The sequence below is a fragment of the Sorex araneus genome, chromosome 2 (genome assembly GCF_027595985.1).
Source record: "Sorex araneus isolate mSorAra2 chromosome 2, mSorAra2.pri, whole genome shotgun sequence".
In the NCBI taxonomy this organism is placed as follows: Eukaryota; Metazoa; Chordata; class Mammalia; order Eulipotyphla; family Soricidae; genus Sorex; species Sorex araneus.
Genome location: NC_073303.1, coordinates 321,733,378 through 322,021,735, shown reverse-complemented (window position 1 = coordinate 322,021,735; position 288,358 = coordinate 321,733,378). Strand labels below are relative to the sequence as shown.

Genomic DNA, 288,358 nt, shown 5'->3' with positions numbered 1-288,358 from the left:
TTCTTCCCAACAGTGCCATATTGGAGGCTTTTTCAGGATAAGAGGAATGAGATCCATCATTGCTACTGTATTTGGCATATCGAATACGCCCACGGAGAGCTTGCCAGGCTCTGCCGTGTGGGCAGGATGTACCTGAACTCAAACCCCAAAGCAACTATTCCTACACTCTAGAGTATTCTGCTTCCTTGCCCCCCACACCAGGATGCCCTACAGCCCCTCTGGTAGCCCCTTAGAGCTCTTCGCTTCCTGGTTTCAGACTTAATGCTCTCTCCTTACAGTAAGAGTCACCTCAGGAGAGAGCTGGCAGGGTGCTGGTCTTGCACACAGCTGATCCAGGTTTGCTCTCCGGTGTAACGTTCTGGGAGTCATCCCAAAGCACAGAGCCAGGAGGAAGCCCTGAGCACCGCTGGGTGTGGCTCCAAAACAAGGAGGAAAATAAGTCACCTCTAACACCCCACATCAAAGCCCAGTTCCAATCCTCCTAACCCTTTGAGGGACTCTGGCCCTATCACAAAGATTATCTCAGCGCCCTTTCACCCACTCCGTTGCCTGCTTTCACTGTGATCAGGGCTTACTCACAACGGGTTGTGCCAGGAAACTCAAGTAGGCCACATGCAGGGCAAGCACCCTATTCACTGTCCTTTGGCACCGGGCCCCATTTGCTCATGGTTTTTAACACAACCTGGCATTCCACTTCCCTTCCCCTCCTAAGATCCTAGAGAGTCAGGTCTCAGGACTTTGGACATTTTTTGTTGTTCGTTTTTGGGTCACACCCAGCTGTGCTGTGGGGTACTCCGGGTTCTGTGATCAGCCCGGGTGGGGCTCTGCATACCATCTGCAGTCAGGAGTGGAACCTGGGCACACTCCATGGTCTCTCCACCCCCTGGGCATCTTGACCTTTCCCTTCTTTTGGAGGCCTTACCCAGTGGTGCTGAGTGGGACAGTGGTCGGGGCTACTCCTCTGTCTGCTTGGAGATCCCTCCCTGGGGTGGCCAGTGACCCACAAGCAAAGGCTTAACCCCTGTACTTTGCAGATAAGGCTGGAAATTTAACACAGTTCTGGTCAAAGAAAAGCCGCTCACAGAAAGATTAATATCATTTTTGCCCAGGACTTTCCCTTTCTTCATTTCTGTCATGAAAACGTAATAGCTAGTACTTCAAATGCCATTCTAAAGACACAAGATAAAGGTTTCTGAAGACACAAGATAAAGGTTGGCAGAAGGGAATGTTACAGAAGAAAAAAAAAAAAGCAAGGACCCCTCACCACTGGATAGGACCCCTAATCAACCGTACATACACCACATTTGCAAAAATAAATAAATAAAAGAAAGAAAACCAAGGAAGAAGTAGAAAGGGTGGGCTTAATCAACATGTATACAGCTGTCCATCTCCGAAACCTTGAGTCATATACTTCCCCAAAATATACATATCATTCTCCAGGATAAACTGCATATTAGATTCACAAAACAAGTTTCTGTGGGACCCGAGACATAGTACAGTGGGTAGGACATCTACCTTGCATGCACTCGATCCGTGGCATCCCAAATGGTCTCCCAAGCACTTCCAGGAGCAGAGCCAGAAGTAACCCCTTAGCATTAATGGGTGTGGCCTACAAAGCAAAAGAAAAAAGAAAAACAAGTGTCCACAAAGCCAAGAGCTTAGAAATTATATTAAGTATCTTCTCAGACCATATGCTGTGAAGGTGACAATTTTTTTTAAATGGGGACCAGGGTGATAGGACATTGGGTAGTGTTTGCCTTGTATGCAGTCGACCTAGATTCAATCCCCAGTACCCCATATTGTACCTGAGTGCAGAGCCAGGAGTGCTAAGCAATGCCAGATGTGACCCAAAACCCTAACCCACAGCCAAAAAGAAAGAAAGATAGGAAGACCTTGAACATTTGGTAATTTAGCAACATACTGATGAGCAGCCATTGGTCAAAGACAAAATTAAAGAAGAAATAAAATACTAATTAAAAAATAATAATTATTAAAATATACTATCAGAGGCTATGGGACACAATTAAAGCTGTGCTGAGAGAGACGTTTACAGCTACACAGAAATTATCAGAAAGAAGAAAGAAACAACCCAACCCCACATCTCAGAAAACCAAGAAACAGAGCAGAGGAAGCCTAAAATGAGCAGACAGATGGAAATTATGAAAGAGAAATCAGGGTTATATAAGTCAGAGTCCAAAAGATCGATAAAACCAAGAACTATGCTTTTATAAAAGATAAATAAGATTGGCAAACCTTAGCCAGACTCAGAGAAAAAAGGAATTAATAAGATTAGGGATGAAAGGAAAGTTATAACAGATGCTACATAAATACAAAAATATATTTTATAACTTTATAACACTAAATTGGAGGACATAAAAATAAATACATAAATGTTTAAATTCCTAAGACTACGAAGATTGTATCAGGAGGAAATAAAAGCCTCAACACACCAGTGACTAGCATGGAAATATCAACAGTTTTTGTCTACAGAACTACAAGAGACCAGGTCTAGTTGAATTTACTAATGATTTCTTACAAATCTTTAAAGAAGCCCTACCACCTTCTCAACTCTTCAAGAAAATTTTAAAAAAATGTTTTTAAACTGGAATCCTCCTGAACAATTTCTACAAGACCAGTATAGCCCTGATACGAAAAGCAGACAGACACATCACTAAAAAATATAATTATGGACCAATATCCCTAATGAACATAGCTGCAAAGACCCCCCCACAAAATCTTATCGAACTGATTTAAATAAATCAATAAGCAGACCATACACCACCAGAGGAACTTGCATTTGTCCCAAGGATGAAAGGATGTCTCAATAGATGCAAATCAATTAATGTGATACACCACATCTAGAAAAAAATATATATCATTGACAAATTAAAAAATCATAATCACATTGATTATAGATGCAGAGGAAATGTTAAAGTAAACACTTTTATTATGAAATCTTTCCATTGAATGGCCATTGAAGGGAACCACCTCAAAATAGTAAAGTCTATTTCACAAACCCACGCCTAATACCATATTTAATAAGAAAACATCCCTGCTGAAGTCTGGGAGCCACACTCACACCCCCACAGCGGCCTCCGTGTGAATGGCCAGATTCCTGCCTCACTCTAGGCAGGGACCCCAAACTGTCAAAAGTTCAGGGTACACCTGTCTTCAGGCTGAGAACTCTGGAGTCTTTTCGGAGTGGGGATGGGCCGTCTCCCCATCACCACACCGTGTACTTCTAGAAGCACTGGCAGCCACGCCCACATCCCCACAACTGCCACCATACAAACTCACAACCCAGTTGTATATCCTGGAGTTTCTGGAGTACACGGCTGAACTTGCAGCCACACAGCACCTCCAAATTCTATAATACTGACCTCCCAGTAGGAGGCACACAATACTAGATTGAAAAATAAGGTAGACGCCAGCGAAGCTCAATAAACAAAAACAACATAGAAGGTTCAACTAGCAACAACAGTAGCTTAGCAAACAAGTACTTAATGACTCCACGGTGAGATATGAAAATTTTCACAAATTTACTGAAGTATTTTTTAACTCCATTAACTATTTAGTTGTAACAATCACAACAAAATAAAATATTTTGTGTCTGCTAAGGGGGCAGGCTTGTGAGGTGGGTGGAAAACTGAGGCTAACAATGGAGGGAAGGTAACACTGGAAATGGGATTGATGATGGAATACTGAATGCCAATAACAACTGTATCACGAACAAGTTCATAAACCATGGTGTTCAAGTAAAGAAACATAAATAAATAAATAAATAAATAATGTGAAATTTAAAAAATAATAATTCCTGAGCACAGAGCTAGGAGTAACCTCTATGCATCACCGGGTGTGACCCAAAAAGAAAAAAAAAGTAAATGAAAGACTGATATAGTTGGCACTATAAATCACTACTAAAAGAAACAAACAAAAAAAAAACTTTCTGGGGCTGGAGCAATAGCACAGTGGGGAGGGCATTTGCCTTGCACGGGGCCAACCCGGGTTCGATTCCCAGCATCCCATATGGTTCTCCAAGCACTGCCAGGAGTGATTCCTGAGTGCAGAGTCAGGAGTAACCCTGGAACATCACCAGGTGTGACCCAAAAGGCAAAAAAAAAAAAAAAAGAAACAAAAGAAGCCACAAGAAACTGTGATACCACATCCAAAAGAACAAAAGCAACCGCTGTTGGAGAGGATGTGGGGAGAAAGGGACCCTTCTTCACTGCTGGTGGGAATGCCGACTGGTTCAGCCCTTCTGGAAAACAATTTGGACGACTCTCAAAAAACTAGATATTGAATTCCCATTTGACCCAGCAATACCACTGCTGGGAATATATCCCAGAGAGGCAAAAAAGTACAATCGAAACAACATCTGCACATGTATGTTCATCGCAGCACTGTTTACAATAGCCAGAATCTGGAAAAAACCCGAATGCCCCAGAACGGATGACTGGTTGAGGAAACTTTGGTACATCTATACAATGGAATACTATGCAGCTGTTAGAAAAAAGGAGGTCAAGAATTTTGTAGTTAAGTGGATGGGCATGAAAAGTTTCATGCTGAGTGAAATGAGTCAGAAAGAGAGAGACAGACATAGAACGATTGCACTCATCTATGGTATATAGAATAACAGAGTGGGAGACTATCACCCAAGAACTGTAGAAATAAGTACCAGGAGGTTGACTCCATGGCTTCGAGGCTGGCCTCACGTTCCGGGGAAAGGTCAACTCAGAGAAGCGATCACCAACTACATTGTAGTCGAAGGCCATGTGGGGGAAGGGAGTTGCGGGCTGAATGAGGGCTAGAGACTGAGCACAGCGGCCACTGAACACCTTTATTGCAAACCACAACAGCTAATTAGAGAGAGAGAACAGAAGGGAATGCCTTGCCACAGTGGCAGGGTGGGGTGGGGGGGAGATGGGATTGGGGAGGGTGGGAGGGACACTGGGTTTACGGGTGGTGGAGAATGGGCACTGGTGAAGGGATGGGTTCCCGAACTTTGTATGAGGGAAGTATAAGCACAAAAGTGTATAAATCTGTAACTGTACCCTCACGGTGATTCTCTAATTAAAAATAAATAAAATTTAAAAAAAAAAATTAAAAATGCAATTGATGAAAAAAAAAAAAAAAGAAACTGTGATACATTCAATGTTCATAGATTGGAAAAACAGTATATTAAAACAACCACCCTACCCAATACACTATACAGCTTTAATGCAATCCCTCTCAAAATCTCCATGGAATTCTTCAAGGATATCGAATAAATACTAAAATTTGTAAAGAACCATAAAATTCCCAGAACAACCAAAATAATCTTGGCCATGGAAGAAGATTGTTTTATCTTATTCCTCCCTTTACATAAATATAAATATATAGTATAGTATAGTTTTAATTCAGGAAATATTAAAATTAAATTAAAATACTCATTTCCTGAATTAAAACTGTATCACTGTCATCCCGTTGCTCATTGATTTGCTCAAGCGGGTGCCAGTAATGTCTCCATTGTGAGACTTGTTGTTCCTGTTTGGCATACGGAATACGCCATGGGGAGCTTGCCAAGCTCTGCTACTCGGGCGGGATATTCTTAGTAGCTTGCAGGGCTCTCTGAGAGGGATGAAGGAATCAAATCTGGGTCAGCCACGTGCAAGACAAATGCTCAACCCCCTGTGCAACTATAGTTTAAATATGTGTTGCTATTAAAACTATAGCCATCAAAACTGTGGTACTGAAATAAAGAATGAATCTCAAACCAATGAGAAGGAACTGAGAGCCTAGAAGCTAACCTTCAGGATTATAGAAAGTCAATTTATGACAAAGGAACAAGGCATTTGAAGTGGTGCAGGGAAAGTCTTTTCGATGAATGGTGCTAGGAAATTGGCAAGCACAATTAAATGAAACTGGAATCCTATCTCACACTATATACAAAGATTAATTCAACATGAATTAAGGACCTTGATATTAGATCCAAATCTATAAAATGCATCAGAAAACAGAGGCAGAAGGCTCTATAATATTGATCTCAATGATAATGTCAAACAGCTTTGTGATGGTCTGTCTCACAGATATTCAATTTTTAAAAAGTTAATGATAATGTCAGTGGCAGCTATGAGGGCCTAAACAATAGTACAACTGGTAGGGTGCTTGCTTTGTACATGAGGGACCCTACCTGGAACCCTGACATCCGTCTGGTCCCTGGAACCCTGTTAGGAGTGATCCCTGAGCCAAGAATAATTCCTGAGCACTGAGGTGTGCCAAAATAAATAAATAAATAATACTTTTTATAAAGAACAAAAGAGAATAAAAAGAAGAGGAAAGAAAAGAAAAGAAAACTACAATCAAAGAATTGAAAAGATACCACACAGAAGGAAACATGCCAGTTTGGAGATGGGGCAAGGGAGAAGACAAGGAGTGTCACCAACTAGGGCGCCAGGAAGTGTCCAACCCGGAAAACGAGGAAGCTAGTGCTGAAATGTGATAAATTGCTGTGCATGAAATCCTATCAGCAACAGTCCTGTAAACCACAGTGCAAAAACTCTTGGAAAGCTCTTCTCCTAGAGGCAGACTGGTGGATGGAAGGCAAATGGAAGAAGTGGTGGGTTATGGATGTGGGGATGGAGGTGAGTTATGGATTGGTGGAGGGAAGTGGACACTGGTGACGAGATCCTGTTAAAAGATTGTATTTCTGAAACCCAATCATGAATATCGTTGTAATTTCATGGTGACTAAATAAAATTAAAACCATTTTTTTAAAGGTACTCTATTGGGGCCAGAGCGATAGTATAATGGGTAGGGCATTAGAATGCTGCCGACTGGAATTCAATCCCCAGCATTACTTATGGTCCCCCAAGTGCTGCTAGGAGTGGTTTCTGAGTGCAGAGCCAGGACTAACCCCTGAGCATCGCTGGGTGGGACTTCCTCCAAACAAAAGCAATAATAAATCAAATCTGGGTTCCATTTTTTTTAAAAAAAAAAGGTACCCTACACCACTCTCTGCCAAGATGTGACCCAAGTGGCCGCATGTGTGTGGCCTCTCCTCTGCAGGACGACAATGATCCTGGAGGCCAGCTAAACTACTTTTGGTACCAGCAGCTTCTTGCAGAAATGTTTCTAGATTGTGAACTAAGCCATGGCCCCATGCCGCCCCAGGAGGGAAAAGGTCTTTCTCTCTCAGCTTTTTCTTCCCAGGGGATGGCGTGGCGACCGCCATCTTATAAGGACCACTAAAGAGAGGTACGAGCTTGCAATAATGCAATTTCTGGCAGAAATTTCCCTGGGCTTAGCTACTAAAATACAGAAATCCAAAACCTCATATCTCTTCATTCTCAGCAATAGAAGGCAAATTATCAAATGCTTCCTTTTCAGCAGGTCTGATTTGGGGGGGAGGGGGAAACTCCAAACAATAATAGTGACTTTTTGTGAAAATACTGAATGCAATCAAAGTAAAGTGAAAATTATCAGCTACACAGGCAGGGGAGTGGGGGTGGGAGGGAAGGTATACTGGGGTTCTTGGTGGTGGAATATGTGCACTGGCAAAGGGATGGGTATTTAATCATTGTATAACTGAGACTTAAGACTGAATGTTTTGTATACAGGCCTATGGTAGGAAAGAAGAAAAATAAAATCAAGAACCCAAAAGTGTACATCTAAAATATCTGGAGATTTTAATATAGTCCCATTTGTTTATCTTTGTTTCCATTTGGTTGATCAGCTGCATGTCATCTTTGAAGATACCTTTGGCTTCAATATCGTGGAGGATTTTGCCGACTTTGTCTTCAATGTACAAGCTTCTGCACCACAAAAGATACGGTGACCAGAATACAAAGACAATTTACAGAATGGAAAAGGATATTCCCCCAATACCCATCTGATAAGGGGTTGATATAAAGGGTATATAAGGCACTGGTTGAACAATACAAGAAGAAAACATCCAACCCCATCAGAAAATGGGCCGAAGAAATGAACAGAAACTTTCCCAAAGAAGAGATATGAATGTCCAAAAGGCACATGAAAAAGTGCTCTACATCACTAATCATCAGGGAGATGCAGATCAAAACAACTATGAGATACCACCTTACACCACAGAGAATGGCACACATCCAAAAGAACAAAAGCAACCGCTGTTAGGGGGGATGGAGGGAGAAAGGGACCCTTCTACACTGTTGGTGGGAATGCCGACTTGTTCAGCCTTTTTGGAAAACAATATGGACACTCCTCAAAAAATTAGAAATTGAGCTTCCATTTGACCCAGCAATATCACTGCTGGGAATATATCCCGGAGAAGCAAAAAATTATAGTCAAAATTACATCTGCACTTATATATTCATCGCAGCACAGTTTACAATAGCCAGAACTGGGAAAAAACCTGAGTACCCAAGAACAGATGACTAGTTGAAGAAGCTTTGGTACATCTATACAATGAAATACTATGCAGCTGTTAGAAAAAAGGAGGTCATGAACTTTGCATATAAGTGGATCGGCATGGAAAGTATCATGCTAAGTGAAATGAGTCAGAAAGAGAGAGATAGACATAGAAAGATTGCGCTCATCTGTGGAATATAAAATAACAGAGTAGGAGACTATACCCAAGAATAGTAGTATATAATACCAGGAGGTTGACTCCATAGCTTGGAACTTGGGCTCACACGCTGGGGGAAAAGGCAGTTCAGATAGAGAAGGGAATATCAAGTAAACTGTGGTTGGAGAACCCACTTGGGAGGGGAGATGTGTGCTGAAAGTAGACTATAGATTGAACACAATGGCCACTCAATACCCCTATTACAGACCACAACACCCAAAAGGAGAGAGAGAACAAAAGGGAATACCCTGCCACAGAGGCGGGGGGTGGGAGGGATACTGGGTTCACTGGTGGTGGAGAATGGACACTGGTGGAGGGATGGGTGCTCGAACATTGTATGAGGGAAACACAAGTACAAAAATGTGTAAATCTGTTGCTGTACCCTAATGGTGATTCACTAATTAAAAAATTAAAAAATAATAAAAATTTTTTTAAAAGACTGAATGCTTTGTAACTTTCCACATGGTGATTCCATTGAAAAAAAAAAGGATAATTTCCTCCTATCAAATTGGAGGAAATATCCACATACCTAACTCAACACTATTAAAAAATTGAGAAGTTAAGTAGAAACTTCCTCAGAGATGATGTAAAAATGATCATCAGACATATTTTTAAAAGTATTCCTCATCACTTGGTGCCAGGGAACTCTAAGTCAAAATGACAATGATATATCAGTATACATCAGTCAAAAAGGTTAGAAGCAAGTGCTGGCAGAGATGCAGTGAAAAAGAAACCCTCTTTTGTTGTTGATGGAGTTTTCATCTGTTTCTGTCTCTATGGAAGACAGTATGGAGATTTAAAAAAAATAAAATTACCATATGATTCATTGATTCTACTCCACAGCATCTAGCTCAAGAACAAATTATTCTTCTTGATTAAAAACTCATTTTTGTCCATTTCAAAACAAACACAGAAGCATTAATATCTAAGGATGTAGGCACACTATGCCCATTGCAGTGATACTTCTAATAACCAAGATCTGGAAGCAAACTAAATGCCCAATGACAGATGCATGGATAAAGAAATTGTGGCATATATGTATGATGAAATCATACTCACTTATAAGAAAGGACATATCCTAATGCTCTGCTACAGTTCGTGTGAATGTAGAAAGTGTTGTAAATACAGATACAGGATTATCTCATTCATATGTGGTATGTAAAGAAACAAATCTTTGTTATAGACAGTGGCCAATGAAAAGAATTTCAAAGACACTGCTAGCAGCGCTGAGGCTGTCAACTGAACTAGAGTGGTAGAAAAAAGTACCTGGAAACAGTGGTACAGAGATATCTATGCTATGGTGATGGATGTGGGGTTGTTGTAACTTCAAACATTAATATTAATACTACTTTGATACTGAATAAAAATTATTTTACAAATAAGGAATAAAACTAGAATTCTGTGGAGTATGATACAGCAGTAAGAAATGATAAAATATGCAATTAACTTCAACATGGAAAGAACTGGAAAATATTATGTTAAATGAAGTAAGCCAGAAGAAGAAGAATAAGCACAGAAAAATATCAATCATATGTAGCATTTATAATAACTGGAGGAGGAAGTGAAATGTTTTAAAGGGAGGGATGACGAGATCACCCTCGAAGTATAGGGAGGAGAAAGGAAGAACTCGAGCAGCAGCTGCAGGGCAAAGAAGAGACAGATGAGAAGCAACGGGGCCAAGGGGATTCAGGTACATCAATGGCGTTAAGGGATGACAGCGCTAAATGCAGAGGAAGAAGAAACTTGGGAACACCGCTGGAGGGAAGTTGGCACTGGAGGCAGGTTTGATGCTGGAACACTATGTCTAAAACCCACCTATGAATAACTTTGTAAGTCATGGTACTTTAAGATAAAATTTTTTAAATTCATGTAAAAACCCTCGGATTCAAGTATAACAGGGAGATAAATTAAAAGGGTGGAGGGGTTTGGAGCTGGACAGTAGTATAGCAGGTAGGGCAGTTGCCTTGCATGCAGCCAACACCAGGTTCTATCCCTGGCATCCCATATGGCTCCCCCGAGCACTACCAGGAGTAATTCCTGAATGCAGAACCAGAAGGAAGCCCTGAACTATTGGGTGTAGCCCCCAAAGCAATAAATAAATAAAGGAGTGGAGGGAGTCAGCTGCACTGAGGTAGGACATTGTTACTTTGCTGGTGGGGTGTGGTATGGTAACAGTTATTTGAAGAGGTATGAAACTGTATTCCTAAACCAACATTATCTCAACAAAATAACTTCTCAAAAGAAACCCTGGATCCCTAATGATATTATAATTTCATATCAACATAGACTGACAACCCTCCTATAGGTATTGCATGAGAAGAAATAAATGACTAATTTGGTTTAAGCCTCTTTGCTTTGGGGTTCCTATTACTGGCAGCCGCTAAGCACAACTCCTAATTCAGCCCTCTGAAAGCAGCATGCACCAACTTTTGGAATATGTTTTTTCAGAAATGCTTATCAGTCAGCATATTAACTGAAACTTCAGAATCTTCTTGTGTCATTTACTTACCTAAAGGACTTCACATTTGAGAAAGTTTCAACAGTTCTTCTATCTCATAACTACACATCCTGAGTAAAATTGGGCGCCAGAACCAGAAGCAGCATATGCACTTCATTTTGTAGCACCACTGGTGTCTGCTTTCTGATGAAGTCTGGTAAAATGCTGACTGAGATTGCTCATAATCAAAAGTTTCAAGGGAAATAGAATCTACCTTCTCATTAAAATTAATTGTTAAGTATGTAATACAAATGGAATTCAACATCGAAGATTATAGCACTTATAAACAATTATATGAAATCAATATCAGCAAGTCTTTGTTCCAGAGGATATAAACATGCCAGCATTAAAGCACCAGAGCTGTCTGATTCTGCCTGAATACTCCGTCAGAGGAGCCTCTAAGGCACCACCTGATTGTTAAGTGAATGAACGTGTTTGAAATCAAATTCAGGGCCCTCCCATATCCCAGAATGCATTTGAACTCCAAAGGAAGAACTTGACATGTTCCAAATGAATCTTTAGCCTTCCTTGGTTCCTTCTGACCTTGGTGATTTAAATAATAACCACAATAACTTAATAACATAATAATGTTATCACATTAATTACGATTTATGCCAGTTCATCTATTATTATCTCTCATATAATCCATACACAACCCTAGAATGTTTAAACATTACTGTTATTTCCATCCTCAGTCCAAAACACAGACTGGAGTGACAGCACAGAGGGTAGGGCGTTTGTCTTGCATGCAGCCAACCCAAGTTCGATTCCTCCATCCCTCTGAGAGCCCGGCAACCTACCGAGAGTATCCCACCCACACAGCAGAGCCTGGCAAGTTACCCGTGGCATATTCGAAATGCCAAAATCAGTAACAACAAGTCTCACCGTGGAGACGTTACTGGTGCCCGCTTGAGCAAATCGGTGATGACAGTGCTACAGTCTGAAAAACACAGGCTTGAAAAACGAACCCTCAGACTCTGTTGAGAGAACCGGGGTGAATCAGAGTGGAGATGCGATTGTGAAGGAAAAGGCTGTATGGACTGGAGTAAGCCAACACCAGCACTGTAGTGGCAAGTGTAATGTGGCAACACTGAACCTTCCAAAACAGTGAAATCATTTTTATTTACTTAAACACATATCTAGGTAGACAATTCAATTAAGTAAAAAAAATTACTGTGCATGTATATGAAATGGTAAACAAACTTATTTGAAATTCCTGTGCTATAGTATTGAATAATAGCTGCTTTACTTTATAGTGAAGTGCAGAGAAGAAAATGATTCTCAAAAAAAAACTTATAAACAGAAAGATAATACAGGGCTGAAGGCTCATTGCCTTGCACACAGTCAACCCTGGTTCAATCTCTGGCACAGCATAGGGTCTCTGAGCACGCCAGGAATGAAGTGGTCTAGCAAAAGCCCCCAAAGAAGATGCCTAGCTTAGATCCCCATCCCAAAGGCCTCACAGGTCAAGCCCCTCCTTGCTGAGATGGGCAGCTGTGCCCAGGACACCGCCCCATTATTTCACTTTGCCCCAGAGTTCCTAGAAGTAGTCTAGGAATCCAATTTTATTAGTTTGGCCCAGCAAGAAGAGCATTCTATGCCGTGGCATCAGAAATTCCTAGAATTGACCCTACTGTTTCATTCCTGGGGCAGGCTAAAATTATTAGCACAGCGGGTAGGGCACCCGCCTTGCACACGGCCGACCTGGGTTCAATTCCTTTGCCCCTCTCGGAGAACCCGGCAAGCTACCAAGAGTATCCCGCCCGCACAACAGAGCCTGGAAAACTACCTGTGGTGTATTCGATACACCAAAAACAGTAACAATAAGTCTCACAATGGAGACGTTACTGATGCCCGCTCAAGCAAATCGATGAACAACGGGATGACAGTGCTACAGTGATACAGTGATCCTTATATGATTGACTCAGGACATTTCATAGTTGATCCAAATTGCTGTTTCATATTTTTCTAGGTAGTTGGCTTGGAATATTTTACGTACCCCTAAAATTGGGTGCACGTCTCCTGCTTGCCCCCTCCCAGAACTAACTAATCTATAGAAAGCAAGAGGCTTTTGTCGGAAGCAGCCCAGATAAAGTGTCCCCGCAAAATGCCAGACAAGCCTCTCTTCCTGGAGGGCCTGCTGTGTCAGTCTGATGCACTTTCTTCCGGTAACCTGACTTCCCTCTGCCTACACCTCGGTAAGTTCCCTTACTTCTCTATGGCTTGCGCCCAGCAAGGTTTGAGCACTGGTTTGAGCACTCCTCAGAACCATTCAAGGAGTAGGCCGTGAGAAGCACTGGGTGTGGCTCAAAAACAAACAAAAACAAACGCCTACATGTCTAAATTTAAATTATAAAACTGTGTGGACAGATCACGATGAATCCACCAAAAGACAAGTGTCTTTCTTGGTTTAGGTTAGGGCACTGTGGTGGTTGAAAAAGCGGAATCAACGGAGATAATCCTTTCTGAGCCAACAGCGCCCTCTTATGCTGCAAAGGGGACATAACATCTTGATGATTAGCAGCTGGGCTGTTCTTAGAGATCCTGGAAGATCCCAGAGAGCACTGGCAAAGGTGAGGGTAATGGCAGGTGACCGAGGAAACCTTACAATGAAGCCAGTCAAGAACAGCTGGAAGTTCAGGCGGTTGAACAGAAAGCAAGAGTTCCCCTTTTTCTATCTCGAATAGCAAAGCATGAAAAAAAAGATATTTGGGCTTGACAGGTTCCAGTCCATGATTTTATAACTTTGGTGACCTGTCAGAAAGATTGAGTTCCCTCTCTAGGGCAGCCACTCAGAGCCTGGGACGCACGCCGTCAAAAGCTCCCTGTCTGAGTGGCGGCAAGCGGCCGTGGGTACATTTCTCACTCCAGCAATTGAAAGACTCAAAATGGGTTTCCTCCAGGCTGCCCGGGCCTGCGTGAGTTAATGCGCACTATTTTGTGTACTTACTTCCAAGCGACTTCTCTGAAATGGAGTCAAGCTGCAGAAGAAGGCTATAGGGAAGGTTCTGGAAGCTCTGAGAGGAAGGAGGACAGTCTGGGCTGAAATCAGTACATTGCTGAGGGAGATCCAGAAGGGCACTTGGGGACTTAGGGAAAGATTTTTCTAAGGAATGAGAGAGTGGTTTAATTAATTGAACCATGGCTGGAGCAGACTGCAAATCCCCAGTCTGACAAGCAATAAAAGGAGTCAGACTCTGTTTGACACTTGCTGCCTCTCACGAGTTTCCTTTGACCGCCACCAGCGGGGAGTTGGGCGTTAACGGATTTACGAAGTAGCGCTAAATTTCAAAGACTGCATTTTTCAATAATGAAAATGCCTCATTCATAATTTTATCCTAATGTTATGTTTATATCATAATTAGGATATCTTGAATAGAATATGTTGCTGAAATTAATATTTTAATGTGCTACCAAAAATGTAAGCATACTTATGAAATTCATATTATACTTCTATTGAACCACACTAGAATTGGGGCGTCCGGAAGGATTGTCTACCTCATTGTTTTGTCTTTTGGTTTTTTGGTTTTGGGCTCCACGGACACTGCTCACAGCGGACTCCTAGCTGGAGGATCAGGGATAGAGCTGAGCTGAACAGACTTGAGGAACCATATGGGAATTAAACTTGGGTTAGCTGCATGCAGGTCAAGTGCCCCACTGGCTGTATTGTCACTCCAGCCCCCATGTTTACCTCATTCTTGATCCAGGCACTACCAGTTCCCTGATTGATTGCCTGGTATGATCCCTGAGCACAGCCTAAAACAGAATAAAACAAAAAGAATTAAACGTGGAATTAAACAAAATAAAAAGAATTAAAGGCATTAGCATAAAACTTCAGTTATTCTGAAAGGTCATGTTGTAGTTGGATTAATGACGTTTCCAGCTGATGCTATTTACCCCCTCCACCCCCCAAAAAAAATAATAAACCACAGCAAAATTCTTCAGAGATCAGACTCTCAAGGTGCCTTTTTTCTATTTCTGGTAAAAAAAAAATCAATAAGAGAAAACACATTATAAAGTATTATTGAAAAAATATGTAATCTATTCACCCCCTAGGAATTCCATTCCTTCTTTGGAGCTGGAGTGATAGCACAGTGGGTAGGACATTTGCCTTGCACGATGCCAACCTGGGTTCCATTCCCTGCATCCCATATGGTACCCTGAGCACTGCCAGGGGTAATTCCTGAGTGCAGAGCCAAGAGTGAGACTGGTGTGACCCAAAGAGAAAAAAAAAAAGAATTCCATTCCTTCTATGATGTATAATTGTCAGGGCTTCAGAAATCTAAGCACAGTCAATAAAAGGAATCAGACTGACTCCTTTTATTGAATTATCTTAAACTAGGGTCACAGGCAATGCTTTCAAGCATGTATTTTTATACTATTCCCTTAATATTTATTAAAATAACTTCTCAAGAAAATGAAAAGCATAAAATTCAAGTTTGCATCGCTGTAAAAACATTAAGGTTATAGTTTGCTAGATATACATTCTGGGTCTGAGTTATTCTTGGAAATACCAAGTGGGCAATTTCTCTTAATTCTCAGTTTAAAGGCAAGTTTATAATGACCTGTGTTTTTCTTCTGAAGTCGGTGGGCCCCACCGGTGGCATATGTGAGGCGAAGAGGAGAGAGCTGGTCACTTTCTCCCGATCCACCTCTGAGCAGGGCCAGCTGCAACTAAGAATGATTATGTAGCTCATTGTTTGATATTGAGTGACAAATCTGCACACAAAGACAATCCCGGGTTCCAGGGAGATTTTCCAGAGTTAGAAACAAACCACTGAGGAAGGGCCAGAGTTCGAGAAACATGAGCTGCAGAGAACCATGGCACCAGGTCTTATCACTGAGTCCAGATCCACATTGCCATGAAAACCAGCTGAGATTCACTGGTGTGAGCCCCAGCAGCAGAACACCTCTTGGGAACCACTTTCAAAAATAAACAAATAAAACAAAAATTAAAAGCAAAGGATTAGTTGGGCCAGAAAGATAGTACAGAAGATAAGGTGCTTGCCTTGTATGCACCTGCCCTGGTTTTTTATATCAGGCTCCACATAACTCCAGCACCACCAAGAAGGATGCATAGAGCCAAGAGTGAGCCCTGAACACCCAGGATGTGACTCCGAAACAATAATTAAAAAGGGAATGATCAGAAACCTAAGTAAAATTTTTCAGACAGTAAAAAAAGAGGTAATTCTCTATCTAGTTTCAGAAGGAAGGAAGGAAGGAAGGAAGGAAGGAAGGAAGGAAGGAAGGAAGGAAGGAAGGAAGGAAGGAAGGAAGGAAGGAAGGAAGGAAGGAAGGAAGGAAAATCAAGAAAGAGAGAAAGATAAAGCTAGCAAAAAAATGGAAAAGTGATACTGATGCAGGAGTGGTGACAACTGGAGTAGATACTGTCTCTATGTTCATCCGTCATTCCCAAATTCTTAAATATTCTCAAGGATGAAAATATTGAGTAATTTAGATGCTTAGACTCAGCGTTCTAAAAAAAGAAAAATATATTAGGAAGTAGAAGAGAAAGAAACTTGGGCAGAGATGATCCATATTTAGTGTGTCCCAAGGGGCATTGTTTTCCTTAGGGGTTTTTATAGAAAAACTGATTATTTGTCAAAGTATTAGAGGATACTCATCTGTAGTTTAGTTTAATTTAGTTTAGTTTAGAGCCTATTCATGTTGCTAAAATAAAATTAACATCTTTCATACGTACTTAAGGCTGGTGGGAACTGTCTGTTTATTTAAGCCCTTTAGATTCTATATTTCATGAAATGCCAAAGTATTGTTACTGTTACTGTTACTGTTAATGTCCACGGGACGTCAAAAGAATGCTTGACCACCCACCTACAAGATGGTGAGACTTCTTCATCAAGACCCTGAATGAACGGTTTGATGCTCTTCATGTTCCTGGAGCAAGCAGATGCCATTGGGCTACACTACAATGCGACAGGGTTAAATGGAGTCATTACTGGCACCTGCTCGAGCAAATCGATGAGCAACAGGATGACAAGTGATGTAAGTGATACCAAAGTATTGCCCATTATTTCTTTGTCTCCTGTGAGCCCTAGGTTAGAATGCATGGTCTTGGGAAATTGTAAATTTCTCCAGCCTCAAAAAGAGACCAGGAATTTTCAGGAATGTTCAAAATATAGGATGAGGAGAGCTAAGATGGAGTTGTTCTGCAGCAGCTGGCAAAGTGAAACTGAGTCTTCCTCTTTCAGCACTAAGAGAAAAATATGTAGCAATGCAAGCTTCTATTTTTTTTAAAAAAAATGTAGGAGTTAGAGAGATAGTACAGTGAAAGGGCATTTTTCTTGTACAGGCTAACCCAAGTTCAATCCCAGGCACACAGATGGTCTCCCAAACACAGCAAGAAGTGACCCCTAAGCACATAGCTAGGAATAAGCCCTAAATTCCACCAGAAGTGCCCTCCAAGCCCTGTGCCCCACAAAAGGGAAATTTAATTTTTTTAGTTTATTTTTTTTGTTGAATCACTTTGAGCTACAGTTACAAAATTTTCATGTTTTATACAATGATCAAACATCTATCCCTCCACCAGTGTACATTGTCTACAACCAGTGTCCCCAATATCTCTTCCCCTGCCCCATCCCACCCCTCTCCCTGCCTCTATGGCAGACAATTCAAAAGGGAAATTTTAATATGTAAATATTTTATGAATAAAAATATAACAGAGACATATCTACATATGTGTATGCATGCCCAGGAAATAAAAGCAGAAATAGATTTAACAAATAATACGCAAGACATCTTCACAGAAAACTGTAAAAAAAAATCAAAAGATTTAAATAAAATACTCATGTTCATGACATCAATATTTTTTGGTTTTGCTTGTTTGTTTGTTTGGACTTTTGGTTTGGAGACCATATGAGGTTTCTGGAATTGATAAGGGCGGTGGGTTATGTCCAAAGCATGTACTCCTGTACTATATCTCCAGCCTGAGAAAATTAGTATTGTTAAGATATATGCTCTCCCCTAGTTGTGCAGATGGCAACTCTGAAATATACTGTGCCTGCCAGCAAACTAGAGACCAGAGGAGAGATGATGTTTCAGTGAGAGTCACAGGACGTCCTCTCTCCATTTCCTCTTCTTTAGAGAAGGTCAGTTTTTTTCTCTTAAGACCTTCGACTTAAGAGAAGGGACAGTTCTTGGAGATGACTCACTGCCACAACCCTTGATGATTGATAACAAAATCTGTTAGAAGTTAAAAAGAGAATCTTGGAAAAGGATGAAAGAAGGGCAGCAAAGGGGCATTTCAGCCAGATGGCAAGGCCTTGCTCCTAAAGGCATCGTAACTTTCTTCTTTACCTCTAGTCAATGTTATCTTATGTCTTTATATAGTAAGAATTAGTTCCCAAAGGACATCTTCTGCCCTGGGAACCAAAGTGAAAGATACGGAAATTCCTTACAGTTTTTGTTTAGCAGATGTGGTTATAGAGTTATAGGCTTTTAAACATCTCTCACTAAGACAGTGAAATGACAAGAAAAGACTTGTAGAAACATTATTTAAACCTGTGTAAGAAGAACAGGAAGCCAGTCTAAAGGCTATGTGATGACTATGATGCACCAGCAATCACCAGTCACTACTCAGGAAAAGCATCCCTAAATAAGAACCACCTGCCAAGTCCTGGAATCTCCTGAAGGCCCACAATGTGTGATTTGACTATCTCTCAGAGTTCTAGACAAGAATCTTGGAATGGCAGATTGGGACAAAACCTTTGGATGTTTGATCAAAAGCATCCCTCAAATATCTTCTAAGTAGCCTCAGGACTTCCTCTTTCATGTAAAAGAGTATAGACACAATATTCTTTCTAGCTATCTGATGGGGTGAGGGAACCAAGCCACTAGCCACTAGAATTTCCATTTTATCCACCATACAATTGACTCCTCTACCTGATTAAACTTTTTATTTACATCACAGATTCTTCGCCCATTCATCTGTTGTCTACCATCTGGGTTATTTCCATATCCTAGCTATTGGACTACAATTGACATAGGTGTCCAGGTATCCTTTCAAAGTAATGTTTTTGTGCTTGAGGGGTAGATGCCAAGAAGCAGAATTGTTCTGTGTCATGTGAGAGTTCTTTTATCATTTTCCATAGAAGCTGAAAAAGTAAGCAAGAAAAATATACCAATTAAAAAAGAAGTTAAACTATTGCTCTTTTCCTATGATGTAATGTACATATGAAAGATCCTAAGGACTCCACTAAAACCTCTTAGAAACAATAAGCTAATACAGCAGAGTAGCGGGTTTCAAAATAAATACACTAAAAATATGTTGTACTTCTATGTGCAAAAAGTGAACTATAGAGGAGATAAAAACAAAAAGACAATCCTATTTAAAATAGTGATCAACTCAGTCACTTCTTTGCGCCACCCTGAGCCCCGCCTTTTCCCCAGGTTGTTGGGGGCGTGTCATCACTTTAGGAGGCATGGTCTCAAAAGAAGGCATGGCCTTCTTCTGAAGTGGCCGCAGTTATTTCTCCCATTCCATACATAGTGCTTTGATCACAACTGGTATAACCAATTCCTATGAAGAATACCCTGGTCATCTTAGTCACTATTGCTAATAGTCAACTATCCTAGCCTATAATAATTTTACAAAAACTGTCAGTGAACACATCAAGCTGCACAAAAAGTCCTTTGGAAAGAGACCCTAGCCCCACGTCTTCAACTGAGGCCCCTCACAAGCTAAGGAAGTGCGCCTGACAGAAAAAGCCCATAACAACATGAAGAAACAACGAAAATCCCCACCGCCAGGAGAGATGGAAGAGAGGATCTCAGAAACCTCAACAGGGACTTCCCAGAAATACAACCTCCTCTCAGATAAAGGATTCAGAGAGGAAATTGTAAAGATTGTTGATGAACTCAAAGCAACTATAGAACGAACATCCAATAAATTAAGGGAGGATATGGATGCAGCTTTGGAACAGTCCACCAAGATAATCCAGGAAGAAATAAGAGCAGAAATTTCAAAGCTACGAACAGAAGTGACACAATTAAAAGGATTGGTAGATGAAATAAAAAACACAGTAGGAGCTGGGGCCAGAGCGATAGCACAGCGGGTAGGGCGTTTGCCTTGCACGTGACCGACCCAGGTTCGATCCCCGGCATCCCATATGGTCCCCCAAGCACTGCCAGGAGTAATTCCTGAGTGCAAAGCCAGGAGTAACCCCTGAGCATCGCTGGGTGTGACCCAAAAAGCAAAAAAAAAAAAAAAAAAACACAGTAGGAGCCCTCAATAGTAGAATGACTACAGCCGAAGACAGAATCAGTGAGCTTGAAGATGAGCTGTAGAAAGCATATAGACAACAACAAATAATGGCAAAAGACCTCAAAATGGCTCTAGAACAAATTAGAGTCTTAGGAAATGACCTCAAGAGAAACAACATAAGAATTATTAAAGTACCAGAAGCACAGGGAACCAATCCCAATGAAAAAAAAAAACACAATTAAAGACATCATTGCTAAGAAATTCCCAGAGCTAGAGAATGGGGGCATCCAGATCCAAGGAGTCCGAAGAGTGCCAGCTAAAAGGGACCCAAATAAAAAATGCCCAAGGCATATCATAGTCAGAATGATGGATGCCGCGGATAGAGACACAATACTGCAAGCAGCAAGATCAAAGAAGGAAATCACATACAATGGAGCACCCCTTAGAATCACAGCAAACCTAACAGAGGAAACCTTCCAAGCCCCAAGACAATGGTGGGATAGAGTGAAAAAACTTAATGAAATGAACGCCTCACCAAGAATACTTTATCTGGTTGAACTCTCAGTTAAACTTGAAGGAACCATACACTATTTCACGGAGAAGCAAGAGTTCAAGAACTTCATAGACTCAAGACCAAACTTAAAAGAAGGACTAAAAGGGCTATTATAAGACAGGTAAAAACCCTACAAGAACAACAAACCCTACAAAAGATGGAACAAAATCCCATGACAATAATTTCTCTCAATGATAATTGTTTAAGTGCACCATTCAAGAAGCACAGAGTGGCAAAATGGATTCAGAAACTAAACCCAACTTTCTGCTGCTTACAAGAAACACATCTGAATAGCCAGAACAAACACAGACTCAAAGTCAAAAGATGGAAAACAATCCTGCAAGCAAACAACTCCCACAAATAAGCTGGGGTGGCCATACTAATATCCGACAACATAGATTTTAGGCTGAAAAAGATCAGAAGAGACAGCGAAGGCAATTTTCTATACATCAAGGAATATGTACAACGGGAAGAAATCACACTCTTAAACATATACGCACCTAATGAATGACCAGCAAAATACTTAAAAGAACTCCTAACAGAATTTAAGGAGGACATAACTAACACCACGATAGTAGCTGGAGATTTCAACACTGCCTTATCACCTCTGGACAGGTCGACAAGAACAACACTCAGCAAGGAAACAATGGCTCTGAAGGAAGAAATGGAGGAGACAGGGCTAATAGACCTATACAGGGCTATATACCCCAAAAAGAAAGAATACACATTCTTTTCCAGCGCACATGGATCATTTTCAAATATAGACCACGTTCTGGGTCACAAATTATACCTTAATAGAATAGGGAAGATAGAAATTGTATCAACTATCTTTTCAGACCATGATGCACTGAAGATAGAAGTTAATCACGCACAGACGCAGAGAACCAAATCAAGCACTTGGAAATTAAACAACTCACTATTGAACAATGAGTGGGTTACGAAGAAAATCAAGGAAGAAATCAAGAGATACCTGGAAACAAATGAGAATGAAGACACAAGCTACCAGAACCTATTGGACGCAGCTAAAGCTGTGTTAAGGGGAAAATGTATAGCTCTGCAAGCTTTCCTCAGAAAGGAAGAAAAGGCCTATATAGATAGCTTGACTTCGCAGCTCAAGATCTTAGAAGAGGACCAGCAAAAGGAACCCAAACCAGATCGAAGGAAAGAAATAATAAAACTTAGAGCAGAAATTAATGATATGGAAACACGAAAAACAATCCAGAAGATCAATGAAACAAAGAGCTGGTTCTTTGAGAAAATAAATAAGATGGATAAACCACTAGCAAGACTCACAAAGAAAGAGAGAGAGAGAACCCTAATAAACCGAATCAGAAATGAAAAGGGGACATCAAAACAGAAACCGAGGAGATTCAAAAGATCATCAGAGATTACTTTGAAAGTCTGTATGCCACGAAACAAGAGAACCTAAAAGAAATGGATGAATTACTTGATTCCTACAATCTCCCAAGACTGAACCAAGAAGACTTGAAGTACCTGAATAGGCCCATAAATATCAAGGAAATCGAAACTGTAATAAAAAGTCTCCCAAAAAATTAAAGCACACGTCCAGACAGATTCACTAGGGAATTCTTCCAAACATTTAAAGAAGACCTATTGCCAGTTCTCCTCAAGCTTTTCCAGGAAATTGAAAAGACAGGAACCCTCCCAAACAGTTTTTATGCGGCACATATCTCCCAAATACTAAAAACAAACAAAGACACCACTAAGAAAGAAAATTATAGACCAATATTCTGATGAACACCTGTGCGAAGATCCTCAACAAAATACTAGCAAATAGAATCCAACAACTCATCAAAAAGATCATACACCATGATCAAGTGGAATTCATCTCGGGGATGCAAGGATGGTTTAACATTCGGAAATCAATCAACATAATCCAGCATATCAACAAAAGTAAAGATAAAAACCATATGATCATATCAATAGATGCAGAGAAAGCATTTGACAAGATCCAGCACCCATTCATGATAAAAACTCTCACCAAAATGGGTTTTGGAGGAACTTTCTTCAAGATAGTCAATGCCATCTACCACGAACCTATGGCAAGCATTATCATCAATGGGGAAAAACTAAGGGCCTTTCCTCTAAGATTGGGGACAAGACAAGGATGCCCACTCTCACCACTTCTCGTCAATATAGTACTGGAAGTACTAGCAATAGCCATCAGGAAAGAAAAAGATATTAAGGGCATTCAAATAGGAAAGGAAGAAGTCAAACTCTCACTATTCGCGGAAGATGTGAAACTGTATCTAGAGAAGCCTAAAAGCTCTACTAAGAAACTCTTAGAAACAATTGACTTGCAGATCAAAATGGATTAAAGACCTCAACATCAGACCACAAACCATAAGGTACATTGAAGACAAGGTAGGCAAAACCCTCCAGGATATTGAAGATAAAGGTATCTTCAAAGATGACACGGAACTAAACAATCTAGTAAAAACAGAGATCAACAAATGGGACTACATTAAACTAAAAAGCTTCTGCACCGCAAAAGAAACAGCGACCAGAATACAAAGACTATCTACAGAATGGGAAAGGATATTTACACAATACCCATCAGATAAGGGGTTGATATCAAGGGTATATAAAGCACTGGTTGAACTCTACAAGAAGAAAACATCCAACCCCATCAAAAAATGGGGTGAAGAAATGAACATAAACTTTACCAAGGAAGAGATACGAATGGCCAAAAGACACATGAAAAAGTGCTCTACATCACTAATCGTCAGAGAGATGCAGATCAAAACAACCATGAGATACCACCTCACACCACAGAGGCTAGCACACATCCAAAAGAACAAAAGCAACCGCTGTTGGAGAGGATGTGGGGAGAAAGGGACCCTTCTACACTGCTGGTGGGAATGCCGGCTAGTTCAGCCCTTTTGGAAAACAGTATGGACGACTCTCAAAAAACTTGAGGTTGAGCTCCCATTTGACCCAGCAATACCACTGCTGGGAATATATCCCAGAAAAGCCAAAAAGTATAGTCGAAGTGACATATGCACTTATATGTTCACCGCAGCACTGTTTACAATAGCCAGAATCTGGAAAAAACCCGAGTGCCCTAGAACAGATGACTGGTTGAAGAAACTCTGGTACATATATACAATGGAATACTATGCAGCTGTTAGAAAAAATGAGGTCATGACGTTTGCATATAAGTGGATCTACATGGAAAGTATCATGCTAAGTGAAATGAGTCAGAAAGAGAGAGACAGACATAGAAAGATTGCACTCATCTGTGGAATATAGAATAATAGACTATAAGACGAACACCCAAGAATAGTAGAAATAAGTACCAGGAGGTTGTCACCATGGCTTGGAGGCTGTTCTCTCATTCTGGGCAACTCAGAGAAGGGAACAGCAAGTAAAATGTGGTTGTTGGTCATGTGGGGGAAAGATGATGCGGGCCAAATATAGACTAGAGACTGAACGCAATGGCCACTCAACACCTTTATTGCAAACCACAACACCTAACCAGAGAGAGAGAACAAAAGGGAATTCCCTGCCATAGTGGCAGGGTGGGGTGGGGGGAGACGGGACTGGGAAGGGGGGGTGGGATGTTGGGTTTACTGGTGGTGGAGAATGGGCACTGGTGAAGGGATGGGTTATCAAACTCTGTAAGGGAGAAACATGAGCACAAAAATGTATAAATCTGTAACTGTACCCTCACGTTGACTCACTAATTAAAAATAAACTATAAAAAAAAAAAAGAAACAATTGACTTGTACAGTAAAGTCGCAGGCTATAAAATCAATGCCCAAAAAACCATGGCCTTCCTATATGCAAACAATGAGACAGAAAAAAAGGGACATGAAAAAAGCAATCCCGTTCACAATCGTGCCCCAGAAAATCAAATACCTCAGAATCAACTTAACTAAAGAAGTAAATGACCTCTACAAAGAAAACTATAAAACACTACTCCATGAAATTAAAGAAGACATGAGGAAATGGAAACATATCCCCTGCTCATGGATAGGGAGAATCAGCATTGTGAAAATGGCAATACTCCCCAAAGCACTATGCAGATTTAATGCAATCCCTATAAGGATACCCATGACATTCTTCAAAGAAATGGATCAAGCAATCCTGAAATTCATATGGAACAATAAACACCCACGGATAGGTAAAACAATTCTTGGGGAAAAGATGATGGGAGGCATCACCCTCCCCAACCTTAAACTCTACTACAAAGTGGTAACAATTAAAACAGCATGGTACCGGACCAAAGGCAGAGCCGCAGACCAATGGAACAGAGTGGAATATCCCTACACACAATCTCAAATGTATGATCACTTAATATTTGACAAGGGGGCAAGAAATGTGAAGTGGAGCAAGGAAAGCCTCTTCAACAAATGGTGCAGGCATAACTAGACAACCACATACAAAAGAGTGGGCTTAGACCTCGACTTGACACCATGCACAAAAATCAGATCAAATGGATTAAAGATCTCAACATCAGACCACAATCTATAAGGTACATCGAAGACAAGGTCAGCAAAACCCTTCATGATATTGAAGCTAAATGTATCTTCAAAGATGACATGGAACTAAGCAATCAAGTAGAAACAGAGATAAACAAACGGGACTATATTAAACTAAGAAGCTTCTGCACCGCAAAAGACACAGTGACCAGAATACAAAGGCAATCTACAGAATGGGAAAAGATATTCACCCAATACCCATCTGATAAAGGGTTGATATCAAGGGTATATAAAGGACTGGTTGAACTCTACAAGAAGAAAACATCCAACCCCATCAGAAAATGGGCCGAAAAAATGAACAGAAATTTTCCAAGGAAGAGTTACGAATGGCTAAAAGGTACATGAAAAAATGCTCTGCATCACTAATCATCAGGGAGATGCAGATCAAAACAACCATGAGATACCACCTCACACCACAGAGAATGGCCCACATCCAAAAGAACAAAAGCAACCACTGTCGGAGAGGATGTGGGGAGAAAGGGACCCTCCTACATTGCTGGTGGGAGTGCCGACTGGTCCAGCCCCTTTGGAAAACAATATGGACGCTTCTCAAAAAATTAGAAATTGAGCTTCCATTTGATCCAGCAATACCACTTCTGGGAATATACCCTGGAGAAACAAAAAAGTATAGTCTAAATGACATCTGCGGGACCCTCTGCGCCTAAAGACTTTGATTCCAGAGATGTAACACATTCGGGCATCCAGCGCAGCATCCAATAGCGATGTTCTGGGACACCAAACTGGGCTACAACTCTGTGCTGCCGGGGGTGGATTTTTTTCCTCCCCACCCTGTCTTCCTGCACGGAAAGCCTGGCGGCACCCACTTGGCAGGTGCCATCTTCTGTGACTCCAAACCCACAGGTATTCGGTTTTTACTTTTGGGGCTCCCAGGAACTCATGGGAAGGGGGCGTAACTGGCACGCCCTCGGCCCAGATAAATGGGAGCCGCTGAGTGCGAATCGGACACTCTGCGCCTAAAGACTTTGAATTCAGAGACTTCTTACAGCAATGCACTGGGACTATGAGCTGGACTATGTAATATCTGGCAGAATTTTCCCTGGACTTTATACAGAAATCCAAAACCACGCGGACTTAACATTTATAATTGTCAGCAATGTGAAACGGTTCCATTTGAACAGGTCTGACTTGGGGGTGAAACTCCAAATAATAACAGTAAGTTTTTGTTGAAATATTGAAGGTTTTTAATGTAGCAGCCACCTCTCTGGACTGTGAACTAAGCAAAAGCCCCACGCTGGCCAACGCGGCGTGGCGTACACCATACTATGAGGCGCAGGAAGGGGGATGAGGGGAAAAAAGAAAAAAAAAGGGAAAAGGAAAAAGGAAAAATAAAAGAGAGAGAGAGAGTTATGTACTTTTAGCAGTGGGGCTACATATCTCTCCATTTCCAGCAATGAAAAACTAATTATCAAATGTAGTAGGTCTGTCTCTCTTGGTTGGAAACTCCAACAACTATAGTGAGTTTTGTGTTGAATTATGGAATGTAATCAAGGTAAAGAAAAAATGAAGTGAAATTCATTAGTTATACAGTAGGGGGTAGGGGGTGGGGGCGGGGGGTATACTGGGGTTTCTGGTGGTGGAATATGGGCACTGGTGAAGGGATGGGTGTTTGAATATTGTATAACTGACATATAAACCTGAGAACTATGTAACTTTCCACATGGTGATTTAATAAAAAGTTTAAAAAAAATAAATGACATCTGCACTTATATGTTCATCGAGGCACTGTTTACAATAGCCAGAACCTGGAAAAAACCCGATTGCCCAAGAACAGATGACTGGTTAAAGAAACTCTGGTACATCTATACAATGGAATACTATGCAGCTGTTAGAAAAGATGAAGTCATGAACTTTGCATGTAAGTGGATCAACATGGAAAGTATTATGCTAAGTGAAATGAGTCAGAAATAGAGAGACAGGCATAGAAAGATCGCACTCATCTGTGGAATATAAAATAACACAGTAGGAGACTAATACCCAAGAATAGTATTATACAATACCAGGAGGTTGACTCCATAGCTTGGAACTTGGACTCACACGCTGGGGGAAAGTCATACCAAATGGAGAAGTGAACACCAAGTAAATTGTGAGTGGAGATCCCACATGGTAAGGGAAATGCGTGCTGAAATTGGATCAGTGTCTGAACATGATGGCCACTCAATACCCCTATTGCAGACCACAACACCCAAAAGGAGAGAGAACAAATTGGATTGTCCTGCCACAGAGGCGGGGTGGGGTGGGGGGTATGGGATTGGGGGATGGGAGGGATACTGGGTTCATTGGTGGTGGAGAATGGACACTGATGGAGGGATGGGCTCCCGAACACTGCATGAGGGAAAAACAAGCACGAAATGCTTTAATATGTAACTGTACCCTCACTGTGACTCACTAATTAACAAAAATTTTTAATTAAAAAAATAGCAAATAGAATCTTCATTCAATAGCCAATGAAAACAAATCCTGTGGTAACATTATACTCTTACAAAATAAATATTAACACTACTATAAATTATGTTGCCTTAATTATATAAGTGAAATTAATTCTGTGAAGGTTATTAGAGAAAAGATTAAACTTAAAGTCACCCATATGTGAAGATCCTCTCCGTAAAACTCCTACTTTGTTGAAGTTCTCTCCACTAGTAAGTTTCTAACACTTTTTTTTTGCTTTATGGGTCACACCCAGCGATGCTCAGGGGTTACTCCTAGCTTTGCACTCAGGAATTACTCCTGGCAGTGCTTGGGGGACCATATGGGATGCCGGGGATCGAATCCGGGTCGGCCGCATGCAAGGCAAACGCCCTATCCGCTGTGTTATCGCTCCAGCCCCTCCACTAGTAAGTTTCTAATGAACTTGTTTCATTTTTCAACCAAAACAGGTCACCAACTAGCTTTTATGTGACTTTCAATTATAGCCATTTGAATGAGTTTGGATAAAACCCCGTGTCCACATCTCCAAAGGGCAATGGACAAGGATTCTGTGAAAGCCATCAGAATGTCCTCCTCAAACAGGAATGCCTGATAATAGCTGGGAATGATCACACTGGACAAGAGCTGAGGGTTAAAAGTATATAAGTGATATTCTAAATAACCTATCTGTATCAACATTGCAATCCACAGTGCCCAAATGAAGGGCAGGGAGAGAGAGAGAGAGAAGAAAAGCCCCTGCTATAGAGGCAGGCAGAAGGTGGGGGAGGAGATGGGAGAGAACCTGGGGACACTGGTGCTGGGAAATGTACACTGGTGGAGAGATGGGTGTTGGAATTCTGTATGGCTGAAATCCAATTATGAACACCTTTGAAAAATAAATTAAATTTAAAATTAAAAAAGCAGAAATACCTGCCATCTGGTTGGCATGCTACATTTTTTTTTTTTTGCTTTTTCGGTCACACCCGGCTATGCACAGGGTTTACTCCTGGCGTTGCACTCAGGAATTACTCTTAGTGGTGCTCAGGGGATTATATGGAATGTTGGGAATCGAAACCATGTCAGCTGCATGCAAGGCAAATGCCCTACCAGCTGTGCTATCGCTCCAGCCCCAACCACATTTTTAAAAATAAAAATATGCCAATATTCAGGGGCTGGAGCAATAGTACAGTGGGTAGGGCGTTTCCATTGCATGCAGCCAACCCGGGTTCAATTCTCAGCATCCTGTATGGTCCCCCAAGCACCGCCAGGAGTAATTCCTGAGTTCAAAGCCAGGAGGAACCTCTGAGTATCACTGGGTGTGACCCAAAAAGGAAAAAAAAGCCAATATTCAATAATTCAAGATTGATGTGCATATCTTCAATTGCAGTTTCCTGTTTAATCCTGGAACAATTACAAGAAAAACCTTCAAGTGCATGAAAATATATGTACCTGTTTACACTAAGTGAAAGCAATACTGCAACTGCTCTTTTGGACAAAAGCCAGAGAGTATTTTTATGTCAAAAAGATCAATCAATGGAATGTTTTAAGAGTTTACTTCTCATAAACTTCTCAAGTACATTCCTCAAAGATTTTTAAGCAGAGGATTAATAATTTTTTGTCTGAAAACCCCATTCATCAAGAACCTCAAGGGAATATCACAAGCAAAGAATCAGATGCATAAGGGAAGACACTTCTGAACCTTGACAGGCATGGTCTACCTCCTAGATCCTTGGGGAACCTTGGCTGTGCATCATCTCCAAGGACAGTGCAAGTCACACTGAAGTAATCTGAGCCATTATTGTACTTTCAAGAAACTAAATGGCTGGATGTGGGGAAAGGGCCAAAATAAACATTACTGGGAATCATTCAGTGCATGGAGAGATAAATAATGCAAGCCAACCTCTCGTTAACAATAAAGCAAGGGCTCAAGCAAAATCTCAACTATGTTCTTGACCTTCATGGGATTGTGTGAAAACTTTCATCTGCATCAGTGAGTGAAACTTATCTGTCAAAATGCAAAGCTGTAGGAAAGACCATTTTCAGGCAAAAATGACTGTGGAGACTTGGTGGCTCCTTCATGGAATGTTAGTGAATCAGTGGTGGTATAAGCAGGAACACTTAAGTTGCATGAAAAATAGGGTGGTCCAAGATAGACGGTCAATCACTGTCCTGATGTGAGCATATTTCTGAGTTAAGGCAATCTTCCATCTTCATTTCTGTCACCTATTGCCATCGATTTTCAGTTCTATTTTATTCTCTTAATTTCTCTCCTGTCCTGTCCTCTAGAAAATTTACATTCGATAAAAAGCTGGGACTTGTAGCTGTGATATCTCCAAGTAGTCTATTTTTGTGTCTCCTCACTATATTGGGTAGTGGTTTCTTGGCTTCAAAATTTTTTAGGTTCGGATTTTTAACGAGAAGACTTCACATCAGTGAGTGGCAAAGGTCTTCAAGGACGGCAATTAATATTTCCTTCTCAGTGGGTGTCCACTGAAGAGTAAAGAATTAAGAATCTTTTTTAATTCTTAGAGATAGTACAGCAAGTAGGGTGCTAGCTTTGCATGTGACTGACCTGGGTTTGATTCCCAGCATCTCATATTGTCCCCTGAGCACTGCCAGGATTAATTCCTAAGTGCAGAGCCAGGGGCAACCCCTGAGTGTGGTCCAGAAACAAAAAGTTGTTCTAACAGGCCTAAATCTAAATTAGGAGCATTGAATGACATGATGGATGAATGACATAATCCTTACCTCTTATAGGGCTAAGAAATATAATGAAAGACCTTGAAGGTATAGTCAAGGAATTTAATTTTATGTTGGTCATATGACAAAAGGACATAGGACATAAGCTCCCAGAAGCATTGCGGCTGTGCGACATCTAATAGCCTAGTTGTCCCTCTTGGAGAGCCTGACAAGCTACTCACAGTCTGTTGGCCACTTGGGAGAGCCTGGCAAGCTCCCTGTGGCGTATTCATATCCAAAATACAGTAACAGATATATACATACCTCTCAGAGATCCCAGCAAGCTACCGAGAGTATCCCACCTGCATGGCAGAGCCTGTCAAGCTACCCGTGGCGTATTCAATATGCCAAAAACAGTAACAATAAGTCTCATTCCCCTGACCCTGAAAGAGCCTCCAATCATTGGGAAAGACAAGTAAAAAGAGGCTGCTAAAATCTCAGGGCTGAGTGTTATAGAGACGTTACTGTTGCCCACTCGAGTAAATCGACGAACAATGGGATGACAGTGATACAGTCATGACAAAAGGACACTTGACAAATTCTTCAAGTATCACTTGGAATTATAGTTTCCCTCCTTTTCACCCCCAGTGGTTTACCAACTGCTGCATTCTGATGTAACAAATAATTTGAGCACTCAAAATTTAATCTTCTGGAGCAAAAGGTTTTAAGTGCATTCTCTCAAAATTCTTCACTGAACAAAAAAAAATCTTGTGAATAGCTGTGGCCCTATAGTCACTGAATAATCAGTAAAAATGACATATCTGGTTTGTAAGTACTTAGAAAGTTTTATTTTTCCTAAGTTTTCCATGTTAATAGGCTTCAAAAATGATATCGTCCATGCCTAATCCAAAGGGAGAGGGTTTTTCCAATTTAAGCTGAGTCATCCATTCGATTTAACTCTATATCCCCTCCTACTGTCAGAAAATCCCCTTTAGAAAAGGGTTGTGAGCAAGAATTTTGTGATTAAGAAATTTTCTCACTCATGTTCCATCTGTAATTCACCGTTGTGAAAAGCTGACTCTTCAACAGTCAAAAGCATTCACAAAACATATAAGAGAAATAAATCAGCTCCATTTTTATTCTGCCATTCATAGCATGAAGCTAATATATTCCGATACATTGATTTACATCTAAAAGAAATAGACAAATTTCAGACTGTGGAAAATGGCTCACTAACTAAAGCTAAAATCTTGAATGTTTGAAGCCCTGCCTGGGTTTGATTCCTAGTACTGTAAGGAAGATACAAGTATTAAGTAAAATAGATGCATGAGTTGTAGAATCTGATCTCTTTGAATTACTTGCGTGAATTAAGGCTAAGCTTTTACTATTTTATTATTTCATCGAGCAGATATTTTATAGAGTAATTTTATTATGATTAGCAGCATTGTTTCTAATTACAGACTGCTCTGACCAATATTAAATAAATACTCCTTACTTGTTTCTAAAATATTTATTGACTGAAGGTCTGTCATGGAAACAGTAGTTGACTTTTGAAAAAAGAATGACAGACATAGGGGCTCCCCTGGAACCCCCCGAACTCCCTGTGCTGCGTGGACTTGCCTCTCCACTCCTCTGTAACGCCCGAACTCCCAATCAGGTACTGACAAAGAGGATCGGGACTCCGCCTACAGACCCGAGGGGCACTCTCCCACCTGCCTACACGGGCCTGTCCCCCAAGAGATTACTGGGGGCGTGGCCTGTAGTTCAGGGGGCGTGGCCACTTGCCCGAGCAGCGGCTGCAGTTTTAATTTTTCTTACATTACATACTCTATAACCTGTTTCTTTGAAAATCACCCTGGCCATCTAAATCATTTTTTGCAAAAATAGTCCTTTAGCTGAGTTGAACTTCACAAAAGCTGTCAGTGGACAATAGAATCTCCACAAACTCTCGTAAAGACAGCATAGCCTTAAATCATCACTAAAGGCTCTACATAAACCAAGAGGAGAGTCTGAGAATAAGGAAGTACTCTGGAATTGGAACAAAGCCTCCAACATCAACTTAGCACCAACAGAATCCCCCTCCTCCCCGTGCAGAAAGAGGGAATAGGAATAGACAACTAGAAGGCTACAACTCTAGACTTCCACAACAATATGAAGAAACAGCGAAAATCCCCTCCAAGAAGAGAAGATGAAGAAAAGATTCCAGAAATCTCCAAAGGGTCCACCCACATACTGGACCTCTCAGAAAAAGATTTCAGAGAAGAAATCTTGAAAAGAGTCGATGTACTCAAAGCAACCATGGAACAGACATCCAATAAATTAAGGGAGGAGATGAACGATGCTTTGGAAAGGTCAAACAAGTAAATGCAACAAGAAATGAGATCAGCTCAGAGAACTAGCATGCACAAAAAAAGGCCAGTTCACCACTTAGTTCAGCACTTAGCACTAAACACAAAAGAAGGAAGAATCAGAAACAGAAAAGCTTTTATGGCTGGAGAATAAAAGCTGTATTGGGAAGCACTTCAGACAGTGGCTTTTGCCATTATGTGGCACCAGACAAAAATGGCTTTTGCCATTATGTGGCACCACACCTCTCCACCTCCCCAGGCAGCTTGTAAACTAGGTCCTGATCCATAGCGCAAGAGCACAACAGACGCAACTGGGAAGCACCAAGACCCAACAACTTCCATGAGTAAATGAAAAGTTCTACATGCAACAGTCAGTTCTACAACCTCCCTAGCAAGGACTTAAGAGATTCCATGATAGAGATGTTTAATAGGCTCAAAGGGACAATACCACAGACCACCAATAACCATACGGATGGATGGGAGGGAAGTGAGAAGGCTGCAGTAAGAAGTGATGATCACTTGTAAAACTTTCCAACCCAAAAGCAAGCAACTCCATCAAATAACGGTGAGAAAAGATGGAAACTACCCTCCTTAAAGAAGTCCTATAGATGGCTAATAGGTAAATGAAAGAAATTTTCACTTATCATCAGGGGAATTCAAATCAAAACAACAATGTGCGATCACCAGTGAAATTGAGACATAAAAAAGATCAAAATAACTTGAGCTGATGCAAATGTGGGATAAAGGAACACTTATCCACTGTTTATGATAATATTGACTGGTTCAGTTTCTGGAAAATAACAAGGACACTTTTCAAAAAACAAATCTTTTATCTTTAATCTTCTATATTATCCAGCCATTTCACTTCCTGCATCTTCCTCAAGACTCAAAAACAATATTTATAGAGTACAGGTGTGCGATATTTCTAAAATATAGGTTCCTTGCAGTCCTGTTCACAATAACCAAGATCTGGATACAATTCAAGAGGCCAGGAATAGATAACTAGATGAAAAATTGTTGTATATACAACGGAATATTATTCAGTCATAACAAATTAGACCTTGCAATACATGGTGGAACTAGAAGGCATCATGATGAAGCCAGTTAGAAGGAAAGAGAAAGATAACTCACCTTATCTCAGATATGGGATATAAAGAAACATAATAGAATGGCATAAAGCTAAAGGCAATCGAATCTGAAAGTTCTAGAGAACGGAGCTTACCAGTGGAAGTAGTGTGTGGGAGGGGACTTGAGACATTGGTGGAGGGAAACAGACACTCGGGGGATGGGTGTAGTACTGGAATGCTGTATGCATGAAACTACAGTTAAAAGTACTGTAAATCACAGTGCCTCCGTGAAAGTAATGATAATAAAATAAATCATGTCAAAAAAAAAAAAAAGAAATGAGATCAGAAATTTCAAAGCTACAAACAGATGTCACAAAGTTACGAACGGAAGTCACACAAATAAAGGAGTCGGTAGATGAATTAAAAATCTCAGTAGGTGGCCTCAACAGAAGAATGACTACAGCCGAAGAGAGAATCAGGTACCTTGAAGATGAGCTGCAGAAAGCTTACAGACAACAACAAATAATGGCAAAAGACCTCAAAATGGCTATAGAGAGAATCAGAGTCCTTGGGAATGACTTCAAGAGGAAAAACATAAGAATCATTGGAGTACCAGAAGCACAGGGAAGTAATCCCAATGAAAAAAACGCAGTCAAAGACATCATTGCCAAGAAATTCCCAGAGCTGGAGAAGGCAGGCATCCAGATCCAAGGAGTCCGAAGAGTACCAGCAAAAAGAGACACGAATAAAAAGACTCCAAGGCATATTATACTCAGAATACTGGATTCAGTGGATAGAGACACAATTCTGCAAGCAGCAAGGTCAAAGAAGGAAATCACATACAAAGGAGCACCCCTCAGATTTACAGCAGACCTGTCAAAGGAAACCCTCTGAGCCCGAAGACAATGGTGAGACATAGTGAAAAAACTCAACGAAATGAACGTCTCATCAAGAATACTTTATCCGTCTAAACTCTCACTCAAACTCGAAGGAACCCTACTCTATTTCTAGGATAAACAACAGCTCAGGAACTTCATAGACTCAAAAGCAAACTTAAAAGAAGGACTAAAGGGGCTATTGTAAGTCAAGGAAGAACCCCACAAGAACAAAAAACCCCACAGAAATATGACACAAAACCCCATGACAATAATCTCTCTCAATGTCAATGGCCTAAATCACCAATTCAGAGACATAGAGTGGCAAAATGGATTCGGAAACTAAACCCAACATTATGCTGCCTGCAAGAAACACACCTGAGCAGTCAGGGCAAACACTCAAAGTCAAAGCGTGAAAAACAATCCTGCAAGCAAAAAACTCGCTCAAAAAAGCTGGGGTGGCAAAACTAATATCCGACAACATAGATATCAGGTTGAAAAAGATTAGGAGGGACAACGAAGGTCACTTCCTATTTATCAAGGGATATGTACAACAGGAAGAAATCACACTCGTAAACGTATATGCACCTAATGAGAGACTGGCTAAATACTTAAAACAACTCCTAACAGACTTTAAGGAGGACACCGCTAACAGCACAATAGTAGTCGGAGACTTCAACACTGCCCTATCACCTCTAGATAGATTGACAAGAACAAAAGTCAGCAAGGAAACACGGATTCTGAAGGAAGAAATAGAAGAGAGAGGCGTAATAGACCTATACAGGGCTTTACACCCCAAAAAGAAAGAATACATATTCTTTTCCAGTGCACATGGAACATTCTCCAAAATAGACCATGTACTGAGTCACAAAACATACCTCATAAAATAAAAAAAATAAAAATTGTATCAACTTTCTTCTCAGACCACGATGCACTGAAGATAAAATCTAATCACATACAGCCGCAGAGAATCAAAACAAACACCGGGAAATTAAACAGCTCAATGTTGAACAATAAGTGGGTCAGGAAGGGAATCAAGGAAGAAATCAAGAGATACCTCGAAACAAATGAGAATGAAGATACAAGCTACCAGAACCTATGGGACGCAGCTAAAGCTGTGTTAAGGGGAAAATTTATAGCTCTGCAAGTATTCCTTAGGAAGGAAGAAAGGGTCTACATAGATACCTTGACTTCACAGCTCAAGGCCTTAGAAAAGGACCAGCAAAAGAAACCCAAACCAGATTGAAGGAAAGAAATAATAAAAATTAGAGCAGAAATTAACGACATGGAAACCCAGAAAACAATCCGAAAGGTCAATGAAACCAAGAGCTGGTTCTTTGAGAAAACAAACAAGATTGACAAACCACTAGCAAGACTCACAAAGAAAGAGAGAGAGAGAGAGAACCCTAATAAACCCAATCAGGAATGAAAAGGGGGACATCACAACAGAAACCAACGAAATTCAAAAGATTGTCAGACCGCTTTGAAAGCCTGTGTGCCACGAAACAAGAGAACCTAAAAGAAATGGATGAATTCCTTGATTCCTACAATCTCCCAAAACTGAACAAAGAAGACTTGGAATACCTGAATAGACCCATTAATGTTAAAGAAATTGAAACTGTAATCAAAAGTCTCCCCAAAAACAAGAGCCCAGGTCCAGATGGATTCACTGGCGAATTCTTCCAAACATTTAAAGAAGACCTATTGCCAGTTCTCCTCAAGCTTTTCCAGAAATTGAAAAAACAGGAACTCTCCCAAACAGTTTTTATGAAGCACACATCTCCCTAATACCAAAAGCAAACAAAGACACCACTAAGAAAGAAAATTATAGACCAATATCCCTGATGAATACCAATGCAAAGATCCTCAACAAAATATTAGCAAATAGGATCCAACAACTCATCAAAAAGATCATACACCATGACCAAGTGGGATTCATCCCAGGGATGCAAGGATGGTTTAACATTCGGGAATCTATCAACATCATCCATCATATCAACAAAAGTAAAGATAAAAATCATATTATCATATCAATAGATGCAGAGAAAGCATTTGACAAGATCCAGCATCCGTTCATGATAAAAACCCTCACCAAAATGGGTTTTAGAGGAACTTTCCTCAAGATAGTGGAAGTCATCTACCACGAGCCTGCGGCAAGCATTATCCTCAATGGGGAAAAACTAAGGGCCTTTCCTCTAAGATCAGACACAAGACAAGGATACCCACTCTCACCACTTCTCTTCAATATCGTACTGGAAGTACTTGTGATAGCCGTTAGACAAGAAAAAGAGATTATGGGCATCCAGATAGGAAAGGAAGAAATCAAACTCTCACTATTCGCAGACGATATGATACTATATCTAGAGAAGCCTAAAGCCTCTACTAAGAAACTCTTAGAAACAATAGACTTATACAGTAAAGTTGCAGGCTACAATTAATACCCAAAAATCCATGGCCTTCCTGTATACAAACAATGAGGCAGAGGAAAGGGACATGAAAAAAGCAATCCCATTCACTATCGTGCCTCAGAAAATCAAGTACCTCGGAATCAGCTTACCCAAGGAAGTAAAAGACATCTACAAAGAAAACTATAAAATGCTACTCCATTAAATAAAAGAGGACATGAGGAAATGGAAACATATACCCTGTTCATGGATAGGGAGAATTAATACTGTCAAAATGGCAATACTCCCCTCCCCTGCACCCACGGTCTTGACCCTGGAGCCTCCAGGCCCCTCTCGTGCCTCTCAGTCTCCCTGCGGCGGCCCTGACCACTCCCTCTCTATCAGGGGCGTGGCCACACATAAGGGGGTGTGGCCTCAAAAGGGGCGTGGCCTCCTGGAGCGGTGGCCGCTTACGCGGCCGAAGATATTTTTCCCACTCATTGGATTGTGCGTTGGCCATAAATGATAGAATCTATCCCTCTGAAAAAAACGTGGGTCATCTTATTCACTATATGTTAATAGTCACCTGACGTAGCCTATGCTAATTTTACAAAAACTGTCAGTGAACACATCAAGCTGCACATAAAGTCCTTTGTAAAAAGATCATAGCCCCACGCTTTCTCTTGAGAGTCCTCTCAAGCTAAGGAGAGCGCCTAACAGTAAAACCCAAACCAACATGAAGAAACAGCGAAAATCCCCACCACAGCAGAGATGGAAGGGAGGGTCTCAGCAAGCCCAGCAATGACTCCCCAGAAATACAGTCTCCTCTCTGATAAAGAATTCAGAGAGAAAATCGTGAAGATGGTTGAAGAACTTAAAGCAACTATGGAGCGAACATCCAATAAATTAAGGGAGGATATGGATGCAGCATTGGAACGATCCACCAAGATAATACAGGAAGAAATGAGAGCAGAAATTTCAAAGCTATGAACAGAAGTGACACAATTAAAAGAATCGGTAGATGAAATAAAAAACACAGTAGGAGCCCTTAACAGTAGAATGACTACTGCCGAAGAAAGAATCAGTGATCTTGAAGACGAGCTGTAGAAAGCATATAGGGAACAACAAATAATGGCACAAGACCTCAAAATGGCTCTAGAGCGAATTACAGTCCTAGGGGATGACCTCAAGAGGAACAACATAAGAATCACTGGAGTACCAGAACCACAGGGGACCAATCCTAATGAAAAAAACACAATTAAAGACATCATTGCTAAGAAATTCCCAGAGCTAGAAAATATGGACATCCAGATCCAAGGAGTCCGAAGGGTGCCAGCTAAAAGGGACCCAAATAAAAAATCCCCAAGGCATATCATAGTCAGAATGATGGATGCTATGGATAGAGACACAATACTGCAAGCAGCAAGATCAAAGAAGGAGATCATATACAAAGACGCACCCCTTAGATTCACAGCAGACCTATCAGAAGAAACCTTCCAAGCCCGAACACAATAGTGGGATAAAGTGAAAAAACTCAATGAAATGAATGCCTCACCAAGAATACTTTACCTGGCTAAACTCTCAATTAAACTTGAAGGAACCATACACCATTTCACATAGAAACAACAGCTCAGGAACTTCATAGACTCCAGACCAAACTTAAAAGAAGGACTCAAAGGGCTACTATAAGACAAGGAAAAAAAATCTTTAAGAACAACAAACCCTACAGAAAAATGGCACAAAATCCCATGAGAATAATTTCTCTTAATCTTAATGGTCTAAACGCACCAATCAAGAGGCACAGAGTGGCAAAATGGATTCAGAAACTAAACCCAACTTTCTGCTGCCTACAAGAAACACATCTGAATAGTCAGAACAAACACAGACTCAAAATCAAAAGATGGAAAACAATCCTGCAAACAAACAGTTCCCTCAAAAGAGGGGATGGCCATACTAGTATCCGACAACATAGATTTCAGTCTGAAAAAGATTAGAAGGGACAGCGAAGGTCATTTCCTATTCATCAAGGGATATGTACAACAGGAAGAAATCACACTCTTAAACGTATATGCACCTAATGAACGACCAGCAAAATACTTAAAAGAACTCCTTACAGAATTTAAGGAGGACATAACTAGCATCACGATAATAGTAAGAGACTTCAACAATGCTTTAACACCTCTGGATAGATTGACAAGAACAACACTCAGCAAGGAAACAATGGCTCTGAAGGAAGAAATGGAAGAGACAGGGCTAATATACCTACACAGGGCTATATACCCCAAAAAGAAAGAATACACATTCTTTTCCAGCGCACATGGATCATTTTCAAATATAGACCACGTTCTGGGTCACAAATTATACCTTAATAGAATAGAGAAGATAGAAATTGTATCAACTATCTTCTCAGACCATGATGCACTGAAGATAGAAGTTAATCACGCACAGACGCGGAGAACCAAATCAAACACTTGGAAATTAAACAACTCACTATTGAACAATGAGTGGGTCACGAAGGAAATCAAGGAAGAAATCAAGAGATACCTCGAAACAAATGAGAATGAAGACACAAGCTACCAGAACCTATTGGACGCAGCTAAAGCTGTGTTAAGGGGAAAATGTATAGCTCTGCAAGCTTTCCTCAGAAAGGAAGAAAAGGCCTATATAGATAACTTGACTTCGCAGCTCAAGATCTTAGAAGAGGACCAGCAAAAGGAACCCAAACCAGATCGAAGGAAAGAAATAATAAAACTTAGAGCAGAAATTAATGATATGGAAACACGAAAAACAATCCAGAAGATCAATGAAACAAAGAGCTGGTTCTTCGAGAAAATAAATAAGACTGATAAACCGCTAGCAAGACTCACAAAGAAAGAAAGAGAGAAAACCTTAATAAACAGAATCAGAAATGAAAAGGGGGACATCACAACAGAAACCGAGGAGATTCAAAAGATCATCAGGACTACTTTGAAAGTCTGTATGCCACGAAACAAGAGAAACTAAAAGAAATGGACAAATTCCTTGATTCCTACAATCTCCCAAGACTGAAACAAGAAGACTTGAAATACCTGAATAGGCCCATAAATATCAAGGAAATCGAAACTGTAATCAAAAGTCTCCCCCGCAAAAAAAGCCCAGGTCCAGACGGATTCACTAGCAAGTTCTTCCAAACATTTATAGAGGACCTTTTTCCAGTCCTTCTCAAGCTTTTCCAGGAAATTGAAGAAACAGAAACCTTCCCAGTTTCTATGAGGATCATATATCCCTAATACCAAAAGCCAACAAAGACAACACAAAAAAAGAAAACTACAGGCCAATATCCCTGATGAACACAGATGCGAAGATTCTCAACAAAATATTAGCAAATAGAATTCAACAACTCATCAAAAAGATCATACACCACGACCAAGTGGGATTCATCCCAGGGATGCAAAGATGGTTTAACATTCGGAAATCAATCAACATAATCCATCATATCAACAAAAGAAAAGATAAAATTCATATAACCATATAAATAGATGCAGAGAAAGCATTTGAAAAGATCCAGCATCCATTTATGATGAAAACACTCGCCAAAATGGGTATAGAAGGTACATTTCTCAATATAGTCAAAGCCATTTATCACAAGCCTATGGCAAGCATTGTCCTCAATGGGGAAAAGCTAAGAGCCTTTTGTCTGAGAACAGGGACAAGACAAGGATGCCCACTCTCTCCACGTCTGTTCAATATAGTACTGGAAGTACTTGCAATAGCGATTAGGCAAGAAAAAGAAATTAAGGGAATTCAGATAGGAAAGGAAGAAATTAAGCTCTCACTATTCGCAGATGATATGATACTATACCTAGAGAACCCTAAAACCTCTACCAAGAAACTCCTAGAAACAAAAGCAACCACTGTCGGACAGGATGTGGGGAGAAAGGGACCCTTCTACACTGCTGGTGGGAATGCCAACTGGTTCAGCCCTTTGGGAAAACAATATGGACGACTTTCAAAAAGTTAGAAATTGAGCTCCCATTTAACCCAGCAATACCACTGCTGGGAATATATCCCAGAGAAACAAAAAAGTATAGTTGAAATGACATCTGTACTCACATGTTCATCGCAGCGCTATTTACAATAGCCAGAACCTGGAAAAAACCCGAGTGTCCTAGAACAGATGACTAGTTGAAGAAACTTTGGTACATCTATACAATGGAATACTATGCAGCTGTTAGAAAAAATGAGGTCATGAATTTTTCATATAAGTGGATCGGCATGGAAAGTATCATGTTAAGTGAAATGAGTCAGAAAGAGACAGACATGGAAAGATTGCACTCATCTGTGGAATATAGAATAACAGAGTAGGAGACTAATACCCAAGAATAGTAGAAATAAGTACCAGGAGGTTGATTCCATGGCTTGGAAGCTGGCCTCACATTCTGGGGAGAGGGCAACTCAGATAGAGAAGGGAACACCAAGTAAAATGTGGTTGGAGGCCATGCAGGGGAAGGGTGATGTGTGCTGAATGTAGATTAGAGATTGAACACAATGGCCACTCAACACCTTTATTGCAAACCACAACACCTAATTAGAGAGAACAAAAGGGAATACCCTGCCACAGTGGCAGGGTGGGTTGGGGGGAGTTGGGACTAGGGGGGTGGGAGGGATGCTGGGTTTATTTGTGGTGGAGAATGGGCACTGGTGAATGGATGGGTTCTCAAACTTTGTATGAGGGAAACATGAGCCTAAAAATGTATAAATCTGTAACTGTACCCTCACTGTGACTCACTAATAAGTAAATTTTAAAGGAATTAAAATAATCTATCACTTAAAAAAATGACATAACCATAATAAAAACAAAAAGACAATAAAAGTCATATTTAGTTTAATTTTCACTTTATTTTAGGATCATAAATCAATATTATCATTTTGTAGAGGTTTATATCCCACATTTTTAAGCTCATCTTGGACATAAGTTGTCCTGGGTTTAAAACAGGGATCTTCCATTTATTAGCTTCATAACTTTGAGTATGTTACTCAACCACTCTAAGTCTCATTTTCCTCCTACGTGAAATAGATCAGCAGAATAGTTTCTTATGTGGTTCTTATGTGTTTTAAATAACACAATACATGTAAAGAACTTAGGCTAGTATCTTGTACATAGTATATTTTTCAACAATAAGCAGAACTGAAAAGGTGACATAATTTTGTGATGAATTATCCAAGCCCGGGATTTTACTAAGAAATTATTCAGAGCATACTTAGTGCATAAATGAATAATTAAAGAGGAGAATTACAATCACATGTCATGCTGAAACAATATTTATCCCTCCATATTTGCAGAGGCCATTTTAATGATTTTCACGATGATACCAAGTAAGAGATACAACAAAATATGTTATATCATTTGGATAGCCTCAAATTAAGATTTATTAATAAACTTCCAAAGTGAAAGACATGGTCCACTAGTGAGTTCCACCAAATACTTATGAAATTAAGCCAATTCTCTACAAACTCTTTCTACTTCCAGAAAATAAAAGTAGAATACTTTCTATCTGATTCTGTGCCCAGAATTATCTTATTACCAAAACCAGTCAAAGACATTACAAAGAAGAAAAACTACAAATATTTGTAGTTCTATTTATGTGATTTATAGGCAAAAATCCTCTACAAAATATTGTCCTCACCAAAAAAGAAGCAACCATACACAAGGGAATAACCAACCTTAACTGTAGATCAGCCAATCACAAGCATGCATGAAAGGAAAGACGGGAGACTGCCTCCAACCAATGTCAGTCCAGAGAACTAGATACAAAAATTTCCAAAGGGTGAAAATAGCCCATTTTTAGCATATATGGGGGGCATGGGGATGAAATGTCTAAAATATATTCATTCATCCAATAAAGTATATGATGAAAGGCTATCAATATTTGTTTGTTACCATATGCTGAATAGGAAACAAAATCAGAAATAAGAGATCTGGAGAACACCAACAATTCAAATACCTTTTGCATACTAAGTCCCAGGGTTCTAGAACCAGCATGTATTTCCCCAAATGGAAGAATAGTAGACCCCAAATTCTATACCACTAGTGGTTATTGAAATGAAGTTAGCATTTTTTAAAAGAGAATTTATTTTCAGATTAAATCTAACTATATAAAATTATACACCATGCTCAAGTGATGCATATTTCACTTAGAATAGTTAAAGTGCACATAAAAATTATAGTTATAAGCCCATACATAACTATAAAATTTCTCAATCTTGTGCAAAAAAATCAACAAAAGGAAAATTTTGAAGTATCCTCAAGAGGAAAAGAGGAGATAATAAGAATTTATTCAGTTTCAATAGTCTACTAGACAATGCAGCAATGCAAAATTCTAAAGACAGTACTTTGAATTCTATAACTCTCTCAAGCTCTGGGTCCAAATGAAGAATACACTTTCAAGGACCTAAGCTTCCAAAATTTTACCGATTACACATGCATTCTCATGAAATTTCCAGAGAGAATTTATTTCCAAAATCCACCAGAGAGGATTTGTTTCATGCAGAAGAAAATCAAAAGTAAAACTTAGCATCAATATAAAATCCAGATGTGGATAAATTTATTCAAAATATCCAGGATAATGAAGACTGTCTAATGTCCTAAAGTGAAATGAATCCATAATAAAACAAAAATTAAAGGCTCCAGAAGAAAGAGAAAAATACATTTAATATATTACCAAATATGTTTGGCTATAATTAAAATAAGCTTTTCAATTATGTACCAATGTTTAGCAGAGAATTCATGACATATATTTCTAGGCAATAATTTTAAATTATTTTAATTTTTATTTATTTTATAAAAATATAAAGGTGGAAAATATAAAGTAAACCAATGAGTAATATAGGAGATTATCAGTATTATTAATATCTGATAGCATATATTCAATTACTTTTCAGAAAATAAGTATACATTCTATACTTTTTCTTTTTAATTTTAGGATTGGTAAGATAGTAAAGTGGGCCTTTGCCTTGCATGCAGCTTATCTTGTTTCAGTGTCCAGCACTCTATATGGTCCCGCCTCAAACCTGGCCAGGAGTGATCCCTGAGGGCAGTCAACAAGAGTAAGCCCTGAGCACTGCCCAGTATGACCAAAAACCAATAATAACAGCAATAATAATAATTTTTATTATGGGACTATTTGGTCAAGAGACTTGGTCCTATAAGAAGTGAACCACACATGGTGAGATTAATTATTCAACTATTACATATTGTATCATCTGAGAGCACCCTTCAATCTATAGGGGGGAAAAAAGCTAAACCTTGAGCAGAAAGTCACTTTGCTGTGGGCTTGAATTGTCAAAGAGTGAGTATTCATGTTAGTGCAGTAGTAAAATATTGAATCAGCTTACACCAAGAAAAGAACCAGAGGGGGAGAGGCTCCAGATATCCATAAGATATGCCTATTTGCTTGCTGAGCAAGTGTGAACAGCACACAAGAGAACACAAGAGCCTTGTAAAACAAGTATCCAAGGAACTGGGGGTAGCTGACCAGAGATTTTTATCTCTTGCTTACCACAGGGCAATCCCTCTTTGGAGATTGTACCTCACTTACTGAAAGCCCAGAAAGTTCATGTCTTGCAAAAAGGACCCATTTGCTATTCATCCTAAGATGAAGAGTTAAACCTAAAAGGAATATACAATCAGGTGTCTGCACTTTAAGGTAAATTGCTGATAACTCACAAATCCAGACTCTTTTATCACATAATTCACAAAATCCAAATACAAGAAGAAATCACTAAAGGGGGCTGGAAAGATACTACAGTGAGAATGGCACTTGCCTTGTACATAGCCAACTCGAGTGGGTGGTCCCTGAGCACCTCCTCTTAGGCGTGATCCTTCAGTGCACAGCCAGGTGTAAGCCCTGAGCATTGTGTGAGAAGGAAGGAAGGAAGGAAGGAAGGAAGGAAGGAAGGAAGGAAGGAAGGAAGGAAGGAAGGAAGGAAGGAAGGAAGGAAGGAAGGAAGGAAGGAAGGAAGGAAGGAAGGAGGGAGGGAGGGAGGGAGGGAGGGAGGGAGGGAGGGAGGGAGGGAGGGAGGGAAAGAGGGAGGGAGGAAGGAAGGAAGGAAGGAAGGAAGGAAGGAAGGAAGGAAGGAAGGAAGGAAGGAGGGGAGGGAGGGAGGGAGGGAGGGAGGGAGGGAGGGAGGGAGGGAGGGAGGGAGGGAGGGAGGGAGGGAGGGAAGGAGGGAAGGAGGGAAGGAAGGAAGGAAGGAAGGAAGGAGGGGAGGGAGGGAGGGAGGGAGGGAAGGAAGGAGGGAAGGAGGGAGGGAGGGAGGGAAGGAGGGAGGGAAGGAAGGAGGGAGGGAAGGAAGGAAGGAGGGAAGGAAGGAAGGAAGGAAGGAAGGAAGGAAGGAAGGAAGGAAGGAAGGAGGGATGGAAGGAAGGAGGGAAGGAAGGAGGAGGGATGGAAGGGAGGGAGGGAGGGAGGGAGGGAGGGAGGGAGGGAAGGAGGGAGGGAGGGAAGGAGGGAGGGAAGGAAGGAGGGAAGGAAGGAGGGAAGCAAGGAAGGAGGGAAGGAAGGATGGGAGGAAGGAAGGAAGGGAGGAAGGAAGGAAGGAAGGAAGGAAGGAAGGAAGGAAGGAAGGAAGGAAGGAAGGAAGGAAGGAAGGAAGGAAGGAAGGAAGGAAGGAAGGAAGGGAGGAAGGGAGGAAGGAAGGGATGGAAGGAAGTAGGGATGGAAGGAAGGAAGGAAGGAGGAGGGAAGGAAGGAAGGAAGGAAGGAAGGAAGGAAGGAAGGAAGGAAGGAAGGAAGGAAGGAAGGAAGGAAGGAAGGAAGGAAGAAGGAGGGATGGAAGGAGGGATGGAAGGAAGGAAGGAAGCAAGGAAGGAAGGAAGGAGGGAGGGAGGGAGAGAGGAAGGGAGGGAAGGAGAGAAGGAGGAAAAGAAGGAAGGAAGGAAGGAAGGAAGGAAGGAAGGAAGGAAGGAAGGAAGGAAGGAAGGAAGGAAGGAAGGAAGGAACGAGGAAGGAGGGAAAGAAAGAGGGAAGGCGGGAGGGAGGGAGGGAGGGAGGGAGGGAGGGAGGGAGGGAGGGAGGGAGGGAGGGAGGGAGGGAGGGAGGGAGGGAGGGAGGGAGGGAGGGAGGGAGGAACTATGATGTGTTCTGAGAATTTCACCACTAAGCAGTATCATTGCACAAACCCAGTACTAGTGTGGACTTTGTATGTTTAGGTGCCATGATGAAGACATCAGCACAAGATTATATCATACATGGGAGCAGGATATCCTCAGGAGAGACAGTAAGACTCAGATACACAAGGCTACAGCTCCATAAAGTGTTGTAATATTACCAAGTCTTTGATGTTATGGGGCAATAGAAATCAGAGGTTATTCTGTGTCACCCTCTGTTGACCAAAATGTAACGGTGTAACTTTTCTGCACATGCATAAGAGTAACCTATACAGAGCTTATAGAATGTCACACAAAGGAAAATTCTGGAATTCCATAGTTTGGAAGTTCATTTTACACTTGTAACTGACAAAACTATTAGGATGATCTGAATAACATTGCTTCAATATTGCTTTATTTTATCTAACAAAACTAGAATACAACTAAAAAAAACTGTTCAAATTTGTTCCAGGTAGTCTTGTCCTAAAATAAAAGATTGAGTGGTTATATTATTTTAATATAACAAAGTACCCAGTATTCAACCATGTAGAGTTCACAAAGTCTAGCATCCTATCAAAATGCATCAGAGGCATGCAATTTTAATAGAATAATGTGACTTGTGAGAAAAATCAAGAATAACTTGACCCATAAATGATTCAGAAATGACAGAAATGTCTGTAGACAATAACATTAAAATATTTATGATATTCCATCAGTTTAAGTAGAGATAAAATTGAGGCAATGATAATAGATAATATAGACAAATATAAGAGACTCTAATCAAAATATTAAGAGGAGGAGAGAGAAAGTTCAACAGACTGAGTGCAAGCTTTGCATGCAGGATGCCAGGTTTAATTCTTGACACTGTATGAGTACTTTCGGGGGTTGCCCCTGAGGCCCATGTTGGCCAAGGAAAACCTTTTTTAATCCAGGTATTGGAGATAAAATTAAAATTTCCAAGGTAAAAGATAATGGAATTAAAAGCATAACACTACAAAGAAAAATGGGACCAGAGCGATAGTGCAGGAGTTAAGGGGCAAACAAGCTAACTCCAGTTAGATCCATCCCTAATACTACATGGCCTCATGAGCATCACTGCATGCAGCTATAGGATCCATAGTAGCACTGGGGTAACGTGGATATTTCCAAACATCCCAGGAATTGAACAGCACTGCATCTTAGGCCTGCACATTGAACCAATGTTTGGTTTGCAAGGAATCACTAGAAGATACTCTTTGTTCTGGACACTGATTCAGCAATTGTTCCCTCAAAAAGTTTCCTGAACTTGGGACCATAATTGTTTTTCCCCAGCAGACTTTACCAGGGCCCTTGCTTGGGATACAGAGATTGGGAATCAGTGGATTCAGCCTCAGTGGATTCTGGATTCATGGTTTTCAGAAAGTGTCCTGAAGAACAGAAGAGATATGTGTTCAAGATATGCATTGGGAACCTATAGGATCAGGAGGTTTAAAAATTACCTTCATAAAAAAAAATTACCTTCATGGTGCAACAGCTGTGGTGGCAGTAGCAGCGGAAGCACCAACCCAGGGCAAGTGTTCCTAAGAGGAGACTAGGCAGGATTCTAACGCAGGGAACTCTGCTAATGCCCACTCCCAGGTTAGAGAGGCGAAGGGCGTGGCTTCCCCATTGGGCAGCCACTAACATGGCCGACAGTTATACTCCCATTGTATACCCCATAAGATCCATTTTCAAAGATGCCCCACATAGTTACAATGGAACGCCAAAAAGGAAGAAAATATTCTAGAAAGGGAAAGAAGAGATCACTCCCAGACTATGGAAAACAGCACAGAACCCCACCACGAAGAGTGGAAAAAGATAGGAGCCTTGAACCCTCAACAAGGAATACTCGCATAAAAAATGTCTCTGGTATAGAATTCAGAGACATGAATTTTAGATGATGAGATGTTCAGTGAGCTCAAAGAAACAGTGAAACAGACACTGAATAAAATGCAGGAAGATATGAGAACAACAGTCAGTAAAATACAAGAGGAAATTAGGGCAGAAATACGAAAACTACAAACATAAGTGGCATTAAGTGGTAGTAATAAAAATTCGGTGGATGAAATGAAAAACTCAGTGGGTGCCCTCCACAGTAGGATGACAACAGGTGAAGACAGAATCAGTGAGCTTGACGAAGAGCTGGCGAAAGCATTCAGGAAACAACAGAAGACGGAAAAAAATCTTCAAAATAGCTCAAAGGTGGGCAAGAGAACTATGGGATGAACTCAAGAGAAACAATATAAGAATCATCAGAGTCCCAGAGGGACAGGGAGCAACCTCAATGAGGTAGTAACTGTTAAAGACATCATCACTGAAAAGTTCCCAGAGCTGGAGAATGCAGGAATCCAAATCTGAGAAGGCCAAAGGGTACCAGCTAAAAGAGACCCCAGTAAAAAGATCCTAAGACATGTCCTAATCAGAACATCAAGTATCATAGAAATACAGTATTTAGAGAGGCAAAATCAAAAAAAGGAAATCACAGTGGGTAGGGCATTTACCTTGCACATGGCTGACCTGTGTTTGATTCCTCCGTCCCTCTCGGAGAGCCCAGCAAACTACAAGAGTATCCCTCCTGCATGGCAGAGCCTGGAGTATTCGATATGCCAAAAACAGTAACAATAAGTCTCACAACGGAGATGTTATTGGTGCCCGCTCAAGCAAAATCGATGAACAACAGGAAGACAGTGCTACACAGTGCAGTGCTATACATACAAAGGAGGGTCCATTAGACTTACAGCAGACCTATTGTATGAAACTCTCCAGGCCAGAAGTCAACGGTGGGATATAGTTTTAAAAACAGTGAAATGAATGTCTCACCAGTAATACTTATCTGGCTAGACTCTCATTCAGATTTGAAGGAATGATGCACAACTTCATGGACAAAAAGTTTCCTGAATTTTAATAAGTAGAAACAAATTGTCTAAGATTAATCAAGAAAAAAATACACTTTCCATAACCATGCAGCCAGACTTCACACCAGGCTGTTTCACTCGGGACATCCCAGAGGGTGGGCAGGTGAGACCACTCCCCACCCCAAAGGACCCAGCTCCAGTAGCTGAAAACCTCCAGAACTCAACCACTGCCATGCTCAAGGATGCTCTCCACACGTTCGGGCAGAGCCTCACCCACAAGTGAACCTATTTCTGGACCGCACAGCCGCAAATGTGACACTTCAAACCATAAACCCTACCCATTCTCCAAGAGTACCACACCACATTTGATAGATTTCAGAGGGGGAGGCAAACCAATCTTAGAGGGAAATATATATCTTTTTTACATATATATATGTATATATATATATATAAAAGCACACAAAGCTCAACCTTTAACAACATGTTAGTGATCTCTTATAGAAAGGTTTAATGGCCCCTGGGGGAAATGCAACAATCTTCACACTCTTTCCTTTACAAAAACAAATACTTTTTTGTAGCATTATCAGCAGTTTTTCATAACAAACAATACAAAACATTATTTGTATTCTGCTTTGGGACAGGAATTGAGGTTCTGGATGGAAACATCTGAAATATGTTAGTGTGGAGGTGTAATGGTGATGGAATTGGTGTTTGAATATCAAATGTAATCAAATATTGTGAACTACTTTATAAAATAAAAAAATTTAATTTAAAAATACAATAGAAAAATTATAAGAACAATGCTTTTTAATTCAGATAAAATTAAACCCAAATATTCAAAAATCTTAAGCATAAGAAAATCATACACTCAAGATTGTAATTAAGTTGCCAAGACCACTGATGAAAAGAATAATCCAAAAAGAAATCCCCAAAATGTTAATTACACAAAGAGGAATATCAATAAAAATTATGAGGGCTTCATTTGACCCAGCAATACCACTGCTGGGAATATATCCCAGAGAGGCAAAAAAGTACAATCGAAACAACATCTGCACATGTATGTTCATCGCAGCACTGTTTACAATAGCCAGAATCTGGAAAAAACCCGAATGCCCCAGAACGGATGACTGGTTGAGGAAACTTTGGTACATCTATACAATGGAATACTATGCAGCTGTTAGAAAAAAGGAGGTCAAGAATTTTGTAGTTAAGTGGATGGGCATGAAAAGTTTCATGCTGAGTGAAATGAGTCAGAAAGAGAGAGACAGACATAGAAAGATTGCACTCATCTATGGTATATAGAATAACAGGGTGGGAGACTAACACCCAAGAACTGTAGAAATAAGTACCAGGAGGTTGACTCCATGGCTTCGAGGCTGGCCTCACGTTCCGGGGAAAGGTCAACTCAGAGAAGCGATCACCAACTACATTGTAGTCGAAGGCCATGTGGGGGAAGGGAGTTGCGGGCTGAATGACGGCTAGAGACTGAGCACAGCGGCCACTCAACACCTTTATTGCAAACCACAACAGCTAATTAGAGAGAGAAAACAGAAGGGAATGCCTTGCCACAGTGGCAGGGTGGGGTGGGGGGGAGATGGGATTGGGGAGGGTGGGAGGGACACTGGGTTTACGGGTGGTGGAGAATGGGCACTGGTGAAGGGATGGGTTCCCAAACTTTGTATGAGGGAAGTATAAGCACAAAAGTGTATAAATCTGTAACTGTACCCTCCCGGTGATTCTCTAATTAAAAATAAATAAATTTAAAAAAACATTATGAGGGCTTGGGAGGTAGTTCAAAAGTCTGGAATACATGCTCTTGTAGATGCAAGCTCCAGGTTCAATCCTCACTAATGGATAATTCTCTAGGCACTTAGGAACACCCCACAAACAAAATTATGATAAATGTCTTAAGAGACGTAATATAACAGAATGGAAAAGTATTACTAAAAGGGAAAACTATCAGCCTAAAAGCTTGTAGGTTATCAAAATGCTACTAGTTATAACTATGGACCTACACAGAGCAATAAAGACACCAATTATGGTCAATACATAGAACATGTGAAAGGTATGTTTTTGAAATCTTTTTTAAAAATTTTATATTAAATAATACGCAGAAATCTTTAAAATGATATGCTAAATTCATGTGTAAATATGTGATGGTAGCACAAAGAACACATGGAAAATAAAGCTATTCTATTGTAAAAATTTTTCTAATGCAAAATGGTAGTTTAAATTAAGGTTGTATACTCTTACCTCCCCCCAATAGCCACTGATAGAACAAAATGTCACTGCAAATGTGCGAAGAGGACAATAAATGAAACTATAAAATATATGTAAAAGTTAATTTAAAATAAGGAAAAATTAGAAAAATATACAATACAAAGAACAAGTTATCAATTTTTATATGCTCCTGTATGCAGTCTTCATATTAAAATTTGTAGTGTAGATACATATTATAAAATGGGATTTAAATACAGCTAGACACAGATTCATAGCATTACCAAAATAAAGATTTCAGGGCTGAGGAAGTGAGTCAATGGTAGAGTACTGAGTTTGCTTCCTAGCACCTCTTATTTCCCCACCCCCCTGGCCCCCAATGCACCATTAAGAGCAATCCCAGAGCACTAGACATGGAGCAGCTCCTGAACACCTCTAGGTCTGGCACAAAGACAAAAGAAAGAAACTTAATAAAGAAAATTGAAACTTAAACTACAGAAAAATGCAATCCATGCTTACCCAAATTAAAAAGTATTGTGGGGGTTGTGGGGGTGCAGAGCGGTAGTATGCGGGTATGGCATTTGCCTTGCATGCAGCCAACTCAGGGTTGATCCCTAGCATCCCATATGATCCTCTGAGTTCCACCAAGAATAATTCCTGCATGCAGAGCCAGGAGTAAGCCCTGAGCATTGCTGGGTAGGACCCCTCCAAAAAAAGTTTTGAGATTATTATTAATTTCAGGTAAGGCATATTTTAGAACAAAGATCAAAGCTAAAGAGGTAAAGAGGATTTTCTCATAATAAGAATCAATTAATCAAGAAGGCATTCAAATTTCCTTTGTCTACATACCTAACAAATAAAGTTTCAAACCAAATAGCCAAGCTCAGAAAAAAAAAATGGCGAAACACAGAATCATCTTTGTTTACAGATGTTTTACAACCCTAATAACTAAGGGAGCAAAAATAAGTAGGTATATGTCAAAGATCAGAATAATTCCTTATCAGCTTGACCGAATTTAAATTTATGCAAAAGTCCACCCAAAAGTAAATCATAAAAACAAAAAGACTCCCATTCCTTTATGGAGAAAATTTTAAAACCTTACTGAAAGGTATTAAAGGACATTTAAATACCTAGAATCAATAATGTTTTCAGTGGGAGGCCAGAGAAATAGTACAGTGAGTAGGGTGATTGCTCTTCATGCAGCAGACCCAGGTTCAAGTGCCCTATACCCCATATGGTTTCCCCAAGTACTGCCAGGAGTATTCCTGAGTACAAAGCCAGGAGTAACCCCTGAGCATCACCAGGTGTGACCCAAAACAAACAAACAAAAAAAGAAATAAATGTTTTCAGTGGACTGACTCAATATTAAAACAAAAATATTACCAAACTTGTCTAATTCTAACCCTGATGGTGATTTTTAAAATGTGTGAACTCATTATAAGGATAAAACAACAAATAGCAAGCTAGTATCAGCATAGGCATTCATAGAACATTCTACTAGTAATATCTCTTATACAACTCTACTTGTTTGGGACAAGGGACAAGATAAGGAAACTCTGGAAATAAGCAATCAGCACTGTCCCTAGGATGTGCATGCTAGCATATTTCACATATCCATAATCTAGAGTGTGAAACCCTAGACAGAAGGTATAGGGATCTAAACTTCCCCATCAAAAAACAATAAAGCTGTTTGGGTCTCATTTAACTATTTAAAACCAAGCTTCAGGAGATCAATTATTTGCAAGAGATTTGAGTGCATCCCAGAACAACAGTTGATGTTTTACAAAAATATAGGATTATTAATTTCAGCACTCAACAGTGAAAAATCCAATAATTTCCATAATGCAATAAAATTGCAATTTGTGAAACATCCTAAAATCAAAAAATGGCAACATTATTAGACAAAAACATTGTAACTGCTATATAAATTTATTTATCAAGCTGGGCTCATAAAAGCATGAGAAAGAAGCAATCATAAAAGACATTAAAAACTTCTGAGACAGAAATTTAAATCTGAACATAATCGGAAGAAAAGTAGTAGTAAATAGCAGAAGTAGATGAAGATGCAGCACATTATTGTAGCTGGAAAAATGCTAGAAGAACATAATAATCAGAGGAGAAATATTTCAATACAATGAGACACTCTACTGCAGTGAAAATCAACTACAGCTTCATGCGTCAGTATGGATTGTGGAGGAAAAAAGCAAATTTTACACGCACTCAAAGTTAAACAACATATTGTTTAGAGAGTGGAAGAGCAAGCATGATTTAAGTCAGTACACATAGAGGGGCTGTGCTCTTTATGGTCTCATCCTGGGGGCCAGTGCCCATATCAGATTAATAGTTAAATATTACCCTTCAAAGAAACTGTACAGAAGCTGATTCCCACAACAACAAAATCTACATTATTTCTCAGAACGCTATCTCCCTCACTTAATGTGTGAGGGGACACCTGAAAAATTAAATTCCTTTTCTTTTCAGGAAATACATGAGATAGATGGTGAAAACAGAAGATTAAAAGTCAAAGTTCTAGTTCGCATCAGGAAAATTCATATTTCCTGATTATTCATTGACTCTGCATATGTTTATATGTAAAGTGTGTGCATGCTCTCTGGTTTTGGCATGACTTTTTGTATGAATAAACTCTTTAGTCCGTGCATCTCATGAGGAGACCAGCACCCAAGACAACTCCTTGTTATCTGGCACTTGTAGCCTGTCCCCCAATAAACAAAGTGTCGCTGTAGAACAAACACCATGTAGTTTCCAAGTCTATGTTTTTAAAAAGCAAGTTGTCACCCATCTTAAGAGTAGATGACTGTCCTGTCTGAGCACTGCTGTGAACAGGTCCCTGAGGTAGGAACTAAGACCTCCTGCCAACAGCCAGAAACCATTCAACAGCAATGTGAGACATCTTGAAACTCAATATACTAACCCTAGTTTCAAAGTCTTCAAGCGACTAACTGGCTGAGATGTTAACCCTACTTTATGATACCCCGGATACCTCTCAGCCAAGTCAGTCCCAGTTTCTGGCTGGCATGGTAACAGCCAACTGTTGCAGGCATCTAAATCTTGCCATGATTTTGTTACATACCTATAGATACCATTTAAACTTTGAAATGTAAAAACTGGAGCAAAGTTACTACAAAGAAAACTGAAATGTTGGAGACTTGAATTTGGCAGTGTGTAGATGTTTGAAGGACTTTGATGATGGTTAACTAAGTTCTAAAGGACTTGGTGGGACCCTTTATCACAACTTGGTGACATTTGAGAAAGTACTTGTGAGGGTTTAAGGGAAACAAAGGAAAATGCCACCTAATAAAAGGTTATATGGTGGCAAAAGTTTATCAACACATGTAGACTAAGGAACGGTGAATGAACCTTTCAGAGTGGGTAATATGGATTTTGAAGAGACTGTTTTGGTTTTGCTTTGGGGGGTTGTTTTTATTTTGCTTCCTTTGGTTTTGCTTTTAATTACAGCCCATGCAAAATACAACTGAGGCAGCACTACCGACACTGTCAGCCAGGAGCCAGGAATGATTCCATCTTAAAGGTTCTCCAAATTGTAAAGCAGGCTAAAACTAGAAATGGCTTCTGGGAAATTATCAAAGCCAGGCTGTCTCAAGGAAACAAGGTTTACAGATAACTGAACTGATAATTTAAAGATGAAACAAGATTTATACAAGGTTTAAAGATGAAAATTGAAGCTGCAAAAATCCTTTGGCAGGGCCTCCAAGAACCATTTCATTGGGGACCTCAACAGGGTTTTTTCAGCAGTCACAGCAGGAATGGCAGGTAGGAACAGGCTTCCCATGATATTTGCAAGCAAGACTTTTCCCCCAGTGCGATGAACCCACTAAAAATAGGATACACTCCCAGGCTTTTGGGAACACCATGGCCCTCACGTGGGAGACAGTGAACTCAGAGGACAGACCGTCTACCTGCATGGTCAGCCCATCAGCAGCCGCCCTAATGAGACTCCATCACAGAAGGCAGAAGGTCAGTTGCTGTAGGATTCTCTCAGTCTTCCAACACCTGTGTAGTATATTGGGATGGCCCTTCCATCCACTGGCCCAAGAGAACAGACGCATACCAAACGTGAAGGGTGGGGGCAGCAACCCAAGCCCCACATTGCTAACAGCATTGTCGAAGGCTCCCACGTAGTGAGCAAACCGCAACAAAACCGATGCACAATTTGGGAGGCAGTTTAACACCTCCTATGCAGCAATCAAGCCCAAAAGCCAGACTTCCTGTTTGCTTGACACCTCTCAATTTCAAAGAGGTCATGTCACAGTTAATATCAAAGGGCTTGATCAGATGATGGACTGGAGAAATAGCACAGTGGGTAGGGTGTTTGCCTTGCACGTGGCCAATCCAGGTTCAATTCCTCCGTCCCTCTCAGAGAGCATGGGAAGCTACCGAGAGTATCCCGCCCGCACGGCAGAACCTGGCAAGCTACCCATGGCATATTTGATATGCCAAAAACAGTCACAACAAGTCTCACAATGGAGACGTTACTGGTGCCCGCTTGAGCAAATCGATGAACAACTGGATGACAGTGCTACAGTGTTACAGTGATAAGGTGGTCCTCAGCATCCTTAGCCCTGATGGACAGGACAATTTGGGGCGACTGGCAAAACCTTTATTCGACAAGTTAAGTTGTCTCTGACTCTGAAGGAGTTTATAATTGAAGAACTCGTGAGGAGTGTGACTCTCTGGAGTAGCAACTGAAAACCAAGTATTCCTGAACACATAAAAAAGACTTGGAGAGCTTATGGTTATGCACTTGTCCCTCCCTTAACACTCTTTGACTTGCAGGTCATGAGGATTTGGCTCCTGCACACTTTCCAAATTTAGGCAAAGTTGCCAATACTAGAGGAGGAAGACAGATGGGACCTTCCAGAGTCACTGGTCAGCAAGGGAATCTCTGTCCACTCCTACAAATAGAAAGGCAGAGGGTGTCATGTCTCAACCACCTGTCAGGAAGAGATCTCTTAGCCCTGTTGATGCAGAAGCAATTCAGGCAGTATTTTATACAGCTGAGCAGGAACTTCTTGCAATTACTTCTGGGTCCTCCAACACACTCATCAAGTACAGAAAGCATGCTGCTATGTATATGTATAGATACAAACCCCACCAACTGAGACTGAAAGGGACAGAAGAGAATTCAAAATGTCTTCAAACCTCAGACATCTACAGACCTAGGAAGGCTCATACAGTACTGCATTTTAAACAGAGATTACAGAATCAAAGGATGATTCTGGGTAAAAATAAGCACCAGAGAGCATAGTTATGAGGCAAAGATGCTAATTTTTCAGACAGAAGTAGGTTTGCATCTTATCAGAGTGATTTTTGGGGAGGGATCACACCCAGCAGGGCTCAGGCCTACACCTGACAGACTCAGGGAATCATATGGGGTGCCAGGGATTTGAGCCTTTGTCGGTCATGTGCAAGGAAAATGCTCTATTGTACTATCTCTCCAGCCCCTAAAGTAATTTTTTACAATAAACCTTCAATGTATTTCAGAATTAATACGGATCAGTTACACATACGACTCCTTTCTTCCACGCTTGGACAAAAGTGTCTGTAGCAATTTTTCCTCCGACAGTCCCATTCTTGAGAGTTACACCGGTGAAAAGTAAATAATTCATCTCTTCAACTTATGTAATCTTCAGATTGTGAGGAATCATGTAACCCCAATATATAGGCCTGATTTATATAAAGAGACCCTGACATTTTTGAGGAGATATTTTAATGGGATGAGGCCCTTTAGGGGTCCTTGGGAAGAACTGAAACTATATTTAAAGTGGAAAAGTCATGAGTCTTTGGGAGCCAGAGAGCAGACTTCTATAGGGTCTCAGCCCCTGGTCTTCATTTTCTCATGCTCTCCCATCGGAAGTTGAGCACTGTCTGTATGTGCAAGCCAGGGGATGTCACAGAAATCACAGAGTATGAATTTTGAGTAAAATCAAAAACATTTTAGGGGCTAGAGCGATAGCACAGCAGATAGGGCATTTGCCTTGCACACAGCCAATGCGGGTTCGATTCCCAGCATCCCATACAGTCCCCCGAACACCACCAGGACTAATTCCTGAGTGCAAAGCCAGGAGTAACCCCTGTGTATTGCTGGGTGTGACCCAAGAAAAAAAATGATTTTAGCCTATGCTTGAGTTCTCTGAGGTCACTCATTCATGTCAAACCAACCACCAGACCCTGAGAACATGAGGCCACTCTATGGGAAGGTACACATGGCAAGGAACCCAGACTCCTGCCAAACACAGATCATCCAATTTGCTGATCATGTGAGACCATTTGCAATTGTGTCAGAGCTCTTAAGTGTTAAGGTGATCTGTTACGTGATAACAGACTTTGGACCATTGGAACAGAACCGTAAAACGTGGAAGTAGTTGTGAGTACAACAGTGGACAGATGCTGACTCTCTGTCCACACCTGCCATCCAGCAATGCTTTAAGACAACTGCAAAGCTACCTAAGATGTTGACTTCTACTTTAAGAGAAACCTAAGTCATCTCAGGTTTCTAACCTCATGAATCAGTGCCAGACCAATTTTTTTCATTGGTCCAACGAATTTTTCATTCGTTGTTGGCTGGAGCGATAGCACCTTGGGTAAGACGTTTACCTTGCACTCGGCCCACCCAGGTTCGATTCCTCCATCCCTCTTGGAGAGCCCAGCAAGCTACCAAGAGTATCCCATATTCGATATGCCAAAAACAGTAACAACAAGTCTCACTATGGAGATGTTACTGGTGCCCGCCGAGCAAATCAATGAACAACAAGACGACAGTGCTACGACATTGCTGTTTAAAGTCACTGGATATGGGGGAAATATTTTTTCTGGAACAGTACATACGATATTTCACCACAAAAATTTTACCAACAGTTCACTGAAGCACAGAGCAATTGGAAGCATATTGAGGAATTTAATACCTGGGATCATACAATAGTTAATTTATAATGGGTTTTATGTTTTTAAAATTTGTAGACATTTTTCCAGATTAAAAAAATGATAGAACTTTAGAAAGATTTTCTTAATTTGTTTTCAAATAGAAACACTAGCTCCAGTGAGGAAGAAATACACATGCCATAAAAATAATGGAATTATGTTATAGCTCACTATTTTTTAAAGAAGCCATAACCTAGAAAAGAAATATATTTCATTCTCTGTAAGAATATATCTTTAAAATCTACCCAGCTGTTGGTTTTCTGTTGCTCAGTGATTTTCTCCAGGTTTTTAAGCCAAATGCACATGCTAGTGGACAAAAGCAGTGAAAGCAACACAAGTCATTTTCTTGGTCCAGTTAGTGGAGGGTAATTCAAACTTTTCCAACTGATTCATGGGCTACCATTGTTATAAATGAGCATTTTAAGGTGTTTTCACTGCCCCTTTTAAAGTGTTTTACAGTTGCGATACAGGAATTAGGTTTTGTTTTTTTTTTAACCCCAGCTGATAAATTTCCTCACAATATAGTGTAACTGGGCTTGACAATGTATATTTCTAGTTCCTGTCCAATGAAATAGACTGTTTTGAATGAGTTTTAGGGGAAAATATGAAAATATCCTACTTCCCCCTCCCCTGCCCAGTCCTTTGATCATCTCTCCAAACTGAGAGCTGCTAGGTATTGATGTCCAGGAGGCACTGGGTCCTTCTACTGGTCACCACCTCAGGTGGTCAGTGATGATGCCTTCATGTCCCTAGAATTCAGCTAGAAAACAAGACTTTTCTTTCAATGCAGACCTATCTCCCAGAGTGTTTGGTCACCTCCCCTGCTGACATGCTCCACCTTCTGCTTTTGCAGTCAGTCAGCTTCTAAGGGACCCAAGGGTCAGACATTCAGTCCAACCCTGACCCAATCCCTGTTCCAGGTAGCTCACCTGATCGCCATTAATGATCATCCACTTCCCACCTCCTACCCTACCATCCCTACCTTGGTGCGCCCTTCTAGAGGATATTGTCACTTGAGGGTCTTGGATTCCCCCGGTACATGTCTTGTGGTTGTAATGGTACCTGGGTCCCTACATCACCCAATAGGGTGACTCATCAGCTTAGATGTGCTAGATGGTACCTTCTCTGCACCTACATACACTGCATCCCCTCTGCAATCTAATGTAACTTCTCTCCTAAGACTGAAGAAGCAGAACAAAGCACTCTCTGCATTTCCACTCTGCCCATGATGCTTCCCTGCCTCCTATCCACTACTCCTGTAAAAGCTTCAAGGCTTTTAGGATAAACAAGAGCAACAGGACTCCCAGTGACAGAAATAAGCAGCCTGTAAAAGAAGTGAGAGCAATTTCCAAGGAAGTCAAGAAGTCAAGGGGGAGAGGAGAGACGTATAGAGAGAGAGGGGCGGGGGGGAACAGCCAAATTCAGAGGAGAAAATAACCACTCCTTGTCCACTAAATTTAGCAACCTGATGTCAGTGGGAAGAGTTTCAGTAGAGTGGCAAAATCAGGAGAGAGCAGAGTGGAGCGAAGGTGGTGGTTGGAAGGCCAGTGAGGGAAACAACATACAGACAAAGCTTTCAAGAATCTGCGTGACAGAAAGGGTGGTGAGAGCAGATACAGCACAGAGATGCTGCACCCAGGGAGAGCTTGCGGGGGCACTGGGATGATGGTGGAGAAGTGGTGGCAAATATAAGCAGGTCCAAGACCTATAGCAACAGCCACCGTGAGAGAGAGAGAGGGTCTGTGATCCAGGCTGACTTCTTTTCCAATAACTCTGCAAAGCAAGAGAGTGCACAGACATATGTTATGTGCATGCCCTAAACATGTCCAAATCAACGGTTTAGGGGAAGAAATAAGCTTTCAAAGCACTTTCAGGATCACTAGAAAGGAAAGATGAGACTTGCCAAGTTCTGCGAGGTGTCTCAGTAACATTAGCAAACAGATCATCAAGGAAGCAGAGTCAGTGACTGAGAGAGAGAGGGAGAGAGGGAGTGATGGAGGGAGGGAGTTTCCCATAAGTCTATTCTAGCCCAGTGAAGAAGCAGCCAGCCAGCCACTGCATGAGAACACCTTACACCACTCACCACCTCAACTTCATTCAGGTAGCTCTAGAAACATGAAAACCCCTGGAAGGCCAAGTCAGTGCAACCTATAAAAGGCTCACAACCGGAAGGGTCCTTAGAAATCACCCAGTCCACTGCCCTGTTTTGCAAGCAAAGGCCCAGCTTGGAGAAAGAGTCAGAACCCAATACTGGCTTCCTGAGATGGCTGCAAATGCCACCCTCTAGCCCCACACCACTACCACAGTGCAGAACCACCTCTCCCCACTTCAGACCACATAGGCTGTGTGCTCTGATTTCTGGAGTGAGAATCTTCAAGAGGATGACCTCACTGAGCACCTAGATTTAGTCAAACAGTAAAGCAGAAATTGCATTAGGTTTTTGCAGGCCCATTATGTCTCCCAAGTAACTCAAGGCATCAGCTATAGGTGTGTATGGGGGGAGGGGGTGTCTCCAGGGACATGGACACACCCAATGTGAATTTCCAAGCGCATTTCTAGCCTAGCACAAAACTGAGATCCTTCTTGGGATTGCCAGCAGAAGGTACTATAGGCCATTGTAGTCCCAATGGGCCCCAGAGACTTGGAATGAAATCCGTGTGTGATCTATTGCCCCTTCACTAATGATTACCAGGTATTGAATTTCAGACAGCTTACACTTCTCAGTATCATTTATCTCATCAATAAAGTGATAGAGTGGTGATGAAAACACCAAGGATTTAGGGTCGGATCTGGATAACAGAAAAATTCTAGCTCCCTGACTAAACACATGCAGAGAATCAGGTCCTCTGACATTGCAGACAACGGGGAGAGGGCCCCAGAACTTTAGAAATTTCTATAGCAGAGCCAATGTTTGGTCTCTTTAACCATGCATGTCTTCTAAGAATTCTAGCAGACAAGCACCACGGGAAAATAGCAAATATGAAAACTGGGTTTCAGAGGCTCCTTTCGTCCTGTTGGCCTCAGCCTGAACACTCCGGGATTCCTACCCATGTTTAGTATGTGCAATGGGAGTGGGAGAAGCTTGTCAAGAACTAAAAACTAAGTCAGGCTGTGGGATGTTACCAGCCAAGTGCTGCTATGTTTGTGTTCATGCATTGCTGGCAGGATTCACGATAGGATTGTTTCAGGGCACAAAATTCATGACAGGAATAATTCAAGACACAAAGTCTATTTCTCCCTCTAAGAGACTTCATCAGACACTCTGGGTCCGAGACTCACCCCCTTTCACAAGTCCTCCTTCCTTCTCCAGCAACTCTCCCTCTGTCCACAAGGTCCTCTTAAGCCTTGCATGAGGGCGTCTTGGTTGGAGGCCAATTTCAGAATTTTGCGGGTCACCAATGTGTGGCTTGGAAACATATTTCCAAGTTTTGACTCCCTGGCATCGTGTGCATGTTTTCTATGGAGACCTTGTGTCCTATAAGTAGTTTATCCCTCAATGTGTCCAGTGTGTGCTGGGCAGCAGCACTCAGCGAAGTCGAAGCCTCCTGGCTGGCCCTCTTGGCATGGCCTGCCCTACACACACAAAAACACAAAGCTAAAGCCAGCCCAGCACTGGGCACTGTTGCTACCTTTGAGGGCCGCTGTTGTGGAGGAGCCCCTCATCACCATTCCCCCCACCACAATGCACAACCACAAGAAGAAAAACCACCAAAATGGAGGTAGTGTCTGAAGGGGCTCAACAGTCCTTTCCCATTTTTAAAGAAGTGTTGCCATGGTTTGTTTCATCATCATCATCATCATCATCATCATCATCATCATCCTGTTGATCGTCAAATTTCTCAAGCAGTCTCAGTAATGTCTCCATTCGTCCTAGCCCTGAGATTTTAGAAGCCTCTTTTTACTCGTCCTTCCCAACGATGCTGCATTGGAGGCTCTTTCAGGGTCAGGAAATGGTTTGTTTAAAAAAAAAATGGGTGGGGGGGGGCTGGAGCAATACCACAGCGGGTAGGACGTTTGCCTTGTACGAATCCAACCTGGGTTCGATTCACAGCATCCCATATGGTCCCCTGAGCACCGCCAGGAGTAACCCCTGTGCATTGCCGGTGTGACCCAAAAACAAATTTTAAAAAAAATTTTAATTGAAAAAGCAAATTTCAGATATCTAGAGAAAAGTCACTTTTGACTAAACTGAAATTCAGAGGACAACATCTCAGCTGTTTCTTAGCTACTTCAGTGACAGTGGACATTCAGGAAAAAAATAAGAAGCGTGGGCTGCCAATGCCAGTGGCCACTCACCAGTATCCGAGACTATCACTGCATTCCCAATAGCCTGTTTGGCCACTCAACTGACTGACTCGTGTCGTAAAATGTCACAATCCATGCCCCCAGCCCAACCCCCACACAACCCCACGACCCCCAGTGACCAGTCTTCCCTGTGACGACCAGGCAAGCAGTGCATTCATATCAGATGCTCAAAGGAAAGATAGAGCCACCAGGAATGTTCATACACCATGACACCATTTGGAGCAATCTCTGGTGATGCCCCATCTCTCTGCAGAGTCTACCCTCTTCCATGTTCAAAGGGCCTCAGTCCCAGTCAAAGGCCAAGACTGAAGAGGGACCTTGGAGTCAGGCATCTGCCGCCCTCCTAACCACTTTATCCATTGGTCCCTCTTTCTACCATGACCTGAGCCTCTTTGAGTTCCCTCTGTTCGCAGCATTCATGCATCCCCTACCCCCTCCTCTGACACCAGCTGAGCCTCCAGTTCCCAGCCTATGCTCTGCTTTGCTTCCTCACCCTCACTGTTTGCATTTCCTCAAAAGTCGTACCACCCTGCCAACACCCACTTCTTCCCTTTCCCGGGGCCTGATCCTGAGTAAGCCTCCAGCCTGCCGATTCTCTGGCCTCTCAGAACCTCAGGCACCATTAACAATGTTGCTCCTTCTTGAAACACTCTTCCCTCAGTTTTCCCAGAGCCCAATTCCGAGGCATCTCACCCTCTGGCTTCTTTCCATGTCTCCCTCTGAGAGGTCCTCCTCCTCCTCCTCCACCCATTCCTCCTCTTCTTCCTCCTCATCCTCTAAACCTCTCAGTGTTGGCTTTCCACCTAGAGTTCATCTGAGTTCTTTATCTTTCTAGGGACTTTCTCACTCCCAGATTCTCTCACCTACGTTCATAACGTCCAGTTTCCTTCTGGGCTATGTGGTTTGTCCAGAGTTCCTTCCCTCAGATCATCTTCACATCTTCAAGGAAAAGCGTTTTGGTTTTGGTTTTTTTCTTTGTTTCTGGAGTACACCCGGCAGTAGTCAAGGCTTAGCTTGGGAGCTGTGCTCAAGGATCAACCCTAGCAGGGCTAGGGGGACCATGAGGGATGCCAGGTATTGAGCCTGGTTCTGTTCCATGCTAGACAAGAGCCCCACATGCTGTCTTATGGATTTGGCCCCTTTAAGGAAGTGTTTCATGTCACCTCAGTCCCAGCAGGTCTCTTCCAGCATGCAAAGAGTCCATCCTCTCTCGGCAGCTCTTCCCTTACAAGGGCACTGCCCAGAAGGTCCTTGGTGCTAAACACCGACGCTCAACCTTGACTCCTGCCCTTTCGCATCCAGTGGGTAGTTGAGCTCTTTCTATCTGTCTCCTGAATATATTCTCAACCCACCTGTTTCCCACCCCATCTTTTTCTCTTTCTCCATCCTAACCAAAGCAACTGCTTTGTGGCACTTCTCAATGGCATCCGAGAAGCTTCTCCACCCACTTGGCACCATATATACCAATGGGCGGTGGTGACAAGAAGTAAGGAAACTCCTTTAGAGTCTTCAATCACCAAACAATTATAGTCCTTAGTATGGTGTCAGCTTGGCTGTGCTAAGAATTTCTTTTATTCCTGACTCTCTCTCTCTCTCTCTCTCTCTCTCTCTCTCTCTCTCTCTCTCTCTCTCTCTCTCTCTCTCTCCAACTGCCCCAGACACAGGATGCATTTTGTAGCATCACAGGCTTTTTCCAGCCAAAAGCCTACTGGTAGATTTGCTATCCTGATCCTTTCCCCTGCATCACGGCCCCCGGCCTGTCCCTGAGGGATCACTACCGATTCTGCTCCCACTTGAAACTGTCATCTCTCATTTAATCCCAAATCCACTTCCTAATGGCCACATCACCCTCCCGTGCCCCCAGGGAGGTTCTTTGCCCTTTCATGTATTCACAGCATGGAACAACACTATTATAACAAGCGCATCCCCAGCTAGGTGGATGTCCACTCTCCTAAACTACAAGCTCCATGAGAGCAGAAACCTGGGCCTGGCCTGGCCTACATTGCCTCCCGGGTTGGCTGTGCCATGTCAGGCAGTAGCAGTCACTCAATAAATATTTGTTGAACAAATGAATGAACACTCGGCTCTGACTCTGGCATGGATGAGTTATTTCATGTGTGCCCCGTTACCTGTTCAGAGACTGGACCCCTTACCTTTGAGTCCTCGTTCTGACTCTTTAGTAATAGGGTCTGTGCCTCTCAGTTTCACAGAACCATTAATGACCCCTTTTTCTGGCATAACCTTTGGGTCCCCCCTTTCACTCTCCAGTGTGCAAGTTGAAGCTTCACACTCAGCAGTCACTCAATCTCTGACCAGCTAGCTGCATGTAGGCACCAGCACCCCCCTCTTTGCTCACCCCCAGGGAGAATGTTCTGGCTCACATCATCAGTCAGGGTCCAGACTCACCAGGGAGAAGGTGGTGCTGCACTCACCATACTGTGTAAGATGGGAGACCCTGGTCATGACACCTCCCCTCCCGCCCAGAGACCCCTCCCTCCACCCCCAAACCCAGCTTTGGTCACTGCTAAGGAGACCTGCCCAAGACTTAACCAAGTCCACCCCTCAGAGCCTCCCTAGGGACCAGGAAGTAACAGGCCGACTTCCCTTCCCTGCCCCATCCTCTTACTTGGGCCTTTAAGACAGACTTGTTCCCAGAGAACCTGGCCCCTAAGACATAACTGACTTCCCTCGTTTCCTCCAGGGAACTGTGGGAAGAGTCCGAGGAAAGGTCCAATGAGTGGACCAGCACGAGCTGTCTTTCCAGGGATTCTGAGGTGCTGTCGGCAGGAGCTACAGTGCCAGCTGAGGTGCTATGAAGAGGATTTCAGTATCAAATAAGGTTCCCTCCATTCCTAATCACCTAAAGATTTCTCTTCTCTGTTAGGTGCCAAGTTATTTCATTTGTCTTAACTGTTTAAGAGAAAGGGATTGAAATGTGGGTAAATGTTTTATAATATAGACCTTCTCTCCCACCCACCCCACCAAAGAGGCAGTTTTCCATGAAAAGTCTGGCTTGGTGTATGCCCAGATAAACGTGTAACAATTAAGGGATCAAGACTGGATGATCACGAAACACCTTAGAGCCTTTAGGACTCTTAAAGCACGCACAAGCCTAATCTACTGAGAAAGCATTGTCACGTTCAAGGGCGGGGATGGGCACCCAGACACACACTTCTCTGAAATCAGATTGAAACCAAGTCATTTGCTCACTTTCTTTGCAATGCTTCATTTTGGAAGCCCTTGATTCCTTTTATTTTTGCATACACTCCTTTAAGGCTTTAAACATTCAAGAATCAAGTTCCTTTCAACATCTTGCATGATCAAAACCAAGACACTGGTTGGGATGGGGGAGAATGTTTCTTCCCAGAGAGCTTTGCCTCCTAGGGTGCACCCCACAAAGGTTGGGTGTAGACCAAACTGTAGGCAATTATGTTCCTTCAGTGACACTGTCAGGGGACAAAGGAGGCTTCGCTCAAGAGCACCAACATTGTAAGGCCCAGGTGAGCAGATTTATCCAGCCAAGTCCATACAAAAATGACCCCAGGTTCTGGAAAACACAGGTAGTGTTTGTGTAAGAAGCAGCTGATTGTAAGGGTAGGATGAAGGCGCTGAGACAGATACAGCTTTGAAAGGCGGGTGGGCCAGTGTCAACTGTTCAAGACCCCAGCCAGGGCTTCTGTGTCCTCTGCATACAACTGGAGTGTCAAGGTATTATGTCAGTGCCAGCAAGACTTGGAACACTAAATGGGGAAACTGAGGCAGAAAACAAATCAAAAAAGCCATAACATTGGCAGGGGGAAGACTGACTTCAGGATGCATGGCTTGAAAGAGCCTCAAGAAGGGTCCATCCAGGGTCTCAGAGTCACCCAGCACCCATCACAGAGGACACAAAAATCAGCAAGCAGTATTTCAGACCACTGGGTGTAGCCTAAGGCCTCTGTCACTGGACTCCAGGCCACACTAGCCTAGGAATGAAGCTGCTAGAAATGTGCAGAAGCAGCTAGTGATGCCAGAGGAAGGAACACCTCAAGGCAGAGTTTTCTTGTACACAAATCTTGTTTTGTATTCAGTGACACATTAGCTATGCCTGAGAGAGATTCCCCAAATTCATCTAGAAACACTCAATCGCCTACACCCACTAGAAGTATAAAATGTGTTTGGGAACTTGGGGAGGACAATTGACTTGGGGAGGACAATTGGAGTTTTTATTCTGTATCATCATGAATCCTTTTTACTTTTTTCTTCATGAAGTTTGGGTTTAACTTGTAACAGAACATGGATTGGAATCAGCTCCCTAACCCTTCTCACCCACCCCCACCCTCATTCACTGCCTTCTTCACTTATGTCCCCAGATTTTTTTTTCAGGCAGGTTCTCACAAGCTTAGAAAGTAACAACTCACCATTCAAAGGCAGGCCTGTGTGGAATAAGTAGGAGACAACACACCCACCGAGACCCTCTTTTTGTCCCCAATATTTGTCCTTAAGTTGCCCCTTAAGTCTCACATTGGGTTCTTTTGTTCCCTTGTGGAAACAATGATGCTTCCTATGGCATTGGATTAAGTGACAAATAGCCATTCACACACCAATTCAGAAAAAAAGAGAATACATGAAGGGCCTTGATCCAATGATAGTGATGATGTTCACCTGAAAGCAGCCAGGTTATAATTCAGGAGGCAGAAAGGAGACTTAAGATGTGCCTCACCACCACCATTTATTTCTCCTATTCATAAAAATGAGAAGCTGAGTCTCAGTCCTGGCCCCCATTAACTGGGGCTCACAGTTAGTTAATGGAGACAACAGAACTAGAATCTAAATCAAAGCTTTTTCTAAGTCATATGCTGCCAATTTTTAGTAACTGGTCAAAGAAAATATACTGCTCCACGTGGAAACTTGTTTACTCTCCAATTAGGATCCTCTGGATAAGAGTCAACTACGCGCAGCCACCTATGAATGAACATGCACTCAGCACTTACTGTGTGCCAGGTGCTTTGAAAAGGAATCAAAGTAAGATTAAGCTGTTCCAGTGCTCAAGAGCTTACAATCTAGTTGGAGAAACAAGACATTTTCCCAGTAGGTCACACTGAATTAACAAAGACCCGGGCAATTATCAAGCCGAGGACTAGTCAGCCCTCCTATCATTGCTGGGCTTTCGGTCCAGTGGCGGAGGGGCACAAAATTTGGTCAATAAGCAACTGAGTTAAGGTTCAAACAATGATGAGAAGTATGAGAGAAGTATTTAGGCTGCTCTCCAAAGTTGGAAACCAAACTTGTCTCTGAGGTGTGACAGTTCCCAGTTGACGTAGCCCAGTAGAGCAGAAAAGCATCTGCAAAGACAAATGCTTTCCAAAGGCAGAGAGACAAGCAAGCGCTGCTTCCTATGTCATGTGCATACACACCCACAGTTGTTGGAAATTGAGCTCTGGTGATCCAGATCTTTAATCCCAGAGAAGGGAACAAAGGCGGGGTGGGAGAGAGCAACTTTTTATATCCCCAAGATAGCTTCGCAGGATCATTTTTCATGATTCCTAATAGAGGTGGTAGTCTGTGGGAGAGGCTAATGATGATGGTGCCTGGGAGGAGAAAGCAGAGGGGTGAGGTGCTCCCCGGAATTCAGAGCCAAGGTAGGAGCAACAGACAAGACAGGGAGACAGGCAGGTCCAGGGGCAGTAGGGTTCAAGCTTTGGCTTTTCTCAGAAAAAAATTAAATTTCACTGCAACCTTAGCATGGGCGTGCGTGTCCAGATTCTCGGGGCCAGCCCCCAGCAGAAGAGATCTGAGGCTCTGAAGATGTGGGCGGCAGGGTGGAATCATCCATGGGGCTATTCAGGAGGTAGAGCAGTGATTCAGAGTAAAATCAAGGTGGCCTGAACTATGGTAGGTTCGGGAACTTTATCACATCCTAATGCCACATAGTCTGGTCATCTTCACGTGGCTCCTCATTGATACAACTCTCACAGGACAGATCTGACATCAACGTGATATTCTTAGAAAAACACCTTGCACTTCTTACTTGTTGTTCACAACAATCATATGAGGTAGATAGAGCCTGCCTTGGCTTCCAGGTTGCAGGCAAGGACGGATGCACTGGAAGCATGGCCACTGGAGCAGGGCCAGAGTCTTTGGCCAGCGGGAACATTGTGCCCATCCTCACGAAGCAAAACACCACTGGGGTGCTGTTCTTTCTAACTCAGAGGGAAGGAGCTTGAGAACTGCTGGGTTTCTGACCTCTGCACGTCACTGATGCAGGGGCTCCAGAAGAATGCCCTCCCCAACCCCCACCATTTCTTCCCTTTTTCTCACTAAGAATCTGGCTTTTTCTGTTAAGCCCTGGGGATCAAGAGTAACCAAGAGGCCTTTATGGAACATGATTTGTTAGGTCTTCAGAGCCCACCGTCACCCCCAGACATGGCCTGGGTGAGGGGTCTTGGCCTTCAAATTTAAGATCTCTCCAACTTCCCCTAAAAATCCAAGTTGCACAAAAGCATTTGTGAACAATGTGTACTTGACCAAGTGTTCTGCTGTGAATTCCCAGTAAGCCCTGATCTCTCTTAGGAGAGACCATGACCCTAATTCTAAGACCCTTCCCCAGCCCCTTGGTACTTGATTCCTAGTGTTTTCCCACACGGTCATCTAATTTTGTCTCTACCCCAGGTCAGACTCAAGTTAGAAGTTAAAATATAATACCCACAAAGTACCCATCCCGACACAAACTAGTAGAGTATGAGAGAAACTGACTTCAAGCTTCCTCCAGCAGAGAAATTAAACCGTTACTCTCTGAATAAGGAGACGACTCCCAAATCACATATGTGAATCCCTTTCATGCCACTGGATTTCTATAAACTTTATAAGCACATGTGCATGCATGCACACGCACGTACACACACATACACAAGGCCAAATTCAATGTCTAAGAAAAAGAAGAAAAAATTAACTTCGTTCTGCATTTTTTCCATTTTTCTTCTCGTGGGGTCTTGTCTTATCCCTTCTCTCAGCCCAAGCCTCCACCAATCAACTTTGACAAATGTGAATGAAGCAGAATTGATTAAAAACCAAAACAAAACAAAAAGCACGGAAGACCTTCTTGTCCAAGTGGCATGGAGCAAGAAAATTCTGGCTGTGTAAAGCCAGCTGGCTGATTCTTGAATCTCTTTGGACCCTCCTCGCGCCAGAGCCAACCACTGCCCTCACTAATGACCTATTCCTTTATGGCTTCTACCCTCAGCCCACCAGAAGAAGCTATTTTCCTAAGGGCTTTTAAGATAATTAGTGCTTAACGGCATCAAGGAAGAATTATCAGTTTGTGAAATTTATGTTTCAAGCCCCTGTCATCACTAAAGTATCATTGCCAGACACCCAAGATCATGTTTGGGGGTTGACTTCTAAGAAAGTTTCCTTTTTAACATCTTTAATAGCTTCATATTTCTCCCTATCCTACCTCCTCATAGAAAGATCTCAGCAACAAGTGTCGCAAGCTCCACTGCAGGACCAAAGCTGGGGGAGCCCAGTCCCAGCAGTGCCAACGCCCCTTCCTCACGGCAGCTGCCATCACTCCACCGGGAGCCGGTCCACCACCGATTGCCACCAAGAGCAATGCATTCACCATTTGTCTACTGTGGCCTGATCTTGATTTTATCAAGGGAACCCAGAAATACAAATCTTGATGTGACATGCCCAATAATATTCAAACTTATACTTAAAATACTCTGCAAACCAGGTTGACCCTTTCTGCTGGTTGGAGAGAGCCTGGGAGGGACTGTCTTAGGATCTGTGGCCAGGGTAGAAGGGTGCGGCTATTTCTGTGGCTTATGGTCTATAGGCAGCCACATGTCCTCATCCCAAAGGATGGTAGTACCTGTGATAATGCAATTATCTTGAAATCAGTCCAAAATCCAACACCACGACATCTCTCAGACTCTTTTAAGGTCTAGAGAAGAATGTATTTTTTTCTTAAATAAGCTAATGATTTGATTTTCATTCGGATTAACAGTGTTCTTGTTAAGAACAAGATTAAGAAGTTAAGAATTGTTAATCTAACAATTAATTTAATTTGTTGATCTGATTGTTAATCTAATTGTTATTTAGATTGACAAGTTAAGAATTGTTTCGTTTTGCATTTTAGGAGAAAGAAGAGACGAGGTGGGATAGAGGGGAAGTATGCATTATTTGTGAATCGTAGTTCCAAAATGTTAGTATGCTTTCCAAAAACAAAATTTCATCAGTGTCCTGGCAGCCACAGTCTACTTCCAATTTGTACCATAACCACCTCCACCCTCACCAGAGTCATGCCATGGGCTCATTAAGAATTCTTCTACTAGATCAAGCATCAAACTTGGGGCTTCTTTTGCTACTAGAAAACAACTCTTTAGAAGTAGCCCCTTAAAATAGAGACTGATGGGGTTATGCATCAGACATCTCTCTTTTAGAAATGGTGTCATCCCCTCAGCACTGGGTCCCTCCTTTGAGGAAGCTAGAAAAATTCACTCTTTGGCCTACCCATTTTAAATTTTATTGAGTGCCTAGAACTAAATATGTCTTAAGGCACCAAATACCGGAAGTGGGAAGCTCATGGACTCCCCTGGGCTTCCTAGAAGTTCCCTGTCCTATCTGGGCCCCCAGGACACTCCAGACCATAGCAACTTAGCCTCAAAGCAAAAATAGGTTTGTGATATCTCAGCTAAGGGCAAACCTGAGTCTTATAAAGCGATCAGAATATTTAATTCACTTTATGTGTTAATAAAGAAGAGAACTTGTTGTTTATATGTTCCTCTAATTATTGAACACATATGACATTTTTCTATAGGAAAACCTACATGATACCTCTCTCCCATGCATAATCTCATTTGATCCCAACACAACTCTCTAAGGTAGGAAAAAACTCATGTTATCACCCCCCATCATACCAACCAGAAAAGTGAAATTAAATGGCTATTCCCTGGTTACCAAGCTATAAAAATGGAGAACTAAATATGAAGCCATGGTCTCTGACTCAATAACCAAGGTTTTTCCTAGTTCATTGGGCCATCTTTGGGCGACAGATGTGACACCAAAACTCTGTTTTCACTCATTTACAAGAGAATGCATCCATCCCAGTTGCAAAATTTTGTTGAATAGTATTTGTTGCATCTCATGAAATATTTTGGGAGCTAATAACATAATGAGTTAGAAGTTATGTGAGGAGCCATAGTGATCGTGCAGTGGGTAGATTGCTTGCATGCATGCAGTAGTCCAGGTTTGATCCCCAGCATTCCATATGGTTCCCCAAGTGTACCAGGAGTGATCCCTGAAAACAGAGCTAGGTGTACCCCCATCAAACAAAGAAGATATGTGAGTAGGCAGAAGATATTAAATGTCTACACCTGAACCAGAAAGCTGTTCTGCCTACATCAAATTGGTTCTAATCTATTATGGTGTATCTTGAGTGGCTTCTCCAAGACCACTGCTCATTCCTGGGAGTATTAGTAGGCTACAGTTAGGTTACTTGGCCCAACATCAGTTTGAGGGTGCATACCTTTCCCATAAGTGGTCCTAACACCTCCAACCCCAGTTTCAAAGGTGCTTATCCAAGATATCAGTGATGATTCAGGAGTGAACATGTGACCCAAATGACAGTTTGGGTCATCAGACCTCTCCCTAAAACTTTCACTGGAACTACCAGGAAAGAAATGTCTCTTTTGGGCTTAGAAAACCAGCTCTGAGGATAAAGTAAGCCATTTCCCACAGAGTAAGATAATCTACTTGAAAATGAGGTCAACACAGAGAGAAAGGAAAGCTAAGACATACATCAAGTGTCAGGAAGAGGTTTGAGGCCCTGGATATAGTCAAGTTTAAAGTCACCACATCCCAAGACATCTGAATGATATGCTACAATAAATATGTCTTTTCCTTTGACTTGAACAAGTTTGAGTGGGGTTTCTGTCACTTGCAACCAAGAGAATTGACAAATGCCAAGTACTTCAGTTAGATTATTGGTGTTTTAGTTGTATTTGGTGGAAGATTGGGGACACATCCAGGAGTGATCAGAGACTACTGCGGGCTCTCTGTACTCAGGAGACGCATGTCTTGGTACCTGAGATCTGTGGTGCCAGGACTTGAAATGGGATCACAGAATGCAAGGCAAGCCCCTTAACCTAGGTTTTTGTCCCTGGGTCCTAATTTGTGTTTGAAATTTATAGTCTTAGTAATTTTGAAAAGAAGTTCCAAGTTACATAGACATGTTATGTTATTAATGGTCACTGTCACTGTCGTCCCGTTGCTCATCGATTTGCTCGAGCGAGCACCAGTAACATCTCCATTGTGAGACTTGTTTGTTACTGTTTGGGGCATGTTGAATACGCCACAGGTAGCTTGCCAGACTCTGCCATGCGGATGGGATACTCTCGTAGCTTGTCAGGATCTCCGAGAGGGACAGAGGAATTGAACCTGATCGGCCACATGCAAGGCAAGCACCCTACTTGCTGTGCTGGGCTCTCCGAAAAGGGTGGAAGAATTGAACTGGGTGGTATTGATGATTAATACAATTATTACCATAAAGGTTTATCAACAAAAGAGGTGAAACATATTAACAAAAACCATGCCTCTGGCTGTCTGTTTAGGCAAAGGAAAAGGAAGACACTCTTCTTTCATCCTTCCAACTCATCTAAAGAAGAGAGGGCTGCTGTAAAATTTGGATCACTTATTTAATGGAAATTTGTTACAAGAAGGAAAACTTCAAAGGTGACTAAAATGGGAACTTCATGCAAGCAACAAGCCAAATTTCTTGGGTATCAGATATTTGTTTAGTCTACTAGTGAAATATCTCCCTCAAGTTTATGAGACATTCATGGGGCAAAAGTTCAATCTTAATCCATAGCAATACCACTGGTTAATCATAATATAGGAATTTTGCCTCACATGTCCCACTGCCCATAAATTGTTCATTTATGTCTTTCTGCCCAGGGATCATGTTCCTGAAATGTTTATCCATGAAGAAAATTCTATCATCCAAATACTACTTTCATACTGATTTTTTGATGAAATGTCAATCCTATTAGCTCACGATTCTGTCAAACTCAATGTGAAATACAGCAAACTATAATAACATTCCAAAATAGTTTTCCTTCCCGTAGATTGTATTTTGTATTAGGAAATCTGAGCATTTGATGGAATGAGGACACTTTCCCCATGTCTTCAAAGATAAGTCATCATTATTTGTTCATGATCCATGCTTATTATTACAGCCTTGAAAAATGAGTTATCAAAACAAGTTTTAAAGCCTCTTGTGTAATCACATGATCTTGCACTCTAGGAGTCACATTTGATTGTCACAAAATTAATCCAGGTTCAAAAGACATTATAGGGCTTCTATTTATGTGCCTGGAAGGCACTATAAAAAGTGTTAAATTTAGAGTTTTGATTCATAAGAAACTTAAAAATAGCTAGGGAAAGAGAAAACAGACTACACACACATTTGCAATTATCAATAAACATATGACCAAGTGCTAAAAGTTCATGTTATTATAAATTAATCCTGAACATAAGAGTGAGAAATCAGAGTGCCAAGTTTAGAAGTAACAGCCTCACTGAGCGAGGGGTGTGAGAAAGTCACAGCCAAATGACACAATCCAAATAGACCGACTTGCAAGGACGGTGAAATGCCACCCATTCCCATAGTGCAAGAAATGCCTGAACCCCTTTAAAATCTGACAAAGATGCTGCTGGTTCAGTCAATAAAAAAATTAAAGCTACCAAACATTTCAGCAAGAAGGCGCTAACACGCAAACTGGGGTCTTCTTCCTTGAAGAAGAGAGGGAAGTGTCAAATATATAATCAAAATGCAGGCCTTCCTTCCTAAGGCCAGAAACAAGATGTGGCTACTTGGAGAAAATAATCACTGAAACTGAGCAAAGATGCTTCAGACTATAGCAAGAATTATGAGCTCACGAGTTGCAGAGCTAGTTCTACAGGAAGGTATTATTCGAAGGAAAGTCTCCAAAGAGGAAGTGGTGGTTTTGCTGGGACCTAGATGAAGGACGGGAAAGTTTCCAAATGCTGAAGTAGGGAAAGCTTTTGGGAAGAGGGAACAGTGTGAGGAGGGGTCAGCAGGAACAAGGCTTGATTCACATAAAAGGATGGTGGCACTGAAGTCACGAACAGGGCATGAAGGAGTCTCCCAGAGACAAGAAGGTCATGACAAGCCCACAGGCCCCCGTAAGTCTAAGAGGCTTCCGGGGTTCTGGCAGGCAAGTGTCTGAGCTGCTTTTAACCATCTTTAGGCTCCCAGCTGCTTTGTCTTACTAGTCAGGGAAACCACTGAGAAAACTGCTAGCTCTAGCCCAGCTCAGAAACACTAAGACTCCAAGCCAAGTGCAGAAAAGAGGGCATTATGAATTTCCCACCTTTGCTCCTTTTCCATCCCAGTCAGGCCCACAGAGAAGAGGAGACTGCCCTATTGTCAAACCAGACACCAAGACAGATAAAACTTTTACATGTCAAGAAGCTTCCTAAGGAAGGAGCTGCCTACCCCCTTACTCCACTCCAAGGCAACCCATGTGCAGAAGGGCAACCTGACCATCAGTAATGGGAAAGCAGAGCACATTTTTTCAGACCCTTGGACCCCCTCCCTGCTCTATTCACTGCCCATTCAGGATACATGTACTCCCACCCAAAAACTATAAAGTTCTCAAGCCTCTTAACTCCAACTCATGTCTTGAAAATGTTAAAAATCCAGAGAGGGAAGAGTTCAGAGGCCCTTCTCTGTCCTTGCTCTCTTCCCCAGCCTGCCCATGGCCCACTGGGGCTGGACCAACTTCCTTCTAACTGCCCAGGGTTCTAACATCTCCCCCCAGCCCTCAACAGCTTCTAAGTAACTGCCACTAACTCAGAACTGCCTCTGAGTCCTTGCTCCCCTCACCAGACCAGGCCTTCGTCTCAGCTGAGGTCCTTGCCACTGCCCCACTTTGCCACCCTAGAATCAGAAACTTATCTATAGATTTTCAAGGGTCTCAAGGCACCTAGTGATTGTCTTCATCCAAGGATCCCAAATTCATCTATTCTATCTGTCTTCGAGATCATTCTTTAATGCTTTAGTTGAAAGTGTCACAGGAGCACACAGAAACTCTTAGAAAATAATATGATTGGGTGGACCTTCCTTATGACCTGAGCACCCACTAGATTTACCTGAAGTCTGATACTGGGTCTGCCATTTCCTTTCGTCAGGGTCCTGGCCAGTAGACCCTGGCAAACTGGAGTATGATCCCCAAGCCGCTGGACTTACTCCCTATAGGAGAGGGAATGGGAGGGGGAGAAGCCTCTGCCCAGCCCCTCTGCGCACCGCGGCCACCCCACCGCTGCCACAGACAAAGAACCACACGGAGAGGAGAGTTGAAGGTCAAGCAACTCTCATTTTATTGGCTCTCACACACTGATATTTATATAGTCAAATTTCAGGGCGGCGTGGATACTATGGAGACCTGGTTATCAACATTTTGCTGGGCCCTTTACAGATGTTAGCTAATGATTTCTGCTTCCAGCCTCTCAAGGCTAGGTATGCTAGCTCAGACAAGTGGTGACTTTCAAGTTTCATCCCATTATCTCCTCAACCAAGGGTGCCTTTTCTGGGCGGAGTGCTGGCACAGGGCCTTAGGCCCCTGTGAAGAGAGCCTGCTTCTGCTTCTAAGGGTGGGGATTTGGCCAGGGTTTCAGGCTGGCTGCTGAGACCCCAACACCCTTTGGCTTCAACATTAAGGTGGGGTTTCCAGACTCAATGATCAAACGCTATCAATGAAAAATGTGTAGTCAGTACTGGAGGCTGCTATGAAGCCAAGCTCTACCCAACATGTCATGCTTTGACCCCTGGGCTCACCCCACCCCCTTGAAACACCATCTTTGTCCCTCATCCTCCCCTCATCACTCTATACTATAGGCTCTTCTCTCCACAGGAAAAAAAATTTCTGAAATCTGTGCTCAATTTGCTCTTTTTTTCCTCATGTAGCTACTAATGTACAATAATATACTGCATCCCATTTTTTTCCTTCTACAGTGTGGCCAGAACTATCCCCTGTTAATGTCACCAGAGAGCTTCTTCCTTATAGTCAAAAGCTACACTTTTTATCCTTATCTTGGGACATGTCTGGGGATGCCTATTTTGTTAAGACTGTTTAAAACTCTGAGTTCTTCGTATTTTGGGGCTTGTGGATACACCTCTCAGGATGAAGCTAGAGATTGCCCTTTCAAGATGTCCTGGGTGTGCTGGAGGATGCAGGCTCAAGTGTTCTGTAAACTCACAAAAAGGAATATCCATGCTAGTCTAGAAAAGTGTAGAGGTATTATTAAAGGGTGAGGAGGAAGTCCTCAAAGAAAGAAAATGTAGGAAGCAAAAAAAAAAATATGAGGGCTCTCACAGCCAATGCTGTTCTTTGTCAATGCTCAAGCCAAGATCAAGCTAGGCCTCAGAAAGGGCCATAATCAACCTCTAGAAAGCTCCCCCCACCAATACTCTCTATTCCTCATTCATCTAAGCCCATACGAACATGTTTTCCCTCTGCACATTGCCTTTGTCCTATTGATCCATTTGCTACCATATCACTCCTGAGTGTGCTTTCAGCATAACAAACACAGATGGCCCACTGTCTTGGTACTCACACTTGACTGTCATTGGTTTACCCAAATCCAATGCCGACCCCACCCTGCAGAGGAAGTCATGCAAGGAGTCATACAAATTTGACTCCTAAGGCCAGTGTCTTCGAAGGGGGTCTCATGGCCTATACATGGGAGGCAAACAAGCCAAACACACCCAGTCTAGGTGGAAGTTAGGCCTGAGCTGCTACTGGTCAGGTTTGGGGTTGAGTCTTGTTGCTCATGTATCTAAAGAGCTCACTTTCTCTTAACAAATAGAATAAATTCACTTGTGTACCATGTCTCTCTTGAGTCTTCTTTGCCATCAGACATTCCTATGCTTAAAAGCAAACTGAAGCATACCTGCATGAGTCCGTCTTCCCTGGTCTTCCAGAAGGGATTCTGGATAAACCTTCCAACTGACTGGAACCTCCCTAATCTCATCCCAACTTTGCTGACTGCTGCAGACAAAAGGCGTCGCTACCGTGGTTCAATTCTTCTCAAAGTCCTTTGTATATTCCACAGAGAATGCATCCAACATTATTTCTCTACTCTTCCTAGTAGTGATAAGTACTCTGCCCTTCGCAGTTACCAGAATACCAAAGTTCTGCCAAAGTATGCCATATCCTGCATCTCTGCCCTGAAGCTGACTGCCCACTCTCTGATTCAGAATTTACCCAGAAGGAAGATGTGTAGTGGGGAGAGGAAACAAGGGCCAAGCCAGTTTATTGATCAGTTGCCATTTATTCCATTCTCTCCATGCGCCTCTTCCAGTCTCTCTGAACTCCCCACGCTGGTCTCACACTGCCGTCATGCCTGTCTCCTCCTGCTCCGCTCATGTCTCTGAGCTCCATCTCGCAGCCTGGGCTCGCTCGCTCGCTCTCCTCTCTGGATTCTGACTCTGACTGCTCCTCCTCAATGACTACCCGGCTCCCCTTTTTCTCCCTCCCCTCACTTGTCCCTCCACCCCAACTTGTCTCTCTCCACCTTGCCCTCTGGGCCCAAGCTACCCCCAGTCTGGTAGCAAAGTCAACATAAGAAAGCCCTTCCTGAGGGGGGAGGTATATCGTGATTCTTGGTGGTGGAATATGTGCACTGGTGAAGGGATGGGTGTTTGAGCATTGTATAACTGAGACTTTAACCTGAAAGCTTTGTAACTTTCCACATGGTGAATCAATAAAAGAATTAAAAAAAAAAAAAAGAAAGCCCTTCCTGACTGCCCATCAGGCTCAGGGGCAGAAACACTACCTGGGAGTATTCCTCTCCTCCCAGCATCTTAATCAACATCTTAATATTAGTTATTTTTGGGGCTGGAGCAATAGCACAGCAGGTAGGGCGTTTGCCTTGCACGCGGCCGACCCGGGTTCGATTCCCAGCATCCCATATGTTCCCCTGAGCACCGCTGGGAGTAATTCCTGAGTGTAAAGCCAGGAGTAACCCCTGTGCATCGCCGGGTGTGACCCAAAAAGCAAAAAATATATATATTAGTTATTTTTGTATGGGCACAGTAAGAGATGCATTGAGACGTGTGGAGCAGCTCTCCAGGGAACATCTCTCCACAGACTCAGACTACAGTTCTCAGGCCAGACTAATCTTTCCTAACCCTAGAGGGGTCCAAATCTAGTTATTACTTTTTGGATCATGACAGCATTTGTCCATGACCAAGCTCTTAATTTATAGTTAAGCATTAGGCACTTTGGCCAGGCCCATCTCGATGCCAAGGTAGCACATAGCTTACCGCTTGCCCTGGATCCATCCTTTCCCTTGTTGGGACCCTGCTTTGGCGGGGGGAGGTGCTAGGAAGTAAGGGCAGCTGAGGCTTAGGTCAAGAGAACAGATGCCCAGGAGGAAAATATCATTTAGAGTCATGTGACTCCCATATTACAAAAACATAGCGTTTACTACTGTCTTCCTGTGCCCATACAAAAAGGACATTGCTCTGAATAAACTATGCAAAGGACTGAAGGGGAAGAGGAAAACAACATTGACAAGTAAAGAGAGCACTAAGAGAGACGTTACAAATAAACACAGAGGAATGGGAGCACTGTGATGGGAGTAACCCAAATAAACCTAAGCTACCTCTGGCAATGTTATTCTACAATTCCCCCTTTTGATGTCTTTGCTCTTAAGGGATCAAGGCATCAACATTCTCAAACTTAATAGCCTTTGGGCAGATGCTGATAACTATACTGAGTAGGCAGAAAACAAAAATTAGTGTCACCATTATTATAGAAAGGAATCCCAGCAGAGGGAGTCATCAGTGGGACTCAATTCCACCAAATATTTTGTCTGCGTTTATCTTCTCAAGTCTGAATATGGTCTCTGAGCTGATCTCAAACTGTTTAGAGTAAACCTAATTCCTCCCTGAATATCACACATAGCGTTCCTTTAGTGACTGTTAGAGATGCAGCTCTCTCTTACGCTGCGAAACTACTGAAGCTCTCTCTGACCCTACCAGTGCTCACTGAGCTTTCAAAACTTGAGAGATCCTGGTCAATCTGAACAGAAGTTTCTTGGTACTGAGTTTGTGACAGGCCGCTCTGCTAGCCAATCCAATCTGATGATGACGGGGCTAGCCACAGGTGCCCAACTCATCCAGGAGAGGCCACTGGGGAATGAGTGGTGCCTTTCCTAGAGCTACAGTGTGGTCGGGACACAGCTGGCTAGGCCACATATTTTGGCTCAGGTCATGCTCAGGCAGTGAAAGGTGTCTTGGGACAAGCAAAGTACAACTGGGGGCTGGTTGGGTTGACTTTGAGAGTTGGTAAAGAACATGCACTGAACACTCAACACTCGTTATGGAATGATGTCCTCATCCTTTTACAGAAGTGCCTGGTGGGGCTGGCGGGTCTCTGACCGGACCTGTGCAGGGGTTCATTGCAGACTTTATGAACCCCAGTCTTCCCAGGGACTAGAGCGATAGCACAGTGGGTAGGGCGTTTGCCTTGCATGTGGCTGACCCAGGTTCGATTCCTCCATCCCTCTCAGAGAGCCCAGCAAGCTACCAAGAGTATCCCGCCCGCACGGCAGAGCCCGGCGAGCTACCGAGAGTATCCTGCCCACACAGCAGAGCCTGGCAAGCTTCCCATGGCATTATTTGATATGCCAAAAACAGTAACAAGTCTCACAATGGAGACTTTACTGGTGCCCGTTCAATGAACAACGGGAGGACAGTGCCACAGTGCTACAGTCTTCCCAGACAGCCTTGGGTGGCAGGGGCAGTGGGAGAAAGGGACCATCTTTCTCCCCCCTGCCTCACATCAGCCACCCGCAGGATCCGCCAACCTCAGAAGGGTGGCCGGCTAACAAAATAGTGCCATTCCCAGAACCAGACCGAGGTCACCCTGCCCCAAGCACAGAGGACAGGACTGAAGGCCCATCTGGTGACAGGAGGCCACCAGGCTGCCTTCCATGCTTCCTCATGTCACCACCCCACAGATAACAGAAGGTCAGACCAAACCCACCGGGTCCCACTGGTCTCTGTCCCCTTTTCCCTCCCAAGACAACTTAAAAGCCCCCTTAGTATTTCCCGGGGTATGGCTCTACCCCAGCCTTGGTAGAGGCTCGTGGGATCCTGCCTGGGACCACACCCCAATAAGCTGCTGCTGTCCCTTCATTGTACTAGTCTTTGTGGCCCAGGCTGCGCCAGGTGAGGTCTCCAACCCATCAACCAGGTCAAAGTTTCCTGTTAAATCACATCAGGTAATCCCAATCATTTAAAATTGATAGAATGAAAGTTGTGCATTCAATTTTATGAATTTAGAGGGCTGCATACTTTATTTTTGGGTTTTTTTTTATTGAATCACCATGTGGAAAGTTACAAAGCTTTCAGGCTTAAGTCTCAGTTACATAATGCTCGAACACCCATCCCTTCACCAGTGCACATATTCCACCACCAAGAACCACAGTAAACCCCCCACCCCCACATCCCCTCAGCTCCCCACCCCGCCTGTGTAGCTAATAAATTTCACTTTAATTTCTCTTTACTTTGATTACATACAAACAAAAAAACTCGCTATTATTGTTTTGGGTTTTTTTTTTTTTTGCTTTTTGTGTCACACCTGGCGGTGCACAGGGGTTACTCCTGGCTCTGCACTCAGGAATTACCCCTGGCCGTGCTCAGGGGACCATATGGGATGCTGGGATTTGAACCCGGGTCGGCCGTGTGCAAGGCAAACGCCCTACCTGCTGTGCTATCTCTCCAGCCCCATCGCTATTATTGTTTAAACAGCTACTCTTTAAGCCAGTTTTACTCACTGGCTTATAAAACACAATTTTTTTCTAGGGGAATTTTCAAATAATTTCGTGCAGAGGCAAAACAAAAATATATACCTTTAAACATTGTAAGAACTTAGCCTTTGGTTTTACTCAACTTTTTTTTTATTTCACCGTGAGGTACAGTAACAAAAGTTTCATGTTTGAGCTTCGATCATATAGTCATCAGACACTCATCCCTTCACCAGTGCCCGTTTTCCACCACCAAAATCCCCAGTATTCCCACACACACACCTCCCCCTGCCTGTGTGATAGACAATCTGCACAATACTCTCTTTCTCTACTTTAGTTACCTTCGATATTTCAAGACCAGTTCCACCACCGCTCATACCTGCCAAAAAGGCAATGCTAGACAACGTTTTGCATTGTTTGTTTTGGATGCAATAAAACGTTGCATCCAAAACACTCTAGGAATTCTAAAATTTTAATATCTAGGGTCTGGAGAGATCACTGCAGCAAGTTGCTCGGGTCCGAGATTCGTTTGTGTGTCTCTGGATCGTGGCCGTGTGGGAGCTTAAGTAGACGGTGGCCAGATGTGGTGTCATCTCTAAGTCCCATCAGGGTGGGGGAAGGAGAAGGGCCCACTCCTCCCCTGTCCCCTGAGGCCTGGCCTCTCCCACCACTGCCACTCATACCTAGAGCTTGTCCCTGACTTCTAGAAAATGGTAGCCGCCGGGGCTCCTAGAGGGCAGTGGAGGGACAGCACCTGCCCCCGTCTGAAGCAGCCCGTCGGAAATGGCCTATTGCAAAGTCCGGGGGGCATATCTGCCTCAGGTTGCTCGGGTCTGAGAGTTGTTTGTGTCCTTACTCAACTTTTTGATAACAGTACAAAGCAGTCTAATTTCCTATTGTCATTAGTTAAGGCCTGTAAGGTAAAACCCAGCAACAGCTTTATAGATGTCTCTTATAGATGTCTTTAAGATGCTTTATAGATGTCTTCTTTGATTAGATCATTTTATCCTTTTTTTCCTTAGGTCTGTAGTAATTTTTAAACAGTGTGGGCTGATATTCAACGGAATCTCAGAGGGGGAACACTTGAATAGCTGAGCAATTTTTGTGCTGGTTCTTGGCCCTTCTGATCCATTTACTGCTTTGCCAGTAAGAAATTTAGAGTGGGAATTTCTCAATGGCCAGCTTAGGTATTTTTCAACTAAAATGTAGTCCACCAAGTTTAAGAGAAATGAACTAAGCCAGCTGGGCCTTCAAGGCCACCGGACCATGACGCCCAGACCACGTGTTCATGACCCGGCTCACCAGCAAGGACACAGCCTTCCCTGCATGCTGGCATGTCGGACCAGGTCTACACTTGAACATTTTTACTTTTTATCCCAACCTATCTTCAACATTTCGGAGTTTCCACCAATAAAAGGGGGGTAGGGGGCAGAGTGTGTCCCATTTCTTTACCCTACAGGTTCTTATTCTGTGACATGGATTCAAATGAGGCCTAGAGGTCCTAAATGAAGCCTCATGACAGACACCCCAGACAAAGATAATGAACGGCATCAGGGAGAGAACTTCTCTCAGAGGGTCACCAGTAGGCAGGCCCGGGCTGGTTGGCCAGCATAGAGAAGTCCTTGACTGCCTGGCTGAGATCCAGCAGGTTTTCCTTCAGTGGGAGCTGTCTTCCTGGGGAATCAAGCGCCTGAGCAGTTTGGAGCTATGATCAATTTAAGGCCTAGCTCCCTCCCAACAATCTGATACACAGCTCTAATAGTTCACTGTATCATTGTCATCCCATTGCTCATCGATTTGCTCGAGCGGGCACAAGTAACGTCTCCATTGTGAGACTTGTTGTTACTGTTTTTGGCATATTGAATACACCACAGGTAGCTTGCCAGGCTCTGCCATATGGGCGAAATTATCTCAGTAGCTTGCCGGGCTTTCTGAGAGGGGTGGAGGAATCAAACCCAGGTCAGCCGCGTGCAAGGCAAACGCCCTACCTGCTTCGCTATCGCTCCAGCCCAACAATAGTTAAATCAAGATTTTCTTCAGAAGACCAATCCACCCCAAAAGAAGGCCACTCATCCTCACATAAGGTCTGAATTCCTTCCAGACTCACCTTAATACCAAGGTCACCTGAGAGACCTTGACACTTGTCAGCATGCAGTCCAGCCAGGGGGTTGCTTCAGTTTTCTTCCATGTCTCCCTCCCCTATCAGGGGCCCATGAGACAGATGTCTACAGTCGCCATGACAGCATTTTCTCCTTTATACCTGAAGTTTGCTTTATCGCTTTCTTTGTAGAAATGATTTTATTTAACGTTTTTCAAAGAATTGGGGATTTTTTTAGAAGTTGGTTCATTTCCATTGGGAGGGGCTCTCCATATTTTATTATTTCTACCTTAATTTATCTATCTTAATTTCACTGTGAGGCCGATTTTGCTTTGTCATGATCAATTTTTCCACTAGTTGTGGGTAAAATAGTGTCTCTGAAAGATTTGCATCCACTGAGAATCACAAAATTTGATCTTATTCATAAAAAAAATAGTTTTTGATGGTTGTAATTGACTAGAGTTGAGATATTATTTAATTGGGGTGGGCCCTAAATCAGATGAGGATAATTATAAGATAGAAAAAGAAACTAGAAAGAAACATAATAACCTCTCAGAGTCTGTGTTGTAGACCATAGTACCCAGAGAGGAAGAGAGGGACGAAGAGAGAAAGAGAGAGAGAGAGAGAGAGAGAGAGAGAGAGAGAGAGAGAAGAAGAAGAAGAAAGAAAATAGAGAGAAAGAAGAGAAAGAAGAAAGAAAGAAAGAAAGAAAGAAAGAAAGAAAGAAAGAAAGAAAGAAAGAAAGAAAGAAAGAAAGAAAGAAAGAAAGAAAGAAAGAAAGAAAGAAAGAAAGAAAGAAAGAAAGAAAGAAAGAAAGAAAGAAAGAAAGAAAGAAAGAAAGAAAGAAAGAAAGAAAAGAGAGAGAGGGGGAGGGAGGGAGGGAGGGAGGGAGGGAGGGAGGGAGGGAGGGAGGGAGGGAGGGAGGGAGGGAGGGAGGGAGGGAGAAAGAAAGAAAGAGATGGAAAGAGAGAGAAGGGAAGAGAGAGAAGGGAAAAGAGAAGGAAAGAGAGAAGGAAAGCACCTGCCATAGAGCCACAGAGACAGGCTAGGGATGGGGGGTGGCGGAAGGGAAATAGGGGTCATTAATGGTGGGACACTTGTGGAGGGATGCATGTTGGATCATTGTATGACTGAAATCTGATCATGAATAGCTTTGTAACTGTGTAAATCACAGTGACTCAAAAAATTTTAAATTTTAAAATTTGAAAAAGAAAATAAAGACACAGGGCAGAAGGCAGGTGAAGATTGGAGAACCTGGGGTGATGATTTCACAGGTCTACAAATGTTAGAAGCAACAAAAGAACCCTAGCCTAGGCCCTGCTAAAGATATGATTTCAACTGCTTACCTCCAGAAAATGAATTTCTGTTGTGTTAAGCTGCTAACTTCTGTTAATCTATTCCTGCAGGCCTAGAAAAAACTAGTGCCCCTTCATATACATTTTTCCTGCTTTTCACTATCAGTCTGTTCGTACGTATTTACAGCATATTCCTTATAAATATATAAAATTGTTCCATCATTTCTTTTTATCTTCACTTTTTGTTAGTTATTCTTTTGTTATTCTTTGCTTTTAAGTTAGTTCTTTATATTTCATTGTTAAAATGGTTGAGTTTAGAATATTTGCTTATTTTTATATTTGGTTCATTTTTCCCTCTGCTTTTTTTCTTGGGTGTGATTAAAATCAGTTTTATTACTTTACTGTTTTTCATTCTTTTAAAATTATTTTTAGTCATTTCTCAGGAGTTGAACAAAATGGTAGCAACTTGCCATCTGTATCTAAACTTTAAGTTCGAATTAAAATTTTTTGTCAATATAAGTACATTTCAAGTTCTCAAAAAGTTTATGGTGCCAAAGGTCAAAAAGATACACAGCGAGCAGGGGGTGTTATATGCAGCTGATCTGGGGGTTTGACCAGGACATGGTCTCCTGAGCACCACCAGGAGGAATCTCTGAGTGCAGAGTCATGAGTTAGCCCAAGCACAGCAGTGTGCCCTCACCCCCTGACCAAAAAGTAAAAATTTAAAAAAATACATAAGCCTAGTGTCTATCTTGCAGAACAATGTAGATCCAGAAGATTTCTATCACTGCAGAAAATTATATTGGTAATGTCACACTTAATGGTAGTTAAGATTACTCTACACAAAATACTGGAGCTTTACCCTACCCCATCCTTTGTGATGTCTTCATATATTTCCTACATAACTTTTCTGCACATATTTAAAATCCAAAATATACATAATACTTTTCTTCTAATAGGCATATGTTTTTTAAAAAGTTTTAAAAAATAGTCTTTATATCTTCTATTTCTAACCTTTATTTTCCTCCTCCCTTTTTATTTTCTAAAATAGGCAATTAGATATTGGTAATATAGCAAGCCTGCCCTCGAAGCTCCAGAGATGAACCCATTTCACTGAAGGCAAGCTCACCTCCATAGGAAGAAGGAGCATTAACCAGCGGGGGAAGTAGGGGCCTATCCCCCAGTCACTATTAAGGATCCTTTTAGTGGGGAGAGGAGCATTGTTCAGATCCAACCTCTATGCAGATTGGCGTGCTTCTATGAGCTCTGGATGGCCTTTGAAGGCTTCTCGTAGGCGGATACCGCCTGGTTCTGCCCCCGAAGGTGCCCATGGCATTATTACAACTGCCCCGAGATGCAGTCGCCCTTGCTCAGGTGCAAGGAGCCAGTAGCTGCACAAGGAGCAGGTGTTAATCCTGAGGGAGGCGTAGAAAGGCGAGTGTAGGAGTCCATTCAGGTGTCTCCAGCCCTCTATCAGCTAGATCCAATCGATGATAATAAATTTGGATGGGTTTTGATGCCAGGAGTCAATCTGCCTTTTTATGAAGGCCATAATTCTATTAAACAAAAACAGACCCAGGGATAATACAATCAGAAAACCGACAAGGGGACCAAGCAAGGGAAGCACATAGTATACTACTCCTCCCATCCCCCACCACCCCTGGGAGATGTTAGTGAGTCGTCTCCGCTTCTTGAGGTTTTCTTGGAGCTGTGTTATTGGATCTAGAAACAATCCACTCTGGTTGATGAAGAAGCAGCATTCTTCTTGAAAAAAAAAAAAACACAGAGGCCTCCCTGTTTGGCAGTAAGGAGGTCCGGTCCTCGCTGATTCTGCAATACAACTTGGGCAAGAGAATTTAATTGCTCCTGAACAGTCAAAATAATTTGGGATGCCTCTTGGATGGGGCTGGAGAGATAGCACAGCGATTGGGCATTCACCTTTCATGAGGCCGACCCGAGTTCAATTCCTCCACCCCTCTCGGAGAGCCTAGCAAGCTACCAAGAGTATCAAGCCCTCGCGGCAGAGCCTGGCAAGCTACCCGTGTGTATTGGATATGCCAAAAACAGTAACAATAAGTCTTTCAATGAGAGACGTTACTGGTGCCCGTTCAAACAAATTGATGAGCAACGGAGTGACAGTGACAGTGACCTCATGGATGTCCCCTATCAGCTGATTCTGCAAGGAATTATGTAAGGAGACAGCAGTGCTGATTCCTGCTGCACCAGTGGCTACTCCAGCTGCTACCCCCAGACCACAATGAAGGGGATAAAGGCAAGGGACCGGGGGTATGAGTATGTACTTTCAGAAGTATAGGGATGGATTCGGATGCTGGGAGTATACTAAGGTGTGGGAAAACAAAAACAATAGTACAAATTCAAGTCCAATTTCCATACAAAAAGGGGCGGATACCTGTATCGCAAAGAAAGGAGGCATTCAACAGATGACTGGTTAAAGAAACTTTGGTACATCTATACAATGGAATACTATGCAGCTGTTAGAAAAGATGAAGTCATGAATTTTGCATATAAGTGAACATGGAAAGTATCATGCTAAGTGGAATGAGTCAGAAAGAGAGAGACAGACATAGAAAGATTGAGGTCATCTATGGAATATAAAATAACAAAGTAGGAGACTAACACCCAGGAATAGTAGAAATAAGCACCAGGAGATTTAGACCTTGACCTGACACCATGCACAAAAGTCAGATCAAAATGGATTAAAGACCTCAACATTAGACCACAAACCATAAGGTACATTGAAGACAAGGTCGGCAAAACCCTCCACGATATTGAAGATAAAGGTATCTTCAAAGGTGACACGGAACTAAGCAATCTAGTAAAAACAGAGATCAACAAATGGGACTACATTAAACTAAAAAGCTTCTGCACCACAAGATATACAGTGACCAGAATACAAAGACTATCCACAGAATGGGAAAGGATATTTACACAATACCCATCAGATAAGGGGTTGATATCAATGGTATATAAAGCACTGGTTGAACTCTACAAAAAGAAAACATCCAACCCCATCAAAAAATGGGGCGAAGAAATGAACAGAAACTTTACCAAGGAAGAAATACGAATGGCCAAAAGGCACATGAAAAAGTGCTCTGCATCACTAATCATCAGAGAGATGCAGATCAAAACAACCATGAGATACCACCTCACACCACAGAGACTGGCACACATCCAAAAGAACAAAAGCAACCGCTGTTGGAGAGGATGTGGGGAGAAAGGGACCCTTCTACACTGCTGGTGGGAATGCCGGCTAGTTCAGCCCTTTTGGAAAACAGTATGGACGATTCTCAGAAAACTAGAGGTTGAGCTCCGATTTGACCCAGCAATACCACTGCTGGGAATATATCCCAGAGAGGCAAAAAAGTACAATCGAAACAACATCTGCACATGTATGTTCATCGCAGCACTGTTTACAATAGCCAGAATCTGGAAAAAACGCGAATGCTCCAAAACGGATGACTGGTTGAGGAAACTTTGGTACATCTATACAATGGAATACTATGCAGCAGTTAGAAAAAAGGAAGTCAAGAATTTTGTAGTTAAGTGGATGGGCATGAAAAGTTTCATGCTGAGTGAAATGAGTCAGAAAGAGAGAGACAGACATAGAAAGACTGCACTCATCTATGGTATATAGAATATCAGAGTGGGAGACTAATACCCAAGAACTGTAGAAATAAGTACCAGGAGGTTGACCCCATGGCTTCGCGGCTGGCCTCACGTTCCGGGGAAAGAGCAACTCAGAGAAGCGATCACCAACTACATTGTAGTTGAAGGCCATGTGGGGGAAGGGAGTTGCGGGCTGAATGAGGGCTAGAGACTGAGCACAGCGGCCACTCAACACCTTTATTGCAAACCACAACAGCTAATTAGAGAGAGAGAACAGAAGGGAATGCCCTGCCACAGTGGCAGGGTGGGGTGGGGGGGAGATGGGATTGGGGAGGGTGGGAGGGACGCCGGGTTTACAGGTGGTGGAGAATGGGCACTGGTGAAGGGATGGGTTCCCGAACTTTGTATGAGGGAAGTATAAGCACAAAAGTGTATAAATCTGTAACTGTACCCTCACAGTGATTCTCTAATTAAAAATAAATAAATTATAATAAAAAAAAAAGAAAGAAGCACCAGGAGATTGGCTCCATGGCTTGGAAGCTGGCCTCACATGCTGGGGGAAAAGGCAGTTCAGATAAAGAAGGAAACACCAAGTAAGCTCTGGTTCAAGGACCCTCTCAGGAGGGGAGATGCATGCTGAATGTAGACTCTAGATTGAACTAGATGGCCACTCAATACCTCTATTACAGACCACAACACCCAAAAGGAGAGAGAGAGATAAAAAGGGAATGCCCTGCCACAGAGGGGGGGAGGGGGATGGGATTGGGAGAGAAGGGATACTGGGTTCACTGGTGGTGGAGAATGGACACTGGTAGAGGGAGCGGTGTTCGAACATTGTATGAGGGAAACACAAGTATGAAAATGTGTAAATCTGTTACTGTACCCTCATGGTGATTCACTAATTAAAAAAAATTAAAAATCTGAAAAAAAGAAAGGAGACATTAAATGTGGGACAATACATGAGGGAAGCATCCATTACTGGGGGTTCCAGGAATCTTTGACAATCAAGCGAAAGTTTCTGTGTAGGAATAGTGGCTGAATTAGAGTTATTAAAGCAACTTAGATTCTCTGGAACTGTAGATAGCACATAATGGGGAAAATAATACAAAGGTCTATTGTCATGACAGGGCTTAATTAGCTCAGAGGAATCAAGGGTATCATTAATCAGTAATATAGAGGCATCTAGGGGGACCTCATAAGAGAGTCGCATACACAACCAGAACCTTTGAGCAAACCCACTCTGTGTAGTATTAAGCAAGTGATAGGAGAACTCCAAAAGTTTAAGCAAAAGGGTAAAGGTCCAAGAATGTGTTGGATCCAGCTGCTGAATAAGTGAGTGGAAGATTTGAGAGACATTGGCTATCTTTTCAAGGATAATCTCTGTAGGGATAATCTCAGTGGGCCTTGGGACCCATATTTTCTGTATCTTAATTAGCCCATAGGGGTCCGTCCCCCATCCATCCACTCGAATTCCTGCTAAGGTGCCGGTTATCCAAAGCTGATTATTGGGATCAGGGATTTTATATTTAACTGGGTTGCAATTCCGTGGAGTGCAAGTTTTGCTGCCAGGTAATAGCAGCTCCAGGTTAGCCTTCAAGGAACCGGAATGCACGTGTGGGCAAGACCAATGAGGGCAGTAGCCTTCTTGGGCATCATCACAGTCTTCTGATTGCTCGTGCTTCCAACAAACATATTTATGGGATGTGGCATAAGATTGTTCCCAGCTGCCACAGGAACCTCGCCCAGAGGTGGGCTTGCAGGCATCAAAGTACAGATCTATGTGGCTATCTGTTAGGGGATTATATCGGGACCTATTAAGAAGCAACGGTGGATCAAACCCAACAGCAAGAATCTGAAATTCCCAGTGTGTGTCTTCTTTTTTACTGTAGATTGTCTGTGTCAGTGCCATCAGGAGGGGAAGTATAATTTTCATCTCCATCTGTGGGAAAAGATAAAAGGCCATTCTCGGGGATTTGAGTCTCCCTGGACTTTTTGGTGTTAACAGGTGTATTTACAGGCTTAATTAACCATTCAGGGAGCCATCGAGCTGCGCCCTCTTGGCTATCAAAAATACAAGTGGATCCTCTTCCCCAGATAAGCACAGGTCTGGGCCATTCCATTGAAAGGTAAGAGGGTCTTTCCACATGGCAAGGGCATGGTTATTTTGAGTAGATGGATGCCAGAGGCAGTCTGCTGCCTAATGTCCTTGTAAATGTAAGGTTAGAAAATTAAGAACAAAAAGGGCATGATTCAGTAGGTTTCTAGGAGTGCCCAAGCTTGGGTAGATAATTCCTTGTTCCAGTTTTTGAAGGTAGGCCTTCAAGGTTTGGTGAGCATGCTCCACTATGCCTTGGCCTTGTGGGTTGTAGGGAATGCCCGTTACGTGTTTTATTTGGAACTGGTAACAAAATGTCTGAAAATTCTTACCCACATAACCTGGACCATTGTCAGTTTTAATCACCCTGGGCTTCCCCATAAGGGCAAGGCAGGTTAAAACCCCAGTCTCCGGCCATGGCACAAGACCCCTGGGCCTGGTATTCTGACCCTATTTGGGCCTATGTAGCTGGCCTGTACTGGATCATGTTTTTCCAGGCACAACGCCCTATCTTAGAGAGGAGTGGGAGTCCAGAGAATGCTACACAGGAGAGAGAAATGGGTCTGGGGGCTTCCTTTTATCTGCTGCCAAACCCCACCCCTGGCCATGCCACTCTCCATTCTGATTAGCGACCTGTTCCATGGGTGGAGATTTAACATGACCTGGTGCTCCACACCTCAGCTCACCTCTATCACTTGCATGCAGAAAGTTCCATGAGACCTCCTCTACCAGTGCAAGTCAGATATGTCTAGCCTCCTGTTTTCTTTCATCTTAAATTATTTCATCTTTATTTTTGAAGTATACCTTTGCAAGATATAAAATTGAGTTGATTGTTTTTTCTCTTAGTGGAGTGCTTGAACTTTGCTTTTTGCTGCCCTTTAGCATCCTTGTTTCATATTTTTAGTCAGCATTTCTCAAATTCCTATTCATAGTGTCTCTTCTTTAATTGGTTTCCTCTTCCTATGTTTAGTTCTCATTATAAAACTGCAATTCTTACAGTTTTAGTATTTGGGCCCTTGTGTTTTTTTCTGCTTATTAATCCTGCCTGTGGTATATTGGGTTTCTAGAATTTGTAAGTCCCCAGTACCTCTAGGAAGAATCCACAAAAACAAACTCAATTATCTTTCAAAGGTAGATTCACTCGTACTATCCAATACATTTAAAAAGAAACTATGAATATATTTTTAATATTTCAGCCCAACCAACCTACTCTTTCAATTTATTTAAATCATAATTTTATTTTTTTAATTTTTTTCTTCTTTTTTTTATTGAATCACCATGTGGAAAATAACAATGCTTTCAGGTTTAAGTCTCAGTTATACAATGCTGAAACAATCATCCCTTCACCAGTGCACATATTTCACCACCACCAAAAAAAAAAAAAACAGTATACCTCCCATCCCCCCATCCCCCCACACCCCCCCGCCGCCTGTGTAACTGATAAATTTCACTTTACTTTCTCTTTACTTTGGTTACATTCAATATTTCAACTATTATTGTTAGGAGTTCCCCACTAGAGTCAGACCTGCTGTGAAGAGAAATGAGGTCGCGTGGCCGCAATTGCACGTGGTTTTGGATTTCTGTATTTTAGCAACTAAGTCCAGGGAAATTTCTTCCAGAAATTGGATCACTGCAACCTTGTAACTCTCATCTGTGGTCCTCATAATATGGCAGTCGCCAAGCCCTTCCCCCCCTCCCCCCCCCCCCCGGGGCAAGGAAAAGGTGAGAGAGAAAAATCTTTCCTCTCCTGGGCAGGCACGGGGTCAAGGCTTAGTTCTTAGTCTGGAGACATTCTGCAAGGAGCTGCTGATATCAAAAGTAGTTTAGCTGGCCTCTGGAATCATGCTCATGCAGCTGTGGTGAGGCCACACACATGCGGCCCCTGGGATCACATCTCGGTGGAGAGTGGGGCCCAAAATCATAATTTTAAAGTGGAGATCATTTTACTGAGGGACCTTCAATATACTTGGAGACAATTTTTGTAGCAAACTTTAAGGAAGGGTGCTACTGTCATAAACTTGATAGAGGCTAAAGAAAACTACTGAACATCAAATAGGTGTGCACAGAATAGCCCCCTTCCCACACCCAGAACAAATTATCCAGTTTCAGTAGAACTGATATTTATAAATATAGCACTATAAAAGTCAGATCTCCTTTCATTTTTAAAGTTACATTATTATTGCATTCTGGTGGATGCTTTATTATTTAAAAAATCCACTGATTATGGCATACTGGCCAACACTGCTGCTCTTCGCTCTTTGAGGTCTTCCTGTATCGCATCTCTGCACAGCTTTGTGAGCTCGGACATTAGCTTGTGGTTGCCTGAGGCTCGCACCAAATCACATTGACGAATGAGCTCGAGAGTTTCCAAAAACAGGCGTCTGTTTGTGGCTTTCTCACTCTCGGCATTCTTCGCACAGACATGGAGGTGCTGAACCAGTTGATTGTATTCCTCGTCGATGTTGTCAAGGACGGCATCTTCCCACATTGCTGCAATAGTGCCAAAGAGCTCCCAGTTGGTGGTCATTCTGGGAGTTGCCTTCTTAGACTTAAATTTTGCAGACTTTTCTTCCCGCTCTGTGAAGTAGAATTTCGCACAAAGGAGATGGTGATCTGATCCCGTTTGGAATTTTAGGACAACAGCAACAGCGGTTAGGCAAAACCTTCGATTGAATATGATGTGGTCAATTTCATTGTGGAACTGTCCATCGGGAGACTCCCATGTCCAGCGTTTCGATTCAGCCTTCTGGAACTGTGAGTTACCATGGATAGTCTTGGTCAACATGATGAATTCAGACAGTCTCTCACCCTGATCAGTCCATTCTAGGCCATGGGTCCCAAAGTGGAGTTCTTTGGGCAACCTTCTCGGACTTATCTTGGCATTAAAATCACACCATCTTGTAGAAGGTGTGGTCTTCTTTATAGAACTTCTCCAGTTCCATGTAGAACCTCTCAATTTCTTCTTCATCGTAGTTGGAAGTTGGTGCGTAGACGATGAAGATAGAAACTGCAGGCAGTGAGCCACATCTATTCAAGCGTAATTGTCCAATTCAGGTTGTTAGGCATTCGAATGAATCAGTGCTCATAGCCAAGTTCATGTTGACAAGGACACCAATGCCACCAACGCCTCTGTTTTCACGTGTTCCAAGGAACAATTCTTCTCGTGTCGAAAATGGCATGATGTGATTGATGTCTCCTCATTTCGGTCAGACCAATGATGTCGTACTTGATCTTCTGCGCTTGCACCATCAGGTCCCTGATGGATGCTTCTGATACCAGTGTCCGTGCGTTGAAAGTACAATCATTTTAGTCTTTCTTTATTTTGGCAGTCTAGTTCACCCCCGAGATTTTTTTCAGCCTCTCTTTGCTCATATTTCTTAACGCTGCAGTATTAGGGGCTCTTTCGGTGACAGGTGAATGAGGCCAATTGTTGTTACTGTTGTTGGCATATCGAATACATGAGGGGTAGCTTGCTAGGTTCTGCCGTGCAGGTGGGATACTCTCGGTAGCTTGCCAGGCTCTCTGAGAGGGACGGAGGCTTTTAGGATGGCCTCCAATCGCCCTTAGAGGTGTTACCATGGTTCACGCCAAATTTGAACCCTATCAAATATGGTGCAGGAATAATAAGTATTAAGTGTTTTATGGTGTGTTGTGCGGCCGCTGGAGAGCAGCCTGGAGCGTGGCGGTGGCTGGGTAGTGGATGTAGTGGGGATCGGCCAGTGAGGTATTTATCTGGCTTGGGTAGGGTGGGGCGTCTGGGTTGGACCCCTCCCTCAGATGCCGGAGATTGGAGGAGCCAGTGCAACAGAAGCTGGGAAAAATATTCACAACGCTTGCCTGTCCTTCGCCAACTACAACACCAAGATGACTGCCCTCCGACATCCCAGTGGATCTATCATGTCCTCCAGAAAGGCAATGGAGAGGATTATTCAGGATTTCTACTCAGATCTCTTTGACAGCCATGTCCACCTGCCCACATACCAAATTCCGCAGGATGGATATGTCGTTCCCAATGTTCTCCCTTCTAAAATCCGACACGCCATTTCGCTGGTAAAGACGCAAACAGCACTTGGTCTGGACAAGGTCAGACCTGAACACCTGAAGAATCTGCCACCAGTACTCATCAATACACTGGCCCGACTCTTCACATGCTACCTGTCTGAATGCAAGGTTCCGTCGCAGTGGAAAACCAGTAGGACCATTCTGTTGTACACGAAGGGAGACATTCACGACATCGGCAACTATCGCCCAATCTGCCTGCTGTCTGTCGTCTACAAGTTGTTCACTTGTGTCATCCTGAATAGAATAGGCAGAACCCTAGACGAAGGACAACCATGCGAGCAAGCTGGGTTCAGAAGGGGATTCAGCACGATATCCACACAGTGACCAAACTCATTGAAGTTTCGCGAGAGTTCAAGATGCCGCTCTGTCTAACGGTCATCAACTTAAGGAAGGCCTTTGATTCTGTTGAGACTGAGGTGGTCATTGAAGCTCTGGCCAAACAGGGCGTTCAAACTCAGTATATCAAAACCCTCCTCGAGCTGTATTGTGGATTCACCACCAGGATCTCACCATTCTACAATGAAGAGATCATTGACGTAAAGAGAGGGGTGCACCAGGGTGATACAATTTCACTGAAACTCTTCAGTGCCACCCTCAAGAACATCATGCGATGACTGGAATGGGAAGGAATGGGAGTGAAGATAGATGGTTGGCAATTACACCACCTCTGCTTTGCTGATGACATCGTTCTCATAACACCAAACATTAGCCAAGCGGCACAAATGCTGGCCAACTTCGACCACGAGTGTGGAAAGGTCGGAATGCAGCTGAATCTCAACAAGACGATGTTCATGAAAAACGAACTGGTCCCTGAAGCTTCATTTGCTCTCAATGGAACGAACATCTCCGAATGCAGCAGCTATGTGTGCCTGGGTCGAGAAATCAACATGAGGAACGACTTGGTGCCAGAACTGTGCAGGAGGAAGAGAGCAGCGTGGAATGCCTTAAGAGAATGAAGAACCTCTGACTCCAGGCATATCTTTTCGATTCCACCATTCTTCCTGCACTAACATATGCCTCAGAGACCTGGGTCCTAAGCAAACAGGATGAGAATGCTATTAGGGTATCCCAAAGAGGAATCGAAAGAGCTATGCTGGGAATATCATGTCTCAAGTGAGAGAAGGAATCTGGAGTTCTGACCTCCGTCGACGGTCAAAAATCAGGGATGCTGTCTCGTTTGCCAAGGCATCAAACGTCAGATGGGCCGGTCATGTAATGCAATTCAGAGATGACCGCTGGACTAGAGCTGTTACTGACTGGATTCCATGGGAGGTCAGAAGACCCCGTGGCTGCCCACCAACTAGATGGTCAGATTTCTTCGTCAAATCCCTGAATGAACGATTTGAACCTTTTCCTGTTCCTGGAGCAAGCAGATATCATCAGCCTGCACTAGCACGTGACAGGGACAAATGGAGACGTTACTGGCATCCACTAGAGCAAATCGAAGATCAACGGGACTACAAGTGATACAAGTGATAGCACACTAATGAAAGATAATTCAAGTTCTGAGGAAGAAGAAGCCAAATTGGTCTTTAGGCCTTTCTATAATCTTAAATTTCCAATGTTACAGTGTCAAAATCTACAACAATTCTCAGTAACAAAATGCTGCTTTTATTACACACTATATCCATAGAAAGACCTTAGATAAGGTTTCTACAATATCATAACTCTGTTTTGTCTTAGCAAGTTCAGATGAATATGAATCCAGAATGATATGATTCTACCAACAGCAATTAAAATTATCTTTAATTAGTATACTAAACACAGTAACAAGTCTCACAATGAAGACATTACTGGTGCCCTCTTGAGCAAATCAATGAGCAATGGGATGACAGTGATACAGTATGCTAAACATTTATATTTAGAAGGGCCACAAAGATTTTTCAGTAACTTACACTTACTTTGACTGCAGTCAACCCTGGTTCAATCCATAGCACTGTGTCTAGTTCCCCAAGCACAGCCAGGAGTGATCCTAAGGATAGAATCAGGACTAGCACCCTATTACTGCCAGGTGTGACCAAAAAGCAAATTAAAATTTCCATTTAAATATCATTTCTATTTTCAGATTTATGTCATATTTTTCATTATGAGTTGCCCACTTACATGACCCAATGATTTGTGAAAATAATTCTTAGATTACTGAACATTAAAATTAACAATGACATATAATTTTTCTTATTTATGCTATCTATAGATCAGATCATTAGTTTTTAATAGTTAGCATGTAATTAGAAGTGCTAAAAAATTAAAATTGGAAAAATGGATAGAGTATTTCCCCTTAAATTATCTTAATATTATAGCAATAATTTTTAAATTTCTTATGTATAAAACATTGAACATTGTCTTGTATGTGTTACCCTAAGTCCCTAAATGTAAGTGAATTCTCACATTTTAATATATGTATTTAAGTTTCCTAAGTATGTTTGTTTTTATTTTCAGATGGTTTCCATATATGAATAGTTTTCTCATGAAATACCAGTCAAGAAAGTTCAGCTAATAACTTATAACAAAGAAATTGAGATTGATCCTTCAGGACTTGGTGCAAATATTCCTTCTTCTGTCTGAAATGCCTTCCTCAGTTATAGGCAAACCATAAGGAGTCAGAGGTCTCCTTCAGTTGGACCTTCCTGTCTCTGAGAAACCTTTCTCTTCATGGTATCTGTGTAATCATAATATATAATATTTTAACTTGTATTTATGTGTATTAGTATTTCTACATCACTAGTGCATAATCTCAAATCATGCCTTACACAATACTGACCACTTTGTCTACCTAGCACATTGTGGATGCCAATCCCTAAACATGGGAAATGAATAAGTGAATATAATATTAAAATAACAGTAATATTCATAGCTTCTTCTATTTCCCCAAGTTAGATTTTCTATAGTCCTCTTATCCTATTACCAAAGATTTTAAAGTTTTGCATTAATTTGGGAGGAAAATGGGGGTGATGGTGATGCTACATCAAAAACATTTAGTAAATTCAGTTTTACTAATAAAACTCTTAACTAAACATGATTCACAAATCCATTTGACTCATATTCCCCTTCCCTTTTGCTGTCTTGATGACGGGTGATGGTGCTCACACTAGTGGTGATGCCGACCAAGGGTTGCACGTGAGGCCTCCAGTGCTCACACACTCAGTGCTCACAGGAAAGTCACACTCCTTTTGTTCCCATGCCTGTATCCATGCTCTTCATCTGCTGAAGTTCTGGCTTCAGAGCCTATACATCTTTTTAACAGTGGTATTTGATGGGGATCACAGTCTTTGGTTGCAGTGTTTGAACACACCCAGCTGCTGGGTGCCAGGAGCAGAGTCAAAGCAGGTCACCCTGAAGGACTAATAAAATGAAACGTAAGTAAGAGAAAAAGCATGAGGTCAGGGGTTCAACAGCCTCTGGACTGTGAGCCCCAAATGCCTACACTTTCAATATTTATTGCTTAGAACCAGGAACCATCAGCAGAACAATAACATTCTTTGGTCAATTGTCTTAGCAATTCTCTCGACATATAGGGATAACCAGCTTCTGTCTCAAGGGCTGTGTCCTCTGTGGGGAAGGAGCAGAGATTAAGCAGTCACAGGACAAGGGCCTCAGTAGCTTCCTGCAGTGGTGTAAGTGTTCTGGACATCAGGGCCCTGCTACCTGCCAGTTCTGCCTTTCTCCTGGGCACTAGCAATCAATCCCCTGCACCACAGAGCATCTCACTGTGAGCACCTGCAGCACCAGGCATGAACTCTTACCTGCATGTTTGCAAGGCAGGAGCTCAACCATTGCACCATCTCCTAACTCCCTCCAATTGAACATTTAATCAAAAATCAAATTTTAAATAGAAGCTTATGCCAAGTGCCAACTAGTATTCATGCACATGGTTTGACAGGCTGTGCTTCCTGAAACAAGCCTAATTTGCTCTATGCCAGGGATTTGCACTCTCCCAATAATCCAGGACATATTTTTTTCTCAAAATGAAGGAACAAACTGTAGCAGAGTGCTCTAAAGCTATTAAGTTTTCTACCTATTTCCAAAAATCTGTAAAATGGTGGGTACTTAGTATGAAATAAGGGAGGAAATGGGAACTCTGGTGAATTTGCATCCTAGAGAGAGGCCATTGATTGGAAAGTGACTCTGTTCCTCTCTGCGACATATTATGGATTACAAACAGGATATAGAATGCAATTTCACATTCTTGTTTTAGCAACCACAATACATTATGAATTATATGTGCTGGTTTCCAATTTTTTTAATAACTGGGATTCACTAAAAAACTCTTTGACTTGAAGAATTGGTCTAGATCAAGGTCTTAGATAGGGATAGCAAGTGTTCAGACATCTGCACACACAAAAGCAGAAAAAGAAGAAACAAGATGCAGAAAACTGTATAGATAACATATTAGGGCCTTCCATTTTTACTTGCCCAGGATCAGAGTGATTTGATTTTTTTTAGGTGCTGCAGTGGTAGCCTGCGTGCACTGCCACTGCAGCAACTGTGCGCAGCTGCTTGCAGCGCTCGGGCAGCCGTATTTACGGTATGGAAGACCCGCAGGCGCTGCGAAAGATGCTGACCCTATTGAGGACTGGCTGCCGCGCAGTGACCTCTACGGTACTGAGAGCTGGAGCTCACGCCAATAGCAGTCCTTGGTTGTGGCATTCGCGGTAACGTAGATCAAGGTAGTCAGTTGGGGTGGCGGCATTTACGGTACCAGGGGTTAGCCCGGGAGGCAGTATTTACGGTAAAGTGGGGCCGGGCTCGGGAGCGCCAGTTGGCGCGGCCAGCGGGCAGCGCTGTCAGGTGACCCGCAGCCCGGGCGGCCGCCACCCTCGGGCTCCCCGCAGGAAGCTCACTATGGCCCTGCGGGGCAGCGCGGGCAGTGCCGGGCGGCGGCCGTCCGCCCCGGCCCGCCGCCGGCCCCGCGCGCATGGGGCTGTGCTACAGTCTGCGGCCGCTGCTCTTCGGGGTCCCGGAGCGGCCGGGGCCCCCAGCTCTGACCCCCCGGGCAGACGCCGGCGAGGAGCAGAGGCGAGCGGCGGCGCGCGAGGCCCAGAGAGTGAGCCTGGACATCGACAGCGCGCTGCGCCGGCACCGGCGGGAACTGCAGTGCACGCACCGACTGCTGCTGCTTGGTGGGTGCAAGCGACGGGGTCGCGGGTTCGACGGAGGGGCGGGGGGCGCGGGCACCGGCGGGACCTGCAGCGCACGCACGGGCTGCTGCTGCTCGGTGGGTGCAAACGAGGGGGTCAGGGGACTCGACGGAAGGGTCGGGGGCGCCAGCACCGGCGAGACCTGCAGCGCACGCACCGGCTACTGCTACTCGGTGGGTGCAAGCGAGGGGGTCGGGGTGCCTCGACTGAGGGGCGGGGAGCGCCGGCACCGGCGGGACCTGCAGTGCACGCACCGGCTGCTGTTGCTCGATGGGTGCAATCGAGGTCTCGCGGGTCGACTGAGGGGCGGGGGCGCGACGGGAGGGCGGGGAGCGCGCAGCCCCGACAAGCGGGACTGTGGGGGCGCGGCCGGCCGCCGCCCTGCGACTGGGCGGGACCACACTCCGGGTGGATTTGCACTTTCGCTCGCGATGGGAGGTGAACGATCGCCCCGTTAGTCACTAATTCATGAGGCTCCCTGGGAAACTTTCCGCCCCCGCTAGTTTATTTCCAAAGTCTGCCGTCCCCAGGGGTGGCGACAGGAATAAGACGGGCTGCACTCGGAGGAGCGAAGGGAAGGAGACCTCTAAGACCCTTTTAGCTTGACGCAAAACTTTCTTTCCAATCGCCAAATAATAGAATTGTCCGTAGGTGTGTCTTGTTGACTTCTTGAGAAATAACTTCAACCGCCCGGGAGTTGTCCCTAGTAGCTCACAGTGCGGTTCCGCCCTGGCTCCCGCGCACCCTTTACTGTTCTTACACACACACACACACACACACACACACACGCGCGCGCGCGTGGCAGGTGCCCGGCACGGTGGGCTCTCTGCACGCGGCATCGTGGGTGTACATCCATCACCCTTTTGAAGCAATTAACGTGGGTTGCCATTATTTTTCTCGACGCGCTCCGGAGCGACCTGAATTTTATCTCTAAGAGGGACACATTTCTGATGCCCTCTTCTATAGAATCAAAGGGGAGTAATCACGAATTCCTCCTGCTGCTCGTGGTTTGTTGGTTGGTTGGCTGGTTGGCTGGCTGGTTGGTTGGTTGGTTGGTTGGTTGGTTGGTTGGTTGGTTTTCCCACCGTAAGGGAATTTTTTTTCTCCCTAACTAATAGTGGCAAAGCCACTCAGCACCTCCTGAGGCATAGAGTGTCTGCCACTGCGTCCTTATGTTGGGCTCTCTGTTTATGGACCACAGCTGCAGGGGGCTGGAACTAACTCCTGATGATCTTCAGGAGTACAGCTGGGAGTATCTCCGCAGGCCATCTTGGGCTCAGGAGTAGTGACTGACTGTGACTATGAAGGAGCATTACAGGGCCCTTTCAGGGTCTCTGTGGGCTTATACCTACCCGATTTTTTTTATTGTAAGGGGAATATTTTATATGGTTAGGATGTGGGGTATTTACTCAACTTTTGTGAGCTATAAGGAAGAATGATTGTTCACTTCTGTGCTCTACTCGTGCCTATGTGGAAAGACCCTTGCCCTCAATTTGTGTAAGACACCCGCTTTACAGGAAGATGCAACTTTGATTTAAGATCCAGAGAAAATGTTAAGTCTTACAGTTGAAAGTCTCACTGAGGGGGCTGGAGCAATAGCAATGGTTAGGGCCTTTGCCTTGCAAGCGGCCGACCCGGGTTCGATTCCCAGCATCCCATATGGTCCCCTGATCACCCCTGGGGTAATTCCTGAGTTCAGAGCCAGGAGTAACCACTGTGCATTGCCGGTTGTGACTCAAAAATTTTTTTAAAAAATCTCACTGACTGCTGCAAGAATGAACGATTAAAACAACACAAACTGGACCATAGAGATCATTCAGGGATTACAGAGACTGGTCTGCACACTGCTGACCCTAGTTTGAGGTACCCTGCTCAGGTGTATAGCTGGCAAAGAGTGATCCGTGAACACAGCAAAATGTGGCCCCAGCCTCTCCACTACCAAAGACACACACACACACACACACACACACACACACACACACACACACACCCCTCTTGATGTTGTATTCTGATTATATACCTAAAATCTAAGCTAAAGGGAATTTTAAATAAATAAATAAGTAAATGAGCTTGTTATCTGAACAGGGACGAGGCATAGTTCTCACCTACCATGCTAACTTTTAGAACATGGCAGCTGTATTTTCAGGGATCTGAAAACATACAGTTCACATCCTAGAAGTTGACTGATTAAACCAGTTTGTGGGGGTAAAGTAGATTTTCTATAAGTAACTGTTCCAAATATATCCCCAACCACCAGTTTTTCTGTGAAAGAATTAGAGGGTATAGAGATAGGATGGGCTGGAGTGATAGCACAGCAGGTAGGGCATTTGCCTTGCACGTGGCTGACCCGGGTTTGATTCCTCCGTCCCTCTCGGAGAGCCCAGCAAGCTACCAAGAGTATCCCACCTGCACAGCAGAGCCTGGCAAGCTACCCATGGTGTATTCGATATGCCAAAAACAGTAACAAGTCTCGCAATGGAGACATTACTGGTGCTGCTCAAGCAAATCAATGAACAATGGAACGACAGTGCTACAGTGCTACAGAGATAGGACAGGCATTAAGGCACTTATCTGCATGTTGTAGACCATGTTTGATCATGGGCCGGTTCCCTAAGCCCTTTTGGAAACAACCCCCAAGCACAAAACTTGGAGTAGCCCTGGAGCATAACACGATGTGGCCCCCAAACAAAGGTTTTTTTAAGAAGAACTAATTAGAAATTACTCCAGCCAAATTTTTAGTGCATCAAATAAAAAGAGGATTAAGAGATCCGGATAAGAGATGAAGAAAGTAATGAATTTGTTTTTTAATGAAATATGATTTACATGCAACATTCAATTGAATGTCAGTTTTGATCATTGGTTGACAAACAATAGGATTGACATGCCTTGATTTTGTTTCACGGATGCAACATATGATTCAGCATGTGTGGACAGGCAAAGTAATGTCTTTGTGATTGTGCAACTGAACAGAATTGCTTTCAAAAAGGGATATGTGGAGAAGTTACTTGAAATATATTATTAAACTTCTGATTCTGTGAAAATGGACTGAGAGAGAAGGTCTAAAATAGGGATTGTGATCTCCAACGAGTCCGTTCTTATATGTCGAATGACTCCCCTCTCTAATGGCATTCTCTTAGTCTGATGTAACTTGTACAGTCACATTAGAGCTGAAATGACATTGCATCAAATGACACTCTCTGAGGAGAAAAATGTATTCTATCTCTCACCCAGTGATACTAGCAGGAAAGCATACTGTCACATCAATTTGTCTTTGTTTATCAGATTTTGTGTGGATTCTAATTAGCCACAGAAAGGGGCTTGATTTTGTTAGGGTTTCTCTGGAAACTTTTTAAGAATAAGCATAATTTATTGACCAGTTATATCCTCAGATGCTGCTGCCACCACCATCACTTAACAGCTCTTTATTTTGCTCATTGACTCTGAAAATTTGTCCCTTAGAAATATGCATTGGTGGGTTGGCACTGGAACACAAGGAAACTACAGATGCGGGAAGGACACATTGGTTTCTGGAACCTTCCTGACTTCAGCCCGGCTAGCCTGAGGCTAGATCCATCTTCCAGGATATCGCCCCTAGGGTTCATCCTCCAGTGGGACTAGATGTTTAACTTCCGTGTATCCATATAGGTTCTATGTGCTCCTCTCACACAGGACTTCATTGCAGTTCACGTGTCCTCACATGTTCTGACTTTCTCCTGGATCCCTCCTACTATCTGAGTTTCATTTTCTGCCAGAATTTAGGACTCCACTGTCCTGAAAGCACAAGAGTCTGAGAGCCACAGTGACAAGAGGGTTTTAAACAGCGCGAATGACATTGTCTCATATTGAACTTTTAAGTGGAGCATTCTCACTGGCATTTGGTAGCTTGATTTGAAGAGGATAGGGCAGTGTTCACCAAAGTGAACAAAACTGCCCAGAACCAACTCAGAAGTGGACATAGTAGTTTGGGTGGACTTGAGGAGGTGCTAACCATGGGTTTGTTTAAAGAAGATAAATTTCTAGGGGAGGTCTTGAGTGACTTTTTATTATCCTATAAAGGGGGCTACGGGCCACGTAAGTTTTAGAAACTCTGCGATAGAGGAGTGAGGCAAAGATAAGATGAGCAAGAAAAGAAGAAAAAAAAAGATAAGATGAGCATTCCAGTCAGGACGCAGATTCAGAGGAATTATAGAGTCAGATGTAGAGCATTATCGAAGTAATAGGGAGGGGGATGGGCTTGGAGAAGTGATAGGATGACCGGATATGGAGGGTGGACCAAGACAAGGAATTCTCAGATAATTCTCACATCCAAAGCATTCACTGTATACTAGTCAACTTGTGGAGCCATAATAAAATGTCACTGGCTGAGTGGCTTAGCCAGAAAAATCTTCATTTCCTCACTGTTCTGGAGACTGGAGGTCCTCAATTGAGGTCCACCTAGAATAATTTCTAGTGAGGGCTCTCTTCGTGGTTTGCAGATTGCCGTCTTCTTGCCGTGACTTTACAGAGCCTGTCTTGTGTCACCCTGCAAGAGAGCAAGGGGAAATGAACATCAGATCCGGGTCCTAATCTTAGGACTTCAGTTACCTTTTACTTCCTCCCTCACGACCCTCTCTTCAGATCCAGTCACACTGGGGATTTGGGCAGCATGTGGGCAGCTCAGCCCTGCCGTGCTTTCAGGAGAGCATGTCCAGTCTAAGAAGGACAGCTCTATACTAATTCCACCCTGTTGTGACCCTGTGCCCCGTGAGAATGCAAGCCTGTGTTACCATCTGCTCTGAATTTTCAGAATAAGATGAAAATATGACTTTTAATTTGAAATATGCTTACATTTTGTGTTTGGGTCACACCGAACAGTGCTTAGGGCTTACTCCTGACTCTGTGCTCAGGAATTATTCCTGACGATGCTTGGAGGGACAATACAGGGTTCCAGGGATCGATTGGGTTGGTCCTTGGGTTGGCCATGTGTAAAGCAAGCATCCTGCCCTCTGTACAGTCTCACTGGCTCCCAAGTATGCTTATTTTTTAAGCATTGGCTTGAGTTACCAAAATGCAGTTTATATGCCTGGTGTAGTTCATTGGACATACATTCTTATCTCTAATCCCTCCTGAGCTACAGTCATTCTTACAAGCTTACATTCTTACATTCTTACACTGGGATCCCAAAGCAGCATTGGGGTCTACACCAGTGGGAAGTACAACTGTCATAAAATAAAGGATCAAAATATTCTCTCTCCAAACATGTTTAGCAAATAGAGCTCCAATCACCCACCAGTCTCTTGATTAAATTTTTCTGCCACAGAGCTAGTGGAATTATATAAATCAAGAGATGACCTTGGTATTTCCTCTTTTTTTCAGTGATGATGTACAATCCCTATTCCCCATATTCCTCTTAGGGTAGCACCATGTGCCGCCTGACTATTCATTTGATACTGTTTTTTGTCCGATTATTATTGTTTAACTCTTTTAAATGGCCGGTAGTGGGTAGGATTCTTGTGGTTTGCTTTATTAAGTTATTTCCTGTATGTTTTGATGTGTTAATTTTTCTCTAACAAGGACACCTCTTTCCAGAAGGAAGAAGTCTCTCTGGGACATTGACTGCTTTTTATATTTTAATTTAATTATCAGTATTAATCAGAATTCTTGCAGAATCTCAATCTGTGTGTTTAGTTCATCAAAGAGGAAATATTTGGTACCATCAAAGAATCATGGAACATTTACCACAATGGGATTTTTTAATTATTTTCTTTTAAAATAAAGGTCTTTTTTTCCATAAGGATTTTGTGTCTGTTGATAAATCTGTGCCTGATTTACAGATAGTTATCTTGTGTGTCCTGGTTGATGCCTTGACCTTGGCTGAGGCAGCCATTTTTGAGGTGTGTGATTGACTTGAGCTACATAAGCCATCTGGAAAATACCTTCATCAGTTTGCTGCCTTCATTTTGCTCCAGCCTTCTGTAGCACAGGATTTAAAGTCAGAAAGAAAAAAAAAAAAGCTGTACTGGCTATGCTTTAACTTTCTAATTCACAAAAGAATAATACTTCCTTCCAGCCCAGGAAGGAAATACAGTGTGATTGCTGCATTTCCTTCATAACTTCTGTGTTATTTTATTCTATACATTCCCCACTACAGATTTATAGATTTGGTATGACCATTGTTTACGTAGAATCCAAATCTCATCTCAGGAATTCAAGTTTTTCAAAACACTGTAAATAAGCCCAGAGCACTTTTATTACTTTCTCGTACTTGTAGTTCAGGCTCTATTAGCAAATACCACTGATTGTATGACTTCAGCAAGAGAAATGTGCTCACAGTTCTGGATTTGAAATTCCCAACCAGTGGCCATCAGGATTTTGTGTCTGTTGAGAAATCTGTGCCTGACTTAAAGATAGTTATCTTGTGTGTCCTCATACAGCAAAAAGAGATCTTGTCTCACTTTTTCTTAAGTCATCATTTTATTTGATTAAGGATACACCTTTATGGCTTCATTTAACCTCAGTTCACTTGTAGTCCCGTTGATCTTCGATTTGCTCTAGCGGATGCCAGTAACGTCTCCATTTGTCCCTGTCGCATGCTAGTGCAGGCCAATGATATCTGCTTGCTCCAGGAACAAGAAGAGGCTCAAATTGTTCATTCAGAGATTTGACGAAGAAATCTGACCATCTAGTTGGTGGGCGGCCACGAGGACTTCTGACCTCCCGTGGAATCCAGTCGGTAACAGCTCTAGTCCAGAGGTAGTCTCTGAATCGAATTACGTGACCAGCCCATCTGATTTTTGATGCCTTGACAAACGAGACAGCATCCCTGATTTTTGACCGTCGATGGAGGTCAGAACTCCGGATTCCTTCTCTCACTTGAGTGAGACATGATATTCCCAGCATAGCTCTTTCGATTCCTCTTTGGGATACCCTAATAGCATTCTCATCCTGTTTGCTTAGGGCCCAGATCCCTGAGGCATATGTTATTGCAGGAAGAATGGTGGAATCAAAAAGATATGCCCGGAGTCAGAGGTTCTTCATTCTCTTAACCACTTATTCGACGCTCTTGAAGGCATTCCACGCTGCTCTCTTCCTCCTGCGCAATTCTGGCACCAAGTCGTTCCTCATGTTGATTTCTCGACCCAGGCACACATAGCTGCTGCATTCGGAGATGTTTGTTCCATTGAGAGCAAATGGAGCTTCAGGGACCAGTTCATTTTTCATGAACATCATCTTGTTGAGATTCAGCTGCATTCCGACCTTTCCACACTCGTGGTCGAAGTTGGCCAGCATTTGTGCCACTTGGCTAATGTTTGGTATTAATAACCTCAATTATTCACTAAAAATGGGATATCCAAATATAGTTAGATTGGATCTATCCTGCAGCAAAGTAGCATTGTCATCCCATTGTTCATCGATTTGCTCAAGTGGGCACCAGTAACGTCTCCATTGCAAGACTTGTTGTTACTGTTTTTGGCATATCAAATACACCACGGGTAGCTTGACAGGCTCTGCCATGAGGGCGGGATACTCTTGGTAGCTTGCTGGGCTTTCCAAGAGGGACGAAGGAATCAAACCCAGGTCGGCCATGTGCAAGGCAAACTTTCTACCCGCTGTGCTATCACTCCAGTCTGGATGTCTCCTACAACATAAAAATTTTAAAGGATGCCATCCATAGCAACTTGAATCCCATTGTTTACACACACAGTACTGGCCCTGAAAATGGGCTCAGGTAGTTTTTAATGTCACTAAAAAATGGCAAGCAGACCATTCAGTTAAATTGAGACAAATCTAGTAGTCTATAGCTAATTCAGTTAGTCTATAACAAATCTGCAAGTATGAGCATTCTCAAAGATAACCCCAAAAAAGAAGGGCCTAAAATTACCCCATGTCATTGATGGGAAGCATCAAGAGTTTGTCAACATCCCGTTACACAAATAAATGGGAGCAAACCAAGAACCCAGCATCACTCATTTGTGCTTACATTGATTAAGACATAGTTTTGTTTTAGCTACAGATTCTTACTGAAAAAAAAGTGACAGTAAACCCTCTACCATCTCTGTTGGAACCTAATATGAACTCGAGCCGACTTTAGGAACCAAGTGAAAACTGCCCCTATTGCTCTAAAATTCAGTCAGTGTGCCAAAGACAGTAACAATAACGGGTCTCATTCCCCTGACCCTGAAAAAGCCTACAATACAGCACCATTTGGAAGGACGAGTGAGGAGAGGCTGCTGAAATCTCAGGACTGAGACGAATGGAGACGTTTCTGGCACCTCCTCGAGCAAATCGATGAACAACGGGATGACAGTGATACAATGATGAATGAAAGAGTGGAGCACAAAGGAGGTTTAGGACAGTAACACTATTATAGATTATATAATAAGGATTGATAAAGTATGATAATTTCACCCAAATCTTTACACTATAACATGCCAAGAGTGAAATTAATGTATACTTTTGACTTGGGGAGATTATGATATGATGGTGTATGGGATGTTTGGGAAGTTTCTGTACTCTCCACTGAATGTTGCTGTGCTTAACTTAAAACTGCCCTTTAAACATATTTGGGTTTCTGCCATGGAGGCAAAGGAAGGGGTAGGATGTGGGTATGGGGGAGAAATACTGGGGACAGTGGTGGTGAAAAATGTACACTGGTAGAGGGATAGGTGTTCCATCATTGTGTGACTGAAACTCAAACTTGAAAGTTTTGTTGGTGGGGGGGGGAAGACGGGACTGGGGAGGGGGGGAGGGATGTTGGGTTTACTGGTGGTGGAGAATGGGCACTGGTGAAGGGATGGGTTATCGAACTTTGTATGGGGGAAACATGAGCACAAAGATGTATGGATCTGTAACTGTACCCTCACGATGACTCTCTAATTAAAAATAAACTAATTAAAAAAAAAGAAAGTTTTTTAACTGTAGCTCATGGTGATTTAATAAAAAATAAATAAATAGTAAAATATTTGGTTTTAAATAGGAAAAAAGAAAAATAAATGACTAGTCAAATAAAATAGTTTTTCAAATACAGCACCAAAGGACCAGAGGCAACATAGCTGGAGAACTGAGCCATACATTGAGTGGAAGCAGGTACTTGGGTACTTGGGGATTGAGTTGAAGGAGAGGGGTGTTGGAGTCCTCGGGGAGGGAGGCTGTAGACTGGTGGGAGTGCCATGTTGGAGTTATGTGCAAGGGCAGCCATCATCAACAGTATTGTTGATGTACATTGTAAATTACAGAACCATAATCAATTAAAAAATTGAAATGAAGTTTTGTATTTTTTACTTCATTGCTGAGCAAGAGGTGAATGAATTTGATGCCCACATCAGGATCCTCAGAAAAGGGCCTGTTTTATGAAAGATTGTGCCTAATGCTGCTGAGGACAGAATATATTGGAGAGTCCCATCTACCCTTCCTGCTATTGCCATTTCACTTTCTGTTCTGGTAAAAAGTGAAGATGCAAGATGTCACCCAAGGACAGTTGAGACAAGGGCCTGGAAGATGGCTCCACGGTTGGAAGTCTGCCTCATGAGCTAAGGGAGAAGGCAGCTGGGATAGAGAAGGGATCACTAAGTCAATGATGGTTGGAGGGATCGCTCGGGATGGGAGATGTGTGCTGAAAGTAGATAAAGGACCAAACATGATGGCCTCTCCGTATCTGTATTGCAAACCATAATGCCCAAGAGTAGAGAGAGAATAAGAAGAAAACTGTCTGCCACAGAGGCAGGGGTTGGGGTGAGGTGAAGGTGACGGGAGGGATACTGAGGATATTGATAGTGGAAAAAGTACACTAGTCTAGTGAAAGGATAGGTGTGTGGTCATTGTATGACTGGAACCTAATCATGAAAGCTTTGTAACTATCTGACGGTGATTCAATTAATTTTTTAAAAGGAAATAAAAATTAAAACATAAAAAAAGAGTCAAGTGGACCTCCAGACAGCTGCTGACCAATTGAAGACAAAGGATGCAAAAATACTACCAGTACTTGGGGCTGGAGAGATAGCACAACGGGTAGGGCGTTTGCCTTGCACGCGGCCGACCCGGGTTCAAATCCCAGCATCCCATATGGTCCCCTGAGCACGGCCAGGGGTAATTCCTGAGTGCATGAGCCAGGAGTAACCCCTGTGCATCGCCAGGTGTGACCCAAAAAGCCAAAAAAAAAAAAATACTACCAGTACAGTCCTTCTCTGACCATATCAGAAGCCACGTAAAGAAAACCTGCCTCTCTGCGCCATGAATTGGCATTCACTTAGTGGGGCTTTTGTTGTTGTTGTTGTTGTTGTTTGTTTGTTTTTTGTTTTGCAGTTGGACTGGAGCGATAGCAGAGTGAGTAGGGCGTTTGCTTTGCATACAGCCAACCCGGGTTCGATTCCTCTGTCCCTCTCGGAGAGCCCAGCAAGCTACCAAGAGTACCCCAGCCACACGGCAGAGCCTAGCAAGCTCCCCAAGGCATATTCGATATGCCAAATCAGTCTCACAATGGAGACTTATTTTTTATTTTGTGAGATTTATTAGAAAACTGCATCCACTCAGAGAAAAAAAAAAAGCAAAACAGTCAGCGCCTTGTCCATGGTTGCATTAAAACCCCGCATCTGCTGTAGCCAAGTCCATTTCCCCAAGGTTTTTAATTGGTCTATGTCACCTTCTTTGGAATCAAATGCTTTCTCCCTCTTCTATTATTATTACTATAGAATTTTGTGGCATGGAGAAATGCAGTGTGCTGAAAACACAACAGGGGAACCAACCATTTAATATGTCTTTCCTTCCCAGGCCTGCAAAGGACAGTTACATAATTCAGCTCTGAAATCATTTAAACCAGTGCTTTATCTTAGAATTAGAACTAAAAAGCATGCAGAGATGTAATTGGTCTAATATACTTTGCTATCCTAATGGAAAATGCTTATTTAATATTCTGATCCACTTCCCCCTTTGTGTCTAATGATATTTTCTCAGAAGAAACCTCTCCCATTTGGGCAGGGACACAGTAATGATTTTCTAAGAGATTTGGGAGAGTCAGGATGGGTGATCTTGCCCAGGTGCCAAGTCAGCCACGCTGCTCTCCAGCACTGCAAGTGCGGGATGGAGGCAGGGGGCTGGGTCCCCCACCTCCCCCAGCCCCAGGGACGCCTTCCTTTCACATCAGCAGATACATGCACTCAGCATCTGCTTTCCCCTAAGTCTCTGAAGTTACACTAACTGCAAAGTCACTGGAGTTCATCAGTGATGCAGGAAGTGCACTTAGATTTCTGAAGTCACCTTCCAATTCTGTATTTCCAGCCATCATGAGAAAAAGTGCCTCTGAGAGAGCAAAGCAGGCAGGGTGCTTGTCCTGTATGCACCCAGTTTCTATCCCCAGCACTACATATGGCCCTCGAGCCCCACCAGGAGTCATTCCCTGAGCATAGAGCCAGGGGTAAGCCCTGACCACCACTGGGTATGGCCCCAAAACCAAAAAGGAGAACAAAGAAGAGGGAAGGGGAGGAGAAGGGAGGAGAAGGGAGGAGAGGGGAGGGAAGGGAGGGGAGGGGAGGAGAGGGGAGGGAAGGAGAGGGGAGGAGAGGGGAGGGGAGGGGAAGAGAGGTGAGTGTGGAGAGGAGGGGAGGGGAGGGAAGTGTGGAGAGGGAAGCCTCTGGTTATGGCTTGTCTTGAATCCTGCCAACCCTGGTCCAGTCCCTGGCACTGTACATGGTGAATACTGCCAAGGGTCACTCTCAAGGGTCACAGAGCCAGGGTTAGTCCCTGAGTACTGCTGGGTGTGGCCTTGTTCCCCCTCCCCCCAAAAAAGAGAAGCATCCATTCTGATCTGAGCACCCCACATCGCTGGGCATTTGGAGTCACAACATGGACTCCCAGGGCCGAGAGTGCCCGCCTGGGAGAGCAGGCCTCTGGAGAGGGCCAGGGGTCTAACCCCATGCCCTCCATGCCCATTCACCCCCCACTGGAACACGCCCGTGTTCCTGCTCACCCACAGACCCCAGAGACAGCACTGCTGTGGCTGTTTGCCCTGCACCGAGCTCCTACCCCAGTCTCTGCACCAACCTCACGGTGGGGTCTCAACTTGACCAGCTGCGTGTCTGTCTCCTCTCTCGTAGTAGAGGTGTTTTCCTTTTGTTTCTCCTTATCTTCAGGTTGCCTAGGATCAGTATTATTTTTCCTTTGTTTGTTTGTTTTCTGGAGCCACACCTGGAATGCTCAGGGGTTACTCCTAGCTCTGCATGCAGGTGATGCTCGGGGTTATGTTTGGGGGACCATATGGGGTGTCGGGGATCAAACTGGGGTCAGCCCCATGCAAGGTGAGCTCCTTACCAACTACTCTTGCTCCAGCCCTAAGATCAGTATCCGCCACCTTTCTACACTTGTGCATCACTGTCTGTCCATCATCCTGTCCACAGACCCCACCCTGGAAGCAGAGCTCCCTGCCTTGTTAGGGTCTAAGTTGGAGAAGTGCCAGGGGTGAGTGGTGATTGTGGTGTGGATTTAGGGACGTTTGCAATTATCAGCCAACTCCTGGTTGGGTCTGGCTGTCGCGGGGTAGTCCTTTGATGTTTGGGACTGGCTGCTAGAGATAGGGCCCTCACTCCCTTCCTGGGTCAGCACAGAGAGGGCTGGCCTTTTGCACTGGGCACGGCAGGTTGTGGGTCAGCCTTTGCCACCTTCAGGTGTGAGCGGGGGAGCTGGTGTCTGCCCACAGGAGCACTGCCATTGGACCCACGACCGCCATGGAGTCAGGGCTCTCGAAAACTCTGAAAGTGATTTCTCAGAGCTCCCTTTCCTTCAGTAGTGCGATGATCAGAGTCCTCCCCAGAAGACCCGCGTGAGACCCAGACACAGCAGGGCACTGGTAACTGCATCTGCCTGCACTCCCGCTCCTCCCCTCCGTCCCCCATTCTCTCACTCAGAGGAGAGTGGGTGTGGCCTGGTCCCTTCTTCCCAGCACCACCTGCCTTTAAAGGGTCACAAAACCCAGGTTTAGTCTCAAGGAACAGAACAGACAGTTGGGTTTTTGAGAGCACAGAAGTTACATGACGCCGGATATGGGGTTTTCCTGCATGTCTTTCCAGGACACATGCATGGCGATCTGAAAGGCGACTCAAGCACAGGGTTTGTGGAGAAGGCGGCCCCTGCATATTACTTGGCTGGGAAGCATGCATGGAGAGAAGGTGGATATTGAATCCAAGACTTAGAGAATCTGAAAGAAAGAGCCAGGTAACTCTCTGCAGAAAAGCAGCACAGAGTATTGAGAGCAAGTGAAAAATACCCGGGCCTTTGCATTAGCCTCACGTAGTCTAGGAATAAGTCGAGGGCCAGCAGTCACCCATATGCTTAAAGATAAAATATCCAATGGGAGGGGACTTGCTTTGCATGCAGCCAACCCAGGTTCAGACCCCGGCACTGCATATGGTCCCCAAACTCCACCAGGAGTGATCCCTACGTGCAGAGCCTGGAATAAGTCCTGAGCACCACCAGGTATGGCCCATAAACCAAAACAGAAAAATTAAATGTCCTTGGATTTCATGCCAGTTTCTTTGCAATCATTCATATAGTTGAAAACAGCAACAGCAAAAGGATACTAAGGAAGGTCAGTTTCTAGGTTTTAAATCTTCACAATCCAGATTCAAAATTAATAATTTGCTAATAAGGGGCCTAGGAACAGGCTCCAGAGCCAGAGCTAATGTCAGGTCAGCCTCTGGACCCACCTGTCCCCGGCAGGGCTGCTTTGCCAGTTCAGATGTGGAACCATTTAGCTCCCTTGAGAACTGCAGGGGGTGATTTCAGATCCCCTGGTCAGTGCTTGGAAGATATCCCCAAAGATAAACATAGTAATCTGCTGATGAAGTGGGTGTAGGAGAGAGAGAAGGTGAAGAGTCACACGTTGTTACTGTTGGGAGAAGCTAGCACATATTGAGTACTTTCTGCATATTTTCAATTATCAAAACAAAACATAACAAATTATGTGAGACTGTGATGCCTGAGTTGCATAATCTCAAAAAGAAAAGTAGAAATATAACATGAGATATAATGACTCGATAACTTAAGTTATAGTAACTTGATTATTGAGGTGATGTATCGGAGGTGTTCAATTTGGATTTGCATGGTTTATTTTTATAATTTTGAACTTTTACATTTTTCACTCTTTGTTTTTAATTAGGACACCATGATTTACAAAGCTGTTCATAATATAATTGTTTCAAGCATACAATATTGTAATACCAATTCCCCCTCCAGTGTCCCTGGGTCCCTGTCACACCTCAGTGAGCCCTGCTTGGCAGCATTTAACAAACTTATTTCATATCGCTTGCTCCAACAAATACTTTAAGAAATCGCAAATGGAATTATCAGGAGATAAATCAACAAAAGCCAATTTGTAATGATTGATTGCTATATGATTTTAACCTGTAAATATGGAAATTCAGATCATTTGACACAATATAGTATACTGCCTATTCTCATTTACATAACATCTAAAACATCTTACATCAAATTTTACTTTGTACTTAAGCCTTATTGCAGTAATTCATCATAACTTTCCTGTCATAAATGAGGCTATTTTTGTCCCCTTGGTAAGCATATAACAAATTTATTTATTACTCAGCCCAAAATACTTAAGAGAATGACAAATAGAATTATTAGAAAACAAATCAATGAAAGTCAATTTATGATGACTAATTGCTATGTTTTAACCTTTCTTTTTTTTTTCTTTTTGGGTCACACCCAGCAATGCACAGGGGTCACTCCTGGCTCATGCACTCAGGAATCACCCCTGGGGGTGCTCAGGGGACCATATGGGATCCTGGAATTTGAACCCGGGTCAGCCTCGTGCAAGGCAAACGCCCTACCCGCTGTGCTATCACTCCAGCCCCAATGTGTTCTTTTTCTTTTATTGAATCACCATGTGGAAAGTTACAAAGTTTTCAGCTTTAAGTCTCAGTTATACAATGCTCGAACACCCATCCCTTCACCAGTGCACATATTCCACCACCAAGAATCACAGTATAACTCCACCCTGCCCCCCCACATCCCCAGCCCTCCACCCCGCTTGTGTAACTGATAAATTTCACTTTACTTTCACTTTACTTTGGTTACATTCAATATTTCAACACAAAACTCACTATTATTGTTTGGAGTTTCTCCTCCCTGAAGTCGAACCTGCTGAAAAGGAAGCACTTGATCATTTGTTTTCCATTGCTAAGAATTAAGATATATGAGGTCAAGTGGCCGCACTAGGCCACTTTGGGTTTTTGTATTTTAGTATTTTAGTAACAAAGATCAGAGAAATATCTGCCAGAAATTGCATCACTGCAAACTTGTACTTCTCAGTTATATTATATTCTACATATGACTGCAAACTTGTACTTTTCAGCTATTTTATATTCCACATATGAGTGCAATCTTTCTATGTCTGTCTCTTTCTTTCTGACTCATTTCACTCAACATGATACTTTCCATGTTGATCCACTTATATGCAAATTTCATGACTTCATGTTTTCTGACAGCTACATAGTATTCCATTGTGTAGATGTACCAGTTTCTTTAACCAGTCATCTGTTTGGGGGCATTCTGTTTTTTTCCAGACTGTGGCTACTGTAAACAGTGCTGCAATGAACATAGAAATGCAAATGTCATCTCTACTATACCTTTTTGCCTCTCCAAGATATATTCCCAGGAGTGGTATTGCTGGGTCAAATGGAAGCTCAATTTCTAACTTTTTGAGAGTCATCCATATTGTTTTCCAAAAGGGCTGAACCAGTTGGCATTCCCACCAGCAGTGAAGGAGAGTCCCTTTCTCCCCACATCCACGTCAACACCGTTTGCTTTTCTTATTTGGGATGTGGGCCAGTCTCTGTGGTGTGAGATGACATCTCATTGTTGTTTTGATCTGCATCTCCCTGATGATTAGTGATGTTGAACATTTTCTCATGTGCCTCTGAGCCATTCGGATTTCTTCTGGGAAAGTTTCTGTTCATTTCATCACCTCATTTTTTGATCGGGTTGGCAGTTTTCTTCTTGTGGAGTTCAACCAGTGCATTGTATATCCTTGATAACAACCCTTTATCAGATGGGTACTGTGTAAATATCCTTTCCCATTCTGTAGATTGTCTTTGTATTTTGGTCACTGTTTCTTTTGATGTGCAGAAGCTTCTTAGTTTGAGATAATACCATTTATTTATCTCTGTTTTCACTTGCTTGGCCAGTGGCATGTCAGCTTTGAAGATACCGTTGGCTTCAATGTCGTGGAGGGTTTTGCCGACCTTGTCTTCAATGTACCTTAGGAATTCTGGTCTGATGTTGAGGTCTTTAATCCATTTTGATCTGACTTTTGAACATGGTGATAGGTGGAGGTATAAGCCCATTTTTTTGCATGTAGCTGTCCAGTTTTTCCAGCACAATTTGTTAAACATGCTTTCCTTGCTCCACTTCACATTTCTTGCTCCTTTATCAAAGATTAGATGATTATATATTTCCCAATGTGTTTTAACCTTTCTGAATCTAATAGAGGATAACCATATGCACCATTAGTGATGTCATACTGAATGTCACATGATGGGAATTTTCTCCTGTCCTTTAAAGGAGCTCTTTAAACGCTTCTTGCAAAACTGGTTTCAAGGCTATGAAGTTCTTGAGTTGTTGCCTACCCATGAAGCTCTGTATAGCTCCTTCTAATCAATTTTTTAAATTTCCCTTTATGTGTTTCAGAGAAGACTAATATCAGAAAGTCTGAGCAGAACTGTGTCATTACAAAAGGTGCTGAGGAGAACTGGAGCATTAGTCCAGTAGACAGGACACTTGCTTTGCACTTAACTGACCCGGGTTCAATCCCTACCACCCCATTTGGTCCCCTGAGAACCACCAGGAGTGACCCTGGAGTACAGAGCAAGGAATCAGCTCTGAGTACATTAGAGTGTGGCTTCCCCCTACACACACACACACACACACACACACACTTGAATTTCATAGTGTTTTTAAGTGTCTTGAAACACTGTTTTTCTTCTGTTTTTTCCCCCCTAGCCATTTCTAATATTAGTCCTCAGAGTATGCAAAAATGGGACAAACCAAAGTTTGCTGAACCCTAATCTGGAACTGGCCCCTCATTCTGATGGTGGTACATGTAAAACTACACTTACTTTGCAGGATTACCTGGTAGTTTTTTATTCAGGTAAGCATCTACCTGCCTTAAGACCCAACAATATCACTTCTAGAAATGTGAAGAACAATGAAAATGTGCTATATAAATACTTCTACAACATGTTTATGTCAAGCTTATTCAGAGAGCCAACAACTGGGAAAAACCCAAATTTTCATCCAACACAGGAAATGGATAAACAAATTTTTTGGATTTGTACAATGCCTCCACAATGAAAACAAACTACTGACTGACAAGCATAGCAGTATTGATGAGCCTTAAAAGTGCATATACACATGTGCATGTGCCTATACACATGTGCATATACACAGCAGATTTGCTAGAACCGTACAGGAGTGTATCTACTTCAGATTCTGTTTATACTAAGTTTAAGATCAGTAATATGATGTTAGAAATGGCAGAGTCTCTTGCCCCCGCACCTGACTATCTTCACCATAGCCACTTGGAGGGGCTGGGTTGAGTTTCCCTCCTAGCCCCGAGCAGAGCCCTAGCAGCCAAATACCTCTGGAACCCAGCTGCAGCCATACTCAAGGCCCTTCTCCACATGTTTGGACGAGCCTCATGCATGAAGGAACTGGCAGGGGAACCCAGGTATGTGGGACCCAGGGCTGAGATCTCCAAGCCTGTTAGGATTGGGACTGGACCTCTTCTGACCAGATCCCCCATTTTCCAGTAGCTAGGCAGTCACACCCAGGGACTGCTGCCCCTAGCTCCGTGTAATCCCATCAATGGCCAACATCCAGAGACTATAAAACCAGGCTCCCAGAAGTGTGCTACATCTTATAGCCTAGTTCTCCATCTTGGAGAATCTGGCAAGCTACTGAGAGTTTCCTGTCCGTATGGGAGAGACTGGCAATCTCCCCATGGTGTATTCATATGCCAAAACCAGTAACAATGATGGGTCTCATTCCCCTGATCCTGAAAGAGCCTCCAGTGCGGTACTGTTGGGAAGAACGAGTAAAGAGAGACTTCTAAAATCTCAGGGCTACTTCTGGAAAACAATTTGAACGACTCTCAAAAAATTAGATATTGAATTCCCATTTGACCCAGCAATACCACTGCTGGGAATATATCCCAGAGAGGCAAAAAAGTACAATCGAAACAACATCTGCACATGTATGTTCATCGCAGCACTGTTTACAATAGCCAGAATCTGGAAAAAACCCGAATGCCCCAGAACGGATGACTGGTTGAGGAAACTTTGGTACATCTATACAATGGAATACTATGCAGCTGTTAGAAAAAAGGAGGTCAAGAATTTTGTAGTCAAGTGGATGGGCATGAAAAGTTTCATGCTGAGTGAAATGAGTCAGAAAGAGAGAGACAGACATAGAAAGATTGCACTCATCTATGGTATATAGAATAACAGAGTGGGAGACTAACACTTAAGAACTGTAGAAATAAGTACCAGGAGGTTGACTCCATGGCTTCCAGGCTGGCCTCACGTTCCGGGGAAAGGTCAACTCAGAGAAGCGATCACCAACTACATTGTAGTCGAAGGCCATGTGGGGGAAGGGAGTTGCGGGCTGAATGAGGGCTAGAGACTGAGCACAGCGGCCACTCAACACCTTTATTGCAAACCACAACAGCTAATTAGAGAGAGAAAACAGAAGGGAATGCCTTGCCACAGTGGCAGGGTGGGGTGGGGGGGAGATGGGATTGGGGAGGGTGGGAGGGACACTGGGTTTACGGGTGGTGGAGAATGGGCACTGGTGAAGGGATGGGTTCCAAACTTTGTATGAGGGAAGTATAAGCACAAAAGTGTATAAATCTGTAACTGTACCCTCACGGTGATTCTCTAATTAAAAATAAATAAATTTAAAAAATAAATAAATAAATAAATAAATAAAATAAAATAAAATAAAATCTCAGGGCTAGGGTTAATGGAGACGTTACTGAGACCGCTCAAGAAAATTGACAATCAATGGGATGATGATGATGATGATGATGATGATGATGATGATGATGATGATGATGATGATGATAGAAATGAGAACAGCAATTACTCGGGGGAGAGACTTCTGGAAAGGGTGAAAAGGGATCACTCTTGGTCAGAAATGTTATCTATCTTGTGGCAATGGTCATTTTACATGGTAGCCTTATCAAATCTTATCAAAAAAAAAACAAGAGGAGGCTGGAGAGAAAGTACAGTTGGTGATATCTTGCATGTAACTAACCCATAATCCATCCCCAGCAGTAAAGAAGGTTCCCCGACTCCACCAAGAGTGATCCCTGTACACAGAGCCAGGAGTAAACCCTGAGCATGGCCAGTTGTGACTAAAAATAAAACAAACAACAACAAAAAACAAACATGAAAACAAAACCTATGAATCACAGTGTTTCACAATATGTAAATGTTTCACTTTTCTTTTTTTAATGTCATCTTTTAAAAGTTCTGATATGTAGTAAAGTCTTCATGAATGTCTACTTGGTGTGGGGGGTGGGGGTGTCTGGGCCCTGCAGTACTGGAAGTACCCAGGTTGCTCTGGCAGTACCCAAGACCCTCCAAGGCTGCACCAGGGCTGGTGGGGGACACCATATGTTGCAGGACCTGGAGCATGATAGCTGTACTATTGCCCGTCCCTAAGTGTTTGCTATTTTTCAAGAGATATTTTAAGAATAGAAATGTAAAACCTCAAAAGAGAACCTTGTAGCTATATAATGAGACAATAAATTATGCCTTGCAGCCAGTACTGTACCTAAACTTAATATATTGATGCAGAAGATCCTAGCATTAGATGGATCTTCATGCTGATCTCAAGGATTAAGTACCAATCTCTGAAGTATATTTGGTTTTAAGAGAAATATGACCTGGGTTCGATTCCTCCACCCCTCTCTGAGAACCCTGCAAGTTACTGAGAGTATCTCGTCCACATTGCAGAGCCTGACAAGCTACCCGTGGTGTATTTGATATGCAAAAACAGTAACAATGAGTCTCACAATGGAGATGTTACTGGTGCCCCGCCGCCCACTCAAGCAAATCGATGAGCAATAGGATGACAGTGATACAGTGATATATATAGTTAGATAGATAGATAGATAGATAGATAGATAGATAGATAGATAGATATAGAGAGAGAGAAAGAGAGAGAGAGAGAAAGTACAGCAAATAAGGTGTTTGCCTTGCATGTATTGATCCCCAGCTCCCTACATGGCCCCCCAAGCCCACTGGGCGTAATTTCTGAGTGCAGAGCCAGAAGTAAGCCCTGAGCACCGCCAGATGTGGCTCCAAAACAAAACAAAATTTTATGTTAATTGCTTCTTTGAACATTTACTGCACTCCTAGATGCATCATGAATCAATAAACTACTTTATCACTGGTCCCCTGCTATTTTGCCTTTTTTTTTTCAGTATTCTGTTCCCTGTCTTCTCTTTATACCCAAGACCCCAAACTGAAGTTACAGAGTTATAGCCTCAAACTCAAAGACAAAAACTCTGGAAGGAAACTTTCAGGGTTGACCCAATGAATACTGGCCATCCATTCATTTATTGTGTGGACTGTAAAGGGAAGTTGTTCTCACTTGTTTTCACACAGACTCTCCATTATAAGCTACAGGATCCCTCCTCTCCTTGGTCTGAGTGAGAGGGAAGGCATGGATTTGTAACAGGAAGTCCACACCCCTGATATCCAGTGTCCCCCGACTTTCTCCCGGGTCTCCATCCCACCATGTCTGCTGCCTTTTCTCTCAGATTGCAACTTTACAGCCCCAGGAACCCAGTGGAAATCAGCTTTGAAGACGTGTTCCAATTTTTAACTAACAGTTCAGGTGAGAGCTCAAAATTGCTTCTTACACCATGGTATCTTGTTCTTGTCCCAAGCCCCAAAGTAGCTTTTTAAGATATACTTGTAGTATACTCTAAAATTATTCTTGAACTTAATTTTACCATTAATCTTTGAAGAGATAGTCACTGATTTCTCCATGCTTCCCTTCATTTCCTTTCCATTTCCTTTCAGTGATGAAACGACATAAACAGACACATGTGACATCATCGTGAGAAAAAAGATGCCTGGGCTTGGGACTTAGTTCCATGATGCAGAATACAAATTGAGATTGCAAAACTCAAGACACTTATCACATTTGGAAGGCAAATTATTTCCTCGGGGGCTAGTTTTTCTCAGGGCATCACCTAAGTACATAGGCATGAGGGAACCGGCTAGCAAGTCTCCTCAAGAAATATCGGCATTACACTGCATGCAAAGGTGGTCCTGACCAGCCCATAATTTGGGGTCCCCAGTAAGGGTTGAGGGGAAGTCCTACTTCTCCCAGTGATGCCTCAAAGGTGGAATGATTACACATTTCAGTGTTAATAATTATTATTCTAATTCGCTTTCAAATTTGTTCCAGTTTAGACATAAGATTATGGTCATTCACTCTTGGGCCTGGTGTTTCAACCTTGTACCGTGAGGATTGCCCTCCCTAGATACCACAGGTCCTCTGCTCTGAACTTATCAAAATATGAATATAATTGGATCATTGACCTTCTTTATTCCTAGATTTCTGTACCTACTAAGGCAGCTTGGGAACCAGAGAATCATCTTTCAACTGATTCACAGTCAATTAGCTGTCAAAATAAACTCAATTTTTTTCTAGTGATTTATTCTTGGAAAAAAAAAAAGAAATGTCGGCATTGGGGAGAGAAAAGTCATCTCTGACTTCATATGTGTGTTTGCTCCTTTTGAGTTGATAATTTTGTTTTATTTTGTTTTGTTTGAGTTTATGGTTCTTGAACCACACCGCAGTGTTCAGGGATCACTCCTGTGGTTCGGTGGACCATAGGTGGTGCCGAGGACAAACCTGGGTCAGCAGCATTCAAGGCAACTCCCTACGTGCTGTAATATCTCTCTGGCCCTGTGTTAATAATTCAGTGTTTAATAACAAACAATGCCTATGAGTCACATTCCTTAGATCCTGAAACTGGCGTCCAGAATGGGATGTCTGTGAAATGGAGGCTCACAGAGCTAGTGGGTATCATAACATGGAGCAGAGAGAGAGGGGCATCCTTTCCCCGTGAGGTCAGAAAGAAAACAAGCATCCTTGCCTGAATGCAGGCTGTTGAAGAGCCCTGTGGTCCAGCTGCACCATTTCCCAGCCCGTTTTCTCATGCACTGTCAATCTGCCAGGCTGGACTGCCCATGCCCTGAGCTGTCCCCCACTGAGTGGCCAGCTCCTACCCATGTTCTAAAGGTGTCAACTCCTTTTTGGAAGCCTTCCGCTGTTAGAAGTCTCTACTCACTTCCTGTATGGTGCCCTACTGTGTAGATGTTTATGAATTCAGCTTAAATGCATTCTCAGACTTTATCTGCAAAGAGTTATGTCCATGCCAGCTCACTTCTTTAGCTCCGTCTCGCCTGCAAATTTATCAGCCGATAGCAATGACACAAGGGGCAAAGAGGGAATTTCAGGTCAATTGGAAACAGCAGAAATTTTTGAAATAGGTTTTGTCTGAGCTTTGATTAACTACCATGAGAAGAAAAGTAAAGAGAGCAGGACCGTGCCCCACCAGACTGAGGAAAACCAGCGTGGCAGCCTGTGGCTCCCAGGACGTATTGGGAGAGGCTGAAGATGTGCACACTCTCGGTAGTTCCTCAGACTGACCGCTAAGTGGTGCCACCACACAGGAGACCGGGACTGTCTCCTGCATCTCGGGAGAGAAGGGGTTTGAAGTCTGTAAACCAGCCACACGTGGTGGCTTCCACCAATATTTGCACCCTGTTAGATCAAAACCGATTATTTGTTAAGCCTATGTATGAACTTGGCATTTAATAAACTCTTGGATGTAAATTGGCTGAGTCCTGAGTTCTTCCCAACAGTCCCTTGGTTTTTAGAAAAGTTCAGGAGGTGAGTGATGATGGCCAGGCTGGGAACCCTGGGGCCAGGAGGACCCCCTAGGGAGGCTGGGCAGTGCTTTCCTGGACACATGAGGCAACCGCAGGTCCTGGCTCTCATGAGATGCTCTCTTCTTTCTGAATCACTCTTCTGTGTAAATGCAAGTCAGGGCTGGTGCATTCCTGGTGCATTCCTGCTGGGTCAGGCTCCCTCCTTGAGGCTGGTGGGTGGGAAGCATGAAAGGTACTACAAAGGAGCGGGCACAGCTGCCCCCTGCTTCACCCACCTGGGTCTGCCATCAGAAGTGTCTGGAGGTAGAAGGGTTCACAAAATAACGTGCAGGTGCGGGGGAGGGGGCGGGAGGCTGCTGCAACGCATGCATTCGGTGGCCCAGAGCCATCTCCTGAGTCCTCCCGAGTCCTCCCAGGCCTCAGTCCTCCCTGAGTCCTCCTGAGTCCTCCCCAGGCCTCCCCATATAAACAGAGAGGCGGGGAGATGGAGGTAGCCCTTTAAAGCAGAGCTGTCAGCATACTTATAGAACATCTAAGGGGGGTTGAAGTATAGCACCTAGGTGTGATTGATCATTTACATCTGGAAATTTACGTAGATCATTTACATAAGAAGTCATTAGCATAGGAAATTCTCTTGGGGAGATTAACACAAGGAGACACTGTCCCTGGGACATCTACATTGCTTTTATCTTTCCCTCTAGTTGTATATGTTATCAATACTTTCAGTTGTTTGGATAAACACAGTAAGAGACAAAGATCCCAACACTTAGTTCTCTGGGCTCTGAAAGCAAGCAAGGCTTTTACCATAAATGCCAGACTAAATCCTCAGGACAATTCAGTTTCTCCTTCCCCATGGGGGGTCCTGTCTCTTTTTCTTTTTTTTTTTTTGTCTTTTTTTTCTTTTTTTTTTTTTTTTTTTGCTTTTTGGGTCACACCTGGCAATGCACAGGGGTTACTCCTGGCTCTGCACTCAGGAATCACCCCTGCCGGTCAGAGGACCATATGGGATGCTGGGAATCGAACCCGGGTCAGACCCATGCAAGGCAAACACCCTACCCCTGTACTATTGCTCCAGTCCCCCGTCTCTTAAGTCATAACAGCTTGCATCAAGACCATGCATTATGCTTTCTAGACGGTCCTATTCCGATGCTTTGCCACTCGCCGGGATCCATCCCAGTCCCATAGTGGGACCTCCCTTTTGGAGTGTTAGAAACTACAGAAACCGAAGCCTGAGTCAAGTAATTATGACCAAGGTCCAGGAGTAGATATATTTCAGAGTCAATCAACTCCCAAATATTAGGAGCATAGCATTAATGATCTTTCTGTGTTTAACCAAAGAACATTGTAAAATGTAAAAAGGTATATGGGAAATAGGGATGGAGTGATAGCACAGTGGGTAGGGTGTTTGCCTTGCACATGGCTGACCTGAGTTCAATTCCTTCGCCCCTCTCGGAGAGCCCGGCAAGCTACCGAGAGTATCTTGCCCACACGGCAGAGCCTGGCAAACTACCTATGGTGTATTCGATATTACAAAAATAGTAACAACAAGTCTCACAATGGAGACGTTACTGGTGCCCACTCGAGCACATCGATGAGCAACGTGATGACCTCTGCCATCATATACAGTGATATATGGGAAATAGAAAAGCAGTTATAAATATATAGCACTTCAAATACAAAGCACTACAAATACAAAGTTCAAAATTACCAGAAAGTGTTGGCTTATAATCAAGACTGACTTGGAGAACAGCGACAATGAGAGGTAAAACACATAGAAAATAGTTAAGGATAAACTTTAACTAAACTAGGGATGCTAGCAAGAACACAACAAGCTTCTCTGGGAGGAGGAAAAGGGGCAATTCACTGATGAAGTCTAAAGCACTTAGGGTTAATAATCCAACAGGGGCTGACTGGTAAATTCTGCCCCAAGGGCCTGAATGGTGTGAACTCTGGTCAACCACCAGTCCCCGAGGCAGCCATCAATTAGTTCCTGAAACCCACTGGATCTCCATGGCATGAAAACTAGTCCCACTCCCCTGATTTTGAGGGAGGCGACCACAGATCTCAGGCAAGGACCAGACTTGCTCTCAGAAGGAAGAGGAAAGTCAGTCCTGACCTTGGCCCTGTTTCCCACGGGCATCTTGGGGGAATCACAAATAGTGAAGCAAAGTACTTTCACTGAGAAAGTGTGAGAGAGAGAAGGAAATTATACATCCCAAGCTGAAAGTGAGCAGTTCCACATGCTGCTTACATTTTGCAAAGGTGGTTTTGTCAGTTTTACAAACTGTCCTGACATGGAGCTTGCTATATAGACAAGAATGCCTTACTAGGGTGCTGGCCTGGGAAACAGACTTTGAACTTTGGCCTTTCTTCTTTAGGTCCTCCCAGACCTTTAGTTCCTGCTAAACCTCCCTCTCTCCTGAAGGGGCCCCACCTCCTCTGAGCAGGTGTAGGCATCATTCAGAGGTTTTCCGGCCTCATTTCCTGCATCTCCAAAGGGTTCAAGACTTAGAGCTTTGGGCTGCTGGCAAGAGGGATGGTGACAGAGTAAAGTATCTTATTTTAAGACATATTATGTTTTGTTCCTGAAACTCAGGGCCAAGGGCCCCAACCAACTCCCTGCCTCCTGCCTGCACCTGGTTCGTTGTGCAAAGCCTGCTCCGTCATCTCTATCCTGGAGCCAGCACCAGACCCAGTCTGCCCCCAGTTCCAGTTCTGTCTTACCTGCAATCAGTTCTCCACACAGCAGAATTAGTTGGAAACCAAAACTCACTCTGGCACAACCCTACTTCTGATGGCATTACATGTTTTTGTTTTAATTAAATATCAAAGTACCATAATTTACCCAGTCATTACAGCTGAGTTTCAGGCGTACAATGTTCCAGCATCAATCCCTCCACTTTTCTCCACTAATGTCCCCCTTTTTCTCTTCCACCATCCAGCCTGCCTCCTTGACAGGCACATTTGTAAGTCTGGTTGTTGTGGTTGGGAACTCATGCTTCCAGTGCTGCTGGCTCTATAGTTCAGACCTATACGTTCACCACTCTACTGCACTAGTGTGCCCAAGGTCTACCCCCTGCCACTGTTACCCCCTACCCATCTCTTCTTACTCCCCCCCACCTGATTTCTTTTCTTCCCTATCCTTCTCATTTCTATGATCTAGGGTCAGGGGAAATCTGGGTATCATATTGATATCATGCATTCTTTCCTCCTGTCATTCTTTTATAGACCACGGTAAGTGTTATCATTTGGTGTTTTGATTTCTGGCAGTACTGTCCCAGAGATAAAGAGCAGAACCTGCGATTGACCAAGGGTACTGGAATAGCCTCAAGTCCCCAAATTTACCTCCCTGCGCGCATGTGCGCGCGCGCGCGCACACACACACACACACACACACACACACACACACACACCACACCCCAGACCGCAGAGACTGGATGGAGTTGGAAGGTCTGAGGGAGCACCTGTGGGTGCACAGGCAGCCCCAGTGAGCACGAGGGCAAGGACCACCACTAAAAAGTGTCTGTGCGGAGCCCCGAAGCTCTCAGACCACGTGTGTGAGCACCACAGCCCGGCCTTAACAATAGCAGGAGCCAGAGAAAGGCAGTGAAAAGATTAAAGAAGTGATCATAGTTTTAGGAGTCATAGTGGGGGAAAGAGCTTCTCCCCGTCATTCTACTGGAAGATGCCTCCCGTGGAACCCGCTTTCTGAGATGGGCGTGAGTCACCACTAGGGGGCAGATACCAGCCACGGATGGAGCCACCCCGCCCAGGCAGGCCAGGGCCCATGGGTCACTAGACTGTCCGGCTGCTTCTGCATACTTTGGAAACTTTCTATGACAATATCTTTGTTTTCTCTGTCTTGCAGCATAATAATAGGAACTCAGGGGATAATTCCTCTGTTGTGTAAAAGGCGGGAGATGTCGCAGATGGAAGGATAGTACAGTGGGTAGGGTGCTTGCCTATACACAGGTAACCTGGATTTAATCCTGGCACCCCTTTTGTTCCTTGGGACCCTCAGGAGTAATCCCTGAATGCAGAACCAGGAGGAAGCCCTGAGCATCACCGGGTGTGGGCTTACTGCTCCACTCATAAAGAAGGGAGGTGTCAACCACGTCCTGGTGATGCGGGTGGGCTCCTGGAAGGTGGGACAGCCGGTCTTCAGGGGATCACTGGCTTCACTGGCAAGTGAGAGGATGCTCGAAATGTTTGTGGCTAGGTAGGAGAATCTCGTTCTCCCACATTATACATTAACAAGGGCATAAAGCCGGCACCTTACCCTCAAAAGATTCAAGAAAACCATAGAATTTTATAGAAAAATATATAATTTCTATAAAAATTATAGAAAAATATAAAATTTTTTACAGAATGTGAAACCGTGGCAGGGTTGAGAGCCAATGTAGCAAAGTGTCTACAATTTGAGTATCTGGGTAGTGTGTAGCAAATGTGATGCAACTTTTCTATAGTTTCAAATTTATTTCACAGCTAAAATCAAACATCAAAATACATATAATATATGGACTAGAGTGATAGCACAGCGAGTAGGGCGTTTGCCTTGCATGAGACCGACTTACCCAGGTTCGATTCCTCCATCCCTCTCAGAGAGCCCGGCAAGCTACCCATGGCATATTTGATATGCCAAAAACGGTAACAAGTCTCTGGAGACATTACTGGTGCCCGCTCGAGCAAATCGATAAACAACGGGATGACAGTGCACCAGTGCTACATATATAATGTATATATGTGGCTAAATATCCCTCTGAGAGCTATATACAAAATTAGCTTATGGTGGATGAATGTGTTAATCATCCATGTCAAGGAAAAAACTGCCTTGCTTCTTCACAATCATGACTGCACATTGTTTTTGGGTCAGATTCAAAGCCTTGAGCCATGGTCATGCTCCCCTGCCACCATACTATCAGGTTCCTGCAAAGTTTTCTGAAGATTTCTCCTGTCCACTCTTCCTTCTAGTGCCTGTTCTCTTTGCCACTTTTTTGCCAGATCTCAAGTCCTTACTGAAGTCTCTTCTCTAGTTCCACCCCCACAAATTCACCTTCTGTCTGAAGGCAGGGCTGGGGCAGGCCTGCTCGTGCCTGGCCCTCTGTCCAGCTGCCTATGCCGTGGTTCCACCCCTGAGATGCGTTCAGATGCTGGAGGGAGATGGCTTGGGAGGGGGAGGCAGCCCAGGGGCCTGCTGCCGGGAGGGAGGGTGCAGTTTGGGTCAGAATGCAAGGAGAAAGCAAACTGCTGTCCAAACCGAGAATTTAAAAGACACTTGGTCCAAATATTCCTCATGGGGGGTGGAGTGTTAGGGAAACCAGTGAGGGACAGTGCTGTCCCCCAGGGCTGGCAGCCACAGGAGACTCTGCACACCCCACACCCACCCCCCACCCCCCAGCCCCAGGCAGCTATGGAAGCCTCTGGCCTGAAGCTCTACTTCTGATGCAAGATGTATCACAGCTGGATGGCGGCATAACTGGAAGAGAGGAGGAAGTCACTGGCCTCACCCCTTCCCGTCCAGGCCCTCATCACCCACAGCAGACCGGGGCCTGGGGCCCAGAGGAGGCGGGCAGAGCACCAGGTCTTGGCAACACATCATGGGTCTGAGGGCCTCCAGCCTGTGGTTCCTCAGCACTTCACAGCTGCAAGCCTGACCCATACTGAGTCCATGACTCTCCCCACCTCCCACGGGCCACCCCTGCCATATTCAACTGACCCATGCCCTCCCCACCCCAGCCCTGTCCTGCCTCAGCCTCCAGGCCCCTGTCTGGGCTGCACTTGAGCAGAGCACGCTTGCTTCCCCTGGCTTCTGGCTCCTTACGTTGACGGCTTGCAAAGTGCACTGGGCGTTGTCAGGTGTCTGCAGGCAGACAGGGGTCCCAGAGAGGGAAGGCTGGCGTCGAGGGACATCCGACCTCCTGAGCAGGCCCTGTGTGGCCCCATCCCAGGCCTCAGGGAACTTTCCCAGCCTCCCATCTCCTGCCTCAGGATGAATAGAGAGTGACGGGCCGCCTGGATGGGGACACAGAATAGCGTGAGTCCCTATGGGACAGTCTGGGCACAAGATGGGGATGGGCAGCAGGGTGGCAGCAGGTGTCCAGGACTCCTCAGATCCCTCTGCTGAGGATGGCAACCTGGTCTGGCCGCCACGTGTTGCTACCACATTCCATGTCCTGGATGAGCAGCAGCCCTGGAGACCAAGATGAAGCGCGTAGACAAGAGAGTGAGCACTTTGCACATACCTTGGTACCTTGGGGGCACTGGGTTGTTCAGGCACAGTGCACCTTTGGCAGAGCAGAGAATATCCCTGTGGGCATATTTTTTTTTTTTTGCTTTTTGGGTCACACCCAGCAATGCACAGGGGTTGTTCCTGGCTCATGCACTCAGGAATTACTCCTGGCGGTGCTCGGGGGACCATATGGGATGCTGTGAATTGAACCCGGGTTGGCCGCATGCAAGGCAAACGCCCTACTTGCTGTGCTATTGCTCCAGCCCCTGGGCATCTTTTTATTGTGTAAGTTTTTGCTGAAAATAATTTCAAACATGGCAAAGTGTGAAGAAGAGTGCAAAGGAGAGCTGAATGATAGACGGAGGTTGGGACTGACCCAGATTCAATCCCCAGCACCAAATATGGTCCCCTGAAGACTGTCAAGAGGGATCCCTACGTGCAGATTCAGGGTAATCCTGAGCATTACCATGTATGGCCCCAACACCCTCCCTCAAATAAGAAGAGTTCGTAGAATTGCAGACCTGATGGCACATCTGCCTCTCATTCACCTGTTGCATTCTCTCTGTGGATACAGACGTCGAGGTGATTTTCTCTTAATCATATGAAATTTGTAGACACATGGTGGACACTTGGTTCTCCATGCCATCAAAGACTTGGGCCAAGCTTTCCTAGGAGTTAGAGCTGCTTATTTATGTAACTGAGCCACGCCTGAGCTTAACACGGGTACAGTAAACACATCTCCTTTACCATCTGGAATTCCAATTTTACCAGTTGACCTAATTATGTCATTGGTTTTCCTTCAGGGCAGGAACCAGTTTAGAGCCTGGCTTGCTTGCCTCTTCATAGTTTCTCTTGACCCAAAATATTTCCACAGCTCTTTGATGCCTTTTATAATATTACTATTTTTGTAGACTGCTGTCCTCTTCCCACCTTCTTTTTTTAAAACATTTCTTACTGACCTCTGGTTTTCCCTGCTTTGGGCTTAGGTTGGGTGTTATTCCCAGGTCTTCTTACCCAGGACATCTTACCCAGGGTGTCTTACCCCACCACTACTACCCCTTATACCCCCTTAGATGCCATTTATTTTTGATGGCCCAACTTTTTTTTTATCATCTCTTCACTGTATGGTTAGTGTTTTTTCACTCTACAACGAGTAAACAGTCTGTAGGGATACCTTGCTTCTTGTAAAAAATATTTCTCCAACATTAATATCAATACTAATTCATTTGCCTTTGCAGGCTGGAATGTTGATTCTCCCTTTTAGAAATCCTTCCACATTTAACAGTCGCCAATTGAAAAGATTATTCCTCTTTCCCATGTGTTTATCTATTTATTATTAGCATGAACATATGATATGCATAGAACTTTCAGTAGTTTGAGTAGTATTGTGTCACTGTATCACTGTTATCCCATTGCTCATTGATTTGCTCGAGTGGGCACCAGTAATGTCTCCATTGTGAGACTTGCTGTTACTGTCTTTTGACATATCAAATATGCCACGGGTAGCCTGCCAGGCTCTGCTGTGTGGGCGAGATACTCTCAGTAGCTTGTCAGACTCTCCAAGAGGTACAGAGAAATCAAACCTGGGTTGGCCGTGTGCAAGGCGAACGCCCCACCTGCTGTGCCATAGCTCTCTAGAGTAGTATTATGGTACTTAAAATGTAGTGCTCAAATTATCCCAGATTCAGACAAATAAGAACCCCTTCAATCTGGCTTTTGTGTCTCCTAATATTTTTCATTCTTTCCACATAAAAAAAATGTTTCAGGTTTGTCTTGTGCCATATATTCTCCACCCTGGAACCAGCCATTTCTCTGTGGAGTCCTGGTTTCTTTGGTTTTGTTTTGGGTTTGGGTGTTTTTTTTTAATTTGGGGACACAGCCAGTGGTGCTCAGCTCTTATTCCTGGCTCTGCATTTCAGGGGTTACTCCTGGCTGGCTCGGGAAACCAAATGGGGTGCTGAGGGTCAAACCCTGGTCAACCATGTACAAGGCAAGTGCCCTACCCATTCACTGTACTATCACTCCAGACCCCAGTTTGGTTTGGTGTGGAGGTCTTACCTAGTGGTATTTAGGGGTTACCCCTAGCTCTGTGTTCAGGGATCACTCCTGGCAGGGCACAGGAAAATCATATGTAGTGCCAAGGGCCAAACTCAAGCTGACTGTATGCAAAACAAGTGCCTTAACTCCTGTGCTATCCCTCTGCCCCTCCTTTTATTTTTAATGCTAGAGACCAAGATCCAGTTACTATATGTCTTGCTACTATATCACTGTCACTGTCACTGTCATGCTGTTGCTCATCAATTTCCTCGAGCAGGCACCAGTAATGTCTCCATTGTGAGACTTGTTACTGTTTTTGGCATATCCAGTATGCGACAGGTAGCTTGCCAGGCTATAGGTCTCTTAATTTCAGCATGTAGAACTAGGAAATTTATGCATTTATGTATATATATAAGCAAATACACAAATGTACATACACATATATGTACATATAAGCATTGCCACATACTACATACTTCAGAAATTACAGGTCCATAAAAATTACTGAAATTCCAGGCCAGATCCACAGCCTTATCTTGCCTTCCTCATTTGGTATTTATACATCCCTTACTCTGAAAATCCTGACTGCCAATAGCAACATGGACCTATTTCGTCATGTGTTCAATCCCATACTACATTTAAGGTAGCTTGGCATTTGTGTTCAATCAGAGATTCCCTGTTGAACGTCAGTCTTTAATTTACCTGTAAATTAAAGGTAAATTAAACCTATCAAGCAAATCCTACTTAATGACAAAAACAAATGATGTAATGGTAAATATAGGCAAATATTAGATTCTGTCTCCCTTTTTATTTGTTCAGAACCTTCTAAGTTTAAGGAAGAGCCTTCCAGTGTTTCTAAGGAGAATACAATAGTTCCTGCCTATGATTAAGCAAGTTTATATTCTGTTTAATTTTATATACAATTTGACATTCTATTATAAGGAATACTGTTGCTTTAAATGCTGTAAGCCAAATTCTAAAAGAAACTAGTTGCTAAGGCAACTGGGCAAAGAGTTAATTAATTCATCAGTCATTATATGCAGATTAAACTGCCTGAGTTAGAAAGGAGGTGGGCTTTTTGCTTTTTTTTTTTTTTTTTTTTTTTGGAATTAGTGGAAGAGAAAAGGGTGCAATTTTTCCCCCATATGTAAGGGCCTCGGAGATCTTTTGGAAAGGGCACAGGCTTAGAGAACAGAAGGACCTCCAACCCCTAACAGATCCCTGTGGCACCTTCCCATCAACAGCTTTACCTGCAAAACAGAGAAAACAGTGGGCACTTTTTTGTGGTGATCAGATGAGATGCTTGAAGTAAGCACCTTGCAGTGTATTTTTAAAATTAGCACTAGAGGGACAGGACAAGTGAGTAACAAAGGTTAGCATACATTCTTAGGAAAAGGAACTGTAATGTGGTTTGCTTTATAACTGAAACACACTCATGCACAGGCACGCACGCCTGTGCTTGCACACACAGACACAAACACATTTGCACCATATCCTCTACAAAATTTATAGACTTTAATTACATTTGCTTGTCTCAATGAGATCATTTAACTCCTTGTGCTCAAGGAAAATGTCTTATTCATCTCAAGACTATGTTAAATGGAGGCATTTAAAGTATTCTTTCTGATCTATGAATGAATGAATGAATGAGTGAGTGAAAGTACATTCTTAAAGAATAACAAATGCGGGGCTGGAATAACAGTACAGTGGGCAGGGTACTTGCCTTGCATGTGTACGACTGCAGTTCAATCCCTGGCACTTTCCCATATGGTTCCCTGAGCTCACCAAGAGTGATCCCTGAGCACAGAGCCAGGAGTAAGTCTGAGCACTGCCAGGCGTAACCCCCGAACCAAAACAACATTTAAAATTGTTTAAAAAAAGAAATAACAAATACCCAAAGCAATAAAAATCAAGAACATGAGAACTGGTCTTTAGTAAAAAGCATCACACTCGGGGAAGGGTGTGTTAAGGGGAGGTTGAGACTAGGAGGGGAACATTACGACAGTGGTGAAGAGATGTGACCACTGTGTGGGGTGAGGGGGAGAGTGCTGGAAGTGGGTAAAGTGGAATGCATGAAGCCATTCCAGTAACATATTGTAAACCACAGTGCCTACAAGAGAAAGAAAAGTAAGTTTCCTGCCATAGAGGCAAGTTGAGTGGTAGGAGGGAAACCAAGGTCATTGGTAGAAGGAAGTAGACACTGGTGAAGGGATTGGTGTTGGAACATTGTATGCCTAAAATTTCACCACAAATAACTTTGTAAATCACAGTACCTCAATAAAAACTTTAAAATAAAAGCATCTTATTTATATTACGGTCTTAAGGCTTCCATCATCTTCAAGGCTTTCTATCACCTTCTGTGGATAAGAATCTATAATTGCAGTAAATGTTTCTAAACAAAGAATTGAACCAGTGGTGTCACAACACCTAGTTTGTGTCCAGAAGGCACAAGTGAGAGAGATTTGCCCCCCACTCCATGGTCTTGATGAATATGTACTGTGAATTTATTCTTGTTTTCCTTGTGGTAAAACATACATAGCATAGAATTGACCTCCTTAACTTACATTTTTAAATGTTTGCTCAGTGGCATGAAGTTCATTGACACTGCCACCATCTCCACCCCCACCCCACTCCACCAACAAGACTCTTCCCGAACAGAAACTCTCTATACTAATTTTCCTTTCCCACTGTATCTGGCATCCACCACTCTACTTTCTGTCGCCATAATTTTGTCTACCCCAGGTTCCTCATACAAATGGAATCATATAGTCTTTTACTTTTTGTGATTGTCTTATTTCACTTGGTATGTGTCTTCGGTATTCATCCGTGTTAATGCATGTGTCAGAATTTTCTTACTTTTTAAAAGATTTCCATTGTATATGTAAGTCACATCTTGTTTATTCATTCATGACTTGAACATTTTGTTAACAAAACTCATTGCCTTTATGTTCCCAACCAGTAGCTAGTAGTTAACTGAGTATACGTAGTTAACCAACACATCTTTGCTGACTATGATATAGTTCATTATGTGTCTATCTCAGTAGTAAAAGGTTGGGAGGTCCTCAAAGACATCAAGCATACTGCCTCATGTAGAGGGATAAAATGTACATATATATATATATATATATATAAGTTAAGTTTATGTTGAATGACAGCACAGGAGTGATGACTACATTACGAGCTCTCTGTTTTTCAAGGGGAAATGATTCATTTCATTCTAACCTCTCTGTGATTAACAGAGGTGGAGGGTCATCAAGCGGAAGAAGCATATTGGCCCACTGGCTAAGAGCTCAACAGCCTTGCTCTTTTTATTTTTTAATTATTGAATCTCCATGAATTACAGAGCCAGAAAGTAATTCATGATTGGGCTTCAGGCATATAATATTCTAACACCAGTCCCTTCACCAGTGTTTACTTCCTCCCACCAATGTCCCCAGTTTCCCTCCTACCCAAACCTGCCTCTATGTCAGGCACTTTTTCCTTTCCCCACCTCTTGCAGGCACTGTGGTTGACAATACTGTTGCTGTATTGTTGTTGTTGTTGTGCATGTCACCTTACTTACAGCACTCAGTCCTGGCCCAGAGTGATGACTTCCCCACATCATTGTCACAGTGGTCCCTTCCTCACCTATCCCACCACCTAGTGACAATTAGATCCAGTTCCCCTGCTCTTCATTTCTCTTGCCTTTGTGCAGCCCAGGCTCTTAGCCACCAAGTGCCACACTTCATGTGAGAGTTCACACCTGAATAAAAATCACTAAATACTGAATATGTGTTATCCTGTGCTTCATCTTACCTCTTTGACAAAATCTTCACTACTTGGTCATCTCTCACCTGAACAATGCCAATTCCCTTTCTTAGCTTATACTTACACCCTTTTCCTCAACCTCTCTTTGTTCATGCCAACTCCTCACTCTTTAGACAGACCTTGGGGCCCTCCGTCTGGATGAAGCGTTTCCCAGTTCTATAACCCTCACATCTCCACAGCATCTGTACCACACCTTTTAGACCTCAGCTCACGTGTACATCTTATATCCTCCTCTAAATGGCTGAAGTGTACAAGGATCATTTTCCCCAATACTCAAAAACATACAAAACTGGTCTTACTGTTTTCATAACTTTTAATAGTGCTGGGGTGAAGAGAAAATTTCTCCCTATTCCTCCGAATTCTTTCCTGGATGATCAAGCAAACAAATTAACATTGGATGTATTAGTAGAATAAAAGAACAAATTTAATTACATATACATGGTTAATCTACACAGCATTAAATTCCAAAGGTTTTTTTTTCCTGCTTTTTGGGTCACGCCCAAAAAGGGGTTACTCCCGGCTCTGCACTCAGGAATTACTCCTGGCAGTGCGCGGGGGCCATACGGGATCCTGGGAATTGAACCCGGGCCGGCCGTGTGCAAGGCATATGCCCCACCCACTGTGCTACCGCTCCAGCTTCAAATTCTAAAGTTTTTATCCTGATTTAAGAAATGGATTGTGGGTTCAGGGCTTCACAAACAGATGAGGGGAATTTATATTACATGGGGACATTGGTTGTGAGAAATAGACACTAGTGAAGAGACAGTTGTTGGAACATTGTATGACTGAAACCCAATCATAAACAACTTTGTATCTGTGATTTTAACAGTGATTCAATAAAAAGTGGGGGTGGAGATAAAAGGACCACATATTCTATAATCAGATGTCTACCTGTTCTGGATGTCTTACAAGACCTATCCTTAGAAGCATATCTATACAGATGATGTCCTCTTTGTGGAAATAGGCATTTTTATGTTCAATGACTTGAATATATATGGTATAAATAAAAACATCTTTCCCTAAAGCAGGTTGTTACGTGATTTGCTTAAAATATGAAAGGCCTGCAGACATTGCTAAAGTACAACACCAAGTCCATATATTAGACTAAGATGCATGTCACCATGCATTTTGAGGGTCCAGAATCCTACTGGGACACCTCACAAATACCGGGAGAACATTGGTGAGCATTAAAGTTCATGGAGCATTGCTTGTATTTCCACTAACTCAAAATTGGTCATTTCAGACTCTAATTCACTCTCTAAGAAAATGTCAAAAGTCAAAGTACCCATAGAGTCATCATATTAGCTGCCAGATTGCAGCTAATTTCACTTCAACATTGTTGCTAGCATCTTAAACATGATCTTCCTCGATATACCTCTCAGCTTTGGCAGTAGTAATAATGCTTTGACATATTACCTTGAATATCAGAAGCAACCAATATTTATTTTAGTTTGCTAAAGGTATGTATATACATATACATATTTATATGTATATATTTTTCTGACTTAATATTGTTTAAAAATATATGCCAGTTGAAATTTGCATATAAGTGGATTGACATGGAGAGTATCATGCTAAGTGAAATGAGTCAGAAAGAAAGGGACAGACTTAGAAGAACCCAACTCATTTGTGGAATATAAAGTAACATAATGGGAGATTAACACCCAAAGACAGCAGAGATAAGGACCAGGAAGATTGCTCCACAGCTTGGAAGCCGGCCTCACATTCTGGGGGAAAAGGCAGCTGAGATAGAGAAGGGAACACCACATAAAGGATGCTTGGAGGGCTAGCTTGGGATGGGAGATGTGTGCTGAAAGTAGACTATAGACCGAACATGATGGCCACTTAATACCTGTATCAAAAACCATGCTTGCCACAGATGCGGGGGGTAGGGGATGGGACAGGGAAGGGATACGGGGAACATTGGTGGTGGACAATGGGGACTAGTGGAGGGATGGGTACTTGATAATTGTATGACTGAAACATCACTGTCACTGTCATCCTATTGCTCATCGATTTGCTCGAGTGAGCACCAGTAACGTCTCCATTGTGAAACTTGTTGTTACTGTTTTTGGCATATTGAATATGCCACAGGTAGCTTGCCAGGCTCTGCCGTGCGGGCGAGATACTCTCGGTAGCTTGCCAGACTCCCTGAGAGAGGCGGAGGAATCGAACCTGGGTCGGCCTCATGCAAGGCAAACACCCTACCCCCTACCCGCTGTGCTATCGCTCCAGCCCGGTGACTGAAATGTAAGCACAAAAATTTTTAAGTCTGTAACTGTACCTCATGGTAATTCCTTTAAAAAACAAACTATCTATCTATCTATCTATCTATCTATCTATATATGTCAGTGTCACTGTCACTGTCATCTCATTGTTCATCGATTTGTTCAAGCGGGCACCAGTAATGTCTCGCATTGTGAGACTTGTTACTGTTTTTGGCATTATCAAATAAGCCACGGGTAGCTTGCCAGGCTCTGCCGTGCGGGTGTGATACTTTCGGTAGCTTTCCAGACTCTCCAAGAGGGGCGGAGGAATCAAACACGGGTCGGCTGCATGAAAGGCGAAAGCCCTACCACTGTGCTATCGCTCCAGCCCTATGTATATATATGTATATACATATATACATATATACATATATATATGCCAGATATTTTCTGGCATTATACCCAAATGGTGAAATCAGACATTTTTTTTAAAATGGGGTTTAGGATGTGGCTCAGGTGGTAGAGCACATGCTATTGCCTGTCCAAGCCCCTGAATTCAATGCCCACCATTACCTGATGGACAGAGCACTGAAATGTTTTGGGTACAGCCCCTGCGACTCCCTCCACAAGTACCCCTGACCTGAACACCAAACCTCCAGCCCACTAGCATTGCCAGGAGTGGCTCTGGGCCTCTTCAACTCCACTTTGACCCCTAGAAAGAATATAATAAAAATCTTAAAAGGATGTAAGAACAGAACTCAGTCACTGGACACACTCTTATTATTACAGAAATCTGACCAACAAACTGATTGGCACCCAGAGAGAGAAGAGAGAGAGCCCCCAGACTGCTTATACATGTGTGTTCAATCCAGCTATCACCACAAAAGGGTCAAGCTTCAGATTCAGTTCACAAGGAGCTTTTACAGGCTAGATACAAGCTGCATTGGTCCTAGGAACTTTTTTGTTGTTGCTGTTTGTTTTTTGGGTCACACCCAGCAATGCACAGGGGTTACGTATGGTTTTGCACTCAGGAATTACTCCTGGCGATGCTCAGGGGACCATATGGGATGCTGGGAATCAAACCCGGGTTGGCCTCGTGCAAGGGAAACGCCTTACTCACTGCACTATCACTCCAACCTCCAGAACATTTTTCTTTTAACATACACTTTGCTGCTCCCACAAGGAGCTTAAGGTTTATTGAACCACTCATATAACAGACCAACTGAGGCACAACTAATAATCCTATATTGCTTTTTCCTTTCCTTTACGTCATTTGTATGGTTATTTAGCAATGTCCTTTTTGTATAGACACAGAAAAATAGTTGATGCTATGCTATGTAACAAGGGAGTTAATTGACTCCAAAATAATATTTACTCCTGGGCATCCACATTTACTTGACTTAAGCCTCAGTTGCCCTTAGCACTCCAAGAGCAGGATTTCAACGAGGGACCGATGGACCCAGAGCAAGCTGTGAGCTACCTTGGCATCAAAATGGGCCAGGCCAAGTGCCAAGCCACTGCCATATTCTGCCTGCACCTGGTCTGCGCGGGCCTGCCTTTACCACAGCCTACCGTTCTGGGTATCGCTTCTTATGTATCGTGCAGTGTGTTGTTGAGTTGAGTTGAGGCTGGCATGAGATGACCAATATTAAAAAACTCAACAATACACAATGGTTGCTGACGTACACAGTAATTGGTACAATCAGAGATTGATACAATTTGACATTCCCTACTGGCATTTGCTAATTGTTTCTGTAATCCCATTTCTGTTCCAGCAGCCTAATCGCACTTGCTCACTTACTCTGTTCTTGTCATACCTTTGTGACTTAAGACCCGTTCATCTTTGCTCAGATCCTAAAATGGGTCACTCAGATGCTCTACCTCTTAACTTTCCCACTTCATTCCCATGCCAGAGGCTGCATGAGATTGAGTTTAGAAGAAAGAAAAGAATCCATGCTAGTGTCTACAGTTATTTGTAGGCTAGAAAACACATGGCGATCTCAAACTAAGTGCTTTTTTTATTATAACCTACTTCTTAAATTTTAAGCTCTAGAGGCCAGAGCCATAGGACAGAAGGTAGGGTGTTTGCCTTGCATGCGGCTGCCCCAGGTTCAATCCCCGGCATCCCATGTGGTCCACCAAGCACAACCAGGAGTGATTCCTGAGTGTAGAGCCAGAAGTAACCCCTGAGCATTGCCTGTGTGACCCAAAAAAATTTCAACTCTAAACTATTCCCAATAGCCAAAAACCTGGAAACAACCTAAGTATCCAAGAACAAATGACTGTATATCAAGTCCATAGACACAATGGAATGCTACTCGGCTATAAGAAAAGATGAAATTATGCTATTTGCCACTGCACAGATGTTCCCGCAAGCCTGCCAGGAGTGATCCCTGAGCACAGGGCCAGGAATAAGCCCTGAGCATAGCTGAGTTTAATTTAAGGGGGGAAAAAGTGTTAAGCTTTACTCATATATTTAGGATTTTTGTATTTTACTCTTTTTGCCCCTGTGCCTGGCTGTCTTCACTGGGGTCCCTTGGAGCAGGGCGGGTTGAGTTTCCTTCCCTGCCCTGAGCAGAGCCCTGGCAGCCAAAGACCTCCAAAACCCAGCCACATCCATGCTCAAGGCCCCTCTCCACACATTCGGATGAGCCTCATGCATGAAGGAACAGGCAGAGGAACCCAGGTGTGCAGGACCCAGAGCTGAGATCTCCAAGCCTGCTCGGATAGGGACTGGGCCCTCTTCACCCAGATCCCCCATTTTCCAGTAGCTTGGCAGTCATACCCACAAAATTCCCCTGGCACCATATAATCCCATCAACAGCCAAGATCCAGAGACTATAAAACAATGCTCTCAGAAGCGCGGCTGCATTCGAAGCCACACGACCTCTAATAGCCTAGTTCTCCCTCTCAGAGAACCTGACAAGGTACCAAGAGCATCCTTCCCACACAGCAGAGCTTGGCAAGCTCCCCATGGAGTATTCATATGCCAAATACAGTAACAATGATGGGTCTCATTCCCCTTACCATGAAAGAGCCTCCAATACAACACCACTGGGAAGAACGAGTAAAGAGAGGCTGCTAAAATCTCGGGGCTAGGATGAATGGAGATATTACTGGCACACACGCAAGTTAATCGATGATCAACAGGATGACAGTGATATAGTGATACTCTTTTTAGTGTTTGTTAATAGTTTTTAAAAAATCCTTAAAATCACTGGACTATCTTTGAAACTTTAGGTTATGGTTGTGGTAGGATTGGTCCTGGAATACTGAATGCCTGTAACAAATAATCATGAACAATTTTTCTAAACCACAGTATTTAAATAAAGTGGGGCGGAGAAAAAAGAAACTTCACATTATTATTATTCAAACATTAAGCAACATTTATTTGAAAATTTGCTGTGATTTGTAGTTTTTCAGATTATCCAGTTAAATTTACTTTAAACATGCTGAATATGAAACATGAAGAAATGCTGTCCTTTTGAAATGTGAGTTTTCACTCATCCAGTACCAGCCAGTCCCTGAGTCCCTTACTTGGTTTCTGATTAATAAAGTATTTTTAATTCAACTTGGATATGAGTGAGTTCTCTCACCAACACAAACAGCCCATTGAATGAGCTTGCCACTATCTCCACCTCAAAACCTGGCCCGGTTTAGGAGGGGCTTACAGTTTCTTAACAGCAGAACATCTATAATTCTGCTGCAGGTTCTTCCCTGCTTTATGGGCTCTTGTTTTCCTGTGTCCAAAAGCCCTCTCTTACCTCAAGGTTCCATACCAGAATTAAGCTCTTCTTTGAGACACTAAATTGTAAATCACAGTGAAGCTATTTCAGTCCTAGGTTTGGAGACATGGAGCAGAATCAAAGATGTGTCCCACGCCTCTCCTACCAATAAACAATCTTTCTGCAAAGCCTGGTTTATGCAAAGCCTGTGCTTCAGCCCTTGGTGCTAGCTTCCTGGCCCATTATATGTGCACTTTTAAAGCTCTCAGTGAAACAAATCATTTTACCACCCTTTGTGGATGATATGCCCAAAAGCTACTAATATTAATTTGTAAGAAAAAATATTTCAGTGCATTTCAAAGATTTTTATAGTAGAGTAGTAAGTGTAGCACTATAATACTGTCATCCCGTTGCTCATCGATTTGCTCAAGCGGGCACCAGTAACGTCTCCATTGTGAGACTTGTTGTTACTGTTTTTGGTATATTGAATATGCCACGGGTAGCTTGCAGGGCTCTGCCGTGCGGGCGGGATACTCTCGTTAGCTTGCCAGGCTCTCCAAGAGGGGGCGAAGGAATCCAACCCACGTCGGCCATGTGCAAAGCAAATGCCCTACCTGCTGTGCTATCGTTCCAGTCCATATGTATTTTGATTTTTGATTTTAGAGTAACAAGTATACAGAAGATAAATTGAAAAAGTTACTGTTTTCTAGGGGTAAGGGGATAAATTTTGTTACAATTTTTTTATAGGATCTACACCCAGCAGCCCTATTATAGCACTAGGCAATGCTCAGGGGCCATTTGGGGCTGGGAAAGAACTTGGAGCCTCACTCATGCTAGGCATGTGCTCTGCCACTTGAGCTATCTCCCATGGCCCATGCAAACTGTTTTTTCCCAAAATTTTCATTTTATCAAAGCACCATGAGTTGAAAAGTTATTCAGAGTTGGGTTTCTATCACCAATCCAGCCACTAGTTTCAACTTCCCTCCACCAGTGTCCCCAGGTTTCCTCTCATATCCCCCTCAACCCACCTCCCCACCGCCCCTGGCCCCGGTCCACACGTCATCTTGACAGGCATCTTTTGTGTTTGGTTGTTAAAGTTTGGGTCTTGTGATTTCAGTGCTGTTGACTCTATGGTTTGGATATTTAGCTCCATCATTCCTTAACACCACCAATGCACCTGAGTCTCCTTGACCCCTGCTCCCGTTGTTCTCCCCTCTTCCCCTTCACTCGATTTCTTTCCTTCTCCCCCTATGGTCTGGGGCCAAAGATACTTGCAAACCATTCCTAAAGTATGGTAGTTAGGATATGGAATGTCTGTGCTACTAAGACTAGAAAATGATGTACATGGCAAGTTCCAGCAACATACCAAGAAAGAACTGTAAAACAACAGAAAGTTAGGTATGAGTGGCAGGAACTGAAATGGTGGCTGCATGCACACTAACCACTTAGCAGACAGCCAGCCACCAAAGCTGGTTGCACTGTGTGCTTTTGTTGTTGTTGTTGTTTTTGAAAAAATTATTATAATTTTTACTTTCTTAGATCACTGCCATTGCATTAAATTAGCAACTATTCAGGAGAAAGACAGATACCAAATGACCTCACTTACAGGTGGTATACAAAGAAACAAAGCAAGAGATACCCAATGAAAACAAATTCTTAGACTCTGCTGACAGAATTGAGGCTTCCAGGGTGCAGGGTATGTGAGGGGTGTGTGTGTGTGTGTGTGTGTGTGTGTGTGTGTGTGTGTGTGTGTGTGTGTGTGTGTGTGTGTGTGTGTGTGTGTGTGTATAAGGGAGGGTCCAGTGGACTGTAGTGGAGGGATATCGGCACATTGATGATGATATATTCTGTTAATCCTGAACCCCTAAAACATGTAAACATTTATACTATTATAAACCAACATTACCTCAATAAATTAATAAAAATAAAATTTAATGAATATGTTTTCTAAACCTATTAGTTCCCCTTCTTTTAAGACATCTGATATATCTATTTCAATATATCTATTTTTCAATGTATCTATTCAATATATCTATTTCATCTTTAGAGGGTTCTCTAGACCCCTCTAAAGAAAAATATGCTAGTGAAAGACTAGTTCTTGAACTTTTCTTTTTCTTTCTTTCTTTCTTTCTTTCTTTCTTTCTTTCTTTCTTTCTTTCTTTCTTTCTTTCCTTCTTTCCTTCTTTCTTTCCTTCTTCAGGGTAGGGGAGAGGAATCACATCCAGCATTGCTCAAAGTTTATTCCTGACTGTGTGCTCAGGGACCACTGCTGGTGGTGCTTATAGCACATGAAGTACTGGGATTGAACTAGGATCAGCTGCATGCAAGACAAGTGCCTTAAACCCAGTTCTTTCTCTCTGGCTTCATGTGTTAAATTTTTAAATATTGATTTTTTAAATTAATTTAGTATAGCCTCTATCTGCTCTATCCTGCACTCCAGTCATTACTCAAATTTTTCTGACATTTCCTGGATCTAGACCTATCTTGAAATAAGTTTTCTCACTTTTTTCCCCCATCCAGTTGTTAGTTAGATTCTGTGAGTAGCTTCTTTTATAGGGGAAGCAAATTTGTTCTTATTGCTCTAAAGCACTTGAGTTCAGCTAACTCTCAGATAAGCAGAGAATAATCCCCACACAGACACACTCACACTTTTGATGACTTCAATCAGATAAATAGAAACAAAAATGTTTTAATATATCAGTGGTAGGTATTATGTGTGTTTTATTACAACTGAAAAAGACATTTAAAATCAAGGGGGGAAAGGGACTAGTGGTTCCCAGGAGGTGGGGAGTGCAACTAGAGAGGAAGAAATAGCGTGGCGGGACACAGGATTTGCAGGGTGCTTCACTGTTCTGTATGATATTGTAATGATGGACACACGCATGTCATATTATTTTGACAACCCCCTCGACATACACAAGGAAGCAACCATAGCAGTAAACTATATCAATAGTGGCTTACCTTGTACAACAGGAACCACAGCAATGCAAAAATATGGGGACAAGGGCAAAGGGAGGAGAGAGTATATAAGAAATCTTTGTACTTTCTGGTCAATTTTTCTGTAAACCTAGAACTGTTCCCCACCCACCCCGCCCCCAAAATACCCTCTATTCATAGAATGTTTAAAAATAAACTCATGATTCAAATTTCACCAAACCAAGTATAAAATAAATTTGAAATCAACTTTGCAATATAGAAAGACTTCTGAGACACCCTATCTTAACTTCAATATCAACAAAAGACTCCACCTTTGGCAGTTCACCTTTGCCCTTTCGCCCCAAGCTTGGTGCGAGATGTCGGGCATGAGCACCTACTGACCTCACCGCCAGCTCTGTGGGCGCTGGGCCAACTGTGGCCGCCCTGCGTAGCTGCAGGTGGGTGTGCGCTGAGCGCTAGGGGACGCGCTGCACTGCCGTTGCCTAGCAACAGATGTTCGCACTGCCAGGGGCTACAGCCTGCTCGGCTCTCCCCCACGTTCCGCCCCCGCTGTGGCAGGTGAGTCAGCTAGGAGTCTGGATTCGGATCGAATGGGGATCGGTCTCCTAGTCCGAGGAAAAGGTCGAGTGTTTTTTGTTTTTTGTTTTTAAGGAAGGAGAGAAAGAAAACGTCTTGAGCGCCTACCTAACAAATCCAACCTGATTACAAATCGGATTTGTAAGACATTTTGTACTGCTATATAAAGACGTTGTAATATATATTCTACTGTTAACATTGTACAGTGAAGCATACTGCAGGTCTAATAGTGCAACCCTCATTTATAGCACAGATATCTATAGCACGCTTACCCCTCTAAGCTTCTGTAAAATAGTAACGACAATAGGTTCCTTTAGGATTATTGCAAATAACAAATTATTCTACGGGAAGGATTTAACTCAGTGCCAGCAATCACTGGATAACTGGTAGAAGCGGCTTTACTGTAATGCATGTATTATTACTATATATTACAGCAGATTAACCTCATGCATGCTTTTATAGCAAGTCTTGATTAACTCTCACATGTAAAATCTATCTTTAGGAAACTGGCGAGATAGTTCAAGGACTGGAGTGCATGCCAGAGGTTCCGGCTTCAGACAGGGTCCCCAAGTCAACAATAGAAAGTCACCTTTTGTGCTAGTGTCTAAATCTAACCAAGTGGGAAAACTTCTATATTTCAGTGAGTTTGAGAGAGGCTCTACTGGTTTCAGATGAGTGCTGGAAGCTTCAGGAACGGACCAGCAGAAAGGGGGAAGCAGATTGGGATCCACCCGGTGGTCTCAGAGACCGCTTTCCACAGCAACCCCAGGTGGTGCTCTAGGGACCACAGGCTGGATATCTAACCCCTGTGGGCTGCACCGCAAGGCAAGGACCTTAACTCTCTCCCTGGTTCCCTCACAAGCACCTGTCAGCTGTCTTGTCAGCAAATAATCAAAATAGACTGCCATGTATTAATTACAATAAATATATATTTAAAAATAAATAAAACCTTTGTAGGCCTAAAATGGAGGATGGAAGGCTGAATCGGGAGACTGATTGGCGGGGTGGGGTCCTTCACCCTGGCAGTTCCAGAGGTCAGGGAGAGCAGAGTAGTCTCGCCAGCTGGGGGTGAGGACGTCCAGGCCGGGCACAAAGTGAGAGAAACCTTGTGAGTTTTGAAAAAGGGGTCAGGGAGGGAAATAGAGCTAGGCAAAGGCATGGAAAATAATTTGTCAGGGCCTGGAAGCTTTTGGGGTTGGAGGGTAGGAAAGAACCTGGGACAGCAGCAGTGGGAACGGTGCTAGAACATCGTATGCCTAAAGCTCAGCTATCAACAACTTTTAAACCACAGTGCTTTATTTAATAACATTTTAAGAAAAAGATTGAGAAAATGGTGAAGGGAATCGAACACTTGGGTGTAAGATGTAGTGCTGGAACATTTCGTGTAAACCACAGTGCCTAAAATAAAATATAAAATTTTATAAAAAAAAGAAGTTGTGCTCAGAGCCGTGGTCTCCTAGACTGGAAGACCACCTGACCTGTGACCCCAGACGCATGGAAGTGAGCCTTGTCCCGTGCTGTGTTCTGGCGTACCCACCTCTCTACCCCTTCCCCAAGTCCAGCAAAGAGGCTGCGGCCGCGAGGGGTGGGGGTGGAGGTGCTCACTCTCTTCCAACAAATGGGAACCCGGCTCTTGCCCTCGTTTGCTCCTCGTCGACAGTGACAAGTTCGAAGATAGGGTGCCTTCGAGAAAATAGTAGCGCTTGTTCAAAGAAAAGCCGAGGAGAGCCGGGGGCTGGAGGTGACGGCAGGAGGCGCGGGGCGTGGGCGCGCAAGGCGCGGTGACAGGTGGCGCCAAGCCTCCTCCCCATAGCGCCCGCACGATCCCCGCCCCCCCGGAGCCCAGCGGCCCCGCGTTCCGGACCCCCAGAGGGTCAGCTCCGGGACAGCCCCTCTGCGACCCCAGGGAGACGGCTCTGGCGCGACCCGCCAGGGCCCGGAGTTAGCTTGGGTCCCGGAGGGGCGGCAGGCAGGTGCGGAGCGCGGACCCGGCGGCGCGCCCCTCGCTGCCCTGCAGGACTGCCCGGTCTCCCCCGGGCCCGCCCCACCCAGGTCCCTCCACGAGTTCCCCCGGGGTCCTCCCGAGTCCCCCTGTTCCCACGTGCCACCAAGTCCCCCCCTCATCCTCCCTGGTCATCCCTGAGTGCCCCCAGGTCCCCCGTTCCCCCAGAGACCCCCAGTCCCCCCGAGTCTCCCCGGATCCCCTCTAGTCACCCTGGGTCCCCCTACTCCTCCGCGGGTACCCCCAGACCCCCCCGAGTCCCCTGAATCCTCCCTAGTCACTCCCGGTTCCCCCTGATCCCTCGCGGGTCCGCCCAGGTCCACCCCAGAGTCCCCCTTGGGTCCCCCCGGGTACCCCCGCGTCCCCCCCGAGTTCCCCCCCGGGCCACCCCGGGTTCCCCTAGTCACCCCCGAATCCCCCCGAGTCCCCCAGGGTCCCCACGCCGAGTCTCCACCTGGGGTCTCCACCCCGAGTACCCCCAGGGTTTCCCCGGGGTCCACCCCGACTCCCCCGGGTCCTCCCCGGTTCCCCCGGTCCCCCGGTCCCCCCGGCCCCCCGGGCTCCCGGGGGCGGGGCGGGCTCGGCTCCACCTCGCTCGCGCCCGGTGCGCGTCACCGTGGCGCTCCCGGGCTGATGCTCGCACACCCGGCCGAGCGCTCCGACCGCGCTCGCCTTCCTGCGTCCAGTCGGGCCGCGGGTTCGGGTGGGCGGGGAGGGCGCGGGACGGGCGCTCCGGACCCGGCGACACCGAGAGCGTCTCTTCCAGCAGCCGGGAAGACAAGCGGTGGCCCGAGCGTCGCGGCGCTTGCTGGGGGCGCGCTCCTGACCGCCTGACGTCCCTCCGAGCGGGCAGGCATGGGGTGCTTGGGCAACAGTAAGACGGCGGAGGACCAGGGCGTCGATGAGAAGGAGCGGCGGGAGGCCAACAAGAAGATCGAGAAGCAGCTGCAGAAGGAGCGCCTGGCGTACAAGGCCACCCACCGCCTGCTGCTGCTGGGTAAGGCCGGGCGCGCCGAGCGCCGGGCCCGCGCGGGGTCGGGTGGCTGCTCGGTCTGGGCTGGCCGAGCGATGTCGGGGTCTCTGGCAACTGCACACAGCGTTCCGTTCTGTTCATTTGTAGGGGCTGGTGAGTCGGGGAAAAGCACCATCGTCAAACAGATGAGGATCCTGCATGTCAATGGATTTAATCCCGAGTAAGGCATCCGTGAATTTCGGTTTTGCGTTCAAACTGCATGGAATGGCAACACTTCTCTCCTAGCCTTCCCCAAAAGCGCTTGGCTCTTGACTTGGCCTTCGCTAGACCTTTAAAAATAGACGTGGATTGTTGAATCAGGTCTAGTTAGCCAGATTCTTCTGGTAGCATCTACATCCAAAAATAACCATAATAACTTGCCTAATCAAATGTAATGTATTCGCTATTCTTGAGGGGTTGTTCTGGCAATACTTAAAAGACATGTCTGTATATAATTTGTTTGGGACTACGTATGCTCCCCACCACCCCGCACTTTATGTACTTTTCTGTAAAATTTATTTGCCTCTGTTTCAGTCCACAACTATCAACATATGGGGACACTCAAAACATGTTGGTTTTGCATGCAGCTTTCAAGGGTTTGACCATGTATTGTGTACCCTGAGTGATTGTTTATAATAAAAATTAGGAGAGGGAGAATCCCCTTTCCCAAATTAAATCTTGGCAGCTATTGACAGTGAATATTGACCTTGAGGGACAAAAAAAAAAAGAAAGAAAGAAAACCCAAACAGTCTAAACCCACACTGAACTGAAATCCCACTCAACTGGTTCAATTTAGTGCTAAGGCAACTGCAATTGCAGTTAATGACAATCACTTACAATTAATGGTAATCCTCTTCTAATACAGGGAAAAGAAACAGAAAATTCTGGACATTCGGAAAAATGTGAAAGATGCTATTGTGGTAAGAACTTTTTTTTTTCTCAAATGTGTGTTTACTTGAAAAATGAAGCACACTGCTTTCTAAAACAGAGTGAACAGAAATGATACAATGATACAGTCTACATGGCCATTCCAAGTGTTACATTGATCTGTGTTTTTTTTTCTTTGCCCTGTTTTAGACAATTGTTTCAGCAATGAGTACTATCATCCCTCCAGTACCGCTGGCTAATCCCGAAAACCAATTTCGATCAGACTACATCAAGAGCATAGCACCTATCACTGACTTTGAATATTCCCAAGTAAGTAAACCCTTCTTGAAATATTATAGATGTGCAGAATAGAAGCATTTGTCATAAGGTTGTTCACTGAGAATCACCCTCAGTATTGCTTCATTAGTATCTTCCTTCAAAGCTTAAGAGTACTGCTTTCCTCTGTACCAGAATATCTACATTTGTTTAAAATATTAAGGACTTGGGGCTGGAGTAATAGTACAATGTTTTTGTCTTGCACGTGGCCGACTCAGATTCAATCCCTGGCATCCCAGTTAGTCCCTCAAGCACCACCAGGAGTAATTCCAGAGAACAACCCCTGAACATCACCGGGTGACCCAAAAAGATAAAAAAAAAGATAAAAATTTTAAAATAAAATATTAAGGACTGTGAGGTTGTAAGAAAAGCTTTTAGGAATATATTGGTGTAAAGATAAAGTACATTTTTTAGGAAATATTGAGAGTATTTTTTCCTTTTTCTTTCTCTCTATGTGTGTGTGCATGTGCGCATGCATGTATTTGTGTGTATACACAGATATGTATTTCTAAATTCACAATTGTTAAATACATATTTAACAAGTATGTATTTCTAAATTCACAATTCATCTCCCAGATAATAAAAAATACAAGTATAAGTTATATAAGTACTTTATGGTATGTGATACCATCCATGGGAAAGGATAAATTCAGTTTACTCTTAAGATTCTATCCTTCAGACCAAATGACAAGAGAATGTGTGTCATGATAAATAAGATAACTTTGTTCTGAACATTTGCAAGATAATTTGCTTCATTTCTAGTATTTGGGATTGCTTTCTTAATCTCCAGATGACAGTACTGCTTGCGCAAATGGATGATTTGAATATTCATCTTTTCTTATTGGGTAGAGATGTGTTTATTTAAAACATTTTGTTGGTTATTTGATTGAGCAAGTTTCTATAGGAAAAGTATTAGTTAAATTTCTTAGGAAGTCATTGGGTTGTGTTAAAAGAGCATATTCATGTGTGTGTGTGTGCGCGCCCATCAATAATCATCTTTCAGTGTCTTCACTGCATGGCATAGTGGCCTTGGAACAATTTCCCTGCTCAAAAGAACACATCTTCGAGGGAAGCAGATGCAGATCCCAGTGCACAGTAGTGCAAGGTCCTTGCATGCTCTGACTGAATTTCACCTTTCTTCTCTACAGCCGAGTATGGTTGTCCGATAGGTTCTGCATCAAGACAGCAGAAAAGAATTATTCCTTGGAAAAGGCTTTGGTTCCAAGCCTTTCACATTATTTTTTGTGCATTCCACTATCACCAGTGAGTTCCCTAGAGTTTATAAAAAGAAGGAGTTATATGTGGCAAACTAACTTAGCTAGAAAGTGAATGTAGGGAATTCTAGTTTTACAAAGTGTGTTTTAAGTGGTTGGTTTGGACAGGAGAGAGAGAAAAGCTGGGGCTGGGAAGATGGACCACAGTAATGATCCAGCTAACTGAAATAGAGGGTGTCCTCCCCCCATGCCACGAATGTCACCCATAATGGCAGGTTCCAAGATGAATTCAGGGGATGCATTTTGACCTGTACAGCCATATGTTTGAGTTTTTAATTTTGTTTTGTCATGTTTCCATAAAAGTTATTATGAAACAACGTATGCATGGTTCTGATTTTGAAGCAAAGTTCTTTTTAATGAGAAATTAGAATACTGATGTATTAATTAATCATATTTGTTCTTCTTTCATTTCCAACAAACTCATACATGAGAAGGGATCCCGTATTCAGTTCAGAAATTAGTCATTTCTTTATTACTCTGAGGTAATCCAAAGCACCTAATCTGTGGAAGTGTTTTCTGAGCTAAACACTGAGTATTTTTTGGTTTTCTTTCCCCTCCCAACCTTTTTGGCTTTGAAGTCACTCACTCTCAGGGATCACTCTTGGTAGGTCTCAGGGACCATATCGGATTCCAGAGACCCAATCTGGGATGGCTGCATGCAAGACAACCTCCAAAGCAGTATCCAGGAGGTCGTGGGTCTACTCCCAATGTTCACTGCATTGGCCTGACAGTTGGATGCTTAGACTGAAGCTGCAGTGGTGCTGGGGTCCAGCAGGGCTTGGGGGGCCATGCAGTGGGGAGTGGCACTGCGGGTGGGCCCAAAGTTGTATGGCATGCACTCCAACCCTTTGATCTCTGCACCCAGCCTCCAAGTATTTCCTTTGAATTCACCTATTTATGAATTCACTTAGACCCGTGAAAGCTACATATAAGTAATTTTTAGAACTTTTTTTTTCTTTTTGGGTTACTCCTGGCTCTGCTCTCAAGAATTACCCCTGGCGGTGCTCAGGGGACTATATGGGATGCTGGGAATCGAATCCGGGTCAGCTTCGTGCTCCAGCCCCAAGTTTTAGAACTCTTAATGATAAATACAAGGAAATTAGGAATCGGCATATGCTTTTATTTAAAAAAAAATTTTTTTTTTTGCTTTTTTTGGGTCACACCTGGCAATGCACAGGGGTTACTCCTGGCTCTGCACTCAGGAATCACCCCTGGCCATGCTCAGGGGACCATATGGGATGCTGGGATTTGAACCCGGGTCGGCCGCGTGCAAGGCAAACGCCCTACCTGCTGTGCTATCTCTCCAGCCCCTAAAAAAAAATTTTTAACATCATTCTATTGCATGTGTCTATGTTCAAGTCAAGTGCAATTGTGTTCATTTATAAAAAATCCAATACGTATAAGTGAGGATATTAAATATATAAATGTATTTCTGAAATGTTATTTTAATTTTAATATGTTCTTGATTTTCAATAATGTTTATCCCATAGTGCCCTGAAATGCTCCTGTAATTCATACTATATTTTTTAATACTTGGTAAATTTGGAGAAAATTTACTTTTATTTCAAGAAAATGTAAATGTTATGAAAGTTTCTTAATTACTAGGTCAACTAAATTATTTGTCAGTTAAACTAAATTACTTAACCTACTAAAAGTGAATACTAATTTACTAAACCCAGTACTTTTTTGAGATTGAATCCTTAAGAAAGTCTTTCAGTGTCACAATCTAATTCTTTGAGGATTTTAGGTCCAATTTCCTATAGACATAAAGTAATTTCTGAACTAAATATATCTTATTATTAGAAGTTAATTTCAAAGTTCTATAGTTAAAAAATAGAAATTAATTAATTTAGAATTCTACATGAGATTGTTTGTTTTAATAAAATGTCTAAACTTGTCTTAAAGGTGTAAAATTTTTCTCTAAGACTATCAGATTTGAGTATGCCTTTCCCTCTTCATATTTCCTTTCATTTGAATTTCATATGAATTATAGGAAACAACTTGTAACAGAAAGGACAGCGTGAATAGAGGCTAGTTAGTGCCTGTCACACTAAGGGTTGGTAGGGCGGTCACACAAGTATTAGGGGCCAGGGGTCAGAGCAATGGTATAGCAGGTAGGGTGCTTGCCTTGATCCCCAGCACCGCATATGGTTCCCTGAGCCAGCCCCTTGTTTTGAAACTTAGCTTCAAAATCAGAACCATACACATACTGTTTCGTAGTAACATTTATGGAAACATAACAAAATAAAATTTAAAACTCAAATATACATCTGTACAGGTCAAAATGCATCCCCTGAATTAATCTTGGAACCTGTCATTATGGGTGTCTTCCGAGGCATGTAAAATAACAGAGCGTGTCGGGAGGACACTCTCTGTTTGAGCTCCAGCATCCCATATGGTCCCCCGAGCACTGCCAAAGGTGATCCCTGAGCTCAGAACCAAGAATAAGCCCTGAGCATCACAAGACATCACCCACATAAGGGCCAGTCCTCCTGTGCAAGTCTGTACTGACCGAGAAGCTTTCTGAGAGTTCTGAGCAGTGCAAGTGTGTGATCAGATTGTGCTTCATCAAGATCACTCTGGTTGTGGATGAAGAATGGGTTATATCAAGGCAAGACTGTAGGGTGACTGTTTGGGGGACAGTTGTAGCAATCCAGTTGAAAGCTGGACAGTTGGCTGTGGGGAGGTATGTTGTACTGGCAGTTGTTTATTCACCATTTTGTTCTGATATTAAAATCCGAAACCTTAGTTGTCTTTGCTCTGGATAGATCTCCCACACACTGGTTTCTACCACAACTTGTCATACAGCTCTTTTACATATGAAGTGATGGAGAATAAAGTTTTAGGTGATGGTTGGACAAGTATGAATCACGTGATCATTTATAAAACAGGAAAGCTCTCATGGTTGCCCTTGCAACCCTGCACATCTTACGTCTGGCCAGAAAACAACAACAACAACAACAACAAAAAACCTCTTACCGTTTTAAATTAATTTACTTAATTTTTTCTTTTAAAATGTAGATACTTTCATGTTTCCAAGTGTGTTTTGCTAGTTTTTTTTTAAAGGGGTACAAGATAAGACTGAACAAGAAACATGAAGCAATCTGATCTATTGATCAGTGCCATCAATCCTGATATTCCCAAATTGATGTTCTACTAGAATTTCATCAGCACACAATTTATCTGTATGGTTTACATATCAGGCCAGAGGGCAGGGGCTGTTCTTTACTCTCTACCCGAGGGAGAATGGCTTCGCTCTTGGCGAGGCACAGCCTACCTCACTGCTAGCACGTTCCTGGTGGAGAGAAGTAAGGCCTGCTTAGCCTAGTTCCGCAATTGTCTAAAAATGTGGCCCCAGCCATTGGCCTGCCACTTGGCGAAGGGAAAGGAGGGCTGAGGCAGGGAGAGATGCTGGGTCAGCTCTGGAAGGGCAGATGAATTCGTCCAAAGAGGACTCAGACTTCCAGCTGCTCCTGTCTGTGTCCTTTTGAACATTCTAAAAGCCACGTTAGTGGCCTTCCCTGTGACTTTTATATTTTGATTTGAGGGGAATGTCTCCCCAGAATTGCTCCCAGCAGTACTCAGCTTGCTTCGTGGTGTTGATCGGTCAGTGTTGGGGCCATGCAATGTCTTAGCTGGCACTGAGGCAACAGGGCTATAGGCAGCAGCGCTGGGGGGGCGGGTCGTGGAAGGAAGGGGGCATGAGGGTAATACAGTGCCAGGATGGAGCTCCCTGCATGCCCCAGACTGAAGCCCCCACAGTGGGTGGGCCATTGTCTCTGGGGCTCACAGCGTGGAAGGCTGGCAGCTGCTGACATCGATGTGTGGAGAAGCAAGCTTCACGCCTCTCAGCAGCGCTGTCCTGGGTTGGGCTGGGCACACGACAGACAGAACCCCCAAGTGACTGTTCATTTGGCACCTAAGGGAATCCTTTGTCCCTTCGATAAGGCGCTGTGGGTGGGGCCAGGGCATGGGCACAGTAGGACATCACACTGAGAAAGAGAAGGCCTTACCCACGCAGCAAAGCAGAAAACCAATACCCCCATGCCAAAGGAGAGTCTGTTCCTCTCCAAAGCAACCATCCTGTTCTTTGCCCTTTGACACAGTGCTTTAATGTGTTTTAAAAGAAAAAAATAAAACATGAGCGAGTGGGAGATGTGGGCGGTGCTTCTGTGTGCTCCACGGCAGATCCGAAGCTAAGAGATCTGCACACGTGGCCTCGAGGAGATGAGGCGCCTCGGGTCACTCCCCATGGAATGAGGCGGGCCTTGGAGTGTTGCTGTGGGTGCTGGGTCCCAAACCACCAGCTGGGGGGCTTGCTCCCTGGACAGGACAGAGGCCTCAGGAGACAAGAGCTTTATGGGCCCGGCACTGGCTCCAAGCTTCGGGAGTGTGTGTGGGGCCTGGAGGTCAGCTCGATACTTCAAACCCCCTGACTGGTGCCCTGAATTGTGTGACGCTCGCCGCGTCCCTGTCTCTGGTAAGACTCCGGAGCAGCAGCACCCAGAAAGCAGTGCTCCCTCCTGAGTACCCTGCCACAAAGGCTGTTAGGGATGTCAGATGTGTTAGTACCTGAAGCAGGGACGGCACAGGTGAGGCTTCTAAACTAGTGTCGCTGTCGTCGACTAAAGCAACAGCTCTGGAATTGGCTGGGGATTGGGGTGTCTGGCCAATCTCCCAGCCCTTCTGGTCTTCCCAAGTTCTCATGCTGTCCCACACCTCATGGCCTGCCTGGGGGTGTCCCAATATCCCTACAGGGGTGGGGGGTGGCTAGTGACTAGCAGCCCCAGCCGCCGCTCTGTGCTCCCCACCTTCACGAGTCCACGGAGCATCCCTGTGAGAGCCTCTCGGGTCACCTTCTGCCGGGTTTCTCCCAGCAGCCTCGTACTCCAGGCCTCTCTTCTTTTTCTAACTATTTTCAGTCACATTTTCCTTTTGTTTTTTTCTTCTTTGATTTTCTTTTTCCCTACTTCAATTCAATCTATTAGAGGCTCCATTTTTTTCTTTTTTTTTTTTTAATTTTTAGTTTTTGGGTCACACCTGGTTATGCTCAAGGCTTACTCCTGGCTCTGCATGTAGGAATCACTCCTGGTGCGGCTCAGGGATCTGCCAGGGATCTAACCCAGGCCGGACACATGCAAGGCAAGCGCCTTATCAGCTGTACTATCCTCCAGTCCTCTGTAATGTTCAATAGTCTTGATAATAGAGTTTCAAGCCTGTGGTATTCCAGCGCCACAGCCATAGTCTGTAACTCACTTTCTTCTTCTTCCTCCCACCATCTCTGCCTGTCTCTGTCTTGCCATTTCATTCTGTGCTTCCTCTTAACTTCAGGTTCTCCAAAGCCCTGTATTTGCTCACCTATGTTTGCAAGATCTCTGTTGGATTTTTGTTTGGTTTTTGTTGTTTGGGCGCCACACCTCGCAGTACTTATGGCTTATTCCTGGCTCTGAACTTAGAGAGCATTCCTGGCAGTGCTCAGGGGCCTATATGGGGTGTTAGAGATTGAACCCAGATTGGCTACCTGCAAGGTAAGCACCCTATCTGCTGTACAATAGTACAATATTTAAATATCCTAGGATTTATTCTACATGTTTATTTCATTATTAATTTTGGTTTGGGGACCTTACCTAAGGGTGTGCAGGGATCACTCCTGGCAGGGCTCAGAGGACCCTTTGTGGTATTGGGGATCAAACACAAGTAGCTGCATGCAAAGCAAGTATATTACCTGCTGTGCTATCTATCCATACCTTCCTTTAACTTTTTAATCCTAAAAAAATATTTTTAATGAGATGTAATAATTTTTTTTCTTGCCTAAGTGCTTCTCCCCTGCTTTTCTGATGTTTCCAGGAAGTGTGATTTAGGTTCCAGACCACCATACTGATTTCATAGATGAAAACATGGTGTGTCTGTGAAGCAGATTAATCATGGGACAACACGGGCCATCTTGTCTTACGACTCCAGCTGAAGGAAAGGCAGTAGGAAGGGTCAGAGCTACTAGGCAGCCACTCATTCCTTCTAAGTTTGTTGATTTCTCAGTTGTGACTGGGGACTCTGGCAGTGCGGCACAGAGGGAACTTTTCTTCCCTGACTATCTTTCCAGTAAAAAATTTCATAATAAAGTGGCCACTGGACAGTGGACATCAGTGGATTAACATTGATGATTCCAAAGACTTTTATGCCAAAATCAAGTCTTGAAAGATATTTTTGATGATGGAAGGAGGCATGCTAATTCCTCTATGTCCCCAACAAACATGTCTAAGGATAGGGTATGAATGCAGAGAGCACTATATTTTCGCAGAGAACTTATAGTCCACAGAGATGACAGACTTATAAACATGTCTGTGAGATGTGAGTGTAGGGAGCTATTGGGAGTGGGTTGGGAAAGCAGGTAGGGAACCAGACACGAAGAACAGGAAGAATGAAGGGAGAAAGAGAGTCGGCCAAGAAGGGCCTATGTTCGGAGCTAGAGAGATAGGGCATTTGCATTGCATGCAGCCAAGCCAAGTTCGATCCCCAGTATCCCATATAGTTGTCATGAGCACCGCCAAGAATAATTCCTGAGTGCAGAGTCAGGAGTATCCCTTGAGCATCACTGGGTGTACCCCCCAAAAAAACAAATAAAATAAAAATAACAAGGCCCTACGTTCTTGGACAAAGGGTTTGGTCCCCTCCTCAAGGATAAACAGATGTTCTTGTCATGAAGTGATGAAAGGCAAGTTGACACTTGTCTGCCCCTGGAATGGTGCTGAGAGAGCTTGTCGTTTAGGCAAAAGACATTTCCCCAGTGAGAAACCCACTTTCGGGCCCCAAAGCATGTCTGCCAGAATGGTGAGAAGGGACAGGACCCTACTGAGAGCAATTCCCCTACTCCATTCTGCAGGTCTGGCATGCTAGTGCAAGGAGCTCCAGTCATTGTAAGAAATGTTTCAGTTGTACTAATTCTACTGAGTTATGCTGAAGATAATATTGGGAAATTTTACTTTTTCTTTGGAATAGTATAGAAAGTCATATTCCTAACACATGACAACTTTTTGTTTATATTTTTTTCCTGTCTGGGAAGACACCGCTTGGGCTACACCACAGACAGCTGCTCCAGGAAACATGCCTTGTCGGGGATTAGCCCAGCCCTCCCAAATGCAAGCCCGTACTCAGCTCTTTGAACAATCACTCTGGCCCAAAACTTTTTATTTTGTTTTTTTTTTAGGGCCATACATAGAGGTGCTCAGAGATTACTCCCAGTTCTGCTCTCTGAATGTCTCCTAGTGAGAATCAGGGGACCATACGTCCTGCCAGAGAGCAAATCCATGTCAGCTGTGTACAAAGCATGTGCCCTAGCCATTGTATACTATCTCTCTGGCCCAATATTTTTTTTAGCTAAATCACTGTAGGATAGAGCATTACAAAGCTATTCATGATTGGGTTTCAGTCATACAATATTCCAACACCCATCCTCCACTACCACCAGTGTACATTTCCCAGCACCAATGTCCCAGTTTCCCTCCCACCACCCCTCAACTACCCCTTCCTCTGAGAGCCTACCTCTACAGGAGGCACCTCTCTCTTCTGTCTCTCTCTCCTCTCTCCTCTCTCTCTTTCTCTCTATCTCTCCTTTTCAGCATTATGGTTTGCAGTACAGATACTGTAAAGTTATATTGTATATCTCTTTACCTACTTTTAACACTCAGTTCTTGTCCAGAGTGATAATTTCCAGCTATTATTGTCATACTAGACCCTTCTCTATCTTACCTACCCTCTGTCCCCCAAACACTTGTGGTAACTTCCTTCTCCCCCCCCCGTCATTGACCAGTCCTCCCTGCTCCTGTTGTCCCTTGTCTTGAATATTAGTTTCATATTATTATTTTTATATCACACAAATGAATGCAGTCATTCTATATCTGTCCCTCTACTTTTGGCTCATTTCACTCAGCATGATACTCTCCATGTCCATCCATTTATAGGCAAATTTCATGACTTAATTTTTCCTAACTTCTGTGTAGTTTTCTATTGTGTAGATGTGCCAAAGTTTCTTCATCCATTTGTCTGTTCTTGAACACTCAGGTTGTTTCCAGATTCTGTCTACTGTGAATAGTGCTGCCACGAACATAGAAGTACAGTTGGTGTTTCTGCTGGGTGCAGTTGGCCCCAGCGTATATTCCCAGAAGTGGTATTTCTGGGTCAAATGGAAGCTCAATTTCTAGTTTTTTGAGAAATGTCCATGTTGTTTTCCAAAAAGGTTGGACCAGTCGGCATTCCCACCTACAATGAAGGAGAGTCCCTTTCTCCCCACATCTATGCCAGCACTGGTTGTTCTTGTTCCTTTGGAGGTGTGCCAGTCTCTGTGGTGTTAGATGATAGCTCATTGTTTGAATTTTCATTTCCCTGATAATTAGTGATAAAGAGCATTTTTTCATGCGCCTTTTGGTTATTTGAATTTCTTCTTTGAAAAAGTTTCTTTTCATTTCTTCTCCCCATTTTTAATGGGGTTGGATGTTTTTTTCTTGTAAAGTTCAACCAGTGCCTTGTATATCTTTGATATTAAACCCTTATCAGAATGGTTTTGGTGAATTCCTTACCCATTCTGTAGGCTGTCTTTGTCACTGTTTGTCACTGTTTCTTTTGAGGTACAATGTTTAGTGCAGTCCCGTTTATCTTTGCTTCCACTTGTTTCAGTGGTGTTTCATCTTTGAAGATGCCTTTAGCTTCAATGTCATGGAGGATTTTACCTACATTTTCTTCATGTACATTATAGATTCGGGTGTTTTTGAATTATTTAATCTATTTTGATCTGACTTTTGTGCTTGTTGTTAGAGAGAGGTCTGAGTTCATTTTTTTAATGTAGGAGTACTGCTATTTATTCAGCTATTGATTAAACTTATTGAATTAGGCATGAGCTCCACATTACTTTTTTTTTAATTGAATCACACAGTTACGAAGATTTTCATGTTTGAGATTCAGCTATATAATGACTGAACACCCATCCCTCCACCAGTGCACACTTTTCACCACCAGTGTCCCCAGTATATACACCCCCCCATTCCAGTCCTCACCCTGCCTACATGGCAGGCAGTTTCCCCAATACTCTCTCTCCACTTTTGGGCATTATGTTTTGCTTGAATTTTCCCACCACTACTCAAGCCTTCCTGCCAGGGACAGATGCAAGATTATTTACTGTCCATAGCTCATTTTGAATATCTTGAGTGCGGCGGCCGTGTGCTTCTAGAATCCTAGATTGTGAATGGTTGGGTTCCAGAGACATTTCTCTAGGGCACTAATCCATTTTGGATTCAGTTGGGTTCCTCTGGATCAGGGCTGTTGATACACTAAGATGGCATCTGGGGGCACATTGTGGAGGTGACAGCCAGACCGACGAGCAGGCAGGGAGCTGGGGAGGGACAGCCCAGCGCCTCTGCTGCCATACAGCCTGGAGATTTAGTCCTGGAATCCACATACCTGGGCCTTGCTTGTGGAAGCTCTTGGTCACCAGGATTCCATCTGGAGTAGGCTTGAGTTCTTATTTTTTTAAATATGTAGCTATCTAGTTTTCCCAACACCACTTGTTAAGAGCTTTCCTTGTTCCACTTCATATTTCTTGCTTCCTTATCAAAGATTAAGTGATCACATATTTGAGGGTCTGTGTCAGGACATTCAACTCTATTCTATTGGTCTGCATGGCCCAACATTTTAAAACCTACTTTGTGCTTACCAAAGTAGCACAAAGAACTTTCATGAACTGAGTGAAACTTTGTCCTGTTTCGCCAACAGTCCATGCTTTTAACACATTTTTCTTTCTCATTTTGTCTATGCTTACACATTTTTTTAATTTGGGGGGAAGGGGTGCCAGACTTCCAGTGCATAGGTGACTGTGCAGTGCCAGAGACTGATCTGGAGTTCTCCAATGAAAAACATGCACTCCAGCCCTTTCAGCCAACTTCCTTGCCAATGAAATAATGTTTGTATTGATATAGCACTGGTTTATTAGACTGTTTAAGTTTCAGTTGTACATCACTACAAATCAACCCACAACACAAACACACACATATACATATATATACATGTATATGTGTGTGTGTTCACCACTACCCATTACCATGTAGTTGACCCCTTATACCCAAATTACCTACTGGTCTTCTGGCTTCCCTTCTATAACCACTAATTTTGTCTTATAATTTAAAAGGTTATCTTTTTTACTTTGTTTATTGTTTATTCCTTTGTATACCACGTGTGAGTAAAATCATCTAGTGTTTTATTTTACTCTTATTTTACTGAACACAGTTCTCTCTAGATTCATCAGTGTTATTGCAAAAGGCAGAATTTCCTCTTTTTTTATAGCTGAATTATCTGTTGTGTATATCTAACACATCTTTATCCAGTAAAATGGTGATTGGCCTTTAAGATGTTTGCAACTCTAAACTATTGGAAATAATTCTGCAAAAAACAGAGGGATACATTTATCTCTTGGAATTGCATCAAATACAGATCTCCTATGTGCAAAGCTTGTGATCTGCCCAGTGAGCTATCTCTCTGACCCATCTACCCATTTTCTGATTGGGTTATTTTATGGTTGTTGTTTGTTTTATGAATTTTACATATATTTTAAATACTATCCATTGTCCTAGGTATGATTTACAAATATCTTCTTCCCTTGGATAGGGTGCCCTTTTGGTTTTTTGTTTTGTTTTAATATTTTTGTATTTTATAGGTAGTTCACAATATTTGATTGCATTTAATATTCAAACACCAATCCCGCCACTATTACACCTTCCCACCACCAAAATTGGGGTATTTCCATTCCAAACCCCAATTCCTGTCCCAAAGCACAACCAAAATAATTTATTTTGTATTGTCTGTTGTGAAAAACCGCTGAAAATGCTACCCAAAAAAGTATCCATAGAGGAAACAGTGTGAAGATTGTTCTATTTTGGCAGGGGCCAAATTAAGACATTCTTTAGGGTATCACTAACATGTTGTTAAAGGTTGAGTGATGTGAGCTTTCCCATATATCTGAAAGTATGTTATATGCATATGCATATATATTTCCCTCTGTGATTTTTTGCGTACTATTTGAACTCCATCAAATGTAGTGTGGTACTTATGGAAAATGGGTAGGGAGTGTCTTATGATGTGTCCTGCGACCACATTTGCCGCAGTTGCAGCCACGCAGTCCAGGAATACGTTCACTCATAGTGAGGCTTGGCCCAAGCGTGTGGGGAGCAGTCTTGAGCGTGACAGCAGTTGGGTCTGCAGGTTTTCTGTTGCCAAGGCTGGATCTCTTGGGGCAGAGAGGGCTCTCACCCACCCCACTCTGGGGTGCCCCGAGTGAGACAGCCTGGCGTGGAGTCTGGTGGCATGGCTATGGTGGGCGTCATGTCACTCCCTTCCAGGAGAAAATGCTGTGTGACCTGGATAGTGGCCGATGACGAGATTATCTGGCACCTGCAGGAGGTGGCTTATGGGCGTGACCATAAGTCACGGAGACTTGGGGGGAAACAGGCAGACGATCTCCACTCCCGGTCCCATTTACGGTGCCATTTTGTTTGGATAATATTTTCATCTGTCACTGACACATTTTTTATGAACCATTAAAGGCTCAGACAGTATGCACCTTGACCTCTGAGTGGTTTGGGGAATGTCCCTTGGGACTGTCTGAATATTTTGTGCTTATCAAAACTTTCTCACTCAAATTTTTAGCACACTAAAAATAATTACCCACACATAAATGGAGAAATTGACACCCAATTATGTTGACTATTCTTAAATATGATAACAAAAATTAGAGAGTGCACGGTCAAAATGCTGCTTTACACATAATGTAAAACACATCATTTTGTGTTCTGACTAATGAAAGTACATAAAGAATCAGCAAAGCATAGAGAACACCAAGAAATTTGGACATGAGCCACAAAACAACTTCTCCCTAAAGTGTTTTTCTTTATAGAAAACAAAAAAATATATATGCTAATTCCTTGAGTAGGCTGATATTAACACTTAAGATCCCTTGAATGTATAAGGGTTGAACCAATAAATACTTCTATCAAGTTTGCCTCAGGTTTGTTGCTTGATTAGCCAAAGAAATTCGCTTCTTTGTTTTTTATTTAATTGAGTCACCATGAGATAGACTATTACAAAGCTATTCATAATTGGGTTTCAGTCATACAATGTTCCAACACCTATCCTTCCACCAGTGTACATTTCCCACTGTCAATGTCCCCAGTTTCCCCATCCCCCTTCACCCCACGAAGCCCACCTGCCTCTATGGCAGTCACCTTTCTTCTTTCTCTCTTGCTCTCCTTTTGTGCATTATGGTTTGCAATACAGGTACTAAGAGGTCATTGTGTTTGTTCAGGGCATTCAGCATTTTTATCAGGAAGGCGCAATTGGAGTAACTTTTTTAAAAACTGGGTGGTGGCTTTGGGGTGTGGATGTGACTGCAGGGGCTTCTAGGGATACAGGAAGTTGGGGGTAGGTAGCCCATCCCAACTCCAAGAAAGCCTGGAGATTTCAGTCACAAAACCCACATACCCGAATTTTCAGCAGATGAATATTTCAGTAAGGTTCATCCCAAAATGTTGGCGTCTGACCAGGGAAATCGCAGATTTTGGACCCAGGGAGCAAGCAACTGCCAGGGGGTCCCTTTTGGGTGGGCACCAAGCTGATCTGCACCCTCCTCCAATCTACCTTGGTCTGTTCAGCCTTGCATAGATCCAAGATTAACTGTGGGTTTTGATCTCTTTCAAGATTTATTTATGGATCTCTGAAGCAAGGCAAATAAATGAGCTTGTATGACTGAGCCAGAGGTGGTTTGTGGACACTTCCAAGGATCAAACGAGGTTGCTTGCATGGCAAGGGCTTTAACCTGTACTGTCTCCAGCCCAGAAATGTATTTATCACCTTAAAAAATAATTTTTGTGAAAATATCAAAAGTCAGTTGATTTGAAAATTATCAGTTCTACTCCTCTTCCCAATGCTTAAACTCTATCCAAACTCTTAAATTTTAAACATCACCTGAATTTTATATTGCCTTACCTATTAAAGGATGACATTCAAAAATGTTTTATGGGGGCAGAGAGATATGTCAACATCTGATCCCCTGACCACAGGCATTTCATTTGTTTCCATATTTTTGCTCTTTTGCATTAAGAAGATTCTAATTTCATATGCTAATGATTTTGTATTTCTTTAGCAAATGCCCTTGGTTCCCTCTCTTGGTCTTGATCTTGTCTTCTAGGCCATACTCTGGTAGTGGTTCTCCTTAGTTTTAGCATTTGAGCCACAAGTGAGTGAAATGTATGTAGTCTGAGAGTTACTTTATAGTGGACAGCTGATCTCGAGAAACTTATCTACAGCTACCTAGACATGATGACCTGGAAGTAAAGCCAAGACTAGAATCACTCCCCTGATTCCCCATTTACTTTTCTTTCCATCATTTTCATCCATCTATGGCGCAGATCTGCATTTATAGGAGAATTTTGTAATCTATTAGATTGACTCATGGGACACTGACCTGGAGTGTGGCAGCTGCCTTTGACTCAACCTTGTAGGTTGCATCTACCTGTCAGACTCTTGCCTCTTACATCCCTCGTTCCTAGGAGACTTGCATCCAGATGCCATGTGCTGCATGAGAGGCATCATTGTTGTTGGACTACTGCAGGGCAAGATTCTCCTCTACTTTCCAGTATCCCTTGCTCTTACCTTCCTTTCATTTCTCTCTGGCCAGTAACATGGACTTAACCCTCACTTGGATCACCTCTGGGGAACATTTCTACCTCCCCTTACAGGGTAGCACAAACCTTTCAACAATCCTTTTGCTCTGGGAGTCTTCTCCAGCCTGTGAAATGTGGAAAATACTCCAGAACCACACACTTATCTGCACAGCAGTCTTCAGCTGTCCAGCATCACATTGTCCTTTCACTCTGCACTCGCATTTCCTCATTGCAACCCCCAGTTAATTTCATCTGTGCTTCTTCAGTGCTTGTGTAGTCAAACTTGTAACGTTTTTGGGTGGTTAAGAATGTTTGTTGATCTACAATTATGATGATGGGAAATTCCAGTAGCCTTATTAAAGGATTTTGCATGAAATCATCCTGGAAGAGTTTCAGTATTTGTTTGTCAGTGCGGGAGATAAACAGACTCAGACTCCAAGTAACTTATCCCTGAAATAGTTCCCTTAGCTGGGTATTCTGTCTTAAGGCTGCTTTTTAGAGCAAAGCTCTGAGTTAAGGCTCTTTTAGGGCTAAGACTTTTGTTCAATCTTAAGAAAAGTTAGGGCAAATAGCAAAATAGTACCAAAGGCCCCATTTATACATATATACTTATGTTTCAAAAATGGCATCTGAGTCATTTGGATGGTTCAAGCAAGGGTTCCTTAACATTCTAAGTAAAAATGTAATTCTTGGTTATAGTATTTAGTTACTACAAGTACTAATAGTAACTTAGTTCCCGTCTCTTCTCTGCCTCTTACATCTGTATTACCTTGGATAAGTTCACACCACTTGTTCTCAGTGCTCCGTGCTCAACCTTAATCTTTCTAATAGAGTTCACTCGTGGGTGAGACTCAGCTGGAGCATGTGGAGAGTAGCCATGAGCATGGCAGTGGTTGGGTTCTGGAGGTTTTCAGCTGCTGGAGGTGGGTCCCTTGGGGCTGGGAGGGGCCTCTAATAAAGCAGCCTGGTTCGGGGTCCATCAGTATGGCTATGGTGAGTCGTTTTATGCTCTCTTCTGAGAGAGAAGGACAATGAGTCTCTGGATGATGGCTGTTGATGGGATTGTAACTTTTTTCAAAGCTGTAGACTGTATGAAAAGAATCAGGAATATTATGTTCTGGAGAAAATGTTTTGCTCTAAAATAAATCACACAGTTGAGATCAAATATAAAGGAAGCCTAAGTTGGGGTTTAAAATGCACGCACACCTAACCCACTGTCACTATCACTGTCATCCCGTTGCTCATTGATTTGCTCAAGCGGGCACCAGTAACGTCTCCATTGTGAGACTTGTTACTATTTTTGGCATATCAATACACCACGGATAGCTTGCCAGGCTCTGCTGTGCAGGCAAGATAGTAGCTTGCTGGGCTCTCCGAGAGGGGCGGAGGAATCGAACTCGGGTCAGCTGCAAGCAAGGCAAATTCCCTACCCGCTGTGCTGTCGCTCCAGCCCCACCTACCCCAAATTTTCTATATACCTTAGGCCACTTCGGACTGGAGCAGAAATTATATGCTATTTCATCCCAAGTTGTGAATTCACAGAACTGCTGCTTTGCAGTGCGCATGACTATTCCTGTCCCATGTGAGAATACAGAGAAAGTGTCAGCTGTCCAGGTCAGTGAGCTGAAGAGAAAAGGGTCAGGACTGGAGCCCAAAGTGTTGGGCTCCACGGCCCTGTTGGAGGACGTTCCTGAATTCATAGTGGTCCATAGTATTGCTGAGCCCATGTCATTTCAGCTGCAGGTGAGATTTGATTAGGACTCTCACCATTTTTCACTGTGGTCTTGGTTTTCAGACCACAGGCCAGTGCAAATCACTGGTTTGTTTATACGTCTTTGGTACAAAGTGATCCACAAATGAGGGTTGTCTTGAATCTGAGTACGAGAGAGTCAGTCTGAGGGGAACAGAAAGATAACAACAGCTGGTAAAGCTCTTACCCCACATGAGGCCATCCGACCCAGGTTCCATCCCAGCCCCAAATATGGTTTCCCTGGGCCCTCGAAGGAATAATCTCCAAGCACAGAATCAGGAATGGCCCCTGAACACTGTTGGGTGTGGCCCTTATATTAAGTATATAAGCAGGATTCACGCAGTAGGGACTTTTACCTCTGCATTACCCACTTTCCCTACAGAGGGCAGAGGCCTGGCTGCCGTCTCTTGGGAGAACCCAACTTTCTGACACCCTTCCCATGACTCTCCCCTGACTGCAGCTTCATTCTGATTCCCAAAACCCCAGCACAACCTTCTGCCTTGAAGGAATCATTTGGTGGCCTTTCCCAACTACAAATAAGCAATTTAGGGCTTCAGAGAGATGTGCAGAGGACTAGAGAGCTTAAGACCCTGAGGTTGGTCCCCAGCGCCCCATACCCTCTCCCCTGGCACTGCCTGGTCCAAGTGTTGCACCATCTGGCTCCCTTAGCTAAGAGTGCCTTTGGCCCCCTAAGCATTGCTTGGGACACCTCCAACCTGCCCTCAATAGAAGTCATCAAGCCTGGAAGAACTTAATTAGGAGAAATTTTTTCCTGTTGACAGATGACCAACTGTGGATGCTCAGTGTGTGAGGCAAGAAGGGAAACTGCATGGCCCTCAGTGGCTGCTCCTCGCCTTATTGCTGCTCCCATTAGAGAAAGTTCCTTTATGGGATATCTGTAACAGTTGGTTTGGGTTATCATTGGTTACCAGGCTTCATGGCATTCCTTCTCGTTGCACACAAATACATGCCTCCGTGAAGTAGCCACAAATACGATCCTGTGAAGTGGACAAAGAAATTCAGGTGGAGTGAGTAGCCCCACAATGTAGAACTGGCACCAAAGAACTGAGGCTTACCTCTTGGGCCACACTCAGGACCACAGTGGCATAGGATCTGTCTGTACCTGAAACTATTGTCTATGCAATGGCATATAACAGTCATGCCTCTATCAGAGAGGACATTAAAAGGGAACTCCCCAAAAGTATAATAAGGGAATAGGCAAAGATAGAACACGTGCAGAATAACTCAAATATATATATAAATAAATATATATATATATATTCTGAGGCATTCAGCACGTGGATGGCAATTTTCATGGACTGCTAACTGCCCATGGCACAAATACAGTAATTGATGACCATGGTCTGTTCATAGTTTTCACTACCTGTTCATAGGCTAGTGCTGGTCCATAGGTGAAAAAGAGTTGAAAACCTCTGATCTAGTCCTTTGTTTTTGTTTATGGGCCACTCTGGGAGGTGTTCAGGCCTCTCTCTTGGCTCTACACTCAGGGATCACTCCTGGTGCACTTGGGGACAATATAAAGTGCCAGGGATCAAACCTAAGTCAGCTGTGTACAAGGTAAGCACCCTGCCTGCTGTACCATCTCTCTTATCCCTGAATACCACTAACCTAGATCCCCGGTCTTGAATAAGAAAGAAGTAAAATTCCAAAAATATTTTCAAAAGTTACTGATCTATGGAATACTTTATAAAGATGCATATTTAACAAAGACCAATAAGAAAAAGATTTTATTGCTGAATGAATAGAACCTATAAATAATTAAGCCCACAATCTCCCGAATCTTTTATTTGGATTAGTAGATTCTCTGTAATCTTACCAAGTGCCTGTTCACCTGGAGTTCCATGCTGAAAGTTAATGCCTTGAGAAACCCAGACGGAAGTGACTTGTGCTGAAGTCAAGCATTATCCTGGTCCTGATGCTGCCCCACTGGTGCCTAAAACAAAACAACAGCTTCTGTTTCTAGAATACACTTTGCTCAGTGGATCTGAAATTCTGGGGAATTCACATTTTTTCAATGATTTGGTTTGGAAGTTGCTTCTCTCACTCTTAAATTCAACTCATTTTTGATTTTTTTTATTTTGAAAGTTGCTTTTTTAAAAATAATTTCCTTCTGGGGCTGGAGCAATAGTACAACAGGTAGGGCGTTTGCCTTGCACTCAGCCAACCCGAGTTCGAATCCCAGCATCCCATATGGTCCCCCGAGCACCGCCAGGAGTAATTCCTGAGTGCATGAGCCAGGAGTGAGCCCTGTGCATCGCCGGGTGTGACCCAAAAACCAAAAAAAAAAAAATTTCTTCAGACACATCCATGTCTGTTTTTGTGGACATCAACCCTATTTCAATGAGCTCATTAGAGAAAACAGCAGTACTTTATAAAGATGCATATTTAACAAAGACCAATAAGAAAAATATTTTATTGCTGAATGAATAGAACCTATAAATAATTAAGCCCACAATTAAGCCCACATGACAAATGACATACTCTTCAGAAAAGGAGGGGTTTTTTGGTTTTGATTTTTATTTTGCTTGTTTGGGTCTTGGGGCCCCTCAGGTGATGCTCAAGAATTCTGAGGGCCCCACTGGTGGTTCTCAGCCCAAGCACCAGTGTTTCTGTGTAAGGGAGGCCCCAAGGATGCTGCTCAGAGCCTGAAGTATCAGGGGGACCACGACCATGCCAGGGTGCTCAGGGAGGAAAGAAAGTATTTTTTTTTAACCTGAAGAGAATTTATATGAGAAAAAGCATTCTATTCTTACATGAGTTCTGACTGGCAAGTTTATTAAAGAGATTCCCAACAGTAAAACTTATAACTTAGAAACGTAGCAATATCGCAGTCTTTTGTCTGTCTTTTTGACTTATTTGAAAACTTTTTCTTTTGTTGAAAACTTACTTTCTACTCATTGCTGAGAATTAGTACTAGATTATGCTCTATAGGTTCTTTTTGTCATTTGTCAAACTTCTCTATCCTTCATGTTAACAGTCATTTGTTCAAACCAAGGTATCACTCTAAGAAAGAAGTAAAAATAAATAAGTCATGGAAACCAAGGATTATAGAACAATGGAGCCAGAGAATAGGATAGTGGGTAGATACTGCTTTGCATATAGCCAACTGGGGTTTGACCCCCAGCACTCTATCTGTCCCCTGAGAACTTCCAGGAGTGATCCTTGAGCACAGAGCGAGTAGTAAGCCCTGAGCACCACTGGGTATGACCACAAAACAAACAAAAATAATAATTATAGAGCAAGGTAAAAATCTCTTTTACTTTTCCTTAGGAATCAGAAGGCCAAATACCATTTTGATCTTTCTCTTGACGCTCTGTGTGTGTGTCTCTGTCTCTCTGTCTTATACACATTTATTTTCTTTAGACAAGTTTAGAGAATAGTCAAGTGAGTTTTAGAGATGAGGAGCAAGGATTCCAGGCTATTTGTCCAAGCTCACAGCATAGTATGGGCAGGATTATAGCTTTCTTCTGGCACTTTCTACTAGGCATGTGATAGATAAGATGTAATTCAGTGAAAATTTCTCACCTTGAAGATGCAGTGAACATCTGTGATGCAATATGAAGTCACATTAAACTACGCCAACAGACTCCTACAGCTATGCCAATGCATTACCCTCCCTCTCTGTAGAGAAGTCTTCAGACCAATACTGGCTTCCCTCCGTAGTATTATGTGTTTGGAACACAGCAAATACATGATGCTTGTCATGAAAATTCTGTAGAAGGCAAATGGAGAGGTATGCTCATCATCTAAGCAACTCTTCATTTGGAATGCAAAGAGTAGGCTGAAGAGAAGAGGTTTGAGAGCTTAATATGGATTCTGAGATAAGGGAAAACATCTTGTGCCTACAATATAATTAGCACTTGGATTTTTTTATTTTTATTTTTTTGCTTTTTGGGTCACGCCTGGCAATGCTCGGGGGTTCCTCCTGGCTCTGCACTCAGGAAATACTCCTGGCGATGCTTGGGGAACCATATGGGATGCCTGGGATCGAACCCTGGTCAACCACTTGCAAGGCAAACGCCCCACCCGCTATTCTATCACTCAAGCCCCAAACACTCGGATATTTTTTCTTTTTTTTTAATTTTTAACACTCGGATATTTTAATGTTCTTCATTGCAAGTTGTAAATGGCACCTACATGTTTTGAAGGTTGCCAAGGATTTCAGCTTTCACAGAAGAGGACACTCATATAGACTCATGACTCATCAAGGGCTTTAGAAATAGTTTATTTATGCTTCATAATACCCAAGAAGGGGAAGAATTAGGACCCCATTTTGCAGACTCATACTAGAGGGCATAGACAAAGACCACACAATTAGCCAGCGGGGGGTTTCAGGACCGAGTCTAGACTCTTCGTGCCCTGGACTGCCTCTGGACATCGGAAATTACACCTTCCTACCATCTTGTCTGGCACCCCAAATTTTCCTTGCTAGTTTTCTTCCCACATACAACTGTAGTTCTGAAAAACATGCACAATTCTGAAAAAATATATATATTATATATATATTTATATATATTATATATATAATATTTTATATTATATATATATAACTACCCTTCACAATGAATCGTGACTGTTGGGACAGAAGGAAACAGCATTTTCTTGATAATCTGCCTGGGGAATTGAAAAGTATAGGGAGACAGTGCAGGGGTCACGACATCTGCCTTGCCATGTGACCTGCCTTGCTGCCCTGACTCAGTCCCCAGATCTGCAATGGTGCCCTAAGCACCACCACGACTCACTCCTGAGCAGAGCCAGGAACAACCCCTAGCATTGCCGGGGGTGGGCTCTCTACTTATGCCCAAATTATAATTAATTTTCTTGTTTTGATTTATTATGATTTTCATCTTTGGAATAGGTGAACAAGCTGAATTAAAAAAAAAAAGTTAAATTCTCCAGACCATATGAACTATGAGCCTATGGGTCTACAGACAAGATTACTTACATGTCTTATATTTAATTCCATTAAGTCCTCCTATTGTTAATATTTTGTTGTTGTTGTTTGGCAATGATTTTATATTACTCATGACTCTGTACTCAGAAATCACTTCTGGTGGTGCTCAGGGGGGGATCATATGAGATGTTGGGGATCAAACCCAGGTTGGCCACAGCAAGATGGACAATATTTTAGCTATATTTTGGATAATGTTGTCAACTGAACACAGAGTGAACATGCAATAGTTTATGACTCAAGTCTTTGCTAGCTAGAATCACACTTGCACGGGCAGGGTGATCTTAGAGGGAAATAGCACAAGACTTAGTTCTCCTCCCCTTGATGTGTACTAGTAATAAAACCTCAGGAAGAGTCACTCAGTTGTGGAGCTTCCATAACATCATCTATAAAAATACTAGGGGAGGTGTTCTGAAGACTATTTCAGCTCAGAAAAACAGTAAGATTATGACAAAGGTATTATTTGATCAATGCAATGGATGCATTGATGGAAATTTCCATAAGAGCAAAAAATTAGGGGGTGAAGCGATAGCACAGCAGATGGGGCATTTGCCTTGCACGCGGCCCACCCAGGTTCGATTCCCAGCATCCCATATGGTCCCCTGAGCACCATCAGGAGTGATTCCTGAGTGCATAAGCCAGGAGTAACCCCTGTGCATCGCCAGGTGTGACCCAAAAAGCAAAAAAAAAAAAAGCAAAAAATTAAGTAGGTTTATCAGTTCCCAGCCTGGCCTGGGAGCTATGTAAGAACAGATAGAGACAGTGGAAAGAATGAGAAACAGTGTGTAGAAGTCAGGGAGGGACCAGTTCTTCTTAGTCCAGGGATGGTAACATTAGTGGATTATAGGGAAGAAATCAGGATTGGAGAGTGGATCTCATGATGATGCTGAATGGAAGACAAGAAATAAGTGAGACTTACAGTAGAAGCAACTTTCTTGTATGCCTGATCTGTACCTTTCTGAGAATTTGTCATAGTCCCTAACAATTCTTATCATTAAATATTTTCTACAGATTGTAGCTATATGGTTTTTGTTTTATGAATCCTAGCGTATGTATATGTGTGTGATACTGATGGTTGAGGAAAGGTGAGATAATAATAGTCTTGATTAAATTGCATTGAGATTAATGGGTAGACTTTAGTACAGCAGACGGAACTGGCCTATGGGCTTCCGTAGCAGGGGAATCACTTCATATTGCAGCCTAAAAAGAGAAATCACATGAATGTTTGGTCACTTCACTGGAATCAACCTCCAGCTCCTCTGTAAAGAGTCAAATCTAGAGTTACTCAATCCCTCCATACTCTATCACTCCAGTAGAATTTCCTGAACACCCACAAGGAAAAGTCTAGGGTAATCTGGAATAGCACAGTGAATAAAACACTGTCAGTCAATTCAGCTCTGCTGAAAGTCATCCATTTTCACTTGAATACTCTTGCCATTTTATTCATTTTCTTGCATCATCCAATAAAAACTTAATTGTGCCATCATTAACAGAAATCAAGATGGAAAGTAGCAACCGGGAATTAAGTTTCCACTCACTTGGAGTATTCTGCGGCAGACAGTGAAAGCTGCCTTTAATCATTTGTTGTTGTTTTGATATAATTACGCCATTAGAACATGGCTCATTACCTCAAAGAGTAATTTTCTAGAAGTTTTTATTTTATGCTTTTATCCTTCCTTGGGATCCTTTATAGGCTATGTGACGTTTCTTAGATCAAGTATAAAAATATCTCTGTAATAAAGTTTCTTTTTCCATTTTTTTGGTTTGTTTTTGGTTCATACCCAGTGTTTCTCAGGGCCTACCCCCACCTCTGTGCTCAGTGATCACTCCTGGCAGTGCTTGGGGGCCATGGGGGGGGGGGGGGCCAGGAATCAAACCCAGGTCAGCTACGGGCAAGGCAAGCACCCTGCCCTCTATACTGTCTCCCCAGCCCCATCTTCCCATCTTTTTTTATTTTTGTAAGCTTCTTTTTTTATGTGTTTTTACCTACAATTATTCTATAAGAATATGAACCTCCATAAGTCCCTTAAGTAGAGGGATTTTTGTATAATCACGGTAATTCTCTCATACAGGGGCTTATCTCTATGGACTGTTTGTAATATGCAAATCCTAATGATAATGACACAATGCTTTTGTTAAAAGTAAATACCTTTAAAAAGGTACTATGCCTTCCATTTTTATTTATCTTTTATTTATTTGTGTGGGGGAAGGGGGTTATCTCCCAGCATTACTTAACACCTAAGGACCACTCCTGGTGATAATCTGTATGGTGGTATGCATCCAAACTGTTTAGTGGCAGGGCTTAGGGATATGGCATTGATCGTGGCAGCCAGGGCTGGGCACCACGGCAGGGTGCTGAGATCAAACTGGGGTCCTCATGCATGTCAGGAATGCAGTACAACCAACACTTTGAATATCTCCCTGGTGCTATATCCCTTTTAATTTTAATATGTTTTTGTTAGTGCCAGAGAAAAAATAGACAGATTTAGGCACTTGTCTTGCATGCAGTTAACCCTGGTCAAATCCCCAGGACCCCATGTGGTCCTCCAAGCACAACCAGGAATGACTCCTGAGCACTAAGCCAGGAGTAAGTTCTGAGCACTGCCCAGTATAAACTAGAAACCAAAAATAAAAGTTTCTATTATGGGACTGGAGTGATAGCATAGTGGGTAGGGTGTTTGCCTTGCATGCAGCCAATCTGGGGTTCAATTCCCAGCATCCCATATGGTCCCCCAGCACCACCAGGAGTAATTCCTGAGTGCATGAGCCAGGAGTAACTCCTGTGCATTGCTGAGTGTGACCCAAAAAGAAAAAAAAAGTTTCTGTTAAATTTAAGATATGCTAATTTTATATCTTTAAATATGTGAAATAAAGTACTAATGGTTTTGCCCAAGACCTTCTTTGGTTCTTTAAATTAAATTTATTTTAGCTATAAATTTTAGTTTGGGTTCACAATCCAAACAGTTTTCAAAATGACTCCATTTAGCCCCAGTGAGGTGTGATACTGTGAATTAAGCCTAGAATTGAAAAGATTTTATTTAATTCTGAGCAGACACCATGTCTCAGCAAATTTGCCTTTGAGTTTTCCCATCTGTAAACTAGAAGTAATGTCTACTTCACAAAGTGTCTCTGTGAAACAAGGACTGGAGCAATGCACAGAGGGTAGGGCATTTGCCTTGCATGCTGCTTACCTACCTGGGTTTGATCCCTAGCATCCCATATGGCCCCCCAGGTCCACTCAGAACTGACCCTTGAGTGCAGAGCCAGGTAAGCCCTGTGCACTGCCGGATGTAGCCCCCAAACCGAACAAACAACAAAAAGAAATTAATTAGATCATATCATGAAAAGAACTTGGTGGGTGAAAAGGAACATAATAAGTGTGAATTAGTATTATTACTATTGGCCAAGTTCAACTACCCAAACCAAGAAAGGGACTAAAATTATAATCAAAATTAGCAAGAAATGGAAGGTGCTGACCAACATTCCTGACACTCCCTTCCCAGCCCCTGAAGTTCTGACACACATTCAGGAATGTCTCTAAAGTGCTTCCCTCCAGGTCCCTCTGCGTGAACCCTCCCAGACAGATCCTTTGACTAGAAGGTTGGGAGTCTGCAAGTTAAATTTTATAATATCACTGTCATCCCGTTGTTCATCAGTTTGCTTGAGCGGACACCAGTAACATCTCCATTTGTCCTTGTCCCGTTCAGGGTCAGGGAAATGAGGCCCATTATTGTTACTGTTTTTGGCATATCGAATACTCCACGGGGAGCTTGCCAGGCTCTGCCAGGCGAGATTCTGCATCACTCTCTTCTGGGAGCTTTTTTTGTTTTTTTGTTTGTTTGTTTGTTTGTTTTGCCTTTTGGGTCACACCCAGCGATGTACAGGGTTTATTCCTGGCTTTGCACTCAAGAATTAGTCCTGGCGATGCTCAGGGGACCATATGGGATGCTGGGAATTGAACCCGGGTCAGCCGCACCACGTGCGAGGAAAATGCCCTACCCACTATGCTATTGCTCCGGCCCCAGGGAGCTTTGTTTTATAGTCTCTGGATCTTGGCCGTTGATGAGATTACATGGCGCCGGGACAGTTTGTGGGTGTGACTGCCAAGCTACTGAAAAACTGGGAATCTGGGTGGAGGAGGCCCAGTCCCAATCCAAGCAGGCTTGGAGATCTCAGCCATCGGTCCCGTCCCGCATACCTGGGCTTCTCTGTTGGGTCCTTTATGGGTGAGGCTCATTCGAGCGTGTGGAAAGTGGCCTTGAGCATGGCTGTAGCTGGGTTCTGGAGGTTTTGGGCTGCAGGGGCTCTGCTTGGGGTGGGAAGGGAGACTCAACCCACCCCCCTATGAGGGGGCCCCGGGTGAAGATAGCCTGATGCGGGGGTAGAAGGTTGTCAAATTTTATAATATAATAATTATACATTGAATAATCTAGGGGTCATTCCCAGAAGTTCCAGCCCCAGTGATACTCAGGCCAGTGGTGTGGGCCTGACAGTTTGGTGCTTGCACCCACGAATGCTGCTCCAGGGTCACCAGGACACCCCTGGTGCTGTGGGGATCAAACCTGGACTTTGATCTATCTCCAAAACCGACCCAAATTCATTTTTTTAAATCGATAACACATGTTTAATAATTTCACAGGCCAGTTGCTTTCTTTTTTGTTTGTTTTTTTTTTTGGTTTTTTTGCCAGTTGCTTTCTTAACCCAAGTATCTTCTTTTAAACTTTTTAGTATTTTAAATCAACTTTGAGATAGAACCTATGCATACACCAATTTTTAAGTATACAATGCATATGTCTTGAATAGTGCATATATCCATCAGCTGCTATCACTTAAAGTACACAGTTGTCCTGCCCCCACCTCCGCCAAATTTCTTAGGGATCCCTTTACTATCAGTCTCATATCTCTACTCTTGTCCTAAGCAAACACTGCTATTTACCTTCATAAGAGGCAGTTTCTCTAATTCCCTTGAAAAAATAGTCTTACAGAATACAGGTTGGACTGGACTCTCTTTAGTGGCCCACTGATTTTCAGATCATTCACAGGTGCATTTTTCCCAGTTTTTCATTATGGATCATTGCAAAAAACATTCATCAAATTAGCAAAAATATGTAAATTGTTAATTATCCAGAGGCATACATCTATGTACACATTTGTTTTCATTCCTTTTGGAAATGAAAAATTTCCAAATGATTGTGTTATTATATTCTTGCTCCAAGTTCAGTTTTTTTTAATTTTTATTTATGTAATTATTGATTTGGGGGCCAAACTTGGTGATGCTCAGGGTTAACTCTGGGTCTGCACTCAGGATTTACTCCTGGATTGTCTCAGGGACCATATGGAATGCCAGGGATTGAACCCGGGTCAGCCACATGCAAGGCAAGTCCTTACTCACTGTACTATCGCTCCAGCCCCACCAAGTTTAAATTTTAAAAGTCAGCCACTGAATAATAAAAATGTAACGGTGGTTATTATGGCTGTCTCAAATTAAGACTTTAAAGTGTAGAGGAAATATGTTCTGTTTTTCATTGTTGGCATTTACTCTTTTAAGTTGAAGGATAATCAGCTTATTTATATTCATTTCAGGTATATAACAAAGTAGTCCTATATTTTTATTTACTACACATGGCCACCACAACAAATTAATTGCATAATTAAAAAAAATTGTTTATCCTTTGGTAATAAGCATCTTTAGTATTTACCCTCAGTAACTCTTAAAGATGCAGTTCAATATTATTAACTCTGGTCATCATGCAGTGCATTACACCCACCTGACTTACAAACAGAAGTTTGTACCTTGGCTTTCTTTACCCAGGGTAAATCATTGACTTACCCCTTGGCTCTCACTGATCTGGTCTCTGTGTCTATGAGCTTTTTTTTTAAATTTTCTTCCTGGTCCCACACTGAAGTGAGATCATCAGGCTTTGTCTTTCTCTGACTTCTTTCTCTCAGCATAATGCCCTCAAGGTCCGTCAAAGTTGTCGCAGATGATAAGTAGCCATTCTTTCATTTTTATAGCCAATTAGTACATTTTTGTCTGCATACATGTGCTGCTCTTTCCTTACCTTCATGAATGAATGGATGCTTACTGTTGGATCCTGACTGCTGTAGATAATGCTACATTGAATGTGGCTGTACATCTATCTTTTTGAGTTAGAATTTTGGTCTCTTTGAAGAATCACCCAAAGGGGAATTGTTATATGATCATTGTATTTTATTATTATTTTTAGGGATTTCCATACAGTTTCCATAGTAGCCACACAGCTTACATTCCCACCAGCGGCACACAAGGATCCCCTTTCTCTCCACCTAACCAACGACTGTTAGCGCATGTCTTTCTGATAATGGCCCTTCTAAGAGGTGTGAAGTTGGGCTGGAGAGACAGTTCAGAGGGTAGGGCACTCGCCTCATACACAGTGGACCCAGGTTCAATTCCCAGCACTGCACAGGGCCCTCCAAGCCCTGCCAGGAGCACAGCTGAGTGTGCCCCCAAACCAAACAAAAACAAAAGAGGTGTGAGGTGATTGTCTCAGAGTAGTTTGGATTTGCGTTGCCCTGATGATTACTAGTGATAAATATCTTTTCATGTATTTATTTGACCACTTGTATGTTTTCTTTGAAAAAAAGTCAGTTCTGACCTAGCTATTTTTTTATTGGTTAAAAACAAAGTATGGTTCTTTGCTATTGAGTCATATGAGTTCTTTACAAACTTTTTTCTATTAGCCTCATGTTACTATCTGCTTACAAATATTTTCCCATTCTGTAGGTTGCATTTTCATTTTGCTCTTGACTTCTCTTTCTGTGTGCATTTACTCTTTTATTTTTTAAAAAAAAGCTTTTACTGCAATTAAGGTAATCTGTTTACAACGATGTTTATGGTCTTGGTGTACACAGTTATGTCACTGTGTCACATCCAAAGTCTCCAAGATCCCCTACCCATGCTCCTGTGTTACCTCCATCTACATACTTGGCACAATCTGGGGTTCTTAATTTATACTGCAGTCTGCAGTTTTTTTTATCAATGAGTATGATCTTTTCCTTTGTTTTGTTTCCTGGACATCACAGATGAGTGAGATCATCTAGCGCTTATCTTTGGCCACTTAAGTATATCTTTTCAACATATTGTATATGTAGCACAGAAATACAGTAACTAATAGGGTCAGAGTGATAGCAGAGCATGCAGGGAGCTTGCCTTGCATGACCTGGGTCGAATCCCTGCCATCCCATATATTCTCCAGGCACCACCAGAGTAATTCCTGAGTGCAGAGCCAGAAGCATCATCAGGTGTCGCCCCCAAACAAACAACAACAAAAAGAAAACAATTCCAGTATATATAATAAAAATTGGAATTACAAGTACCTAGCCATTAGACTATAAAAAAACACCTTTTGGAGAGGAGCAGTGGAGAAATGGGGGCTCCTTGTCTTGTGCTCAGGGGTCACTCCTGGTGGTGCTTGGGGAACCAGATGCAGTCCAAGGATCAACTGTGGTCAGGACCATGTCCAAGGCAAGCATGTTAATGCCTGTGCACATTATCTCTCTAGCACTGAATAATTCTTAATGTTCCTTTGTGTTACCCAAGCCAGGGAGCCTACCGAAGATTAAGAGAACCTTAATATACACCTTTTTTAAATGTAGAATTTCTGAGATTGCCAAGTATCTTATAATAGATATGCACATTTAATGTGATAGCATTCTGCTCCTATACACCCTCACACCCTCAAAAATCTATTATTAAAACTGTACTACATCAAGATAGGAGAAAATACAGAATTTTGTGGAAAATTAAACATCATATTGCATAGAAAAAGGAAAGGAGTAGTTGTAGACATTCCCTGGGCTAATTGCATAATTCTTTAAAGATATCATTTTACACATGAACAAATTGCTGAGTTGTTTGAAGATCAACCTTGCCTTTTGTGAGAATGATAAATGACCTTGTAAAACAGGCATGCATGTAATTTATGGGGCTAAAGTCCTATATTTAATAAGTAACACAGAAAATTCTGAGCTTCACACAATAGAATCATTGATGTTCCACCTCTTTGTTTATGTTTCCATTTTGTTTGTTTGATCTTTTGGTTTTGGTACCAACCTGGCATTGCTCAGAGCTTATCCCTGGCTCTGTGCTCAGAGATCACTCCTGGTGGAACTCAGGGGACCATGTATATACACATATATAGTGCCAGGGATCAAACCTGGGTCAGTTGCATGCAAGACAAGAATCTTAGCCATTGTACTATCACTTCAGTCCCTATTCAGCTATTATTGAGAAAAATCTAGGAGTTGCTACTTCCAGAAGACAAGGATTACAATGGAGTTTAAAATTAGAATTGTTTTTAATAATAAAAAATAAAGCTACTTCTAGTAAATATAGGATAGAAAAAATGTTCAGGAATATTAATAGCACTGCTTATAAGAGCAAACAACTGGAAATAGATTAGCTGGATATGCAGTATATCAAGACCCACATAAGAAATGTACAGCAGTGAAAGTGAATAAATCACACCCATGCCACAGAAATGAATGGAATCTCAGAATTTTAGTGCTGGCTGATGCACTGAAGAGGCAAAAAGGCGACAGATAGACAGATAGACAGGCAGATAGACAGACAGGCAGATAGACAGATAGACAGAATACAAAACTCTTTTGCAAAAAATAATAAGTTTTTTTACCGATGTGTTTTTAAAGCATGAGGTAATTTTCTGTAAAAAAGGAAAGATTGGGGAGGGGGCTGGAGCAATAGTACAGTGGGTAGGGAGTTTGCCTTGCAACGTGGCGGACCCGGGTTCAATTCCCAGCATCCCATATGGTCCCCTGAGCACCGCCAGGGGTAATTCCTGAGTGCAGAGCCAGGAGTAACTCCTGAGCATCCCTGGGTGTGATCCAAAAAGCAAAAAGAGAGAGAGAGAGAGAGAGAGAAAGAGAGAGAGAGAAGAGAGAGAGAGAGAGAGAGAGAGAGAGAGAGAGAGAGAGAGAGAGAGAGAGAGAGAAGATTAGGGCTGGAGAGATGGTACAGCCGGAAATGTGTTTGTCTTGCACATGGCCAATCCGGGTTCCATCCCTGGCACCACATGTGATGGTCCCCTGCACATTGTCAGGAGTAACCCCTGGGCATTGCTGGGTGTGGCCCAGAAACAAAAAATAAATAATAAAAGAGGAAATACTATTTGAGAAGAGGAGAGGAGGCAGAGGGCATGTAGAGGAAAATGTAGGTAAATTTTGACCCTGTCTAGTGTAGGGGAGGAAAAGAAGCTTATGGTTATTCGTTGTACTAGGAAACAAATAAAATAGTTAACATACAAGCAGTGAGGACCATGCAAAGACCAACGATGACTTTATATCATTCACCAGTAGTCAGTGAAAAAAAAAAAGAAAAAGAAGCCAAATAGAAGATACAGTAGGTAAGCCACTTGCCTTATATTATAGGAAGGCCATCCGGGTTGGTCCCCAGCAGCCCATATGGTCCCTTGAGCACTGCCAGAAGTGATCTCTGAGCACAGTGCTGGAAGTAAACCAGGTATGATCCAAACACCACGTCCGCCGCCACCATAAGAATTCTCTAATTTATTGGCATAATCTTTTGGTGCTGTGGCCTACCCACTATACTATCAATTCGGCCTCTAGGGCAATTTTACATAGATGATTGAAGTGACTTTGTGGGCAGACATCACAATTCAGAAAATCTTAGTTTATGGGCTGGAGCGATAGCACAGCGGGTAAGGCGTTTGTCTTGCATGTGGCTGACCTGGGTTTGATTCCTCCATCCCTCTCAGAGAGCCCAGCAAGCTACCAAGAGTATCCCACCCGCATAGCAGAGCCTGACAAGCTACCTGTGGCATATTTAATTTGCTAAAAACAGTAACAACAAGTCTCACAATGGAGACGTTATTGGTGCCCGCTCGAGAAAATCAATGAGCAACGGGATGACAGTGCTACAGTGATCTTGTATTGTATTTGAGATTCATATGAAAGAGTTTTCCAAACAATGTTTCAGTGCCTTAAGCCATTCCCAGTGTTATGGTAGTGCTTGGGCCAACAGAGCTACATCCAGTTTACCTTGGGGGACTGTGGTTCTAGAAATGGAACTCGGGACCTCACAGGGGCTGGCATGTGCTCAGTTCTCTGAGTTCTCTCCCTAGCCTGAGTTTTGTGCCTTTTGAGGTAGATGGCAGTGCTTTAAGATTTACCGGCACATTATTACCTTCAGAAAAACTGGTTCTAATTTTTCAGGGGTAAACCATCAGTGTTTGTAAGAGAATTACTTTCATCTTTCTGTACATTTCCTATCACAGTCTAGCAGTTATTATTGCCGTTAACCAGACTATAATTCCAAAGAAGAAGCTTCGCGTTTCTTTTTGTGTTTTCTGTGAATATAATCCAGGTTATTTTTATAAAGATGGATTGACCTGACTAGTTCGGTAGAGATAGCTCAGTAGTTAGGGCACATGTCTAGGATGTGTCTCAGCCAGCACCACATGTGCCTTGAGCATCGCTGGGGAGAACTGAGGACCCCTGGCACTGCAGGACCCAAGCAATATCACACCCACTGTCCCTTGTGCTGAACCAATGTCCTGGTTGGCCAAGAATTGAGTACGAAGGAATACCTGGCTACTTGAGCTCAGAGTTCAATTTTGTCTTTCCAAGCGTTGGTGCTATGAGTCGCGTCAGCCTGGTCCCTTCTACAGTGGACAGAAAATGGGACCTACATCTCAGGAGTGCTCTGAAAATGCAGTGATTAATGCATATCACAAGAATGCTGAGTAATTTTCAGAAGAAATACAGGATTAAAATTAAACATTTTCTTTGGACCAGCACTGACAAAATACAGAACATAGAAATAAATGGCATCCACAAATGCCAGCTCCAGATATAACTGGGCTGTTACTGATAGCCACTTTTTTTTTAAAGAAATGAAATACAAACAAGTGAAATGTGATACACATCTTACATATTCTATAGGCTAAATAGTATTTCACCATGAAATTTCTAGAAACTATTAACTATATGTTTCCTCCTCTCTGTTCCCCATCAACACCCCAAGCCCACCGTGTACTTCACATACACAGCAGGAGCAAGCTACTTGCCAAAGGTTCAGAACTCACATCACTCGCTGCTGCCAGAGATAGGCAGGGCAGAACCATAGAATGCAGCAAAGGAAATGGTTCTTTTCCCCAGATTGTGCGTCTCTGGGACTTCCAGGGCCAGGGTTGGTGTGGCTTCTCTGCCGCCCCAGGGACCTCAGATCCACCTGGCTCAGAGTGGGCACTGCCTAGGCCACGCAGCTGAGCTCCTCCTCTCTGGGGACAGCTGTTACTGACCTTTGTCCTCCCAATGCTGCTGAGAATCCCTTACTGCCCGGAACCTTCTCTGCAGGCCTCTTCTGTCTTCAGGTCAGTGAAGAAGCGCCCTCTGAGTGGACGTGAGCTCTAATCCAGCTGAGTACTCCTGGGTCTCCTGTGAGTGCTCCCACACGCACCCTGACCTACTCTGGAACCAAAGCAGCCACAGGCCCTTTGCTGTCCAGGTGGTGTCACAGACAGTGGTTTCATATGTATGCACGCCATGTGCACTCATCTGTGTGTGCAACAGATATGACTAGGAGACCTTAGTCCCCTGCCCATAGCTGCCCCCTCCCCAAAGCTGTGGAAAGTGGCCCTAAGCCTCATGCTGCACTTAGCAAATACATTCTTGCTCCCTTTATTCACAAAGAGTCGCGTGATAATGTGCAGCTAGAGAAGTGGACTGCAGACTGTAGTTTCATTCTTTTTATTTTCTCTTATTTATTTCTTTTTAATTTTAATTTATGTTTATAATTTAATCACAGTGAGATACACAGTTACAAAGTTGTTGATAATTGGGTTTCAGTCATAAAATGTTCAGATAACTGTTCTCCCCTCCCCCGCCCCCGCCTCTGTGGCAGGCACTTCTCTCTCTCTCTTCCTCTCTCTCTGTCTCTCTGCCTCTCACTGTCTCTCTCTGTCTCTGTCTCTGTCTCTGTCTCTGTCTCTGTCTCTGTCTCTGTCTCTCTCTCTCTCTCTCTCTCTCTCTCTCTCTTGGCTTGCAATACAAATACTGAAAGTTTGTCATGTATATCCCTTTACCTGCTTTCAACACTCTTTTATGTATTTCTTATTTAAGGCATATCATCATTCATTAAAAACATACAAATGAGGGGCTGGAGTGATACTATAGCAGACATGGCATTTGCTTTGCACACAACCAATCTGGGTTCTATCCCCTGCGTTCCATATGATCACTGGCAGGAGTGATCAAAATGATTATGAACCTCAGTAGGATACATATGGCGGCTGGGCGATGCTTTTTTTTATGTCAGTGGGACTGAAAAAGAAAAAAAAAGAGAAAAGCGGCACAAGATCTCTGGCCTTAAAGTGTGAGTTAAACAAAGTGTGGGTGCGCAGGATACATGAGTTCAATGGCCGAGAGCCGCCTCCCCAGGCCAACTGAGGCTGACAGATGAGTGCAGGATGGAGGGATGGGGGATGAGGAACAGGCCCACAGGGTGGCTGGTAGCCAGGGACCGTTTATTCCTCTCTCCCCTTTCTCTTACAGTGTAGTTATTTAGAAATCGTGAAGGGTGGGGGTACACATAGGTGGGGTTAAACATTATCAGAGCAATAAACAGATGTAAAGCCCCTCCTTCAGGGGAAGTTCTTCTAGGAGATTAACTCAGGGACAAAAATCTCATCCGGGGGTTCAGCACTCTAGATTACTAGAAGATTCCCTCAAGGGTGGGAGTCCAACTAGGGTGTATTGCTTTCTTCTTTGTTTAGCTAGTAATCCATTTATTTCTAGTTATTTTGTATGAACACAGTGAGAGATATATTAAGCTTAAAATGTGGCTTTTCCTGGGGGCATCTTGCTATAATCCCAGGCTTCAATCCACAAGCCAAGTTAATCTTTCCTAGCCCCAGCAGGGTCCTTATTCAGTTACTTCTTTTAGGGTCATGACAGAATTTGTTCCACAACCGTGCTCTTAACTTATTATACTTCTTATGGCACTTGAAGCCAGGGTAGCTTCCATCCCATCCGTGTCCCTCACTGGGACTCCCCTCTTGGGGGGTGTTAGGAAGTAAGGGCAACTGAGGCTTAAGTCAAGTAAATATGATGGATGCCCAGGAGTAAATATTATTTGTACTCAATTAACTCCCATGTTACAAAAGCACAGAATCAACTGTCTTCCTGTGTCTATACAAAAAGGACATTGCTAACCCACACAAAGGCCATAGAGGAAAGAGAAAAGCAATGTAGGATTAGGAGTGCCTGATGGAATCGAAAGCACTGTGGTGGGAGTAGCTCAATAAACCTAAGCTCCCAGTGCGAGAAGCAAGGAAAAGCCAACATTAAAGGAAGTCATTATGAGTGTGTGCCCTGTTGAATAATGAGAGGTCAGAGGTTAGCCAGCCAAGTATTCGGGGAGGCAGTAAAACGGGGAGCAATGCATGGCTCCTAGTCTATAAGAATTTGGGGTTAGGAAAGGGAGATTATAAACAAGAGGCATTACTTGGTTACTGTTATTTAAAACTGGGAATCAGAAGACGCACAATCGCATGTGTAGAAAGCTCGAGATATTGAGGCATTTTCCAGTATCTTCAGAGTCTGGAACTATGGTGACTCAGACTCTTTGTCCCACTCAGCTTTTGTCCCTGATTAGCCATTTAAAGCAGCACCTTTCTGCCTCTATTTGAATCCAGTAAAATATTCCAGACAGTGGTGAGGGTTTTTTTTTTTTTTGGGAGGGGGGCGTATTTTGCAAGATGCTTGCCTCATAGAATTTGGAAAACGGAAAGGCAAGAATTTCGATCTGAAAACTGGACCAAGCTTAGGCAGGTGGACATGGATTCCCTATTTCCTGTGATTTCATCTTGGAGGAGACATCTAAACAGGCGGGCGGGGGTGGGGGCGGGTTGGGGGGGAGAGAGATAGGATGGGAACAGAGAAAACACTTGGCCAATATAGGCGTGATTTTTCAGCACCACAGAGTCCCCTGACCACTGCTCAGGCGTGATCCCTGAGCACCGCTGGGAGTGGCCCCAAACTCCAAAATAAATAAATAAAAAAAAGAGATGGGGGCCTGTCTTGGGGCAGATGGAAGAATGGGATACTCGAGAGTAAGCCTATCCCGGGAAGCCTCCTAACTAACTTGTGGAACCAATGGAAAATCCATCTCTAATAATCAGACAGTAAAGACACCAAAGCAGAGTGCTCAGGATTGCCAGAGTGGGTGCCTGGGAAGAGATCACTTTGCCCGCCAGCCTGGTGAGCTTCTGCAGGCCGTGCCCCTCCCAGGGAGCACCCAGCCTGCCTGTGTGTAGGTTTTCATTTGTTCTCTCTCTAGCTGACAAGCATCTTAGGTGCAGGAAGGTGGTGCCAGCCACCCCGCATTGCTTCATTTCATTTTGGTCTTTAGATTTTTGTTGTTGTTTTTCTTTTTTTAAATTTTGCAACGTACCCTCTTGAGCCAGGGCCCAGGTTGGTGCAGATGAAACTCTGAGGGGTGCTGAGGACCTGAGACTGGGGTTCATTTCCGCAGCAGAGCACCAAGTGTAGGGCCTGGCTCCGAACGGGTTACAGCGCCAGCCCCTGCACTCCTTTCTGTGTCAAGCTGTTATTGAAGGTCTTTAAAGATTTCCGCCCACCTTCCTCCCACACTTGCAGCAAGTGAAAGACATTTAAATTCCTTTCTCTGGGGAGAAAATGATTAAAGTGAAAGCAAGTGACTGTTCCGTGTTCTAAAAAGGAGAAAGAAGAAAAGCAGAAAAGCGAGTTCTACAGTCCTGCCTCCCTTTATTGTTCCCTACCTGGGAGGGGTGTCATCAGAAATGGGGCTGAGCATATGCTCTCAGAACTCAGACTGGGAGCTTTGTCCTCCCGTCTTTGTGCTTTGTTAAGTTTCTAATTCAGGCCCTCGGCATGGGGCACACCCACAAATGGACGGAGAGGAGAGTCACAATAGGGTTAGGTCTTCTGACTTCTTTCACTCAAGGACCCCTGAGAACTGAAAAATAAAGAATAGAAAGGGGAATAGAAATGCTGTGTATGTTTTCTATTGGTGAAGGAGGGGGGCACATTTGGTGAGGGCAGGGCTCAGATCTGAATGAGAAATGGTGTTTGATTAGGATTCTTTCGCACATGGCTACAAAAGTCACAAAAGTGAGATGGATTCCACAGATTTCCACTTCACTCTTGTTCTATTTTAGGATGCCAGCATCGTTTCCCTGTTACTTCAACTCAGCTTTGCTCATGCCAGGAATATATTCCACATATTCACTCAGCTCTAGTATTATTCGAGGAGCTTGATTAGGCTCTGAGGACAAGGAGGGATGTCGAAAGGGTTTTAGAAATAATCCACTATTGCTGTGTCTAATTTGGAAGAAAGGGCCAACATGCCTAAAAAGCAAGCGATCAGGAGATCGTAGGATTGAACAAAAACCTCTGTTACAAAATGGTCTCTACTTCCACAAACAGAAGAGAAAGAGGGATCTGATGGTGGGAAACTCTGTTGTACCCATTTTAAGACAATTCTTTCTATATTCCCTTAAGATGCTTAGCTATTTGGGGCTCTGGAGAGATGGCCCGGCTGTATGCTTTGTATGTGGGAGCCTCAGTCCTCTCCCCAATACCATATAGTTCCGTGAGCACTGCTGGATGTGCTTGTATCCCCAATCCAGAGTTTCTGCTCCTAACACCACTTTTTGGGGCAATTGTCAAGACATTGTGCCCTGAGGAATGGTTGAGTATTCTGTCAGGTGGGCTGAGGCTGTTTGTGACTTTTAAGGCATTATCATACGTTTATCTATCCCTAGTGACCCCCCCCCAAAGTAGGGGGACACACCCAACAATGTTCAGGGAGAGCTTCTGACTCTGCACTCAGAAATTACTCCTGTCAGTGCTCAGGGAACCATATGGAATACTGGAGATCGAACCTGGGTCAGCTGCATGCAAAGCTAGCACCTTACCTGCTGTACTATTTATTGCTCCGGCCTTATATCCTTAGTGACTTTCTGTAACCTGGACTTGTCTATTTAACAGGATCATAAGCAACTGCACTGTAGTGGCTTGACAGTGAAGAAAGGCTCACAGTGGGCTTTAGAACCCGTTTGCATAGCTAATTTCCAGTTTCCTGCCGTAGACTTCCCCTTCTTTATTTCTGCTATTCCTGGTAGCTCATCCCCTGTCCTCCCAGAGCCACGGGCACAGGTGGCCTCACATGCTCACATGGAGCCTCCAGTCAGGATCTAGGCATTATTTCCAGATCAGCCTGGGGCTCTGGCATCCCTGTGCAACTTTGAGGCAAGATCCCTAAGCCAACTCACCCACTGAGATTTTGACTTAGGAATTGGGGGAAAGATTTGAGGAACATGTCTATTTAGAAAGCTCCCCCATGGCGTCTAAGCACAGTCATATTGATTTGGGTTTCCAAAAAGTTTAAGCCCAGCCCCACCCAAATGTTGGAGTCCTTTAAAAAAAAAAAAAAAGGAGTTGGGCATCTCTTTTCCTTTCTCCATGTGTTTTAGACCAGGGAAGCAGTCAATAATAAAACAAGCATAAAGTGGGTTAGAAATTCTTGCTCCAGCCACAGTATCCAGAGTTGTAGGTAATGAGGACTCGATTCCTGCTACGTTGGTATTGCTCAGTGATGGTCAGCATTTCCTTACAGCTTTTTAGCTCTCTCGTGTATAGGTAACAGGACCGTGGTGCCTGGGCCACAGTGGAGAGGGCGCTTGCCTTGCATGCAACTAACGTGGTTTCAATCCCCAGCACCACATATGGTCGCCCAAGGATCCTAGGACTGATCCCTGAGCACAGAGCTCTGAGCCCAGGTGGATGTGGCCCCAAACCTCCCCCCCCCCCAGGAGAAAGGGTCTAAGATCCAGCCCCAGAGCAGCTGTGATAAGTAAGGAAGCTCCTTGCAGGGAATCTGTGGGCTTGCAAGGATTTTGATGCAGTCAATATATGACTACATCATGTATTGGGAAGTCTGGCTATATATAGACACCAGACTCCCCATGTAGCGATCTAAGGATAGATGGATGGACCTTATGAATTTGAAATATAAACAAAAATATTCTTTTGTTAAGTTCATTTTTTAAAGCAAGAACTTTGCTTCTACTTCTATCCTACTCACTGTCATAATTTGAAAATAGATTCACAGTGACACACTATTTATACAAATAGAGTTCATCTAGTCTGGAGGAAGAAAGACAAAGTTTAGACCCAGAGACCATGAAACAATCTTCTAACTGCCAGTGTACCAATGCTGCTGCTGTGCCTCGGAGCAGAAGTAAATGGTTGACTTGGACTGAAGTGGGTTTGAAACCTGATGACTTGCAATGTACTGAGGAAGGAATGGCTCAGGTTCCTGAGGGTGAAAATGAGAAGACAAAATTGTAGAAAAACAATTCTAGGCTTCAGTTTTGAAGAGATTTCCAAGGATCCAGGAAAGGTGTTCTTTTTGACAAACAGTGAAAAAAATTTTAAATAAAACTAAAATAGTAAGAAAGAACTGGAGAGATAGTGCAGGGCACTATCCTTGCACTCGCCTTGCACACGGCCAACCTGGGTTCAACCCCCAGCCTCCCCTATGGTCCTCCTTGCCCCCCCAACCCAAAAACAAAACAAACAAAAAAAAGATAGTGAGATACCAAATGCATGCAAAGTAAAACTTGAAGTGGCATTTGATGATCCCAGTAGCTCCCGCTATCCTTTGATGAAGAGTTGAGTGTTGGGCATTAGGGGGATGGGGTATAGGTGGTGTGCTCCAAAACCCGCCTGGTGCCATTGTTTGCTGGGACTCAGCACAGCATGGCTGGGGCAGAAGAATTCTCCAGAGTGCTTGTCAGTCTCCAGCCTCTAGGATGCTGACGTCACTGTGTCCCTGGGGGCCAGGGTTGTTTATGAGATTGTTAGTGTAGCTCTGTCTAGAGTTCTGCAATACTTACTCCAGCTTGGCAATTGTCACACCACAACCGTGTGCCCTCACTGGGCGGGAAGCCAGCCTGGAATGCTTGCGATCTCCCCTTTGGCACTTACTAGGGTGTGAATTTATATAGTACATCGCCTCTTGATTTTGCCTTCACGCTGAGCTCAATATTTAGTGAAAGGAAGAAAACAGTTGAGAATCTCTGGGCCCACATCTCTGGGGAGGAGAAAGGGTCTAAGATCCAGCCCCAGAGCAGCTGTGATAAGTAGGGAAGCTCCTTGGGGGAATCTGTGGGCTTGCAAGGATTTTGATGCAGGCAGCTTGGAGGGCGCTGTTGAAACAGTGCAGCGCCACTGTTATTTAATTCCCTGCTTGTGTGTGTGTGTGTGTGTGTGTGTGTGTGTGTGTGTGTGTGTGTGTGTGTGTGTGTGTCTTTGTTGCCAGCCCCAGGAGCGGGAACAGCTACATGTTTTTCCGTAGCCACAGCAGAAAGCGCTCCCTAGTCGCAGGACAGAGACGCCCTGGCGAGCAGGGACATCAGGCCAGCCATCGGGGACTCTATTTGCCTTCTAAACAGAAGGTTGATTAGCAAGAGATCGTGGTTGTTTGTTTGAAATAAATGAGCTGATTTTCTCTCCTGAGTGTTTTTCTTGGTAAAACATTGTACAAGCTTTTTAAAAAGAAAAAGAAACCAACTCTCACCTTGTCAACACTGTCTAAATAAGATCCTGAACTCACATGGCTCCACAGACACAGGCAACCTGCCCGTGCTTGTGATCGTTTTAGGGAAAATGCTAGTATTAAAGAATAAGGAAGGGCTGGAGCGATAGCACAGCGAGTAGGGCTTTTGCCTTGCACGCGGCCAACCTGGGTTCAATTCCCAGCATCCCATAGTGTCCCCCAAGCACCGCCAGGAGTAATTCCTGAGTGCATGAGCCAGGAGTAACCCCTGAGCATCGCCGGGTATGACTCAAAAATTAAAAAATAATAATAAAAATAAAGAATAAGGAAATTTGGGCGGGGCAGAGAGCTCGATGAGCAGGAGCTCATGCTTTGCCTGTAGGAGGCCTGAGTTAGACCCCCAGCACCACGTGGTTCCCCAAAGCACTCCCAGCAGTGACTCTTAAGCATCATGCCAGGAGTGGCCCCTGTGCCCACTACCCAGCAACACCAACAGAAAAGGAAAGAGAGAGGAAGAATGAGATTAGCTAGAGATGCAAGCCCATCATGATGGTATCTAAAACATTTTTATTTTGCTTTGGGCTTCACTGCAGAGATGTCTAGGCTTGTTTGTGCTGGAGCAGGAGAGCCTGGCTTCCCTGTGGCCTGTAGTGACCCAGGAGTGAGGTCAAAACATCCCAAAAAACAGGCCAAAAAATCCTGCAGCAGGCCCGCCAGCCTGGAACAGCTCCCTAGAATCAATTTCTCTGCTCAAAAGCACCTTCATTTCTCGTGTCCCGCAGAGTCTTTGCATTCAAGCGCTCCTCCTTTGGAGGCCCGGTGGCCTGAGAGCAGCGCTGGCCTCCCTGCCCCTACATCTTTCAGTGGCTCCCCTACATGGTGTCTTAGCTTTGTCACCACCTATATGGAGAATTTGCTCCTTGTTTCCTGATTATTTTCCCTGGGGTCCTGCTAAAGTGCAAAGTTCCTGACAACAGGAGTTGTGGTTCTGTTATGTGGTCTTAGCTGCTAACCCTCAGCATCTTAGCTGGTGCTGGACACATAACTGCAAATTCCCCACTCCCTGAGGCCAGGTGCCACCTCTTTCTCATTTCTTTTATTCTCTCCCATTACCCAACTCAGTACCTACCCAATAAGTAATGACTGATGACATTTAGGAAATATGTGTATTGATGACATTTAGGAAATATTTGTGTGTGGATGGCAACTTTTGAGAGAGAGGGAGAAGATTGTCCCTATTATCAAATGCCATTAAGACACTGCCACGATGATACACCTTTCATATGAAATTCTTCTTTCGGGGGCCAGAGAGATAGTACAATGGTTAAGGCCCTAGTCCTTGCAGCCAATTGTGTTGAGATCCCTGGTATCACATATCCTCCCCAAGCATAACCATCCCTCCACCCCTTAGTGCAGAGCCAGGAATAATCCCTGAGCACAGTTGGGTGTGGACAGAGAGAGAGAGGGAGAGAGAGAGAGAGAGAGAGAGAGAGAGAGAGAGAGAACAAAGAAAGAAAAGAAAGAAAGAGAGAGAGAGGACAAAGGAAAGAAAGAAAGAAAGAAAGAAAGAAAGAAAGAAAGAAAGAAAGAAAGAAAGAAAGAAAGAAAGAAAGAAAGAAAGAAAGAAAGAGAGAAAGAAAGAAAGAAAGAAAGAAAAGAAAAGAATGAAAAAAATTCTTGTATCCATTTGTGAAAAAGAGCAATACTAAAATTCCTTCCTAAAGTTAGATATGGTTGTGTATCATAGATATCTCATCTATAGCACAGCCGGTAGGCAAGGCATTTGCCTTGCACATGGCTGACCCGGGTTCAATTCTCCCATCCCTCTCGGAGAGCCCAGCAAGCTACCGAGAGTACCCTGCCTGCATGGCAGAGCCTGGCAAGCTACCCGTGGCTATTCGATATGCCAAAAACAGCAACAAGTCTCACAATGGGGACGTTACTGGTGCCCACTCAAGCAAATTGATGAACAATGGGATGACAGTGCTACAGTGCTACAGATATCTCATAATATTGAAATATGTCATACCCCCCCCAAGGAAAAAATTGAATGAATCTGAGACATCATCTAGATGAAACTAACTCTAAGTGGCATCCACAATCTCATGCCACACACAAAAACTAAGTCAAAGTGGATCAGTGAGCTAAAGAGGAGAGTTCAGATCATCAAATAGTTGGAAGGAAGCAGGGTTCAATGTTCATGACCTTAGATTTGGCAGTAATTGCTCATATATGATGCTAAAAGACAAAACAAATATATGTGTGTATGTATGTATAAACTGAACTTCATCAAACTATAAAATTTTTGTCCATCAAGGGATGTCAGTCAAGAAAGTGAAAAAAAGCAGTCTGCAGAATGGGGAGAGGTGTGGGCAAATCATGTGTCCAAGAAAGTTCTAGAGTCCAGAATATAGAAAAAGACTTTTCAACTCAACAACTAAAATATCAGCAGTTCAACTTAAAAAGAACAAAGAACTTGAAAAGACTTTTCTCCCAATAGGCAAATGAGAAGTTCAATATCAATAATCATCAGGAAAATTCAAATTAGCCATATAATGAAAGGCCACTTCACACTTACAAAAGCTGTTTATATATGTATATGTGTGTGTATATATATAACTGAAAATAACATGTATGTATGAGGGGAAACTGGAACCCTCATATCCTGCTGGGGAACATATAAAGTGGTACAGCCACTGTGGACAACAATTTGGCCATCTATCCAAAGGTTAAACTTAAAATTACTATATAACCCAGACATTTTCCAATAATTAAAGGCAAAAAATCAGATAGTTCTCTGTAAACAAATGTTTCATAATAGTTTACTATAAACAAAAAAATTCCCATCAATAAATTAATAGATAAGCAGAATGTGGGGTGTGTGTATGTTGTGTATGTGTGTGTGTATGGAGTACTGGTGCTCCCGAAGAAAAAGAAATCAAATTCTTCTACATACTGTAATATGGATGAAACTTGAAAACATTATGCTGAGTTAAAGAAGCCAAACTTATTATATGATTCAAGTTCTATGAAATAATGCAGAATAGGCAAATTCATAGAAATGAATTATAGAAGCAAATTAGTGGTTATCTGGGCCTGGAGCAATGAGGGAGAGAATAAAAACTGATTCCCTAATAACCACAGGGTTTTCTTTTAAAGTGATTTTTTAAACAAATTTGTTGGAAGTAGGATTCAAGCAAGGCTTAGTGGCAAAAAGTACTCACCTTGCAAGTGTAAGGCCCAGAGTTGGATTCCCTGTGCCTCGTACATGCACCATGTACCAACACAGTCCCTGCAGCTCCCTGCATACACTCCATACACCAGTGTCTCAGCAGAGTATTTGCTCTCTGATGTACAACCACGTGTGTGTGAGACCCCAAGCACATGTGTGAGCGCCACAGTCAAGTGTGTGACTCCCAGTGGGCCCCATGCCCAGGAAAACACACAAAGCACCACAATCCTGTGCCACCCTCAACAATCCCCACAACCAGCCATAGCAACAAAAAAGGGAAGAGAAGAGGGAAGCATTCTGGAACTCAGAAGTATTGTTTATACAAATAAATGGTGAAGGTACTAATGCCCCCGAATGACCCACTTTTCAGTGACTCATTTTATATTAGATGAATTTCACTTCAATTCTTTAAAAGCGTAAAGACATACATAAATTCCCATCCTCAAGAGATAATAACGTCCATGCCAGAGAGAGAGTCCAGCCGGCACGGTGTTTACCTTACATGCACCTGGCCCTGGTTCAGTTCCTGAGCCGAGCCAAGAGTAAACCTTGAGCACAGCCAGAAAGAAACAGATTTCTTAAAATTTGTTTTATGGAAGGTGGATTAAATCACTAATCAAGAAAGCATTTTTGCCAGCTACCAATCATGTTAAACAGCAGGTTTAAGATTGGTTACAAAAGCAATAGTACAGCGAGCAGGGCATTCAACTTGCACATGGCCAACCCTGTTCGATTCCTCCATCCTTCTCAGAGAGCCCGGCAAGCTACCAAGAGTATCTCGCCCACATAGCAGAGCCTGGCAAGCTCCCTGTGGCGTATCGGATATGCCAAAAACAGTAACAACAAGTTTCACAATGGAGACATTACCGCTGCCCGCTCGAGCAAATCGATGAGCAGCGGGATGACACTGATACAGTGATACAGAAGGGCCTGGTTGCATAAAGAATCAGGGATAGAGTTCAAGAGGCAAAGCGTATGCCTAGCATGTGCTCATCCCTGAATTCAAACCTCCCCACCCCAGCTCTGCCTGCAGTGGTCCCAATACAATTTGTATATAAATTCTCTTAGGAAAAAAAATTAAGCTGAGCTTTTAAAAAAACATTTTTCCTATAGGCAGATAGTTCCTTGAATACGCATGATAGTGCTTAGGTCTTGGTCTGTGAACCTGAGCTGTGTCACAGAGCCGGAAGGCAGAAGGAACCCCCTGCTCCACAGCAGGCCACTGGCTCTTGGAAGCACGTAGGGTCTGTGGCCGAGACGAATGGCCTCCCTGAAGGTCTGGATTGTGGCAGGGTGTTGAGGATCTTATCAGATTCCAAAGAGCGGCAAACAGTGTTCTCTAAGGAGCAGCCGCCCTCCCTGTGGATTAGGGCTAAAACCTTTCTGGTTTCATCAGCCCTGGTAGAATGGAGGACCCAGCAATGAGGTTTATCGAAGCTGGACTCAGCTCAAAGACCGAAAGCTCCCTGCCTTCCTCCACCCCACATCTCCCTGCCACACACACACACCGCCCCCCCACCCCCCACCACCAATAGATTGCCTGCTTGAAAGAAAGTAGCCATTTTATTCTGTCGGATTAAATGACTCTGCACAGACATGGCCTTGGCTGGAGATAAGTGGAATAAGCAGGAAGCCAGCGGAAGTGACCCCTCTGTGCCCGAGGGTGTGCGTTTACTGTAGGACTTTCTGGGGTAGATCACACAGAGCAATACTGGGGTCCCAGGGGCATGTGTGGGGCTGGGGATGTGCCCGGGCATGTGCCTGGGTTTGCAATGTAAGTTGTGTGCTCCTATTACCTGGGCCACATTCCCAGCTCAGGGCTTTTTCATTTTAACACGGAAAGGTATCATGAGGGCCAGAGAGACATAGTACAGATGGTAAGACTTTCTCGCAGCTGACCCTATTTCCATACTTTGTACAGCATGTGCTTCCCTACACTGCCAGGGGGGGCACTGCTGAGCACAGTCTAGAGCACCATAGGGTGTAATGCAAAGAAATGAAGGTGGGGAGAGGGCAAAAGAGGGTAAAAGGTATTATGAAAAGAAAAAAAAATAGGCTCCTAGACCAGGCATGAAACCCAGTGATAAAGCACTACTTCACATTTGTGAGGCCCTAGTTTCTAAGCCCAGCACTGCGAAAAGATGATCCTTCCCTCATCTCCAACCCTGCAAGGCTTCGGTGGTCTCGGGAGCCTTGCGGCAAGCAGACCGCCTGTTGCTAAACTTTTAGTCAACATGGTAACTCATTTAGTATAGTAACTCATTTAAGCTTGCTTTGTCAATGTTTTAGGATCAGTTTTTACTTTATAAAGTTGCCTTTGTGACCTGAGTTTTAATGATTTCATGGTATTCATTATGTGATTATCCCATTACTCACATAACAAATTCTCTATTCTGTACACTGATTTTTCTTTTACTGTTATCCACATTACTACAGAGACTCATCTCTTTTTTTTAACAACTCTTAGACTTCAACCGCCCTTACTATAAATTCCTGATAGAACTGCTTAGAGAGACCAGAACATTTTTAAATGCCTTTATCTTGCTTTTAAAAGCACTTACCTTGCTTGTTTGTACTAATCTCATCTAAACACTTTAATGCTAGAAACAAAGATTTTTTTTCTGACTGCTATTTTTTTCTCAAACTCCTTGATTGCTGAGTATTCCTCCTTTTAAAAAGAAAAAAAAACTATTAAATCACCATGAATTACAGTTATTCTTGACTGAGTTTCAGCTACACAATGTCCTAGCACCAATCCCTTCACCAACCCATAGAACATTTTCCCCACCTCCCTCCCCCTCCCTCCTGTCATGCAGCCTTGGTTGCAGTGCTAGACTGAACTGCACACTTTGGTTGTGATACTTGCACACTCTTGCCTGAGCTGTGCCAGAGCTCACCCACTCTGTTGTAGCACTGACACTCACATATGGTGGTGCTTTCAGGAGGGCCAAAAGCCTAATGGGTGGTGCCAGGCACCCAGCTAACAGCCTCATGCCTGCAAGGAAGGCAGGTCTTGTGCCTCTGAGCCGAACCCCCCATGTTGCAGAGCTCTTTTGAACAGAGACACAAACTTCTTACTGAATTTAAGAAAGAATCTGTGTGGTTTTGGCAAATAGATCCACGCTGAGGTAAAATATAAAGACTCCCGTGTTTGGAGACCAATCAAGTGTCACTGCATTGAATTGAAGAGAGAAGAAGAGTGAGTTGGCTATCAAGTACCAATGTCAACATTTTGACCTAGATAAGCAAATTGAATTTCCTACAAGAAACAAAACCCAACAGGACCTTTCGAACTGATGTAATGAGCAAATTCATACCTTCAGCAGAAACCAGGTGAAACATATTTATGGTAACCAATTCTTGGTTAGTGTTATAGTCTCTGAGCTAAATCTCAGGAGCCTTTGGAATGAACAAGAACACATGGCAATGCTTCCTCTTGCACCGGTTCCTACTGAACAAACTAGAGCTTGTGCTTCCTAGAAGCAAAGCTCAAAGGAGGGGCCAGAGCAATAGCACAGCGTGGAGGGCGTTTGCCTGCCCTGTGGCTGACCCAGGTTTGGCTCCCGTCACTCCATATGGTTCCCTCTAGCACCTCTAGCAATGAGCCCTGAGTGCAGAGCCAGAAGTATACCCTGAGCACCTCCAGGTGTGGCCCCCAAACAAAAAGAAACAAAAGAGAGTAGGATGGAATGCGTCCCCATCGGCCTGACCCTACCTGGGTGATCCTTTCTTCTTTGCATGGCTGAAGAGGTGAACATTTCAATGTTCTCCAGCATTCTCGGCTTTCTAATGAAGGCCAGATGCTATTTCAGTTCTGCAAAGATATGTGAATTATATTTACACTTACCACATGGATATATTAATGGCTTTTCTGACTTCTTTCATGTTTAGAATCAAATATTTTAATACACTGTTCAATGTCTGTTGAGTTGTAAAGATGTTAAATCCCTTTGAGGGTTGGAGGCATGATCTCTCTTAGTTTTCAATATTTCTATCATAAAATAGGATGTTTGGAATCATATAGGGGTGCTGAATCATAAGCAAAAAGCACCTAAGTTGTTTAACAAATTTTAAATGAGCTTACCTCTAACAACCTCTTTAGAAATTACACCTCCAGCTAATGAGCCCCCAGGCCCCACGCCTGCTTCCCCAAGCACAGAGGCAATCCATGCCTCTGAGACTGTGTTTTCGGAAGACCTGTCATCTTTCCAGCCCGAGAGCACAACCGGCACTTTGCTCTGCGTGCTGCGGCATCGCATCACTTGAAGGTCTTGTGACATTTTTCAATTGTGCTGTCTTCAACAAGTGCTGTTATTCTACAGTGAGAGGGGTACACTGGGCTTCCCCATGACACAGAGAGATAGAGAGGGGCACCTGCAGGCCAGTGTGGTCACCTGTAGCCAAGGTGTGTTCACCACTTGCTCACTGTGGAGATGAGGACCAGTGCACGGTGGAGGTTTAAAGGCTTGGGAGAGATTCTGCAGCTGAGGCTGCTTACCACGCACCCCTGTTCCTTCTTGCAGACTCTGTGAACACACCCCTTAGTAGCCATGCACGCTCACTCTGTCTCTCTCTGTCTCTGTCTCTGTCTCTCTCTCACCCCCTTCCCTGTCTTCCCTTCTCCTCCTTATCCTTTGACACTTACTATATATGTCTGCTTCCCTCTCAGTCTTTTCCTTTTCCATTTTCATATATCTCTGCTCTTCCGAGCCACAAGACCCAGAATTCAGTGTCTTTTCAAGGTTTACTACAGGCTCTGTACTCCGGGATCACTTCTGGTGCTATATGCTCAGGGGACCATATGTGATGCCAGAGATCAAACCTGCATCAGCTGTTTGCAAAGCAAGTGCCTTCCGACTCATTCAAGGAGCAAAGACAGGACAAACGCATCATTAAATATCAAAAGACAAAACTCAGAGCAGACACAGACCTGGTTCCCATCAAGTCAGAGTTACTGGCATCATGTATATGAACTGGGACATAGAGTAAGGGTAAGGAAAGAGGGGTCCTGGGTCCCAGGGATGGTTTGGCCCCCATCAAGCCCCCAGATCCAGAGTGTGACCCTGGGGCACCACCTTTGGGGTCCCTGACACAGCAGCAAGTATGCAGCCCTGAGGCATGGAAACAGCAATGAAGGGAAGGAACAGGCAAGCGGTTGGGAGGGAGTGACATTTTTTAAAAAAAGGAAAAGAGGGACCCGGAGAAATAAGGGCTGAAATACACATGTTGCATGCATGAGCCCCAGTGTTTGACCCAAGCTCCACCATTTTGGCACCGGCAGCCCCCAGGACCACAGAGCTGGGCTGGAAAGTGACAGCATCACTGAGCACTGTGCCTAGTATTGCCAGAAGAGTCTCCTGCACTTTTCTGGGGAGACTCTACTGCACCCTCCCCACCAAAAAAGAATAGTCCCTGGGAAAAGTTCATTCATCTGCCCGTGAACCCTTATTTAGAGCTTTCAGTAGATGTCAAGGTGTTAGTGGTCAGTTAACCCCAGATGACAAAACAGGAGGGTCCTTGTCCTCCTGGGACTGATAGTCCAGCAGGGAGGACAGGTAAGAACAGAATCAAAGGGCCAGGGAGGTGACTTAACGAGCTGAGCATAGCAGTGCCTGTGGGCGGCCAGGCTCAGTCCCCAGCACCATACAGTTCCCAGGGCACTGCCTGTCAAAACTCCAGGCACCTAGTCAGGAAGACACCCTATGTACCACAGACTGGCCCCCGGACCCATACATAATACCTATTTATATGGATTAGCAATAGGGTGTTTTGGAACATAGCACAGACTCTAGATGAGAGCAGTTGCAGTGTGGGAAAGAGGTGGGGATTGTAGACCCTTTTTACAATTTTGCATTTGGATGGCTCCCACTGACCAGGTGCTTGGCGATTCTCAGCCAGCTGGACTGGCAGTGCCGTGCTGAAGCTCGTGGCTATGCTCGGGCCCTGTGCTGCCGGTGCTCCCTGAGACCACCTGGGCAGTGCCTCCCCGGTGATCCTCAGGCACCATAACCCCTGGGGCTGCAGCGAGGGTCAGGGAGACCTGCAGGATAAGGCAGTGAGACGGGCAGGACCAGGAAGGACGGTCCAGTCCAGGACTCAGGCCCTGCCTGGGAGGGGGACCACTGGGATTCTACAGACAGGAGGCGGTGCGGGAGAACAGTGAGCAAGGTGGAGAATGTGAGCGCCATTCTAGATGGGGAGAGAGAGAGAGAGAGAGAGAGAGAGAGAGAGAGATATGGAGAGGAAACGGGAGGGAGGGAAGGAGGGAGGGAGGGAGGGAGGGAGGGAGGGAGGGAGGGAAAGGGAAAGGGAAAGGGAAAGGGAAAGGGAGAGAAAAAGAAAGATGGAGAGGGAGAAGGAGAGAGGGGGAGAGGGAGCAGGAGAGACAGAGATAGAGAGAGAGGGAGAGGGAGAGAGAGAGAGAGAGAGAGAGAGAGAGAGAGAGAAAGCAAAACCCTCAGCCTGTCAATTACTGTAGCTTCTGAGTGAACTGGGCCCTGTAGGAGGTTCAGGTACAGGAACACTCTTAGCTGGCCTGTGGGAGCATCTCCCTGCCACCAGACTCTATTTTAGCTCATCAGTGGAAACCGTGAGTCCAGCTAGGAGGGAGGGTGTTGTGGTCCAAATGGGGAGATTAGGGTTTAGGCCCAAGCAGGTGGGAGAATTTCAACCCTGACACCATGGGCTGGAGAGATGGTACAGTGGGTAGGGCACTTGCCTTGCATGCAGCCGACCTCGATTTGATCCTTGTCACACCACAGGTCCCCTGGACCCACCAGGAGCCACCTCTCAGCACAGAGTCAGGAACAAGCCCTGAATCCCACGCCTCGTGGTGGCCTCCAAACAAAACCAAATTGACTGTGGTCCCATGGAAAGCACAGTCGTGCCGATGGATCCAGCGTGGCTGGAGAGGCCTCGAGCTGGCTTCAGGGGTTGGTAGAAGCACCGGAAGGCCAGGTTGGCAGTCGTGAGAGCAGAGGGCTGCAGGTTCAGCTTTTGGGGGGATGGGGTGCTAGTCGTTTTGAGTTTGAGGAGCTTCCCGGGTCCCCAGGGGGGAGCAGAGTATCCCCACCCTTGGGAAGCAGAGGCTCTTCCATGTCAGCGAATGTGGAGGTGCCACTCAGTACCCCAGTAGCAGGCCTCACACGCAGCTGCTGTGTGATCCTCGGCTTCTCAAAGCTGTGGCCTTGGGGAACTTGCTTCCCCGTTTCTCTGACAGTTTCCATGTGGCAGGAAGCGCTCCGGTTTGATGGGTTTCAGACAAAGCACACAGGAACAATTTCTAGGCTTCCCATCCTTTGTCAGCTGCCTTCTATTCTACACCATGTCCATAACTGTTTGCCAAAAAAATGCCCTTTGCTTGATATTTTTAGTCAAATCAACAAGAAAAATAGAAAAATAAACTGATAATCCGCTTTTGTTTGGTTTGGTTTTGAGTCACACCAGCTGTGTTCAGGGCTTACTCCTAGGCCTGGGTTCAGGGATCACTCCTGGTGGTGCTTGGGGTGGGGGGACGAGGGGAGAGGATGTGATCCCAGGAATCAAACCCAGCTCAGCCAGGACTGCAGCACGTCTAGGAGGCTGAGGCCTGCCATGTTGGGTGCTACCCACTAGACAGACCAAGAATCAATCATTGAATTAGTAGCCTAGACATTATGACCTGGATCATGCAGAAAACCTTCACACTTGCTGGCTTTGCTTTTTCAAAATTTTGTTTGCTCTCACTGTGACCTTAAAAATCTTACCCATGCTTGGAGCTGGAGAGATAGTACAGTGGGTAGGGTGTTTGCCTTGCACGCAGCCGACCCGGATTCAATCCCCAGCATCCCATATGGTCCCCCAAGCACCTCCAGGAGTAATTCCTGAGTACAGAGCCAGGAGGAACCCCTGAGCATCGCTGGGTGTGACCCAAAAAGCAAAAAAAAATCTTACCCATCCCCAGCCATCAGTGAATAATTTGCTGAATGAATTGATTGATGGCATGAGTCTTGCTTTGGTTGGGTCCATGGTGAAGAGAATGGGAGAAAGGGCCATTCTCCCTCCCCAAACACATCTCCCTCCAAGCACCCGTTTGGTCATGTGACTTGATAGAGGAGGGTAAGTCCAGCTTTGCCTTCTTGTCTGTCACCTCCTCCTCTGCCACAGCATGCCCCAAAGTGGCTGTGCTTGAGCAGAAGAAAGGCGCCAGGTCCGGGAAGCTGCACCTTTTGACCGTCTCGGATACTCACTGGCTGATTTGAAACTGCCAGGTGTCCCCAGGAGGTCAGTCAAGTTTTCAACTGAAATCTAAAGTACACTCAAAAGCAAATCCGATGGCCTATCCAATAATATCTTCAAGGCTTTTCACCCCCATTGGGCTGAATAACTAGAAGTTTATTAAGTTATGAAGTGATTGAGATGAGTTAGCCACAATGAGGCAGAAATTAGAAGCAGAAATTATTTTACAAGTCATTGTTGTAAAATAGCTCCAGGCATTTCTCATGAAAAAAATATAGAGGCCTGCTCTAGGTCTATAGATAAACCAAAAACTTTTCTTGGGAGAAATAATAGTTGCAGCAGCATTATTTCTAATAGCCTCAAAATGAAAATCACTGTCACTGTCATCCCATTGATCATTGATTTGCTCGAGCAGGTGCCAGTAACATCTCCATTCGTCCTAGCCCTAAGATATTAGCAGCCTCTCTTTACTCATTCTTTCCAGCAGTGCTGCATTAGAGGCTCTTTCAGGGTCAGGGGAATGAGACCCATCACTGTTATGTATTTGGCATATCGAATACGCCACAGAGAGCTTGCCAGGCTCTGCTGTGCAGGCAGGATGCTCTCGGTACCTTGCCAGGTTCTCAGAGAGGGAGAACTAGGCTATAAGCACTGAGGATGTGTAGGTTAACATTGGTTTGCAAAATGAAAATAACCCATATAAATGATGAATGAAAAAATTAATGTGGGAGGTCTTTTCAGTGGAATATTAAGTAGCAATGAAAATAAATGAAGCGGGGCTGGAGCAATAGCACAGCGGGTAGGGCGTTTGCCTTGCACGCGGCCGACCCGGGTTCTAATCCCAGCATCCCATATGGTCCCCTGAGCACCACCAGGGGTAATTCCTGAGTGAAGAGCCAGGAGTAACTCCTGTGCATCACCGGGTGTGACCCAAAAACCAAAAAAAAAAAAAAAAGAAAATAAATGAAGCACTGATTCCTGCCACAGCATACCTAAACCTTGAAAATAAGACAGAGAAGCTAGACACAAGGACACATATGATTCCCTCTCCAGGAAATGTTCAGAGTAGACAAAAACCACAGAAAAGGCGGGCAGATTAACAATGTCAAAGAAAGGGGCAGTGCAGGAGAAGTGACCACCCTTCGACAGGGGGTTCTCCTTTGGAGATGATGAAACTGAACAACTCTACAAATTGACCCAACAGCCTTGAACTGCACACTTGAGTGGGAGTTTTAATTTGGGGGGCCAGGAAGAGGTGTTTTTGTTGTTGTTGTTGTTTCTTAGTTTGGGGGGCACACCTTGCTATGCTCAGGGCTGAGGAAATCTGTGCCCAGGGGTCATTCCTAATAGTATTCAAGGGATCACAGATGGTGCTAGGGATGGAGTCAGGGTCAGCCACGTGCAAGGCAAGTGCCTTGACCTCTGTACTATGTCTCCAGCCTAAAGTGTACCCTAAATAGGTGGTTTGTCTGGTGTGTTGGTTGTATCTTTATAGACAGTTACATATGCAATTAAAAGGAAGGGGTAAAATAGAAAACAGAGTTCCAGAACTGGAGGAAATCGTAAAGATTGACTGGGGACAATTTTATCCCCTTTTTCTACTTCTGTTGGTAGTCATAATTGCTGGAGGGCTGCAAACAAGCTTGGAGGTTGCCTTGCTAATCTTTCCTATCTACACTGAAATTTGAATCAGCTGATATCTCCAAAATATTTGAGGTGCTGAGTTTCTTTTTAACTTTTACTACTTCTCAGGGAAAGGAGCAGTAGCACAGCGGGTAGGGCGTTTGCCTTCCACACAGCTGACCCGGGTTCGATTCCTTCACCCCTCTCAGAGAGCCCAGCAAGCTACCAAGAGTATCCCGCCCACGCGGCAGAGCCTGGCAAGCTACTTGTGGCATATTCGATATGCCAAAAACAGTAACAACAAGTCTCACAATGGAGACGTTACTGGTGCCTGCTCGAGCAAATCGATGAACAACAGGATGACAGTGACAGTGATACTTCTCAGGAAAAGGCTTCCACCGTCCTGGGGACATAAAGTATGGGATTGACCTTTTTCAGTTCCAAATTCCCCAGCATGATTGTGTTCCTCCCCCACGAAGCATCCCACAGCTAATTTTAGGGTGTTGGGCATATAGGTAGCTGCTGCTTATTAGGAGAGGGATGGTGGTCCCAGAGCCTCTCTCTGGGCTTCCCTTGTCTTCCACACCATTGCCCCCCTCAGCTTCTTATAGAGGTGAGTGCTGGTCTCAGTGTAGGGTGACTGGCCCGTGCACTGAGCACTTGGAGGCTCAGTGTCCAGCACACACCAGAGACACACTCCTGCAGACTCAGCTGACGTGCTTCTCTGCATCTCCTGGAGAGGTGCCTGGGGTTCCTTTTTAGAAGTCCCTCACCCCCTGCCCCCACATTCCACCCAGGCACAATGCTTCGTCCTGGTAGAAGGCATAACGTAGATGCTTCTAGAATCAGGGTCTCAGATCTTCACGCTTGTATTCCCTCACCGTAGATGTCTTGACATGTTGGGATCTGGCAAACCTTGGCAGATTTGACCAAAGTGACATTGCCATGCGCCTGATGTCATGCTGTGTGTTCGGAGCTGAAGCGCCTTCCACACCTTCACCCCACCACCCTTCACATTACTGCTCATTTCTCTCTGACTGCCCAGAGAGGTCCCCTCCCTGATGCCACCCCTCCCTGCTGTGTGCACTTTCTCCAGCTGCCCTTTTATCTCACCCTCCCTTCTCCTTGTGACCCGCTTCACCCACCTACCTGCACCTATGCTGGGTGCCAGAGCCAGTCTCTGCCCTGCACAGCTTCTATTGCCCCATGGAGGGCTGGGGGCTAACAGAGTCTCCGTGTCAGGGAGCTCCTGGCCAGGATTTGAACCCCAGGCATTCAGAAACCAAACTCTGCTCACGGCACAAATATTGCCTATGGTTTCCCATGAGGCATCTTCCATGTGTCTCACACAAATAGTTTGCCAGAAAGCCAGGTGTCCAGTTCAGCTGCCCTCAGCAGTGAGACTCAGCAAACCACAGGACAGGCATTTGCTCCAGACCCCGTCTTGTTTTCCCGAAGATAGCTGCTGCCTCCATTTTGCCTCTGCACACATGGCGCAGAGGATTCAGGGTGACTAAGAAGACCAAGAATACCTTCAAGTGTTATGTAACCCTAGCTTGATGTTACCAGAGCTTTTTGTGTGTGTCAGATCACTTGATAGAACCTTGTCTAGAAGCAAAGATTAAAATCGTGATTCTGTGAGTCTCTTATCCCTAATGAAAATACCTAATTATTTTATTTCTGTTCCCACACAAATAAGTCTCTCCCGTGTGTCTCTGCTGGTTTGCTCCAAGTGCACATTTTCCTCAGTGCATCAGGATTTTATAGAACCTGAGGCGAAGGAGTGGGAGTGTTTTGAGGGGGAAATCAAAAGCTGAAAAATCTAGTTTTATGGGGGGAAAATACTTGAGGCAGATCATTTGTTTCCATAACCAGGGACCAAGAGGTCCCTGACTCAGTTTCCCTGTGTTCAGGTCTGTAGGGAATTCTGATTCTGCCCCTAGCCTGATGGAGGGGGAAAAGAGAGTAGTCAGAGCTCTTTCAATAATGTTTTTTTTTTATGCTGCTACTCAGGAAATGATGGTTAGTTACTACTGCATTATATTAAGAATTGAAATTAGCAAGGTTACGAGATAAGCGCAAATACAAGAAGAAAAATAATTGATTGTTTTTACTTGCATTTTTTTCTTGCATTTACTTAATGCAAGACACAAATCTAAAAATTAAGATGGAAAAGCATATACACTCAGAATAAATCCAATTTATGACTAAGGAAAAAAACTTTTTTAGCAAGTGGTATGAAAACTGCAAAGCATCACTGAGAGAACTTAATTTTAAGACAAACAGATATGTCTTGTTCAAGGGTTAGGAAAGTTAAGAGGGCGTTTCTTCCCCAAGTGACTGTGGAATCCGTTCCTGATACCACAGGGCCCAGCACTACAAGAATTCTTCCCAGTGGACCTTAAGCACTTTCTCAAGAGGCCCCAGAAACAACTAATAAAAAATAATGTTAGAGGATGTAGCAGAACTTAATTTTAAGATTTTCTTCATAGCACTAGTAATGGAGACAGGATGATGTTGGCTGACGGACAGACATAGACCAGTGGGTTCTTCCAGAATCAAGAATCTAGGAACACACCCACAAGTATAGGGTCCATGTTGACAAAGACACCAAAGTAATCAAATGGAGAAAAGATCTTTTCAATGGTGTCCTGGAGAAGCTGGACAACTATATAGGAAGGAATATCCCTTGGGCCTTTCTATACCTTACTCCAAGATGAATGCAAATGGATCCTCACCTAAAAGATAAGAACTATAACTATGATACTTTCAGAAGAACACTGGGAGGAAATAAGTTTTATTCTAGGTTAGACAAAGATATCTTAGACTGAACCTTCACAAAAGTATAAATGTTGAAAGAAAAACTTTTGATTAAGGGGTCATGGATGTAGCTCACAGGCTTAGCGAGTAGGCGTTGCATGTGGGAGGCCCCAGTTGGATCCCAGCACCACATGATCTTGTGAATGTTGTCAGCAGTGACCCAAAAAGCACTGTGCCAGTTGCAGCACCTGAAGACCTCCAAAAAAGATTCTCTGATCATCATAAAATCAACCTTGCTCAACAAAAGATACCTAAGGGAATTACAAAACAAGCTTCATTTTGAGGGGAATATTTGCAAATCTATAGCTGACCAGGACTTGAATTTAGATCTGTCACTGTCACTGTCATCCCATTGCTCATCGATTTGCTTGAGCAGGCACCAGTAACGTCTCCATTGTGAGACTTGTTATATAATTTTTTTAAAAATATCTTACTCTTATTTTATTTATTTATTTATTTATTGTGTTTGGAGCCATACCTGGTAATGCTCAGGACTTACTTCTAACTCTGTGCTCAGAGATAACTCAGTGCCTCAGAGGACTATACGTGGTGCCAGGGTGTGAACTCATGTTAGCCACATGCAAAGCAAGTATTCTATTTGCTTTACTTTTTGCTCTAGCCCTTCCTCTTATTTTTAAAAAATTCAATAGTAAGACATGCAACCAGTTTTTCACATAGGCAAAATATTTGAACAGACACTTCAAAAATAAGATATGCAAACAGTCAACAATCACATGAAGATGCCCCACTTCACCATTCATGAAGACATGCAAGCTAAAACCACAATAAAATACCACTATCCAGTTATTACTAGAATCACAATTAAAATCAAGGATTGAGGATATGACAAAATGAGAACCCTCAGTTTTTGCTCTTGGCCATTTAGAAACAGATTTGCCACTTTGGAAAACAATCTAGCAAAAAGTTTTAAATTAAACATTCACTCGCTTACCGTCTAGCCTAGTAATTTCTCTTCTCTAGGTATCAGCCCAAGAGAACTAAAAACCAAATTCTTTACACACTAATGTTCCTAGAAGCAATATTCCTAACAGTAAAATACTGAAAATACCCCCAATACCATAAGCTGGTAAATGAATAAATGTGCTGTAATTTGTATAATGAAATAGAACTTAGCAGTCATTGTGTGTGTGTGTGTGTGTGTGTGTGTGTGTGTGTGTATGTGTGAGAGAGAAAGGGTGGGGGGAGTAAATCTAGCAAATTCGCAAAGCATGAACTCTACCACTGAGCTACATTTCCTACCCCAGAACTCAGTAGTGATTCTTTTTAAAGATCAAACCACTAACAAATATAACAAAATATCATTATTGTCCTGTGAATCACTGAAATCACATGATAAGTGAAAGAAGTCAGACACTAGATTATATAATTTCATTTGTAAGTAATTCCTAGGGGAAAAAATATTCTAAACGCAGAAGTACAATGAAATCTATCAAGGCAGGGGCAAAGCTTGGCTCCAAAGAGGGTATTTGTAAAGCTTGATTATGTTGGTGTTTATATGACTGTAAAATACTGTAAAATTGAGTGGATTTTATGATAAATAAAATACACGTCCAAAATCTTTCAAAAATGTTTTCTGAGAATAGCTCAAGTAGACTGTTCTAAGAGGGCAGGAAATAAGTGAGAGCAATGTATGTTGTAAATTTGTGTTTGTCCTCACTGCTCGCCCAGGACCAGTAACAAACTCATAGAGAATTGAAACTAGTTCAGCATGCATCTGACACAGATTTGACCACTTCCTAGTCCAGGAAGCTTGAGCAAGCTGAGTGTCCTGAATTGTTTTCCTTTTTGTCCTCTGTAAAGGAGAAGGAAATTCCTTATATGGCAGATTTGTTTGAAATTCAAATGATACTTTGACCATGAGACTCTTAGAAAGGTTTCTAGAACCTTCCAGACACTCAATAAATGCCAATTGACCTTTCTGATATTTGATTTTTGTTGAGAAGTTGCCCCTGCCCCTCTCACTTCACACAGAAGGAAAGACAGAGGCCTGCTCATCGTTTTAATTTGTGTTATTAGCACAATTTATGGGGAGAATTAAACTCCTAAATCGAACCTTAGGCAGACTATATTAAATTAGACTTTAGGATAGGCAGAGGTTATAAATAACAAAATTACAGTGTTACAAGGCATGACAGATACCACCGATTTTCAACTTGATAGCCATCAAATAACTGGAGGGAAAAATAAATGACAGAACATATTAGATCGTTTAGTTATCTGGGAGATAAAATTGAGTAGGTGTATTTTAAATGACTCTGACTGAAACTCGAGCTTTATGAAATGAGATTTAAATGACTACTGACCTGAAATTGCCTATTTCTACTGTCCATTTGATTACAGTGGTGAACATTATTCACCATGTTCCCATAAAAAGTTACATTATTTATTTATGCTTCATCTTATTCCAGAAAGGCTCTATCATTGCTCACATAGTTATGCATTAATAGAGTAGCTGGAACTATGCACCCACAAACGAGGACTGAGCCCAAAGCCTCATTTCTTTTTTCATTTATTTACTTTGTTTTTGTTTTTTGAACTATTCCTGGTAATTCCCAGGGCTTACCCCGGCTTGTGCTCAGGGATCACTCCTGGTGAGCTCAAGGGACCATATAGGGTACCGGGGATTGAACCCAGATCATCTGCGTGTAAAGCAAAAGCCCTACCCACTGTACTATCTCTCCAGCCCCCAAAATGTTATTTCTAAGCATGCATTGAGTCAATTCAGTAATGAAACAAATAGAAAGTTCACAGAACCTATAAGGTTATGTTTTTTAAAATAATGTTTTAAAAGCAGTAGCTTAACAAGTACAAAGACAAAAATCCTGACATTACAAAGAATATTGTACAATAAGATGAAGAATAACTATGTGTTGTTGTTTGGTGTTTGATGCCCATGATGCTCAGAGCTTATTCTTGACTCTGCTCTCATGGATCACTCTGTAAGATTTTTGTACCCAAACTATGGTGTTTTCTTCGGCCTGAAGACAGGGCATTGCATGTGTAAATGGCTCTGCATGAGCTCTGTGTGTGTGTGTGTGTGTGTGTGACTACAAACCACTGGAAAACATTAATCTTAAGAGATAAGAAATGAGGTTTTGAATCTTATTTCAAAAATAAAAAGTTGGGGCTGGAGCGATAGCACAGAGGGTAGGGCATTTGCCTTGCACGAGGCCAACCCAAGTTCGATTCCCAGCATACCATATGGTCCCCCCAAGCACCGCCAGGGGTAATTCCTGAGTGCATGAGCCAGAAGTAACCCCTGTGCATGACCAGGTGTGACCCAAAAAAGAAAAAATAAATAAATAAAAAGTTGGTGTCAGGTGTCAATATATGATCAAAAAGTCATTTTATTGCATTATCAGAGAAATCATTCAAGAATTACAGGCAAAACTATACTGTTATTCCTCTGAGAAGTCTTTTTGTTTTGAGTATTTTTATGTGTCAAGGGGGGTTATAGTAGTAACAGAAAGAAAATAGTACAAGAGGGAGTGGGAGAATTAGGTATGAATACTTTTTGTTTTGGTTTTAATTTAAAAGTTAAGATTCTGCCATTAAAATAGAAGATATGAGTCAGCAGGTAGGGAGCTTGCCTTCAAGCAGCTAACCTGAACTCAGTCCCAGGCTGTCCACATGGCCCCACAAACCCACCTGGACTCATCCCTAAGCACAGAGCCAGAGCTCTGAGGGTAGCCAGGTGTTGACCCCCACAAAAGAAAGGGGGTCTAAATTTTATATAATCATATTTATCTTCTATAACATAACTCAAGACCCCTTAGATAAAAATAAATTATATTTATTTTGCTTGCTAAATATATAATTATTCTCAAGTTCAGTAATAAACATTAGAGTTGTTACTTAGTAATCTTTTTATGCTCTCAATTTCTATATCCTCTCAGATGTCAAATGCAGGTTGCATTTCACTGTGAATCACCCCTTCTTTTCAGACATATATAGGTACACAGTAACAGTATTATTTTTATTTAGTATTATTCACCAGAGTTACTAATGAAGACATGCTCAAATTATTCCTCATGCTTATTTCCCAGTTGTTTTATCAAATGTATGAGAATTCAAGCCTGGCTCTGGACAAATGTTTGGTTATAGCTAAAGAAGTTTCACTGATTACTGAAGAGTTAGTCACTTGACAGAATCATTTTTTTCTGTATTTTCAGCTAAGATGGTAGAACTGTGGTTATGACTTCTTTTCTTTTTCATCTTTATTTTTCAAAATTAGAGTTGCCATAAAATCATTCAAGAGATTCATTGCAAACTAATAAACGTGGAGGAGAGCATGAGATTTACATGAAAGAAAATCAACCACTTGTTGATCCATGTAACCCTGGGTAACAGGTCCCCGGGCCTGATTTTCTCTATGTTTGTGAGTTTGAAATTTTTCGTGACAAACTGCAGAAGAAGCAACCATAGCAGCAGTCCTGAAATGTTCCCTGACGTTCTTCCGATCCTTTTTATGTCCAGAATGAGGACCTCCCAGGGAACATTCCCAGTAATCCCTGGCCTAACCGAGCCTGCAAATGAGTCTTGGTCAGAGGGCTTCTGCATGGGCCCAGTGGTGCAGGGGACCAACAAGGGAGCAGGCAGTGCCCAGGGGCTCTCGAGTCCACACCCAGAGACGCTGAGGTGATGATGCTGTGCTGGGCCATGCGCCCCAACCCCGGTAGAGTCCCCCTTGTCCTAGAATCCCTATAAAAGTGAAGGAGAAGAATCCAGGAGACCTACCGAGACTATCTCGCCCGCACAGCAGAACCTGGCAAGCTCCCCATGGCATATTTGATATGCCCAAAACAGTAACAACAAGTCTCACAATGGAGACATTACTGATGCCAGCTCGAGCAAAATCAATGAGCAATGGGATGACAGTGACAGTGACAGTGACCTGGATATTTACAGAAGGATTCATTCGACTGTTTTAAATGTTATAGAACATGTGCTTTCTTATTTGCATCTGTTTTTTATTTAGGAATTCTTTGATCATGTGAAGAAACTTTGGGATGATGAAGGCGTGAAGGCATGCTTTGAGAGATCAAACGAATACCAGCTGATCGACTGCGCACAATAGTAAGTCCTGCAGCCCTGCTAGCCTCTTGAAAGATAAAATTGCAGCCAAAGTTGTGCCAGGAACAAATCATTTCTCATTACAGACATCAGCTTTAAAATAATGTGCTTTGTAGATGAAAAATTGGAAATTTCATACGATAGTGTTTCAATGAACAGCCAGAACAGGACTATTCATTTTATTCTGACCACTGTTTTCAGTTTTATTTATCTTTGCTTTCTGTAGAGTTACAGGCACTTCTATGTTTTTGATCTTAGATATTTACTATTATATTTGAATTTTGAAGCAAAGACCCCCAAATTAGGTATTGTCATTTGAAATCAAGTCCAAGCTACCAGAGAAACTCATTTATAGCCATTAGAAGGAAAGTAGGAGCCAGGAAAGTAAGTGATAATTGGTCTTAGTAAATATTTAATGAGAGAATATGAAGAAACAAATGGCTCATTGTTTTTTCCCTGAAACACTCATTTTCAACTCCCTTTCATTGGCTTCATTCTATTACCATTTGAGAACCCCAGAAAAATGGTAATCAAGACGTTCTAGGGATATTCACTATTTGGGTAACTGCGTTTTGACTCTGTGGACAGTAAGAAATGAGTGTTTTCACATTAAAGTCTGCAAACTCTAAAAATTGATTCCAGTAGAATTCCAGTAGAATTGTCATAACCATTAAATCTGGGAATTCACAATGTTTGGGGCTCCCCTGTGAGTAGTGATTTTGAGAAATGGAAGGCTGTACAGTCACGGCCCCTTTCCTCACCCGTAGGAGCTCAGACTTCATGGCTTGTGGTGGCTGGACTGTTGGTTGATGACAAGAGCCGGAGGGTAAAGTGCGGGGGGTGGCAATGGGCATGCTTCAAGCCCCAACAGGAAGCACTTTATTGTGGATAGGTAACGCAAGAGTACCATAGCAGGGGCTGGACGATAGCACAGCAGGTAGGGGAGTTTGCCTTGCTCGCGGCCAACCTGGGTTTGATTGAACCCATCATCCCATATGGTTGAATCCAGCATCCCATATGGTCCCCTGAGCACTGCCAGGGGTAATTCCTGAGTGCAGAGCCAGGAGTGACCCCTGTACATCGCCGGGTGTGACCCAAAAAGAAAAGAAGAGTACCATAGCAGTCTACTCCAATGAACTGTGGGAGCCAGCTATTTCACATGCTAAAGGCCATGCTATGGAACTTGGGTTTTCTCCCAGAAACAGTGAATGGCCCGTAACTTAAAAATAAGATTGCCAGGATCCCTCCAGCTGGTGTGTAGGGAATCGAATGGAAGAAGGAGAGACCCCACTGTGGTACTTCAGGTCAGTTGGTACCAGAAAAAATGAGCAATAGGAACCCAGTGAGCAGAATGAGGCTGTATGAGGACAACAGAATGGGCCATGATGCCACTCATTCACATGAGGTCCCAGAGTGTGGATTCTGTGATGAAGAGAAAGATACCAAGCAAGGATTTGGAGGAGTTAAAAAGTTGAAGATGCCCTTAATCCAAGGGATTTTGCAGAGATCGTAGGAACCCCGAGCTCAGAAGAGAAATTCACACTGTAAGCATGGTTGAGGGTCTGCAATGACGGGAAGGGGGCACGGAGGAAGGAGAGAGGCTGGACCTGGCAGAGGTCCAGACATTGGTTTCTGGAGGGGGCCCTAAACTCACTTCTGAGAAGTAGGTGGGAATCGGTAGTTTCAGAGGAGGGCAATGGACAAAAGCGGGGACAGTTCTTTGTGGACAGAGGTGCATAAAGGTCACTGAAGTTCATCTTAACATCCTGATCCTCACCAATGACTGGCCCCTCAACCCACAGAAAGGGGTGAACAGAGCAATCCTCAGCCTGACGGACAGAGTGGCACAAAGATACCGAGCGTGGAGATTACCAGGGCATCAACTCACGATCCTCCACTATATATGATAAATAAACTTAAGTGAAGGGCATAGATAGCTTTAACTGACTAGAAATCCTGCTCAGGTCTTTCCTTAAAAGTTCTCCTTCGCTGCCCTTGAAGACTTGCCTTCAGATCACAGTCCCTGTTTGCCTTGGCCGTGCCCTTGGGCGTATTCCCTCTTGTGGATACGTGTTTGCGCTGCTCTCCAGTTGTTAGTATGCCTATTGGTTTTTATTCCACAACTGGCTCATTGGGTGCAAGAGAGCCAGAGGGGGCTAGGTTTGGCCCTGAGAATGGGCAAAGGGGCCAGCAAAGGATGTTGTGAGGGACCCCTTCCAAGAGCCATTATCTTTCCCTCTCTCAAATTTGTCATTTCATGACCAATTAAAGGCTGCTTCAGTCAGGGAGGTAGTATGGGGCGTGCGCTTGTTTCAGATTTGATCCCTGACACCACAGGTCCCCAAGCATTATTGGGTGTGTGCCTAGAGGACCTGATCCCTCAGAGCCCTCAGGACAACACATCCTCACACCCTAGCACTGAGATGCTGACTGGTTGGCCAAGAATCATCAGGAATGGAGAGTTCAGACATGACGCATCAGTCATGTTTGTTAGACTAACCTGTGGCTTCCAGTGTCACTGTCCCATCCTCAAAGCAGTGACATCTCCATGCCCAGCCAAAAGGGATAGGATCTCTGAGCACAGCGCCAAGACCATGGTATTCCTGTCATCTTGTCCGTTCCCCTAAACTTGTAACTTCTCAGACAGTGTTTTACTCTCCTGTGAGGGTCCAGATCTTAGCTGGGTGTCCATACATTAAAAACAAATAAACAAAAAATTGCTGTTTGAAATCAAGAAAATGGCAAAATATAAGCTTCATTTTAATCTTGTTCTGATGGGCGAACACCACTGTCCCCTGACCAAACATTGCACCCAATCCAGACTCTCACTGGCACTTCCCAGGGGCTGCCTGGGGCACACCTGAGTCCTCCAGGCCACATGCAGAAGTGCTGGCAGCCTCTGGGCTAGACCCAGGTATTGCACATGTGATGCTCGCACCCTGACCCTGAGCTCTTTCCCTGGCCCTACTTTGGGCAATTTTATGATCAATGATAACCCAGTCTCTAGCCTCTCTGCCCTTTCCAAATGGAGGTTGGGCCCCAGATCTAAAACTTCTGATCCTGGTTTGGTCTTTCTGATGACCAGTGCTGACCACCTAAGAGCCCTGCCACCTCTCCCCACACCCCACACCCCCATATATACACTAGATAACCCTTCACTAGAAGAGACGATTTCTTCTGTGACCCAGAAAATGACAAGCTTTTTCCAGGAGCCAAGGGCAGAGACAAATATACATTTGTTTGAGGTTTGTTTGTTTGTTTGTGTTTGTTTGTTTGTTTCACAATAGAAAAGCAGATTTGGGGGGAAGCCAGAGCAACAGTACAGCAGGTAGGGCATTTGCCTTGCACGCAACCGACCAGGGTTTGGTTCCTGGTATCCCATAAGGTCCCCTGAACACTGCCAGGAGTAATTCCTGAGTGCAGAGCCAGAAGTAACTTCTGAGCATCGCTGGGTGTGGCTCAAAAACAAAAAAACAGGGTTTTTTGGGCCGGAGCCATAGTACAGAGGGTAGGGCGTTTGCCTTGCATGCATCCAACCGGGGTTCGATCCCGGGCATCCCATATGGTACCCTGAAGCACCACCAGGAGTAATTCCTGAGTTCAAAGCCAAGAGTAACCCCTGAGCACCACTAGGTGTAACCTTAAAGGAAAAAAAACAACCAGTTTTTTCTTTAATCTCTAAAAAAATGTGCCCATTTGTGGAATCTGGTAAGTCCCATTCATCATTCATGGAGTCTGCAGACTTCCTGTAAGAGAGGACCTAGTGACCAGGGGCGCTACAGTCCTTGCCCCTTCAGCTCCACCAGCTTCTGACTGTGTTGCTCACTCACTGTAGGCTGTTAAATGCAGCTGTTGGCTCTGGAAATTAGGTCATTGAACTATAGATCATTTGTTTAAGTGGTCGATCCCTTCAAACTGTCTTTCTATTTATTCCTTTGTCAGCAGAATTGTCTGGGCCCCAGGAATGCAGAGATGTCGCATTTGCTCTGCTCAGCCTGGAAGAGTCCAGAGTACTTGGCTTAACCTCTTCCCTGCCCTTTTGTTGGCACCAAGAAACCCTGGGCTACAGAGTCCCATGGGAAATAAAATTTGTAGCTGCAGGACCAAATATGACTTACATCAAAGTGGTAGCCAACTGTCAGAGTAAACCTATCAAAGCAGAGTGGCATTTCCTTAGAAGAAAACAGAGTCGAGATGTTTGCATCGATGGTGTTTCCTTCTTTATTGATTGAATATTAAGGCAGCATGGTTTGCATGGTTACTCTTAGTTGAATTTCCGACTGCAGTGTTCCAACACCAGTTCCCCACCAAGGCCAACTTTTCTCCACCTGTGTCCCCAGGTTCTCTCCATGGCCGGCACATTTTCAAGTTTGGTTACTGCCGTTTAGAGCTCATGCTTGCAGTATTGCTGGCTCTGTAGTTTAGATGTTTGTCTATATTTATGCCACCTATGTACATGCCTGTACCTCACTGATGATCTAGAGGCATCTGGCCCACCCCGTTACCTCCCGCCTCCCTCTTCTTACTCCCCTCCTCAGTTTCTTTCCTTCCCTGGCCTTTTTGTTTCTATAACCTGGGGCCAAAAGTAATTTGGGTATCCCCCTTTGCAACCATGCATTCCCTCTTCCTGATATTCTTCTGTATGCTACAGACAAGCGAAGTCATCAGGTGTCTGTCCTTCTGGCCGACTTCACGCAACATGATAATCTCCGGTTCCATCCAAGTTGCAGCGCGATTTCATCCTTCCTTGCAGCTTCAGAGTATTCCATTGTGTGTATAATACCCCATACTTCCCTTACCCATTGGGCACCTACATTGATTCCATATCTCAGTTAGTGTGCTGAGTGCTGCAGTGTATAGCGGTGGGTACTTACTTCATAAGAGCTATGTGGTCATTTAAATAAAGAGAAAATTTAAATTTGCAACACCTAGGTAGAGTTTAAATCCAGCTTCTCCTGCAAGGAGGGTGGATGGAAATATAGCTCAGCTATGAACAACACATGAATTAGGGGAATCAGCCTTCCCCCCTGCATCCCATATGGTCCAAAACTCAAGTGTAACTTTTGGCTCTTCTCCTAAAATGTAACTTCTAATAATGACCTGTTGATAACATGCACAGTCTTGAGGATAATATCTATAGCCTGTTAACATTTCATATGTTGTATGTATGATGTATTTGAACAAGTAAGCTAGAGAAAAGAAAATGTTAGAAAAGTCATAGAGATATAGTACAGGCTTTTGTCCTCAATCCTAGCACCATATATGGCCAACTGAGCACTGCCAGGAGTGATCCCTGAGCACTACCAGGTGTGGGTCAGGAACCAAACTAAAAACTTTGACAAATAAATTATAACTTTTTCCTTTTTTATGGTTTCTTATTCCATTAATTCCACCAGTTTCATATATGCAAGGTTAATTTTTCTGTAAGTTGGAATAATACTGGTATTACTTAAAATATCCAGTGGACACAGTGTAAATGATGAGTAGAGAAGCAAATGTGGTCTGCCATATCAGGAAGTATAATCGATCCCTGAAAAAAGGAAAAAGGAACAAATTTCAGTGCTTCTCCCCTGGCCACTGTTCAAATAGCAGAGTTCCTTGCCTCAGAGACACAGAATACTGAATTGGCATATTGTGTGAGAGCTGCACTCCTACCTGGGAAGGAGAAGGTGCTTACAGTGCTAAGAGATATCTGAATATATCAATTTGCTCGAGTGGGCACGAGTAACATCTCCATCGTGAGACTTGTTGTTACTGTTTTTGGCATATTGAATATACCATAAGTAGCTTGCCAGGCTCTGCTGTGTGGGTGAGACACTCTCAGTAGCTTGCTGGGCATCTCGAAGAGGGATGGAGGAATTGAACCTGGGTCAGCTGCATGCAAGGCAAATGTCCTACGTGCTGTGCTATAGCTCCAGTCCCATTTAGATATATATACAAACAAGTATATCAAAACTTATGTTGTCCACCTTAAAGTAACATGTCAGTCATACCTCAATTTAAAATTTATTAAAGCTTTAAAAATGGGAGTTAGGGAATAGAGAATCTGACCTTAAAATTTTCATATCAGGGGCTGGATCGAATGGGTAGCTTGCTGTGCACTGATTAAACTGGGTTTACTCCCCAGCAGCTTACAAGGCCTCCCAAGTACCACCTGCAGTGATCCCTGAGTGCAGAGCCAGAAGCCCTGAGCACCGCCAGGTGTAGCCTCCAAAACAAATATAATAATAGTAATAATTTCCTATCAAAAAGCACCCAAAAGAGGAGGGGATTTCCTTAGGATATTGCACCATTCAGTGGTAAGAATGAGCTTTCTTTCGATCACATGATAATTGGGATCCAGGTTATCAACACCACGCTGCCTTTGAAACACAAGCTTTAGTCTCTTACTGCATTAACTCAAGGACAGCTAAGCATATGTAAAATTTCCATTTGATTGTCCACACTTACTCACAGAGCAACAATTAGGTGCATCATCTGAGCTGTCTCTTATTCTGTTTGCTGTGGCTATGGTGTGGTGGGTTCTTTTTCTGTGAAGGGAAAATGAAAGATTCGTCATGCCAGCCACCGGAGTGAGGCGAGCAGGAACTGCAAAGAAAAGTCCTCCAATTGCTCTGCCTCTTGGCTGAGACACACGCAGTATAACTTCTGGAATCAACAAGACTTAATACATCATTTTTTCAAAAAATAAGGAAATTTTTTATTATCCTCAACTGAACATGTTTAATGACATCTTAGATTGCTTTTAAAATAGGAAACTCAATGTGAGATGATCAGAGTCCAGATGGTCCAGTTCCTCATTCCAGTGCTTTGTCACGTGTGTGATCCCAGCAAAGGGGTGATTTGTGCTCTGAGAAATTGCCCAGGGTGCGGTTTCTCAGCAGGTTCTCTCTGGCCCAGGCTCACAGACATCCTTTTCCACTCAGTCCAACCACGTGTCTTGTAGTCAACATTCTTCCAGTCCTTTAAGGAGCTGGAGGAGATGAGCTGGTGGTGGAGTGCTTGAAATGAGCAGGGTGAGGCTGAATGCAATGCTGCGCTTGTTTCCTCCTTTTATTTCTCTATGACAAAAAAGAATTTAAAAGTCAGGGGCTGGAGAGACAGTCCAGGGGGTAGAGCACTGGGGTTCAATCCCCAACATCCCTTATGGTCCCCGAGCACTGCCAGGATCACTGAGCACAGAGCCAGGAATAAGCCCTGAGTATCACTGGGTGTGACCCCAAAGCAAAAAACAACAACAACAAAAAGAATTTAAAAGTCAAAATTCAGTTGAACTTTGAATTCTCTCTTAATCCCCAAATTATTCTAAAAATATATTTTCTTTCTAAGGCAATATGCTAAAATGTACTCGTCGGTATGGCTTTTCCAGATACAATCCTGGCTAGGACTCGGATTATATTTAGGACATGGTTAATTATGTCCCATGGCAGCCTGCGGGTTCCTGGAAAATAGCTGCTAGAATCCCTCACTTGTCAAACGTGCCAGGGAAGTTCAGCCAACTTAATGTGGAGAACCTTCCATGAGAAGAAATCCAGGGGGGAATAAATACTTCTGCTTTATGAAATGTCGTGAGATTGCCAATGACTTGCTTATCCCCTGTAACATTTATCCCCAAACCTTGAATGCAGTAAATATTTGTGGAATACAAACCAACTGGAAGAGACACTTAGTCAAACCATCAAATAATAAAATAAGAATGCATATCTGGAATGGGGGACATAGCTTCATGGTGAGGCATTTGCTTTGGTTGTGGGAGGCCCTGGGTTCAATCCCCGGCAAACTCCCCCCCTAAAAAAAAAAGAGCAGCATTCTAGTTGAGATACCTTGACTGCCATGACTTAAACAGGGCTATTTTATAGTTAATTCTCCAGTAAAGACAATCGGGCAACCATGTTAGGATAGATTTTTCCCTGAGGCCCCAGGGAGCTCTGTCTCAGAAAATGGCATACTGGAAGAGTACATTATGGAAGTATGGGAGTGAAAGTCAGTGTGCTTTGTTACGGGACAGTTTACATTCTAAATAGAAGAATCAAAAGTAAATTATTTCTAATAGGACTCATGGATTGAGTTATACTGAATTTCTCATACCATTGTGCTTCATAACAAAAGCTACCAGCTTAAACTAACCAATCTTGCTTTGGTACCTAAGCTTAACTACAGCGGCCCTTGCCAGTAACAGAGCAGAGATATTGCAGTTTGCCTCGCATAGCCAATCCCAGTTTGATCCCTGGAAACTGCATACAGTCCCCAAGACCCACGAAGAATGATTGCTGAGCAGAGTTGGGAGAAAGCCCTAAGTACCACAGGGCATAGCCCAAAAACTAAAACAAAGCAAATTAATGACCAGTGACTTGTTTCTTCACATAAAACAGGAGGTTCACACAGAACTGAAAGACATTCATATGATCCTCAAAATATAGGGTTGTTGGAACTAGTGACCATTCTGTGGCCATGGGCAATTAAATTGACTTGACCTCCAACACAATGGTAGGGAAAGCTGTGTCTCCAACAGATCAAATACAGTGTTGATTAAGGATGTGATTGTGATGGTGTCAACCACACACCTTTATTCCCAAGAGAACCAATAAAGAATGGAAAGACTGTTTCCCTCCCTCTCTATCTCCCAGGGCTCCACCCAAAATAGCCCTGGGGAAGCTCCTAGTGCCTAATGATGTGTTTGCTTTCTACACAAATGGTGTGCCAAGAGCAAGTTTTATATTCAACAAAATTTGCAGGCTGGCGTGCACCTTAACTATTTTAACTTAGAGGTTGTAAGCTTAATTTCACTTTGATTCAAGTTACATTGAAACAGCCCCCAACTCCCTGCAGAGTGGTCCCATGCAAATCTGGCAAGGCCATTGTACATTCTCATACACTCTTGTCTATCACCCAGGCTTCATAGCCATAAAATCACTTTCCATCCAGAACCATGTTGCATGGGAACCTCCTGATCTCCCATGAGCCAGATGACTGTTAAGCAATGCAACATGTTTCTCTGCAAGAGGATACACTTTTTCTAAAAGGAAAAGGTAGTGTAATACAGATTTCCAGTGAATAATGCAAAGAGTGATTATAAGAAGAAGCTACTGGCATTTTTAATAGACTATAAAATATAGCATGTTTTTATTTTTCTTTCATATCTGTCTGCTTCTATTTTTCTCTCCTGAAGCACCAACCCCTAGTAGATTGTCTTTCTATAAAACATTTCTTTAATAAAGGCTGGAGATAATACAATAGGTAAGGCACTTGCATGGCACTTGGCTGAGCCAGGTTCTGTCCCTGTCACTACAAATGATCCCCTGAGCACTGGAGCACAGAGCCAGGAATAAGCCCTGAGAGATGGCAGGTATGCCCCAATGCCGTACTCCACCCCACCCACCAAATATATATATATATATATATATATATATATATTTCATAGCAGTAAACATGTTACCAAACCTACAATAAAGAAATGTTTTGTTTCAATTTGGGGGTCACACCCAGCAAACAGTGCTCAGGGGTCACTCCTGGCTCTGCACTCAGGAATGACTTCTGGCAGTGTTTCAGGGGACCATATGGGATCCCAGGGATTGAACCTGGGTTGGCTGCATGCAAGGCAAGATCCTTACCTGCTATACTGTCTCTTAGCCCCTGCTTCTTTTAATATAATAGTTTAAAGCAGTGGGCAGAGAGCAGTTAGGACAGAGAAGGGACCACTACAACAATAATAGTTGGAAAGGATCCCTCTGGACAAGAACTGAGTGCAAAGCAGGCTAAGGGATATGTGTGATAACCTTTCAGTATCTCTGTTGTAAGCCACCATGTCCAAAGCAGAGGTTGGGGATGGAGAGAGGAAAGGAGAGGAGATAGAGAGAGAGAGAGAGAGAGAGAGAGAGAGAGAGAGAGGTGCCTACCTAGGCAGGTGGGGGGGCAGGAAGGTAACTGGGGACATTGGGGGTGGGAAATGTGCACTGGTGAGGGGAAGGTGTTGGAACATTGTATGACAGAAACCCAATCATGAGCAACTTTGTAACTGTGTATCTCACTGTAATTTAATTTAAAATTTTTATTACAAAAAAGAGAGAATAAAGGCAAATAGAGTATACCTAGAAACAAAACATCATTCTTGAACCTAGAAGAAAGGCAGTTGTTGAGAAACGCAGAGCGTTTGTCAACCTTTTCCCCAGTGCGATCCCCCCTTCCAACCTTGTTTCATTCCTAGCCCCCCCCCTAGTTCTACCAATGGGTCCACTAGTCTGGTGTGGTGGTCCCAATTTTTTTTCTTTGCTTTTTTGGGTCACACCCAGCAATGCACAGGGGTCACTCCTGGCTATGCACTCAGGAATTACCCCTGGCGGTGCTCAGGGGACCATATGGGATGCTGGGAATCGAACCTGGATCGACCTCGTGCAAGGCAAATGCCCTACCCACTGTGCTATCACTCCAGCACTTCCCCATTTATTTTTTTTTAACTTTTTATTAAAGCACAGTGAGTTTTAAAAAAAAAGTTTAAAGCAGCGTCTCTGGCTGCTGCTAAGGGCATTTCCCCAACTGTTGAGCCTTGGACCCTCTCTTTCCAGGTTTAGAAACACATGCAAGAGAGCTAGGTTCAATCCCTGGCATTACAAGGTCTCCTGGGCACCAAGAGGAATGACCCTCTCACGCCCCAGCCCCAGCAGTTTGCAGTAACTCCTGAGTATTTGGGGTCCAGATGTGCCCCAAAAAGAAATGAGGAATTGGAAATGAGGAAACAGACTCTGGAGAAGCTGCCTTCAAGTGTGAGTCCCACACGGAATCAATCCCACCCGTCCCACACTTGTGCTCAGAAGGAGCCTGAGTGAGGGGCCTCACTCCAACCAAAGGAATCCTTCCATTTTCCCATGACTGGCTTCAGTGGAAAAGCCCAAAATCATCATGAAATTAGACTGAATTAAAAAGAAACTGGCACTTTTCATAAATTAAAAAAAACCCAAGTAGGAAAATAAACAGGACATTTTTTTAGAAATACCACCATTGATTTATGCTAAATACGGATTGTTTTTGTAGCCCAGTAGGGACAGGGATGAATGTGACCCATCTTCTGTGAGTATGTCAGACAATGCCCATGACTTTCCTCCAAGCCAAGGAAGTCTTCACTGTCCTCAGTCCTTTCGGTCAAAGTCAGCGTGCCACCAACCTGGTCAGCTAGTTGGGGATGAGGAGCAGAGAGCCCTTTGTCAGTGTAAGAGCCAATGTCGGGGCTGAAGAGACAGAGCGGGGCTAAAGCGCTGGCCTTGCATGGCGTCAATCCCGTCAATCCCTGGTTCCACATAGGTTCCCCCGACCCCCTCCCCCAGGAGTGATCCCTGAGCACAGAGCCAGGAGTCAGCACTGATTCCTGCCAAGTGTGCTCCCCAAACAAAGGAGCATAGCCAAGGAAGTGAAACAGCAGCTGCAAATGAAACCACGAAGACAAAGAGACCCAGAAAGTAGATCAAAGGTGTTATCCCTCAGTGGAATGTAGCACTGCACTGAAGCACTGTCATCCTGTTGTTCATCGATTTGTTTGAGCGGGCAGCAGTAAAGTCTCCATTGTGAGACTAGTTGTTACTGTTTGGGGTTTATCAAATATACCACGGGTAGCTTGCCGGGCTCTCCGTGAGGGACGAAGGAATCGAACCTGGGTCGGCTGCATGCAAGGCAAACACCCTACACGCTGTGCTATTGCTCCAGCCCCTGTGGAATGTAGAGAAGCGAAAACTTAAGATTCTTACTGGAGCAATTCCAAGAGTAGAGGTGCCCATGCGTAAATGGGGATGAGCAGGTTTGGGAATAGGACAGGCCATGGTTAGGATCTGGTGAAACATCTTGTACCATGGATTAACTCTTAAGAGACAGGAGTCTCTTAAGGAGACTATGGGGCATCATGGAACTCAGAGAAAAACTTTGCTATGGAAATGTGAAATGAGAGTTATCTAGATCATATAGAAGACCACAGGGTTTTCAGGAGTGAGCAGGATCCCCCAAGAACAAGGGGTGAGCTGCCAAGACTCCACAAGACTCTTTGGGTTTCCATTCTGCCCTGCTGTCAGAATGTTGGGATCCTGGGACTTTGCCCAGTTTTCTGAACTGTCTGACTAGCCAGAACAGCAACCTGCTCTCATTTAAAAAAAATAGCGACCACTGTCTTGGATTTTAGCACCTTTATCTGATGTGTGATGTGTGCATATTTGCTCCCAACCCATGGGGTTAAGAGTCAAGATCTAAAAGGCATTCTCAAAGCTCAACAACAAAACAGCCCCATTCAAAATTGAGAAAAGAGGGCTGGAGCAATAGTATAGCAGGTAGGGTGTTTGCCTTGCATGTGGCTAACACGGGTTCAATCACATATGGTCCCCCAAGCACTGCCAGGAGTAATTCCCGAGCACAAAACTAGGAGTAACTCCAAAGCATTGCCGGATTGCCCCACCCCAAAAATAAATGGAAAAAAGAGAGGCCAAAGATAACAAAAAGATGGCCAACAGGCATATGAAAAAAAATGGCCAGCATCACTAATCATCAGAGGAATGCAAATCAAAATGACAAGGATACATCTCCACACGCCAGCAAGCATGGTCTTTATCAAAAGCCTGAGAACAGTAAGTACTAGTAGGGAGACTGCTCTGACTATTGCCTGCCTCCGCCTCTTTGGGAAACAGTTTGAAGGTTTCTCCCAAAAGTGAAGACTGGAACTGCCATATAAGCCTGTGTGTCCACTCCTGGGTATCTATCCCAAGCACTGATCAGAAAGGACCTATACACATCTATATTCATCACAGCATTATTTACAATAGCCAAGATCTGGAAACAATCCAAGTGCCCAACAGTAAGTGAGTACATAAAGAAACTGTGGTGTGCACAACAGTGGAATACTACTCAGCTATGGAAAAGATGAAATTGTGTAGTTTGCTGCAACTTGGATGGAACTGGAGGAAGTCATGCTGAGTGCAGTGAATCCAAAACAAAGGACAGACACTCTTATGCTGAGTACAAAGAAGTGAAACACAAAACACTGGACTAGCACAGGACTAGCCAGTCCCCATTGGAAACAATCTTGAGACATTGTCAATAGAACTATGTATGATCTGGGATGCTAATGGGATAGGAGACCTTGAGATAATGCTGGAGGGCCCTTGGCACTTTGGCGGTGAGCATGGTGTAGCAGTATGCAAGTATAAAACTATTATACTGGGCTGGAGTGATAGCACTTGTTTGCTTTGCATGCAGCAGATATCAGTTCAATCGCTATCACTGCGTATGGTCTTCTGAGCACTGCAGGAATAACAGCATATTCAAGTGTGGCTCAGAAAACAAAAATAAAATAATATTGGTGCTATTGTTCAAAATAACTGCACTGTACTGCACTGTCATCCCATTGTTCATTCATCGATTTGCTCGAGCAGGCACCAGTAACGTCTCTACTGTGAGACTTGTTTGTTCAAAAAATAATTTTTTAAAAAAGGTAGCTTCAGGGATTTAACTTAACAACCTTGCCTTGCTTATTAACAGCTCAGTCATCATATAATAGAACAAAGGAATTTTACCCTGTAATCGTGCTACTTTGTGATTGTGGGGATGTCTCCGGTGCTGTAGTCCTGGTTCCTGCTCTGGCCAGGGAGTCCTATTTCCCACACGGGGCAGATAGCACACGGGTGTGGTGGCTGGCCAGGGGCTAGGTCTTGTGTGTTGCTGTGCCTTCCCTACTACATAAGGTCTGTAGGCAAGTCTCAGACCAACTCATCTCATTCCAATTTGTCATTAAACAATCAAAGAGGACACAGAGTCAGGCCAAGGAACTGGTTTGCAGATGGCAGGGAAAACCAGGAGGAATGAGTAGGACAGAGAGTAAACAGAGATGGGGTTAGACACGAGAGTTCCACTCCAAACAGACTTTCTTCACTTTCATTGGTTGGTATCATTCCTAGAAATGTCTGGTGTGACCTAGTTCTATTAGTCCAGAAAGGAAATATAGAATATAATCTCAAATAACTTGAGTAACGTTCTTACATCACTCGGCGGCACTGCAGTTCAACAAACTGATGTTGAATGCACCGCCTATGCAAAGTGTGCGCACGGTCCCACAGGGCAAAAGAGTAACTGTGCTCTGCTCCCAGCATTCAGAACCGAATAGGGGACCTCTACCCATCCATCCCAGGCCAAGTAGTTGGCTCCAGGTCTATGACAGAAATTGCAGGTGGGAGCAGCACAGAGGAGGGTGTCCTAGGCTTTCTGGAGGTGGTGACAAGCTTTTTGAGTCTGGGTAGGATCTCGGCAGGCAGAGCTATAAGAGATGCAAGTCATGGCAGTAGGGACTGACAGCAGGAACGGTGTCCACGGTGTCCACTGTGAGAGGAACATGGCGCCTCATCCTGATTTGGTGAACGAATGCTGCTCAACTTCCTTGCTTTGGTCTGGTTTGCCCGGCTCGTAAAAGGAAGAAAGGTTCAGTGTGAGGTTCGGTGTGCCACGTACAGCTCAGCCTTTATGCCCGGTTTTGGAGTAAAGAAAGACATAATCAGAGCTGTGTTTTAGGAGGCTCACATGACAGCAGCACTCCTTTGTTGCCCAAGAATGGTGGCACATTATCAGAGGAGGCCAAAACGATGATGAAACTCCAGACTAAAGTTACCTCTGAGCAGAATTAGTTCAGGGTATTCATTTTCAGCCACATTCAGGGGGCAGATTGGATTTTCTGATATTTTCTTATTCCAGTCCTTGAGTTTGGCCTCAAAGAAAAAGCTTCAGCACACAATGCCGCAATTTGAAAGCCTGCATTTTTTTTAAAAGATTATAATACACAGTGACAGTTTTGATGTAAGCCAGTGAATGTGGGTCCCAATACTTCGCCATGCTCTGCCTACATAATTTAAAGTGACAATTTAACCTGTCAGACTTAACTGTGAGTGAAGTTTCTTGGATATTTATAAAACATCAAAGAGAGAGAATCATGTCAGCAAAGATGGGACTTTTTATTCCTAAACCACCTTAGAATCTGGAGTGACAGTGATCTAACTCACCTAGAAGCTGAACTTCTAGCCATAGCCAGCCAGGGGGTGGTGAACGGTTTTGAAGGTATTTTCCTTCTCTGTAACAGAGACTGCAGCCCAGAATCCCTCAGACCCACCGAGGCCAAGGCTATAACTCGCGTTTTGTTTCCTAATGTGCCTGGTGACCCTGGTACCCCAGAGAAAATGGAAGCTGGCCATGCCAATGAAGGCCGCGAGGGCGCGCGGGTGTCCTCTGCGTCTGGCCAGACGCCCGAGGCCCGCGGAGCAAACACTATTCCGCCCCTTCCAGCGGGCCCAGGGCGAGAAGCCAGTGTGGGCTGCAGCGGGGATGCCGTTCGGTGTTCGGTTCTGGGGCCACACCCTGGCGGTGCTCGGGGGACCGGAGGGGCTGCCAGCACGCCCGCGCGCCTCCGGTTTGGATGACCTCATTCGTTTGCACCCCAAAACCTGGGTGAGGGCGGAGGGGGGCGAAAGGGAGCTCCGGAGCGACCCCGGCCCGTGCAGCAGGCGCCGTAAGGCCTCCCCGAGCACTCATCTGGGAATAGCCCCTGCGGGCACCGGCGCCGCCCCCGACCCAGCCAAGGGAAACAGACCCCCCGCCTCCCACCTCCCCCGTTTCCCGGGTCCCCCCTCCCGCGACTTCCATCCTGGGGGCCCCGCCCGGCGCAGCGCTCTGACGTCAGCCTGCGCCGCCTCCTGCAGCTCCCCCGGGCCCCGCCCTCCCGCGACTTCCGCCCCGGGGGCCCCGCCCGGCGCGGCGCTCTGACGTCATCCCTGCGCCGCCGCGGCCGAAACAGGAAGCGGGAGCAAAACAAAGGCGCGGCCGCGGGGAGCGGTCCTGCCAGTCTCGGCTCTCGGCGCCCCCGGCCAGCCGCCCACCTGGGCCCACCGACCATGTCCAACATGGAGAAACACCTGTTCAACCTCAAGTTCGCGGCCAAAGAGCTGAGCCGCAGCGCCAAGAAATGCGACAAGGAGGAGAAGGCGGAGAAGGCCAAGATCAAAAAGGCCATTCAGAAGGGCAACATGGAAGTGGCGCGCATCCACGCCGAGAACGCCATCCGCCAGAAGAACCAGGCGGTGAACTTCCTACGCATGAGCGCGCGCGTGGACGCCGTGGCCGCCCGCGTCCAGACGGCCGTGACGATGGGCAAGGTGACCAAGTCGATGGCCGGGGTGGTCAAATCCATGGACGCGACGCTGAAGACCATGAACCTGGAGAAGATCTCCGCGCTCATGGACAAGTTCGAGCACCAGTTCGAGACGCTGGACGTCCAGACGCAGCAGATGGAGGACACGATGAGCAGCACCACGACGCTGACCACTCCCCAGAACCAGGTGGATATGCTGCTCCAGGAGATGGCAGACGAGGCCGGCCTCGACCTCAACATGGAGCTGCCGCAGGGCCAGACCGGCTCGGTGGGCACCAGCGTGGCCTCGGCCGAGCAGGACGAGCTGTCCCAGAGACTGGCCCGCCTCCGGGACCAGGTGTGATGACCGGCGCCGCCTCCGGGCCGAGAGCGGGCGGCGCGCCCCGGGAGCCGCCGAGCGGAGCCCAGTGCTGGAAGCGCCTGTTGGAAGACGCTGCTGCCTTGGGGGTCACGGCGCGCTCCGGGTCGTTACGGAGCCCCTTCCGGCTCTCCCCACTCTTCTCAGAGTCTTCAGTTCTCTGTGGGTTGTGATGTGTATTTTTCTAGCTACCCTTTAAACAGCTAATTAAGTGTATATGAATCCTCCCAAAAATTCGGTCGAAACGATCGTTTCCCCTGTATCCTGTTTTCTGCTCTAATTTAAGTGCTTTTTTTCCCCCTATTTACTCAGTAATATCTAAAACCGACATACGGTACATAACTACTAAGGGGAGGAAAATGATTCGTTATTTAATGGAGTTTACTGTGTTGTTTATTGACAGCAGATTGAAGCTGCATTCGATTGTTAATCTGAACTAGCATACTAAAATTTGTACACTTAATACTCACTATATGGTTATAAATTTTTTTGTGTGGTCGTGGATTTTTTTTAACAACTGGAAAATGCCACCTATTTATTTATTTTAAGGAAAAATTCACTCACTTGTAGTTTTTATTTTCTAAAGAGTTTCTCGAAAGACAGGCTGTAATGTGACCACCATTTCTTTCAGATGGACTCTGAAAGATAGTATTTCTTGTTACTTTCCTATTTCAACACTTGAATCACATCCTAAAATATGTTAACTAACATGGATTTACTCACTCTAACATTGCCAAAGAACTGTTGGTTGGTTGAAGAAACTCCCAGAACTCGTGTGTGTGTGTGTGTGTGTGTGTGTGTGTGTGTGTGTTTTGTTTTGATTATGGCAACTAAAAGTGAAAAGATTAGAACTATTTTTTAAGTTCTAATTACTGGTATTTGTCTTAAAGCAACAGTGCTTTAAAAACCTTAGTTAGTGCTTAAAAAACTTATATTTGAGTGTTTCTTTGGCATGCAAATAATTAAAAGCAGCCAGTGGGAAGAAGGATAAGGACAGGATTAGACAGCAGGCCTTGACATAAGCCAAAGCCCAGTTGTGTTCCCCATCTCTATAGGAGTGACAGCTTCTGGTCTTTGGCTAAAAAGCAAAGCTACCACTTTTTCAAGGTTAACAGTGATTTATGTTTTCCTCAGCAAGTATCTTAACCTAAGTTAAATACTTAAGAATTTCTTTTAAACCGTCTTTTCCTTCACTGCAAGATTTCTGGTGTTTCAGGAAATAATTGTTGGCATTCCACAAGCCCTTGAAAAGATTCGTAACCAAGAATTCATTATAACATGTTTGAGCGAGTGGAAAAAAAAATACAACAGGTATATGCAGATGAGGACTGACCCTCATATTTAAGTGTCTTTACAGCTGACTGGGTATTTCAAAATCTTCCTTGTAAGGCACCTGTTGTTTATCTACCCAACTTTGTAATTTCTAGAATTTGCCCACCTTGAGTGTCTCATCTATTCCAATGGTTACACAGAGACAGCTGTAAAATATTCAGCATGTGTAATAACTCCTCTAGACTTTAAAAAAAAAATTACAACTTTAAAATTGCTTAGTGCTAAACCCTTTGTTAAACTGATCCTTTTATATTAAAAATATTCCCAACAAAGTGAATATATTTTGTGAGATTGAACAATGCTTGAATATGCTTGAACTTTCTTAATATATGTTCATTTTGCTCTATATGAATGTACATTTTTACAGTCCATAAATATTATTTTCAAAAGCATACCAAGCCCATGAATTAATTCCTTACTTTTAATGAAACAACTGAGATGTAAATCACAAAAGTTTGTCAAATAAACCATTTTAAACAGTACAGTATTGCATCTGAGTGTGCATCCTGTTTAAAAGGCTAAGAAAATTTAGAGGGATTTGTTACAGACATTGAAATAAAAGATATTTTTAAAATTCACCCTTAACTGGGGCTGGAACTATAGCATCAGTGGGGAGGGCATCTGCTTTGTACGCGGCCGACCCGGGGTTCGATTCCCAGCATCCCATATGCCTACCCCCCCCTCCCCGCAGCACCGTCAGGAGTAATTCCTGAGTGCAGAGTCAGGAGTAACCCCTGAGCATCACTAGGTGTGACCCAAAAAAAGAAAAAAATTCACCCTTAACCATCTGAATTTCAATTTAGTTCTCATGCATATTTCTAGACACCCTGGCCAATGCTGCCTTATTATAATCCTTTCTCTATGTCAAGGTTTATTTCCTCACTGAAGATTCTCTACATAAAGATGTGTCATTTACAAAAGGATCCAAGCCAAACATACCCATGAAATAATCTTCCATTTAACAACTTCTATAATTTTTACTTTTTTATTTCTCCTATTTCTTGCTCTTAACGGAACAATTTCCAACATACGTTTAGGGAAAACTTTGAGTTTATTTTATGACTGGTAAGTTTATTTTAGGTCAGAAAGTTTGTGCAGTGTTGCAATCTTAGTAAAATTTCCTTGTAATGCATTTATGTGTCTCTTTGACATACATTATCAGGCTTCCATACTGTGTCAACTCTGCAGTCTTTCTTTTGGGAAACACATACCAAAAAGACTGATAACTTTATTAACTGAGTAGTCATAGGATCAGCCAGTCTTAGATAAATCAGTGGAGGGTCTTTCTGTACTAAATTCCTCTGTGATTCAACACTCCCTTAGGTGTGTTTCTGTAACCCAAGTCCTAAACTCATAACTTTACTAAAGATTAAGAGAGCTGGAGCAGTGGAACATTGGGTAGGGCAGTTGCCCTGCACACAGCCAACCCGGGTTCCATCACCAGCATCCCATATGGTCCCCTGAGCCCTGCCAGGAGCAACTCCTTGAGTGCAGAGCCAGGAGTAAATACTGAGTGTCACCAGCTGTGCCCCCAAAACAAATCAAAATCAGATACTTAGGACTGGAAAAATTACACACCAGTAGACATTAAACTGATAAAGAGGCCCCTGTAATTTATTTGCCAATGATAGGGAAACAAACCACTTAACAATGCGGGGCCTGGTGCTGTTGGCCTCATGGTTCAGTATGAGGTCCTGCCACACACTGCAGCCCAGAGGTACTGGGGGCCACCAGAGTCACCGCATGCCGTGGTCAGGGAAACTTGTAGCAGTAGTTATCGAACAGAGGACCTTGTGCATTTAGGCATGTCCTCCACCCTTTGAACACCATCTCTGGCATTTGACTTTCTTAAAAAACAAGCAGAACTCAGAACTCCTGGCTTACCTGAGTTTGTTTTTCTCCAGTTAGAGGGTAGGTTGTACTGCAGGGCCCAGGTGTGTCTAACTGGGTGTAGTGCCCTGCCCACCTTCTTCAGATGTGATGTCCTCACCCTAGAACTCGCTGCCAATCATGTCCACAGCAATGAGAGGGGGACAAGGGGCATTTGGCCAAAGCACTGTTAGATGCCTACAGCACCCTGTCCTTTTCTTCCAGGTCATACTTCCACATCAGTGTTGGCCCTTGCCTCATTCTCTCTCCCTTCATCTCATCCCTCCTGGATAGTGTTGGGACCAAGAGTTCAGCAGTGTTTACACAGATGAACTAAGATTGAGACTAACGTGTCGGTGCTAACTCGGAGAGGTTTCTTTCAAGAGGGTTCAAAGGTCTGCTTCTCGCTTGCCCTGTACTAGATTAGAAAAGGAACCACTATGACAATGATAGTTGAAAATGGTATCATGCTAAGTGAAATGAGTCAGAAAGAGAGGGACAGACAGAAGGACTGCACTCATTTGTGGAATATAAAATAACATGAGACTGACACCCAAGGACAGGTAGACACAAGGGCCAGGAAGATTACTTCATAGTTGGAAGCCTGTCTCAGGAGCTGGGGGAGAAGGCAGCTGGAATAGAGAAGGGATCACTAAGTCTATGATGGTTGGAGGGATCGCTCAGGATGGGAGATGTGTGCTGAAAGTAGATAAAGGACCAAACATGGTAACCTCTCGATATCTATATTGCAAACCATAATGCCCAAAAGTAGAGAGAGAGTATGGGGGAAGCTGTCTGCCATGGAGGCATGCGGAGGGTGGGAAAGGGACTTTCGTCGTGGGGAATGGCACTGGTGGAGGGATGGGTGTTTGATCATTGTATGATTGTAACTCAAACATGACAGCTCGTAACTGTATCTCACGGTGATTCAATTAAAAAGAAAGAAAGAAAGAAAATGGTCACTCAAGAGAAGAACTGAGCGCTAAGAGGAGATGAAAGTACATACACAGTAACCTTTCAGAACCTATGTTGGAAACAATAGGAGAGGGAGAGAAGTGGGGAAGAAGGGAGTGGGGAGAGAGACAAGAAAAGTGCCTGCCATAGAGGCAGGCTGGGGAGGGGTGGCAGGAGGGAAACTGAGAACACTGGGAGTAGGAAATGTATAGTGGTGTTGGAACATTGTATGACTGAAACCTTATCATGCACAACTTTGTAACTATATCTCATGGTGATTCAATTTAAATATTTTTTTAGAAAGGGGAAAATGAGGGGCTGGAGCGATAGCACAGCGGGTAGGGCATTTGCCTTGCACACGGCCGACCCAGGTTCGATTCCCAGTATCCCATAAGGTCCCCCGTGCACTGCCAGGAGTAATTCCTGAGTGCAGAGCCAGGAGTGACCCCTGAGCATCGCTGGGTGTGACCCAAAAAGAAAAAAAAGGGGGGGGAATGAACATGAGTGGACACAGACATGAAAGTCCCCGCTAGCAGCTCAAGAGACATCACTTGAGCCTGTGTGTGTCCACCTCTGTGAGTCATTAAGCACTAAGCACAGGATAGCCGTGTCAGTGGTGGCGAGAATTCACTACTTCTAAGAGGTTTCATCTGGTACTTAAAATTTTAAAAGTGGAAACTACACCAAGGTTTGAGAGGATACCCAAGGATTTGACTGGAATGGAAGGTTGGTCTGAAGCCATCGGGAGTGAAGGACAGAACTGGACAGGTAGTACAGGGGTTTACGCACTTGATTTGCCTCCAGTTCCAGCCTCCAGTCTCCCAAAGCTCTGCCAGGAGTGTTCCCTGCACACAGAGCCAGTAGTCCCTGAGCGCCACCAGGTGTAGTCCAAGCCTGCCTTCCACCATCCCTCCCACCCAAAAAAAGAGAGAAAAATGTGAAGAAAAATCAAACTGACCAAGGACTTGGAAGCTGGCTTTCCCCTGAGGAAAGAAGCAAAGGCCTGAGGCATCAGGAACGAGGTTCTGGTGAAAGAACAGAGCCTGGAGTGTGGGGCCTGGAACAGGGACAGAGAGAGGCACCAGTGTCACAGTTTAATGTGAACACATGTTGCTAAGGTACTATAAATGCTGATTCCAAGGTCACCATGAGTCTGGGATTAATTTTGTTGGGTTGTTGTTGCCAATATATTTTTATTTTTATCAAAGACACTGTCACTGTCATCCCATTGCTCATCTATTTTGCTCAAGCAGGCACCAGTAACATCTCTATTGTGCAGACTTATTACTGTTTTTGTCAATACGCCATGTGGAGCTTACCAGGCTCTGCCATGCAGGAGAGATACTCTCAGTAGCTTGCCGGGCTCTCCGAGAGGGGCAGAGGAATCGAACCAGGGTTGGCCATGTGCAAGGCAAATGCCCTACCCGTTGTGCTATCACTCCAGCCCTTTATCAAAGTAGCATGATATAAATGCTTCAGGTGGACATCATTATAAAGTATCATCTGCATGGAATCACTAAGTTCACCAATGAGCACTTATTTCTGCACCAGACAGTTGACCCCCTTTATCTGTTGTATTCCTCTCTCCCTTCCCATCTTCTCTCCCAGTAATCAGTCCTTGGTCCCCTAGTCTCAAAGCCTCATTCGTTTCTCTAGGTAGCCCCTAGGAGAGAAATCAGAGTGTTTGCTTCCCACTGCTGTAGTTTGCTAAGCAGAATGCTTACGGAATGCCGCACTGCCTGGTTCTTTGGCACCTTCTATGGAACACTTTTCCACCAGTGTTTCTGCATCATGTACACAAACATCATGATTTCCGTTAACATGGGAAGTGGGCTTGCAGATTACTATTTTTGTGTGTAAAATAGTTTAATTACATTTCACTTCTTTAGACCCAGTTTTCTGGTTTCCCCCCTTTGAGTTCTTGTTCCTTTTCATGATGAACTCAAGGGCCAGAAGAATGATGACTTTTGAGTTATTTCAGTAGGAATGCAGACAGAAGATGAGAAACAAGCCATTTCTGTTTTTGTTTCAGAATTATTTTATACCATTATTGTAAAGGAGATCTAAAATCAAGGAGACTAAAATCACTTGGATTTTTGGTTTGTTTTTAGTTTTGAGGAAACACCCAGATGTGCTTAGGGCTTACTCTGGCTCTAAACTCAAGGACCAATCTTTAATGGGGCTTGGGAGATCCTGTAGAGTGCGGGGAATCAAATCCAGGTCAGACATGTGCAAGGCAAGTGCCCTAGCCGCTGTACCATCTCTTAGGCTCTGAGACTAAAAACAATTCTGCCAGCATGAATTCCTTTGCTGTAACAGGAAATGTTAAAAATCAAAATAAACTAATTTTATGTAAATTACTTTCAACCTTTTATAGTTTTCACACGAAGGGTGAAATTTAATAACTATAATTCAGTGTTGTCATGCAATTTCATAGCTGGTCTGATTGAATGACTAGGAGAGTTATTCTTAGATCTGGTTGATTTTTCAGTTTAACAGGCATACTTATGGAGGCAACGCTACTAACTCTTTAAAATGTAGTCATGAGATTTTGCAATTGCTTTGAAACCATTTTAAAACTCATCTGTATATGTGTTCTCTTAAGAACCTCATAGTACACCCTGGGAAATATGCCAGTGGAACCAAAAGATTAAGGCCAAAGCAGGTAGAAGTGTACACCCTCCACATTCATTTTATTCCTTAGACAGTCTTTCAAAGAAATGCACCTTCAGGGGTGAATTTTCATTTTGTTTTTCTCACTGTCGAAACTTGAAATCCATGAATTCGCAATACCATTCAGCTTTAGCAAGAACTCAGAAGATACTCTTGGAAATATCCCTTGATGCCACCTGGGTATTTCTCTCAGGGAGAAAATTAAGCATCAGAGCTGGAAGGAAATCTCCGGGCTTTCCAGCCTGGAGATTAAGGACAGGGAAAAGAACTTGACATCTTGCCTTTAGCATCCCCAGCTCAAAACCATTTGCTTTTAATAGTCCTCAGGAAGGTACTCCCACCGTTTCCTTTGGAAGCAGTCTTTAATCACATCAATCAAGCACTTCTGATGTATTTTTTGTTAACCTCATTTCATTGTTTCTACTTAACACTAGCTATTACCATCTGAATCAAGGCACCCACCTACCTCCACCCGAACTGCATCCTATTTTAAATTAGTTGCTTCCTAAACTTTAACTATAGCCAGAGATTTCATATTTAGCTTAATTTTCCATCCCTTTTAGCTCTTCTTATTGGCGTGTCTATCATTTGCCCCTGCCAGAAGGGCAGACCATTTCTGAGTCAAATTCTTGTAGCTGCATGATATTTGGGCTCACCTCCCAGCAGTAACCACTGCCCCCCCAACCCCTACCCCACCCCCCCACACACACCTTTCTGAAAGCAGAAATACGTCACTGCATCCCAGTGCTCCTATTTAACCTTTGTTCTGCCTGATATATTTCCTCAGTGTATTTCCCAGATGCTCACAGCTCTGACCAAAAACACAGCTGAGAAGACTCAAGTGCCAGATTCTTACACAGGACTTGGGCAGGCCGGGCCGGGCTGGGCCACAAGCCATCCTAGCAGGCCCCATGCATGTCCCCTCTGGTGGCACTAGCAGAGGTCAAGCGTCTTTTCTCCAGTTCCCCTACTTAGGGTTCACCAGCTTCCCCGCCGGGTGCAGGATACCTCCTGTGGGGTGCAGGCAGCAGGGGAGCTGCCTGTGGTCGCAGCCCCTCTGCCTTCTCAACAGTCCTGCCTTCTGGCAGAGAGCAGCTGGCTGCCTTTGCCATCTCCAAGATGCCAAGGCGCCCCCTCCTAGGAGGCCCACGTTCCCTTAGGGTGGGCTGGCCAGACCTCGTTCTCGTAGCTGCTCCCACTGCTTGGGTTTCTGAAGGGACGTTCCTTAGAGCCGCTATCCCACGGGCCCTGCCTACACTCACTGGGCACGGGTGGGGGTGCGGATTCGAGCCCTGGCTCTGAAGCAGCTGCTTCTGGGGATGCAATCAGCAAGTCTCTGATGCAGTCTCTGCACCAGGCACCCATCTGACTCACTAAGGGTTACCTTTAGCTTTGCAGGGAACTAGGGGGCCTGGGCCACTCTGAATCTGCTCCCTGGACAAAGCCCCCACTCCCGTGGAAGAGGCCCCTGGCTACCAGTTGTTCTTCTCCGTTTCTCCTCTGTCTTCAAGGGCTTACCCTGGGCTCCTGTGGGCTGCTAAGCTCACTTGCTGCTCTCAGCTGCCAAAGAAGGGAGTGGACATCCATTCATCTGACAAACGTTTGGGGGCTAGGCCTATGCTCTCTGCTGGGGATACACACAGCCTCAACAATAACCTGCCCCAGAGGTCTTAAATTTTGGAGGAAGAGGCAGATAACACAAAGCTACTCAAATATAAAATATCACTGTATCACTATTATCCTGCTGCTCATCGATTTGCTCGAGCGGGCACCAGTAACGTCTCCATTGTGAGACTTGTTACTGTTTTTGGCATATCGAATACATCATGGCTAGCTTGCTGTGTGGGTGGGATACTCTCAGTAGATTGCTGGGTTCTTCAAGAGGGGCAGAGGAATCAAACCCGGGTCAGCTGCGTGCAAGGTAAATGCCCTACCCGCTGTGCTAACTTAGGTCAAATTAAGTGCTTCATTAAAAAAATAATAAAGGAGTGTATGAACATGGAAAAGGGTGCTATTTTAGATAAGTGCATTGATCTTTAAAACAAAGTTACAGGGAGCCAGAGCAATAGTACAGTGGATAGTGTAACTTACATGTGGCCAACCAGGGTTTGATCCCCATCTCATATGCTCCCCCAAGCACCACCAGGAGTGATTCCTAAGAGCAGAACCAGGATCTGATCACTGCCAGGTTTGGCCCAAAAACAAACAAAAAAGGTTTTGAGAGACACAGAGCACACAGCTGACATGGTTCAATCCCCAGCACCCCATGTGGTCCCCCAAGTCCCACCAGTAGTGATCCCAGAGAACAAAGCCAAAAGTAATACTCTGAGCACAGTTAGGTGTGGTCCAAAAACAAGAAGTTTTTAAAAACAAAATCCTAGTCCGTGGAGGTCAGGGCATCATTTCCAGCAGAAGAGCATATGCCAGGGATGGGGGAGCTGAGCTGGATCCCCAGAATCAGGTGTCCCTGCAGGACCCCAGCATCAGGCCCCACTGCCAGGCCAAGCATTTCTGAGGGAAACCCGTATAGAATGTATCATAAATAATTCTTTTTAGAAAGAAACAAGGGTCAGACCGACAGTAGGTAGGGCAATTACCTTGCAAGCCGCCAACCCAGGTTTGATACCTGGCATCCTAATGTGGTCCCCCAGGCACTGCCAGGAGTAATTCCTTAGTGCAGAGCCAGGAGTAACCCTTGAGTACTGCCAGGCACAGGCCTTTCCCCATTAAGGGAGGGAGAGAGAGAGAGAGAGAGAGAGAGAGAGAGAGAGAGAGAGAATATCAGCCAGTTTTTTTCACAGCAAAACAGGTTTCCTTGGGAACATTAGAAGGTCCACAATGTAGGAAATGCAAATGATAGTGGAACCAAAGGCCAACTCACAGACATTGATAGCTTGATGTTATGCATGAAAGAGGGAGCTAGGTGTCTTCGAGGTGAATGACCATGGGAGAAGAATAGGAGTCCGTGGGTGTGAGTTTCAAAACAGTGTGGGTGCACAGGACGTGAGCATTCAGTGGCTGAGAACTGCCTCTGGCCGGCCCAGGGTGCTGGACGGATGAAGAACTGGGAACAGGGCCCAGGCTGGTTGGTAGTCAGTGGGTGTTTATTTAACTCTCATCCTTATCCTTACAGCTTCATTCTCCTTACATCTCTCTTACAGCATAGTTATTTTCTCCTTGTTTACAGGGTCATTATTGCTCCCTTTTCCCCAACGTCATTCCTTCTCTCCCCTTACAGCCTAGTTATATAGAAATCATGAAGGGTAGGGGTACACATAGGTGGTGGTGAACATTGTCACAACAACAAACAGATGTAAAGTCCCTCATTCAGGGGAAATTCTAGAAGATTAACTCAAGAATAAGATCTCATCTGAGGGTTCAGCACTACAGATTTCTGGTCATTTTATATGAACACAGTAAGAGATATATTAAGCAAGAGATATATTAAGCTTCAAGGTTGGCTTTTCCTGGGGGCATGTCATTATATATCCCAGACTACAGTCCTCAGGCCAGGTTAGTCTTTCCTAACCCAGCAGGGCTATTCAGTTACAGCTTGCTCTGGGTCCATCCTTGTCCCTCACTGGGACCCTCCTTTTGGGGGTGTTAGGAAGTAAGGGCAACTGAGGCTTAAGTCAAGTAAATATGATGGATTCCCAGGAATAAATATTATTTGGATTCAATTAGCTCCCATGTTACAAAAGCACAGCATCAACTGTTTTCCTGGATCTATACAAAAAGGACATTGCTAAACCATGCAAAGGACATAAAGAAAAGAGAAAAACAATATAGGATTATTAGTGCCTGATGGAATTGGGTGTGCCTCCGGAGCACTGTTGTGGAGTAACTCAATAACCTAAGCTCCCCGTGGGAGGAGCAAGAACAAACCAATGTTGCCCAACAGGTGGGGGAGCAGCTTCTTGTCCTACTGGGTTGCAGAGATTTTTACTGGTGCAGGTGTTTCTGGGCAAGTAGATCTGCATGCCCTTACGAAGCTGTGCAAGGAGCATCTGACAAGGCCCAGAAGATGCCAGCTTTGCAGAAGTCCTGGCCGTGGAGATAACCCAAAGGCCTGGAGTCGTGCTCTGCATGCTAGAGTTCTAGATTCAGTCCCCAGCAATTCATGGTCATCTTCCAGGCACACCAGGAGTGACCCCTGAGCATACCAGTTGTAGCCCTACCACACGGCCTTCCCAGCTCCTACTGTAGTTGAGGTTTTGCTTAAGGAATTTGCAGGAGTAGACAGACAGCGTGGCTCTGCACTGGGATGAGCTGGGGTGACTCAGCAAAGAGAGAGCTGGAGTCAGGAGTGCCCTGTAGCTCTAGACTCCTCCCGCCTGCAGACACCTTGTGATTCCTTGCTGCAGTGCTCCTGCCCTCTGCTCATGGAGCTTCTCAGACTGCTGGGACCAATCTGACACTCATCAGACCTGCCAGGTACCCACATAGACCAGACCTGGCAACACACACACACACACACACACACACACACACACACACACACATCTATCTCCAGCAGCTTATTAGGAACTTGGCAATAGCGGGGAGTCTCTCCCTCATGTTGGCATTGGCATTGCCTTTCCGTAGCCTGGCCTTGCAGGAGCAGGCCCCTTCCCCTTCCCTCAGCCCTGCCCCTCTTTCCGGCAAGAGAAAGGGGGAGAAAAAACAAGTGCGAACCCAACCTTAGCTCCATGAGAGCAGGACGCTCCACAGGTAGGTTCATGCTCAGGACAGAAAGTGGGAAGTTAGCCTCCCTCGCGGGAGTGAACAGAGCGTACCATGGCCTGCAGCCCCGGGTCATCGGGGGCTTCTAAACATGTGCTGCTCTCTTTCCAGCTTCCTGGAGAGAATCGACAGTGTCAGCTTGGTGGACTACACACCCACAGACCAGGTAAGTACAGTACAGGCTGCCAAGATCTGCCGGAAACCCTGATTTTATGGTCAGTGTTACTCATTTAAGGACTGTCAGTTGATGGTGGGGGTGTCAGAGAGGGAGCAGGAAGAGGGTCTTTAAATGATTACTTGCAAGTTGCAGTGTCCCCATGTGGGCAGCAGATTTGTTTATCATGCCTTGTTGTGGCTTGTCCCCCTGACTGACTAAATACTTTTATCTAAAGAGTAGAAAGCAGAGCTGGGGCTTAAGGTGCTTGCCTTGCACTCAGATGTCCCTGGTTAAATCCTCATCACTGTACATGGCCCTTTGCTTTTGGGGTCACACCTGGTGATGCACAGGGGTTACTCCTGGCTTTGCACTCAGGAATTATCCCTGGCAGTGCTCGGGGGACCATATAGGATGCTGGGAATCAAACCCCGGCAAGGCAAATGCCCTACCTGCTGCGCTATAGCTCCAGCCCCCCATATGGCCCTTGAGCAACTCCAGGAGTGACACCCCCACTCCCAAGCATAAAGCCAGGAGGTGTGGCCCCCAAATCCACAATATAAAAGCGAAGAATAGAATGTGCAATTCCATTCCTCCTGGAAACTTCCACAAGAAAACTAAACCACTGTTTCCCCAGCCTCACGAATTGCCCCTTCAGTCTTGGGCCCTGTACTAGGTCACAAACCAGGCTGAAGCAATAGTACAATGGGTAGGGCATGTATCTTGCACCCGGCTGGCCCAGGTTTGATCCCCGGCATCCCATATGGTCCTGTGAACCCACAGGAGTAATTCTTGTGTGCAGAGCCAGGAGGAAGCCCTGAGCAAGCCGGGTATGACTCAAAAGCAATAGCTCATGGATCCCAAGGAACTCTGTGGGTGTGACCCAGCGTGCAACCATTGTGTAGGTGGAGTTGAAGAAAAGTCCCCACTGCACATTTGTCAGTGACAGAGGCACCATCTGTGCCCACTGGAAACTTTGCAGGCATTCCAGTGGGCACGAAGGGGCCTCTGTCACCGACAGATGTGCAGCAGGCACTGCAGACTGATTGCTTAGCCCAGAACTCCCTGATCACTCTCCACCCCACCCCAGGCACCTCTAGAGCAGGGAACTCTAGAGACCATCAGCTCCCACTGCTGCCAACTCTGCTCCTGTGACTGTGTCCCCCGAGGAGCCTGGCCTGGGGACCCTCCCGAGTGCACTCTGCCTCCCTTCGGTCTGAACAGCTCAGTCTCCCCCGGGTCCATCCCTCCCACTGAGCCTGCTGACTCCACGAGCTCAAAATGAACCAATAGCGCAGTGGAGCCTTCCGAGTCCTGAGTCAATTTCTCCAAGCGCTTCTGGGGCCCAGGGGCTGGCCACCTCCACTTGGCAGAATCACAGCTGAGTGGGTGCCTTGGGAGACTCAGAATGGCATCTGGCAAAGGCCCAGAATTCACTCTACATGCAGGAGCTTGCATTCAGCTTATGGACCTGTCAATAAGCCCACATCAATTAGACTTTTTGCTATTTTGATCAAAAAGAAAAGGGTCACAAAACTCAGAACTCTCTTTAAGAGTTGCTAGAGTTCTAGAGACTGGCGTGATAATAGAGCAGGGAGGCACTTGCTTTGCATGTGGCCAACCCGGGCTCGATTCCCAGCATCCCATATGATTCTCTGAACACTACCAGGAGTGATTCCTGAGTACAGAGCCAGAAGTATCCTCTGAGCATCACTGGGTGTGGCCCCAAAACAAACAATTCCATAAAAGCATCTGACAAAGGCCCAGAAGATGCCAACTTTGTAACAATTATCACTGCAGAAGCAGTAGCTGGGGTCTATTGCCAGGTGTCACTGGGGCATATTCATAGCTGATTTGAAAAACAGGATTCCTGGCCGTGGAGATGACCCAAAGGTCTGGAGCTCATGTTTTCCATGCCATAGTTCTAGATTCAATCCCCAGCAATCATGGTCATCTTCCAAACACAACAGGAGTGATCCCTGAGCATGCCTGTTGTATCCCAAACACACATAACCCCCCCAAAAAAATTCTGGGTCCTGGAGAGATAGCACAGCTATCTGGTAAGATGCTTGTCTTGCACACGACGGACCCAGGTTCAATCCCAAGCACCTCATATGTTTCCCCAGGCACCACCAGGAATAATCCTTACGTGCAGGTCCAGGAGTAATCCCTGAGCACAGCTGGGTGTGGCTCAAAAACCAAACAAAAAAATCCTAAAGAAAATAAAAGCACAGGCCTCGAGTCTCTAAGACCAACCAATGCAGTACATCTATAATTGGGGGGGAGGGGAAGGAGGCCTACCTTTGCTCAGAGATCCCGTGGGCCTCAAGTCCGACAAACATGAGACACTGCTTTGCCTGCTCTCCTTTGTCCCCAGCCCCGTATGTTTGGATTTTAGTCTTAGTTTTGGCTTTTGAGCGACACCCAGCCACATCTGACTAAACATCCAGGGTCACTCCTGGTGAGCACAAGGGACCATGTGTGGTGCTAGGGACGGAATCCAAGTGGCCACATGCAAAGCAAGCACTCTGTACACTGCTGCTCAGGCCCACTTTTAGTTATCATCCTTCCTTTATGATGAAAACAGTCATTTGAGGGGCTGGAGCAATAGCTCCGTGGGTAGTGCTTTTGCCTTGCACGCGGTCAACCCGGGTTCGATTCCCAGCATCCCATATGGTCCACTGAGCAATGCCAGGAGTAATTTCTTAGTGCAGAGCCAGGAGTAACCCCTGTGCATCGCCGGGTGTGACACACCCCCAAAAAAAGGGAAAAAAAGAAAACAGTCACTTGAGTTACTGGTCTGTGTAAGAGCGATGATGTCACTTGCCTCATTCTTTCTTCTTCTCAGGACCTTCTCAGATGCAGAGTGCTGACCTCGGGCATTTTTGAGACTCGATTCCAAGTGGACAAAGTAAACTTCCAGTGAGTGTGCAGGCCCTGGCCTGCTCTGGCAGGTGATGGGAAGCCCAGGGGTCATGGTTCAGGGCACTCAGCCTGAAGCACAGGCTGTGAGAAGTGGAACCCCAGAATGGGACTGCCACCCCACTGGGTGGGGTAAGTCTGACTGTGTGTCCATAAAGGACTTGCATTAGGTGCAGGGAAGAGTACAGATCTGAGAGTCAGAAGAGCTGAGGTGTGGGAATAGCCCAGTGCAAAGTCATCCGGGAACTCGGCACGTGTGCACGTTGCTGTGACCCGGAGAAATCAGGTGTTGAGTCCTCACCCAGCTGGGAGAGGTGACACCAAACTCCCCAGCAAGGCCCCAACACACACACACACACACACACACACACACCCTGAGATCACACAAACACATACCCCAAGATTACACACACACACACACACACACACACACACCAAGATCATTCACACACACACCCCCAAGATCACACAGACATACACACACAAAGATCACACTGCCCCAAGTTTACACCCCCCAAGATCATAGACACACCCACAAGATCACACACATCCCAAGATCATAGACACACCCCAGGATCAAAGACATACCCTCCAAGATTACACACAAAAACACCCTGAGATCACACATACACTCCAAGATCACACACACCCCAAGATCATTCACATATACCCCATGATCACATACCCTCCCAAGATCACATCCCCCAAGATCACACAAACACACCCAAAGACCACACTTCTCCAAGGTCACACCCCCCAACACCATAGACACCCCCCAAAATCATAGACACACCTGAAAGATCACACACACCCTAAGATCATAGACACACCGCAGGATCAAAGACATACCCTCCAAGATCACACACACATGCACACGCACATAGACGCATGCACATGCACACGCACACGCATGTCCATACAGAGACAGAGCAGCACAGCTGCAGAGCACACGGGCTTCTGCCCCCAGTGACTGTGGTCCCATTGCTCCCACAGCATGTTCGATGTCGGCGGCCAGAGGGACGAGAGAAGAAAATGGATCCAGTGCTTCAACGGTAACTGGCTCAGCACTTTATTGTTTTTTTCTTTTTTTCTCTTTTATGAATCACTGTGAATGGCGAACTTATTTACGACCGAGTTTTTAGGCGTCCCATGATCCCACACTCCTCTTTCCCCCAGTGTCTACCTCATTCCACCTATGTCCCCAGTTTCCCTCCATCCCCCCAGCCTGCCTCCATGACAGGCTTTCCTCCTCCTTTCTGTTCTCTCCACTGTGGTTTGCGTACTGTTACTTTTGTGGTTTCATACATATCACCTTAGCTTCTTTCCTCACCCCATCCTCCAGAATGACCACTTGTCTCAACCACTGCCATAGCGTCCCCTCCCCATCCTGCCTTATCCTCCCTTTAGGGGCATGCTTCCTACTAAAGACCAGCTCTCAGGATCTTTGTTTCTGCTACCCGTGGGCCTTCATTATTGCTCTACTTTGATTTTTCATATCCCACATATGAGAGATTATTTTGTTTGTTCCTCTCCTTCTGTTCTGGCCTTTCATCTTCACTTTCACTCCTGCCACTTGTGTTGAAGAAATTTTGATTTAGATCACCTATTTTATTATTATTTCAATTGGGGGAATAAGCCACACCCAGAAGTGCTGTGGGGTTGCAGGGACCACTCAGGGGACCATATAGGATGCCAGGGATTGAACCCAGGCCAGTTATGTGCAAGGCAAGCCCTAGATCATCCATTTAAAAAAAAAAAAGCGCCTTTCCTAGCAATCTCCTTAGTAAAGACTTGAAAGTTCCCATATGTATACCTGTCACTCACTCATCTGAGAAGGCCCCTGGTCAGGCACGGGTGCAAAGCACCCTCTCTACTTACAGTGCTTGCATACGTCACTGTCATGGTCCCGGAGGGAAAGGATCCCGGGGTGTAGGCAGTGGTCGGTGGCAGACGCTGTCAGCAGGTCAAGTCGGCCGTGTCTAAGGGCTCCCTTCCTTCCCTTCCCCTAAGATGTCACCGCCATCATCTACGTGGCCGCCTGCAGCAGCTACAACATGGTGATCCGGGAAGATAACAATACCAACCGGCTGCGAGAATCTCTGGACCTCTTTGAGAGCATCTGGAACAACAGGTGATAACCAAGGCCGCTGTCTCTGAAGCTTGCAACTTTTTTTCCTGAGAAACCACAGCTCAGCCCACTTTGGGTTCTATTTTCTAGAAAAAAAGCTTTCCTTACTGCTGAGTCCTTTACTCGTTTGGAAGTCTGTCTTAATCCATCTAGTGTATAGAAGACAAAATAGGGTGTATTCTCTAAGGGAACTTCCTCATGCTTTGTCAGGAAAATCTAAATCTGTTTTGAAAGCCTAGTATTGTAGATGGTCTAAGTGGTTGTTTTTCTTTCTAATATTGTTTTATTTGTTTTGCGATCATACCTGGCAATATTCAGAGTACACTCCTGGCTCTGCACTCAGGGATAACTTCTGGCAGTGCTCAAGGGTTTGCTCATGGCCCTGTACTCAGGGATCACTCCTGGAAGTGCTCTGAGTTCAATATGGGATGCTGGATATGGAACTCAGGTCAGCCAGCTATGAGGCAAAAGCCCCATTCATTGTACTATCTCTTCGGCCCTGCTTTTCTAAATTTTTGATTTTCTAAATTTTAAATTGAGTGCCATTTAAAACCTCCTCTAGTAACTCAGTGGCTTCTTCTGAAGTATCTAGGATGAAAAGTCACTAAAGACAAGAAGTGTAAGCTAAACTCACAAAGGGTTTAAATTGTCTAAAAAGTATTTCTCTACTCATTGTTCAACAGCTGCTCCCAATCCTATGGCATTAAGAAAGTGGATGACTGGGTAGAGAGGAACATTTTGGAGTTATACAAATGTGTGTATGTATGTGTGTGTGTGTGTATAAACACATGAAGAGATAGATCATAGATAGACTGAGAGAGACCTAGATAGGTATAAATAGATAAAGGTGTTGATGTATAGATAGAGAAATATGGGAAATGACCACAATATTGTTCAGTGGAAACACAGATTCTAAAACTTCAGGATTTAGTTTGTTTTAATAAATATGCATGGTGACAGAAACAAAGCCTGAAAACAAACGTATAGAAATTTTCATAGTAGTTGTTTCTGGGTATAATATGTGTTTTTGAATCATTAAAGATTCATATATGTATGTAGTGTCAATTCATGTATAAGGACTACGTAACTGGAAGAAATAATGACACTTTCTCTTTCAGAGATAATGGGTTGTGTTTCTAACCCCTAGTGAAAGTGCTGTGCCCTACTTTCTCAGTCAGTTCAATTCCTTTGAGTAATGGAATTTTCAAGGGTTTAGTGATTTGCATAGTCGAACTTGTCTTAAGCCAGTTTTCTGCTTCTTTTTGATGAAATACAGAGAAAAACTTAACACCCTTCATCTTTGTGGTACCTGAGTCCCTCTGTTTATTTTTGTCCAGTGGAGTCTCCCAGATCTAATTATTGGCACGTCTTTATCATTATAAAATGTCTTTGCTTGTATGGGGGGGCTTGAAATGTTAATATAACAAAATATTCTCAATCCTATTTGTTTTCAGAAAGATGGTTATGTTCTTCTTTCTACTGGCTAACTCCAACGTTGCAATTGCCTTGACATGCTAGTGAAACCTAAATGCATGTTTCTTTCTCCTTTTCAGGTGGTTACGAACCATTTCTATCATCTTGTTCTTGAACAAACAGGATATGTTGGCAGAAAAAGTCTTGGCAGGGAAATCAAAAATTGAAGATTATTTCCCAGAGTATGCAAATTATACTGTTCCTGAAGATGGTAAGATTTTGAAACAAGTTTCTCAAGATTAAGAAATAAAATTAGGGGGCAGAGCAATAGTACAACTGGTAAGACGCTTCTTGCATGTGTCCAACCCAGGTTCAATTCCTGGCATCTGATATAGTTCCCCAAACACTGCCAGGAGTGATTGCTGAATATAGAGCCAGGAGTAATTCCTGAGAATCTCTGGGTATAACCCCAAAACAAAAACAAACAAAGAAATTAGGGGCTGGAGCGATAGTATAACAGGTACTTGCCTTGCATGTGGTAGACAGGCACCCCCACGTGGCCCCCCAAATTCACCAGGAGTGATGCCTGAGCACAGAACCAGGAGTAAGCCCTGAGCACATCTGGGTGTGGCCCAAAAACAAAAATAAAATAAGAATTATCTTTTAATCACCCTATTATTAACATTTTGGTGAGCAGGGGGCAGCATATATAACAGTGACACCAACAGGTAATACCTATATAGTCAAGGTATGTCCCTGGCTATACCCATCAGGTTTGCATAAGTCAACTCTATATGACATTCACAAACGTTGCCCAAGTGATGCATTCTCAGCTCACGTCTTGGAGAGAAAGCCACAAATGGCTGGAACTCAAATAGCCCCGTGACTTTACATCACTGCTCTCTATCCCTAGCTCCTCCATTTGAATATTCAACTATGTGGCTAGCGCTCTATTCACCAGGAGGAGCAGAGAAGGGCCCCATGGGTGCCTGTCATTCTCCATGTCTTGCCTCATGGTGCTGCCAGTGGGTTGCGTTTGTTGGGTCCTTACGAGCTCTGTCCCTCAACCTTCACACTTACCTCACATGGTCGTGTCTGTTACTCTCATGCGGAGGGAAGGAAGGGCCCTCAGGCCTGGCCTGTAAAGACACAGCAATATTCAAATCACTGACTCCAAATCTGAACTTCTGAGCCATTTTCATTTGTTGTGTGTTGTTTGTTTGTTTGTTTGTTTGTTGAGCCACACCTGATGGTGGTCAGGGCTTACTCCTGGCTCTGTGCTCAGGGCTTAGTCCTGGTGGGTGTAGGGGATCATATAGGGTGGCAGGGATTGAACCCAGGTCAACCACATGCAAGGCAAGCGCCATACCTGCTGTACTATCTCTATGGCCCAGTTTAGTCTCATTTTTTATGTCTTTTAATGTTTTGAGTGCACAGCAGCCCAACTGAGACAGTTCCTGTCTGCAGAACTGTCTTTCGGCTTCACATTGCTAATGTACAGTTCCATTTGTCATTTTTACAGCGACCCCAGATGCAGGAGAAGATCCCAAAGTGACAAGAGCAAAGTTCTTCATCCGGGATCTATTTTTGGCAAGTACTTTTTTTTTTTTGTAACCTTTGTTTTTTCCCTGATACCTTCAAGTGCTTTTGTTCTTCCTAATTAGCAAGTCATTTCCCTTCTCAAGGTCTCATTCCATCTCCTCTGAATGATAAACCAGGAGAGAAAATGATTATTTTCTAATATAGCAGACAGAGCACACTGTAGTGAGAGCTCTTAGACTCACCTCAGGATGCAGTGCTTCAGAGCAAGGACAGGACCCAGGGGGAAACAGACCCCACTCTCCGAGGCGCCCTGCAAGAACCTCACTACAATCAGCTCTTTCCCGCTTTTCCCTAATTTCCCAATTCCCTTCCTTGGGAATTCACGGCCTACTTCATGACCGAGACCAGACCTGACACAGGTGTTAAACAAGGAGAAGGCAACAGTACCTGGAAACTGCCTACACAGAATCCGAACTGAGGAGATAGCTCATTGGGTTGAGCACTGTACCCTGGCATCTTTGCCTACGAGATGCTGGCGCTCAGTCCCCTACAGCAGGGCAAGAGAGAGTAGAGCAAGACAGAGATGTGAGCAGCTGCAGCTAAGGCCCTTGCCTTGCATGGTTCCGATCCGGGTTCAGTCCCTGGCATGGCATGCTGTCCTCAAACCCCATCAAGAGTGATCCTGAGCATCTCCAGGTGTGGCCCAAAGCCAAAAAAAAGAAAAGTTGAATCCCTGGGGACACATTGCCCCAGAAAGAGCTGCCACAAGACATTCCTTTGCACAAAGTTCTAGGGGAAGGTTCTAGTCTGTATCTTCATTTCTGGAAAAAGCCCTATTTTCAAAGGCTGACTTTGAAAAAGAGGCTCTGTCTCAGCTTGAGTCTGAGCTTCTGCAGTCAGAGGGCAGGGTTCTGAGGGGGCGGAATCCCGTTCAATATTTGGTGTTCCAGCAGGATCGCCCCACTGCTCTGTCCAGCCGACTACTCACTCCCTCCACCTGCACACTTACCTGAAATTTGCTGGAGACTTGCCCAGGAATTCCTGGGGCCCTGGGCCTCTGGGCTGATGGTTTTTTTTTTTTTTTGGTATGTTTCTGCAGAGGATCAGCACAGCCACGGGGGACGGCAAACACTACTGCTACCCACACTTCACATGTGCCGTGGACACGGAGAACATTCGCAGGGTGTTCAACGACTGCCGAGACATCATCCAGAGGATGCATCTCAAACAGTACGAACTCTTGTGAGGCGCGGCCCTCCGCCCCGGACTGCCTGTGTGGGCCGAGCCCTGGGAGAGTAGTGAGTCCCCTTGTCCCCTCCTTCCTGCGTGTGCCCCGGTGTCCCTAGCTGCTGGCTACCTCTGCCCTCCCTCCTGCCCCCTCAGGGTTGGTGCCGTAGCTTTTGTTTCCATTGAACTTGACATGCCACCATCTCTCGCCCCACCCCCAGCAGTTGGACTCACTGTCTGCCCCCTCCCTTCTCTTGGGGGACAGCAGGGAAGTCTGGGGTGGCCCCCCCTGGAGTTGTGCAGTAATTAGATCATCACCTACCAATTCTTGCAGACTTTGCAAACAGGTGAGAAATGCACTTTTATTCAGCTCTCCTGCAGGGGAGGAGAGGCCCATGCATGAAGGAGCTGAGCCCCTCAACTTTTTAGCTGAGGACATGTGGAGGGGGGGGGGCAAATGGCCCCATGAGTCCACATCCGCCTGCTGCTTGAAGCAGGCCCTTTGCTGTCAGGTGAGAGCTGCTGCCAGCCTCAGGCCTTTCCACTGAACTTCGAGCCTTTCCATTTAGGCAACTGACCTGTCACATTTCGCTCAATCCTGCACACCGAGTCCTGCCTCTCTGTCAAAGGCTTCTCTGGCTTTCACTCGCTTGGTCATTATTCTCTTTCCATATATTATCTTCTGCTGTTGGTTTGTTGCTGGTTTACCAAATGTAACCTTATTTTGTATAACTACTAAAGAGAAATACTCATAGTTCTTTGTGCCTTGATCATGGCTATACTTGTAAAAAAAATAATAATAATGTGTTCTTATTGTGCTGAACAGCTAAATGTCAACATTCTCTGTCACTTGCTCTGAAAAAGGGAATGAATGGTACTGTAGAGTTTAGGACACTTTTTCATGTTGGTACTTTTAAAAATTCCTTTATTTGATTATATATATAAATTATAATCAAATAAAGGAATTATATATATACATATGATATGTAAGACTCATATACATCTTATGAAGAATGCTGTATCACAGTTTCTTTCAGGGTTCTCAAGATATTTTCTTTTTTTTTTTTTCCCCATCCAGACAGTGTGTTTCTCAGTCATTTTTCCCTTTAGAGACTTTTCCATGTTCCCTGAGTGGGGAGAGGCCAGCCATTCCCATAATCAAAGTGCCTGGCCCATGGGCATGATCACAGGCTCTATCATAAACCAAGAGAAAGAAAAAGATCAGAATTTCTCAATGTTTGTGTCTGGCCCAGGAGAATCAAAACATGGCATCTTCATTTGGCTTGTGAATAACAACCATTAGGAAAATTTTATTTGATAAAGTTAAACTCTGTGGCTATTTTCACACTTGAAAGATTTGCAAGTGCAGCTTCAAACATGCTGACTCAGCAGCTAGAAAGCAAGATCAAGGTATGCTGACACTTCATAGTCGCATCACAGACACAGCTTGGGGGTAGTTTTCTTAGGTTGAAGATAATCTGTGAAGCTTTCCAGAGTACATTAAACAATGCTGCTCCCGAAAAGTGACAGTCTAATCCAGTAACCCTGATGCATTCATTTCCTTCTGAACTTTTGGTCTTTGTAATCTACAAATTGGCATTTTTTAATCCTTACAAACTCTTCCACATTTTGGGGATACTTTTCCATAAAAGGAAGGATCACACTTTATAGACAATGAATAGCAGAAACATACTTTATTTCATTGTCACAAAGTTCCCATTTCATAAAACTCATTTGAACTTAAGACATATACAGTGGAGACTGTTTCCATTTCACATTGTACCTTCAAAGTAAAACATGAAATTTAAAGATATGCACCCACACACATACACAAAATTGAAGCTAAGTGTATGGTCTATGCTTTTCTTCTCAACAATTCTCCTCTATCTTCCTATTTAAAAGCTACACTGCCGGGTGCCAGAGCAGTAGTACAGCAGGTAGGGTGCTTGCCTTGAACACAGCCAACTAGGGTTCAATCCCAAGCATCCCATATAGTTCCCCAGCACCACTAAGAGTGATCCCTGAGCATCACTGAGTTTGATCCCAAAACAAACATGCAAACAAAGCTACAGGGCAGATCTCTCTCTCTCTCTCTCTCTCTCTCTCTCTCTCTCTCTCTCTCTCTGTCTGTCTGTCTGTCTGTCTGTCTGTCTGTCTCTCTCTCTCTCTCTCTCTCACACACACACACACCTCATATTTTATCAGGTCAGGCTTTAAATTATCAACATGTTTGTTTAACTAGCAAAAACAATATCCTGGTCCATATTTCAAGTTTCTCTTGATCACAAGCAAGCGCAAAATCCAGATTTTAAAACTTGGTCCTCTGGAGAGAAAACAGTATCTTAAAATCTGGATTCCTCATGTAGCACAAAAAGTACAAACATCTGCAAAACCAATATATTCCTTCTGGTAGTATCCATACTTTTAAGTGTATGGAATTAAAATTGAAAGGAATTTGAGAACCACGTTATAGACAAAGCAAACCCACTGTCTATCCCACATAATCCAGATTGTGTTCCAGGGCTGCAGGCTCCATCTTGGAGAAGGAGAGACTCTCTAGTGCATGCAAATGATGACATTAATAGCTTTTAAATACTGTACAGATACAACCTTTGATTATACATATATTTGATAAAATGAGAAAACAAACTTGTTGTAGAGTACGTGTCCCATTTTTATAGCATGAGAACAGTAGAACCAACTAGGTACCCCCCAGTGATTCACACGGTGACTCAGGACTCCCGTGATGTGCATCAAGGTAGCCTATTTCGGTGTCATCTCACCTGGGCACTGCCCGAAGTTCCAAGTCCTTGGCTTTGTGATTTAGGACTCAATGCAGAAGTCTCTGGCTCCTCACTTTGTCTTGTATTTCCACAGTAGGTTCCAACCAAAACCAAAATGAAAAGGTGAGGGTAGATACTTCAAGTGGAGCAATACGAGGATCACAAGCAGCCCAGCTGCCCCAGCGTACGTGGCGAGCACCATGGTCTCTGTGGGGAGGTAGCACTTGGCGAGCGCATAGTCTCTGGATGTCAGGCTGCCCTGGAAGGGAAGTGAGTCCACGAGTGGCAGTGTGAGCCCCCACACATCAGCATGACTTAGATCCCGCAGGGGAAAGGCAGCCGGTTGGGGCCTAGCCTTCCGCCTAGACAGACCACCCCCTGCCCACCACAAACACTGGCCAGGGAAGGGAAGGTCCAAGAGTGCTGAGTGCGGACAGACAAGGTGCTGGCCTCTCCACTGCAAACTAAATCCAGAATCATGAGTTCTTCTAAAATACTGTGGGAGCTGGAGAAATAAGATGGCAGGTAGGCGCTTGCCTGGTACCCCATATGATCCCCTGAGCCCTACCAGGAGTGATCCTTGATCCCTGAGCACCACCAGGTGTAGCATTAAAACAAGATGAGCAGAAGAATACAGTGGCATGTTGACCAATGCCCAAAGATCTGCATCTGTCAGTTACGTAGCTGACATCTAGAGGCAGCGTCATCCAGAAACAAGGAATCCAGGCGATTTATTTTTCATGCCACTTGATGCTATTTTAGTTTATTTATTTTAAATAAACTTTTACCTAGACATACACGTGCCCAGAGGACATCTCAATGTCGGGGGTGGGGGTGGGGGCTGGGGATATTCATCTCCGTTATGTGGAATGGCAGTGGGGAATGCTTTCATTATTTTGAATTTGAAGACAGGAGGGTTCCTCCCTCTTTTTGTGAAAGTAAAAGCACCTGACATAAGAGCATAATGAGCTGTAGGGCCAGTTCAACAGCACAGTGGGTAGGGCACTTGCCTTGCGTGCAGCTGACGCAGGTTAATCCCCGGCATTTCCCAGGGTCCCCCAAGTACCACCGAGAGTGATCCCTGAGCACAGGGCCAGAAGTAAGAAGCCCTGAACACTGCTGGGAATGGCCCCCCAAAATACATAGAATAAGCATAATGAACTGGAATGTGGAGCCCAGGAATAAAAGTGTGAAGCTGAACCATCAAGGTGGTTATTAATAGAAACAGATTTATTCATTTCCTGGAAAATGGTAGCTTTTTTTTTCTTCCAGGGAAAATGGGTATGTGCAGACAAAAAGGCAAAGAAAAAAAAGAGTGCAGGTTTTTAATAATCAGTGCTGTTTCCTTAGGAAGTTAAACACAGAGCCTAGCGTCAGAGGCACTGCCATCCCGAAGGACAAATCCCCCTGCTGAGGCCCAGCCCTGGCCCTCCAGGAGCCATCTCCACCCCAGGGCTTGGTCTCCAGAGAGTGTTTGGGTAGGGGGCTCCTATTGAACTGAGTGTGCGTGGGCCGTGGGAGAGTTTATTTATGACCTTTATCTATTTGTAACAGATAGCAGCAATGATGTAGTTGAATACTGTGTTGACTTCGATACGTATAAAAGCTTTCTGATGGAAATAAACGTTCCAGTTACCATGACAAAACTTGGGTTGTTTCTGTTGCGCCAACTGAATGACGGCACGCTGAGCTCCGGGAGGCCTGCCCCATGGAACACCTGGCAGCCGTTGTGCGTGTGGCCACTCAGCACCAGCCGTGGCCGCAGCCACCACAGCAGCTGCGGGCAAGAGAGCGAGAGGGAGGCGGGTGCACATGAGTCTGGAGCAGTTACTGTGAGATGCAAAAGACAAAGCCTGCCTTTAGGAACACTCTGTCCTTTTTTCTTTTTTTGACAGACCCGGCTTACTTCCTGGAGTAAGTTTGAACTTATTTTCAACCAAGTTAAAACATCTAAGTTTAAAAGTAACAATCACTGTCATCCCATTGCTCAAGCAGGCACCAGTAACCTCTCCATTGTGAGACTTGTAAAAGTAACAATGAACTTATTCAAAGTGCTTCTGGAGTGAGAGAGATAGTACCACGGGCAGGACTCTGGCTTTGCACGGGCAGACCCCTGTTCCCCCTCAGAACCCCATAGGGGGCCCAGAGTCCAGCCGGAGTGATCCCTGAGCAGAGTTAAGAGTAAACTCTGAGTGTGTCCGGTGCGGCCCCAAAACAAAGAAAACAAAAACAAAAGTAAGTTCAGATTCTTAGAGAAAATATCATCGTCTCATCCCAGAGTTTGTAACGTTTTTAATTGTAACATTTTTATAAGCACTTTTATTCATTTAGCTTAGAGCTATATAAGCATTATGTAGGCACGTTTTAAGTCCCATTCAGATTGGTGAGAAAAACCAAGTAAAGAATAACTGAGGGGCCGAAGAGATAGTACAGGAAGTAAGGCCTCAGACACAGCTCACCCCAGCTCGGTCCCCAGCATGGCATACGGTTCCCCAAGCGCTGCCACAAGTGACTTCCTGAGCACAGAGCTAGAAGTAAGACCGGGGCACCCACAGATGTGGCCCAAAGAACCCTTCAACACCCTTAAAAGGAATGAAAATATAATAATTTTAAAAGTGAACTATCCAGAGAATCCCCCAAGCCCCTTAAAAAGAATGAAAGCCTAATAATTTAAAAAATGAACTGTGCAGGGCCAGAGAGAGAGCACTGCCAGGGAGAGCACATGCCTATCACACGGCAGATCCAGGTTCAATCCCTGCCATTTCATACAGTACCCAGAATCCCACCAGGAATGATCCAGGAGCACAGAGCCAGGAGTAACTCCTGAGCATCACTGGATGTGGCCCCCAAACAAAAATAATCCTCCCCACCAAAGGAAAAAGAACTGTCTGTAAAGTTCCTTTAAAAAAAAAATAGGGGCTGGATCCATAGCACAGCGGGTAGGGCATTTGCCTTGCATGCAGCCACGCCGGATTCAATTCCCAGCATCCCATATGGTCCCCCAAGCACCGCCAGGAGTAATTCCTGAATGCATGAGCCAGGAGAAACCCCTGAGCATCACAGGTGTGACCCAAAAAGCAAAAAAAAAAAACCTGAGATTTTTATTAATTTGATATCAGCAAATAGAAGTAAATTCGCTGCATGGGTGGGAGAGATAGAAACAAAGCAATGACATGAAAATATGAGGTATCGCCAAACCCTGATGGATAATCACGAAAGCACATGTGTCCACGCCCAGCCTGGCCACTAGCTCACCTTCTGGGAAGCCTCCCTGGAAAGCGCGTCGTATCTCTCCTTAAAAGGCAGGTCCCTCTCCCCGGGAGGGGCGGCATCCTCACCAGAACAGTTCACATCGCTTCTCCGATACAGTGGGAAATGCTGCCCAGGATTCAGAGAGGAGCCAGATGTGATGTTAGGGACCACTGGCCTATCCCCAAACCCACGAGCTCCCTTCTCTGTCCCCCTCACCTGCAGAAGGATTGGGGCTGATGCTGGCAGCTGCTGCCTGTGTCCACACTGGCGGGAACCGTGTTCCTGATGGAGAGAAATCAGTCAGCTCCAGGAAGGGAGGCGGGGCTGCGAGGCTGCCCAAAGCAGCCTGGGTGCGGGGTGGCGCGCCTACCTCTCGGGAGCAGTTCAGGCTGTGGGAGATTTCAATGAGCTCAGCTTCTGCCTCAGAGCAGATTCCACAGCCGTCTCCTTCCATGGCAACACTGTTGACCATCACAAAGCTGGGAGAGAGGGAGCAAAATGGCTGAGTCGGGACAGGGGGGAGATGTCCCAGCAAGTGAAAGGAAAGCCGGCTGCACACACCGACAGCAGTCCTCACTCTGGGCGAAACTTTTGTTGCAAATCCAAAGAAGGAAATCCAATGGCATGACCGAGAGTAGAATGATTTAAACCCTCAACGGGGAGGGAGAGGCTTGCCTTGCACACCCTGACCTGGGTTCAATCCCTAGCACCACATTTTGTCTCCTGAGCTCTGCCAGGAGTGATCCCTGAGCACACAGCCAGGAATGAGCCCTGAGTACAGCCAGGTCTGGCCCAAAACCCCAAAATAGGTCAAACTCTGCTCTTGTGAGAAACCGCAGGTTAAAGCAACAGAATCTGAGGTCAGAGCCCCAGGAAGCTATCTCCTGGCCAAGGGTCTCGGCTTCTCTTCCCCTCTGTGACCCGGGATGGTGGCCACACACACCCATACCACTGGCTCCAGCACAAAGGGCTTGCCAGCTGTCACGATGGCTCCAGAGAGTGAAGACAGGCAACATTCAGGGACACCTGGACGGGGAGAGTGATGTCGGGGGACGGGGATCGGGTGTGGATTAGCACTAATGGGCTCCGGTGATTCCAAACCAGGATCTGAGCAAAGCCCACTGTGGTTACCTTTGCAACCCCTCACCTAATTCTATTCCAACAGCCTTTTATTAAATATCCTCTTAATGAAAAAATCCTTTAAATACCCTTCCATATCCTTGTCTTTCCTATACACTGATCATCCGGGTTTAACGAAGATAAAAGCTGACTAAAACGGAAAGAGTTAGAGAGAAGGGGCTGCAGTCAAATGCCCCAGACGCAGATGCACATATTTCATTTCTCTATGCCTACTGAGGAACAACAGACTGTGTCACCTCCATGACAACAGTGCAAAGGAAGTTTCTAGAAACTTCCTTTGCACTGTTTTGTTGCACATCCAAAGGAGTCCTATATACACTGGTGTTGGGGGGGGGGGGAGGAGGAATATCTGCAGAAAACCCACTGAACCTGGTTTACAGGAGCTTCACAGAGAATGTCTCAGTTGATGGCCCATTGCACTGCTACAGCCAAAGCGGATGATGTAATACGGAAGCCCGCGGGAAGGACATGGCAGATAAGACAAGCCTCCTCACAGGTCTTCTCTCCCCAATGCCAGCAAGTAGACTTGGTACACGGTTCTGTCCAGCCACAACCCACCCCCAGAAAGCATCCTGAGATGAGCAAGAAAATGGCCACACAGAGGGGAGCAAGTGCTGATGGTCCCAGAGGAGGGCTTCGATGTGAACGCCAAGGCTGAGGGCACAGGGTGGCATGGTCATGAAGCACAGCGAGACAGCACACAGCCCCTGCTGAACACACACCCAGTGCTCGGGCCAAAGATTCAGTACTCACCACCAGACCCAGTGCTTGAGGCACCCAGTACTGAGAGCACCAGACCCAGTGCCCGGTCCACCAGACCCAGCGCTCAGCTCACCAGACCCAGTAGACCCAGTGCTCAGTCCACTGGCCCAGTGCTCAGACCACACAGCCCATAAGGTCCAGGAGACAGTTTACCAGACCCCTGGAAATACATCTCAGGTGATGCCTGAGATATGGTGAGTACCATCTGGATCCAAAACACCACAACCATATTCTTTATAAAGCAGGATCAATAAGCTGTGAATGAATGACTGTACCAGGGCTGATGAATTCTATCATGCAGAGGAAGTATAGACAGAAAGAACAAAACTTGAGTGGCTGGGAAAAGCCCACGACCAACTAGCCCACTGGGGACGCTCAGGGAAAGGAGGGTGGGGACTCCTCCCTGGGCCCTCGCCCGAGTCTGCTCCCGGGCCAGACAGAGCCGGGCCAGGCCTCACAGGGCAGGGCCCCTTACAGAATTAAGTTTCTGAAGACAAAATGGCTTCCTGAGGATCTGCAAATTAATACTCACTTAACTCCTTTCCAGGAAAACAGCCTTTCAGGGTTGAAGACATTCTCAAAGCGTTCTAGTTTGTATCTGCTCATCCTAAATTCAATTATAAGGGAGGAAAAATAACTGAGAACAGGTCATTTTAGAACGTTTAAGCGTTAGTATGATACAGAAAATAACTGATAGTTTGAGGGCCCAACTGGCATTACTAGGCTCTCCTGCCGAGTGGAGGCCATGAACGTCACATCCCCTGAGGCTAATCATGAGGTCTCGGGCCACTGACTTAGCTCCCAGGCCTATTTTCCCCTGGAAATACGTCTCAAGGGACGCCCGAAACACGGTGAGTACCAAACTTTATGCCATGTTGCCGCCTCTATGTGCATTCCCATGACAAAGTTTAATTTACAAATCACGGAGAGTTGAACAACAGTAGCCAATAATAACACTGAACAGTTTAGACAAATTATGTGCACCTGGTCTCTCCCAGAGTATCTCAGTCATGTTCCTTTCAGACCACAGATCACTGCAAGTAACAAAAACCCAAAAACAAAACCACAGACAAAGGTGTGTGGGGAGGTGCTTGGTTTGGGCACAGGCTTGGAGGATCGGGGTGGAATGATTTGAAATATGGTGGTGGGAAGGTGTAATGGTGGTGGGATTGATATTGGAACATTGAATGTAATCAATTATTTCGAACAACTTTATAAAAATAAAATTAAATTTTAAAAAGGGAGGAGGGTGTGGTGGGGACTGTGGTACCAAGATCATGGTAAAAATTAAATGAATGGGGGCTGGAGTGATAGTGCAGCGGGTAGGGTGCACACAGCCAACCAGCTTCGATCCCAGCACCACCAGAATGATTTCTCTGAGTGCAGAGCCAGAAGTAATTCCTGAATATTGCCAGCTGTGGCCCAAAACAAACAAAAAAATTAAGAGTTAACATATAAGAGTAAACTGCTCAATCTCGCACATCAGATGCACGACACTGAAATTAGGTGGGAGTGTCTAACTGGTCCTGTTTTCAGATTCCCAAAGTAAACAACTGGCCATGAAGTCAAGTGCGAGTCCTCCTAGGACACATACAAATCTTTTCCCCCACACAGGTGGGCTGAGGGGGTTCAGTGTGCCAGACACAACTCCCTATCTGTGCTCTGTGGAACTTGACATTCCAGAGTGCTGGTCTTTTGAGGAAAGTGCATGTCCACTCCCATACAGTAAAACTCTGGCTTTCTCTGCAGGGCTGACGTGAGCGTTCACAGGGACCAGTGCTAGAGCGAGCAGCAGAATGCTTGCCTTGCGCACGCCTGACCCAGGTTCCATACCCAGCCCCCCACTCCCCCCCAACCCCCGCCCTTCCCCGAGCCAAAAGTGATCCCTGAGCACAGAGCCACAACTTAGCTGAGTGCTGCTGGGTGTGGCCTAAAAGCAAACAAACCATGAGCGTCCACAGGGGCTGCTGGGGATGAGGCTGGGGAGACACTTACTCATAGTGGAAGCCGATGTCATGATTGCCAGCCACCACCTTCAGCTGCACCTGGCCCGGGTGTCTGAACATCTTCTGAAACCTCGCCACATCCTCCTGCCAGGCCTGCGGGGACATCATGGCTACACCCCAGAGACCCTCTCTTTCCCCTTACTGCAAAACATGATTGACATCTTGATGGTGAGAAGTTATCCTTGTACAATACCAAAAGTTCAAAAGGATCATGTGGAACTCAGAATTTCTGACTCTATTTCCGACTTCTTTTTCTTTTTTCTTAGGAAAAGGTCAAGTTTTAGCTCAATGGTCTTCCTCCCCCATCATCTTAAAACATTAACTGATAATGACCAGAATATTTGATTCAAACACCTCTTGTCATTTCCAGGCCTTTGAAAACTATGCCTGGACCTGAGGTTGAGCAATGGCTGTAGGCCTGAGCATGCTGCAGTCAGTTCTTTGGAAGTGCCAAGTCAACTGTTCATGTGTCTCAACCCAGCCACGATGAGCACACGCCTCAGTGAGAACATTTCCTTATGGCCATCACTGGGGTAATGAGAACTGACGGACATGGGAGAAAGACAAACATTTCACAACTGGAGGGGCAGGAGGGTACCTAGGGCCATTGGTGGTGGGAAATGTACACTGGTGAAGGGATGGGCGTTGGGACATTTTAAGAGTGAAACCCAATCATGAACAACTTTGTATTTGTGTATCTCACAGTGATTCAATTTAAAAAGTTTTTTTAATCAAGAAAAATTTTACAACTGCTCTACCATTTGCTTAGAATATTAAAGCTTGAGAAATACATTGGTGATTATTAAATCTTAAAAATATCTGTTGGACAGACACTGTAAAGTAGGCAATAAACCTCTTAGTGTTAATTCTGTCCAAGAGTATTTACTATAGCCCAATTATTAGAAATATGCTGGTTAGAGAATCCTAAATAAAAGACTTCATTTTAATAAACAGTTAAAAATTAGACTCCCATACAATTAGAAAATTTGCAAAAGAAACATCTCGCCAACCTCATTTTATAACTAGTTTTTATGTAGACCATTTCCATTACCTCATATTCTATTATAATAACATAATAGAATTGCAACCTTATAGACAGTGATTTTCTATCACATCTGGACGAAGACTTCCTTTCAATTTTGAATTGTCCTGGGAAATACCAATAATTTTTTAAAATGCCCTTTACCTAAAGAAAATGCCTTCCAAACCCATTTGCGACCTTGCCACCGCCTCCACCGTCTCCTCCTTCTCCTCCTCCTCCTCCTTCTTCTCTCTGTCTCTGTTTCTCTCTGTCTCCCTCTTCTCTGCCTCCCCTTCTCGTCCCACCCAATTAATTCCAGCAAAGCCTTCTATAAGATAAGACTTTCTCTTTGGTTTGTGGGAACACTTTCATCACCTCAATATTCCCTTAAGGCAAAGGGACCTCATATCAAACTCCTTCATCTACACCTCTCACTCAGAGGCAAGTAAAAAAAAAAGTGGCAAGTAACTTTTGGGGCAAAAATCTCTAACTTTGAAATGCAATTTTTTAATATGATGGTTAAATAAAAGAATAAAAAGTGAAACATACATGTTAATATGGCCCCTCTCGCCTAAATTTCCACTTTCTAAGAGGTTCATTCATTGTTGAGATGTTCATTTCAACACACTGATGTCTGACTACTCTACGTACCTTTTACACAAAGATGAGATTAGCCAACCTAACTACTGATGCTGAAAAGACATTAACAGCCCTCCAGGGGGACTCTCCATCTTCCATACTGACAAACTAAGCAAACTTTCCGTCTCGCTGAAATTACGTGGAGGCTGTGCCCTGCCCTCAGAACAGAATGCGGTACTTGGATTCCAGGGTCCTACCTGAAAAGAGCTCCACTTCCCCTCATCAAAAATGTCTCCCAGAATGAAGACAACTTCCGGCTGCAGCATCCACAAAGCGGTCTGGAAGGCTCGTTCCATCTGCCATTCCCTTGACACCAACAGAGAACAGTCAGGCATGAGTCTGATTCCTGAGGGGAACCCACCTAGGCACACTGAAAGGGCCACTGAAGGTGAGGAAGAGAACTCCAAGGCCAGAGTACATGCTTGCACGTGGAACACTCAGTGAGACTCTCGTCACCTCATGCTGCCCCAGAGACCAAACAAATATACACATACAAAAAAGGTGAAGGAGCAGGAGAGACAGTACTGGAGTTAAGGCATCTACCTTGCACGAGACTAAAACTGTTTCTTTATTTTTTTATTTTTTATATCTTTTTTGCTTTTTTGGATCACACCCGGTGATGCACAGGGGTTACTCCTGGCTCTGCACCCAGGAATTACTCCTGATGGTGCTGAGGGGACCATATGGGATGCTGGGAATCGAACCCAGGTCGGCTGCGTGCAAGGCAAACGCCCTACCTGCTGTGCTATCACTCCAGTCCCTGAAACTGTTTATTTCTGAATCACTATGAGATACAGTTACAAAGCTTTCATGTTTGAGTTTCAGTCATACAATGATCAAACATCCATCCCTCCACCAGTGCACATTTTCCATCACCAATGTCCCTAGTAATGCCCCCCCCCACACACCTTCTCAGCCCTCTCCCTGCCTCCAGGGCAGACAATTTCCCCCATACTTTCTCTTTATTTTTGGGCATTATGGTTTGCAATACAGATACTGAGAGGTCATCATGTTTGGTCCTTTATCTACTTTCAGCAACCTCTCCCATCCTGACCGATTCCTCCAACCATCATTTTCTTAGTGATCCCTTCTCTATTCCAGCTGCCTTCTACCCAGCTCATGAAGCAAGTTGCCAACCATGGAGCAATATGAGACTGACACTGTTTCAATCCCCAGCACAGCACAACATGATCCCCCAAGCATCTCCAGGTGCAGCCCTGGAGACTACCTCCTTTCTCCCTAGCACCGCTGGGAGGTAACCTACCCGTACCAGGTAATCCCTGGCATCACAGACCCCCCACATTGAACCAATGGGTCAGTTGGCCAAGAATCATGGATGAGATTGCTCCAGGCTTCCTGAGTAGCTATTGGGAATTGACAAAGACAAAACAGATGAACTTGAATGACCTTTGCTCCCTGCCCAATGATCCACCAGACATTCCCATGTACTGATTAGAAATGATTCATTGTGGGTGTCAGAAGAGAAGCAAGCAGGCTGCCCTCCTGCTAATTCCAAAGGTGAACTCCTCATTTCTCCACCTTTCTACTCCTCCCTCCTTCTCTCACCTCCAGGGAAAGAAAGTAACTAGCCTCCCAGCTAGCACCAAGTTTCATCTATATCTAAGGCATTCCAGAGGTGAAGCGCAGGCAATAACAAACACCCATTCAGAGAAGCACAGATGCTGCCACTGGAAGGAAGAGGAGGCAGATACAGGGCAGCAGCAACCAGAGAATTTCCAGCCAGTAGCTGAAAGCACCTTTCAATGCAGTGTTACTCATAGTCAAGAGGTCGAAGCAACCCGAGTGTCCATCCACTGGTGAACGGAATAATAAGTCATGGTGCTCACAGACAGCGGGGATCTGGTTTCCCTTTACAGAGGGAGGAGATTTGGGCAGGTGGCACGAGGAGGAGCCAAGCTCCTCTTTCTGTCTGCGGACTTTCAGAAAGAGAGCAAGAGAGAGAGCTCAATGGGCAAGGCACATGCTTTGCATGCAAGCAGTCCAGCTCTGGTTCCCAGCCTTAGGGTCCGTGGCCTGAATACCAACAGGGGCAACCCTTGACCCCTGAGCCAGGAGCAGCTTCGGAGCACTGCTGGGCATTCCCACCTTCCCCCCACCAACACGAACACTCCTGCAAAAGGAAAAGGGAAGGTTCCTGACTCTCACTCTTACCTTCGTAATTTGTCAAACCAGTGGCCTCTGATTTGTCCAAGCAAGTGGGTGTCGGCCAAGAACATAGCTTTCAGCACTGGCTCTGGTCTCTCGCGCTGCCCATCACTGACTGGAGTTTTCAACTCTGGCCAATCACACTGAGAGATCACTATGTAATAGATTAAAAATTCACAAAATAGAAGCACTGTGAAGACAAGAGCTAGAAGTTTCAAAAGCAAAAAACTTCTTCTTTTTAACAACGGAAACCTCTGCTTTCCGAAGTTTGGTCTGGTTGCCATCTCCCTGCTCCGGAGTGTCAGCAACCAAGACTATGTCCGTCTGGAAACCACCCTGAAAAGGACTGTAGAGCTCTGTTCAAGTCAGATGGTGTCCAAGCCTTAGCCATGTGCCTAAAGGAAAAAGAGAAGAAAAATGATTGGGATATGGGGCCGGAGCGATAGCACAGCGGGTAGGGCGTTTGCCTTGCACGCAGCCGACCTGGGTTCGATCCCCGGCATCCCATATGGTGCCCCAAGCACTGCCAGGAGTAATTCCTGAGTACAAAGCCAGGAGTAACCCCTGAGCATCGCTGGGTGTGACCCAAAAAGCAAAAAAAAAAAAAAAAAAAGATTGGGATATTTTTTGTAATACCATCACTACCTCCCTCTGTTAAAAGCTGGAGTCTCTCAAAATCCTTTAGTCTGCACTCAATAATTGCCTTGTACTCTAACGAAGGTAATATGTCACATACTACTAAGGCAATTCGTTTCCTAGGACGTCTCTATACATCCATTTGCCAGAATAACAGCATTAGAATGATATTCTTATTTATCCTAAGATGCATCCATTTGGTTACTACTTTGGAAAAATCATCAAAAATGAATGTGTTACACAGATTTTCTTTTAACTGAATTACCAGGAGATACACAGTTACAAAGCTGTTCAAGATTGCTTTTCAGTTATACGGTATCCCAGCACCTGTCTCTTCACTGTGTACATTTTCTACCATCACATCCCCAATTATACAGATCTTTAAGGCAGGATACAAAATAAGGAAAATCATCAAATATTATCTTGGAATCCCCAAAAGATTCACTATGCGTCCAGAACATTCAAAGTCAGCAGGCGGTACAACTCTTGAAGTATGTTACCTTAGGTGTAAGTTCAGCACTTCTCAATCCAAAAGAAGTGAAGATTCATGGGCAATGTGCTGCAGAAACCCTGGGAATGCAGGAGCCTGAGAGACAGTACGCTGTGCAGGGAGGCACTTGCCTTGCATGCATCCAGGCCAGGTTCAATCCCCTGCATCCCATTTGGACTCCAGAGCACTGCCAGGAGTAACCCCTGAGCATTGCCAGGTGTGCCTCCCCCTCTCCCTTTTCCCAAAAAAAGTCCCCAACACTCTGATGTGTATTAAGGTCAAAACTAATCTCTGTGAAATTCAGTCTTCAAAATTCACATTTGCACAGGAACTAAGACTAAGATTCAGAACCTCTAAAAATCCCTAGCTTATTTTACAGTAGTGTTCTGTAATAAGCAACCACTGAGATGTGGGTATTTTTTTAAACTTCTGTCACTGTCATCCCATTTTCATCGATTTGCTCAAGTGGGCACCAGTAACGTCTCCATTGTGAGACTTGTTGCTACTGTTTTTTGGTTTACCGAATATGCCACAGGTAGCGTGCCAAAATAAGCCAGAGCAAATATCTTGAGCTTTATCAAAGCTTCAAAGCATACTCAGAATCAGAAATAGCTTCAGAAATGGATACATGAGGAAACCTCTATGGAGTTATTCCAACTGAGGGCTGGCAATTATCACACTGTCCTCTTAAACATTCATTTCCATCTGTGGTTTCTCAGGAAATGAAATGATAACAGAGAATAAAATGGTTCTGGGGACAATGCCTCCTCTGTCTTTATCCTTCCCCTGCATGGAAATTGCATCTATAGTGAATACTTGATTTAAAAGGGATGAGGGAAGAAATACTCGGTTTTTATTAGGCACTTTCAGCTAGAGAACCAATGCAATTTTGCAAATAATCTAGGATCAACTGCGTTTCCTGGAATTCTACTCTGAAAATTCACACCAAACTCGAGACCCTTCCTTCCTCCTCTCTGCCCCAAAGCCTTTTATTGACGTCTTTTGAGATCACATCTGGCAACCTTCAGGGCTTACTCCTGGATCTGCGCAAAGGGATTGCTCCTGGCAGGGCTCCTGGACCCTGTAGGGTGCCAGGGACTGAACCAGGATTGGCTGTGTGCAAAGAAAGCGCCTTATCCATCATACTCTCTCCAGCCCCTCATCCCCCTTTTAACTTAAACTGAAGACTTGCTAGAACAAGCTGGTTACCTTAGGGCATGCTGGTTCTCCCATTCTCTCTGTCTGTCTTGTCAAACTTGAAATCCACTAAATGGACTCCCTGGAAAACTGTAAATATTTAAATAATTAACACCAACACTTTTGAAACATCCCCAAAAGTGATGAGGAGGGGGCCCAGAGGAAATAGCAAGTGCTTTTTCTAGCATGTGGTTGAGAGTTGAAATCCCTAATGTCCCACATGCTGAATGCACTCCTGGCAGCTGTTTGAGCCTGGAGTCACTTCTTGGCCTAACTTATTCCACTCTGTCTCTGCACTTCCCCATACCACATACTATTTTCAACCACACCTGAGCCAAGTAAGCATGACAAAAGGGTTAAATTCTCCTGAGCACTTCAACTAAAAAAAAAAAGGTGTGACAGTGAGAATGACATATGTCGAAAAGACTGGCACACTGAAGAGATAGGGCAGTGGGCAGGGCACTTGCCTTGTACATAGCTAATCTGAGTTTCATACTTATCACCACATATGGTTCCTTGAACACAGAGAAGCTCGCAAAACCGCCAGAAGGAAGCTCTAAGGACCACCAAGAGTAGCCCCAAAATCAAAAGAAAAAAAATTTTTTTAAAGATTGGAAACAACCAGTGTTGGTTGGGTTGTTATTCAAAAGGAGACTTCATTCATGCCGGTTCACCGTGAACTAGCATGTGACCCAGTGAGCCTCTTCTGGCATCGACTCCCGAAGCATGAAAATGATCATTTGAGGGCACACAGATGAATCTCAGATCTGAGCAACTTGCGGCAGAGATGGCCCTGGACTTTGCAAAACCCCTTCTCCGCTGGGCTGCTCCAGACGGGGGTGGGTGCTATCCCTCTGCCTGCCCTCTAAGAGCCCCAGGAGTCGCCAGTTTCTAGAAGCCAGCGAGAAGCACCAGGTACGAGTTCAAGGTGGTGGCAAGATGGCAAATCCCAAGTCTCGAAGGACAGGGGAGGAGTGGGCCATCCTTCCCCCCACCCTGATAAGACGCAGAGATGATGCCACGTCTGCCCACCTTCTACTTAAGCTCCCACATGGCCACGATCCAGAGACACAGAGATAAATCTCCAACCCGAGCAACTTGCTGCAGTGATTACTTCAAACCCTAATTATTAAAATCTTAGAATTCCTTGAGCGCGCAGCCGCTCTTGCAATATTATACTATATCCATAACAAGCAATACAAAACACATTGTGTAGCATTGCATTTCGGGCAGGTATGAGGGGTGGTAGGACTGGTCTTGAAATATCGAAGGTAACTAAAGTAGAGAAAGAATACTCTGCAAATTGTCTGTTAAACAGGCAGGGGGAGGTGTGAATTGGGGGGAAGCTGGGGATTTTGGTGGTGGAAGGGATGGGTGTTAGATGACCGTATGATGAAAGTTCAACATGAGATTTTTGTTACTGTGCCTCACGGTCAATTAATAAAACCTGTAGCACTGTTGTCCCACTGTTCATCGATTTGCTCAAGCGGGTACCAGTAACGTCTCCATTGTGAGACTTGTTGTTACTGTTTTTAGCATATCGAATATGCCACAGGGAGCTTGCCAGGCTCTTCCATGCAGGTGAGATATTTTCAGTAGCTTGCTGGGCTCTCCGAGATGGATGGAAGAATCAAACCCAGGTCAGCCGCATGCAAGGGAAACGCCCTACCCGCTGTGCTATTGCTCCCGTCCAATTAATTAACAATTTTTAAAAACCTTATAAAAATAAATACAATAAAATAATTTTTTAAATGATCACTTGAAAAGATATATGTTATTGAAAAGATTATGTACATACTGCAATAGCCAGGATATGGAAACAACCCTGTAGCAGATGAATGAGTAACATTCCAATGGCATAATTGGAATGCATAACAATCCAGTGGCAGATGAATGCATAAAGAAGTTGTGGTACATCTACACGACAGAGGACTCTGAAGCTGCAAGAAAAGATGAGAGATCATGCACGTCACTGCAACAGGGATAGAACTGGAGGCTATGTCAGGTGGCATAAATCAGAAGAAGTCAAATACCAGAAAATCTCGTAAAAAAGGCATGGGAACAGACACACCAAACTGTAAGAAACCCTTGATCCTAGATCTCAAAACAGATTACCAAAGGGGGGGAGGGGCGAGAAGGGATAGTAGGGGAAAGGGAGGGAGTAAAATGAGGTAAACTGGAAATGATATTCGGTTATTGGCCGAGGCATTTTGGCAGTGGTGACATGTGGTAACTGAGTACAGTAAGATGATAACAAGGGTCGAAGCAATAGTGATACAGCAGAGAGAGAGAGAGAGAGAGAGAGAGAGAGAGAGAGAGAGAGAGAGAGAGAGAGAGAGAGAGAGAGAACATAAGTAAATAATTTAGAAGAAAAGCAAACACCCTTGAGGGGCTGAAGAGATCATACAGCAGGTAGGGCGTTTGCCTTGCACGCCACCAAGCCAGGTCCCATCTCCGGCTCTCCAAACCCACCAGGGGTGACTCCTGAGTGCAGAGACTGCAGCCAGCCCTGAGCACCACTGGGCACAGCCCCAACACAAAACAAACAAAACAAAACCTTAACACCTATGAAACTTAAATTTGTTCAAATAAAATTGTTCTTCATTCTCCCTCAGAGCACACCAGCCTTCCTTCTTTACAATATTTCTCCCTGAGTAAACTACCAGCTGTAAGTGAATTAACCATGGAATTCTTTCCAAACACAGGAACAAAACCAGGGGGCCCCACGTTAGGCCTCCCTGGCTCCCTCTGTTCTGAAACCCAAACCAGAATGATGGCTGAATCATCTCCACACCCACGTCTTCCCCGGGCGAGAAGCTGGTTTCAGCTGCAATGACTAAGCGCCAGGTTGCCAGGGGAGACCAAGGGTCTGGGGAAAGGCAGGCAGGCCTTCACACACAGCCCTGCAGGGACGCCCCGCACTCCCCAGACAAGCCTGTACACCCCGGATCTCCAGCCCTCACTCATGGCACGACAGCTCCCCTGGGCTCAATGGCAGTGAACGACTGACTAGCCAACGCAGACAGGAAGAGACACTGGGGGTGCGAGAGCCACAGTCCAGGGGGTAGAGATATAGCCTGGCCAGCCCTGAACACTGCTAGGCATGGCCCCCCAATTTTTTTTTTAAAGAGCCATCAGGTAGGCATGCAGACAAAAAAAAAATGAACAAATATAAGTTTCCTAGGTTTCAAGGGGTTTTGTTTGTTTGTTTGTTTGTTTGGGGGCTATGCCCACTGTACTAGGGCTTATTCCTGACTCTGCACACAGGGATCACTCCTGTCGTGTCTGGGGGACCCTGTGTCTCTTCCCTCAAACTTTGATGTTCTCTTTTCCACAAAGGCATTAAAAATATCCTACACAGAGCCATTTGGCTAGATGTGGAATGAAGGAAGAGGGGAAGAAGAAAGGAAGAAAGGGGGAGGGGAAAAGTACAAAAGTAAGAGGGGGAGCAAGCAAGTTAGCTGCTGTCACTACAGGTTTTCTTGAGAAGACGCTGCTGTGGGCAGACACGTAAGGGGACCGTGGCGATGCACTGCTGCCCACTGTCAATGCACAGAAAAATGATAAAATTTCAGAGCTTTCCTGGCCTGGAAGTAGCCCAGAGGCACACAGGCCACATTCCTTTGACACTGTCCTCAGACCTTTGGAGAGAAGAAACTAAGGCCTCACCCAGAGGCAGAAACCTAAGGACCCACCCACAGAAGGGTGAACCCCTCAGAAAGGAGAAAGTGCAGAAGAACCCGTGAGATTATGAAGCTCAACAGAGGATGAGATGACGCACCATCTACAGTGCTAGGCTGGCCTGTGACGATGCCCAGATTAACTCTCACTGTGCAAAACTCCGGAAAATTCCATGTGGCCAGACTATAAATGGTCCTTCAGGAGGTCACTCAGCGCTCGCTCTTCAAGCCCCTGTTCTCCCTTCACATAATGTTGAAGGTTTGCTGAGCACCACTGGGCACAGCACATCTCACTGCATGTCTGTTTCTGTGCCCTTGGAGAAGCCCCCGAGAGCTGGTGGTGAGGTGGGTAGGGTAGAGTTACAAACACTTTTCTTTCTTTTTTTTTTTTTTTTTTTGCTTTTTGGGTCACACCCGGCAATGCACAGGGGTTACTCCTGGCTCTGCACTCAGGAATTACCCCTGACCGTGCTCAGGGGACCATATGGGATGCTGGGATTTGAACCCGGGTCGGCCGCGTGCAAGGCAAACGCCCCACCCGCTGTGCTATCTCTCCAGCCCCACAAACACTTTTCTTGAGTCAACCGCCCTTGCCCATGACTTTACCAAGCCAGCAAACCTTCAACATTATGTGAATCAAAATTTTTTTTTTCTTTTTTGGGTCACATCCGGCACAATGCACAGGGGTTACTCCTGGCTCTGCATTCAGGAATTATTCCTGGCAGTGCTTGGGGGACCATATGGGATGCCGGGGATCGAACCCGGGTCTGCCGCGCGCAAGGCAAACTCACTATCCGCTGTACTATCGCTCTGGCCCCATGAATCCAATTTTTCAAAGCCCGTTTAGCCTCATGACGTGATTTCCAGCACTTAGAGGGGAGGGGGATCCCGTCTCGCCCTGGAAACAGCACAGCAAATCTCGGGTTGGGTAATGAGAAGTCAGGCCTACCAACGTGAGGGGGCGGGGGAAGATGGGGGAACCTCACTTCCTGTGCCAAGTTCCAAGCCAATCTTGGGCCAAGACTGTTGCCTCCTTTTCTGACAGGACAGAAGGAAATCTGCAGCCCCCCAGAGGTAGCGATGAAGATCAAGTCCACTCCTCCCCAGCCCGCTCCTGCATGTAGCCTCTCACTCCACCCCTCACCCACTTGCCCCACCCCGCCCCTACAGAGTCAACACACCCTCCACCTCTCACCTCTTCTCCACCCACCCCACCCCTGCAGAGTGTGGACACCCCACCCTATGCTGCAGAGTGTAGATACCCCCACCTCTGCAGTGTGTGGGTGTACTCAACCTCTTCCCTGCCCACAGCAGAGTGTAGACACCCCTCATCCCAACTCCCCCCCCCCACACACACACACAGAGCAAAAGGCCCTCTGATCTTGGCAGGTGCAAAGGAAACTAGTGCTATGGGGAAAGTCTCGCTTTGCCCCTGCCAGCACCTCGTCGGGTTATGACGCCCACCAGCGAGCACAGCTCGGCGGAATGGGAGAGACCCCCAGCCACACTCCACACCCCCTTGGTCATCACAGCATCTCCCCTCCCCGCCACTGACGGCAGCTTGTTGAGGGAATAATATTCAGGAAAGTACTTTCAGAAAGCAAACCCCGGTGCGCCTCCTGAGCAGATGAGCCAGGATGTGGAGGGACTGCCTGACGGGCCGGGGCGCAGTCAAAGAGCCACGGAGAGACTCTCGAGACCCAGTGTCCTGGACACAGCTGCTTCCTGCACCCGCGCGCCAGGTGGCACCTTCTAATGCTATCTGAAGTCACCTTCACCAAAGGTGAGCCTTAAGTGTGACCCCAACTGTAGTAAGCCCAGTGATGATTAGGCACACCAGCTACATGTATAAGTACGAAGCTTTCCTCTGAACCTGCATTCTCGGCTGGAAGCACTGAGTAAATCTCAGGAACTCAGGGGCCATCAGGGCTACACCTGGCAGCACAGGGGGGAGCAGCTGTAGGCACTGGGGGTCGAACCTGGGGCTCCATGCTTGCATTGGCACGCTCCAGCATCTGAGCCCTCTCCCTGTGCTTGCATGCACACACTAGCACATCTGCCATTGCCCTGACCCTTAGTTTCTGCCACAGCTGAACTCTACACTTAGAAATGGGTAAGATGGGGGCTGCAGTAATAGCACGGAGGGTTGGGCGTTTGCTTGCACATGGCCAACCTGCGCTCTATTCCCAGCATCCCATAGGTCCGCCAGGAGTAATTCCTGAGTGCAGAGCCAGGACTAACCCCTGAGCATCACCAGGTGTGACCCAAAAAGCAAAAATTTTTTAAAAAAGGGGCCAGATGGACTGGGATTGTGGTGGCGTGGCAGATGAGCGGGGGTTGAGGTGGAGTGGTAGCGCACCTGGCTTACTGTGTGAGGCACTGGGTTCAAGAGCCACACACACAAATGAGCAACATGTTGGAGAGAGATAGAGACACAGGCCCCGGGAGAAAGCACTTGGAACAGAAACATCTAACAAAGGATACTACCGAGGAGAGAGAACTCTTAAAACTGAGTAAGAGGACAGATAACATGATTTTTAAAGTGATCAGAGGTAAGAAAGTCTCATGTGTTCACACACACTGAGGTAACAATGTGAGGTGATAAATGTGTTAAATTAATTTGACTTCTGGATTCATTCTGATATAGGCAGTAGACAGGGAAGGGCCTCAAGACAATGAGATTTCTGGGAAGTAATAAAGCTGCTAGTCCTAAGGCTGGCCCTCCCTGTGGATACTGGAAGCCAGACCTGACAGGACCTTCTCCAACAGCAGACCCTGAGGAGGCTGGGCCCCTCCCTAAAGATAGGGCCTGAAGGAAAAGCCTTGAGGTTGGTTTTTTGTTTTTGTTTTTGTTTTGAATGAATCACCATGAAATACAGGTACAGTTTTACAGATTTACAATCTTTGAGAACCCGCAATTCCTTCCTTTAATCTGATTAACCCTGGAGGCTCGGCTAGCCAGACCAAGAAGGCTGGACCCACCCTGAGAGGATCCAGCAGGAACAAAGCTCAAGAAAAGGAGTTGTGCGCAGATCAGACACTTGGTGTATGTGCCTGGCTGAGGAGCCAATGGGGCGAAGCTACCATCTGTGAGATTATGACTGAACGCCTCTAAGTCAGAATCCCGCCCAGGCGAACAACACGGCAGCGCCTCGGGCTGCCTCTGTGGACCCCGGTTAGCCAGTCCCGCGCTGTCCCCACTGGCGGGCCTGCGTCCGGACCAGGGTCCGGTGAGGAGAGCCGCTTCTCTCGGGAATCGGGATGTGGCTGGAAAAGTGGTCGCCCCCTCGCCAGTCACGCAATGCACATTCGTGGGAAACCTGGTGCTAAACCATTGCTGACCTGCTTCTGGACCAGGGTTTCATATGTAGCAGAGCAGCTCCCTAGCTGCGATCATCCCTTGATTAAAAAGAAAGTCATCCCTTGATTAAAAAGAAAAAAGGAAGAAAGAAAAGTAGTTGCAGATAAGACCACACCCAGCTCTACAACAACCCTAGTATTGAACTCCTACTTAGCTAGAAAGCCCCACATGGGGTGGAGTGGAGAAACCCTGTAAGAGCCACCTTGAATGAAGGAAAGGCACATAGATGCTGCCCGAGCTTGTGTGCTGCTTGTGCCCACGTGGCCAAGCACATGTGTCGACTGCAGCCCATATCTCCCCTCTTAAAACGTGTGATTTCATGCTTTCATATCTCCATATCTCATGCAGGAATGTGTGTAAGGCTCTCTCCGCTTTTCAAGGAGCCTCTCTCTCTCTCTCTCTCTCTCTCTCTCTCTCTCTCTCTCTCTCTCTCTCTCTCTCTCTCTCTCTCTCTCTCTCTCTCTCTCTCTTTCTCTCTCTGATATATACATATATATATATCTCCCCCCACCCCCTTTCCTCTTCCTAAAACCCTCCAAATAAAATCTGTTTTACTTCACTGATAACTTCTTCCTGCAAGGTGAAACAGAAGCCCAGCAACACTGGGGAAAGCGTAGGACTGAGAAGACCAAGAAGCTGTCAGGTGTAGCTTGATGGCCCCTGGGGGGGCTGGCAGGGCTCTGTCCTGTGCCGTGCAGGGGCTCATCACAGAATTTATGAGTCCCAGCCTTCCCAGGTGGTGCTGGGGTGGCAGAGGTGGGCTGGGAGAAAGTGACCATCTCTCTCCTCTGCACCTCACATGAGGCACCAGTGGGGTCACCTACTTGAGTTTCATGCCTAGACATGTATATTGGAGACAGCACTACACACCTATCGGCACGGTCAAAATCCTTAACACTGACAACACAAATACTGCAAGGACATGGACCAACAGGAACTCACACTCATTGATGGTGGGACTGGGAAGTGAGGCAGCCACTAGGGAAGACAGTTTGTCTACGCAGACTTTTATCCCATGATCCAGCAAACAAGCCCTTTGGTATTTGCCCAAAGAAGTTTTAAGTCTCTCTCTCTCACACACACACACACACACACACACACACACACACACACACACTGCAAACAAATGCTGGTAGCAACTTTATCATTTTATTTTGCTCTGCCTTTGCTGGGCCACACCCAGGGGTACTCAGGCCTACTCCTGGCTGTGCTCAGAGGACCCTGTGAGCCTGCTCAAAACAAAATCCAAAGCAAAGCAACATTCTATTACAGTTGGGTTGAAGACAGAAACTTTGCAGAAACGTCTACATTGTGTTTATTTTACTAACACTCAAGAATGTTGTCATCTGCAAGGTCATTATACTAAGTGAAAAGGGCAGTCAGAGAACAAGAAAGGCTGCTGAGTGGGCTTAGCTGAGGCACTCATGATACGGGCAGGGCAGGTAGGTTAGGGACCCCCACTTCCCCCCCACACACGATGGCAATGAAATTTCTGGGAAGGAAAGTTCTAAGGCTGACCCACCTTGTGGATACAGAAAGCAAGACCAGAGGTAAGACCTTCAGCGGCGGACCCTGAGAAGACTGGCCCTCTGCCATGAAGGAATCCCTCGAATACCCTCTGACCTCTCCCTCAGTCATGATTAACTTTAGTGACTCAGCCCAAAGGTCAAGAAAAGAAATTTCAAAGGCCACACCCATTCACTTAGCAGCAGACTCTTATCTAGGAAGGAGCCCCACGTGGGAACACCTTGAAAAACCCTATAAAAGCCACCCTGAACAAGGGGGCGTGCACATATCTGGCCCGAGCCCATATGCTGCTTGTGCCCACTTGGCCAAGCACATGTGGCAACCGAACACATGTGTCACCTGCATCTCCCCTCTCCCTCTTGAGATGTGTACTTTCATGCTCCCATATCTAATGCTGGGGTGTTAGATATGAAATGTATAGGGCTCTCTCCTCCCTTGGAGAAGCACATGTCTCTCTTGAGCCTGTTTCTCTCTCTCCTCTCTCTCTCTCTCTCTCTCTCTCTCTCACACACACACACACACACACACACACACACACACACACACCAACCCCTTCAAAAACCCTCCAAATAAAATCTGTTTACTTCACTGCTTGTCTACTCCTGAAATTCCTTTCTGCAAGGCCAGACAGGAACCTTGAAAACCCTGGGTAAGGCCTGGGACTGGCCTCACTGTCCCTGCAAAGAGCAAATCCTCTCTCTCTCCAGCCTGAGTCTGTGACTCCCCAAGAAATTGGGTGGTGAGGATCAAGCCCCATGCCTGGAAGAACAAGGCGGACTTCAGGTGCGGCCTAACGGCCACCTGGTGTGGCAGGCGGGGTGCGGGGGCTCAGGTTTGTCAGCCTCAGGAAAGCTCACACTTTCCCAGTCCTAGTCTCCAGAGCGGGTCCTGGGTGGCAGAGGCGGGTGGGGAGGTGACCGTCTTTCTCTGCTCCCGACTCACGTGAGCCACCTGTGGGGTCCACTGACATCACTCAGAACCTCCGAGAAGTTCCCAGAGATGGAAAGTAAAATACTGGTTGCCAGAATTGAGTCAGGGGGCGAAAAGAAATTGTTACTTAATGAATAGGAAATCGGGGTTTGGGAAGATAAAACAGTTCCAGGAATGGGAAGCTGTGAGTGCACCAGAGCAGTAAATACACTTGATATACAGCGAACCAGACCTAACAGTGGCTAAAATGGTCAGTTTTATGCTATGCATGTTTTGCCACAATTTTTTTTAAAAAGGAAAAAAAAAAGACACAAACATGCATACAGAGAACATACAAGCTAACAATGTTCTATAATGAGAGCTTCCTGTCAGATGAAAATCTTTTTTTTTTTAATTTTTGGGTCACACCTGGTGATGCTCAGGGGTGACTCCTGGCTTTGCACTCAGGAATTATTCCCAGGGGTGCTCAGGGGATGAGATGAGATGCTGGGGATCGAACCCAGGTCAGTCATGTACAAGGCAAATGCCCTACCTGCTGTACTATAGCTTCAGCCCCGAAAATCCTTTTTTTTTTTTTTAGAGCCTTGGGAATCTAAATTGGGAGTAGTGTTTCTCAGCTTTTCTCCGACTGCAGAACCCTTCCTCTTGACTCCCCCTACCTGCTCACCCCCAGTCACGCTGTGGCTCACTTTCTTATGACCTTCACCTGTGGTCCCTGGTTTCGAAGCGCTCATGAGAGGAGTATTGCTGAGAGGAAAATTACTTCTTACCTCTGGGGGGTTGCTGTTCAGGACTAGTCCTGGATCTGTAATCAGGGGTGACCCCTAGTCGTGTGTAGGAGAACATGAGGGGCAAGGATGGAACCAGGGCCAGCTGCATGCAACGCAAGCTCCTTATTCCTGTACTATCTCTCCGGCCCCCTTTCTCACCCTTTTTCTTGGAGTAAGGTCATACCCAGCGGGGTTTAGGGCTTATTCCTGGCTCTGTGCTCAAGGATCATCCCAGAGGTGCTCAAGGTTGCTGAGGATTAAATCCAGCCCTGCAAGGCAAGTGCCTAAACCCCCGTACTGCCTCCCCTCTCAAAGGCTTTAAGTGTTTTATTTCTCTGAAAAATCTTTTATTCAGTTTGCTATCATTAAAGTGGAAAATGCATCACTTGTTGGATGGCACAGTGGCTCCTGCACTGTGGCATCCAGGCAAGAACCCCACTGACTATTTGAAGTAATAAAAATAGCCAGAGGCCCACCAAGCTAAAAAAAAAAGGACAGATTCAATGACAGGGCTCCTATCGTATAAACTATGTATATTAAAAATGTGTATGAGAGACAGCTTTCAGCACTGGGGCATAGGCTTTGTATGTCGGGCACCCCAGTTCAAACCCCAGCCCCTGCCTCATCCCCAATAGCACCTGGAACAACACTGACCCCCAAAAGCTGGAAGCAGCCCCTCCCAGCGCCGCTTCGTGTGATCCCAAAACCAAAAGTGCACATTATTTTTTTCTATTGCCCACCCAGAAAAAAATATCAGTTTGCAAACTATAATTGAGAGCAAACAGCTTTTATCTACTGATTTTTAACTTCAAATCTATTGTTATCTAAACTCTCTCCTCCCAAATACAGATGGAAAATGCTTCCTTTATTTTTTTCTCGTGACCACAATGTTTACTCCGAGTTCACCATGAAAATAATTATTTATATATTAAATTTTTCATCTTAAATGGTGTCTTTTTTAAAAGATAGGATTTTTTTGTTTGTTTTGTTTGCCAATCTACACCAGCAAACTAAGAAGCAAAAGACCCTTATATATACCATAGTCTTTAAGTAACTGTGACTTTTCAACAAATAAATGACTCGTTTCCGGGATATTGTCGGTTACTCAAAATGCTAAAATGAATTTCTGTTCGTTACTCGCGACACTGTTGGTCACTTGTGGTAATACTGTTGGTGACTCGTAATTCTAAGCGGAGGTTCCGGTTTGCAGGAAGGAACAGTTCGCCTGCGAGCAGGAGTCTTGTAACAAGGCCAGAACACGGGAGATGCTGCGGGCGCCGGCTCTGCGCGCGAGTCCTCTCACCCGAGCCTGCTCCAACAAGCCGGAAACCGGACCCCGGCCCGAGACCCAGGCGGGCCCAGCCCGCGGTTCCGTCCCAGGAAGACCAGGCCCCGAGTCCCGAGCACAGGGGGAGAGGCCGGGAGCACGCGCGGGGCCTCAGCCCCGAGACTCACTCGGTCCTGCAGCCGTCGGACTCTCCGCGTCCCGGGCCAGGGGAGCCCCTGTGCCCCCGCGGCTCCCCGGGTGATCGAGCCGGGCTCCGGGGGCTCGTCGGTGCCGGGCGGGAGGGGGGAGAAGTGGGAGGGGCCTGTGCCCGGAGGGGGTGCGGTGGGAGGGGCCTCTGCTGAGAGAGGGGAGGGGCCTGTTCCCGGAGGGCCGCGAGGTGGGAGGGGCCTGTGCCGGGAGGGGTGTGGCGGAAGGCCTGTGCGGGGAGGGCCGGGATGGGGAGGGGCCTGTGTCGGGAGGGGGAGCGGCGGGAGTGGGGAGGGGCCTATGCCGGGAGGGCCGCGGGAGGCGGGGCCGGCCCGGGAGGCGGGGCAGGGAGGCGGGGCCGGCCCGGGAGGCGGGGCTGGGTGGCGGGGCCGGCCCGGGAGGGCGGGAGGGGCGGGACGGCCTGTGCCAGCCCGGGTCGGCGGACCCTGCGGGCAGACGGGCCTCTGGCCCGGCCGGGTTCCGGGTCGGGCTTCGCGCCGCGGATCCAGCGCGTCTGCGCGTCCGGGTCTCCGGGCCGCTGGGCGCGTGCGGGCCCTGTGACCTCCTGCAGGTGCCGTCCCTCCGGGTGGGCTCTTTGGCTGCGCCTCTCGGGAGAAGCCCCGCCCGCCCGCTGTGGGCGGTCTGCTGCACTCGGCCAGACCCAGCGGCCCAGCTGGTCTCTGTTTCCGATCTCTGCAGCGAAGAACTTCGTGGAACATGCGGAATTGTCTAGAAACCCTCGGCAAAGTGCCGGTTCGGTTGCGCACTGCAGACTCTTCAAGTGCCAGCCCACCGCGGGGGCCAAGAGGAAGCGACTTCTACCCGCAGGGTCGGGCCGGCGTGAGGGACCCCCAGGGGCCGGGATCCGGACCCACCGCCTCCCGGCGCTGCTCTGCCGCCCCGCTCCCACCCAGTGCCCGGCGGGCTGCTCGCAGGCGGTGTTAGGGTTTACAGGAAAGGAATCCTTTCGGGGATGGGGCGGGGCGTGGAGAGGACTCAGCCAGCGGGAGAGGTCAGGTGCTCGCAGTGCATGCGGCTAACCCGGGGTTTGATCCCCCACCCGCATAAGGGCCCCTGAGGCCTGCCAGGAGCGAAGCCTGAGCTCTGAGCCAGATGTGACTCCAAAACTAAAACAAATGATTCTTTTAAATAAAGTGGTTCTTTTCAGGAGCCTCATCCACTGCTAGTGGCAATGTCCACCTTTTTGGAAAACGATATGGACACACCTCAGAAAACTAAATTAATCTTTCATGTGACCCAGCAATTCTACGTCTTGGCACTTACCCAAGGGCCCAATAAATCTGTTCAGAAAAGACACCTGCAGCGGGTCAGAGCTATAGTACAACAAGCTGGATGCTTGCCTTGTACCGGCCAACCCAGGGTTCTGAGCCCACCAGGAATAAGCCCTGAGCGCAGAACCAGGAATAAGCCCTACCTCTGTAAATGACCAACCACACCCAGGTGCAGTCCTGTACCTGAGACTCCTTCAGATGTTCCAAAAGTATGCTAGCAGCCCTGCATTAAACGGGCCGTTTTGACCATCAATTCGTGGTTCCCCGTTTCTTTGTCTCTCTGTTGGGGAAGCCGGGGATGAGGGCAGGGGGTGGAGCCAGTCAAGTAATCATGATGGATACACAGGAGTAGAGGCAGGCAGAAATATTGAAAACCTATTTGAAAGTCTTAGCAGCTATTTGTCTTAGATTTCTTTTGTAAAGTTGTGAAAATAATATAAATACTAATTGCTAAGAACTGTTATGTTTTTTACTTGGGGGGGGTTGGGGGCCACACCTGGTGATACTCAGGGCTTACTTCTAGCTCTGCACTTAGTAATTATTCTGGGAGATGCTCAGGGGACCATGTGGGGTGCCAGGGATCAAACCCAAGTCAGCTGTATGCAATACCCTAACCAGTGTACTATTGCTCTGGTCCTGAGACTATTACATCTTCAAAAGAAATTGTTTCAGGGTTCTGGGAATGTGTCTCCCTTTATTCTTCTGTCCCATCTTTATTCTGATGCCTATTATTGTTCAAGCCCAGTGTCTCAGCAGGCAGATTCGTTCATTCTTTTGTAAAGGTGCTAATGTCCATCATATGAGATTTTTTTTAAAATGTTTACATAACTGCCCCAGCAAACCAAATAAAACCTGAAGTGTGTCACAGCAAAAATATGTTCTAAGGGTTTGTGATGACAATAGTGAATCAAAGACTCTCTGGAGTGCTCAGTGGGGTTCCATTAAGTGAGATATCATCTACATACCTTGAAGCAAAAGCAGGGTAGCGCTTCAGTGACCACTGAAAGAGCCAGCTCTCACTGTGACCCGCTGTGAAGCTGCTGGAATGGTCTGTCTCACAGTGATTCAATAAAAAAGTTTGGAAAGTTGAGAGAGAGAGAGAGAGAGAGAGAGAGAGAGAGAGAGAGAGAGAGCCAAAATATAAATAAATAAAATACCACTTGGCTATAAGAAATGCTGACATCATGCAGTTTGCTATGACATGGTGAATCTGGAGAGTATCATGGTGAGGAAGTTAATCAGAAGAGGGACAGTCTCGGAATGCTCCCCCTCATATGCAGGATATAGAGACACTGTAAGGAAACAGGAAATATCCAAAGGCTGCCAAGCCTCAGGTTTGTAGTAGGAAGCCTATCATTGTAGGGAGGGTGGGCCTGGGACCACCCCATTCTGTGGTGGTCTAGAGTCTAGCCTTTGGGTTCCCACACTCATTCATCAGACCCATTCAGCTCTGAGCACAGACATCTCTAAGGAGGACTTAATCCCCCGTGAGTACCTGGTCCAATGCTTTGCATGGTTATAGCAAGACGCTAGTCTGAATCCAATCTAGATGCCCCAAGTATGTGTGCATTAAATCTGTCTTGTCCTTGGGATGTGACTGTAGTGTTTTCACATTGATGGACCCTCCTGAGGCTTACATGTAGGATCTAAGAAAATTGCTTTCTTGGGGTGGAATGATAGTGCAGCAGGTGAGTGTGCTTACCTTGCAAGCAGTTGACCCAGGTTCAATCCATGGCATCCCATACAGTCCCCTGAGCATGGCCAGGAGTGACTCCTGAGCATCACCAAGTGTGCCCCCAAACAACAACAACAATTGCTTTATCTAGGGCATTTTCCTTGCATGGCATCTGTCCCCTGAGCACCACCAGCAGTGATCCCTGGTGGATGCAGAGCCAAGAGTGAGCCCTGCGTACTGCATGGCGTGGCCCCCAAACCAAAACCAAACTAGAGCTTTGGGTCCCAGCTGCTCGGACAGTGAGCAGGGTTTTATTGCCAGGGAACTAGATAGTCACCCAAGAAACAATTGATACTGACATCAAGTCATGAGGACCAAGTTTTTTAACTCCCAGTCCAGGTCCTGGGTCAATCCTCCTGTGTCTTTAGGGGGCAGAGGCCCCCAAAGATGGCTGGAAACAGAGTAGATGTCATTCCAGCACCCAGGACTATAACAACATAGAGTTCCTGGTCAAGGCTCCTCACAGTCTTCTGCAAGGACTCAGCAAGTCCCCTCCGGAGAGCAAGACCACCCGTGTCTTTGCTCCACTTTCAGTCAATGACTTTTGTCTAATACAAAGGAGAGAGAGGAGGTCATAGGGAAGAAGGAAGAATGAAACAGTTATTTAAATTTTTAGAATTCCTGAAAAAAAGGCAGGAAGAAAATAGACATCAGTTTGGTAAAAACACCCCCACACACCGGACATCTCATACTCTTGATACACCACTGATGTATAGTGGCACAGCACATTTGACGCGGTGTAAAGTAGTAGTAGGCAACAAATCTCTCTCTCTATATATAATATATAATGTATATATATTAGGACACAGGTTCAACCTGTCACAACAAGTTAGTAATATCTTGTACAAGGGCTTAATGACTCCAGGGTGAGATACAATAATCTCCACACACTTTCCTCCAAGGAAACTTTTTTGGATTATTTTTAATGGATTATTCATAACAAACAATGCAAAATAAATTATTTAGATCCTGCTGTGGGAGCAGGCTTTGGGGGTGGTGTGAATATTCAAAATAATGGTGGTGGGAAGGTGTAATGTTGGTAAAATTGATGTTGGAATATTGAATGTAATAAATCATGTGAACAACTTTACAAAAATCAAATAAAATTTTAAAAAAAGAATGGAAAAGTTGAAGGGAATAAAATAAAAGGAAGGCAAAATGGAAGGAAATAAATCAATTTGGTAAACACATAAGCAAACACACACACACACATACACGCACGCACCTCACAATGATTATTCTTTAAAAATTAGCAGGTTTCTAGTCATACCAATTATCTTAGCCCCTCCTGAGGACTTTGTTTAGTATAGGAATGGAATAACTGGAATAGCTGCATATTTTTATTTTAATCTTATTTTGGCAGGGGACTAAGGAGAGAGTCCAAAGGGCTGTGCCATGCTTGCTATGCTGAGAGCTTCAGGCTCCATCCTGCCACTGCATGGTCTCCTGGCACCACCAAGTGTGGCCAGAAACAAACAGAAAAGACACCGAGGGCTTCCTGATGGAGCAGGGGCTGCCAGGGCTACACCCAGTCTTGCTCAGGAAGATTTGAGGTGCAAGAGACGAAATATGGGGTCAGTGCCTCCCAGGCTGGCACCTCAGAGATTCCGAGCTACCTCTCTAGCCCCCACAAATTATTGTTTTCATTTCTGGGGTAAGTTATGTATTTTTTTTCTCCCCTCAGAAACATAGTTTTAAAGTAAAGGGTGTCAAAGCAAACAATTGTCAGTCAGAAAAACTGAGAAAGGGACCAGAAAGAAGTACAGGGGTTAAGGCACTTGCCTTGCATGTGGCCAAGCCTGGTTCCATCAAAGATATAGCTTATGGCCCATTGAGCACTGCCAGGGGTCACTCCTGAGTGCATAGGCAGGAGTAAGTTCTGGGCACCCTGGAGATGGACTAAAGAGAAGGAAGGGAGGACGGGCGGGAGAGAGGGAGGAAAGGAGGGAAGGAAGGAGGAAGGGAGGGAGGGAGGGAGGGAGGGAGGGAGGGAGGGAGGGAGGGAGGGAGAGGAAGAAGAAGGAAGGGAGGGAGGGAGAGAGGGAGAGGAAGGAAGGGAGGGAAGGAAGGAAGGAAGGAAGGAAGGAAGGAAGGAAGGAAGGAAGGAAGGAAGGAAGGAAGGAAGGAAGGAAGGAAGGAAGGAAGGAAGGAAGGAAGGGAGGGAGGGAGGAAGGAAGGGAGGGAGGGAGGGAGGGAGGGAGGGAGGGAGGGAGGGAAGGAAGAAGGATGGAAGGAAGGAAGGAAGGAAGGAAGGAAGGAAGGAAGGAAGGAAGGAAAGAAGGGAGGGAAGGAGGGAGGGAAGGAGGGAGGGACAGAAGACCAATGCTGGGGTCAGAGCAATAGTACAGTGGCTATGGAGCTTGCCTTACGTGAGACTGACCTGGAAATGATCCCCAGCATCCCATATGGTCTCCTGAGCTCTCCAGGAGTGATCCCTGAATGCAGAACCATGAGTACATCCTGAACACCGCTGGGTATGTCCCCAAAACCAAAAAATTTTTTAAAAATTAAATGCTGAAGATGATCAGTCTGGATCAGGAAAGGAAAGAGGAATTCTGTAAATCCCCAGCAGAGGGCGCACGCTCCCCTCTCACATCGGTTCAGGATCAATAGATTATCTCATTCAGTGACCCAAACAGAATCTAACCAAGAGAGAATTCTTTCCTTTCTATCAGGAAAGAACCTGGCCTCCAAGGAGAGGGGAACAGGGAAGTGTGACCCTTTGGGCCGCGCCGGAGTGAAGTTGCCCAGATGGGTCAGGAGCGCCTGCAATACCTTCACAGCAATTCATGAAAGACTGCACAGAAACTGCCCTGTCGTGCTGGGGACTCTGAAGAATCTCTGGAAACTTCACATTTTTAAGGGACCTAATTTGGACCATAGTTATGCAGAAATCAACGACACAAAATAAGATTACAACCAACACAGCTCAAAACCTGGAGTGACCTACGAGGAGAACACGAGCTCTCATCCCTGTGCTGGCGCATAGCCATGGGCAAAAATGTCCCGGAGAACTGCCACGTTGGAGGGCGATGCCCGACGGTGCAAGAATTCCACATCCGGGAGACACTGAGACACAGACACACTGGAGCATGAACTCGAGCAAGGCTATTCACTGCAGAGGCCGGGATAAGAGGACACTTGCTTGCATTCGGTTGACATCAGTTTTGATCCCTGGAACCCCACCAAGAGTGATCCCCGAGTGCAGAGCAAGGAGTAAGCCAGGTGTGACAACCCCCAAAAAACAAACAAACAAAACTCTTCATTGAAGCATTATGTGTAACAACCCAAGCCTGGACATCTAGGACAGTATTAAAATTAATTGTGGCATGTCTCATAATGGAATAATAGATAACTTGTCTTGCATGTTGCTGACTCTGGTTTGAATCTCTGGAACCATCTATGAGCACTGCCAGGAGTGATACCTGAGCACAACGGCAGGAATAAGCCCTGAGCACAGTCAGGTGTGGGCCTCCTCCCTCCTCCCCCCACCCCCAGAAAAAAAAAAAAAAAGAAAAACAGGATTGGAGTGATAGTACGGTGGATAGGGCACTTGCCTTGCTCCAGACTGACTCGGATCCCCTGCACCTCATATGTGCCCCAAGCCCCATCAGGAGTGAGTCCTGAGCACAAAGTCAGCAGTATGAACACTGGGCACTACTGGGCATGGCTTCCAAACCAAAAAATAAAGAGGTAAGGGCCCCAGCCTGCTGACTCAGCGAGAAATCTGCCACTCTCAGCATCCTGCAAGCCTGCAGGCCCAAGCCCGGGGCGGGATCCCCTCCTCTCCCATCTCTTGGCTGGGGAAACACGTCTGGGGAAGTCCCAGCCTTCACTTGGGACTTTGTAAAGTTGTTTGTCTGGTTGCAGTAGCAAGTTTTCAAGGTACTGTGCTACTTTAGGTTTTAACTGTCCTTGCATGTTTGGTAGGTGAAGGCAACCTGGTCAGTCAGGTTTTGAAGCATGATTTATTAGACTAGAGAGAGCTCTCTGGGTGCCAGGGAATGTATACCAGGAGAATCAGATTTGCTGGTGAGTGCCTAGTATGGACTTGAAGCATTGGAGAGAGTTGGAGACAGCATTTGCAACTGTAGCGTGAACGTATCCAAGTCTGAAAACACAGTTGTTTGGAGGAATTACATTTGTCAAATACAGACATAAACTGAGTACTGATAAAAACCCAAGGAAAGTTTATTTTTTTTCTTTCAACATTATTAGATGGTGGGGCTGATCAGTAAGATTTATAGACTAAACACAAAGATCAAAGAAACTTTTGTTTTTACTTTTGCTGCATTGACTACTGATTATAAAATATTTACGCATATAACCCTCCTCACCAAATACCCAATGGACTGGTCTCTGGGCAAAGTTCTGGGAGGGCTAGTTGCAACTAAGGTCTTTTCTCTAAGCAAGGGCATATTTGTTTATTCACACACTTTGGGGGCTATGCATACGAAAGCAATGTTTTCTAAAGGACGTGGACCCCTTCCATTCCCATGCTGGTTCTTGTTTTTTGTCATGGCTGGACTTCATACAGATTGAGCTGCTCCCACATGTCTGCCAGAGACCCAGCTGGACCCTGCCCTGCCCTGTGGGCCACCCTGGTCCCCCAAACGGGCTTGTCCTAATAGAAAATCCTCTGCTCAGTACTTGGGAAACTTGATTGAGTATTTGAAGTTCTTGAATTTTTTTTTAATTAATGATTCGGGTCCAGAGAGATAATTCAACAACTAATATGCTTGCCTTGCAAACAACTGACCAGGGCTCAATTCCTGGCATCCCATACGGTACCCTGAACACCAACAAGAGTGATTCCTGAGTGTAGAGTCCTGAGTAACCCCTGAGCTTTGTCGGGTGCGACACCCCCAATGCCCCAAAAGAGAGGTATCATGACTTAAAGCAGTAATATTAATATTTAAGGCTTACAGTGTTACTGGCCCCACCTACCCCCTACATTCCTAGGTCTTTTCTTACTTTGAGGTAGGATGTTGTGACCACATCCAGGATGATCAGGGCTTACTCCTGATGAGCTGGGTGGGGGGCAGGGGGCCAGCCTGGGCCAGCCACATGAAAGGCAAATGCCTTACCTACTGTAATGTCTCCTGCCCACACCAGGTCCCTTCTGGTTCCCCCCACACACATACACACACCCTGCTGAACAGACCCTGTTCTATAGATTCATTTTCCATATCCTCACATTCTCATTCTCCATTGTCGGTGTGTCATGGACCCAGGGCAGAAGGATGTGGAAACTCCCATTGCCTGTGGGCAAGGAGGTGGGGTGTCAGAGCCAGGCGGCAGAGGAGGAGATTGTCAGTTCCAGCCTTTTGCCCCCTGGCCGCTGGAGTGTTATGCACATTGAAATGCCTTTACTCACACATTTCAGTGTTAAATAACTTCTTATGGCATGCAAGAAACTGAAAGTGCTTTTCCAGCAAGGCTTGGCCCCCCAGAGGGCCACCGGATAGGCTATAAACAGCTCCCAGGACTGCGCTGTGATCAGCTCCCCTGCTGCATGCAGACCTGGACTCTTCCCCGGCTGCGTTACCTTTGCTGTCCACAATATTCCTTGAGGTTTTATTCTCTCTGTCTGCTGTGAATCACTTCTCTTAGGTCTTCTTCTAGAAATTAGAAGCTGGACAATGCATACAATTCCAAATTCTAAAATTCTAAAATCTTAAAACACCCCAAACTCAGCAACCGAATAGCATGACTGTTGAGAAGGCAACAGAAGGGAACTGAGCTCCCGGGAGTGGAAAGTACTGAACATAGAGAAAAGACCACCTAGAAAAAAGGTGGTCTTGGCCGAGGCCCCCGAGAAGCCTCGCCGGACCCCAACCCTGGCTTCCGGCTAAGGTCACTTTCTGAGCCTCTCACTGACTCTGCCTCTAAAAAGCTGAAGTACTCAGGCTGTGCCCCCATCCAGCCTGCAGGGGGCGCGCTCAGGCCTCCCATGTTCTCCAGGCAACCCCATCAGTGCCCGTCAGGCAGGTCTGAAAAAGATCACACGGAGATTTTGGGCCTGAAACCGGACTCCCCAAATTGGAGTTAGAATCCTGCTTGGTTTCTTAGCTTCGAGTTATGATGAACTCTTTGGGATGGACAATTCTTTGTGCAGGGGAGGGTGGTTGCCCTGGGCATTGTGGGGTGTCTACCCACTAGTGACAATACCACACCCAGCAGGGTAACAAAAATGTCTCCAGACCTCCCAATGTCTCCAGGGAGTTGGGAGTGGGGGAGTGAAAAGTTGGGGAGCAGCATGGCCCTGGGTCAGAGCCTTAAAACAGAACATAGTTCCTCTGCAGCTTCCAGGCTCAGAATTCCCGTTGTGCTGGGGCAGAGCCAGAGTACAGCTGGTAGGGCACTTGCCTTGCACAGGGTTGACCCAGTTCAATCTCTGGCATCCCACGTAGTCCCCTGGACCAGGAGTAGTTCCTGAGTGCAGAGCCAGGAGCAATTTACGAGCATCGCCAGGTGCAATCGGAAAAAGAAAAAAAAAGCAAAACAAAACAAAAACTTCTCCCTGGCTCCATCTTGCCACCGGGACGCCCAGATGGGGCAGGTGCGGTCTCCCCGCCTTCTCCAGATGGAATCCCGGTGAGCATGAGCTTCTACAACAAGGCTCCGGTGTGTAGGTGTCAGGACTAATTCTCCAAACCACATTGGAATTGCCCCCTACAAAGCTGTCTCCGGAATTGTGGCCGCACATCCTTTCATGATATGCAAAGTCAACAGTGAAAAATAAATGATCTAGGATAGACACACAAGCATCTCGGAAGTGGGCAGCTCTCGGCTGACATGCTTTCGGAGTTTGCATCAGGCCATCTTCCCCAGGCCACCCCAGTTGTGAACGGGTGCTGTCCCTCTGTCTGTTCTGCAGGAAGCCTGGTGGCCACCATCTCCCAGAACTCATGAGAAATGCCAGGTACGGGCCAGAAGTGATGACACACGCTGGCCTCACGGAATACGGGAGGAGCCGGTCCCTCTCCTCTCCCACCCTGACGGTACCCTGAGATGCCGCCTACAGACAGCCCTCCCGGCTGCTTACTAAGCTCCTTAATGGCCATGATCCTAGAGACACACAAACGAATCTCGGAACCGAGCAGCTCTTGGCTTCTGGACTTTGCATTAGCACCTTTGCTGGGCCACACCAGATGGGAATATGTGTCGTCCCTCCGCCTGTTCTCTGGGAAGCCTGGCAGCCGCCATCTTCCAAAACTCATTAGAAAAGCCAGGTACGGGCCAGAAGTGAGGATGCACACAGGGCCTCGCAAGATAGGGGAGGAACCGGTCGATCTCCCCCGCCTCGACAGGACCCTGAGACACCGCCTACGAACAGCCCTCCCGACTACTTATTAAGCTCCTTAACGGCCATAATCCCAGAGATACAAAAACAAATCTCAGAACCAAGTGGCTCTTGGTAGAAATCTCTCCAGACCTAATTATTAAAATTTTAAAATTCCAAGATCACACAGCTGCAAGCAGCCGTGTAACATCATATGCTGTTCATAACCAGTAATAGAAAACAAATTGTCTATTGTTGCCTCATTGGCAGGTCTGAGTGCTGGAGGAAAACTCCAAATAAAAGTGTTGGGACTGGTGTTGAAATATTGAATGTAATCTAGGTAGAGAGGGAGTAATGCAGAAATTATTTGCCACACAGGCAGGGGTGGGGTAGGAAGGGGGTGTACTGAGGTTGTTGATGGTGGGAAATGTGCACTGGTGGAGGGATAAGTGATCATTGTAACTGTTCTCACGGTGATGCAATAAACAATTTTAAAAACAAAACAAACACTTCCCTTTGTGCAAATGTGCCTCCTGCTTTATTTCCCAGCATAGCCCTGGGGATGTTTCCTCTGACTATCTTCCCTTCCTTTCCGTCTGGGGAAACCGCCTCTTCCTCTCACCTCCTCAGGGGGCGCTCTGCAATCATATGCCACCACTCCTGATGGGGAGCCTCTCTGCTGAGCACTTCCTCCTATCCTGGACTCTCTGACACTCTCTGGCCAGCCACGTGACTCTAGCCCTTCAACACCCGCTGGAAGTGTTGGAGAGGGTGGACCTAGACAACAGGTGAACAAAGACCCCAGCTTCAGAGGTGTGCAAAGACGAGATGGCGCAGGAGATGCCCTGGAAGCAAGCAAGAGAATTCCTAGCAGCAGCAGTCCTCAGCGAGAAATGCTGCTGGAGAATTCCAAAAGGAAGAGGGCTGGAGGGATGCTCCAGGGGTTAAGGCACTTGCCTTCATGTGACCAGGGGTGGGTGGGTGGGTAACAGGCCATCACTTGGGAGGCTCTCCAAAATCAAACAGGAAAAAGGCGGGTTTTTTGGGGGGGAGGGGACAGTGTACATCCAGAGGTGCTCAGGGCTTATTCCCACCTCTATACCCAAGATTCACAGAAACCTGGGCAGGCTGCATGGAGGCAACTGCCTTACACACTGTACAGGCCTTTGGCCCTTAGCAGAAGGGTTTTCTTTAATGTCTTGTGTAGGTCAGGCTGGGAGACAGTTTAATAGGCGGGAGGTCATGCTCTGTGGTGAGGCGGCCCGGGTATGATCCCCCGCACTCCTGGTATCCTGAGCACTGAAATAGCCCCAGAGCACCACAAGGTGTGACCTTCACCCAAAAAAAGTCTTCCTTTGTGCAGTTTTCACCCCAAAAGTCTCCCTGTGTGCAGCCTTCCAAGGAGCCCTGGTGACAGCTGCGAGAGCAGGTCACAGACCGTGGCGGGGTGGCCAGCTGAGCAGACACAGGAGCCTTTCAAAGAGACTTGGACAAGACGAGGAAGGTGCTGGCGTGACCCGCAGGCCACACATGGGGCACTGGAGGGCAGAGAGGGCAAGAGTGAGACCCCAGCTTGAGCCGGAAGGGAGCAGCAGTGGGTGGAGCTGCTGGATGGAGTGAGCAAACCCTGAGGGAACAGACAGAAGGAGGTGCAGAGGCGGAGTACAGGGGTTGGGAGACATAAAGGAGGAACTGATTTCTAGGAGAGCAGAAGTTGCCGTTCCTTAGAAGCTGGAGCACAAGAGCTATGGGGGAAGAAGGTGGAGGTGGAGTGGGATGAATCACCTGGTGAAATAGCAGCATGAGAAAATGGGGGGCGGGTACTGAGTGGGGAGCAGAGACGTCTGGGAAGGCCCGTGAAGCACAGTTGAACAGCCTGTGCATCAAGGACACAGAAAGATGGCAGGCTGGGACCTTGTTTCTCTTGGGGGAGGAGGGGTGTTGATCCACACCCAGCTATGCTCAGGGATCATTTCTGGCAGTGCTTGGGGACCATATGGGGTGCCAGGGACTGAACTTGGGTCAGCCACAGGCCAAGCTAATGCCCTATCCACTGGAATACCACTCTCGCCCCGTTTATCCATGTGTCATCCTTCCTAAAGTCACTTATGCCTCTAGTTTAGACCCACAGTGTCCAGCTGAGCAAGGAAAGACTGCAAGAAGGCAAGGCACGAGGCCTGAGTTAGTAGCACCCGGGGCATTCGAACCCCATTCAGTCTGACTCCAGGTGCTCTGTCCAGGGAAAGCACAGGAAGGCTGCAGGAGAGAGAAGCGAGGGGCAGATGCCAAGTGGGGGCGGGTGGGCAGTAAGACACGTGGACAGTGCCAGACAGCTCAAGGCCTGCGTCCAGGCTTTGCCTGGGTCTGAGCCCGGGCTCCCTGAGCACCACCCTGCAAAGTTCCAAACAAACAAATAGAATCGCCACTCGAGAAAATGAGTCTGTGAAAATGTCAGAATAATCTGTCATATCCATGGGTGTTTCTCCTTCAATTTCCTGGACTGCCCCATCTGAGGGAGGACCGTGATCATCTAATGATTTGTGTTTCTCTAAAAGAGTCTCTAGGGCCTTCTTTTCTCCCAGCATGGGCAGAGTCTCCTGCCCCTACGCCTGGTTGTCTTCACTGGGGCCCCTTGGAGGGGACAGGTTGCCTTTCCCTCCCCACCCCAAGTAGAGTCCCAGCAGCCAAAGACCTCCGGAACCCAGCCACCGCCATGCTCAAGGCCACTCTCCACATGCTATGATGAGCCTCACACATGAAAGAACTGGCAGAGGAACCCAGGTGTGCGGGACCCAGGGCTGAGATCTCCAAGCCTGCTCGGGTTGGGACTGGGTCTCCTCCACCCAGACCCCCCACTTTCCAGTAGCTAGGTGGTCACACAAACAAACAGCCCCCAGTGCCATGTAATCCCATTAACAGCCAAGTCCCAGAGACTATAAAACAAAGCTCCCGGAAGCCTTTACCCGCATTGGCGGCTGCGCGATCTCTGACTGTCTAGTTCTCCCTCTCGGAGATC

At 44.5% G+C, this 288,358-nt stretch overlaps 3 protein-coding genes across 6 annotated transcripts; 2 read left to right on the top strand and 1 right to left on the bottom strand.

The window, feature by feature from the left end:
* The first annotated feature begins 99,409 nt into the window (after positions 1–99,409).
* Positions 99,410–250,772, top strand: GNAL (G protein subunit alpha L). 2 transcript variants are annotated; one of them, XM_055127644.1, is made up of 12 exons: positions 99,410–99,728; positions 147,345–147,417; positions 148,102–148,156; positions 148,314–148,433; positions 209,649–209,746; positions 237,922–237,976; positions 240,813–240,886; positions 241,880–241,938; positions 242,897–243,017; positions 244,568–244,698; positions 245,950–246,017; positions 247,069–250,772. In XM_055127644.1, the coding sequence occupies exons 1-12, from the start codon at positions 99,524–99,526 to the stop codon at positions 247,213–247,215; spliced, it is 1,206 nt and encodes a 401-aa protein (XP_054983619.1). In that variant the 5' UTR covers positions 99,410–99,523; the 3' UTR covers positions 247,216–250,772. The 2 variants fall into 2 exon arrangements, with proteins under 2 accessions (XP_054983619.1, XP_004616225.1); XM_004616168.2 differs by lacking the exon at positions 99,410–99,728 and adding an exon at positions 146,933–147,221.
* CHMP1B (charged multivesicular body protein 1B) lies at positions 225,515–228,079 on the top strand. The gene has a single exon (XM_055127648.1). The coding sequence runs from the start codon at positions 225,646–225,648 to the stop codon at positions 226,243–226,245; it is 600 nt and encodes a 199-aa protein (XP_054983623.1). The 5' UTR covers positions 225,515–225,645; the 3' UTR covers positions 226,246–228,079.
* Positions 248,247–275,139, bottom strand: MPPE1 (metallophosphoesterase 1). Of its 3 annotated transcripts, XM_055127645.1 has the most exons (10): positions 275,012–275,139; positions 263,301–263,378; positions 260,972–261,360; positions 258,997–259,105; positions 257,129–257,232; positions 255,666–255,740; positions 253,602–253,710; positions 253,448–253,513; positions 253,235–253,357; positions 248,247–251,756 (listed from the first exon to the last, which is right to left on the bottom strand). In XM_055127645.1, exons 3-10 carry the CDS (start codon positions 261,247–261,249, stop codon positions 251,517–251,519), a joined length of 1,104 nt encoding a protein of 367 aa, XP_054983620.1. In that variant the 5' UTR covers positions 261,250–261,360; positions 263,301–263,378; positions 275,012–275,139; the 3' UTR covers positions 248,247–251,516. The 3 variants fall into 3 exon arrangements, with proteins under 3 accessions (XP_054983620.1, XP_054983622.1, XP_054983621.1); XM_055127647.1 differs by lacking the exon at positions 255,666–255,740; XM_055127646.1 differs by lacking the exon at positions 263,301–263,378.
* Between the last annotated feature and the right edge of the window lie 13,219 nt (positions 275,140–288,358).

What these genes read in the sequence shown, in the direction of transcription:
- GNAL (XM_055127644.1), top strand. Translation starts at nt 99,524, where the DNA reads ATGGGGCTGTGCTACAGTCTGCGGCCGCTGCTCTTCGGGGTCCCGGAG. An exon ending in GTCAATGGATTTAATCCCGA is followed by an intron (nt 147,418 to 148,101) that starts GTAAGGCATCCG and finishes CTTCTAATACAG; the next exon opens with GGAAAAGAAACAGAAAATTC. An exon ending in GTGGACAAAGTAAACTTCCA is followed by an intron (nt 240,887 to 241,879) that starts GTGAGTGTGCAG and finishes TTGCTCCCACAG; the next exon opens with CATGTTCGATGTCGGCGGCC.
- CHMP1B (XM_055127648.1), top strand. Translation starts at nt 225,646, where the DNA reads ATGTCCAACATGGAGAAACACCTGTTCAACCTCAAGTTCGCGGCCAAA.
- MPPE1 (XM_055127645.1), bottom strand. Translation starts at nt 261,249, where the DNA reads ATGGCAACCAGACCAAACTTCGGAAAGCAGAGGTTTCCGTTGTTAAAA. An exon ending in GGAAGTGGAGCTCTTTTCAG is followed by an intron (nt 257,233 to 258,996) that starts GTAGGACCCTGG and finishes ATGTCCCCGCAG; the next exon opens with GCCTGGCAGGAGGATGTGGC. An exon ending in GACATCGGCTTCCACTATGA is followed by an intron (nt 255,741 to 257,128) that starts GTAAGTGTCTCC and finishes AATTGAATTTAG; the next exon opens with GATGAGCAGATACAAACTAG.